The sequence below is a fragment of the Dipodomys merriami genome, unplaced genomic scaffold, assembly GCF_024711535.1.
Source record: "Dipodomys merriami isolate MVZ:Mamm:240054 unplaced genomic scaffold, mDipMer1.0.p SCAF_172, whole genome shotgun sequence".
In the NCBI taxonomy this organism is placed as follows: domain Eukaryota; kingdom Metazoa; phylum Chordata; class Mammalia; order Rodentia; family Heteromyidae; genus Dipodomys; species Dipodomys merriami.
Genome location: NW_027203071.1, coordinates 2,242,004 through 2,519,594, shown reverse-complemented (window position 1 = coordinate 2,519,594; position 277,591 = coordinate 2,242,004). Strand labels below are relative to the sequence as shown.

The window sequence follows — 277,591 nt, the reverse complement described above, 5'->3', positions numbered from 1 at the left end:
GAGGAAGGTGGATTTGAATGTTGATAGGGCTGATATTAATTAAGATGTACTGTATTAAAAAAAAGATGTACTGTATTGTAAATTGCTTTGCTGAATGGCAACTCCTTTGTACAACCACTTGAAGATAATAAAAACATCACCTGTACAATTAAAAATTTTAAAAAGTACTTTATCGTAATTTTTACAGAAAGATGGATGGTTTTGCATCCTGAAATGATAGTATAAAACAGTTGTTTCTAATAACAGAAAAAGACTATAAAGAAATTTAGAGGTAACTTGACAAATGTCAAATAAAAATATTAACATTAAAAATAAGAATATTCAAAAAAAGAAAAGGAAACAGAGGGATGGGACTGCTGGGAACTCAGCAGAGCTTTCCATTTACTTAGAGAATTAGAGTATGCACGTATACACTGTCACGACCACCTCGACCAGCAAGGAAGATGCAACACCGAGCTCTTCTCTCAGCAGTTTATTCAGGACCTTTGAGTAATCTTCTGACCCCAACCCCGGGGAGAATTCCCCACAGCCTTAAGTACCCGCTGGGTAGCCAACCCTGATACGCCACGTGGGAACCACCAATAGGTTCAGGTGCGCGGAAGCAAGCCAGATTCTTTGCCTTAGCCATATAAGGAGTTGTTTACCACAGAGAGCACTCGCCATCGGGAAGGCGGAGGGCGGAAGCCGGCGCCATCTTTAAGGTGCGGCTGCACGCAGCTCTCTACAATACACAAAGATATTATGATTTATTTTTCTGTTTTTTCCTATTCTATTTTTCTCTCTGTCTTCCTTATTAGCCTGTGCTTTTTGATGGCAAGAACCATATTACTCATGTGTTAATTAACTTAAATCTTTTAATTCTGTATGAGTGGCTCAGGTGTTGGTCACATTGATGATATTCATAAATTCTTTACCAAAATAAGACAAAAAGAAAAAATTTACACACACATGCATGCACCTCTGTGTGTGTGTGTGTGTGTGTGTGTGTGTGTGTGTGTGTGCGCACACATGCACACAGGTGCCAAAACCTTGTTGGTATAGTCCACTGAGCTGGAGTCAAACAAGAAGTTTGTTGTCTGTAATGCCTGTAAAAATTAAAAGGACCAAAGAATCAGGGTTGTATAGTAAGGCTGGGATGAAATCTGAAAAAGTCTTGGATGATCCACTGGGAAGTCTTAGAACAAAGATCACTCATTGGGAGAATCCCATGTTAGGCAAATACAGCCAGGTTTTAACACTTGGATTGCTCTAGCACTGGTTGCAGGATGCCCAAGAAGAGCATGGCCTCAGCTCAGGAGCTGAGATGGAGCTGGCGTGTAGCTCAAAGGAAGAGTTCTTGTCTAGTATGGTGATCACACTCTGACTCAGAATCAGGTTGGCTGTGCAGGTGTTCTTGCATCTTGGAGAACACAGGGCAGAGGCAAACTTACTTCCTGTACCTGCCACATAAGCCACTATAAGAAATTGCACCTAGCTAACATTTACTCAGTCTCTATTGTGTGATAAACAAATTCTCTCCTCAAGAGATTAAGTGTAGTGAAAAGGATAGAAAGATTGACCTTAAAAATACATCATGATATCCACCAATCAGAGATGGAGAACCTTTTTTTCCTGCCAAAAGCCATTTGGTTTGATAACATCTGAAAGACATACAAAGTGATCTGTACAGGCAGATGAGCTAAGGGAGGCCAACAAGAACCATCGAGTATCTGTCCCATCGTGTACCAAACGACTTATCAGCTTTCCATGGCTGTGGGCCAGATGTTCTCCACTTGTGCACAAGATGAGATGCACAATTCCATGAGAGAACTAAAGTGGAAGCGTTTAGCTGCAGAATGCAAGTCAAGACAATATGGTTGCATTGAAGGATAAGAAAGCAGGTAAGACACAAAAGAATGAGTCATATGCTTAGAGAATAGGATTCCATTCAGTGACAACAAATCCAGATATGGAAGAGCAAGGCTTAGGGATGTTTAATCTCGTTGTATTATAACATCAACATCAACAATGACAGTGAAGACAATAATAATAACCAATAGTTGGCTATAGTGGTATAGTGGGACAGGAGGATCTCAAGGCCAGCCTGGGCTACATAGTAAAACAAACAACAAAACCTACATTGATTTTGAGTGCCTATTAGGTACCAAACACAATCAATGTAGGTTGGAAAGACAGAATATCTGCTTTCTATTAGGTCACAGTCTTGTTGAGCAGCACCTTGGATCTGTGGATTGAGATCTAGCATCACAATTTCTTGGCCATCTACTATGGCAATTATCAATGCTCATCTCAACCCAGTTAACCATTTTTCAATATCAAACTCTTCTACTTACTCTTCAAGGAGAACGAATATTTGGAATATAAAAATGAATCAAATAATTTACAACAATGTTAATTTTTTCCCAGGACTTAGAGTTTTAAAAATTATAATAAATTTTATTAAAAATATGATCGTCCCCATTTGATAGATAAAACAACAGTTTTTGTCCAAAGAACCAGGATCAAACTCAGGTCTAAAGCTCTAAAGCCCAGGTGTATTAAGTCTTTTTTTAAAATCTAAAATGCTGTAATTTGTGTCCCTTACCTGGAACATTGAGAGAGCAGCAGCAGTGTCTAATCAGGGCAGAATCAAAACAATAGAGCATCCCTTGATTACTAAGTGGTTACTGAAGGTCCTCACACCCAGCCGGGAATCAGCTTCACATGGAAGAGACTAGCAGCCACTAAGAGGCCATGATATCTCAGCAACTTTTGAGAAGTATATGTGGCATTTGCACAGGTTGAAATCAGAGAAATTAGTGATCTAGAATTTTACTTAAACTTCAGGGCAAGTTGTCTCTAGGCCCTGTGGACATAAATGCTCAGATTGTGTTAGACTTAGGTTAAGGAGTAACTTTGTGTGTGTGTGTGTGTGTGTGTGTGTGTGTGTGTGTGTGTGTGTGTGGGCGGGGTGTGTGTGTGGGGAGTTCCCATCCTTGAATTCAGGGCCTGGCTGATGACCCTGAACTCTTTTGCTCAAGGCTAGCATTCTACCAACTGAGTCACAGTGACACTTCTTGCTCTTTTGGTGGTTAATTGGAGATAAGAGTCTCATAGACTTCCCTGCCTGGGTTGGTTTTGAACCACAATTCTCAGGTCTCGGCCTCCTGAATAACTAAGATTACAGGCATGAACCACCAGCACTGGGCAAAGGGGTAATTTCTGATGCTGGGGCTCAAAGATTGTCCTCCAATCCTTCTATGAAGCATAGAATAATTCAGGTCTCTCAATTTCAAGTCTAGAGTTTTTTCCTTATTATTGAGTAGCTTCTACTGTGGTCAAGGTAATATACATCATAATCTGCTCTCATTCATTCAGTCACAGAAAACACATGGGAAGCAATGTGTCAGCACAGGGTTGTGTATAGGGAAATAAAGACAAAATCCTTGCTTTGCTGGGGTAACTAGTTTTGATGATGGAAGAAAGCAACAAGCAACAAGAGGGTCCTGGGGAATTGTGGGTGCCCAGAGGTGGGGCATCCTACTGTGACTATAGGCACTGGGGGGAAGGTCTGGAGAGAATTCCTGAAGAAGTAGAAAGAAAATGGGAAGTGGGGGAGGACTCAAGCAGAAGAAGAGGGGATCTTTCCAGAGGAGGAGGAAGAGAGGAGAGGGAGGAATGAGGAGGCCAAAGTTTGTGAACTACAAGATGGGAGCGAATGTAAATACTATTGTATGACTCTGACAGGCACCGTCATAGTTATCAGTCTGGGAAAGGGAGACATTGTTAACAATGATAATATCTTGGGGGATGAAACTCAGGGCCTGGGTACTTACTGTCCCTTAATATTTTTGCTCCAGGTTGGCACTTGAGCTACAGCTCTGATTCTGGCTTTTTGCAGGGTAATTCAACATAATCTCATGGATTTTTCTGCCCAGGCTGTCTTCAAACTTTGACTCTTAGATCTCAGCCTCCCAAGTAGGTAGGTTTACAGACATGAGCTACCAGTACCCAGCTAATATCTTCTGCTTTTATAGCATTTCACAGTCTGATGAAACATTTTTTCATCTCTTATCTCAAGGTTTTATCATGTCATAGATAAAACAAACAAAAAAGTACAAAAGCTAAATGGCTAAGCTTTAGCCTTGTAGGAATTTAGTGGTAGCTGTTCCTAAAGCTTGGGGCCTTTTCACCCCCATTAGAAGGGATATGATGTGGAGGGCTTAAGAGAAGCAGTAGTTATTTCTTTGCTTTGACTTTGAGCTCTAGAGGGCTTTGTGGGACAGGACCGCCTGGGGTGACTTGATCCTATCAGATGGGAAAAGACCAAAGGAGGAAAGCCCCCCTCGTAAACCACAATGTCCTCAATAGACCACCTCTTCCAATCCATTCTATCCTTCAATGAAGGCTATTTAAAGTCCCTAAAGGACATTCAAAGTCACTGCAACCCAGTTTCTCCATCTTTCAAATAGACATGTATACCACTACCACCCACATTCCTGGCCTCCTGCCTCTCCATATGACATCTTATAACCCCAGGGAGCCCCTCCAGGGGTCAGCACCAGTATTCATGTCAGGGCTAGGGTGATGTGGTATAAAGGGGAAAGGGAGATGTGTTAAAAACAGAAAAAAGCAAGATGAGTGTAATGAGCTGGTACATACTTGTAGTCCCAGCTATTGATGAAACAAAGGCAGGGGAACTACTTTAGCTCATGAGCTTGAGACCAGCCTGGGCAACACAGCTACACCTCGAGGCAAAAATAATGAAAATAAGGAAGGAAGGAAAGAAGGATGGAAGGAAGGAAGGAAGGAACAAAGGAAGGAAGGAAGGAAGGTACAAAGTCAAAAAAGGTTAATGTTAAGGGTTAGGGATGTGTGCTTAACATGTGTGAAGCTCTGGGCACTAAAAAGAATTTTTTTTAATGCAAGGTGTTTCACAAATGTAAGAACCATACATTGGTGTATTGGGATGGAGGGTGTTGAAAGGGGTTCAAGGATCTAGCAGTTCTTTCCTCCCACTGCTCAGCTCCATCCCAGTGGGGAGGTTGGAATCCACCCCTCTACATCCCCCTCACCAGGTTGCTTTGCCTAAGGCATTCTCTGACTGCCAGAGGCCACTGTGTTGTCCTTAGCTCTAGGCTGAAGTTAATGGCCCCTAGAGAATGGCCCCAACCATTACCTAATGGGATTGAGTGGCTCTGTATCTTGGCTTCTTCCCTCTTGTGAGTAATTACACTGGATTCTCCAGTAGAATTAAGCTCTGGTTACCCATTGTGGTGACTTGCTTGGCCTCCTTCCTTCTCCATCTTACTGTTGCCTTCCACTACCAGGATGTCCTGGGACAATTTCCCAAACAGATGACAGATAGCAGTCTATTCCTTCTCTCAAGGATTGCTTCTGGGGAAACACAGTGGAGAATAACCTCTCCTAACCTGATGCCTACTTCGCTGCTTTGGACATCAGCAACTACGTAGGAGGCAGAGATCAGGAGGATCAAGATTCAAGGCCTATGTAAGCAAAATAAAAATGATCAAGACCTCTCTGTGCAGTGGTACACACTTGTCATCCTAGCTATGCAAGAAACATCAATAGGACAGTCACAGTCTAGGTGAAAATGAGCAAGCTTGTATGAAAACTAGAGGGAAAAGAGGAGAGATTGAGAAATCTCATTCATTCATTCATTCATATATGTGTCAGACATTCTTTGCCCAGTAAGAAATTATTAAATATCTATTTCAAGACAACCCTTATGGTAGGTGCTGAACCCCCATCTTCCAGGCTCTGAGGAACTACTGATCACTCAGATCTTTGCACCACTGGCACCACTGCAGTAGGTACCACCTGGACTGGAGAAAGGGGAAAGGGGTGTTAGAGGTGGCTCTGGGTAAAGGATGAGGGGCCTTGAAAAAGGAAGGAGATAAATTTTAGGAGCCTATGGAATGGAGTGAAATTCACACACAGAATGAACAAGGGCTGGGGGGTGGGGGTGGGCAGCAGCTATGTTTGCTCTTAAAGGTCACCTTTGAGGTTACAAGCAATTCTGTTCACGGAAGACATTGGGGGTCAAGAAAAGACAAGATTATTTTCTGCACCCCAAGTGCTGTGAACAGTTTCTTTTGAAGGAACTAAGACTACCCTCATGTTTTTGTTTGTTTGTTTTTGTTTGGTAGTTGTTGGACTAAGAGGTCAAATTCAGGGTCTTGTATTTGCTAGGCAGGTGCTGTACTGCTGAACCATCCCTCCCAGTACTTTTTGCTTTAGTTTTTCATACAGGGTTGCTCATTTTTACCTGGACTGTGATTCTCCTGTTTATGTTTTCTGCATAGCTAGGATGACAGGTGTATAACATTGCAGTCAGCTATTGGTTGACAGGGAGGTTTTGATGGTTTTTTATTTTGCTTACATAGGCCTTGAACCTGATCCTCCTGATCTCTGCCACCTAAGTAGTTGATATTAGACCATGATATTAGACCATGAGAACCATGTCCAGCTGCATTAATGTTTCCTAAGGATCTTTCCATGGTAGCACTAAGCTCAGAAACTTTTCAAACATTGTTCTCCCTCACCCCTCCCTACTGAAATCTTAATACTGCTAATGTATTGTGCCTTAGCGATAGATGGTAGATTGATCTGTTTATGCTCTGTAGCCATAAAAATAATCTTTTCCAATTCCCCCAAACTCAGTATTTGCCCCCTTGGGGGCGATATTGCCCTTGTTGATAATGCATAGGCTGGAGATAGCAAATGGGAGTGGGTTACTGAGGCCTAAAATTTGGATGCTGAGACTCAATTTGGTGGAGTAAGCAATAGGGAGCCATAATGGGTTCTTGAGCCGGCCAGAGATGGTCAAAAAGAAATGAAGAGTCTATCCCACCAACTACTCTGCCAGCACTGTAGCTATCAATATTTACAAGGTGGCCATGGCCCTCCTGTGCCCTTCCTGGCTAGGGAGAGGCCGATGGTATCCAATAGATGTTCAGTCACTTATTAGAATTGAAATAAATGATAAAACCAACTTTGTTTTGTTTACCTAGTATTACATAGAGTTTGCAAGCACTATGCTACATCCCAGATGTAAGGACAAGAGTTTTATGAATAGTAACTTCCCTAATCTTATGATATAGGCAGAGTTATCCTCATTTCTTCAGATGGGAAACTGAAGCATGGGAAATGTTTTCCTTCCAAGCACTCAGTCACGATGAAGCTGAGATTTCAGCATAAACAGTCCAGCTCCGTAGTTAATGTCATAAGTTGCAATACTCTGACTTAAGAACAGTTGGTGCAATGTGCAACTTTATTGGTCATACCCAGTGCTAGGAACCAGTATAGATTTGTGGACCTCTTGCAATAATTCCAGGGGCACCAAAGCCCTCAAGTAGAATAAAGGAAACATTTCTAATCCCTAGAGTTTTGTTGTTGTTGTTTTGTTTTCTAGCAGAGTTTTTAAAGAGGGTAGGAGATAAGGATGGCTCAACTTCAGTTTATGGAAGCTGACTAAACTCAGGAATGAATTGAGGGAAACACCCATTCTACACTACATAATGAAGAAATATAGCTCAAGGGCTGCAACGAAGTCACACATTCTGAATTTCCAGTGAAAGATATTAGTTAATATCTTTACTTCTGGAAGTAAAATTGGAGTGGCAGCAAAACTAAACACATATATACACATGTCGCTCTCTTCAATCACCTCTCAGTTTTTCCTTCCTACATTTTTTACTGTTATAATAAAGAAGATCCTTTTGTTGTTGTTGTTGTTGTTGTTTTGGCAGTATTCAAGTCCTGTTGGCTTGCTTGCTAATGGCTAGTGCTCTACCACTTGAGCCACACCTCTAATCTTGCTTTTTTATTTTATTTTTACTGGTTAATTGGAAATGGAGTCTCATAGACCTTTCTGCTAGAATTGGCTTCAAACCTTCAATCCTTCAGATCTCAGCCTGCTATGTAGCTAGAACCACTGGTGTGAACTATCAGTGTTTAAATCTGAGATAGATTTTTTTTTTTGGTCAGTAGTGGGCTTGAACTCAGGGCCTGGGTGCTGTCTGTGAGCTCTTTTACTCAAGGCTAGTGCTCTACCACTTTGAGCCACAGCGCCACTTCTGTTTTTTTGTTTTTTGCTTTTTTGAGTGGTTAGACATGAGTCTCACAGGGACTTGTCTCATGGAGACTTTTCTGCCTGGGCTGGCTTTGAGCCATGATCCTCAGATTTCAGCCTCCTGAGTAGCTAGGATTGCAGGTGTGAGCCACAAATGCCTGGCTTAGATTATTTTTAAAGAGTAATTTTAGCTTACAGATGATTCCTAAACCTACCATAATTTATTTTTCTTTTTATTATAATTTTTTCCTGTAATAAAAAACTTACTTTCTCTTAATATTTTATCATACCAGTCTAGAGGGGACCCCAAGAGATTCGTTTGCTGGAGAATGAACAAAGAAATAACCAAAGAATAGCCCAAAGAAATCCCTGTCCAAACCTGTCTTCTTGTTGCTGTCTTGTCTGTGTACTTACTGAACATTTACCCAAATGACCACAAACAAGGCCATACTAAAGCTACCAGCACAGCTATGTTTATCACAGCATTATTCACGGTACCTAAGATATGGAACCAACCCAGATGCCCCTCAGTAGATGACTGGATCAAGAAAATGTGGTACACACACACACACACACACACACACACACACACACACACACACGCATACACAATGGAATTCTATGCTTCCATCAGAAAGAATGACATGGCCCCATTTGTAAGGAAATGGAAAGACTTGAAAAAAATCATATTGAGTGAAGTAACCCATATCCAAAGAAACATAGGTCTCATGTTCTCTCTTGTTTGCAATAATTAGTATATGTCTAGGATAATCTCACCAGATGAGCAGAATAGCTCAATAGCTATGTACATTTATGAGCATATAATGATGCTAAGTGAAATAACTCCAAGACATGGACACAAGATGTTTTTCTTTGCTGTTGTTTTTTTTTAATGTACTATGTGATTTCTTGTTTCTATTGTATGTTCTTCCCCTATGGTATATCCCCTATTGTCACTGTATTTGACTTTGGTACCCTGGTATTGTAAATACATTTATCTGAATTAGAAAAGGGAAGGGGAACAGCAGAATGGTTGAAACATAGGACAAGGAGGGAACCAATGCAACAGCGATATTCATAAGACAATATGTTGGAAATGATCTGTACAACTTACAAGGTAGAGTGGGGGAGGGAAGGTAGGAAAAAAATGAGGGAAAGGAGAACAAGTCTGACAAGAAATGTACCTATTACCTAACTGTAACTCCTCTGTATATCACCTTGACAATAAAAAAATACACCCGTATTCATTGTTGTATAAGTCACCTTAGAAGTTATATAAAGAGCTCAGATGCCCTATAATCAGTGAATCAATAAAATGTGATGTCTACATCTCTAAAATTAGTAATTTTAGAAGATTCATAAACCTACCATCATTTATAATTTCTTCCTGTAATAAAAACACTTATTTTCTCTTAATATTTTATTGTACCACTCTAGAAGGGAGCTCAAGAGATTAGTTTGCTGGAGAATGAGCTATATATAACCCAAAGAAATCCCTGTCCAAACCTGTCTTCTTGTTGCCATCTTATCTGTGCACTTAGTGAACATCTACTATGCACCAAGCACTGTGTTGGTGCCTAAATAGATCAGCAAGACATAGTTCCTTTCTATAAGGATTAGCGGACAGATATGCCCATAACTTATTACAATGCAGGGGATATTAATGTGCATACCACATGCTCCATGGTATTTTTAGCTTGAAGACTTTCACACATGCTGTTCCCAAGGCCAACATGTTCCTTGGCAGGCCAAATCCCATGGGGCTGATCAAAGCACAGGAGTCCCTGACCCAGTATTGGAACATCAGAGAAAGCTTTCTGGAGGAGGTAAGTGAATGTGTATGGTTCTTCTTCTTTTAAATCTTTGTCAGTGAGGAGAATGTTTTGCCCCACTGTGTAAATCCATTTCTGGATTTGCAAAGTAAGTATTAGGAAGTCCAAGAATGGATAGATGGGTGAATGAGTGGGATGGATGGATGGATAACAGATGGAGGGATGAGTGAGTAAATAAATGAATGGCTAGCTGGATGAATAGATGGATGGATGAATTAGTCAGGTGATGGGTGAATGGATGGATGGTTGCTGGATGGATGAGTGGGCAAGTGAGCAGCTAAGTGGATGGTAGCATGGAGAAGAGAACAACAGCCTGCCTTAGTGGAAGTAAATGGACGAGCTAGAAAGGGAGAGCCGTGAAACTTCTGAGGAGATAATGATGGCTGTGGTTGAACTCTACAGAATAATCTAGTGCAGTGATTTTCAAGCAGCTTACCAGTTATCTGGTGATCTAGAGTGGGGTTCCACACCATGCATTTCTAATTTCCAAGGAGATACTGCTGCTGAGGGTCCTCAGATCAACTTGGAGCACTGAGCATGTATGGGACTGTGAATATGGGGAGATAGTAAAAAAGATAGGAAGGAGGAAAGACAATCCAAACTATGTTTGTTTTTGTTTTTGTTTTTTTTTGGGTCCGGTCGTGGGGCCTGAACCCTCAGCTCTTCAGCTCAAGGCTAGCGCTCTACTTGAGCCACAGCACTACTTCCGGCTTTTTTCTTTTTGCTTATGTGGTGCTGAGGAATCGAACCCAGGGCCTCAGGCATGCAAGGCAAGCGCTCTACCACTGAGCCACCTTCCCAGCCTGACAATCCAAACTATGGATGTGTGGTGAGCTGTGCTGGCTCAGCCATGGTGCATGTGCGCAGGGGTCAGCGGTACAGATGAGAGGAAGCTGATGGGAGAGGGTAAAGTATAGGAATGGTAGATCATATGATGGTGGTTTTGAGGGTCTGGACAACTGAGAGCAATAGTTAAGGTTTGAGAAGCTGAGATGGGGAATCAGGACAGAAAACTCATGCTCCATGAATATATGGATATGTCTACTTATGTGCTTATACAGACCTGTGTCTATCTGTCCAGTATACTTTATTTTGTCCTCAGACAGTCTGGAGAAGTACACAGAAATGCAGTAAGCAGCCCCACCTCAGATTTCTAAACTCCAGCAAAGCTAGGGCTGAAACTAAAGGAAGTATCCCTGTCTTGATGGCCAGCTAGAGGATTCAGCATCTAGAGGAAAGGAATTCTACAATGGAGCCAGGTGAGGTGGTTTAAATCTTTAATCCTACCCATTCCGGAGGCAGAGATCCGGGAGATTGTAGAAGGCCAGCCCAGGTAAGAAATTTTGCAAGACCCACCTTAATGAGCTGGATGTAGTGGTATACTCCTGTCATCCAAGCTATGCAGGGAGCATATTTATAGGATTCCAGTTCAAGCCTGCCAAGGGAAAAAGCAACCATCTCTCTATATATATATTATTATATATTATATATTACATAATAGTTATATATCTATATATTAAATTTCATATTATATATAGATATATAATAAACAGAGCCAAAGGGACTGAAAGTTTGGCACAAGCAGTAGATCATCTGCCTAACAAGTTTGAAACCTTGAGTTCAAACCCCCAGCTACTCAATAGGAAGACTCCCCCTCCCCTGCACATACATTTAATATTAAATGGCGATTACCTGTTTGATTCCCAAGGAAACATCATAAATGAAGTATGGTTTAGAAATGGAATTAATTCACTTAATCTGTAACGAGCGGAGCTATTTCAGTCTGCTGCTGCATGACTCATCGAGTCCCTTTGTAAGGAAAATCAAAGACATATTTTTAAAATCTATGTTTTATAAATAGCTCTCTCTGGACAAACAAGGAACAAGTGGGAGCTCCTGAGGTAAACAAAAATAAACCACATTCTTTTACAAGTCAGAATGACAGTGCTTAGGTGGGAACCCAGCATGGAAGGTTTTCAGGCAAGATGGAGAGCAATAAAGGCATGAAAATTCTGGAAGCATCTTCTGGATGGATAAAGAAGTCATAGGAAGCCAGGTGCTGGTAGCTCATACCTGTAATCCTAGCTACTCAGGAGGCTGAGATCTGAGGACTGTAGCGGGAAGCCAGTGAGGGAAAGAAAAGTCTGTGAAAGTATATCCAATTAAACAGCAAAAGCCAGAAGTGGAGCTATGGCTCAAGCTTTTTTTTTTTTTCTTTGGGTCCGGTCATGGGGCCTGAACGCTGAGCCTGGGCGCTGCCCCTCAGCTCTTCAGCTCAAGGCTAGTGCTCTACCACTTGAGCCACAGCACCACTTCCGGCTATTTTTTTGCTTATGGGTGCTGAGGAATCGAACCCAGGGCCTCAAGCATGCAAGGCAAGCGCTTTTACCACTGAGCCACCTTCCCAGCCCTGTGGCTTAAGCTTTGAGAGTAAAAATCCAAGCAACAGCATGAGGCCTAAGTTCAAGCCCCAGTGCTAGCACACACAAAGGAAATCATAGGAAATACAATGGAAACAGTGGTGGTCTGATAATCAGAGCCACCAAGCAACTACACTGAGGCCCTAAGGGCAGAGAGTTGACTAGGCCAAGGAGAATGAAGAACAGTATGCCTGATGATGTGAGATTTACCACAGGCCTGGGAAAGCCTAGAAAATCTTTTAATTCCTTATGCTAAGAGTTTTAGCGTAGGGGGTCTGCTGACAGAAAAATATCAGGCAGAATATTTATTGTGAATACCTTTTACAATATTAAGCTACTTGTCTTTGTCTATTTTTTTTTGTTGGTATAACAGAATACCAGTGACTGCATAATTTATAAAGGGAAAAAAACTTATTTTGGCTCACCATTCTCTAGGCTAGGAAGTTCAAGATCATGGCACTGGTACAGGCCTGGTGCAGTTTTTTACTCATGACAAAAAGGTGAGGAAGCAGATATGGAAGATATAAAAACACTAGTCACACCCTTACTAGATAGCAACCCGTTCTTAAGGTCACTGTTTATTCCTGCAGATTATGAACCCATTCTGAGAAAAGCATTAACCTCCTTGTAAGATATAAACATCTCTGAAAGATCTACACAACCAACATATCACAAAGAAACTAAATTCCAATGTAGACTTTGGTGAAGGCAAACCACATCAGCATTTCTGCCGAATTTACTCCTTCAAGGTCAATGATATTACTTCCATTTTACAGAGAAAGAAATGCTGAGGCTAAAGTCACTGCTGGAATCTTCGAGACATGTATTTCAATTGGTGCAACAAGTACCAAACAGGTGAAAAATCTTTGTGCAAAGCCAGGGAGAAGTGGGAAGGGCTGAGACCTCTCAGCTCATTGCCTTGAGCTGAGCTTTGTTTGGGGTTGGGTTGGGTTAGTTTGGGTTTTAGGGCCTTGGACATGCTCAGCATATATTCTACCATTTAACTACACCCCCAGCTATTGTTTTTTAGTCTTGTCCTAGACAATCAAGTTGAGCTGTTGATAATGGGTAGCTTGTATCAAGGATGGCCAAGATGGTGGGAATTCAGGAAGGAGCAGCTAAGAGATCAAAGACATAGCTATGAGATCCACTTCTCACTTAAGGTTCTGAGCAGAACCAATAATAGAAAACAGCCAGCATACAAAGAGTTTTCACATAATTGCCAAGAGACTTCCTCAGAAAACTTCCTCATTTCTTGAGTAATAATTGTGAACAATTTGTAGTGACATAGTATCATGAGTTCATGTACCTGGGGCCAAAATGATGTCCTGGGCACCATAACTTACTGCTTGTGTAGCTGCAGGCAAGTCACTGAGCCCATGTCTTTATCCTTTTAGAACAAAATGAAGCCCCTTCCCCATTGGACAGGATGAAACAGTGTGATATGACAGGACACCCAACAGTGATCTGCCCTTAGAAAACAATGTCAAGGCTGGGCACTGGTGGCTCACGCCTGTAATCCTAGCTACTCAAGAGGCTGAGATCTGAGGATCATGGTTCAAAGCCAGCCTGGACAGGAAAGGCCGTGAGACCCTTATCTCCAATAAACCACTCAGAAAACCAGAAGTGGCACTGTGGCTCAAGTGGTAGAGCGCTAGCCTTGAGCTGAAGAGCTCAGATCAGGGACAGGCCCAGGTTCACAGTTCAAGCCCCACAACCAACAACAAAAAAAAGAGAAAACAATGTCAAGTGCTGCTAGCATTTCTGTAGAGGTGAGAGAAATGATCATGTTCTTTTCATACATGATTCTGTGGCTTTTCACTAGCCTTTGCTTCCAGGTAATCTTTCATAAGAATTGTGTATGTTAGTTTGTTTTGCATTTTTGAAACAGGGTCTCATTTTGTAGCCCAGACTGGTCTGGAACTTGCTATGTAGACCATATTGGCCTTGAACTTGTGAATCTTCTACTCTCTCCCACATGCTGATAATACAAGCATGCACTACCACACCTGACTACAAAATGGGTTTTGAATTTCATGATTCCTCTCCAAGGATTCCTGGGCTAGGGATGGCAGGAAAAGAGATCACGAAGAGCTTCTTCTGTAGTTTCTAGTATTCCCCCCACCCCCACCAGCTCCCACCAAGAGCTGCTGATGCAGTTAATTTTCTGAGAGGAAAAGAAAATAGGCTCTTTGGGAGGCTGTGACTTCTTCTGGGTGCCCATAATTCTTGCATTTGTTTTGTCCTTTTGCACTTGATCTGGTAATGGCAGAACACCTCAGTTCTCTAGTGTGTCTGAAAACTTGAAGGCAAAAAGAAAAGGAGAGAAAGAAGGAAGGAAGGAAGGAAAAAAGGAAAGAAGAAAGAGAAAGCAAACAAAAGAAAACAAAGAAAGAAGGGCTGGGGGTGAAGTTCAGTGGCAGAGTGCTTGCTTATCATGTGTGAGGTCCTGGGTTCCATCCCCAGCACCAAAAAGGAAAAGGGAAAGATTTCTAGCAGCCAAATGAAAGCATGACCCAGCGAACGCACTGCTGTTATGAACAGCTAGGGCCCCAGCATCTTCCTGAATAAATAGGGCTCTGCCAGTGGGAAATGTGATCTGATTTTTCCTTTTCCTTTGCCATGGAAAAATTCCACTCCCACCACTAGCAAGGCTTTTGGCCACGAGCCAACAAGCAACCAGGCTTTTTTTTTTTTTTTTTTTTCCCTACTTTTCTCCTTCTGTAGAACATAGAGGCTCCTCTGGCTTCCCCTGGCTGCTGCCACTCTGTAGGCTGGGCAAGTTCAGAAGAGGTTTATTTATGCAGCCCTGCGGAGGTTCGCCCTCCTTTCCCTCTTTCTTCTCTGGCTGTGCTGTTGAACAAGCTTCCAGGGCACCTTCCACAAAGGCCAGCAGGGTCTTGCTTATTAGGGTGAATTTTAGGCTTTCCACACCGATTGAGGACTTTTATCTTTAAAATAAGTGTGTGTGTGTGTGTGTGTGTGTGTGTGTGTGTGTGTGTGTGTGTGTGTGTATGCATGTGTGTGCTGCATATTTTAGGGCTGGGTTTTCCCTTTTAAGTACAAAAGCAATGGCAGCTGAGGCACCAAATCTAACTGCTTCTTGTATAAAACAAGCAGAATATTCCCTGTTTAATCTGTCTCCATCTCATAATGAATGTGAGCTTTCTCTATATATCTTTACATACCTATGTGCATGTACATATGCATTCTTATATGTGCATATACTTATATATTTGATTATTTTTTTGTCATAATCTTTTAAAATGTACTATTTGAGCTAGAAAAATAGGGCCTTTCCATCTATATTTTATTCAAACTTTTCCAGTTTATTTATATATGAATATATATATCACATCATGATATATACATACTTGATACCCGTGCACACACCAGTACCAAGGCTTAAACTCAGGCAGGACCTTCAGTATTCTCAGGCTTTTTCACTTATGGTTGATGTTCTACTCCTTGAGCCAGGCCTCCAGTCTGACATTTTGCTGGTTAAATGTAGGTAGATTCTCTCAGACTTATCTGACAAAGATGACTTTGTACCTTGATCCTCAGATACTAGCTTCCTGAGTAGCTAGGATTATAAGTGTCAGCCAGTATAACTTGGCTAAGTACATATTTTAAATCTTCTATTTTATTTCCTATTTATTTATTTAGCTGGTACTGGGATTTGAACTCAAGGCCTCATACTCTCTGGCTTGCTTTGCTGGTGCTCTACTACTTGAGTCAGGCTTTCAGTCTGCTTTATTGCTGGTTATTTTAGAGACGGAGTCTCATAAGCTTTTCTTATCTGGCTGGGTCTGAACAGCTTTACTATTGTGTTGTGTTGTGTTGTGCATACTTGCCATTATACATGCTGGACAAGTGCTCTACCAGTGAGCCCAAAGTGAATTCATATAGAGTTATTGTTTCATTTTGCTTTGTTTTGTTTGAGACAAGGTCATTCTATGTAGCCCAGACTGACTTCAAACTTCTCATGTAATACAGGCTGATCCTCCTGCCATGGCTTCCTGTTTGCATCAAGACCCCGGGATATAAATATTTTTAATATTTACAAAATATCTATGGTATATACATCTTACTGTATTATTCTCTTATATAAATATCCAGTTGGTATCTAGTGTTTTATCTTCTACCACTTTCAAGTAAAATTACATAAAATATTCATGTATCGATGTTGTTAATTATTCATGCTTTTAGTTTAAAAGGGATTTCCCAAAGTAGGATTTCTGGGTTTGTCTGAGGATGTTAGATGTGATCAGAGGGAAAGATTCAGTGCTGTAGCAAAACACATGGCCCTTTGCTGAAAGAGACCTGGAAAAATATCCTTTTCTCTTCTTTCCCCACATGATTATTCTCCTGCTGGAGAATGACAGGGATAATAATACCCTTTGTAATTTAGCAAGGAATAAGAATTACCAGTTTGCTGGATTATTAGAGGACACATGAGAAGCCCAAATTAAACAACCACATATTCCTCTTGTGAGTCTTTGTGGCTTTTTTTTCTTTCATGAAAAGGCAGATAATAAGATAGAACAGGCAAAAAAAGATGGTTAGTGTATTGCTGGGCTTTAATAGGCAAGTAATTTAATGACAGCACCTGCAAAACTGTAGGCTTATGCTTTGTTTAGGGTTTGAATATCTCTTCTCTCTGCAGACTAGAAGAAAGGAGGAGCCATGTGAATGAGTTGAGATCATATCCTACATTCTTTTTCATTATTAATTTTGAGGTTTTTTTTTTCCTGCCCCAGAAATTTAACAAAGCTCAAGGTTGGAAGGGACCTGAGGTCATGCGATCTTTTCTTCCCTTTGTGTCTGTCTGCTTTCATCTTGTTCCTACTTTCCACATCCTTCCTTAACAAAGAGAGAAGTTGTTTCATTTTATCCTTTCCATCAGAAGTGCATGAACAGAATTCTTCCTATGTGCTAGACACCAAGATCACCTCTGGGGACAAAGAGGAAAGACAGAAATTCTGGCTTCAAAAAACTTGCAAGTGAAGGGAGAAAAAAGAATAAACAGACTTAAATCTATAAGGGAATGACAGGAAGGTGTGCAGGTCCTTGGTCAGCACAGGACATGAGGAAGAGGCACAAGAGAAAAGAAAGCTCTGAATCTCTGAGAAGAAGTGGGAAGATGAAACTGACTTTAAGGTTGAATAGAGTCGGGCACCAGTGTCTCGCTCCTGTAATCCAAGCTACTCAAGAGGCTGAGATCTGAGGATCACAGTTTGAAGGTAGCCTGAAAAAGAAAGTCCATGAAACTCTTATTTCCAATAAACTACTATGAAAAAGATGGAAGTGGCACTTTGGCTCAAAGTGGCAGAGTACTAACCTTGAGCATAAGAAGATCAGGGACTCTCCCACGGTATAACCCCTGCTTTCACTGTATTTGATGTTGGTATAATTTGTGGAGGGGAAGGGAAAAAATATCGTTTAAATAAGGACACAGGTGGACCCATTGCAATAATGAGATGTACAAGTGGTTATGGCGAAAAATGAACTTTACAACTTTGGCGGGGGGGGGGGGCGATGAGAAGAGATGGGAAGGGGAAATAAAAGAGGAGGCAACAATGCTTGATAAGAAATGTACTCATTGGGGCTGGGAAGGTGGCTCAGTGGTAGAGCGCTTGCCTTGCATGCATGAGGCCCTGGGTTCAATTCCTCAGCACCACATAAGCAAAAAGAAAAAAGCCAGAAGTGGCGCTGTGGCTCAAGTGGTAGAGTGCTAGCCTTGAGCTGAAGAGCTGAGGGACAGCGCCCAGGCCCTGAGTTCAGGCCCCACGACTGGACCCAAAAAAAAAAAAAAAAAAAAAAAAAAAAAGAAATGTACTCATTATCTTGCCCATGTAATTGTAACCCCTCTGTACGGTATTTTCACAATAAAAAAAAAAAAAAAAGATCAGGGACAGAGCCCAGGCCCAAAGATGAAGCCCCAGAACTGGCAGGGATTGAGGGAAGGGGAAGATTGAATAGAGTTTTAAGATAGGTGTAATGGTGCACACCTGTAATCCTAGCACTTGGGTGGCTGAGACAGGAGGTTTTCAAGTTCGAAAGCAGCCAGAGCAACATCATGAGACCTTGTTTATTTGTTTAAGACTATTTCAGCCAGGTGCCAGTGACTCATTTTGTAATCCTAGCTACTCAGGAGGCTGAGATTTGGGGATCATGGTTAAATCCAGCCCAGGCAGTAAAGTCCGTGAGACTCTTATATTCAAATTCAGAAGTGGAGCTATGGTTCAAATGGTAGAACAGTAGCCTTGAGCACAAAAGCTCAGGGAGAGTGCCCCTGAGTTCATGTCCTAGGATTGGTTGGCACACACACACACACACACACACACACACACACACACACACACACACAGTAAAGTCTGTGAGACTCTTATATCCAGATGCCAAAAATTCAGAAGTGGAGCTATAGCTCAAGTGGTAGAACAGAGTAGCCTTGAGCACAAAAGCTCAGGAAGAGTGCCCTGAGTTCATGTCCTAGGATTGGTTGGCACACACACACACACACACACACATACACACACACATGTGCACACATACATAAGGCTATGGGCTCTTTGCTAAGAAGTCTGGGTTTTATCCTAAGGAAGATGGGAATGGATAAATGTGACAAGATTAGACATATGTTTCATATAGGTCATTCCAGGATCAGTGCAGAAGAAAAAATCCAAGTAAGACTGTGAGGAAAACAGATGAGACACTTGGGAGCTGATAAGAAATGATGGCAGTGGCATCATGCACAGAGCTTTAGACAGTAGACAGGATTCTTGGAAGTCTTCAGTCATGGAAGGATAGGAAGTGGGAAGAACCCTGGCTAGTTTCTGGCTTTGTCAACTAATTAGTCCCACCCACTTAACTATGGAATACTATACAAGAAGCTGTTTAAGAAGGAATGTTTTTAGCTCCTTTTTAGACATACTGAGTTTGGATTACCTCGGGTATTTCCAAGTAAGCTATGGGTTGTGAATCTCAGAAACTTAATGTGGATTAGAAACATAAAACTAGACTTCATCAATACCTGATAACAGGATCAGTTAGACCACAGGGACTCTGACCTAGTCAATGGCTTAATCTATTGATGGGATTCAAGATTTGAATAGACTGCTGGAAGGTGATAGAGCTGTGGAGGATGGGGCCAGTTGGAAGAAGAGAGTTACTTGAAGTGTGCCAGTGAAGGGTATGTCTTGACCCTGACCTCTTCCTCTTCCTCTCTCTGCTTCCTGGCCACCATGAGGTTGAGAAATCACATGTGTCCATGACTACAAGGTCCTGTTTTTGTCTCAGCCCCAAGCTATGGATCTAGTTGAGCGTAGACAGAAATTTGAAACTGTGAGCCCAGATAAATCTTTCTCCCTTTCAATTGTTTCTCTCTGGTATTTATCATAGCCATGAAAAGTCTAGAGCAGAAAACCAGTGCCAGAGAGGTGGATCATTGCTTTTAATTCCAGGTTGTGTGCTTTAGAAGCCTATAGAACTTGTTTGTGGGAAGAAATTGGAAAAGTTTTGAGAAGTAGGCTACAGTGAGCCCAGAATGCTGTAAGCAGAGGCTGATCAGTGATTCTGGTGAGGCTCCCCAGAATGCCAGTAGGAATGTGAACAGAAAAGACGGTGCTTGTGAGGTTTCAGATGGAAGAGAGGACTCCATTGGGAGTAGAGCCATTCACATCACAAAGAACATGCCTATATTTTGTCTATGTCATAGGGCTCTGTGGGTGGCTGAGCTTAAAAGTGACAGACTAATTAATCTTTTCGAAGACATTTCAGGCAGCACATCCTTTAGGCTGTAGCATTAAGTATTATTCTCTGATTTTAACCAAGTTTATACTGAAAACCCAGATCAAAAAGTAGGGCATAAAGATTCAAAAAGCCTTGCAGTTTGGCCAGAGAAAGAACATGTTTAAAGTTGTGGGTAAGAAGGATCTAGTGTTTGAAAGCTTGGTACCATTAAAAAGCAGCCAGCTGGGCAGGGTGGTTCAAACCTGTAATCACAGCATTTAGGAAGCTAAGATAGGACAGAGTTTGAGGCCAGAATTGGCTATCAAACAGGTACTCCAATCTCAAAAACAAATAAACAAAACCCTAGCCTTTGTGAGCAAACAGATGGCAGCAAGATAGTGTCCTGGTTATAGTGTTTAGGGAGGTATGAACCAAAATGTGGAAATCACAATAGAGCAGATAGTGTATGGCGGACCTCTTAGAGATGTAATGCTTATGGTGAAGGAGAAAATTGTGGCATTGTTAACCAAGAGCATTCTGGGAACTGTAATGACTGGAAATCCTAGAGGACAGCAGGGATTGAATCACAGAACTGTGAACAGGGCTAGCTTGGGTGGAAGCTGCTCAGGCAGTCCCTATAGAGGTAAGTGGTGGATATGGTAGAAGATCCTAAAATATTGCCAGAAAAGAGCTAAAGATCTTAGTGCTCAAGAAAAACGAGGAGTTACCAAGAACCCTGCAGAACAAATGAAGTAATCATCCAAAATGCATTCAAGGAACTACGAAGATCTGTCTCAAAATGAGTGATCACTATTCATAGCCAGAAAAAGGACTGCAGCTCAGATAGAAAACCCTTCTTGTTCAGGGGTGTCATAACCACAATTTGTAAAAGGCATAAATAATGGTTAGTGAAATCATGTGTGAGGTATTTAAATTGTAGCTTTTTCCTTTTATTACATCTGTGGTGATGACATTAGAAATAAAAAATTAATGAATTTTTAACTTTAAACAAAGGTGACAGAGTTTAAAAAAAAAATCAGTCTTTCCAGGTATGATGGCACATGACTGCAATCTCAGCACTCAGGAGGCTGAGGTAAGAGCAAAGTAAGTTAGAGACCAGCCTGGGCTACATAACAAGTCTATGTCTAAAACAAACAAACGAAAAAAAGAATTCAAAATAAAAACAAATTATTTATAATATTCTCCAATTATAACTTTTACAAATACTTAAGCTAGTGATGAAATTTCTAGATATCACATGGATATATCATATATACTGCTAAAATAAAATATGATAATTCTCTCTAGCCATAAAAGAAATGCAAATCAAAACAACATTGAGATACCACCTCACCCCAGTTAGAATGGCTATAATCAAGAATCTGATAACAACAGGTGCTGGAGGGGATGCAGCCAGAAGGGAACCTTACTGCATTGTTGGTGGGAGTGTAAACTTGTTCAGCCACTTTGGAAAGCAATATGGAGGTTCCTCAAAAGACTCCACATAGAGCTCCCCTATGACCCAGCAATCCCACTTTTGGGCATTTACCCAAATGATCACAAACAAGATCACATTAAAGCTACCAGCAAGACTATGTTTATTGCAGCATTATTTACCATAGTTAAGATATGGAACCAACCCAGATGCCCCTCAGTAGATGAATGGATCAAGAAAATGTGGTATGTATGCACAATGGAATTCTATGCCTCCATCAGAAAGAATGACATTGCCCCATTTGTTAAGAAATGGAAAGACTTGGAAAAAAATTATATTAAGTGAAGTAAGCCAGGCCCAAAGAAACATAGGTCCCATGGTTTCCCTTATTTGCAATAACTAGTATATGTCTGAGTCAAGCAGAAAAGGTCAGATAAGTTGATGTTAGGCAAATGAACCCTAAGATATGTATTCAAATGTTTTTTTGTGTTTTTTTCCTTTCATGCAATTGTTTCTATCATATTCATAAGATGATTTCTTTGTTGCTTTGTGTGTCCCTCCCCCACAGTATAACCCATACTTTCACTGTATTTGATGTTGGTATAATTTGTGGAGGGGAAGGGAAAAAAACAAATCATTTAAATAGGGATACAGGTGGACCCATTGCAACAATGAGACGTACAAGTCATGTCAAAAAACGAACTTAACAACTTTGGTGGGGGTGGGGGGAGCATTGCGTGGAGGGAGGGGAGGAGTATAGAAGGGATGGGAAGGGGAAACAAGTTGGAGGCAACAATGCTTGATAAGAAATGTACTGGTTATCTTGCCCATGTAATTGTAACTCCTCTGTACAGTATTCTCACAATAAAAAATAAAAAATAAAAAATATGATAATATACTTATGTATTATATAATCGGATATATTAATTTATTTATTAATATAATGTAATTATATGTTAAATATATATTACATCTAAAATTATTTTAGCAGAATAGGGACAAAATTATGTAAAGATTGCATGCATATCCAGAGAGTTTTGGAATGAGTAGGCATAGAGAATGTTTCCTAGTTATGTGTCCCTCCCGGAGAAAGTTTCTTTATCTCTTAGCTCAGTTTCCTCATTTGTGTACTTTATCATTAAAAAAGTATTTAAGGTGGGTGCCATTGACTCATGCCTATAATCCTAGCTGCTCAAGAAGCTGAGATCTGAGAATTCATGGTTTGAAGCTAGCTGTGAAAGGAAAGTCCATGAAACTCTCATCTCCATTAACCACCAAGAGATAGAGTGCCAGTGTTGAGTAAAGCTAAGGAACAGTGCCCAGGCACTGAGTTCAAGCTCCAATACCATCATACTCACACACACACACATTTAATAGTAGTTAAGATTATGTAGGTAAAAGAACCCGGAAACCTGAAACAGGGAAGGCACTCCACAAATGTTACTTCTTTCCTCCCTATAAAGATGTTGCAATGCTCAATAGGACATGTACTCATTACCTTACTCATATAACTGTAACCCCTCCATACAGTATCTTTACAAAAAAAAAAAAAAAAAAAAAGATGTTGGGGCTGGGAAGGTGGCTCAGTGGTAGAGTGCTTGCCTCGCATGTATGAGGCCCTGGGTTCTCAGCACTACGTAAGCATAAGCAGAAAAAGCCAGAAGTGGCGCTGTGGCTCTAGTGGTAGAGCGCTAGCCTTGAGCTGAAGAGCTGAAGGACAGCGCCCAGGCCCAGAGTTCAGGCCCCACGACCTACCAAAAAAAAAAGATGTTGCAAAAAGTTACAGATTGCCCGGGCGCTGGTGGCTCACGCCTGTAATCCTAGCTACTCAGGAGGCTGAGATCTGAGGATCGAGGTTCAAAGCCAGCCCTGGCAGGAAAGACCGTGAGACTCCTATCTCGAATAAACCACCAGAAAATCGGAAGTGGCGCTGTAGCTCAAGTGGTAGAGCGCTCACCTTGAGCTGAAGAGCTGAGGGACAGCGCCCAGGCCCAGAGTTCAAGCCCCACGGCCGACCAAAAAAAAAAAAAAAGTTACAGATTCATTCCTCCAAATGTTGTTTTTGGCTTCTATATGTCAGTCTCTTTCAGGACCTGGGGACAAGCCAGGTTCCTAGGACATAGAAAAGAGTGGGTATTTATCACTAGACTGCCTTGCTGGAAAAAATTTCCTTGCTGTATATGCATTGAAAACTCAATAGTGTGTTTTGTGACCTGCAAAACACAGAAAATAATAGCACCTTGAAGAATCTGTGTGCTAAATTGCAACAGAGCCACATCCGGCTTGGAGGTAGCACTCAGTAAATGCTGTCTAGGAAGGTAATTTTCATGGAGCTTAGAGTCTAACATGGGGAGAAGAGGATGAGACTGCATTTTAGAGATAAAGAAACAGGTTCAGAAAGGTTAAGGAAAATTCCTATGTCAAATAGATAGTAAGAGTAGAGGTGAGACTTTGTGCTCTTTCTTACTCAATGCCAAGGTCACTAGTTCTGACAGGTTGAGCATGCTAGTTCATAGCATTTCTTAAGAACTAAATTCTATTGGTGAGAACTGGAGTTTTTTCTTTCCCTTTGTCTCCCTCCCTCCCTCTCTCTCTCTCTCCCTCCCTCCCTCCCTTACCTTCTCTCTCTCCCCCCCTCCCCACCTTCATTTTTAGGTTGTTACTAGAAATTGAGCTTAGAGTCTCCTGCTTTCTAGGCAAGAGCTTTACTAGTTCTCTACTTTTAGTTTGTTTTTCAGATAGGATCTTGATCTTTTGCCCAGGCTGGCTTTGGACTTCAGTTGATTCTCCTACCTTTGTTTCCAGAATAGTTGGTATTAAAGGAGTATATGATCAAGTCTGGCAAGATAGAGGTTTCCTTTTTTTTTGAATTTTCATTTGAGGAATTAGGAATAAGTCTTCAACATGGTTTTGCAAGTCCCCAGGTTGCTTCATTATCTCAAGGGCATATACTACAAACTTTTGTTTCTTCCCATTTGGGGAAAACAGAGCATCATCAGTCAAACCATCAGTCAAATCATCTGGAAGCAAGTGAGAATTAGTTCCAGGACACACAAAATGCACATCGAGGTGGTGTTGGCCTTAGATTCAACATAATACAAGCTGGCCTTAGTTTGTTTGAAAGTTTGATGTTCTAGTCACTTGTCTGAGTGATGAGGCTATGAAGTCACATTCAAGTCTGTTTCTTCATAGTAGATTTCCACACATGAAACAGGAAACCAGAGCTTAACCCTATGAAAGCATGAGATGGAAAACCAGCTTTAGGTTTAACTTAGTGTGGTGGGCAGTGTGGGTGGAGGGGAGAAGGAAGACCTTGATGAATGAGTCAGCTTATAGTAGCTAGAGAAAAGGAAGTGGAGGGAGTATTTGGGGACTGAAAACAGATCTGGAGAGATATAAAGGTCAGAGGACTAGAGGGAAGAGCTGGGACACTACTAGGAAGGAATTCCCTACTGAAATAAGAGAGTGGACCTCCAAGTAGGACCTCCTTATTCCCTCCCCAGCCTACAATGGTGCCTGCCTAATCCTTTGTGATTACTTTTGGGCTAATTGAATGGTAAATTCCTGGATTTTCCCTTAGTGATCTGACTTTACTGGCCTGTGTACTAGTTGGCTTTGTTACTGTAATGAAATTCCTGATGCAGGTTACTTAGGAAAGAAAGAGAGGTTTATTTTGGCTCACAGTTCTGGAGGTTCATTAGTTTGATAGTCTAATGAGCATATTGTGAAGGAAGTGTGAGTTGGACCTGTGGGAGCACATGCTCACACCTGGAGCCAGGAAGTGGGGAAGGGAGAAGGGAGAGAGAGAGACAGAGATAGAGACAGAGAGACAGAGACAGAGACAGACAGAGAGAGAGACAGCGAGAGACAGAGAGAGAGACAGAGACGGAGGGAGTCAGTCTAAGTACTCATCCCTTTTGAGTACATAGTCCAAAGACAATGACTTAAGAACCACTAGAAGCCGCTACCTCCCCAAACACACAGTGAATCCCATACTATTATTCTGGGAGAAGGCTTCATGTATGGTAGATCTTTGTAAAATATTAATTTGATTGAACTCATCTGTAGTTTTGTCTTAAGTCAGATGCTATTATTCTCTGAAAATGTTTTAAGTGGAAATACGGTGGATCTTTGCTTCATTGTGAAAGGAGGTGAATGTAAATTGCTTATTTTAAAATAAGCAAAAACTCTACAAATAAGCCACATCTGTAGCCCCATGGAAATGGTTTTCAAAGAGACATACTATACAAAAATTTTTAAAAGGGCTTATGGCAATCAGCTTCTAGATTTTATTTGTGTATCTGTTTATTTATTTATTTGGTACTAGACATGAACTCAGGGGAAGGATACTATCTCTTAGCTTTTGTTTTTTTTTGTTTTTGTTTTGTTCAAGGCTGGTATCCTACCACTGAGCAATAGCTCTATTTTGGTGGTCAGCTGTAGATAAGAATCTCATGAACATTGCTGTCCAGACTGGCTTTGAACCACAATCCTCAGATTTCAGCCTTCCGATTGCTAGGATCATAGTTGTGAGCCATCAGTGCCCAGGCTCAGCTCCCAGATCGTAACTTCCAGGTGTAATTCTACTAGAAAGGAGTTATTAGAAGAAATGGTGGTTGTTCTTCCTTCTTGCATGGAGTAAAGATATCACCAGGGCTCCAAGGAGATTATGCAAATTTCTAGTTAGGTGAAACTTCTAATCCAAGCAATAAGCATTTCAAAATAGACTTTGTGTTTTTGCTGAGGGGTGGCATCCAGGCTGTGTTGGCTACTGTTAGGATAGTCTGAATTCAGTTACTTTGTAGAGCGGAGTAGATGCAAGATGGCAATTTTTATCCAATACCATCAGCCTTTTTATCACTTGTCTATGGCCAATGAAACTCTCAGTTTTGATGCTCTTGTGATGGAAAAGAAACGAGAGAGAAAGGAGTTGGTTGAAAATATTAAAGAGAATAACACTATTTTATTTAGTAAATTCTCATCTCTCTGAATTCAGAAGCAAGATGGTTGTCATGGGAGTTTGTTTAACATGTATGTGGAGAGCTCAAGAGATGATTTCCTTGAAGACAAGCAATCTCAGGATGCTTCCACTTAGAAGGATCCTGAGATCTTGACTACAACAAATATAACCAGAATTCTCTTTAGCTAGTGTTTTGGGCTGCCTACTTCATTCAAGACTTTAACTTCCTTCTCTTTCATTAAAAAGCTTCCTGGCAGAGGGTTTTTTTTTTTTTTATCACTTCTACTTTAGACTCCTTGTATTTGATGTTTAAGTCAATGAAAGCAAAGATTTCTGGGCTGTTAGAGCGCTGGCATGCGGCAGATGCTCAATACTATTAAGTCAATGAATGAGGCAGACAGAAGTGAGACTTTTTAGACTGCAGGCATGAAGTAACTCACTATGTAAATCAGTTCTTCTTCCATTAGCCAATAATTTCTCTTTTTTTGAATAAGTCAGTTTCAGTTGCGAGTTTCTCTTCTTTGTGGTTAAAACATCTTGAAATAGGCTCAAAAACTAATCTTAGTTATAGAAAAAATTAACTGGGCGTACGTGGTGGAGCGCTTGCCTAGCATGCTCAAGGCTCTGGGTTCAAATTTGAGAACCACAAAGAAAAAGTTGCAATATTTAATACATCTTAGTTGAAAGATTGAGATTCCTTTTTCTGACATTTTATGTAATTGAAATTTAAAGTTGAAGGGGCTGGGTAGGTGGCTCAGTGGTAAAGCGCTTGCCTTGCATGCTTGAGGCCCTGGGTTCGATTCCTTAGCACCACATAAGAAATAATCCGGAAGTGGTGCTGTAGCTCAAGTGGTAGAGCACTAGCCTTGAGCTGAAGAGCTGAGGGACAGCGCCTAGGCCCAGAGTTCAGGCCCCACGACGGGACCCAAAAAAAAAAGAAATTTAAATTTTGCATTGTGTGAAAAACCCATAAGTAATGAATCATACTAATGTTAAATAAAAATGATAGGAGGCCATTTTCTTGAACTGATCCAAAATAGAATCACTCATGCTAAAATTTCATGTCATCAAGCCAAAACTAAATTTTTTATCCAATCATCTGAGGAATAAGAATTAGTCAACTTTTCCAACCAGTCTGGTTTCTATCAGTCTAATAAGAGTCCACAGCTTTGATCCTTACACAAAGAAACTACACTGAATCTCATGTTAAGAAATTTGTTCCCCTCTGTACAATATTTTCACATAAAAAAAAGAAAAAAAAGAAATTTGTTGTTTTTATATAGTTTTCTATAGTTCTCCCTATTCCTACCTCACTAAGAAAGTGACTTTAAGCCGGATGTGATGGTACATCCCTCTAACTCCAGCATTCTCTTTCTTAATTTATTTTTAATTGATTTAATTTATTTTTTGTTGGTTGTGGGGCTTGAATTCTGGGCCTGGGTGCTGTCCCTTGGCTCTTTAGTTTAAGGCTAGTGCTCTACCATAGCACCACTTCTGGTTTTCTGGTGGTTTACTGGAGATAAGAATCTCATGGACTTTCCTGTCCAGGCTGGCTTTGAACCAAGATCCTCAGATCTCAGCCTTCTGAGTAGCTAGGATTACAGGTGTGAGCTACCAGCGCCTGGCTATAACTTAAGCATTTTTGAAGAGAAGGCAAGAAGAGGGTCTCAAGTTTGAGACTAGTCCAAGCTGTATAGAGAGACTCAGTATCAATGACATGCCAACACCATCACCACCAAAGAAGAAAAAACGGACCACAAAATGCATCCTGTATCATGCTTTTTGAGGCTTCACCATGAATCATCTAAGCCCCCAGGGACTCCTATAGTTTAAAATGAGGTCTAGTATTGGCATATTCTTTATTAGTGTTATTATTTTATGAAGAGAATTATAAAAAATGTCATGCCCACCTATTAGCCTTTTAAAGGTGTACAAAAGAGCATTCTAGTGCTCCTTGATTAAACAGTAGAAAATGCACTGCTGTGCTAATCTCCAGGAGGACTCTCCATTATCCAAGGGATGGACGAGTCACACAAAATGTTTAGCACAAAGAAGAGAAGCTTTGGTGGTGCAAGATGGCTGATTTAAAATGTATGAAGACTTGATGTGAAAAATCACCCTGACAACACAAACTGGTGGTGGAATACATTTGTCTGACATGCCACAATTCTTCTAAGAATGTGTTATAGGGCCAGGCTTGGGACCATGCCTGTCATCCTAGCTACAAGAGAAGCATAAATAGGAGAATCACAGTACAAGCTGGCAGGGGCAACAGGTGAATATATTTGAAAAATAACTATAGCAAGGGTTGGAGGAATGGCTCAGGTGGTAGAGCCCTAGCCAATGAGTAAAAGTGTCAGGTACTGAGTTCAAGTCCTGGTCTTGAACCAAAACAGAGTAACTATAGCAAAAATTGCTGAGGTTGTGACCTAAGTGGTAGAGTGACTGCCTAACAAGTGTACAGGTCTTGAGTTCAAACTTCAGTCCTGCCAAAGTACACACACACACACACACACACACACACACACACACACACACACACACACACACACACACACACACACACACACACACTGAAAGAACATGCTTCAGAGCCACAAAGCACCTTGAGCTCTGTGATGGTTTAAGGACCGATAACTGTTTACTACTTGGCTTACCGTGTGCCAAGCAGTATTCCAAGCCTTTACATATATTAATTTATTTAAGCTCCCAATACTACTGTGACCTAGGGACTGTACTAGCCTGATTTTAAGGTAGAAACTATGAATCACAGATGAAAGAATTGCTGCAATCACAGGCACACCTACTAAGTAGAGCAGAGAGTGTACCTCTTGATCTGTCTCTAGAGCCCATTCTTTAATTTTCATATGATATCTACTTTCTATTCTTACAATTGATTGAGTGAAAGACAAAAGTTTTATACAATCTGAAAAGAAACCAGAGTATCAGAATTTGTTTAGAAACCCTTGTTTAATTGGTGTATATTTTCCATCTTTTCTTCCTCTCACCTTCCTTCCCCTTCTCCCACCTGTCCTTTGGGGTTTCATTCGGACAGGTTCCATTCATGCATACAATCTACTCCAGCTAACTTACCTGCTCTCTTTCTCTTATTCCCTTCCCCTCTTAAGACAATTTAACAGTTTTGGGTTTATTTTCATATATGTATATAAATACTTTGACCCTATTCACCCCGTCTTCACTCTGTTCCTTCACCCTCCCTTTCTAGCCGATACTTGCCCCCCAACAGAGCTTGTTTTATTTTCCTGTCAGTCATTTTTAGTGTAAGCTAATTGCACAAAGTTTTTACCATATTATTTTACACGCATGTATTATATTTGAAGCAGAATACCTCCTCGATCGCTCTTTCTTTCCCTAACCTGTTGTTTGCTTTACCCTCTTTTGTATGAAGCTAATCTCTTCTGCCTAGCTCTTCAAACACATACTGTGTTTGATGGAATGGGGTCTTAGGAGATGCTAGAATGGAAAATAAAGCTAGTTAAACTACCTTGTTGAAGGTTTCTCCTCTAACATTTGTCTTCTGGATCCTTTGTGAAACACCCCCTCCCCTCACTTTGAAATTACACTTCCTTTTCTACTTTTTCTGTTTTTCCAGGAAAGACTTATTCATGGAGATCTCTCAGGCAAGTGAGGGACTTGAATTGGCTGTGACTCTGGGAACCAAGCAAAGGCCACTGTGGTACAGTAGGCTGTGGTGAGCAGGCCAGCTGGTTCACATCTCTGGATTGATTGTATTGCCTTTTGTCATAGGATGAAGAACAAAGCTGAGCTAACATAATGGAACCCTTTTGTAACCCTAGCACCTGGGAGGCTGAGGCAAGAGGATTGGGAGTTAGAGAGAAGCCTAGGCTATATAGCAAGACCCTATCTCAAAACAAAAACATCATCCCCACCCCCTAACCCAACAAACTAGCTACATAAATAATGGACTAGTCTGACAGGGTGGTACACATCTGTAACCCCAGCCACTCAGAAGGTGGAGATCAGAATGACTGGGGCTAGTGGCTAATCCAGATAAATAGTTAGCAAGATGAGATTCCAGTCCTTAAGTCAATAAACAAACTCAAGGGTGGCGGTGGGTGGGAGGTGGAGGGCTGCCTGTCAGATCTTTGGGATCCTGCAGTAAGACCCAAACCTGGGTGCTAAGGTTCAAACATCTCACTTTAAATACATGCTAAGGGGGTGGCGGGGAGGATGGGAAGGGAAGGGAAGGGAAAACAAAGGAGGAAGCTACAATGCTTGATAAGAAATGTACTCATTATCTTTTTTTTTTTTTGCCAGTCATGGTACCTGAACCCTGGGCCTGGGCACTGTCCCTCAGCTCTTCAGCTCAAGGCTAGTGCTCTACCACTTGAGCCACAGCACCACTTCCAGCTTTTTCTGCTTATGTGGTGCTGAGGAATCGACCCCAGGGCCTCATGCATGCAAGGGCAAGCACTCTACCACTGAGCTACCTTCCCAGCCCCCTGTACTCATTATCTTGCCCATGTAATTGTAGCCCCTCTGTACAGTATTTTCACAATAAAAAAAGAAATGTATTCATTATCTTGCCCATGCAATTGTAACCCCTCTGTACAGTATTTTCACAATAAAAAAAGAAGTTAGAAATAAATAAGTAAAAAATAAATACATGCTGAATGGAATTACCAACCAGTTGTGGGTGTGGACTTCCTAGCTGGTTGTAGGCTAGCCTGTACAACACTTCAGGACCTTGTCTCAAAGAGACAAGATTAAATAAATGACAGAGGCCTGTTTATCCTCTTATTAGATGTACAATTCCAAGCAAAGCTCTGAGAAAGCATTACTATATGATTATGTTTGGAGGGAAAACCATAAGAATTTCATTATGTGGCTTTCTAGTTTTTCACCATTATCCTGAAGTGGGGAAATAAAAGGAACTGATTTTTATTTTAGCAATAAAATGTCCAGCAATTGTATGAAAACTAGAATGATGTGGAAGATGGATAGTTATAGGAACTAATCGAGTGGGAAATTGAGAACTATGTGTACAATGGAAACAAAGTCAACAGAATATTGAGTCCTAAGTGGATCATGCTAATAACCACAGATCCTTGGAAGGCTGTGGCAGGAGGATCAAGGGTTCAAGACCAGCCCAAGCAAAATTAGCGAAGTCCTGTCTCAAAAAAAGAAAATATAACTGGCGATGTGGCTCAAATGGTAGAGCGCTTTCCTAGCATGGGCAAGACTCCTATGATCAATCTCCGGTGCTATTAAAGGGAGGATGAAGAAAACAGAATTTGTCCTAGTGGTGTATGCCATAATCCAAGCATTAGGGAAGTGGAGGAAGGATACTACCATCAGTTCGAGGTCAGTCTGGTCTATGTATTTGAGACCCTGTCTCAAAAACAAAGGTAGATAGAAGATTGGCAAATGTGGTGTGTGTGGGTGTGTGTCAAAAAGAGACAGTGATGAGTTGAGTGTGTCGGAGGCCCAATCTCCTGCACAATAAAGTCCTGGAATCAGTTAACTACATTGATCTTGACCACAAGTGAGTTACAACCTCTCCTCTCTTTCCCCAAGGCATGTGGGCTTTGGAATCCATTAGGCAAGAGTCAAAACCCTGGCTGGAAGCAGTGCACAGTGCTATAATTCCAGATACTGGGAAGGCAGAGATTGAAAGGTTAGTGATTTGAGGCCAGCTCAGGCAAAATAAGTAAAATAAATTAATTCATTTAAAAAGTTAAGGAAACTATTTCAGTGGAAAAACTGGGCATGATGTGGTCCACGTCTGGCATCTCAACTGGGCAGGAAGTAAAGCGGGATGGTGGTCCAGGCCCATCGAGGTAAGAAAAGTGAGATCCTATCTGAAAAATAACAGAAAAAGAGGAATGCATGCGTGTGTGTGTGTGTGTGTGTGTGTGTGTGTATGTGTGTGTGTCCAGTACTGCCTCCCCCCAGAGACAGAGAGGCAGAGAGACAGAGACAGAGAGACTCAATCTGGAAAGTAACTTCTTTTGGCACCAGATTAGGTCCTTTGTTCGTGATTTTCTATTGCGAGCTTTGGAAATAGTCGGTCCCATTAACAGGTGCTGCTGGATCCAACGCTGATGAGCAGATGAACGACTGCATTTCCACATCTGTGCCTTGGGAGGTTGCATAATGAGATGCCACCGCCTGGGACTTGATGGACAGCAGGTACTCAAGTTGTATTTTTCCTCTCTCTTCACAATAGGCCCCGTCCCTAGGCGACTAAATAAAAAGAGAAAGCTTTTTTCCTCCTTTCGCCCCCACAGTCCCCGCGGGTCGGCGCGGGTGGGGGAGCGCGTGGGCGGGGCCGGCGGGGGTGGGTGGGTGGGGTGTGGGGAGGGCTGGGGAGGGCTGGGGGGGGGGGCGCGGGCCGGCGGCTCGGGCGCTGCTGGTCTCGGGGCTTACGTAAGGATCGAGTCCTGCTTGGCCAGCGGGGCTGAGAGACCAGGCGGTCGGAGGCGGCGCCGCCCAAGGGGAAGCGAAGCTGGGCGCCCGGTTGAGCCGTGGGGCGCCGAGGTGTGGGCTCATTGCACTGTGGCTTTTGACCGAGGAGCGCCGGACTCTGCTTGCGCCCCGCGCGTGGGAGCGCACGGGCAATTCAGGGCGGAGGTGGACCCCTCGGTCCGTCTGCGCGCGGGCGGCGGGGATGACAGCCGCCGGGGAAGGTGGGGCGGGGTGGGGGGGGCGAGGAGCGGACTCCACGGCGGTCCACGTGCAGGACTCGGCGGGAGGGAGGGGAAGGGTGGGCTGAGCCCCGGGCCATTGTGTGCGTGGGGCTGCGGGGGCGCACTTGGGAGTTAGCCCGATCCCGATGTCTTCCGTTCGGCAGAGATTGGCTCGGGGATCACTCGGCCAGCAGGGCCCCCGCCCCGATCTTTGAGAGGGCGTGGGGAGTGAGATCGAGGAAAGGATGGAGGTGGGACCTCTGACACCCCCTCCCCCGCGTGGGCGGACGGTGCGGGGCGGGGGCTCGGCCCGGGGCGGGGAGGTGGCGGAGGGCGGGGCTGCGGGGAGGGGTTTGTCTTCAAGTCTCTCCTCCCCACCGTAGGGGCGGCAGGCGCGTCCCCGCGCGAGCAGAGAGGGTGCCCGAGACGGGGGCCGAGAAACAAAGTTCCCGGGCTGTCTGCGGGGCTACAGTCGGGGCTGCCCGTGGGGCCGCCGGAGCCATGGCTTCCAAACTCCTGCGCGCGGTCATCCTCGGGCCGCCCGGCTCGGGGAAAGGCACGGTGTGCCAGAGGATCGCCCAGAACTTTGGCCTCCAGCATCTGTCCAGCGGTCACTTCTTACGGGAGAACCTCAAGGCCAACACGGGTGAGGGGCTGAGGAGGCGCGGGAGGGGTGAGCCCGGCGGGATCCGCTGAGAGGTGTGTGTGTGTGTGTGTGTGTGTGTGTGTGTGTGTGTGTGTGTGTGTGTGTGTGTGTGTGTGGTGGTGGGAGGGGGGGGGAGAGGAACGGTCCGGACCGGGGTCGGGGCTGGGTCTCTGCGCCCTCCCCCCGCCCGCCTGTGGCTGTGCGGGCTCGTACGTGCCGGAGCGCATGCAGCCGGCGGCCGGCGATCGCGCGGCTTAACCGCGCCCCGGAGGAGGCTGAGGCTGGTGGGGAGGAGAGTGGGAGGTGCCCGCGGCTCCTCTTTTCACCCCATTCCTCCTGCTGGGGGTGTGTATGTGTCTGTGCGGGGGGGAGGTGGGAGAAGCCTTTGCCCAGCCGGCGGGGAGAGCGAGAGGCAGGCAGTGGAAAACTCCCAGCTTGGCTCGCAACGCTGTCTCCTAAAGGCAAAAACCATCTCCCAGCCCTGGGGTGGGGTGGGGTGGGTCCCCTCCGTCCTCTTCCCCCAGGTCCTAGAGAGCCGCGCGCCCCCTTCTCCCGGGGCCCGGAGGCGCCCACCTGTGGGAGTCCCTCCAGTGCGCGCGGGGGGCACCTGTGGCTGCGCCCGGCTCGCCGGCGCGCGCCCCTCCACTCCCTCGGCCGGGGGAGGAGGGCAGCTCCCTGGGCGTCTGTCCGTTCTGCCACCGCCTTCTTAGGTAAACTCTTCCTCCCCCTCGCCCCCCACCGAGGCCCCCTTCTCTCCAAACTGAGGGCCTGGCCGCCCGGAGACCTGTTGGAAAGTCGTTCTGATAAATTACATTTGAAGCCAGCCTTCTTGGCAATGGCTTCTGGTTGTAATATCTCCCTGGGCGGCGTGGTGAAGTTGGGGATTGGTGTGTAGATCGCCTCCATCACTTAGTCTGACAGTGTTCGGTTCCTCCCTGCCCCTCCCATGTCTCCCACCAGTTCCAAGGGAGTAGCGTTAACCAGTGAGAGGTAGCCGCTGGGATACGGTGGGTGGGCGGGCAGGCAGGGGTGGGGAGGCGGTGACCCTTCCCGGATGCTGACACTAGTAATTAGCAACTTTCTTTAGGACCACCTGTTATTGCCTACGGGGGTCCTTCACCGTTACAACTCTCCTTGGTTTTTGGGGTGGTTGTTGCTCCTGGTGGACTAATTATCCCGAGATCTGCATTTTAGAAACAGCTATTCACATGAGAAGGTGGGTGGAGGACAGTGCAGGCAAGAGCCAGCCAGGAATTGAGAAATGTACTGAGGTAGTTTTTATTCATCATACCTCCTCCACCTCCTCTGGTGTTCCAACTCAAGGCCTTGAACTTCATTCCCTCTTAAGCAGGTTGCAAAGCACCCCTTGATTTTGATTCTTAAGGATACTTCTCACCCCTGTGTCTCAGATGGATGCAGTTCTATGGTATCATTAGCTCAGATGGGTTTTAAAAAAATTGCTGGGGGCTGGGAAGGTGGCTCAGTGGTAGAGTGCTTGCCTTGCATGCATGAGGCCCTGGGTTCGATTCCTCAGCACCACATAAGCAGAAAAAAAAAGTCAGAAGTGGTGTTGTGGCACAAGTGGTAGAGCGCTAGCCTTGAGCTGAAGAGCTCAGGGACAGCACCCAGGCCCAGAGTTCAGGCCCATGACCGGACCCTCCCCCCCCAAAAAAATCTTTGGTGATACTTGGGGGTACTTGAGGTAAACATCTTACTCTTTAAATTTGTTTTTTTATTTTTAAGCCAAGAGCTGGTGAGTCACTCCTGCAATTCTAGCTACTCAGGAGGCTGAGATTGGAGGATCACAGTTCAAAGCCAACCTAGGCAGGAAAGGTCCTGAGACTCTTATCTCCAGTTAATTACCTCCCCTTTAGCTGTGGCCCATGCTCAAGTCCCAGTCTGAGCACAGAAGTAACTGAGATAGGGCATTGTCCAGGCTGTTCTTGCATTTGGCAATCCTTCTGCCTCAGTTTCCAGAATAGCTGGGATGACCGGTTTGTCCCAGCACACCTGGCTCTATTTTAATACCACAATCAAATGCTGCATTTGGCATGTAGTCTTCTGAGGGAAAAGTCGAATGGTTTTGTGGGTAGATTGGACTCTCCAGGGTGGGGAAATAGAGACGGTGGTAAAGGCTTTACTAGACTGACCATGTCATACAATCTCTTATACATGGACTGGATGGTTTACTTCTACTTCTGACTTGGAAGTTTACTGGCTCCTGGATCCTGAGATCGTAGCTTCCTGAGTAGCTAGAATTACAGGCATGAGCCACTGATGCCTGGTGGTGTTCTCACTTTTTAAAAACCACTTTAATTTTCCTTAGTTTCTATCCTTTCAGATAATTTTATCTCCTGTCTTGTTTTCTCCTGAAGTTAGAAGATGGCTTCAAAATGTTTAGATTTTCTTTGCTGTTGACAATCAAGTATTTACTATTATTAACACTGCAGTTTCAACTCCAGGACCTCATGTTGCACTCTACCACTTGAGTCATGCCTCCAGCCCCTTTTTTGCAGTGTTTTGTGACAGGGTCTCATTTGGATCCTCTAGCTGGGATGACAGGTGCATACCACCACTCCCCGGCTTCTTCCAGAGGGAAATGGTGTCTTGAGAACTTACTTTGCCCAGGCTTTCCTGGAACCATAATCCTCCCGTCTAATTTATTTGCATGAAAATGGATTTGAACACGTTTTCCTCCCAGTTTATTTATTTGTATGAACTGATTCAAATAATTTTTCAAGGAGAGAAGAGCAATACAGGATTCCAATTTGTTCCCAGTGAAAAATTTTGGGGGGCATGATCTCAGATATTTTTCTCTCTTAGAAGGTCTAAGTAAGAATCTTAGAGGCCCACTGCATGGTAAATAAGCAAATCCATAGTCTTCAGTTTTCAATCTATTGCCTGCTGTTTGCTTTTAGCTAATCTGCTTGTAGAAAATCACCACAGTCCTGTTGTATGTCCACTTGTACAGCTGAAAGTCTGAAGGAAATGGTGAAACATAGTAAAACCCCAGGAAATGGATCCTTTGTAGCATTTTGAATTGGAAAGTAGCTGAGGCCATCTGCTGCCACCTGGACTGGGTCATAGTCCTGATCACACGATTGCCTCCTGCAGCCACTGACTGGTGAAAAGCTGCCTGGCAGGAAGGGACCACTGTGACCTCATTGCTTCTGTGAATGCAGACTTCCCTCATGTGCCCTGGCAGAATCCATTCCTTTCCTCTGCATATGCCTTGTTGATTCTGTTGCTGCTATGGAAAATAGTTACAGTGCAGTATAATAATGAATGTCTAATTCATCCAATATGATATTTAGTACCTGCTAAGGGTCTCTGTACAAAGTACAGTACAAAGAGCTCAGATTATTTTTCTCCCTTGGAAGATCTAAGTAAGAATCTTAGAGGCCCACTGCTTGGTAAATAAGCAAATATTCCAGTCTTTTTTTTTTTTTATTGATTACCTGCTGTTTGCTTTTAGCTAATCTCCTGGTGGAAAAGCACCATAATCTTTCTGTTTATAGTTGAAAGTATGAAGATACTCTGTGCCCCTTGTCCCTTCTACCTATATTGTATTCCACTTACCACTCTGAAATGGGGCTGTGGTGAACTACTGGAAAACATTAAAAAGGGCTCAACAGGTCTCTGTTGAAGGCATGAGTAGCAATTTTGGTCTCCATTTTCCCTTCAATCAAGCCAGCCTACAGCAATAGAATCCATTCTGTTTAATTAGCTTTGATTTACCATGAAAGTTTCTACTTACTAAGGGCCTGAGATTAGCTTCCTGATAGTTGTGATTCTTTGCCTGGCTAGGCAGCCTGGAGCAGCTCAGGCTAAGGCTTATCAAATACCTTATTTGGGAATACACCCTGATCTTTGGCTTACATTTTTTTCTTTTTTAAGAATGCTCTGTGAGGAAAAGAATGGGGAGTTGCCTTAGGTTGCCAGGTGCTGGGTCCTACACTCTCACTCACAGGAGTTCACTTCTTACCTTGAGGTGTGTCTGTTTGTGTGCATGTATGTGTGATAAGTACACGTACAGTGGCACTCCCCAGAATGGGTCACATCAAAAATTCTAGGTCTAGCTGATATTTAGCTGGTCACTGTGGCTCACACCTGTAATTCCAGCACTTGGGAGGCTGAGCAGGAACTTGACAACCTTGAACTGGACAACCTGTGTTGCTGTATAATGAGACTCTGTTTTGGGAAAAATTTGTTTCTTGTTTTTTTTTTTAGTGATAGCTTTTTAAAATTAAAAAAAATTTTGGATTGAACAGCATTTATACTCTTATTTATTTATTTTTTTGGGTCCGGCCGTGGGGCCTGAACTCTGGGCCTGGGTGTTGTCCCTCAGCTCTTCAGCTCAAGGCTAGCACTGTACCTATTGAGCCACAGTGACACTTCTGGCTTTTTTCTTTTTGCTTATGTGGTGCTGAGGAATCGAACTCAGGGCCTCATACATGCAAGGCAAGTGCTCTACCACAGAGCCACCTTCCCAGACCTATACTCTATTTTTTAAAGTAGGTATTATCAAAAGCAAAAACACTAGATTGTTAATAATCCAAAGTCTCTACACAAAAACAGAATACTTGTTTTGGAGAAAAACAGCCATTTCATTTTCTAAACTGGAGGTTAATTTCTCTTTAAAGAAAAGCATCTGAACAGCACTTTTCTACTTTTCTAGGCCTATACCCTTTTTTATTTTACTTTATTGTAAGAGTGATGTACAGAGGGGTTACAGTTACGTAAGTAAGATAATGAGTACATATCTTGTCGAACATTGTTACTCCCTCTCTTTTTCTCCTACTTACGAGATATTATTTGAAGTACTAGACAGATAAAAAATTCACATTCTTCTACCATACTGGATCTGTTATCTTAAATCCTAGTTGAAGTGCTGGACAGATTAAAAAATTCCACATTCTTCTATAATACTGGATCTGTTATCTCAAGTGCAGGAAAATTGGCAAGTTTCTATTTGGAAGCATCATGGAGTTGACTGAAAAGATGTTCAAGAGCAAACCTGTTTCTGTTCTTAATATTAACTGCAGTTCTTGCTGTATTTTTGTAGCTAGAACTAGTGTTTCAAGTTAGGCTATAGACTAAACCTCTCTGAGAAGAGGACCTGGTTCAAAGGCCTCAGGGTTTTTGAGTACTGATTAAGTACAACTCTGTGTCTTATGTAAGAGTGAACATTTCTGAGACTTGAAGGATACTGTGTTGAAAGACATGAGAGTCAGAGTTCAGCAGTGCATCCAAGTGAACTTTAAGTGGCAGATCTTTTTGTAGACCATACAAAGACTTGTGGCAAGATTTCTACAGTATGCTATATTCCATTTTCTATCCTCACGTGGTGAAACTTGGGAAAAGACCAGGTCAAGCAGTGCCTGACCTTCTACAGTCTATGTGCCCATGCCACATCCAATTCTTAGTGTTTTGTTTTTTGTGTTTTTTTTTTTTGTACTGGGGTTTGATCTTACGGCAAGTGCTGTACTACTTGTAGCAAGTGTCTTGGCAGGTTTCACTTCTGCCTCCTGAGTAGCTAGCTAGGATGGCAGGTGTTATTTTTGAGTCCTTCCGCTTGGGCTTTTCACGTGAATTAGCACTATTTAGGCTTGAGTCAGGCATCCCAGAATGTTCTACACTTGTGTACATCGTTAATCTTTGCATGATCTTCCCTGCCCCACCCCACCCCTACCCTGTTCAGTCATAGGGCTTGAACTCTGGGCCTGAGTGCTGTCCCTCAGCTCTTCAGCTCAAGGTGAGCGCTCTGCTACTTGAGCCACAGTGCCACTTCTGGTTTTCTGGTGGTTAACTGGAGCTAAGAGTTTCATGGACTTTCCTGCCTGGGCTGGCTTTGAACTATGCCTCGTTAGTTGCTAGGATTACAGGCGTTAGCCATCTGCAGCTGGCCGTACATGGTTTTTTTTTTTTAATTTAAAATTTATTTTCTTTCTTTCCTTCCCTCCCTCCCTCTTTCCTTCCTTCCTTCTTTCCTTTTCCTTCCTTCTTCCTTCCCTCATCTCTTTCCCTCTCTCTCTCTTTCCCTTCCTTCGTGCCTGGCTTCCTGGCTTCCTTCCTATCTGTCTCTATTTCTTTTCTGGTAGTGGGGCTTGAGCTTAGGGACTGCACATTGTCCCTGAGCTTTTTCACTCAAAGCTAGCACTCGTACTATTTGAGTCACAGCTCCATTTCCAGCAGTTTGTTACTTAATCGGAAATAAGAGTCTCATGGACTTTTTGGCCTGAGCTGGCTTTGAACTAGAATTTTCAGATCTCAGCCTTCTGAGTAGTTAGGATTACATGCATGAGCCACCAGTGCCCAACTTATTCTATTCTTTTTTTTTTTTTTTTTGTCCAGTCGTGGAGTCTGAACTCTGGACCTGGGCGCTGTCCCTCAGCTCTTCAGTTCAAGACTAGCGCTTTACCACTTGAGCCATAGTGCCACTTTCAGCTTTTTTCTTTTTTCTTTATGTAGTGTTGAGGAATCGAACCCAGGGCCTCATGCATGCAAGGCAAGCGCTCTACCACTGAGCCACCTTCCCAGCCCTCTATTCTTTTGTAAATTGTATTTTGTTAAAAACTAACTAGGGCTGGGAATATGGTCTAGAGTGCTTGCCTGGTATATATGGAGCCCCAAGTTCGATTCTTCAGGACCACAAATTCAGAAAAACCTGGAAGTGATGCTGTGGCTCAAGTGGTAGAGCGCTAGCCTTGAACTGAAGAGCTCAGGGACAGCACCCAAGCCAAGAATTCAAGCCCCAAGACTGACACCCCCCCAAAACCCCCAACAACAAACTAATTTTATAACCTACCAATTGGTTGCGACTTTCATTTTGCTACACACTGATGGACTCTGGCTAATGAGAGTTTTATATTAATCATGGCACAATTATAATAATTAATAGTAGCTAGATTGTGCACATAAAAGAACCCGATACATGGGAGAAACTATAAATTACTTCTTTCCTCCTTACAAGGATGATGCAAGCCGGGCGCTGGTGGCTCACGCCTGTAATCCTAGCTACTCAGGAGGCTGAGATCTGAGGATCGCGGTTCAAAGCCAGCCCGGGCAGGAGAGACCGTGAGACTCCTATCTCCAATAAACCACCAGAAAACCGGAAGTGGCGCTGTAGCTCAAGTGGTAGAGCGCTCGCCTTGAGCTGAAGAGCTGAGGGACAGCGCTCAGGCCCAGAGTTCAAGCCCCACGACCGACAAAAAAAAAAAAAAAAAAAAAAGGATGATGCAAGAAGGTACCACCTTGACATACTTAAAAATATTGCTATTTCTTGCCCATTCTGTAGACTTGCCCAGCCCCTCCTCTCCCTTCCCCCCCATCATATTTGGTGATATGTTAACCAATTATTTGATAATCTGTTATTCCTTTCACTAAAAAATATATTTTGTTCCCGTGTTCTGTGTTTCTTTTTTTGATTTTAAACAGTATTTCTATTTAGGTCAGTCTTGGCCTTGAACCTGATCTTTTTGACTTGCCCTCCCAAGTAGCTGAGTGATTACAGGTATGAATCACAATGCTCAGCTCCTGTGTTCTTAAATCATCTTCACATACATTCTAATCTCTGTATAATACACAGTTTTTTAATGTACTTATTCAAACATCCCTTTTTTCTTAAGAGGTAAGAGTCCACACGGGAATAGGTGGTAATAGGTGGCATATGTTACAGAGGAAAGGAATTAGTGATTTGATCACTAGGGTTATGATGGCAGTCCTGGGTGGTGTGATTGGGGAAGGCCTCTCCAGGAGGGCTTGGATGTCTCCAGAACGCATAAACAATGAGTGGGCATGCCATAACATAGGAGCAGACTGTTCCAGGGAGAAGGAGCAGCCAGTGCTAGGCCCTTAGGTGAGAACATACATCGCTGGAGGAACAGTGAGGAAAGTCCCCAGCGAGCAGAAGGGGTGTGGATACTCGCCAGAACAGAGATGTGAGCAGGTGCCAATGAGATAGAGCTTTGAGGACTAGATTTGGTTTTGAGGACACTAGGAAATGACTGAAGGGTGTTGATCTTGTAAGAATGGTCTTTTTGCATGCTGTAGTGATGCTAGGTAAGTAAGAGTGACACTAGGAGCGTCCTGGGTTGGCTCAAGCCTGTAATCCTAGTTTGGGAGGTGGACCTAGGGTGAAGGGAAAGATTGTAGTTGGACTCTGTGAGATACTATCTGAACTTGGGTTCAGTGGTGTGCTCCTGTTATCCTGTCTACAAGAGAAAGCACAAATAGGATTGCAGGCCAGGCCATCCGTGGCCTAAAAAGTGAGACCCTATTTTGAAAATAACCTATGTGGGGCGGGGGGAAGTATTAGGGCTGGCAGACTGGCTGGAGTAATAAAGCATCTGCTTTGCAAGTGCAAGACCATGAGTTCAAATCCCAGTACCACCACACACACACACACAAAGAGTAACAGTAGGTAGACTTCAGTGACTCAAACTTGTAAATCTAGCTACTCAGGAGGATAAGATCTGAGGATCACTGGTTCAAAGCCAGCCTTGAGATTCTTATATCCAATTCACTACCAAAAAGCCAGAAGTGGAGTTGTGGCTCAAGTAGCAGAGCCTTAGACTTGAGCAAAAAAGCTAAGGGACAACATAAGGCCCTGAGTTCAAGCCCTAGTACCAGCAGAAAAAAATTCCACAAAACTCAAAGCAAAACAAAAGAACCCATCCAGTAGCCCTATGGAGTCCAGAGTGGGTAAAGAGAGTGGACTGTGGTGAAGGAAGAAAAATAAAGGGAGATTATGTATAAAGGCAGAACCTGATAAGTTGTCCGTGCGCAATGCGAGGGAGAAAGCTCACAGGAACTTCTAAGGTTTTGGCCTCATCACCAGGATGATTATGCTGAGGGTTGGACTAGCGAGTGTCTATCCTGTCTTGGGTGGAAAGTGTTCAGTATTTGCTGTTTCAGGTCAGACTCTCCTTACATGGCCTGTTGACAGGCACCAGTACTCCAGTGGTGGATGCAGGAGGATCTCCATTTCAAGGCCAGCCTGGCCTACTGGGAAAGACCCTGTCTCAAACCTCAAACAAACCAGAAACAAAAACAGTTAGGAAGAACACTCTATGTAAATTACTGGATTAATACATTTCCTTGGAAGAGGTTTCTAGGAATATAACTACTGGGCCATAGCCGTTTTTAAATCATAGGAGCAGAAGAAGTCCTAAACCTAGCTGTTAGGTTCTTGATACCATACAGGTACTACTTGATTTGGGAACTTATTCTTTAACCTAAACGTTTTATGTGCATACAGATACACATAGGCCTATATGCATATATACATTTATATTGTAAATTTAATATGTATATTTAAAATGAAACTTTCTGGTTATGCAGGTTATCAAGACTTAGAAAATTGAGAAAGATGAAATCAATCATGCCATCCACTAATTGGCAGGAAATTCTTACTGCTAAAGCTTGTATACAGCCTATCCTGTTTGCTTTTAGGAATTTACACATAAACACACCAGGTTTAACAAAACTAAAAAAATAAAACTAAGGAAGATGGTTTGTAAATCAAATATCACGTAGACATTTAGTCCCTAAATATATTCTGCTATTCATTATTAAATTTAGACCATTCTAAGAACAGTTTTACACTTGTGGAAAAGTAACTTCTGTATGTGTGTGTGTGTGTGTGTGTGTGTGTGTTTGTGTGTGTGTGTGCACGCGCGTGTGACGGCGCAGTCTGGTATTAAGCTTTAACTCGGTCTGGGCTCTGTCTCTGAGCTTTTGTGCTCAAGTCTTGTTTTCTACCACTTGAGCCACACCTCTACTTCCAGCTTTTTTGGTGATTAGTTGGAGTTAGGAATCCCATAAACTTTCCTGCCCGGGCTGGCTTTAAGTTTTGATCCTTAGTTAGCTCTTAGCTTCCTGAGTAGATAGGATTGTAGGTATAAGCCACTAGTGCCCAGAGCTCATGTTTTCTCTCTCTCTCTCAGTGATTTTTATTACCATACATTAGTTATATGGGTGGGGGGGGTAGTTCATTGTGACATTTCAATACATGCAGACAGTGTACACAATCTACCTCATCTCCTCTATCTCTCCTTCCTGCTTCTTAAAATACTGTTAACAAGTGTTCTGTTTTTATACATATAAAATTCTTTGAGGGGCTGGGAAGGTGACTCAGTGGTAGAGTGCTTGACTTGCATGCATGAGGCCCTGGGGTCGATTCCTCAGCACCTCATAAGCAGAAAAAAAGCGAGAAGTGGTGCTGTGGCTCAAGTGGTAGAGCGCTAGCCTTGAGCTGAAGAGCTGAGGGACAGTGCCCAGGCCCAGAGTTCAAGCCCCACGACTGGCCAAAAAAAAAAATTCTTTGACTTATTTCCCTTTTTCTCTCTCTTCCTTCCCACTAGTATGTGCCCCCAACATTTCCTATTTTACTTTCCTTTAATTTCTTCCCACCCCCACCCCTGGAATATTAATTGTGCAAAGGAGTTTCACACTGGGAATTTACATGTGCATATATTATAATTTGGTCAGATTTTATTATGTTAGTCTATTCTATCAGTCTGGGTGTGAAGATTTATGGACTTGGAAATTGTTTTCTACCTGGGTGTCTGTGGCTTATGCCTTGAGTGTTAGTCTTGAGTAAAAAAGCCAGCCTTGAGCAAAAAAGCTCAGGGACAGTGCCCAGACCCCAAGTTCAAACCCAAGACCATCTCACACACACACACACACACACACACAGACAAATGTATTTTGTGTAAAGGATTAGTGAGTTAGAAGTCATTTATGTCTTTTTCACTTAGCAAACCCAAGTTAAAAAAAATTGTAATTAGGGGCTGGGAAGGTGGCTCAGTGGTAGAGCACTTGCCTTGCATGCCTGAGACCCTGGGTTCGATTCCTCAGCACCACATAAGCAAAAAGAAAAAAAGCCAGAAGTGGCGCTGTGGCTCAAGTGGTAGAGCGCTAGCCTTGAGCTGAAGAGCTGAGGGACAGCGCCCAGACCCAGAGTTCAGGCCCCACGACCGGACACCCCCCCCAAAAAAATTGTAATTAGATTGTAGAGGCATTTTAGGGTTATTCTGCCCCCCTCCTTTCCCCACTTGAAGTTAGTTCTCAGGTTGACCTCTAAGGCAAAGTACAAAAGGTCATTTGTACAGCTTCATGAAGTTCAGTTTTGATGACTGATGTTATACTTTAACAGTCTCACCTCCAAGTCGCCAGAACTCTTGTACTAGTTAACACATCTGGCAGTGAGCAGGCCTTGCTTAGCTAGACCAATACTTTTAAAACAGTGCTGTTAGCTCTGCTCAATTCTGAAATTAACTATTCAGAAATGAATTGTTAGAAATTAACTGTTTTCCATGCTTCAGCACTTTCCTTCGGGGAACATAGGCCTATGACCTTGGTACTTTGTAATTCTTGAGACTTAGTTATAAGTACCAGTTTGTAATGAGTGAAGCATACTGGCTAATGGACGCCTATTACCTTTAATCTACACCCAGATCTACAGTGCCACTCTTAGGATACAATTTTGAAAGAAATAAAAGACCCAGAGGTTGAGTAAGTTGCTGTAGGTCCAAGAAGTTAATAAATGGAGAAACTTAACTTTTCAAACCTGGTCCTCTGTGGTTAGGGTTAAACTTCTAGGCCCTGTAAAGTGAAATATTCATGTGGTATCTCGGAAGAAGTCTGCTGCGATAGTGTCTTAGTCTATTTGTACAGGTGTAACAAAATGCCTAAGGCAGGGAGGTTCATAAACCAGAGAGGCTTACTTCACACAATTCTGAAGGATGCAAAGTGCCAAGGTCAAGGTGTCTGCCAGACACCTTTCTTCCACACTGTTCATGTGGCAGAGGGAAAGTGTGTTGTTGCTTTTTTTTCTGTCTCTCCCGCTCTTTTTTGTTGTTGTTGTTTGTTTGTTTTTTGGTCCGTTGTGGGGCTTGAACTCTGGGCCTGGATGTTGTCCTGAGCTCTTCAGCTCAAGGAGAGCCTTCTACCACTTGAGCCACAGTACCACTTCCAGTTTTCTGGTAGCTAATTGGAGATAAGAGTCTTATGGACTTTCCTGTCTGGGCTGACTTTGGATCTCCATCCTCAGATCTCAGACTCCTGAGTTGTTAGGATTACAGGCATGAGCCACTGTCACCTGGCCTACTGTTTTTTTATCTTTTGGACACATGGTCACATCATGTAACTTAGACTGGCCTTGAACTTGTGATCAGTCCTCCTGCCTCTGAAGCATTGGGATTTTAGGGGCATTTTAGTTGGAGATTGGGTTTTAGTTAGGGATTGGGATTTTAGTCATGTCTAAAAAGGTTCACCTTTTCTTACTAGTCCAATTAAGTGTCAGCTTTTCAGTGCTGGATGACAAACAGAAGCAAAGCAGGTGTCAGAAAGTCATTGTGGCTTAGTTGTCTACCAGTATGCTGTGGTTCAGGAAGGTCTTTAGAATTGGCAGGTGTGATTGTGCATATACCTGCTTGTTCTGTCCTTAAAAAAGAAAAGAAAAACATTAAAAATAAATCTAAAATAGGAACTGCTCTCCTTCCAGAGAGCTGGATCTTAGAGGTCTAAACTAGAAACCATCTGTGGTGATAAAGAGGTAGAAGCAGCTTCTCATCTTAACAGGAGAATTAACAGGCATGGTGTTCATTCCTTAGTCATAGAACTGATATCTGTGCCTACATCAGGCCCAGTGAGGCAGGCAAGTAAAACTTGTTCTCTGTCCTTGAGAACTTCCTGCCTGGGGCTCAAGTTCTAGGTTCTACTAGGTTCCCTTAAGATGTGTAGTGAAGTCATGAGGTCTCATCCTCCTGTAAAGTCTGTTGTCTTACAAGTCACTTTCTTTTTGGAAACTTCCTTTATATCCATCTGTATCTTCATCATCATCTCCCAGGGAGCTTTTTTAATTTGTGTGTATGTATTGGTACTGGGGTTTGAATTCAGAGTCTTGTATGCTTGCTTAGCTTTATCATTCAAGGCTGGTATTCTACCACTTGAGCTATAGCTCCACTTCTGGCTTTTTTGGTAGTTAATTGGAGATAAGAGTCTTGTGGACTTCCCTGCCTGGGTTGGCGTCTAACCATAGTATGCAGATCTCAGCCTCCTGAGTAGCCAGGATTACAAATGTGAACCCCCAACACCTGTCTCTTTTTCATATATATATATATATATATATATATATATATTTCAGATATATACATTTATCTATCTATCTATCTTCAGATGTAGTCTGTCACCATGTGAGTAGTAAACTCATCAAAGGCAGTTCAGTTCAGCAAAAAGTCTTATCCTGTTCTGTGAAGAAGGGTTACATTCTGCAAATAAGGGAAAACTATGAGACACTTTCAATCTCATGTCCTGTACATTGGATTTTGGGTGAAGAAATTAGGCTATGACAATGATGATGAATGACTGGGAAGCTACTTTATTTTGCTTATTGTTATGGTCCTGGAGATCAACCCAGAATCTAGAAGGCATTTACTCTATCTATCTTTGTGCTTCACCCTAGCCCAAGAGTAGACTAAACTATGAGTGATGGTAGGAGCCAGGTGTGTGTCCATTCAGAGGTAAAGGAATATCTTCATAGAGGTAAACTTTGAGTAAGTGGAAAAAAGAAGTTGGTTCTCCCTTGAAAGAGGATAGGAGGGCAGATTGCAAAGGTAAGGTAGGCTCAGAACCTTTTGAGGCATGGCTAAGAGTTTGAGCTACATTATACCTAGATGGAAATATGTTCAAACATATGCATATTTATTTATATATAAATACAAATTATCTACCTATCTTTTTTTTTTTTTCATTTGTGGGGCTTGAACTCTGGGCCTGGGTGCTGGTCCTCAGCTCTTCAGTTCAAGGTGAGTACTCTACCACTTGAGCCACAGTCTTCTGGTGGTTTTTATTGGAGATAGGAGTCTCACGGATTTTTCTGCTCAGGCTGGCTTTGAACTGAGATCTTCAGATCTCAGACTATTGAGTAGCTAGGATTATAGGCATGAGCCACAAGCTTATCTATTGCCTTACTGATATAAAATTTTGCTCACATAAAATTTGCCCTTTAGAAGTATATAAATCAGCTGGGTGCTAGTAGCTCATACCTGTAATTCTAGCTGTTCAGGAGGTTGGATTCTGAGGACTGCAGTTTAAAGCCAGACTGGGAAGAAAGGCCGTGAGATTTTTATCCCCAGTTAACCACAAAAGAGCCAGAAGTAGAGCTGTGGCTCAAATGCTTTAGCCTTGAGCACAAATACTCAGGGTTAGTGCCCAGGCCCAGAGTTCAAGACTCAGGACCAGCCAAAAAAAAATAGTGTATGTTGGCACATGCTTATAATTTCAATATATGGAGGCTAAGGCAGGAAAATTATGGGCTATATAGCCAGACTCTCAAGAGAAAGGGAAAAAAGTGTACAGTTAACAATATCTATTTTCTGGAGTTGTTAAACTATTATTATTATTATTATTAGGTAATTTCAGAACATTTTCCTTATCCCAACAAAGAAACTCTGACCCCTGGCTGTCATTCCTCCTCCCTCTTTCCTCTAGTCTCAGCCAAAATGTAACATTAAGTTCTATGTGTAGCGTTTGCCCATTCTGGATATTTCCTACATGTGGAGTTGCACAGTATGTAAGTTGTATTGTGTTTGTTGGTGTGATTTCAAGGTTTGTCTGTGTAATAGTAGATACCAATACTTCATTCCTTTGCCCAACAACAACCAGAAATAACCTATTGGATGGATGGATAGATGGATATACCACATATGTTTAAGCCTACATTGTTGTCGCTAGGGATTTTTTTTAAATTTTTAAATGGGTCCTAGGGCTTGAACTCTGGGCCTAGGTGCTATACCTGAGCTCCTTTGCTCCAGGCTAGTATTCTACCACTTTGAGCCACCGTGTGACTTCCAGTTTTCTGGTGGTTAATTGGAGATAAGAGTCTCAGACTATCCTTCCCTAGGCTGGCTTTGAACCTTGATCCTCAGATCTCTAAGGATCTGAGTTAGCTAGGATTACAGGCACGAGCCACTGGTACCTGGCTTTGCTATGGACATTTATATACAATTTTTTTTTGTCAATACTGAGGTTTGAACTTGGGGACTTGCAATTGTTAGCCATTCTATCACTTGAACTATATCCCAACCCCTTTTTTGCTTTAGTTATTTTTCAGGTATTTTTTGCTTTAGTTATTTTTCACATTTTTAGCCTAGGGAGAGATGATCCTCATCTCTGGTCTCTTGAATAGGTGGGATTGCATACAAGAAAGTCTTACTAAAGTTTCATTGGGTTGTCCTTCAGCCATGATAATCCTACCCTCTACTTCTTAAATACCAGGGATTATAGGCACTAGTCACGTACCTCATCTGGCCAGACACAAGCTGTTTATATTAATAGATATATGTTTTCCTCTTAGGTACCTATATCTGAGTAGAATAACTGGGTCATTTGGTAGCTCTGTGTTCAACACTTTGAAGAACTGCCAAACTGTTTCCCAAACCAGCTGCACCATTTCCCAGATCATTTCACATGCTAGGCAAGCATTCCATGCTAGCACCACTGAGCTATAGCCCCAGGTCTTGTCTTTTCATTTTTCTCTATAGTGTCTTTAGAAGCACAGCATTTGATTTTTAATGAAATTAGCTAATCTGTTTTTCTTTAAAACCATTCCCTGATTCTAGGTGAAGCTCCCGACCCCCTTTTTCTTTTAAAGACAGGCACTTTCTGTGTTTATGTATCTCAGGCTCACCTCAAACTCTCTGTCCTTCTGTCTCTGCATTCTGTCTCTTCTGGGAATACAGGCTTTGAGCCACTACCCCATCTTCAAGTCATTGTTTAGAAACGTGGGATTGCAATCTCATTCATATTTTGAATATGACAGGTCATTTGGAAATTGATAAGAGTGTCACAGAATCCACAGACATAGGAAAATGTTAAGTTTTATTATTTGTGAAATAAATGTATTTTAATAGCATCCCATTAACAGGGATAAAAATGGTCTATTTTATAAATTAAAATACACAAAATACTCAAAAAAGGAAAATTATAAGAACAATAAGAGGAGTTACTTTTAAGATTTTTAAAAAATTCTTGTGTCGAATATAGTTATATATAGTTATATAGTTATATATTATTATAGTTTATATATATATATATATATATATATATATATAGAGAGAGAGAGAGAGAGAGAGAGAGAGAGAGAGAGAGAGAGAGCAAGCACACACAAGCTCTGTTACCCCTTTGGATATAGAGTTTGTTTGAGGGATATGGGAAAGATGGTGTAAGACTTGAATCTTGAGAGTATGGCAAGGTCCTGGCAGGTCAAAAGTAGGAAGGAGCAGGATGATTTGGTTGGAGGGATCATGTCTAGAAGTAGGTGATAAAAAGTATTTTGCTCACATGAATTATAGACAAGGAAGCTGGAAATATTCCTTGGCCTGTATCACATTAGAGTTGAGTCTCTACTCTTAAATTATTTTAGGATGATTGCCATTTTTTTAACAGAAAAATAAGGAGCAAGTTGTGGTAGAGAGAGAGTGGAGTCCAGCTAAGGGAGAAATGCAGTAGTAGTTCAGAGGAGGTTTAGCAGATAGTGATGGTAGAAACTGATATGGCTGTATCAGAAATGGTAGATCAGGACAGGGCCAAGTGCCCTTGTGAAGGGTTGAACTGAACTGAAGGGGAAGATGGTATTTATTTATTTATTTATTGTGCCAATCCGGGGGCCTGAATTCAGGATCTGGGCACTGTCCCTGAGTTTTTGTACCCAAGGCTAGTGCTCTACCATTTAGAGCCGCAGTGCTATTTTTGTTTTTTTGTGTAATTAACTGGAGATTAAAGTTTTATGGACTTTCCTACCCAGGCTGGCTTTGAACCATGACCCTCAGATATTAGTCTCCTGCATAGCTAGGATTACAAGTGTGAGCCACTGGCGCCCTCGCAGGTGGTCCTACTGAACAGGAGGAATGCTCCAGATGTGGGCACTGAGATTAGCCTGATGTGGGAAGTTCCAGGTGGAGGTATCTGATGCACTTTGGAATGATAAGTGGTAGACACAGAGATGGCTATGGAGAATAGACAAAATATAATTGGATTTTGCTTACCTATGGCTAGTCCTCTCATTGACTTTGTAAGCTTTTTCCCCCCTAGTGTGTTGGTCAGTTAATTAAACTTGATTTCTTCTTCCTTAGTAAGAATCTCTAAATGCTAGGGTTTCTGAAAGGTTCAGATGGGGTCATTTAGTAAGATGCTTGCTTCTCTCTTGTTTATTCTGTAGTCCCCAGTACCCTGGTCAGGATGTTTTATTTCATTTATGATCTTCCCTAGTGAATGGTGCTTTGGACAAATCACTGGCCCAATGGAGTGGGGTTTAGCCACAATGTGTATCATCCAGCAAAGGTTACAAGTTCACTGTTTTGTTAAATCCCTTGGAACTATGGTGTTTTTCCTTGAATTTCCTTTGTGTCTTAGTCTTGTCCCAACAGAAATACCCATATTAAAGTTACTTGTGTACTCTTTGAAGATGCCTGGAACCCATAATTACTTTTTTATTTTCTTTTAAAAATTGTTTACTACTAAGATGGACTGTTTTCTAAGTTTACCTGTTTATCTGATTGGATTGAGTTTTCTGCATCTTTGTTTTGGTTGGCTTACTTTTTGGAGCTGGGAAACCTATGGCCTTGTGCATACTTGGCATGAACTCTATCACTACACCATTCTGATTAATTTTTGACTTTTGCTTTGTTTTCATAATTCTAACTCAAAGTCTCCTGTATTTCTGTTTTTATTTTCTGCAGAATTTGATAGTAGTCAATGTAGTTTGCTACAGAGTTATAAAATATTGATTGCATATGTGAGTAACGTTTCCTGATTTTTTATTTCTTTTTCTGTTGTTTTTTGTTTTTATTTGTTTCTCTTTTTCGTGGTACCTGAGGACTAGCACTTGCTTGACTTGCTTGCTTAGCTTGTGTTCTACCACTTGAATCACACTTCCAGCCATATCTTTTTACTGGTTATTTTGTCTTCAGACTTTTCTACTTGGGTGGGCCTTGACCTGTAATCTTCCAGAACTCATAGTACTCATGCTGAGTAGCATGAGCCACCAGTGTCTGACTTCAATTTTCTTAAATGTAACTGCTAATATTGTCTCAGACGTAAGTTGGCTTTTCAAAAAAAATTTTTTTTAAACCTTGGGTTAATTCTAGTTACCTTTTTTTTTTTTTTAAAAAATAAGCTTCCTGCGTGTAGCAAGTGCATAATCCTCTTTCTATTGAGTTCTGTTGATTTTGTTTTGGTTTTCCAGGGTTCTTAGGAACTAAACATTATGCATAACAATGAATATGTTAAGTTTAATTATTCTGTTTCTTAATGTCTTGGGCTTGGAAGGGATTTTAGGTCATTCTGTCCAAGTGGCTATTCTATCCCAGATTCTTCTATAGAAGCTGACAGCTAACTCTGGAAGCAAGCTCTTTCACTGCTGGAGAGGTCTAATTATTGGAAGATTTTTTGTTTTTTCCTTATACTGAGAAGAACTCCAACTCCTTGAAGCTGTCATTAATAAACTACTCTCTACTTCTGCAACTTTAGTCTTCAGTGTCAGATAAATGAAATCTACTAGCTCTTCCCATAATTAGAAATAGTTTCACCACTTGGCCAATGTAAGTGGTATTTTTTTCCTCCAAGAAAAATAACCCTTGTTTTCCCATGCTGCTGTTCCCATGATTACATGTCTAGATTCTTTTTCAGACATTTATCATGACTCCTCTGCCCTAGTCACCACTAACTGGCTAATTATGGCACCTCTGAAGTTATGGTGATTTACTTTCCATATTCTATTCCTTCTAAATGTATTCATATATTTATTAGTATTATTTTTCTTTTACTGGTTTACTTTGTTTTTATTATTTATTTATGTCAGTCCTGGGGCTTGAACTCAGGGCCTGGATGCTGTCCCTGAGCCTCTTTTTTTAAAAAAAAATTATTTTATTGCAAAGATGCTGTACAGAGTGGTTACAGTTACATGAGTAAGGCAAGGAGTACATTACTTGTCAATTATTGTTACCCCTTCCTTTGTTGTTGTCCTACTATCCCTTCCCTCCTCCACCTCCCCCACTCCTCTCCACCCCCAACCCCTCCTCCCCACCCCCTCCCACCCCCCATATAGCTAGCACTCTACTATTTGAGCCACAGCTCCACTTCTGGCTTTTTCTGAGTAGTTTATTGGAGATAAGAGTCTCATAGACTTTCCTTCCTGAGCTGGCTTTGAACCACAATCCTTAGATCTCAGCCTCTTGTGTAACTAGGATTACAGGCATGAGCCACCCAGTGTGCCCAGTGTGGTTTCCTTTTTTATTAGCATATATTTGTTTTACAAAAGGCATTTCATTGTGACATTGTGGCATTGTTGATATTCCCCCAGCAACCTCAATTCCTCTACTAACTCTCCCCTACTTTTTCTAAATTTACATGTTATTTGGGGAGTTCCAAACATTATCCTGCAGTATCCACTAGCTTTATTAGCCTTTTAAAAGCTATTTGGTGTATTTGGGTGTGAATGGCAGGCTCATCCCAGTATAGACGGGCACCAGCTACTTGAATCTATACTTCTGACTTTACAGAGTCTGAGAACGGGAAAGCTTCTTTCTTGGCCAAAGTGAGGGTTAGGTTGGCTGTGGAATCCATAGGAGGGATAGCGGGATGCGGTGCAGTTGTTCCTTAACTTAAATCTTGCATGACAATGACCAGCAAGGAACCAATCACTTATGAATGCAGTTCCCCAATCATCTGTAGTTGTAGTTTATTTTCTAACATGTCACTTTCTAAAATCCAACTCTGTATTGGTTTATGCTAGCTCTTTTAGTGATGCAAAGCTCCCAGCAGTAGTATATTTTTGTTTGTTTGTTTCAGTATGTGGGATTGGAAGTCAGATGGCTTGATTTGCAGTCTAACTTGGCCACCCTCAATCTATGACCTCTTGGACAAGGTAGTTAATCTTTTCATGTTTACTTATAGATGAGATTGATGGTAGAGCAATCTCCTTCCTGTGAATGTTAACAAGTGAATTTTAATATGCTGTAGTGAAGACAGTAAAGCACTGCCCTACTTGGAAAAGTTTCAGGGGGAAAGACAAAATCTCAACAATCAAGATAAGTTGTAGTTTAATGAAACAAACTTTAATGACTTTTATTATTATTTTGGTGCCAGTCTTGGGGCTTGAGCCCTGAGCTTCCTTTGCTCAAGGCTAGCACTCTACCACTTGAGCCATAGTGACACTTCCAGCTCTTTTGGTGGTTAATTGGAGATAAGAGTATCATGAACTTTTCCTGCCCAGGCTTGCTTTGAACCATGATCCTCGTATCTCAGCCTCCTGAGTAGCTAGGATTATAGGTGTGAGCCACTGGCACCCATATTTATTATCTTTTAATTTAATTTTTAAAATTTAATAATATTATTAATTTTTAAACTGCAGTAGCTATTCACAGGCCTGAGCCCACTATTGATACTTTGTGTGGACATTGGATTAGCTTAGTTCATTGAACCTGAACTCCTGGACTCAAGAGATCCTTTGTCTTAGCCCTTTAGCCTAGCTGGTGGAAATCACAGCACTAGATTCTAAATGTCAAATATTTAAGCAAGGTGTGATAGCGTGCACCTGTAATTAGGAGATTGATGCTAGTATGGGCTATATGGGGAGATAAATCTTTTTAAAACAAAATTTAAAAAGCCAACATTTTAAATAAAGACCAGACCAAGAGACAAAGAATTTGAATTAGGCTGAGGTAAGAGAGGACAAATTTTGTAACTTTGTCGTTTTTCATTGTGGATTTTTTTGCCTTTATTTTGATTTTAAAATAACAATTTAAATAAGCATCTAAAATACTAAATAAGTATTTAAAAACACTGTTGAAATTTATTGTTGGTATGCAATGCTGTGATGGAGTTTTTAATTAGCAGAAATGAATTTCTCAAGCTTTCCTAGGACTCCACTCCCCTGCCCCTGGTTTAGATTTCTGTTAGGTGATTTTTGAGTATAAACCCAGATCTCATAACTCACAGTCAGCTTTAGGATGCTTGAGGATGTCATTCTTCCTCTTCTTCCACTAGAAAGAGGTGCTTTGAATATCATGTTCCAGACACTGTTGGAGCACAAACTCCAGAGAATTAAAAAACCAAAACCCAAAAAAGTATGTTGGCTGATGTGGAGAGGAGCTTAGCCAAACCAGGCAGACTGAAATACCACTCCAGCTCCTCCATGGCTGGGCTTGTGAAAGACAGCCACAGATGGTGGCTGAGCCCTTGGTGGTGTTGCTGATGATGAGTGGGCCAAGATTTTGTGACAGCAGATAGGAATGCACTGGGACTGGCAAACGGTGTTTCTAGAAGATAACTTATGATGATAGAACCTTTCTGCAATTCTAGTTCTGTTTCCATTTGCCTTTAGTTCTCTCTCTCTCAATGGTTCTGGAGATTGAACTTGGCCTTGTGCTTTCTAGGTAGACACTCTACTACATGAGCTATGCCACCAGTTCTTTTTGTGTGTGTGTGTGTGTGAAAATACCGTACAGAGGGGTTACAATTACAGGGGCAAGATAATGAGTACATTTCTTATCAAGCATTGTTGCCTCCTCCTTTGTTTCCCCTTCCCGTCCCTTCCCATCCCCCCCACCAAAGTTGTAAAGTTTGTTTTTTGACATAACAACTTGTACATCTCATTGTTGCAATGGGTCCACCTGTATCCCCATTTAAATGATTTGTTTTTTCCCTTCCCCTCCACAAATTATACCTATACCAAATACAGTGAAAGCAGGGGTTCTACCGTGGGGGAGGGACATACAAAGCAACAAAGAAATCATCTTATAAATATGTTAGAAACAATCGCATGAGAGAAAAAAAATTTGAATACTTATCTTAGGGTTCATTTCCCTAACATCAACTTATCTGACCTTTTCTGCTTGACTCAGACATATACTGGTTATTGCAAATAAGGAAAACCATGGGACCTATGTTTCTTTGGGCCTGGCTTACTTCACTTAATATAATTTCTTCCAAGTCTTTCCATTTTCTAACAAATGGGGCAATGTCATTCTTTCTGATGGAGGCATAAAATTCCATTGTGTATATATACCACATTTTCTTGATCCATTCATCTACTGAGGGGCATCTGAGTTGGTTCCATATCTTAGCTATGGCAAATAATGCTGCAATAAATATAGTTGTGCTGGTAGCTTTAATGTTGTCTTGTTTGTGATCATTTGGGTAAATGCCCAAAAGTGGGATTGCTGAGTCATAGGGGAGCTCTATGTGGAGTCTTTTGAGGAACCTCCATACTGCTTTCCAAAGTGGTTGAACAAGTTTACACTCCCACCAACAATGCAGTAAGGTTCTCTTCTGTCCACATCCCCTCCAGCATCTGTTGTTATTAGAGTTCTTGATTATAGCCATTCTAACTGGGGTGAGGTGGTATCTCAATGTTGTTTTGATTTGCATTTCTTTTATGGCTAGAGAGGTTGAACATTTCTTCATGTGTTTATTGGCCATCCTTCTTTCTTCTTCAGAGAAGTTTCTCTTTAAGTCTTTAGCCCACTTGTTTATTGGGCAGTTATTTCTTTGAAGATTTGTTTTTGGGGGACTTAAGTTTTTGAGTTCCACGTATATTTTAGATATGAGACCCTTGTCCATTGGCTAGTGAAAATCTTCTCCCAATCCGTGGGCTTTCTATTGATCTTGCTAGCTATGTCCTTTGCCATGCAGAAGCTCAGCAATTTCATGCAATCCCATTTGTCCAACCTTTCTTTGATTTATTGTGTTTCTGGGTCTCTATTAAAAATATTTGGGCCTGTGCCAAGGAGACCTAGGGTTTTTCCTATTCTATCCTGAAATGTTTTCAGAGTGTCTGCTTTGACTTCGAGGTCTTTGATCCATTTGGAGTTGATTCTGGTGCAGGGTGATATATAAGGATCTAACCTTAGTTTTCTACAAGTAGTTAATCAGTTTTGCCAGCACCATTTACTGAAGAGGCTGTCTTTCTTCCATTCTATTTTTTTTAGCTCCCTTATCGAAGCTTAGATGGCTATAGGTCTTTAGGTTCATTTCTGGGTTTTCAATGCTATTCCATTGGTCCTGAGGTCTGTTCTTGTGCCAGTACCAAGCTGTTTTGATTACTATGGCTTTGTAGAAGAGTTTGAAATTTGGTATTGATATTCCTCCAGCACTGTTCTTTCTGTTAAGGATCGTTTTTGCTATTCGGGGTCTTTTATTGTTCCATATGAATTTTTGGATTGCCTCTTCTATTTCCTTGAAGAATGAGGTTGGAATATTGATAGGTATTGCATTGAATTTGTAGATAACCTTGGGAAGTATTGCCATGTTCACGACGTTGATCCTTCAATCCAGGAGCATGGGAGGTTTTGCCACTTTCTAAGTTCTGCTTTGATTTCCTTTTTCAAGATTTTAAAGTTTTCATCATAGAGGTCTTTCACTTCTTTGGTTAAGTTATTTCCTAGGTATTTTATTTTTTGTGGGGTTATTACAAATAGAGTTGCTTTCCTAATTTCAGCCACAGTTTTCTCATTGTTGGCATACAGAAAAGCCATTGATTTTTGAGGGTTAATTTTATACCCCGTTACTTTGCCGCCGCCAGTTCTTTTTTGCAATGGTTATTTTCTAGGTAGGGTCTCAATGCCCAGGCTGGGCTGGGCAGGGCTGCGGCCCTGCTTGTTCTTCCTCCCTGTGAGATGACAGAGCTGTACTACCATGCTTAGCCATTGGTTGAGGTAAAATATGAATTTATTTATTTATTTTTATTTTTTGCCGGTCCTGGGGCTTGAACTCAGGGCCTGAGCAATGTCCCTGAGCTTTTTTTTTTTTTTCTTCAAGGCTAGTGGTCTACCCCTTGATCCACAGTTCCTCTTCTGGCTTTTTGGTGGCTAATTGGAAAGAAAGAGGCTTGAGGATTCCCTCCGCCACCCCCCTCCCTCACTCCAGGCTGGCTTTGAACTATGACCCTCAGATCTCAGCCTCCTAAGAAGCTAGATTACAGGCCTGAGTCTCAAGCACCCAGCTGGATCTCATGAACTTTTAGGATGGGGCTGGCCTCCTAACCATGATCCTGTAATCTCTGCCTCCCATGTGACAGGGCTATTGGCTTGAGCCATTCTACCACTGCCTTTAGTCATGTCTTTTTTTTAATATATATATTTTTATTGTAAAGATACTGTACAGAGGGGTTACAGTTACATGAGCAAGGTAATGAGTCCATTTCCTATCAAACATTGTTACACCCTCCTTTATATTTCCCCTACCATCTCTTTCCTCCTCACTTTCCCCCTTTAGTTATGTCTTAAATCAGTTTCATCATTGTGGCCTCTGAAAGGCCAAAGAAAAACAACAACAGCCAAAAGCACTGCAGAGTCAAGTGTTGGGGAAGGCAAAGCAGCTGTCTAGGACTGGCAAGGCAGCCTTCTACTAGGGCGTCATCTGGTTGGCAGTAGCGCTCATTGTCTTGCCTTTCCTTCTTTAGTTTTTAAATTGTTTGCATAAAAATCGGAGGTGGTTGCTTTTAAAAGATCATGTAGGTTGGATTTTGCTGTGCCTGAAATATGCATGGAAGATTAGAGTAATAATCATCAGAGAAGTTATCATCTGAGTTGACTAGGTTTTACTTTACCTTGAGATTTTTTTTTCAGTTGCAGAGTAGAGCAACCTAACTATGCATTTCAAGTAGAGTGACTTTAAACTAGAACCCAGATGTCTTCTGGTTTATAAGTCAAAAAGGAGGGTAAGTTTATGTCTTGATTATATCAGATTCTCTATACCAGCAGTCGGTTGGGCAGTTCTGAACGGTGAGCCTACTTTGTTTTCCTCCTTCCATTGGCTGGTGGAGTAAGTGTGAAAAATTTGAAGTTACTAAAATTAGTCTCTCTGGTGGAGCATCCAAGTTCATGAATGTGCTGTTTGGAATTACATTTGAAGAAGCAGCGGGACTTGGATACAGAATAAATTTAGGGGTTGACGTCAGGAGCCTGGTCTCCTATAGGCTGTTTGATTTCTGAAGGAAATAACCATGATATCTAGGAAGCTACCGGAATAAAAACAACTGAGATTATATAGTTCTACTCAACCAGCAATCCAGCAGAGTGTAATCCTTCCAGGGATCAGCTCTCCTTTAGTTAGTGAATGAAGACTTGGAGAATTGCTAGGGGAAATCTAATGTTTTTTTTTTTTTTTTCTTGTCATCCTTTACTACTGTTTCTGGGCCAGACTGGACTGGAGTTTTCAAAAGCTACTCCAGTCACACCACAGGTCCTGGTTGTGTGTTGAGTCATTGCAGTGCACGTGGCATTATATGATGCATGATACAGTAGCTGTGTTGTATGGGGATCGAGGTCCTTATAGTGGGGGTGATCCTGTTGGTGATGCCGGTAACAGACAGTGCCCTTCCATTTAGAAAGTTGCAGCTTTCCTCCTTTAAGTGGCCAGTAGACCACTCTCTACAACCAGGGCCTTGTAGTTGACCTTGTCAACTCTTCTTACATGTTATGCTTTCCTGGATTTCATTGGGCTTCTCAGACTTCCCTTGTCATGATCATCCTTTTTGTATGGCTCCATCCTATGTGGCATGCTGTCCTTTTTCTTCCTCTCCCAAAAGATCTCTAATAATGAAGTGGTTATACTGAAGGTTTGGGCTGATGGGGATTAGAGTCTCTCATGAGCAACACGTGGACATGACATACTGGATACCTCTGTGCTAGCAGCCAGTCAGCTTTTACCTGTGCACCCTCTGGCCATTTCTTAGAGTTCAATGTGTGGCCTTCTTGGTCTTGCTTCTGGACACATTGTTCTCTTACCCTATTCAGCATTCAGTCCTCCTCCACCCATTACTCTTATCCAGAACAATTTCTTCTCTACCCTGATCCCCCAAGTAAACCCTAGCCCTGTCTTTTCTGATCCAAAAGCTCATTCATTGTTGTCTCTGAACAGAGGGCCTAGAACAAAGCAAGGTAAAAGCTTTGACATTTTAGTTTTCTTTACCTTGACTAAAAATTTAGATGACGCGTTTGTCCCTGAATCTATTCTGTCTCCAAGAAAGTAGTATGATAGAGATTTAATTTCCTTTTAGCTAGGACAGATATTCAAGCGTCAGGGTTTATTATTTTATAGCTTGCTACATTTTATTTTTCTGTCTTTTTTTTCTTTTGCACTTCTTTCTTTGTTTTGAAAAGATTGGTGGAACTTAGGCACTGTAATCCTAGCACTCAGGCAGTTAAAGCAGGAGGGTCACAGTTTGAGGATAGCCTGGCTACATATTTCTAAGCCTGCCTGGGATATAAAGAGAGCTCCCCATCCTAGAGGAAAAATATTAAATGAAATAATGCATTTACTTAATTAATTTTTTTGTCAGTCATGGGGCTTGCACTCAGGGCCTGGGCAATGTCCCGGAGCTCTTTTGCTCAAGGCTAGTGCTATACCACCTTGAATCAGCTCCACTTCTTGTTTTCTGGTGATTAATTGGAGATAAGAGTCTCATGGACTTTCCTGCCTGGGCTGGCTTGAACCATGATCTATCCTCAGATCTCAGCCTCCTCAGTAGCTAGGATTACAGGTGCGAGCCACCAGAGCCTGACAATTTTTTTTTTTTTTTTGACTCTGGGTCTTACCACATTGCTCAAACTGGCCTCAAATTCATGATTTTCCTGCTCCAGTCTCCCAAGTACTACTACACCTCTACCCTGATTTAATGTGAATCATAGTAGAAATAGCTTTACCTTGAATTTATATATACAAATATGTAAGGTAAAGATATATTTAGCAAACACTTTTTTTAGTTTTTAGTTTTGATTAAGGATGGTTTGCATGACCACTGGTTCTGTCCTTGAGTGTTGAGTGACAAGTGCCTTGTTATTGTTAAGAAATACCATGTTCTTGCCAAGTGCTGAAGGAGGGCTGCAGTTTGGCCCATGCATGGTAGGTACCATCTGGGCCCCTGGCAGCTGAAGAAGCCCTGCCCAATGTGGATAGTGTGTCACTATGAGCACTTGGCCCTTTATTGGGAGGCTGGCAATAAGGGCACATTTTCGGTATTCTAGCCATGTTCTCCATCAGAGCTTTGCCAGAATGTTGAAGGGGACAGGGGGGCGGGGGGGGGGGAGAAAAGAGGGAAGTACCAGCCCTGGGTAGAAACAGCAACCCATCCTGTCTGAGCAGATGGCCCTGGAGGACAACAGCAGCTCCTTGTGCTGGTCTTCAGCCAAGAGCCTGCTAGGGAGGCCGCCTGCCCCCGAGGTACCAGGCATACATAGTCTCTGGGTCTTTTGCAGTGGCAAAAGATGACTCTCTGCATTGCTTTAAAAGTGAAATTCCTCCCTCTTCTCTGAATGGAGCTTGTCAGTGGTCTGTGATCAGGTTATAGGGAGGGGTGTGTGTGTGTGCGTGTGTGTGTGTGTGTGTGTGTGTGTGTGTGTGTGTGTGTGTGTGTGTGTGTGTGTGTGTGTGTGTGTTGCAGAAAAAAATCTAGAGTGCCCAGGAGATTAGAAGTGCAGTGTTCTTCCTCTGGGCTGAGAGGATCAGTGCTGTGGCTACTGAGGCAGATTTGTAGGCCTGAGCCTGAAAATTCAGATGGTTAAATTCTCTGCATCTCAAGTTCTTCTTTGAGTGTTGGCAAAGCTTCCAGATTACTTGCCTTTTTCTTATTTGTTCCCTGGGCCAATGTCTGCTGCCGGCATGCCTGCATTGCCTTCTGCTCTTTTCTCCTCCGCTGCGTGGTGTGAGGCAGCCGGTGGCACAGCGCCAGGTGTTCACAGAGTGCTTCTGAGTGCACATGTTCCTGTCCTGGGCCAAGAAAATACTCCTGACATAGGACTTTGAGTGTTTTTGGCTTCTGAAACGCCAAAATCCTTTCCTCTCATGATTTATTTAGTCTTAAAATGAGGCCACTACATTATCCTTTACATCAACGTGGTGGATGAAATAATTGATCTGCTAGTAGATGGGAAGTAAAGAATCTTCTGGATTCAGGTTGGATATTGGAGTTAACCTTTTTTCTTTTTTCTTTTTTAATTTTTTTTGGGTCCAGTCGTGGGGCTTGAACACTGGGGCCTGGGCGCTGTCCCTCAGCTCTTCAGCTCAAGGCTAGCACTCTACCACTTGAGCCACAGCGCCACTTCCGGCTTTTTTCTTTTTGCTTATGTGGTGCTGAGGAATCGAACCCAGGGCCTCAGGCATGCAAGGCAAGCGCTCTACCACTGAGCCACCTTCCCAGCCCTTAACCTTTTTTCTTGATCATTCTAATTCCTTCCAATCTAAAGTCATGGCTGTTGTCTCTTGGCTATTATGGGAACATACCCACTTGCCAACACATTTCTGGACTCAGAGTACAGAGTTAAAGTTGAGTGAGTCTGACCACAGAGGAAAGGGGAGGGAGGCCTAGCCAAGGACAGACTCATACTCCTCTAGGCAAAGCGTGGTAGGAAGAACACTGGCAGATAGCAGCAGGTGATTCAGGCCTGAGTTCCGGTCCTGACCTGGCTGCCTGTGAAAGTACAGTTGGTGTGGGTGTGGCGTGGCGGGAGGGCGGAGGGGGGGAGTATGGGGGGCTCTTCTTGACCTTTTTTTTTGGTATGTGTGTTGGTACTAGAGCTTGAACTCTAGACCTCATATTCTCCCTGGGCTTTTTGCTCAAGGCTGGAGCTTTGCCACTTGAGCCACAGCTCCCCTTCTGTCTTTTTTTTGTATGTGTTTAATTGAAGATAAAGAGTCTCACAGACTTTTCTGCCTGGACTGGCTTTGAACTGAACTCAGATCCTCAGATCTCAGTCTCTTGTGTAACTAGGATGCCTGGCTCTCCTTAGCCTTTGAAGTCCCTCAGAAGAACATCTGGATGAAAGAAAGCTGGTGCGGCTTGAGGCACATTGGAGGTCAGTCCAGACTCTTCCTTTGCACAAAGCCTCAGAGCCAGGTCCACAGAACTGAAATTACTACCTGGAAGGTAACAAGTAGAAGGGGCCAACTCTCTTATGCAGACATGGAAACCCTACGCCCTGGTAAATGAAGTCTGTCCTGTGGGCAGAGTTAGAAGTAGGATCATGTGCCTGGAGTCCTCCAGATTCTAAACTTAGTGGGAATTCCTTGTGTTAACTTGACTCTGCCACATTACAGAGCCATCTGATATTTAAGGAGTTATTGTACTCATAAACTGATATGTTGACTTGCAACCCCTTTGTGAAACTACTTAGAGGTAGTTTTAAAACATAATTTTAAAAAGTGATTGCCCCTTGAAAGATGCAGAAATTACACATTTCTTTTGTGTTTAACCCTCCAGTTTGTGACAAAGAGATGAACATTTGGGTTTAGCATAAATTTGAGTTCAAATATACAATGGAAAAGGTTGCTTCTACCCTCAACCTAGTTTTGACCTATTGGATAAACAATTGCACAAGACATAAATCTGGATAATGCTTGAAGAGTTTAGGGGATAATCAACTAAATAACTTTCTTTGGTTAAATGTCAATAATCCTTCTCCCACCACCACATGAGCCAAATATTATAGGCTAAACTTATATGGCAACGAGAGGGTATTGAGGTATGTGGCCAATGATCCAGGAAGCCCTTAGTCTTTCTTGTGATATCCAAAGGAACAAGAAGAGTAGGATTACAGTCTTGTTTCAGTTAAACATTACCTTATAGCCTGTGAGTCTGTCTTTGCCACCTGCTTTGGAACAAGCTTAGAAGCACTGTGCAGTCAAGGAAAGCGCAACTAAGAGGATCCTAAGTTTAAGGCCAGCCTGAGCTAAATAGCAAGACCCCATCTCCAAAAGGAAGTGGGTTTTGTTTTTGTTTTTTAAAGCTTACCAGTCCTTGTTGGCTTGAGCTTATTTATGAGGAAACTCTTTTTTTTGGGGGGGTCCGGTCGTGGGGCCTGAACTCTGGGCCTGGGTGCTGTCCCTCAGCTCTTCAGCTCAAGGCTAGCGCTCTACCACTTGAGCCACAGCGCCACTTCCGGCTTTTTTCTTTTTGCTTATGTGGTGCTGGGGAATCGAACCCAGGGCCTCAGGCATGCAAGGCAAGCACTCTACCACTGAGCCACCTTCCCAGCCCCTTATGAGGAAACTCTTGGATTAAAGCTTTTCTGGATGCTGGTTCCCAGAAGGAACAGTTTGAAGACCAGTATCTAGTTTCGAGTCATCCAGTATTAACTCTCAGATAGAGTAACTATATATTGTTTAGAAATGGTTATTTCCTAATACTAGACTTCCTACTTCATCCATTGGACAATACTTGGGAGTCATAATAAAATCCTTAAGAGTCCACTCAGGCACATTTGTGGCTGTTTAAGAATGACAGATAGCTCCAGGAAGAGCAAGCAGGTACTTGTAGCTGGTGATCCTTTCTTGGTAAGAGGTCAGAGTTGAGGTACAACCTGTGGAAATGAGGGCTCACATCCTTGTGAATAGACCAAAGCAGTCTCTGTGAGGACCACTGACAACAAGTGTTCAGTGGCCTTTCGGATAGTCAACAAGGTGATAGATATTTGGCTCAATTCAGTAATCCATTTTCCCCAGTTATTCAAGGCTTGCCAAAAGAATTAGATTATAAAATAGCACTTAAGACACTGCTGTGCATAATGCTTGATTCTTACTCTGAAAGAGAAGGCTTTTCTGAATTTTAATTGCCTTCAAATCATGACTATCAATTGTGGAACCATACAATAGTTATAGTACAGGGTGTGGCAAGAAAAGTTTTATTTAATAACCTGAGGGTTTTCTGGATGGTAGGATGGAGTTTAAAGTTTAAGTCATCTCAAGTTGAGTGGCTTTTGGGGGGTTATGGAGGAGGCTATACTAGAAAGCAAACCCAGAGGGGCTGGGAAGGTGGCTCAGTGGTAGAGCGCTTGCCTTGCAAGCCTGATGCCCTGGGTTCGATTCCTCAGCACCACATAAGCAAAAATCCAGAAGTGGCGCTGTGGCTCAAGTGGTTAGAGTGCTAGCCTTGAGCTGAAGAGCTGAGGTACAGCGCCCAGGCCCAGAGTTCAGGCCCCACGACCGGACCCCCCCCCCAAAAAAAAAGAAAGCAAACCCAGAGCCCTACATGCTAGGCAAACTCTCACACACTGAAATACATCCCCAGTTTCAAACTTGAGATGTTCTACTCCAGCCACCCAAGTAGCTAGGATTACAGACTTGTACTACTACACCTGGCAAGCTGTTTTTATTGATTGTGAAAATTGTCTCTGGCCTCAGGGTGATTTATAATGTGACACGGAGGGTCGTAAACAACCCTGTTCAACAAGGACTACTGCAGGTGGTTTAAGATGCTACCGGCATGAAGGCTTGTAGGTGAAGGGTAAGTGGGACTTGTGTGGACCAGCCGAGGTTTTGTCTACCATGCTGTGTTATTGCTGCCTAGATGAGTCTGCCTGGGGGAGTGAGCATCTTTTAGAAATGTGTGGATGGGACGGACTTGTACAGGGACTGCTTGAGTTCTAGTCCCAACTTGTTCTTCCTTCCTTCCTTCCTTCCTTCCTTCCTTCCTTCCTTCCTTCCTTCCTTCCTTCCTTCCTTTCTTCCTTCCTTTCTCCCTTCCTTTCTTTCTTCCTTCCTTCTCTCCTTCCCTCCTTCCCTCCTTCCCTCCTTCCCTTTCTTCTCTTTCTTCCCTTTCTTCCCTCTCTCCCTCCCTTTGTTTGACATTATGAGGGTTTGAACTTAAAGCCTTGTGCTTCCGTGACTTGCTTGCTTAACTGGTGTTCCTACCACTTGAGCCATGTTCCCAGCCTGGCTTTTTGATGTTTTTTTGGTTTTTTTTGGAGTTGGGGTCTGGTAGACTGTTCTGCCTGGGTTGCCTTCTAACTGGGATCTTCCAGATCTCAACCTCCTAAGTAGCCAGGACTACAGGCATGAGTTACTAGTGCAGTGCCCAGCACTTGTTACTTACTGAGTTACTTTGGGCACTTTGTCACTTACTGAGTTGCTTATTAACTTTTCTGTGTTTCAGTTTCCTCTTCTAAAAAATTGAGAAATTGCCACCACTGACCCATGTATATACATTGCCCAGAACAAACCTTGATACTCAGGAGCAAATTCTTCTTATCTCCATGTCCTTGCACAAAATGTGTATGGAGGTACCACTCCAAAGTCCTTAATACATAATAATCATATACAAACCTAAATAGTATCATTCTTATTTTTATAGACAAGGAACTTGAGACACAACCTTGATTAAGGCAAAAACACACTCTCTGTGTTTTAAACAATGGCCTTTAAGTGGTAGTACTGGGATTTGAACCCAGAAAGCCTGGCTCTGAACTCTATGTTCTTGACCAATACATCAAGTGAGAAATGTCTTCATCAGGGCGTGAGTTAAAACTAATTTTTTTTGGTATAAAGGGGAAGGCAGTTTGGCTTTGAGCAAGACTGACTGAAGGCTGGATCCTGGGTGTCTGAGATGACTCATTTAGGTTAAGTGCCAAGATGTCCTAAATTTAGGAGCTTCTGCCATAATTTCTACCTTTAAAGGACTTTGACATCTATTTTTTTTAACCAAGATAATTTTTTAAAATGTTCTTATTAGAAAGGATTTCTTAAAGTGATACCAAGGATAAACAATTTATAGAATTATTATTATTTTTTGGAAACATACTTTTCCAAGTAGCAACCTCAGTGCCAAAATATTCTAGGAGGTGAGGTGATGAAGAACTTGGTTTGCAGAATCACAGAGCTATAGTTCATTGTTGATCAAATATCGTGTGTGTGTGTGTGTGTGTGTGTGTGCGCGCGCGCGTGCGTGCGTGTGCGTATGTGTGTGGGTAGTATGCATGTATATATTAATAGTTGGATTTGGGCACTAGTGGTTCATGTTTGCAAACCTAGCTACTCAGGAAGTTGAGAGCTGAGGATCTCAGTTTAAAGCCAGCCTGGTCAGGAAAGTCTATGAGATTCATCTCCAGTTAATCGCTAAAAAGCTGGAAGTAGAGCTGTGGTTCAAGTAGTATAGCATCAGCCTTCAGGGGAAATGCTCAGGAACATCTCTCAGGCCCTGAGTTTAGACTCCAGGCATATACGCACACACACAAAAATAGTGTTTGGAGAAGGATGATTAGTAAGGTGAGTAGAGTTTTTCTTAAACTTAACTTCTCCCCTCCCCAAGGCCCCCACAGTCAGCTATATGCTTCCAGAACTTGCAGATTGTGAGGAAATGGGCCTCTTTCCAGGGTCTGTCTCTCAGCATTTTCTAACTTGAGCAGTGCAAAGAACATTGAAGTTTTCTGTTTCTGTGACTTAGCCAGGCATCTTGGGAATTTGCTGCTCGTGAGCATTCTGGCTCTGTCTTCTGCATCCAATTTGCCATCACTTGATGAGAATAAAAAGAGGTTATGCATATGTGTGTGTGCGTGTGTGTGTGTGTGTGTGTGTGTGTGTGCGTGCGTGCATATGTGTGTCCTTGTGTTCTAAAGGATAGTGACACTCATCACCACCTGGCCTAAGAATTATTGCTAATACTTATGAAACCCTCAAATGTTCTTACTTCACCCCTTCCCTCTAGCTTGAACCTTGTGGCAATTACAGTTTTTTCATACATACGATCCCTCAATATAAAACTAATTTTTTCTCTGCTTTAGACTTTCATATAAACAGGCAGATACTTTAGGCAAGAAAACAGAATTAAGCCCTTGTTATTTTTGTTTGGGTGGTGCCTATAAAAGATGGGAGGGTGTTTTTTACAAGATGACTGTTTTGAAAGCAGGCCAGGGTGTCCACTGTGTGGTGCCTGACTGAACCACCAGAAATAAGTGAGAACTTCTGATGCACATTCATGGTTTCCATGATCCCCAGGAAACTTGCTCAGCCTGGCACAGTCGTGGCTCAGTAAATATTTTTGAATGAATGACTGAGCTGCAATAGCAAGGCCCATGGATTTTACTTGTCATCACAGCATTCAAGCAAATTATTTTTTAATTTTTTGAGTTGAGTGTCTCACTGTTTATGCCTGGCTGGCTTGAAACTTACTATGTACCTAGGCAGTCCGCATACCCCTGCATGTGTCACCAAGTTTGTAATTGTTTAAATATCTCTTTGTCACCAGGTTTGTAATTGTTTAAATATCTCTTTGCAACAGAACAGAAGGTACAAGTCCTGGATGGAAAAAGTCCCAATTTAAACCTAAGTACTGGGGTTTAAACTCAGGGCTTCTTGGCTTGCTAGGCAGGTACTCTTTCACTTGAGCCATGTTTCCAGTCCTTCTTTTCCCCTGGTTAGTTTTGAGATGGGATCTCACTTTTTGTGTGGGCTAGCCTAGACCTTGATCCTCCTTTTTATGATTCCCTTTACTGGTGAGAGTTGCCTGCCATGTCTAGCTTTTTCTATTGAGATTGGAGTCTTAAAAAGTTTTTGCTCTACCTGGCTTAGAACTGTGATCTTCTAGGTCTTAGCCTTCTAAGTAGCTAAGATTATAGATGTGAGCCACCACATCCGTCTCCACAATTTGAAACTACAATATAGGCTAATAGTTTACACATAGGTTCTGTGGTTTTGTCATGAATTTATAGCTTTAGTTGTAAAAGATCCATTATCCCTGATCCTCTGAGGGAGTAAATGAGGTTAGAAGGAAGGAATGATCAATCTTTAAATGCATGTTGGGTATCTGCATTTTCAAGAGACAATGTTTCCATAGGTAGCTCAGGCTGGCCTACAAATTTCTATGCTGTATAGCCCAGACTGGTCTTGAACTTGTAGTTCTCCTCTCTCTCATTGCTCAGATTAAGGAGTGTGTCACCATACCCAGTGTGAACACCTGCTTTTTTTCAGACCCTGTTTGTTCCTTATATACCAGAGACCATGGTATCTAAGACAGACACAATTTCCTCTTGTGTGATGGAAGAGACAACATGGAGAATAAAGGGCTGGTGACAAGTGTGGGGGGTAAGCTGGAGGGAAAAGAGGCCCCAGGCAAGGAGAGGAGGGAGATTAGACTCTGTGGGCTGAGAGAGAAGCTATGCTATTGAGACAGGATCCACATCTAAGTGGGATGTGGCAGCAGGGGTATGGCACAATCAGAAGGGCCAGCTTTAAGCACTGCACTGGCTGCAGGCTGGTACTGTCACCCTGGATCTTGGGGAATGGGAGTGTTCGGAGGAAGGTACTACCTTTTGAAGCCTAACCTTAGGGAGAAATTGGTTTGAGCTTTATATCAGAGGCAGAATGATAATGAGGATGGTGAAGATGTGAGGGACAATGGGTTTTTAATTTTTATTTTTTGGTCTATTCTACAAAACACACTTGTCATTCTTGTCCTTACATTGTCACTTTCTGGGTTTTTGGCAAAAGTATATGACAGAGAAAGATAGGACAAATGGACAAATAAAATCAAGGCCTCATTTGCCTTTGAATTTATAATTGAAATTACAAATAGTCATTGATGCTAAAAGAGTTTTGTTTTTTTTTTTTGGTGCTGATCTTGGGGCTTGAACTCAGGGTCTTGTGTTCTTACTGGGTGTTTTCCATTCCAGGCTGGCTCTCTACCACTTGAGCCAGACCTCCAGCATTTTGCTGATGAATTCGAGATAAGAATCTCATGGAATTTTCTGCTCAGGCTGGCTTCAAACCTTGATTTGCAGATCTCAGCTTCCTGATTATCTAGGATTACAGTTGTGAGCCATCAGTGTCTAGTGAGATTTGCGTTGTGCGTTCTGGCTACTGTATTTTACCTGACCCAAATCAACTATCTTGACTTCTTATCACTTTTTTTAAAACAAATCTTTCACTAGGTTATTTTAAATGGAGATTGCTTGGTTTGTGATGAGAAAAATCTAAGGTCCTCTCTTAGGGGGCAGATGGCCACTTCATAGCCTCAGAGGCTGCTGGAGACTCCTTTGTCAGGAGGCTAAGTGAGCCTGACTGGCTGGCTGTAACTCCTGCCTGCATTGTAGGGACAACTCTGTGGTGGTCAAAGGTGAATTTGGTGGCAGATTCAATATTTGACCACCTTTGTGTGTAGTTGTGATCAGTAACCTATTTCTGTTTCATAAGATATTTACATGGGAGCTAGTTGGCTTCTCTATCACTTGTAATAATTCTGACTTTATTATTATTTTTGTCTGATGTAAAGATTTTTCATGAATTTTTATATCTATTGATAGTTTGTGGTAGGTTAACACCGAATCCCAGTGTTCAGGCTCAAAGCTCTGACACAGTCTTCATACTACATTGGTTGAGTTTCTGGCATAAAAGAAATACTCAATAGATAACAACTGAATGAGTGTTTCTGAGAGAATTTAAGCCCCCAAATGACCCATATCCCATAGGCTCTGATTCTTAGGCTCCTGTTAGTGGATAATATACCATGCCCCACCCGCACCCTCACCCCTTCTTTCCCACAGAAGTCATGGATCCTTCTGCATATGTTTCTATTTGGAGTATTCTATGCAGTGTATAAACTGCCCTGTGTAATTAGGGTAATGGTATAATGAATTTCATGCTACTTGTGCTACGTGTGTGTGTGTGTGTGTGTGTGTGTGTGTGTGTGTGTGTGTGTGTGTTTGCTCTCTTGCATTTTCTAAGCAGGAGTCACTTACTTATTGCCCATTTTAGTAACTTACAAAGAAGTTTTTTTTTAACCTGTCCTGGGGCTTGAACTCGGGGCGTGGGTCCCTTTGTATTCTAGGCTAGTGCTCTATCACCTGAACCACAGTGCCACATCTGCTTTTTTTTTTCTGAGCAGTTTATGGAAGCTGGAATTTTGAAGGCTGGGCCACTTAATAGATTATCTTAAATTCTGTGTTGTCTTAAAATGTTAAGTTTTGCTAGGTGGTACATGTGTATAATGCTAGCACAAAGGAGGCTGAGGTGAAGAATTGCGAATTTGAAGCTAGCCTTGTTACATAGAGCTCTAGGCCAACTTAAAAACAAAAGAAAGTCAAGTGCTGGTGGCTCACATCTGGAATGTATTTGCATTCTTTTTTTTTTTTTTAAGAATGTAGCTTGAACTGGATCAGGTATGTATTTTATCAAAACATGTAGCAATGGCTCTTGATGATCCTGCCTTCTCTTTCATATCAACTGGTGAGGGCAGATGAAGAGCCAGTTTTCAGAATGGGCCTCTGCTTCGTGACATGGTGTTTGCTGCTCTAATGAGTTCCTTCAGAGGCAAGGATGAGCTGCCTTTGGCTGCTGATTCTGGATTTTGGTTCTGTAATTGTTTCTTTCGCCATGCAGTAGCCATTTCAGTTTGATGCAGTCTATTCTTGCTTTTGTTTTATGAGCAATTGAAGTCCTTTGGAAAATTATTACCTGTGCCTGTATCTTCCTTAGTTTTCCTTATAGTAGTTTCAGAGTGTAAGATGATAGTTATATGTAGACCTTAGATATAACTCATTTTTTCCCCCTCATCAAGTCATTCTAGTTGGGGGAAGCAGAAAGTAAAGTAACATACATATATAATATGGAAGTCCTAGAAAACAGTGCAAAGTTTGCATGATTGCTTGCCTTAGGAAATGAGGGTGGTTTGTGTCTACTTTATACTTGGATAGGGAAGACAGTCCAGATCTCTTGCGTCGACCTGATCATTGCAGTGTAAGACAGGACAAAACCATTGATTGATTAGCTTTAGGTGTATACCATACAGCATTGCCTGAGGGAACTGGGGTTCACATAACAGCTTATAAGTGAACATCTACTGGAATGTTAGCATAATAGACAGTGTAAACAGAGCTGGAGCTTGGTGGCAGAGTGCTTGTCTAGAGATAGGCCCTGGATTTGAACTCCAGCTGCTCCAAAGAGGAAAAATGAGAAATAACCCAAATGTCCATCAACTAATATATGTATGTATAAACTGTGGTATAGCATGCATATATATATATATATATATATATATATATTGTAATATTATCCAGCCATTAAAAGGATTGAAATAGGGGTAGTAATTCAGTATGAATGAACTTTGGAAATATTATGTGAGGTAAAATAAGCCAGAAACAAAAGATCACATACATATTGTATGATTCCATTTATAGGAAATGTCCACAATAAACCAAGACAGCAAGGAGATTAGTAATGCTGAAGGAGGGCAGTGCTTGGTAGGGAAAGGGATGGGAAATGACTGCTAATGGGTACAGAGTCTTTCTGGTGTACAGACTGGTGATAGCTATACAACACTGAGAAAATGAGAATTTGGCACGTTGATTATGTCTCCACAAAGCTGTCAGCAATATCAGGTCACATCTGAAAGTATGAGGCTCTTGGGGAAAATTAAATGAATGGAAGAACACTTAAAGTACCTAGGGAGTAATGGCTGGAGTGTAGTATATACTCAGTGAATGGTTGTTACTGCTGCTCTTAGATGCAGGAATTTCAGTAAGTGATGCTTCCTTATCTATCAGTAAGGTGGAGCCTATGTCACATTACATCTCTACTAATACTTTGTGTGGGCCTGTTGGGTTTTTCTTGGCACTGATATTTGTTGTTGTTTTTTTTTTAAAGTCAGATCTTGCTGTGTGGCCTAGGGTGGCCTCAAAGAGGACAATCTTGCTACCTAATCCTCTTTAGCACTGGGTTTACAGGCATGTGCACCCATCTTGAGCCTGTGTTTTGGGATCCTTGTCCAGTGGTGGAAATTGAGTGATCCAGAGCTCCTCACAACCTGTGTACAGTGCCTTCCTTTGGGGATAGGAATGTAGACTGAGTCTGTAGAAGAAGGCTGATCCCAAATATCTGCTCATATGGTTTTGAGCTGATTCTTGAGCTCCCCTTCCTCCCCCAGTTCTATAACTCTGTGTTGAGTTTCCTTGAGAACTTAACTGGCTTGTGAGACTGTGGTGCTTAATGTTTCATTATCAGTTCACTGGAGAGCTGAGGGCTTCATTGCTGAAAATATTCAGTTCTGAGAAACAGTGCAGACTTAAACTTGTTCTGTGGAGCTCACGGCAGTTTCTATGTATAAGAAATTGTTATTTTAAATTAAGATAGAAGCAGTTTTTTACTGAAAGTTTTTTGTTTGTTTTGAAATAAAAATTCCTGTCTTTTTATGAACTTGCCAGTCCATTAAAGAATGCTGAGCTGCTTTTACAACTGGGTCATTGGGGGTATTATGTATTCCCATTGAAACTCATGCAAAGAAATAGTGTGTTCTTATGGCATACAAATACCAGTGATGATTACTCAGTTACAAAGAGAAATGAAGTCATGTCTTTTGGAACTGGAGATCATCATGTTGAATGAGATATGCCAAGGGTCCAAAAACCAAATAGTGAATGTTTTCAACCTTTTGCAGAATCTAAACTTTAAACACACACACACACACACACACACACACACACACACACACACACACACAGAATTTGACTGTAACTACAGGAATATTTGAAAGGATTAGGGGAACGAGTCTGTAAAGAGAAAGATGGAAGGGTGGATAATACTGAAATGTATTATATCAGTTGGGAATGCTGCTTAGTGGTAGAGTGCTTGCCTCGCATGCATGAAGCCCTGGGTTCGACTCCTCAGCACCACATAAACAGAAAAAGCTGAAAGTGGCACTGTGGCCCAAGTGTTAGAGTGCTAGCCTTGAGCTGAAAGGCTCAGGGACAGTGCCCAGGCCCAGAGTTCAAGCCCTATGACTGACCCCCCCCCAAAAAAAGAAAGAAATCCAACTCAGGGACCAAAAAAAGAGAGCAATAGAAAGAACTATTTTCATTAAATGTAATATGCACATGTGAATATCATGGTGAAACACCTTGGCATAATTAATATACACTAAGACAAGCTCTGTTGGAAGTGAATGTCAGTGAGAGGGTGAATGAGGGTGAATATAGTTGAAGTAATTTATTGTTGTTATTGGTTGTGGGGCTTGAACTCTGGGCCTGGGTACTGTCCCTCAGCTCTTCAGCTCAAGGTGAGTGCTCTACCATTTGAGCCACAGTGCCACTTCTAGCCTTTTCTGTTTATGTGGTGTTCAGGAATCAAACCCGGGGCTTCATGCATGCGGGGCAAGTACACTACAACTGAGCCACCTTCCCAGCCAGTTGGAGTACTTAAAAAAATTTTTTTTTGGTTGGTAATGGGTCTTGGGCTCAGGGCCTAGACCCTGTCCTTGAGCTTTTTTGCTCAAGGCTAGCATTCTACCACTTTGAGCCACAGCTCCAATTCTGGTTTTCTGGTGGTTAACTGGAGATAAGAGTCTCACGGATACTTTTCTGCCTGGTCCAGCTTCTTGAACTGCTATCTTCAGATCTCAGCCCCCTGAGTAGCTAGGATTACGGGTGTGAGCCACTGGAGCCTGGCTATGCCTCGATTTTTACAAAAGTTATATAGCTCAGGCTGACCTGAAACTTTAGTCTAGGCTGACCCTTAGCTTATAATCATCTTACTTCAGTCTCCTGAATGGTGGGATTATATATATGTGTGTGTACTACAGTTCTTCTGAAAATCATCTTGAATGTTTCTTTTTCCTTTCCTCTAAACAGAAGTTGGTGACATGGCAAAGCAGTACTTGGAGAAAGGTCTTTTGGTTCCAGATCATGTGATCACACGCCTAATGATGTCAGAGCTGGAGAACAGGAGCGGCCAACACTGGCTGCTAGATGGTGAGTAAACTGTGGTAAGTTGGATTTCAGGGAAGAATTGGTTTCTGTCTCTCACGTCCCCTGCCTTCCCTTCCTGTCATGTTAATACTGGGGCTTGAGCTCAGGCCTCATATTTGCCTAGCTGAGTCTTCTAGAACTCAGCCTTAGCTGAGGAATTTGTATAGGTATGAGCTGCTGGCATCTAGCTACTTCCTTTTTTTCTTACAGACGAGAAACCTTTCCCCTTTAAATCTTCTGCCGTGTTTGTGTTACAATTTAACACACAGACACAAGCCTGGTGAGGCGTGTTCATTCTGAGTTTAACCAGATGTGAGCCCTTGGCTGGACACCATGGCCCAGGTTGCACGGTACTATTGGTTTTTATGACTATCACCCTACAGACAACTCATCTGAGATTAGAGGTCTTTCATTCACTGGGGCAGCATAAATTACAGCTGTGAGTCATCGTTTGTCACATGGGAGAGGAGTGAAGAGAGTTCTCTGAGAAGCTTTATAGAGTGCACAGGAGACAAGTGTAACATGGGTAGCCCTTGGGAGCAGATGAGTGATGGGTCTGCTCTTTGATATAGTGATTCCATCTTTGATATAGTGATTCCATTCTGCATTGCTGCCTGAAGATGCACTTCCAGGGATGTTGATTTCCACATCATTCCCAAATGGCAAGAATCCACTTCTGCTTTTGAAAGGCTTTCATCTCAAGAAGGGGCAGAATATTAGATACTGACTCTAAGAGAATCCTTTTTTTTTTTTTAAATTGTGAAAATACCATACAAAGGGGTTACAATTACATGGGCAAGATAATGAGTACATTTCTTATCAAGCATTGTTGCCTCCTCCTTTGTTTCCCCTTACTATCCCTTTCCATCACCTCCCCCCACCCTCTTACCCCCCGACCCCCCCACGCCACAGAGGTATAGCTCATTTTCGACATAAGATCTTGTACATCTCATTGGTACAATGGGTCCATCTGTATCCCTATTTAAACAATTTGTTTTTTCCCTTCCCCTCCACAAATTATACCAATATCAAATACAGTGAAAACAAGGGTTATACTGTGGGGGAGGGACATACAAAGCAACATAGAAATATCTTATAAATATGTTAGACACAATAGCAAGAAAGAAAAAAAAACATTTGAGTCCTTAACTTGGGGTTCATTTCGCTTAACATCAAACTTATCTGACCATTTCTGCTTGTCTCAGACATATCCTGTTTATGTGGTGCTCTGAAAACACAAAGAAAATTATCTCTTGTACTACTGATGGGAAGGAGGGTTGGATCAACTTTATGAAAGAAATGAATGGAGCTGGGTTCCTGTGGCTCACACCTGTAATCCTTGCTATGCAGGAGGCTGAGATCTAAGGGTTGTGGTTCAAAGCCAGGCTAGGCAGGAAAGTTCATGAGACTCTTATCTCCAATTAATGAGCAAAAAAGCCAGAAGTGGTACTGTGGCTCATGTGGTAGAGTACTAGCTTTGAGCAAAAAAGCTAGGCCCCTGAGTTCAAGCTCCAAGACTGGCACAAAAAAAGAGAAGAAAAAGAAAAAGTAAATGGGTGACTGCTCCTCAGGTGGATGAATAGGGGTTGAGAGGTGCTTTTTGGGGGGGCAGGGCATAGTGTCTCTATGTACAGGATAATAGACACTTTGTAGTTACTTATATTTTTGGTGGTATTGGAGTTTGAATTCAGGGCCTTGCATTTATTAGGCAGGCTCTCTACACTTGGGCCACCCTTCCTATACTAGCCTAACACTTTTGCAGCTTGCAAGCAAAAGGAGGCAGGGGCAAGCTTGAGGTGATACGATTTTGATGACGTATGTTAGTTGTCATGCTGCGTTGATCATCATCTTTGAAAAACAAGGGAGGAAGTGTTTATTTGGGTTCATGATTTCAGACATTTCAGTCCATAGGGCTTATTTGCACCTTTGGTTCTGGGCCCATGGTAAGACTGAATGTTACAGTGGTAGAGAATGTATGGAATAACAGGCTGCTTACCTCATGATGGACAGGAGAGAAAGACGGGGGGGGGGGGAGTGGAGCAACAACAACAACAAGGAAGAGTGTGGAGAGGAGGAAGGAAAGAGGAGGAGGAGAAGTAGAAGGAGAAGAAGGTAGAAGGGCTGGACTAAGGGCGAGGTATAACCTTCAAAGGGTTCTTTTCCGGGCTGGGAAGATGGCTCAGTGGTAGAGTGCTTACCTTGAATGCATGAAGGCCTGGGTTCGATTCCTCAGCACCACATAAGCAGAAAAAGCCAAAAGTGGCCCTCTGGCTCCAGTGGCAGAGCCTAACCTTGAGCTGAAGAGCTGAGGGACAGTGCTCAGGCCCAGAGTTCAGGCCCCACAACCGACAAAAGAAAAAAAAATGTGATCTGTTTCCTCCAACTAGGTCCTAAAGCTTATAGACTCTTCCAAAATAGTGCCACTGGCAGAGGAGCATGCATTTAACCCACGGACTTGTGGGGGACATTTCACATTTAACACAGTGAAACTGGGAAAAAATTAGGAAGTATCCTAATGTGATTGGATTGAACTCTCCAAAAGACTATTCAGTACATATCACAGGAGAGACTGGGGGCTGGCATAGGGTGGAAGATGTCAACTAAAAGCCAAGTAACACTTCTTTAGACTAACTGTACTAAGAGATGTCCTAGAATTAATAGAAGCTATAGCAGTGGTGTGGCAAGGAGGTCCATCCCTGGAGAATAGCAAGAAGGGAGGTTGACAGGTCTGTGATGGAGGTCAGGTGCTGCTGCTCTAGGTAGTTAGTCTTCATTGTCATCCTCTTCAGTTTCTTGGCTGTTACCAGTTTCCTGGCACTTCTTCAGGCATGCTGATTTTCCAAACCATGCCCTGAAATCATAGAAAGTTAACTCCCTGATACTCTTTAAGGGGATACCCAATATTTGGAGGTAGCTTTAAATTCATAGTACGCCTATGTCATCCTCTCCAGTTGAGGATTGTAGATGCACAATACTATGCCTTGATCCCTGATACTTGTATTTTTCTTTTTGGTTGGTCATGGGGCTTGAACTCTGGACCTGAGCGCTGTCCCTCAGCTCTTCAGCTCAAGGCTAGCACTCTACCACTTGAGCTACAGCGCCACTTCCCCCAATACTTTTTTAAAAACATCTTTTTGCAGTGACTAATACGTTTTACCACTCCCTCACAACAATTTCTTTAGTTTAAGTTCTTCAATCGTGAGGCTTCTTGAATGTTCTAAAATGAATTAGTGTAGTTTTAGTGAACCTAAAGATCCATGTTAAGAAGGGTCAGCTGTGTTGAGCTTTTTTGGAGAGGGGTTTAATGTAGTCACCACGGAGGTGTCCTGGTGTCAGAAGGCTCAGCTGAACCCCAGCCCCTGCACTTCTTGGCAGGGTGTGGCCCCGAGGGGTATACCTGATCTCTCTGAGCCTCCGGTTGCTCATGGCAAGGCTCAGGAATGCATTTGTAAGGATGGAGGGAGTACTGTATGTCCAGGGATTCGAACTGAGTGTTGACTACGCACAAGAGCCACACAATTCTGTCATTCTTTGTCTTTCCTGGTGTGCTTGTCCTAGATTTCTGGGAAGTGACACCTCAAGGTATTAAGTTCAAAATTAGTTTCTGAAGTATGCAGTCCTGCAGAATTGACAGGTCAATCAGTGATGGAATGTTTCACGTGTCTTTCAAGGCTAACTCTTCCTCTCAGGGTAAAGAATTTTATTTCTTTTACATCATGGGCCTGTTTTTAGTAAAGTGCGTCACTCTCCCGACTGATTTGGTTTGCACTGCTTTCTCCTTGCAAACCCATCTGGTCACTTTCAGTGTGATTTTTCTTTAAAGCTCTGGAGTCAATCCATTTGGCAAATGTTGGATGTACAGAATGACAAATGCCTAGTGCCGGCGTTCAGCTTTAGACTCCTTATGTTACAGGGCATATGCTGATGTGCTCTGCAGAGGACGTGCCTGTGAGTGAGCTAAAGGTGACTGAATGTGGAAGGGCTGAGGAAGGAATTCTGGATGACAGATGACTCATCATCGTGGTCCATATGGCCCTGGAGAGGCATTCTGCTAATGGTGGGTGGGAATGAGCCAGCATGGTGGACTCAAGCCAAGGGAACCCAAGTGGGGGTGGGGGATGGGGAGTGCTCTGGTGTGCTCAGCTCTGTTTTTCTACACAAGTTTAGTGTGTGTGTGTGTGTGTGTGTGTGTGTGTGTGTGTGTGTGTGTGTGTGTGTGTGTGTGTGTAAGGGCAGGAGATTGCAGTGTACAGATCTTACAGTTTAGTTATGAAATCATGTTCTCCATTGCACAGAGTGTATTCACTGTTTAGTAGATCATCTGAGGTGGAACAGTAACTGTAAATAACTAGCTACTTAGCAGATAGGCTGAGGTATAGCTCAGTGGTAGGGAAGCTTGCTTGGCAGGCTCCAGGCCCTGGATTCAGTCCCAGCACTGACAAACAAACAAACAAATTAGAAATACACATGTGGAAAAGTCTTTACTTTAAAAAAAATGAGGTTAGTAGGGTGATGCCAGCAGGAGGGTATGTTGGGAAGAAGTTTTTTATTTCTGAACTTGATTGCCAACCTGTGTGGTTAAATAGGACCTCGTGGAGCCTTCCCCTCAGCCCTAATTTTGTAGAACTAAGTATCAAAGAAAATTCTATATTTGGTGCGCTAGTTCATTTCTGTGGCTGTCACAAAAGACCCAAAGCTGAGTAATTTGTAAAGAGAAAAGGTTTATTTAGCTCAAAGTTCCAAATGTCCTAGAGTGTGGCGAGACATTCCTTACCACAGCATTTCAGGGCTGACACCACAGGTAAGTGGTAAGAGAGCCAGAGCCAGGGGAGGGCTGCCCTGCTCATTGACTCTTTATGAATGATACTCTTTATGAATAAACCAGCCCTGCTCCCAAGTTAATCCCTTTCAAGGCCATGGCCTCCCACTAGGCTTCACTTCTTAGAAGGTCCTACACCTCCTCCCCTCACTACATTCCCATACTGACCCTTTAGAGGAGACAAAAATCATATCCACGTCATAGTGTCAGGGTTTCTGGAGAGCAGTTTGGGGTTTGTAAGTGCAATATAATTTAAGCCTTATAATTGGAGCTGGAGATAACTAGAATAGCTGAACAATATGGAGCATTAAAAGCTGGTTTTGAAGGTAATTCTATGTATAAATATATATAATATATATTTATTATACATAATAATTATAGTATAAATTATAATTTATTGTATAATATGATAACATAATTATATAATAATTATATAATATGATATGTGTGTATATACATATGTATATGGGTACATACACACACATATAATGCTTGAATGGTGTGGTGTGTGAGGGTGTTTTCCTGAGAGTGTGTGCCTGATCTCAAATGTGTTAAGAGGAGAGAGTAGAGGTAGACAGAGCCACTGCCAGCCCCAGCACAGGAGGGGTGGGAGATGTATACCCAGCCACTGTGGTTAGGCAAGGGCACATCTGTGTTCTGAGAGGTTAATGGGGTGAATTTTATAAGCAAGGAGTGGCATTCTCAGTCAAAATGACAGCATGAAAAATGATGGGGGTGCATTCAGTATTCAGTCTTAGTTCCACAGTTCCTGAGGCCCGACCCATGCCTCAAGACAAGGTAAGTATGTCTGATAGTCTTCCTGCACGCGATGTTCTGATATGAGGAAAGAATTTGGGCAGTGGCTCCTGGGGGAATGTTGCTTAGCTCATTTTCTCTGTCGGCACTTTTGTTGCTATTTTGTGTTGTGTGCTATGAGGTAGAATTTGACCAAGGTCTCTAATAGGTGTTTGATTTTCCTGAAGAGTCAGCTACTAATTGTTGGGGTTTAGTCAATTTTAAAGATTGTTATTATTATTAATTATTATTACTAGCTAATACCCGGGTTTAAGATCAGGGCCTCATTGTTTTGCTCAACCTGCTTGTTTGGCAGGTGCCCCGTGGCTACATTTCCAGCTTGATATATATCCATAGATAGATAGATAGATAGATAGATAGATAGATAGATAGATAGATAGATAGAGATTCCCAAGGACTTTTCTTCCCAGGTTGGTCTTGAATATCAGTCTTCTGAATCTCAGTCTCCTGAGTAACTAGGATTGCAGGTGTGAGCCACCAGCAATAATTATTTTTGTAGTTATAAGGTGTTCTCCAGAGAGGTACATTGTTAAGATACATATTTTTTGACAGCAGATTTGCCATTTTATTTTTATCGTCTTAGAAGAAGATAATGTAGAAACAGGCCTATTTGAGTATCCCTTCTAGTATGATCACTAAGTATCTGGATAGTCTCAAATGAAACAATTAGTAGACATATAATTGATTTCCAGTTTAAAAAAGTGCTAAGGGAGAGCTCAGATCTTTACCAGTTGTAGATTAACAACAAAAAGAAACAGTGGATCTACTTTCATTGATATTTCAAACAACAATAATGGCTGAACTCACAGGAGTTGAGTGGGGATATGAAGAGATATTTTGGTGACATCCAACCTGAAATCTTAGCATGCATAAGCTATTAAGATTTTTATGTCTACTTAAGGAAATACCTAAGATGCCCCTTGAGGTTACGGCATCCTTATTATATTCCTAATTTACAAACAGTGAAATGCACATGATAAATTACACAAGGCTATAGGCATTCACGCACAGTAGGACCAAACAGTACTCTTACGGAAGGAACACAAAGGCCTAATACCTATTAGCCTCTGATTACATAAAATAATATCGAAATGAACTCCAAAAAATGAAATGAACCTTTCTTAGTTTTTACTTAAAAAAAAAAGAAAATTCAAAGTTATGTACCATTAGTATATGAATAAAGTCCCTCTGATAACGTTAAAAAAAAGATTTTATGTTTAGGGCCGAGACTTATCTCAGTGGTAGAGTTCGCCTAGTATGCATAAGACCGTGGGTTCAATCCTCAACACTACAAAAATAAATGATGTATATATATACATATATAAATAAGATATATATCTAATACTATATACCTTTGAAGCTATTGTTGCTTCCTTGTTTGAGATGTTTCAAGTGCTGTGGGAATTTCTTTTGGTGCTGAATAATTGTAAATATTTTTAGTGCCACTGCATATTTATTGGACACCACCTGTGCCAAACAGTGTCATGACACCGCAGTAAGACAGCAGAGTGGACAGGGCCTTTCCTTGCCTGCATTCAGAATCTAGCAGGGCTTCAGATGGTACTTCCCTAGGCGATGAGAGTCACCATTTATTGATTAAATCCAAGACCTAATAACTCAGATTTTATTCTAGTGACTACTTCTCTGGCCAATTTGACATGCTGCCAACTGGTGTGTGTCTGGCTAAAACATTAGTGAAGCCTGGGGCCCCTTCCTCATTTGATAAAGGTTCTGTCCTGAGATCTCATCCTTCCTATCCTTTCCCAGTGGCTTCTGTTTGCATGATCTAACTGCATTCTAGGGTAAAATAGTCCGTAGTGAGTTAGTTTAGGGTGTGACTTCAGAGAATTGACTAGATTTTTTTTGTGCCAGTCCTGGGGTTTGAACTGAGGGTGTGGGTGCTGTCTCTTAACCTTTCTAAAAAATATAGTTATTATAAACATGATGTAAGAGGGGTTATTACATAAGTCAGGTAAGGGATCCCTAAGCTTTTGTGCTCAAGGTTAGTGCTCTACCACTTGAGCCACAGCTGCTGCTGCTGCTGCTGCTCCTCCTCCTCCTCCTCCTCCTCCTCCTCTTCTTCCTTCTTCTTCTTCTTCCTTCTTCCTCCTCCTTCTTCTTCTTCTTCTTCTTCTTCTTCTTCTTCTTCTTCTTCTTCTTCTTCTTCTTCTTCTTCTTCTTCTTCTCCTTCTCCTTCTCCTTCTCCTTCTCCTTCTCCTTCTCCTTCTTCCTTCTTCCTTCTTCCTTCTTCCTTCTTCTTCTTCTTCTTCTTCTTCTTCTTCTTCTTCTTCTTCTTCTTCTTCTTCTTCTTCTTCTTCTTCTTCTTCTTCTTCTTCTTCTTCTCCTTCTCCTCCTTCTCCTCCTTCTCCTTCTCCTTCTCCTTCTCCTTCTCCTTCTCCTTCTCCTTCTCCTTCTCCTTCTCCTTCTCCTTCTCCTTCTCCTTCTCCTTCTCCTTCTCCTTCTCCTTCTCCTTCTCCTTCTCCTTCTCCTTCTCCTTCTCCTTCTTCTTCTTCTTCTTCTTCTTGTTAAATGGCAATAAGAGTCTCACATTCTTTCTTGTCTGGGCTGGCTTTGAACCACAATACTCAGATCTCAGCCTGATGAGTAGCTAGGATTATAGGTGTGAGAAACTAGTGCCCAGCTTTAGAATTGACTAGATTTTAATAGTGAAAGGCTCTAAAGGCCATATATAAAACATATGCATGTAGATATTTGCATGTAGATATGCATATAGATATATGCATGTAGATATGATGAAAACAAATGAGGCACGCGTTCTTTGGTGCATCTTGATGGGCTGGGCAATGGTTGGTACAGGAGAGAGGTGTTCTGTGCACACTTGCTCTATGGGATCTTGGGACATCTGGGAAAGGTGAAAGGTTACACAGAGCAGGAAGTTACCAATCTTCTTTTGGAATTGAGGGACTCAGCTATTGAGGGACTTCTTGGACAAGGTGCCACTAAGTTGTAATGTGTGAAAAAATCTATACAGGTATAAAACAATAAAGTTTGTCCTGGAAACTCCAGTTCTAACCATGGGCTTTTCCTGGAACACATGTGGCTGGTTAAGCGAGTTAAGAAAAAGTTAAATACTTCATGAAACTGAAAAGAAAATATAGCAACAACAAAAAAGGGAGTTGAATAAGTATTGAAGTTAATATTAAAATAAATTAGAAGTTAAAAAACAAAATCTTAAACCTTAGCTCAATGACGTGAACAACTTACTTTTTAACTTGCTAACATTTAACAATTAACTGGCTTAGAAAAAAATTAAATTTAGATATTCAACTGTAAACTGTCTGTGTTTGCCACCTGAAGCTGATGTCTTGAGAACTGGATGGATTGAAATGTACTTCAGAGCTTCAATGACAAGTTTAATTATGAAATACTTGTATAAGGCATCGTACTAAAGACACACAAGTATGGTTTAAAAAAAAGCAGAGAGGACTTACGAACAATGAATAAATGACCAGTCTTTCATGAGTGGCACCCTTTTGGGCAAGCAAAATTAAACTTTTTTTTGTTTATTTGTTTATTTTGAAATAACCTGGGGTAATGATTGAGAAGCATTACTCATCATGTGAAGGTAGGAATATATAGCACTGACATTATACTTCATGTGTTAAAAATGTTTTTCTGGGCATGGTAGTATATGCATGTAATCCCAGCACTGGGGAACTAAGGCAGGATCCAGAAAAGGCTAATAACTTCAGCCATATAGTGAGACTATGTTTTTTTTTTTTAAACAGAATAGCATAAACATTTGATTTTCTCAGAGTTGACAAGAACAATGAAACTAAATTGAACCTGAAAGAACCATCACTGAATGCCTTGTCCATTCTTTCATCTTTTTTTTTTTTTTTTTTTTGCCGGTCGTGGGGCTTGAACTCTGGGCCTGGGCGCTGTCCCTCAGCTCTTCAGCTCAAGGCGAGCGCTCTACCACTTGAGCTACAGCGCCACTTCCGGTTTTCTGGTGGTTTTTATTGAAGATAGGAGTCTCACGGTCTCTCCCGCCCGGGCTGGCTTTGAACCGCGATCCTCAGATCTCAGCCTCCTGAGTAGCTAGGATTACAGGCGTGAGCCACCAGCGCCCGGCCTCTTTCATCTTTTTATGTTAACTTTCTCTTTCATTATATGCCAGAATCATGTGATATCATATTTATCTGTTGGCTTTCATGTAGGCCCAGGGATGGGAAGCAGAGACAATATCTGTTTTGTACATAGCTATATTGGCAGGTGGTAAAGTTAAGAGTATATGTCCAGTTATTTGATAATGTCTTAACTGCAGCCAATAGCCAAACTCATGTTTGGGGCATTTGTCCCCTTTTATTCCCTTGGGAAAGAAATCATGGGCCTATAGTGAAATTGTAGTCCTTTTGTTGTCATTGAGATGCAGCGGGACCTGTCTTTCCCTAATTTATTTAGGGAGAGTCAAGTTAAAAAAAAAACAGTAAACAGAAATTTTAAACAGAAGAACCCTTCCGCAGGGAGTTGGCAGATGATAGCTACTTTTTCTTTTACTTTCCTCTTTCTTTCTTTCTTTCTTTCTTTCTTTCTTTCTTTCTTTCTTTCTTTCTTTCTTTCTTTCTTTCTTTCTCTCCTTCTCTCCCTCTCTCCCTCTCTCCCTCTCTCCCTCTCTCTCTCTCTCTCTCTCTCTCTCTCTCTCTCTCTCTCTCTCTCTCTCTCTCTCTCTCTCTCTCTCTCTCTCTCTCTCTTTCTTAACTCCAGGCCTGAGTGCTGTCCCTGAGCTTTTGTGCTTAAGGTTGGTGCTCTACTACTTGAGCCACAGCTCCACTTCTAGCTTGTTGCTGGTTAATTGGAGTTAAGATTCTCACAGACTTTCCTGCCCAAGCTGGCATCCTCAGATCTCACCTTCCTGAGTAGCTAGAATTACAAGTGTGAGCCACTGGTGCCCAGCCTTAACTCCTTCTTTTGTATACATCTTTCCTCAGGGGAAACAGGATGAAGGATGTAGTAAAATTTGTTTAACCACAAGGTCTTTGTTTTGACTGAGCCCCATATGGAACAAAATCATTGCAATAATGCCAGGGGAATCTCAACTCTGACATGCCTCAAGAATTTCTACTTAAAAGCACTTCATCTTTTATTTCATAAAGCCATTTCAGACAGGCAAGCTTATGGTTTTAAAAGCAAACCTTCTTGGAGTGTCTATTTCCTGTTTGAGTTTATTGCTGAGTGATAATTAGAAGCATATCAATTTTTAAGTCACGTTTACTAAAATCTAAGCTCCCTGAGGACAGGACCCACTTCACACACATCTCTTAGGTATCCTGAAGTTTCAAAGTTCAGGGTAGTTTCTCTACATCCCAGGAAACTGAATGTACAGGAGGAGGTCCTCAGGCTTTCAGAAAAGATGGAGCTCTATCACCCACATCTGGAACACAGCTGCTGCTGATTCCTTTGGCCATCTGCTAATAAAAACAGAATGAAATGGAATCCGGAGGTCTTAGACACCTACAAGTAAACATCTTGTATCCAGATAAGATCATTGTAAGATACGCACATGAAACAGGATTTGACTGTGATTCGTTTTAAATTGTGACTGTGGGTTCTGGGTGGTGTGAGTGGTGTGGACACTGACTAAGGAAGGCTGGTGGAAGGCGGGTGGGTGCTAACTGCCTGCTTTCAAGTGCAGTTAAGTGAATCACTGTGATGAATGGTGCTGAACATGAGCTTGCCTTTGTGACTTGCTTCTTACTTTCCCAGCAACTGGGAATCCATGTGTGGTCAGAAGCAACCTGGGTGGGCTGTAGCCTTGCATGAGGTTCGGGGACTGATGGTGCCCTCTGTTCTCACAAGGTACCAGTGTTGAAGATGCCCCCTGCAAAAGGCCTTCATTGCTTTGACTGGGAATGTGGTGGAGCACCTTGGCTTGACCTTACTCCAAACTGGAAAACAAACAAACAAAAGCAACCCATGCATATTCTGCTTCCTATTGCCCTCCTCTGCCCTCGGCTGTTTCCCTGGCATCTCCCAATTTAGCTGCCCTCCCTCAGGATCTTGGCATGGCTTGGAGGAGCAGGTGCCAAAGCCCTATGGCCAGCACTGCTGGGAACAATATGAATCAGGAATGTAGCCACATTTCCTTCTACCTAGTGAAGCTTTTGAATATCTGACACCAGAACTGTCAGTGCCATGATTAGCGATGCAACACAAGAAGTCTCAGTTATGTAAAACTTCAGCCTTCCCACCTAACTTGGCTGTTTGAACAGGACAAAGCCCCCTTTCTAGGCCAGGTTAGGGGAGGAGGAGTAGGGGAGGAAGAGGCAGTCTGTATTCCTTATGAGAAGCCGTGTTGATTAACAGGCTACTTGTATAGCTTCCAGGGAGAAAAATCAAACTTTGCATCTAAGTCTTATTTTGGATCTAATGACCAAGTTTCCACACCTTGAACCATTCCTGGAATATTCACTTGGAATAGGCTGATTGAAGAAGCTACAGTATCGTTGCTCAGTCTTTTGGAAGACTTACCCTTGATGATTACTTGTAGTAGACGCACACAGCAAACCACAGCTTTGTAATTCTGAATGGAAAAATTACCAATGCTGCCACCTGTTGACAAAACTCCAGTGTGCCTCTCAGCCATTTGCTCACCACAAGGGTTCTGACACACATGTCCCAGACACTGCAGTAATAAATACTGCCCAGCCCTCAAGATGCTCCCTCCTCACCAGGGGCCGTTGGCCACCACCCTCGGGAATATGTGTCTGTGCCTTAGTGTGATCAGCAGTAGCTGACCCAGTCCTGTTAGCCCTCTGTTCGTGTATGTGCGCTCACAGGGTGTGAACTCCAAGCCCTCATGCTTTGCTTCATATTTCCAGCCCCAGAAATGGCTATTCTTATTGGAGACAGAGTTTTCTATTACAAGGTTTTCATGGGCCATATTTTAGTATGCGATTCATATTTGGTATTTCTTTGACCAGCCATCCCATCACCAGGGTAAATCCCTAGAGGACAGCTTAGATCACTCTCTCACGTTTTAAATATTACATACATGCATGCACTAATTGTAAAAGGGGTGGGGCCTTCTTGTGTTCATTGTGACATTTCCAGATATGCATACAAATGTATCCTAATCAAACTAAATGTATTTGAAATGGAGTATATTATAGTCTTCCTCCTCAAAGCCTATATAACTACTCATGCCTGGATTATGAGGTTATTCTTGCTAATGTTTATACTGTGTTGTTGACAGTTTGTTCAGTTTTTAAAAAATATGTAGCCATTTGGGTGCTGGTGGCTCAACCTGTAATCCTAGCTATTCAGTGAGGCTGAAATCTGAGAGTCACAATTTGAAGCCAGCCTGAGCAGATGAATCCAAGAGAAACTTAACTCTAGTTAGCTAGCAAAAAACCAGAACTGGAGGTGTGGGTCAGGTGGTAGAGAACAACTATAAAAAGCCATGTAAGAGTACATGAATCTGAATTCAAACCCCAGTATGATGGGCTGGGAAGGAAGGAGGCTCAATGGTAGAGCGCTTGCCTTGCATGCATGAGGCCCTGGGTTCAATTCCTCAGCACCACATACGCAGAAAATAAAAAAGCCGGAAGTGGTTACTATAGCTCAAGTGGTAGAATGCTAGCCTTGAGCTGAAGAGCTGAGGGACAGCACCCAGGCCCAGAGTTCATGCCCCATGACTGGACCCAAAATGAAACAAAACAAAACAAAAAAGCCCCAGTATGAGGGAAAAATTACAATGTCTAGATAATGATATGGTGCTACAAACAGTTTAAAGAGTTAGTGTGATAGCTTTTCTGACATTCATTACATTAAGTGTAATCAATTTAAAGAATGCTAAAGCTATTGTGCTATCTTACATAAAAATCCACAATTCATGATGTTATTTGTTCTCTAGGCCTTAAAGTCAGGATCAGTAGGCTAGATAAGACTCATAGATAGAAATTAATGTCTGTCTCTGAATCTCTGTATCTCTGTATCTGTCTCTGTATCCCTGTACCTTCATATCTCTATCTCTAGCTCTATATCTGTGTATCTCTCTCTGTATCTGTACATCTCTATCTCTATCTCTTCACCTCTGTATCTATCTGTCTCCTATCTATCTATCTATCTATCTATCTATCTATCTATCTATCTATCTATCCATCTATCTATCTATCTATCTATTATCTATCTGTCCATCCATCCAGTTCTGGGGCTTGAACTTAGGGTCTGGATGCTGGCCCTGAGTTTTTGTGCTCAAGGCTAGCACTGTACCACTTGAGCCACAGCTCTACTTGTGACTTTTTGGTATTTCATTGGAGATAAAAGTCTCACAGACTTTTCCTGCTTGGTCTGACTTTGAATTTTGATCCTCAGAAGTCAACCTCTTGAGTAGCTAGGATTACAGATAGGAGCTACTGTTGCCTGGTGAAGACTCCCATTTTAAGAATCTCAAGGAAAGACAGCCCTTGGATTCACTGGCTCCCAAGGCAAGAGTAATTTGTATGAATGCATCCAAGAATGGAGCATGTACTAATGGAAGATATTGTAAGGCTGTGGACCTTTCTGGATTTAGCTTTTGGTTACGGTTACTGTAGTCTGTACATCATTGTTTCCCTGGGCTTCCATGTCATGCTGCTGCCTTGCCATTTACTCGTACAAACCAGCTGAGTCTCACTGTTGGATCGATCAGCCTATGACCCAAATAAAAGCTCCTCATAATGAAGTATTGAACTGGATCAGGGAAGTAGATGAAGGAGCTTTACTGTTAAAATGAGGCAGGTGATGAAAGGCAGATTGGGATCCAGAGAGAGAAGCTTGCGAAAGTAGTTTCTAGGCCATGCTCAGGTTCTGTGCTCTGCCCAAGTTGAACTGGAGAGTGGATGGGCACCAGAACTGGGACTCTGTCATCCATAGTTAAAGCGCTGAGCTGTGAATATATTCCAAAAGTCTGGGGTACCAGCTTTCCCCATACACTTAGGAAAAGGTCTCATAAAAGGAATCAAATAAGGATCTTTTCTTCCTGCTGGTTTTGTTCCAGTTAGAGTTTCCAGGAGGTTCTACTACGTGTTCTCAGAGTACACTACCCAGTACTCATGTAGATCACGTGTCTACTGCCCTTTCTTGTGCTCTGGAATGTGACTTCCTTTCCTTTGTGTATGTCCTAATCCCCATTGACCGAATTTAGGGATATCTCTCAAGAGCTAGATCATTATAACTGATGTCCTTATGAGAAAAATTGGAAAATAGCATGCGAAGGAGAGAAGAGCATGTGAAAAAGAGAAGACAGTGCTCTGCAGAAAAGGCAGGCAGAGAGGCTTCGGAGGAAACAAACTCTTTCCCCATCCATGTCACCGGTGGCTCATGCCTGTAATCCTAGCTACCCAGGAGGCTGAGATGGGAGGATTGTAGTTTGAAGCCAGCATGGGCTGGAAAGTCTTCAAGACTCTTTATCTCCAATCAACTACTCAGGAAAAGCCGAAGTGGCACTGTGGCTCAAGTGGTAAAGTGCTATCCTTGAGCCAAAGCTGCTGAGGGACAGCACCCAAGCCCAGAGTTAAAGCTTCAGGACCAGCATGCACACGCGCACGCACGCCCATACACACACACACACACACACACACACACACACACACACACACACACACACACACACACACAAAGTACTATTGCTTAAACCACCCTCCTGTGTGTGTAGCCTGTGTATGTAGCCCTTAGTTTACACCCAAAGCACACAGGATGAGAGATGAAACTTGATCAGGATAAAACTTGCAATTCTTACAGTTGGGCTAGATAGAGTGGGCACTGGAATTTGCAAGTGTCTGGTCCCAAAGCCTGTACCAATAGCTAACATTGTGTGCTGAAATCTGAGTGTGTCTGTAGGGGCAGGGCTGCTTTTCTCAGGTGCACAGTGCCTTCTGGTAACTGTCCACTTGAATATACCATGGCTTCTCCCCTCCTGTACCACTTTTGCTAGATGTAAGGAATGGCACAGACAGAACTAAGCGAGAGGTCATCTGGAAAATGTGCCTCTGCTGGGGACCTTCCTTCCCAGTACTCATTTTCCAGGATTTGAAGTAAACACAACTTGTTGTTGAGAGTGGTTTGTACCTGCTTGGAAGAGCAGGAACATGCAGGCTGATAAACAAGTATTTTAGTATATTGTTCTTCCTATTACTGTCACTGAAAAGTTGGAAAAATACAAGTATTGTCTTTTATTGCAAAAATACCTAAAGCTTGGACTTACTTTTAAATGTTCCACTTTAAGTAAAGTCCTGTGATGGGCTCTGAACATCTGTGATCATTTGTTTGTTTGTGTTTAATCTTCTTGGTGATTTTTATTGTGTTCTTTCAGAGGGTGAAACCATGAAGCTGTAGAAGAACTTTGTTGTCATTGTTTCTTTTCTTTTTTTTTTCAGTGAAATCAATTTTTTCTTTTCTTTCTTTATTTAGTATGTATTTTTTATTGTAAAGATACTGTTCAGAGGGGTTACAGTTACATGAGTAGGGTAATTTCCTATCAAGCATTGTTACCTCCTCCTTTGTTTTTCCTCTACCATCCCTTCCCTCCCCACCTCCCCAACTCCTCCCCACAAAGTTGTAAAGTTCGTTTTCTTGTACATCTCATTGTTACAATGGGTCAACCTGTATCCTTATTTCAACATTTTGTTATTTCCCTTCCCCTCCCCAAACTAGAAAAATGTATATACAAGATGTAGGGCACCGGAATCAAATACTGTGAAAACAGGGGTTGTATCATGGGGGAAGAACATACAAAAGAAACAAAAAAAAATCACATATTAAGTACATTATAAATACATGAGAAACAACAGCAAGAAAGATAAAACTTCTTGTATTCCTATCTTGGGGTTCATTTTGCTTAGCTTCCTCTTATATGGTCATATGTACATAGCTTTTGATCTTTTCTGCTTGTCCTAGATATATACTAGTTATTACAGATAAGGGAAACCATGGGACCTGTGCTTCTTTGGGCCTGGCTTATTTCACTTAATACAATTTTTTCCAAGTCTTTCCATTTCCTAACAAATGGGGAGGTGTCATTCTTTCTGATGGAGGAATAGAATTAATCTAATCTATATCTATATCATTTTCTTGATCCATTCATCTACTGAGGGGCATCTGGGTGGTTCCATATCTTAGCTACTGTAAATAATGCTGCGATAAACATAGTTGTGCTGGTAGCTTTAGTATGGCCTTGTTTGTGATCGTTTGGGTAAATGCCCAAAAGTGGGATTGCTGGTTTCTTTTCTAAGTCGTAACATTGGTTTCAACTAAACAGTATTAACACCATCAGTCTTTTATGGTAGATTTCCTTATGTTCAGGCTTTTGTCTTTTTCCATGGATTTCTAAACTTAATCCTGTTCTGGCAGTGAGAGGAGAGGATGATTAGCCTTTGTCCTAACAAAGGACTTCCCAGATACTAGCTTTATTCTCTGTAATTATTAGCAGGTTTCAATGTGAGAGCCTCCTAGAAACACATTTTTGAAATGCAAGCCTGAATGTAGGCTGAAATTCAGTTCTTTCTGTGTGCAGTCACGCTTCCCTCCTCCAGAGGGCCTCACAGGACAGAAACACTTGGAGCTGAGCAGGCCACTTTACACCCTCCCCACACACAGAAATTAGATTGATCATTTGTGGAGTGATTATTGTGATATTCTCTTTTACAGCTTTTATTGATCATTTGTTGGGGCGAATATTGTGATATTTTCTTTTACAGCTCCTTGTTCTTTCTTAGTATTTTTTTGTTTTTAGCTCTTACTCTCTATCCAAAGGATAATATTTTCCTGATAGAGCAGCAGCTAATGTTGATAAAACACAGGAGGAGACTGTGGCTGAGAACCTGTGTGTGTGTGTGTGTGTGTGTGTGTGTGTGTGTGTGTGTGTGTGTGTGTGTGTGTGTACATTTAAATTTATTGCTGGTTGTGGGGCTTGAACTCAGAGCCTGGGCTCTGTCCACCTTTCTGTGCTCAAGGCTAGTGCTGTACCATTTGAACCACAGCCCCACTTCTAGCTTTTTTCTGAGTAGTTTATTGGAGATAAGAGTCTCACAGACTTTCCTGTCTGGGCTGGCTCTGAACCATGATCCTGAGATCTCAGCCTCCTGAGTAGCTAGTATTATAGGTGTGAGTCACTGGTGCCTGGCTTAGAACCAATGTATTTTAAGGAATTATCTCTAAAATTCTCTCTAAGATTTATCAGTAAAAAAAATAGATTGAATCTTATTTTACATTTTCAATATACAGATGATGTATAAATTGTGTGCACTTACAGTACATTGCTGAGTGTATGGTATTAATATACTATTATGCTATAACAATCCATTATAATAATATAATCATTTCAGTGTAATAATATAATAATAGTATATTATTATTTTATACTCACCAATATATTTCCTGTCAAATATACCTTGTCAAATAGAAGTTTTAAAAGTCTGTACTCCTATGGGCAGTCACATTGAATGCCATTACTTTAAAAAGTGTGTTTTCTTGGTGGCCTTGGTTGTTGGCTATGGACATCTTTCTGGCTCCACTTGCTACCTTGAAGTGGGTCCAGGACAAGGCAAGACCTGACAGTCAGCAGAAGGGCAGCTTTGTGTGAATGGCTGACAGGCAATAAGGAGGGTTAGAAGAGAGCCCTGGGAAGAATTTGCCACAGTTTCTGGTAAGCAGTAGGTGTCTGGAGCTGGGCATGAGGCAGCCATTGTGTGAGTTTGTCATGTGCAGCAGAGTGAGCATGCTGGAATCACTCACTTGGCATTCATGCCACTCTGGGATTTCAGTGTAGAGTCTAGCACCTTTGTATTTGAGCAACTAACTTCTCACAGTGGGAAAAGGAGTTCTTTGAATTCAGAGTTACAGGGCAACCAGAACTTATTTTATATTATTCTCTTAACACGTCCCATGATGAAATAATCTGGTTTCTTCATCTGGACTTAATTACAATTTGTCTTCTGGATATTGGGTCTCATGACATTTTTCCTTTTAGCTTTCCATCTACTGGTTATTTGACTCTTAACTGGAATATGAAGAATGAGGGGGGAAAAAGTGATGTTAGTTGTGAAAGGGTTTTTACTGAAGCAGACTAGCTGGAGTGATTTATTTAGGATAAAAGTAATGACTCTCTATCACATCTCAACCAAACTGGAATTAGATTTAAAATAGGCCAGTCCTGGAGCCAGGCACTGCTGGCTCATGCCTGTAATTCCAGCTGCTCAGGAGGCTGAAATATGAAGATTGTGGTTTAAAGCCAGCCCAGGCAGAAAAGTATGTGAAACTCTTAACCTCTAATTAACCAGCAAAAAAGCTAGAAGTGGTGTTGTGGTTCAAGTGGTAGAGTGCTAGACTCAAGGAAAAGCTAAGGGATAGTGCCCAGGCCCTGAGTTGAAGTCCCAGGACTGGCACAAAATTTTTAAAAAGTAGACATTTCTTGTGTGTGTGTGTGTGTGTGTGTGTGTGTGTGTGTGTGTGTGTGTGTGTGTGTGTGTGTGTGTGTGTGTGTGTGTGTGTGTGTTTAATTTAAAGTCATGTAATATAGCTTTTACCCTTAAGTTTAAAGAGTCTGGATAACATAGTGAGACCCCATGTCTTAAAAATAAACATGGGCTGGGAAGGTGGCTCAGTGGTAGAGTGCTTGCCTCACATGCATGAGGCCCTGGGTTCGATTCTTCAGCACCACATAAGCAGAAAAAAAAGCCAGAAGTGGCGCTGTGGCTCAGGTGGTAGAGCGCTAGCCTTCAGCTGAAGAGCTGAGGGACAGCGCCCAGGCCGAGAGTTCAGGCACCACAACTGGGAAAAACAAACAAACAAACCAAAAAAACCCCATACTGTCTACCTCGGCTAACCTGCAAAGGTAGGTAAAAGAATTTACTTTATTTTGACTGCCTTATGCTTTAATATATGTATATATGATTATTTGTGGAAATTTAAGAATGATATATACAAAGTAACAACAATAAACTTACAGATCAATAGATTTAAAAGGACACAGAAATGATTTTCTCCTTTCTCTTCTTCAGCAGAAGAATCAGATGATACAACCTAAGGTTACACAGGTAGTCAAAAGCAAAGCTGGGTCAAGAGCCCTGTGTGGCTCGGTGTACTTTCTCCTCTTATCACATGACTTCTTAGTCTTCGAACTTTCCCACAGCAGAAGCGAGGCTATCTAGCATGTTTTCTTTGAATATTTCTTCTAAGATTTGAACTGTATGTCTATTTGATTATTCTGTCACTAAAAATATTTCAAGGACTTATTGGTCAGTGTCTTGCAATTGATAGTGTTCTGTTTTGGCATTTAGGTTTTCCGAGGACATTAGTACAGGCTGAAGCCCTGGACAGAATCTGTGACCTGGATTTAGTGATCAGTTTGAACATTCCATTTGAAACACTTAAAGATCGACTTAGCCGACGTTGGATTCATCCTCCTAGCGGACGAGTGTATAACCTGGACTTCAACCCACCTCATGTACATGTAAGAATAGACATACAAAGAGCTTTCACAAGCTAGACAAGAAAAACGGCAAACATTTGAAAGTGAGGAGGGGCTATGAATAGACTGCTAAAAGTACATCTTCATTGCTTAAAGACACATTAAAAAATATAAAACACTAGGGTCTTCAGGCATTCCAGTTAATTACTCTACCCAATATTAAGCTGTTAGCCTCATAAACTCCAAAATGCTGGGATTATATGCCACACATCTGGCATAGACCATTTCTGCTTCATGTTTCTTTCAGAGACTATCTAACTCCCAGATACAGATTCAACCAGAACATAAATTCTACCTCATAGTGCTTAACTGTGGCTATTCAGTGGTAGATGGCACTTTTTATTATTATTTGGAGATGAAAGGGGATTGTGTCTTAATGGATAGACTTAATGGAAAAAGGTCAGACCTGAGTATAGATGGAATATTTATTTTTGCAGAAAATTTCTTTATGGGGCTACGTTAGCTTCACTGTTCCTAATGAGTCCAAGCACTGTCTCCTTTTGAAGATTTCTCTGAAAAAAATGCACATAGTTCTGTTCCATTATTAGATCCATCTAAACCTTGTCATGTTGCTTGAGCTGCTGCATCCTCCCCTAGTAGCTGGAATATAGGGTGTGCAGCAAAGCAGGGCTAGGTCCCTATTTCATGTCTAGCCTAAGAAGTTATTTCAATAGGAAAATAAAATGATTGGGGAGAAGTTCTGAAAATTCAAATTCTACTTCACTTTTGGTGTTGTCCAAATCTATTGATGGAAAAATTACTTAAAAATACGAAAAGCTTTACTGCTGAGATAGTTACTCTCTGAAGTTATCTCTAAATGAACAGCTGCAATTATAATACTACTTCCAAAGACAACAGTTGGACGTGCTGATGAGGCAAAGGCAGCCATTACCCTTCCCCCCACCGGAAGGTGGTATTCCTTCCTGGGATTTTGTTCCTTCTAGAAGTCATGTGGTATTTGCTGCTACTCTGAAATCCTTAATGAATTCTGAACATTGTGCTTCTAAGTAATATAACGAATAGGGTATGGGACTTTTATGTGGTATACAGCCATCTCCCATCCTCATCTCTCCTGTGAAGAGTCTAACAAGCATGGAATACACATGGGATAATTATGTGGCTTACAGTAACTCACGAGTGTAAGTCATATATACCCAAGGGCCTGACCGGTAATGGAATTTCATTGTGTTTCAAATTTATGGTCAGTTTCTGATTAGCCATTTGAGTTGTTAGAGCCTTTTGGTTCTGCTCCAGCCTGCTTCTGACAGATTTATTTCTTGTGAGTCTCCTCTGGCAGGTTAACGGCTGTGGACACAGGAGCAAAGTTCTGATGTGTCCATTTTGCTAGTGGCAAGTAGGTACATTTTCTAGATTGACCAAAGATTCAGAAAAATTAAGTTGTATTCTGCCTATTTTAATATACTTTAAGCTATGTTGTTATTTGATAACAGGTCTTTGAATAATCTAAGATAAGTTTTAGAGACACTACCTGAAAACTGGCAGAAGACTGTAGCGAAATGTCTTTTCACAAAAAAAAATTTCCATATTAAGGACCCAGCTTCAGAAGACAGGGTAGTTTTGGAAAAGTTTAGGGGCCAGAGTGCTATTGTCTGAAGGTCTGCTGCTGGAGGAAGTTGCCTGGCATTGAGATGTAACTGAAAGTGCCATGTATCAACAGCACCAGAGCATGTTTAGAAAGATGTAAACAGTTATTAAAGCTTTAATGTCAACTCTCAGGAAATAAGGTTAACACACTGAGATCGCAGGCCTGCCCATCATATGGTTGGAAAGGTCTGACCTGTGGAAAGGCCCAAATTGTTGGTCATATTAACCAGTTTCTCTGGTATTTATAGGGGATTGATGATATCACTGGGGAACCATTAGTCCAACAGGAGGATGATAAACCTGAAGCAGTTGCTGCTAGGCTAAGACGGTACAAAGATGCAGCAAAACCAGTCATCGAACTATACAAGTGAGTGTGCTTCCCTAATCTCGTGGCAAAGGACCAAAGTCATTGGCAAAGTCATTGGGCTGAGATGAACAGTGTTTCTTCAAGCGAGATAAATCTTAGAGGCCCATTACCCCTCCATCCCAAAGGCAGATGAAATGTTAGGGTTAATATGTGGGAGATAAAATGTAGTGTTTTATTCAGGAACTTTTAGAACATAAGGACTTCAACTCAATCATCTCTGTCTGTTCTGGATATAAAATTGCAGCTATGAATGACTGTTTCTTTTTCTTCCAGTTCTGGGATTTGAATGCAGGATCTTAGATGAATATGAGGCACATCCCAGAGCTATTATATACCCACCATCTCTTTTACTTCTCTAATTAATTAACTGAGATAATCTATATTTTGAACTCATCCATTTAAAAAATGTGGTTTTGATGTGTTTGTAAGGAGTTTAATAGAGAAAAATTAAAATGGTAAACTTGAGGTTATATAGTAAAATGGTTACAAGGACTGAGCAGTTATTAGAAATGAGTCTAGGGCTGAATATGTGCTTACCCCCAGCTCTGCCTTAAAAGGGAGGAAAGTTTTAGGCCTGATGGGGAATGTGGGACTTTAGGCTTCTAGACTGATCTATCCAATTACAAACACAAGGCCATGTAGGCCCAGTGGCAAAAAAATTCCTGCTGTTTTTTTGTTTGTTTGTTTGTTGTTGTTGAGAGGCAGAAATCTGGTGCTCTGGGGGATGAAGAGGAATCTCGATTTTTCTTTTTTGCATTGTCAACAAACTAAAAGTTTCTAAGCAGCATGCAGCTTAGAAAATTATGCTGGTGACATCCAGAACAGCAGTTTATACATTGTGCCATAATCAATTTCTTGACTATTAGACTCCCCCACCCCACCATTTAGCCAACCTTTAGCTCAGATATTCTGATCTTATTGTGATGCATCCTGGGTTCCATGATTGTTGCAAGGAGAGAGGATTTCTGAGAAGCAAAATTTGCCAATTATTTGAAAAGTAGTTATTAAGGCCGATTAGGGGTCACTCCTATGAAGGGGAGACCATAAGGCACATCCTGGCAAATACATGTTTCCATGTACCCAACAGAAGCACTTGAACATTAGAAGTAGGTATTGGGCACTTGAAGAGATGTGGAACAGACACTATGAGATCTTCCTGGAGCTTCATCTAACCTACTACCTGTTAAAAAGAAACTGACATAATTTGTGAATGGACTGTTTTTCAGGAGCCGAGGAGTTCTCCACCAGTTTTCCGGGACCGAGACTAACAAGATCTGGCCTTACGTTTACTCACTTTTCTCCAACAAGATCACACCTATTCAGTCCAAACAAGCATACTGAGCTTGCCCAGTGGAACAATCAGAAAGATGTGATCATTCATACAATCATGTGTGTAGTATCGGTGCTGTGTCCACATTAGAAGCTAGCTGAGAGAGCTTGTAGCATCTGTTCTAATCCAAATGGTAAGGTGATAGGAAAACTATCCAGTGTGAGGAGTTCATGAAGAGGACCTTCCAAAAGAAAGTGACTTTGTACATGTGTCAAGCCCTTCACAAGAAAGCAAATACAGGCTGGATTTCAAATGTCTACCCTGTTGAGACCGAGGCCTTTCTGCATGTGAGGGTGGTCGCCTGTGGTTCTCCCCTTCCTCCAAAAGCTGCCGAACCATATCACCAGCAAACCTGAGGACACCCAGGGTTCCAGCCCCAGCTTGTCTCAGTTCTCTGCTGTGTAACCCTGCGGTAATTATTGAATTGAAGCTAATTATACCCAATGGCTGCTTCTGCCTTGACTGACTGTGCCCTCATATCCTTTTTCCCTCCTGCCTAGTAGAGTAACACCGTCTCTGCATCCCTGCTTTATGTCCCTGCTCTATCTTTTGGCTTACGAGGCTACTAAATAATACAGATGATTATTGCATTACCTTCCCTCCTCCCTGCAATTTCCTCGTTTTATGTACTGAGAACAAGCGGATTGTATTGAATTTCTTCATGCACCAGAAACTAAGCCACATGGAAGGTCTTACTTTAAATAGCTAGTCATACTCATGGGCTCACTGTTTATTATATGAAAGAGTCCCAAAAGTCTTAGGGAATCCTCAGGAAATACAGGAAATCCTCACTGATGGAAATGTTGAATAATAATCATATATTATATACAAAAAGAGTAATAGGACTCCATGGAATTACTGGACTTATGGAATCGTTAAGCTTTTCTTTTTTTTTTTTTACTTAAGACAAAATGAATTTTGAACATGCTGCTAGATACAGATGCCAATGGTGTTTTTCTTCTGTGAGTGACTCAGAGAGATGATAGTGAGGAGGATAGAGCCTGTGGGGTAGAGGAAAATGTTGCACTAGGTATATGTAGGTTGAGTAGGATTAAGGGAATATAAAAATCCCCCTATTCTTGCCCAAAGATGTAGTCTGTGGGGTGACCATAAAGTCTAGAAATAAAGGTATCATTACTTTGTCTTTCATTGCATCGATAAACCATTTGTTGAAAGATGTTCCCGGTTTACAGACTTGGTGGCCACCTTAAATAATTCTTGCTTTCCTCTGGGAAGAACAGTGAAGGTTTTTCTTGCTGCCTTACGAATTTATATCCCTTTTTCAGACATGATTCTTGTTTCCAAGGGAGCATCTTTGAATGGTTGGTGTCTTCTGTCAAAATGTTCAAATGGGTAAAGGAAAATGGAAACTATTTCAGCACTTTAGTGGTATTAAAACACAACACAACTTTTGGAAGATTCCCCCAAGGGGCTCGAGTCTTTTCACTGCCATGCATATTCTATACAGTAAAGAATCTTTCTATATTATAATAGTGCCCAAATTTTTTCTGGTTCTGCTTTATTTGTCTCTTTATACAAGTTGTTGCTTAGCTTTCATGGGGGAAATGCAGACCAGTGTTCATCCCATCCCCTTAACCCCAGAGAAATGCAGTTGTTTACTTTTTAGTGTTCTTTACTGCACACATCCAGTTCAGGTCTAAAACACCAGTGCATTAGTATATCAAACTCTGAGCACTTTAGATGAATTGCGTTTTGGTGCCAACTGACGGGGACTAGGTGAAATCAAGTAGATGAAGTTTGGGTTTCCTGGGTAACTAAGTATATTTCCTGCATATAATTCTGACAGGGAAGGAGAATTTGTACAATTTAGAGTAATATTGTCATAGACACAACTGCAAACTGGGAAAAGTAGACTTGAAGTTATTACAGATGACTCAAAAGAGGAGAATATGTGCTTTTTTTTTTTTAATCTTCAGATGACTTTCTTCACTTCCTCTGGGGGCATTGCTTCTGGAATTTCTGAGAGAAGAATGGGAAAGGACCAGATCCCTGATTTCATCCTCTTCTCCTGCATCCTTCCCTCTCTCTTCCCTTTGCCAAGCCAAGCAGATGATCATCAACATGGGGTTACTCAGTGAGTTTCAGCAGAAGTTGCTTTGCTGAGATCTCCCAGTGGTTGAGAGTCTTTTGTTAGGCAAGACCAGGAAGAAACAAACATCTTTCCCTTTGGCTTTGAAAGAGTATGCTTGTTTTGTGTTCAATGGTCTTAAGAAAATCTGATTTTCGGGGGGGAGGGGAAAAAAAAAATCTGATTTTCTTCAATAAACTTGTTAATTTTTTCCTAAGTGATTTTATAAAAATAAAAGTTAACTTGAAACTGTTTGGGCAGAAGTAAAATTAAAGGAATATCTTTTCTTGCTTTTATTTTTTTCTTCTAGTGTCATACATGTAGTTCCTTCACAGTTAAGCAAAGTGAATACCTTGGATGGGCTTTTCACAGTCCAACTAGACCTTGTACTACTTGGTTCTTTCCACTTCCTAATTCAAGTTGCTTCCCACAATCTAAACATCTGTCCTATTTTACTGGGAACTTGGAAACACTGCTGTATTTATTTACAATTGATGATAGGTGCCATTTAAAAAAATTGTTATTGTATAGTTGATATACAGAGGGGTTACAACTACACGAAGCTGATAGAATCAATACAGTTCTTTTTGAACCATGTCTTGAAGGCCTGTTGAATTAAATGTATACTTTCAGGATCATTACACATACCTCAAGGAATCTTTAGGATCCTTCTCTTCTAAACAGAGAAGACAGGCCCAGGTTGTGCGTGTCTTGGCTGGACCCTGCTGCCAATATCAATTGGACTCATGTTCCAGTTTGATTTTCCTGAGCTTTTTCCTGGCTATTTACTGCTTGTGTCTTGTTCCAGGCAACTCAAGCCTCTGAAGTTGCTCAATTCTGCTTGTGGCCACATAAGAATGGCCAAGTTCACTGAAGGGACTTGTGAGATTGTTCCTTTCTCTCCCCTTGTTAAGCAAAGGAAGCTGCTAAGAGGTTCAGAGGCCTCCTTAAGTCTTCATCTATCAATAAAAGGCTGGACAGGCCAGACTGGGCCCAGGCTAATGTGTCTTGCATGCCCTTTTGGTGTCTGTTGTGCTGCAAGCCTGCAGAGCCTTTACCCTTCAGCCCTTCCTACCGTGCTTCCCCACAGAGAGGTCTAGGCTCTGTGGAGCTGCTCATAAACTGGTCACTCCCTCACTTTTACTCCTCAAACAGGGCCCTGATGATAAACTCATCTTTCAGAATATGGAACATGTGGTAACCACTGACTTTTGTAACACTATCCTTGTAATATTCCCTACCACATTAACATGGTTCCGAGGGCCACCCTATCTATTACCCTAGCCCTCCACTTCTCATGCAACAACTATGGCGGTAACCAGGGGAGATTTGCTTCCTGTCTTCTTCAGGGTGCTCTTCCCTGAACACTCTTTCTCATAGCTTGCCTCGGACGAACTCCAGTGTCATCAAAATCATAGTTGGGTCTTCTGTTGAGAAGCAAAGGCAAGTGGTAAGAAATGCCAGGTGGAGTGGGGAAGAACTCAAGGTCCTGCTGCAAGGGCTTTCTCCACAATTAAAAATACTGAGACAGAACAATTCTTAACAGATGCTGTATAGGCTGGGTGCTCATGCCTATCATCTCAGCTGTGGTGGAGTCAGAGCTTAAAGTGAGCCTCAGCATGAAATTAGTGAGGCCCCATCTAAATAACTAAGCAAGTAAACTCAGCTCGATGGGAAGTATAGGTAGAAGGGTTACAGTTTGGTATCTGGCCCAGGTTAAAACATGAGACTGAACAAAAAACACCATAAAAACTAAAGCAAAAATGGGATGGGGGATTAAGAAGGGGGGCAGATATGGCTCAAGTGGAAATGAACCTGCTTAGCAAGTGAAAGGCCCTTTGTTCAAATCCCATTGCTACCAACAAAAAATAAAAGACTCATAAATAAGTTTTTTTTTTTTGTTTTTCAAATTAGTTCCAGAACCTGAGTCCCATCTTTGACTTCAGCTAAGAGTTTGCTGAAGCTTGCTGGAGCCCTTTGTTTAACCTGAAAGAAGACACATTTCTGGATGTATTGAGTTGTTGGCACTTTTGGTATTTCTTCTGTGTTATACACACATGCATCACCTAAATTGTCAACCATTTCCTGCTGTAATAGATAACTTGATTATCTTGTCTCCTTGTCTTTAAACATGGAAACAATCTTATTTATTTAAACACTTGTTTTCCTGTAGCTATAGGGATTCCTCAGGAAATCCCACAGGCCTTTTCTCTGCCTTTCCCTGGACTGGGCTTTCCAGTCATGAATTGGTAAAACAGTGTGTTTGCTTCAGCTTGGATTCTTGAGTCACAGAGCTCTGGTGACGAAATGGCAGTTGGTGGGTGGTGGCAGTAGTTGCATATAGTGTAAGAGGGACCACGTGTCTTATCTGTACTGGGGATTCACAGGCTTTCTAGTCTAGTGGATAAGTTTAATTTCTTCAGCTCCCATTTGACAATGTCTTTCTGTAACTCAGCTTGCTGGCAAGGCGGTTTGTAGGAGACTTCTACTCATAGTGTGAGTTGCTTTCTCTCTATCCTCTTCCAGTTGAAGTTAATTCCCAGTCTGCCTGGGGTCACAAGAGAAGAACACAGCAACAGTTTCTTATTTTAATATGAGAATATCATCTGGTCTTAAGTTGTTACTAATCTTTATGTATAACCTACCTAGCCTGGTTTCTAGCTGAGGAACATGTGCCAGTACTGGAAAACCATGAAGCCATATTTCAACTATGAAGGCAAACCTGCTTCCTGCCTGTGTTGAAACATAACAAATTAAAATTGCCCATAAATGCCATACCTTATCTTTGTGGCAACAAATTGCACCTTTCTTGCCAGAATAAATGCTATTATCTGTGTGCTCCAGGGTGTTTCTCAATTTGATCTTTGTGTGTGTGGTATGAGACAGATAGGGTAAAGCATGTGTGTCAAGGGGGCCACTGTCTTCATGTGTCCGCTCCTGGTGATTATGCCTTTGTAGGAAGCTAAGTATCTTCTTTAAACAAAAGGTCTTTTCTTTCAAAAGAACTGACCTATGTCATAGATTTTTCCCTGGGGTACAAATGATTTTGTATTTAATTTAGAGAAAAGGGAAGACACAATGTAAAGTGCCATAGAATATGAACTTCTCAGAGGGCTTTTCTAGTGTTAAGAGAATTTGTACTACTGATTTTTACACATTCATGGTTTTTAGATGAGCAGATCTCTGGGGGAATTGTTGAGTTATAGTAGCATTTCACTGTGATTGCTCCTGAGTTCAAGCCAGTCTCCTAACCCAGTGCCACCTGGTTTTCGGTTTACTGTCTTGTGAAATGTCAGCTCCAGTTTCCCAAGAGACTTGTGTTTACGATGAGTCAGAGCTTTCCCTCTGTGCCACAGCTGTCAGCCCTCTTGATTTGGGTCTGTGTGCTTAATTCAAAGTATCAAAACCAGTTGTCTGTTTTGTGTGTGTCCTACCCTAGCTGATAATTAATTGTATTATTGGTTATTTTGCTTATCTTGCCTGAAGACTGATTTGTACTTCTCCATTTGATAGAAATAAAATTTTTCTGCTTCTAACTAGTCAATTCCTTTACTATTTGTGTAGTGGTTCACATTTGACAGGAAATATTTCACAAATGCTCTCCTTTCATGCCATTCAGCAGCTACTACAGTATGTGCCCTCGTCTCCAATTTTCAGATGAGGAAAATAAAAACACAGTGTTACATGGATAAGGTGAGAATTCATGACAAAACCAGGTTCTGAAACAAGAGCTTTGATTCCCAGCTGGGCACTGCAGGCTCATACCTGTAATTCTAGCTACTTGGAAGGTTGAGAGTGGGAGAATCATCATTTAAGGCCAGTCTGGCAGAAAAGTTTATTAGATTTCTTCCCATCTCATAGCTGGGTACAGTGGGGGTGCACCTGCCATTGCAAATTATGTAGGAGGCTGAGATTGAGGGGATCACAGTGTTAGGCCAGCCTAGGTGAAAAGTCCATGAGATTCCATCTCCACAAAGGGAGTGGGACATGATGGTATGCACCTATGATCTCAGCAACAATCAGAAGCCTCGAGTAGGCAGATGGGGACACAGGTACGTGTGAAGTGAGACTCCTAAAAACAACCAATGAAAAACAGCTGGAGGCATGGCTCAGTGGTATGACACCAGAGTCGCAACCAGGAGTTCAAACCATCCAGTATGGTCCCCCCAAATGTTATAATTCCCAGTCCCATTGTTTTCCTACTATATCAGATCACTTATTTGCATATCCTTAAATTACTTGTTTGTCTAGCACCTCAGCCATTGTAAATTTTAATTACTTTCTTTGATGTTATTCTAGTTTTTCTCTTCTTTAATTTCATTCTTGAACCAACTATATGATGTGAGCAGGTTCTGTCTCCATTACAGTTTAGGAAACTAGATCAGTTTACATGACTCTCAGGGCAGAAAAGGAGAAGCCCCTGGGAGGGTGATGAGCCATGGAAGAAATGCAGCCTCCAGCGATTAACCTCCTGAGATGAAAGGAGAGGAAAAAGACCCTGGCCTTTCTTATGTGCACAACGAAAGACATATCCATAGCCACAAAACACTCCTGCAGACCAACAAAAGAGAAAGTCAGTACAACAATGGATAAAAGATAGGAACCCAAACAGATCATTCACAAATGAAAAGCAAATGGTAAGTATGTGAAAAGATGCTAGAAGGCCTCACAATTAGCAAAATAAATAGTGCAAAAGCATTTATTAACTATCCAACTCTCAAAAGTTAAAAATACTGGCCTGGGGTTAGAACACCTGTCTAGCAAGCACAAAGCCTTGAGGTCAAGCCCAGCATCACAACATAAAAAGTTAAAAATATATTCATAATGCTGGGTGTTGGTGGCTTATGCCTATGATCCTAGCTACTCAGAAACTGATATCTGAGCATTGCAGTTAGAAGCCAGCCAAGGTAGGAAAGTCTGTGAGTCTCTTATCTCCAACTAACCCCCCCCCCCCCAACACACACACAGAAGTGGAGCTGTGGTCTAAGTGGTAGGCTGCTAGTCTGCTAGCCTTGAGCACAAAAGTTCAGGAACAGCATCCACACCCTGAGTTCAAGACCCTCATGTACATCTATGCTCTGTTTTTCACTGGTTATTTTTAGGATAGAGTCTCACTTCACACATGCCTGTGTCCCCATCGGCCTACTTGGGCTTCTGATTGTTGCTGAGATCACATGTGTGTGTGTGTGTGTGTGTGTGTGTGTGTGTGTGTGTGTGTGTGTGTGTGTGTGTGTGTGTGTGTGTGTGTGTATATATATATACACATATATATATATAAATTTATAAAACTCATGATTGGGAGATTAATATAATGTCATATGCTGGCTTAAGGCATGAATTGGCAGTCATTTTAGAGGACAAATTGCCAGTGTACCATAAATTTTAAATTATGGATCCTTTGATCCTATTATTTTGTTTCAAGGAAGTTATCCTACAGAATTGCACCTGCACACAAACTTGTATACATTCGACAGAACCCACCCTCTAGGGCCCTTCACATCAGTATTGCCCTCAGTCCTTCGGTCTCCCTGCTCTCTATGCTTTCCCTTCCCCGGGAGGTACCAAGGGTAGGGAAAATGACAACTGAGGCTGCTCTGTTTTCCAGTCCTCTTTTCCTTATTTATTATTTTTCTCTGAAGAATTTGTGTCTGCCAAGATTCATCTCATTCCAATGATTTTAGATTGTGAAAAACCCAAAACCAAAGGAAGACCTGTACGATCCTCTGTGTGTGTCTCATTTTCTTTCTTTCACGTAGCATGAGCACAAAAAAGCTAATCTTGAATTAGAGGATTAAGACCAGGTTGGAGTTTGGTTAGTATTTCTAAACATTTTCCTGGCTGTATTCAGGTTTGTTTGTTTGTTTGTTTGTTTTTGGTTGGTTGGTTTGGTTTGGTTTTGGTTGGTCGGTTTGGTTTTGGTTTGGTTGGTTTGGTTTTCATTTTGAGGTAGAGTCCCACTGTGTGTCCCAGGCTGGCCTTGGCCTCTTGATCCTCCTGCTCCAGCCATCCAAGTGCTGGAGTTACAGGTACGTGTTACCACATCCAACTCTCTCACTGTATCTTTTACACACATTTATTTATGTATGGAAAGATCTAGAAGACCTTGGTGGGTGAAAAGTCTACGACTTGCTTGAAAGCAGAAGGAACTTGGAATTTGGGAATTCCATTCATGATGCCATACCCTCCAAAGTAAAGGTGTGGAAATGAAATACAAAAGGAATACATAGAAGAGAGGTCTTAAGAAGGAGTCAGGTGCATCGATTCCATTCATCCTGACTCTGGGCATGATTAGTAAGTGGGCTCATTAAATGAGTTTCTGATTGATACTTTTCATTTGGACTCTTCAGGGACCTCCATGTGCTGTTTAATCTCTCTTGTTTCACACTCTTTCTGTCCTTGGGTTACTGTCATAGTGCTGCAGTAGCTGAAGAAAAATATTAGTATTTGTCCACGTTGAATTTTAGTTTTATCAACAAAATCAATCTTGACCATCTTGTAATTTATCTAAACAGAAAGACCTAAAAAAGAGGAGGCAAGGGTGCAAAGGCTGGGGTCCCAAGGAACACATTTCCAGAGCAGGACTTCTGCAAGCCGGAAAGAAGGGGAAGCAGATGTATGTATGTGTTGGAGCAAGTGCACGCTTTTTTTCATCCTTCAGACTCTGAACACCTGCATACAAGCTCTTTTTGGGGTTGGTTGTTCTGGTGAACTAAATGGGAGTAAAATCATATTGGTTAGAATTGCAGCCTAAAAGTTCACTATTTGGATTAAAGAATAAAGATTTCAACAGATCTGAAGTCTAGGTGAAAGCAATGAAATACAGTTCAATGGAAATATAACTCCTATGCTGAGGTATCAAAAATGCAGTCACAGAAATTGAGTGGGAAGAACTTGGCTTGATCACAGTTTACATGGGAAAACTTAGATGATTCTTTCCATCCTAATGCACTTAATTGTAAAGCAAAACAACAACAGAAAAACTCTACTGCCTCCCTGAAACGGCTGATGTAATCTTAGCTCTTATAATAGAAATATGAATATTGTATCCAGATTACTTGAAGCAGTCAAATCATATAAAACTTTGGAAATATTGCCAGATATATTGTGAATGAAAATATGAACAATACATGGTTAAGGATACTAGTGTATATAAAAATATTGTGTATGTGTGTGTACTGGATAGGAAGTTAGCCCTATATTTAGGAGAAATTGCAGAAGAATAACTTTCATAAGTGATTCTTTTAAAACAATGTTTCGAGTCTTGATAGTTATTGACGATAGAAGTTGGGCGATATCTGAAGTTCTTGGGAAGGTTGTAGATTTTAGGTTGTAGAAGAAGGAAATATTTTGAAGAGAGTGTAACAGATTTGAGTATGGCAGAAGGCACGTGTGAAGGGAAGGGGACAAGTGTTAATCTCTTTCAGCTACTTGAGAGCTGTAATGGACAGGGACAGCCTAAGGTAGAACAATGATCCATGATTCAGTGCTCCAAGAGGAAAGGTCAGTGATAAATCCAAGTTCCTTTCCCTCCATAACACCTGTGGATGGGGTAAGGATAACATGAACAATCGTTACTGTTTTAATTTTTTGTCTTTTTCATTATCTTAGATGTTTATTTAAATTTTTTATTGTAAAGGTGGTGTACAGAGGGGTTACAGTTACATAGGTCAGGTAATGAGTATTTTTCTTTTTTAACAGTGTTAACCACTTCCCTTATTTACTCCCAGTTCCCCCCTCCTCAACCTCCCTCCCCCACAAGTTGTATAGTTCATTTTCATCACAGTGTCTGGTGAGTATGACTGCTGAATTAGTTCATTTGTCCCACCATTTCTGTGCTTCCCCTTACTTTCCCCAAATCGTTAAATGTAGATACAAGACAAAAGGTACAGAAATCAAAAAACAGTGACCAAAGGCAAAAAACAGAAAACACACACACACACACACACACGCACACACACACACAAGAAGTAAAATAAAAACAAACCTATTGTTTCCATTTCTGTATAATGAAGTTTAGAATTCACTGCATTACAGGATTTTATTGAATGTGGTATTTATTTGAGACATTAACCAAACGTGAATGTGAAACAGTTGTGAAAATACACAGTGAGAATAGAAGTAATGCTGCTATCCAATATTGAAAGTGCAGTTAATGACAGAGGACAGTGCTCTGTCTTAAGTCTTTTTTTTTTTTTTTTTGTTAGTCATGGGACTTGAACTCTGAGCCTGAACATTGTCTCTCAGCTCTTCAGCTCAAGGCTACCACTTGAGCCACTGTGCCACTGCTGGTTTTCTGAGTGATTTATTGGAGATAAGAATCTCATGGACTTTCCTGACTGGGCTGGCTTTGAACCTCGATCCTCAGATCTCAGCCTCCTGAGTAGCTAGGATTACAGGCATGAGCCACCGGTGCCTGGCTCTGTCCTAAGTCTTAATGTCAGGTTTGAAATATAGATGTATACCTTCTTATGAATCTGGTTGCCAACCTAGATAGGATCCAAGATCATCTTTAAAAGAAACAATAATTAGAATGTACCAATAAACCAACAAGTAAACCCAGTGGATAGTAAAAGACAAAAAATATTACATTTGGACATGATTAGTTAAACATGACTCTAAAGATTTACACAGTGAGACCCAAAGGATATTCCTAGGAGAGGATCATAAAGGCCCAATAGCTATGTGCATAGTTTCCGTTTATTGAATGTTTACTAATTGGTTCTCACACATGAATTAATCTAATCTTCACAACAATGCTACAAGGGTCAGAGAGGTTAAGTAACTTGTCCGAAATGTTACTATCCACAGACCCACCAAAGAGTAAATTGATATATGTATATTTCAGACTCATTTTTTAGCAACATGATAATGCAACCAGTTTGAGTATCTGTCACAAGGTCTGATACAGAGAAAGAATAATCTGTGAATGAAAGTAAAGCACAGTGAAATAAGAACCTCTAAATAAAATTCATATATTTGTTTGGGTGCTAAAGATCTTAAGTGAGCTGAAAGATCATAAAGCATGTTTCTAGAACAGTACTTGTTTGATGGAACTTTCTTCAGAGTTCTGAAATAGTCTAATAGGCAGCTATGAGCCACATGTAGCTATTGAACATCAAAATGTGGCTAATTTGGCTGAGGGATTGGGTACTAATTAGTTACATTTCATTTATTAAGTTTTAATTTCAATAGTCATGTGTTGCCTAGTGGAGAGCATATTGAACAACATAGTTTTGGTTTTCCTTGCCTTGTCTATACAGGACTGCAGGGAGGGAGCAGGCTCGTGAGCTGTCAAGGAGGAGACCAAGGGCAATGATTGCCCTGATTTAGATACAGTCAGTACAGTTCATCCACAGGTGTGTCATGCTGGCTTAATGGTCAGCAAAACTCACTATAGAGGACAGCAGGAAACACTACCAGGATTTCAGTCAACCAGAAAGGAACTGCAGAACTCCTTAGGGATAACAGGCTGTGTGAACTGCTAATGGCGATGACCACTTCCACATCCCCTGACCAGCTGTGGCTCCTGAAGATCACCAAGTTTGTGTTGAGAAAACAGACACTAACAATAATGAGAGTTTAACCTTGTAATACATGTCACAGTGACCTCTAGCCCTGTCCATAAGGAATTCCAAAATCAAATTTGTATTTTCCTTTCTTTCTTCCTGTGCTACCTACCCCCATTTACCACCAAGCTTTAACCACTTAGATATTCTCTGATCTTACCTGGTCCCAGAAGACTGTCTTGCCTAAAGAATATGAACTCTGGAGCCAGACCACAAAAATTCAAGTTCTTCCTTTGCCCTGTCTTAACATTTCTGGGCCTCAGTATTTTTTTTTTAATTTGTAAACTCAGAATTGTACTAATATTTACCCCATGATGAAATTCATTTATATATGTCAGATACTTTTTGATCATTACCCAATACATAGTAAGTCTTCTAAAAGTATTGGTGATGGCTGGGTATGGTGGCTTGTGCCTGCAGTCCAAGAACTCAGGAATTTAAGAAGAGAATCTCAGGTTCAAGGCCAGCCAGTCTAATCTCCATAGGGAGATCCCATCTAAACCTCTACACTGATGAGAATATTGGTAATGATGAGTAATAGCAGTATTCTGCCCCCTCCCAACAACTCTGATCAGTTTAGCAGTTCTAAAAGTAAATGTCATTTTCTTAAGGAGCCTTTCATTGATTCTCCATGAGCTTATTCACTTTTCCCCTTCACTACCCATTGTCTGCTATATATTCTCCAACAGGACCAGCACTCTGTGCTTTTCCTTCCTACACCATTTACCTCATATATTTACATGATTGCTGGATTAATGGTTGTCTACTATCTTTCTAGCACTCTGTGCTTTTCCTTCCTACACCATTTACCTCATATATTTACATGATTGCTGGATTAATGGTTGTCTACTATCTTTCTCTTCTATTAGACAACAAATTCTTCGAGCGAAGAAGCCAGGTTTTATAGTTGTTTAAAGCTGTATCTGACGCCGGGTGCTGGTGGCTCACGCCTGTAATCCTAGCTACTCAGGAGGCTGAGATCTGAGGATCGCGGTTCAAAGCCAGCCCGGGCAGGAGAGACCGTGAGACTCCTATCTCCAATAAACCACTAGAAAACCGGAAGTGGCGCTGTAGCTCAAGTGGTAGAGTGTTCGCCTTGAGCTGAAGAGCTGAGGGACAGCGCCCAGGCCCAGAGTTCAAGCCCCACGACCGACAAAAAATAAAATAAAATAAAATAAAAAAATAAAGCTGTATCTGAGGGACCAATGCAGGATCGCTTCAAAGTAGGTTTGTGTGTGTGTGTGTGTGAGAGAGAGAGAGAGAGAGAGAGAGACAGAGAGAGACAGAAAGACAGAGAGAGAGAGAGAGAGAGAGAGAGAGAGACAGAGAGAGAGAGAGAGAGAGAGAGAGAGAGAGAGAGAGAGAGAGAGATTACTGAGTCTTGAGTTTAGGACCATGCATTCTTGCTTGGCTTTTCCTGCTTGAAGTTGGCATTCTACCACTTGAGCCATACTTCCATTTCTGGCTTTTTGGAAGTTAATTGGAAATAAAAGTCTCTCAGATTTTTCTGCCCAGGCTGGCATTGAACAGCGATTCTCAGATTTCAGTCTCCTGGGTAGTTTAGGCTTATACATATGAGCCACTGGTGCCTAGCTGTGACCATTTTTATGGAAAAGAAAGAATGCCCTTGTTTGAGTTACTGTCACAGGATAAAGGCAATTCAGTATTTCAAGCTGAGCTTATATAAGCAAGCTTTCTTGGGTATTCATATGTTCCAACCCTTCCCTACTTGATACTTCCTTTCTCTCTGCTCTCCCAGTTCACCTCTCACCATCATCAACAACTCACAACTGGATGGACTTAGAGTGGTGGGAAGTGTGAAACAGTAAGCATAACTCAGAGAAACTTGTCCTCTGGAGTGCTGTCAAATGATCTCAGTTGCTCTTTGTGGCCCTTAGGAGATGTTGATATACAGCTCAGCTAACCTTCCCTTGAAAGTTTTCATATGATATCATGTTGCCCACACCATCTCCTAGAGTCAGTTATTTCTTCCTCTCTGGCTGCATAGATATATTACTAAGTCTATTCAAACTGCTGTTACCAAACAACTGCAAAATCTCAGTGCTGGGTATGGCAAATGTGTTAAGAAACACCTTCATACTGCAATCAAATGTGATGGGTAGAGAAGTGGGAGGGCTCTGTGTCATGCAAACATTCAGGGTCCCTGGATCCACCATCCTACAGCCCTCAGAGCTTCTCCTGGATTTATGCCCAACCAGCTAAACTAGTAGAAAGAGAGTGTGAAGGGTCGTGTGAAAGGCTTCAGAGGTCAGATCTTATTACATGGACTGCATCATTTCTCTTCCAATTCTTTAGCCAGACTCCAAAAAATTATGTATTTGTATTAAGACATTAAAATGACAAGTAACTGGGGTTCCATGCTAAGCCTTGTGCCCTTTGCCCTTTATTCAGCTAGGAAGAGATGGGCAAGGCTCAGTTGAGCATAGTAGGGCTCCAAAAAGATTTCTATATTTCTTTTCTTTTTTACATTAATTTAATTTTATCATCAAGGTTCATAGTAAGGTAGTGAGTACATTTCTTGTCAAACATTGTTACCCCCTTCCTCGTTTTTCTCCCGCTTGCCCTCCCCCTACAACTCCCCCCTCCAAGTTATAAAGTTCATTGCCAACATTGTCTTGTGAGTATCACTGTTGTATTGGTTCACCCTTTGTCCCTTGTCTCACCATTTTGTTGTTCCCTTTCGCTTCCCCAAATCAGATAAACATATACAGGACACAGGGTACCAAAATCAAATACAGGAGATAAATCAAAGGGAAAAAAGCAAAAGAAAAAAAAAAGAAATAACTTCACACAGTACATTCAAAACAACAAAGGAAAACCTCTTGTTTCTATATCTTGGAATTCACTTCAAATATATGGTCATATGTACCTAGTTATTGAGCTATTGTGATCCTCTGCTAGGACTATCCTAGACATATACTAATTATTACAAATGAGGGAAACTGTGGAGCCTATGTTTCTTTGGGTCTGGCTTTTTAAGTTGAGAGATCATTTTGCCTTAGAATGATGGCCCCTTAATATGCTGTTTCCCCATCTAGTGGGCCTCTTGTAGAATCCAATGTATTCAATACATTGTCCTCAATGTATTCAGTACATTGCATCCAAACTCTAATGATGAGAATCTGGATGGCATTTTTCTCTGGCCACTAGACCTGTACTAGGTAGTCTCTAGACATGACCTTAAACAATTGCTTGTTTCTTGTATGTGCATGCCCCTCCCTTCACCAAGAAATGAAGCATGTGGCTCCTATTCTGAACAACTGAGCTTGTGATTGATTTGATCAATAGAATGTACAGGAAACAGTTTGGGAAGACTTTTTGAGCCAAGACCTAAAGAAAGCCCAACAGCTCTGGCTTCCTTCCTTCCTTCCAACTATATTCAAGAATGCCAGTGGTAAACCATGTGGAGAAGAATCAAGGTACTTTGCTGAGCTCCTGGCTAACAGCCAGCACCATCTTGATGCTCGTTAGGGGAGAGAGCCATCATCCATGTGGGAGAGCCACCGTATATGTGGGAGGGACTTTGAGCCTAAGCAACCCCAGCTGACTGCTGCGTTCCTTCTGAGCCCTGCCCCGATTGCAAAAAACATTAGCAAGTCAGAAATGGTAGGTGTTTTATACTACTATGTTATAGGTGGTGTTACTGCAGTGAAATGCCTGATCTAGAGGGGTTGAGGGAGGAAAGATTTATTTTGGTGTCAGTCCACCATGGTGGGGAGGGCATGGAGGAGCAGGAGTAACTCACATGATGGGAGCCAGAGAAAGAGAAGATTGGAAGGGGACAGGAAAAGCTACAGCCCGCCAGGGACGTGGACTCAGAGTCCTAATGTCTCTATCTAGGTCCCACTACCCACTTTCCATGCTCCCAAATGATGTCATCATGTTATGAATCCATTCAGGCATGAATCTATCAGTTAGTTCATGACCTAATCAACTAATACATGAGCCTTTGGGGGACAGTTCCTAAGTAAACCATAACAGCTGCTTTACTATACAGCAACAGATAATCAAAACAAATGACTTACCTGCCCTAAAACTTCTTATCTGAGCTGCTTTCTCTCCTCTCACACCTTGTATCACTGCTTTCAATGTCATGGTTGGGGGCTTTATGTACATACTGCTCTTTAATCCTGTGAGCTTGGAAAATTCAGGTTGAAAAATAAATTTGAAGTACAGACTACCCTAATTGTTTCCCACACTAGTGATAGTAATAGCAATGTCCAAGGCATTACTACTGAAGCAACACTGTTGGTCCCAGTGGCTCTAGAGGCTCCTCAATGTTTTCTACATGTAATTCTTATCCTGGAAGTTTCTGTAAGTGGGGGCGGCGGCGGCAGTGATAATGAAACTCCTTGAATTTAATAGAGTAATTACGTTATGAAGTTTGCAGGATGTGACCTCTGTCAAAATTCCAGACCTTTGCATTTCTTTCTTACAGTGTTGTGGAACCTTCTTCTCTCCAGGGCCATTTGGATATTTATAACATCATTCAAAGGCCATACCAAAGCATCAACACTGGCTGATGGCTTTAGGCTTCCAATGAGCAGCATCATTGCCATCTAGTCATGTGCCAAATGATTTTAAGGGCCTTATATGGCAGGATGGAGGTTGCCTACCCTGGCTACATACGTGTGTGCACACACACACATGCACACACACATGTACATACACAGATATACACACACACACATATACACACATCTTACATCTCATTGACTTTGAAGACTGTCATTTTCACATTTCTGAATTTACCTTTGTAAACATGTTGACATGAATGCAATTCAAAGGTTTTTCTTTTCTTTTTCTCTTTGCCCAATGAGTCAGATGTACACTGTACAAATCAGAAGGTTCTGGGTTTGCATTTTTGACATTTGAGAAGAAATTCTGTTGTGCGTGCTCACAAATGTGCCTCAGGGCACTGGGATGTTTCCACTCAGTGCAACATCTCCCTGGCTGCATTCTTTTCGCTTGGTCTCCAGTGACTATGGGTTCCCCTCCCCCACTCCTCCCACCCCCAGGATCTGCCTGAAGCACACTGTAACTGTGGGAGCCAGGGCCTTCTGGCCTTATTCCAGCTCAGAACTGGAGGAATGCCATGAAATCACATGATGTTTGGACAGCAAGGGCAAGTCAGAGTATCCCTCTCAACTTTCCCTGATCAGTGAAATCTAAAGGGTGAACAACGGGGTTCCTCCAAGAGCTGATCTAATCCTCTGGATGTGTCAGGACAGTGGAAGGAAAGGTAAGTCCAAACTGGGCCCCTTGAGGTTATGACCATGTTGAAGATTTCAGAACCAGTTAGTGAAACCAGGACATACAGGGAAGTATGGTGGCAGGCTCTGGAAGGGATCTTTTAAGGCTCTGAGGTTAAATCCTCTTTACTAATGTGAGCAGTGTATGGTTAAAATATGAAGTCAGGAGGGGAAAGGGCACAAACATATTTCATGGATGGTATGGAAAATCAGAACCAGACACTAAATGTTCTAACTCAGAGGTAAGAGCAGAGGAATCCCTTGGTTGTGAGATGGTAGCATGTGACTGCTGTTCCTGTGATGCTTTGTTAACTAGATTGTTTGTTCCACGGGTCAATTTCTCCAGTGTGGATGCCATGAAGAATGAAGGTTATTGTAGAAGAAAACTCAGCTATTTCAGAGAGAGAGAGAGAAAGAGAGAGAGAGAGAGGAGAGAGAGAGAGAGAGAGAGAGAGAGAGAGAGAGAGAGAGAGAGAGAGAGAGAGAGAGAGAGAGAGAGAGAGGAAGATCATCCCTCAGTTCTCTCTTACATTTTTCAAGATACTTATATCCTTTATTCTGAATTGCAAAAAGAATAAGACAGGAATATCTCATAATTGCATTTACAATGTCCCTTACCTAGACAATGAAGGGCCGTGTTCTAAAGCAGGAAAAGAATTCGGATTGAGGGCCGCCACACCTCTGAGGCCTCCACCCCTCCACCCTAATACTTACCACATGATACTCCAGAGAGTCATGAAGAAATCAAATATGACAATGAAAACACGAGTCTAGGGAGTCAAGCACATTGCAAATGTTTTATTGAATTATATGAAACTGCAGATATGCAACTTGAAAGTGTGTTTTATTTCAAGATAATTGCAGATTCATGTACAATAGTTAAAACAATACAGGGATCTGGGAATGGTGGTACATGCTTGCAATCCCAACACTTAAGAAGCGAAGGCAAGAAGATGGAGAGTGCAAGTGAAACAAAGCAACCCCACCTCCCCTGCACCAAAAAAGGTGCTGTTTAGCTACTCAGAGGTAGAAGTCAGGAGGATTGCTCTTTGAGGCTAGGCAGGATAAAAGCCCAACAAATAAGCCAGGCATGGTGGCCCACATCTGCAACCCCAGCTATGCAGGAGATATATAGGTAGGAGAATCTTGGTTCAAGTTTGGCCTGGGCAAAATGCAGAGACTCTGGAGATGGAAGCTGCAGTGGTAGAGCACTTGCCTGACCTCTAGCTCTTTATGTTTAACGTTAGCTTTTTTTCCCCCAGTGAACATAATTCTCTGGAGAGTCATTTAAATGGTTGCATATATCAATATAGTAACATTGCTTTTTATTGCTCAGTGTATACAATCATATGACTGTGGTTTGAATATGGTTTGTCTGCTTTGAAACTCATGGTGGAGCTTAATTACCATCATGACACCTTGACAGGGTGGAATCTTAATCTGACTGTGGTATGTGGATTGTAGGTGCCAGGCTATTGGGAGCTCATGAGGAGTACACAAGGTGATCAGAGTAGGGCACCATGATTGAATCCCAGTGACTTGGTAAGAGACCACAGGACACACTCACATACACAAAGTATGCTTATCCCTTGCCCTGCAAGGCTGTGCTACCTCTAGACTCTGCTGGCAAGAAAGTCATCACCAGATGTAGCCCCTTGTGTTTGGATAACCTTGAGATAAAACAAGTCTCTTTTCTTAATAACTTATCCAGGGTATGGTATTGTGTGTTAGCAACAGAAACTGGACTAATAGAACCATTGACACACTAAACAATATTGATGTTGTTTCCCATTTGGGGCTATTATGAATAAAGCTGCACATAGGTTTTTGTGTGAATAGGTTTTTGTTTGGAGGATTAAGTGTCCCAGAGAGCAGTTGCTAGATCACGTGCTGCTTGTGGGCCTAGCTTTGTAGATCATGTGGTGCTTGTGGGCCTAGCTTTGTAGGAGACCGCTAAACATTTCCAGAGTGTCAGTGCTGGTTTACAGGCCTGTCAGCAATGTATAATCCATGAAATTTCTCCTCTGAGCCTTTTGCCAGCATTTGGTGCTGTCACCCTTTCCCATTGTGACCATTCTCGGAGCTGTGTCGTGATATCCCATTGTGGCTGAAATTTGTATTTGCTAATTTATTGGTGCTGCGTTTCTTTGCCTATGTCCTCATTTGGGGTTTATGCATTATGATTAGATGGAGGTTGTTTTGGGCTAGAATATACCTGTTTCTCTCTGCTGCCACACACACACTGTATCACTCCTGAAAACATTCATGTTTCATTGGCCTCCACTTTAAATTTTCCGTTTGGTCACTTGATGAAACTCTTTTCTGATATTCAATTGGACCCATAAAAAGTAATTTTATTATTCTACCCAATGTGTAATTTATACTAAGTTCTCTCCCCCCCCTCCCTCTCCCTTTCTCTCTCTCTCTCTCTCTCTCTCTCTCTCTGAGTACTGAGGTTTGAACTCAGGGCCTTGGTACTGTCCCTGAGCTTTTTCACTCAAGATTGGTGCTCTACCACTTGAGCCATAGCACCATTTCTGGCTTTTTGGTCTTTGAAGATAAGAGTCTTGGTGGACTTTCCTGCAGGGGCTGGATTTGGATCTTGATCCTTAGGTCTCAGCCTCCTGAGTACTGGAATTTATAGGTATATAATCTGCCCTCTCTGATTCTCAATTTCTGCACCTATTAAGGTCAGACATAAATTGTTGCTCACTAGTGAGTACCATTGGGACCCATCCATAAGATGTATATAAAATCTAGTACATGAAAAGTCACCCTGTAAGTATTAACTATTGTTGTTATTACTATTATTATCAGTGAGAGGGTCGAGGAGGAGCTCCAGGCTCTGTGATTTCAGTTTCTCCATCTGGAAAATGGGAGAATGCAGGAGATTTAACAAGTGGGAAATGTAGGCAGACTAGTTTAAATTAACTTCAGAGGTAATTCATAATCGGTTGTATAAGGAAAATGGAAACCGCTGTCAGATTTTTCACTGATTTTTTTTTTAACACGTTGATTCATTGGGGGCAGCCGCAGGAAATGCAGAAAAAAAAATGAGCCCAGGACTTGGGAGGGTCCTCCTTGGCCCTGTGTGGTCTCCAGGCAAACTGCTCAACCTCTCGGGACTTGGGTTTTCTCCTTTGTGACCTGGCAGTCAAACCAGTGCTCGGCCCTGGCCGCTCGTTTGCGATGCCCGGCTGCGTCTGAGCGCCGCGCTGGCGACTCCAGCGCGCACCTGTTCGGCGCCGGCTGCCCGCGCCCGGCCGGTCGGGGCTGGGCCGCCTCCCCGGGGTCGGGTTCCCGCCTCCCCTCACCCCCACGCCCCCGGCTGCAGGCTCCTCCCCCCGTGGCCGCGTCTCCCGCTGCGGCCACCCCAGGGCACCTGCCGGGCAGACGCGCGGCGCCGGCGCCGGCGGGCGCAGTGGGCGTCGGGCTGGGGGCGGTGGCGAGGGCGGGGCGCGGGCGCACGGATGGGCGCCTCCGAGAAGGGGGCCCAGAGGAGCCGGAGGCTGCTGTCCTCGCTGCGGCCCTGGAAGGCCACGCGGCGGCTGTGGAGGACGCGCTCAGCTCGCCGGGCGGCGCGGGGTGAGTGTGGGCGCGGCCGGCCCGGGGACCTGTTACCCAGCGGCCGGGCGCCTGGCGGTGTCCTCGTGGAAGGGTGGGGATGGGGGAATCCCCTGGACCCAAAGACTGGCAGCGCCGCTCGGATGCCTGCAGATCCCTCGCCTAGGCGATCCCCGAGCCCGGGCAGGGACACCTCGGCCAGGAGCCCGGGCTGTCCCGGCACAGGCCGCCCTTCCCCCCTCCCCCCACCCCCTCCCCCGCCCATCTGTCTGTCTGGCTTTGCACCAGGGCGAATCCAGGGTGACCCCGGGGACGAGGTGACAGGCTTCCACCGGCTCGCACGCCCTGGCGTAGTACTCCCACATCCAGGCCAGCGCCTGCAATGCAGCACCTTGGGTGGAATTAATCACAACCCCCGACCCCCCCCCCCCCCTTTGCAACCTGTTTGTGGAGACTCCAGGGCATCCTTTGAGCTCCAACCACCGGAAACTCTCCCACGCCCCACCTACCCTGTCCTCACAAGAACTCACATCCACCCAGTGGCAGACTCCATCCATCCATCCATCCATCCATCCATCCATCCATCCATTCATTCCGTAATTTGTAAGGAGCCCCTCTTGTTACCAAGGCCTAAAGGGACTAGGTGGGTAAGACCCCTAGAGAGGGAGGCATTGCAGTCCCAAAAGAGACCCATCTCTCTTTAGACAAATACTGGGAGAGGAAGAGTTCGGAAGGCCTCTCTAAGGCAATACTAATTAGCAAGACTTAATTTTAACTTAGGTAACCTGTTTAATTGCATGTAGAAACCGAGAAAGAAAAAAGCTACTAAAATAGAAAGCAATTTTTCTTTGTGCCTAAAGAAAAATAAATAAATAAAAATCAAGACAGGAAGGAGAAGAAAGAGAAAGAAGGGAAGAAGGAGGAGGAGGAAGAAGAAGAAGAAGAGGAGGAGGAGGAAGAACTACCTGAGCCCCTCCAACATGTAGCTGGGGAATGCTTCCTGCTCAAGGGGAAAACGTGTAGAATGGTTCCCCTAAGCTGAGCAAGGGGAAAGTGAGAGGTCCTGGGTGTGGATCATGACCTGCTCAGGCCAGATGGTATCTAAGTCACATAGGTAGCTGCTAATGGAGGATATGGCACTGTCTGACAGCAATGGCTTGCCCTCATTTCTCAGCCTGTTCATTTCCTACCCATTTGCTGAAAGTAGTGCAAATGCCAGCTCTCCCCTGAAACCTTTCTGGTTTTCCTGCTACCTGTAAACTTTCCTTTAGTACTTCACCTGTAGGGTATTTGTACTTGTCATTATTCGTTTGCTACTATAGATTTCATTGACACATTCACTTCATCATTCTAAAGTGCAGGGTTTGTACTTTGCAGATACCTCCATGTGTCTGTCTTGTCTTTCCTTCTGTTTGTCTTTCTAGGATCCTTCCTCTGAGAGGATGACAGGTCTTTATTTCTAAAATGGCTGATCTGAATCAGGGCCAAAGCTAGGTTGCATCAGGGCCAGGCTCTATTGCTTGAGGAATAAATAAATTAAGGAATTAAAAGAACTAGTTATATGGTATTAGGGCATAATGAGCATTTTAAAGATAACTTTGACAATGACCAATCATTTTTACCTTTCCAGTATTTATTTATTGCACTAGAAACAAAGTTTGCTATTGGTGGTAGTCAGGGAGATTCTACAGTTTGTCATTGTCATCTTGCTGGCTTTCAAAGTATGTGTTCCTTCAGTGTGCCAATAAAATTTCCTCCCTACTGTCATCAAGAAGGGCTGCTGAAACCTAGTGTATATGAAGTCTAGTCACTTCTTCCTTTTGCTTGAATGATGTTGCTGATCAGAACAGGAATTCTCTGAGTGACAATACCCTGTGAGTGTTTACAAAAGAAAAATGAATAGATATTGCCACTATATAGTAAGTCAAGTTACAATGCATGTTCTATTTTATAATTTTAAAACCATGTTGGTACTGCATGTACAACATCCTCTGATTTCTGCTTTTTCCTGTCCTGGAGTTCACCCAGCAGAGCTCATTCTTAGGTGGGATCTTACCTTCTTTTTACATTTCTCTACTTAATATTTCTCTTACCTTCCCCTAAACACCCTGGGCATATGGTTGTTCTTAGCTATTTTCTGTTGAATGATACTTTATAGAGTAGTACAGCTATAAGATCTTGCTCAAATATTAGATAATGCAAATCTGGAAGGAGGAAGACAGATGTCATATATTTCCCTCATTTTATAACTGAGAGAGGGAAATCTAGAGATACTAAGTGACTTGTAGGAGTTCACATGACTGGCCAATGCCAGATTGAAGTCTGACTACCCGTGGAGCATCTTATGTCCACATCTCCCAGTATAAAGCAAGAATGTTCCAATATTCATGGAGAGGAAAAACAAAAATGAATACATATCATATCCCACTTTTATTTGAGTTTTTAAAGGGTGGCCTGAATTTCTCATGATACTTTGGGCATCTAGAATCATGTGCTTTGATGGTAATCTGGCTATGGTTCAGTCTGCTAGTAGTACATATCACACAATTATACAATTATACAATTATGTGATCTTGCCAGGGAAGTTAATCTTTCCAAAACTGAAGTATATATCATTTTCAAAATGGAGATGATAAGTTCTATGCTCCCATGTTGCTGTGATGCTTAAAAGAGTTCCTGGTAGCTGGGCGCTGGTGGCTCACGCCTGTAATCCTAGCTACTCAGGAGGCTGAGATCTGAGGATCGCGGTTCAAAGCCAGCCCGGGCAGGGGAGACCGTGAGACTCCTATCTCGAATAAACCACCAGAAAACCGGAAGTGGCACTGTAGCTCAAGTGGTAGAGCGCTCGCCTTGAGCTGAAGAGCTGAGGGACAGCTCCCAGGCCCAGAGTTCAAGCCCCACGGCCGACAAAAAAAAAAAAAAAAAAAGAGTTCCTGGTACATAGAACCTCACAAAGACCTGGTTGTTATTTTTATGGGTCATTAGTCCAGATCTTCCACCAGGAAATTACTCCCCAAATATGGTTAGATATGGGTCTGGAAAATTCAATGAGCACAGTAAAGGATCATAGCTTCCAGGCATCTATATCTTTGGACCAACCATGAACTCTTCTGTAGTAGCAGCCTTCTTCCTTTAACAAGAGACTGGGGATTGGTAGATATTCCAAAGGTAGATTATCTTCATCTGGCCTGGTAGCTTGGCATCATGGGAGCTTATTCAGCTTTTCGGTAGCTATATGGCTCCTTTCTGTAGTTGGCCCCCTGATTATACAGCTTTATCCCCAATCTCTCCCCATCTTTTTCTTGCCTCTTTCATGGTAAATCAAATAGAAGCTTGTCAGGATGAGGAAGGCCCAATGTGGTGATGGAATGGAAGCCGCTTCTTTTTACCCCATGCTACATTTTTGGGGAGCAAGTGACTTAAGGCAGAAGAGGCTCCAGCCAAGTAATTGGGATCGGTCAGTGTACATCACTAAGGAGTACCTTCTGAGTCTTGCTGCTTACATATAATCATCCACCAATCAAGGAATAAAAGCCCCTTCAAAGTTCCAAAGGAATATAAAAGCTTTTTGTTTGCTCGTCTTTTTTTTTCAAAGTAAAAAATGGCTGCTTGTAAGTTTAACCCTCACTATTACAGAGTCTATTTTTTTTAAAACATCTTTCGTTTTTGTTTTGCTAGAACAAATCAAATGCCTATTTGCCTTCAGTTGTTCTTGCCTCATAAATTTTTCCTGAAGATTCTCTTCAGTTTTGCTTGCAAGATGGCCTTGCTTGCTAGGCATGACTCACCAATCTAGTGACTCAGAAGTGGCATCTAACAAGACAAGGACTGTGCAGAGCTGTGGAAGGACTTCATGGCCAGTGGAGCTTGTCTGGAAATGTTCTCTAAATCCAGTTATTGAAACGGAGCATCATGCCTATTAATAGTTGTTTATAATGGTCTTTGGTACCAATGTATTTGAAGCTTAGGGTCTGTCTCATTGTGGGATGCTCCAAAGCTTGAATCTGTCTTTGTCTCTCAATGAAGTGTGGTCTTGAGGTTTGCAGAATAAGACTTTTGAGATTCACCTGACCCTTCTTGAAGGGGCCAAAAAAATCAGTGAGTCTAAAGCTTTGGTAAATGTTGTGTCAAGAAGGAAAATAAAGGCTCTTTATAAAGGCTCTTGCAGATTTATCCTGGTACTGTGGCTTGAACTCAGGGCTTTGTACTCCTGCTTGGCTTTTTCCTTCAAGGCTGGTGCTCTACCACTTGAGCCATACCTCTACTTTATTTTTTTTCTATTGCTGGGGCTCAATCTCTGGGCTTGGGCACTGTTCCTGAGCTCCTTTTTTGCACAAGGCTAGCTCTCTACCACTTGAGTCACAGCTCTATTGCTAGCTTTTTCTGTGATTAATTGGAGAGAAGAGTCTCCTAGACTTTCCTGGCCAGGTTGGCTTTGAACTGCAATCCATAGATCTCAGCCTTGTGATGAGCTAGAATTTCAGGCATGAGCCACCAGGGCCTGGCTACGTCCACTTTTTATTTGCTTATGTAAAACATAAGGAACCTGTAATTTTAGTATGTGGGAGGCTGAGGTGAACGAGTCACTTGAGTCCAGAATTTCAGAGATCAGTCTGGAGAGCAATCTGAGACATGCCATTTCAGAGGAGTATAGGGCAGAGGAAGAAATCAATTAAGGACAAATAAAGAGATTGACATAAAATGTGTACAGATACGGGACTTACTTTACAGTTCTTTAGATTTTTGCATGCTTGACTTTTCATTAGACGTTAAGCACTGGTGGCTCATGCCTATCTTTTTTTAAATTTTATTGTGAAAATACCATACAGAGGGGTTACAATTACATGGGCAAGGTAATGAGTGCATTTCTTATCAAGCAGTGTTGCCTCCTCCCTTGTTTCCCCTTACCATCCCTTCCCCTCCCCCACATCTCCTCCGCGCCAAAGTTGTGAAGTTCATTTTCAACATAACGTCTTGTACATCTCATTAGTGCAATGGGTCCACCTGAATCCCTATTTAAACAAGCTGTCTTCTTAGCTACTCAGTAGGCTGAAATCTGAGGATTGTGATTTGAAGCGAGCCTGGGAAAGAAAGTCTATGAGACTCTTTTTTTTTTTTTTTTTTTTTTTTTTTTTGGTCGTGTGGCTTGAACTCTGGGCCTGGGCGCTGTCCCTCAGCTCTTCAGCTCAAGGCTAGCACTCTACCACTTGAGCTACAGCGCCACTTCCGGCTTTCTGAGTGGTTTATTGGAGATAAGAATTTCATGGACTTTCCTGCCCTGGCTGGCTTTGAACTGCAATCCTCAGATCTCAGCCTCCTGAGTAGCTAGGATTACAGGAGACTCTTATCTCCAATTAATCACCAAAAGGGTGCAAGTGAAGCATGGATCAAGTGGTGGGGTGCTAGCTATGACCAAAAAAGCCCAGGGACAGAATCTAGACCCCAAGTTCAAGCCCCAGGACAAGCACACACATACATTAAAAAAATTAGATAAAATTTCAGTTGTCCTAGAATTGACTGTATTTTCCATTTATTGCCCATTTACTTATAGTTTCTAGCCTTAGTCTCTCTACCCCTATATCTCCTTGGTGGGGGTGTAGCTTGCTTGATTAAAAACAGTCTCAAGTGAGGCTGGCCAGTGGGTGGTTATTCCTTAATGCCAAGGGCTTTATATTGTTCCTGATATATAAGTATCACAAGAATCCTACAAACTAGTTATTTGTTTTCCACATTTCATGAGGGGACTAAAGTTTGGAGGATTCAACTTGACCTAGGTCATAGGCAATAATAAAAATCTTACAGCATTTATAGAGTGTTTTATGTGTTAGGCTTTATGCCATGTACTTTACATGTTTTTATTCATTTTAGCCTCACCCAACTATAGGAGATAAGTACTATCAGTACTTAGAAAGGGGAAGAAACTTGTCCTAGCTTACTCTATAGACTAATAAATGGCAGAGCTCATATTTGTATCTGTTCTCTTCCACTTCACCACCTTATATGACTGAACCCCTGGCCTTGGTGTCCCTTTGCCAAGGTTACTAAGTCTTGGAAACCTTTGGCTGGGAACCACAAGTTCCTGACGACAGAGAATGTTTTGTTCTGCAGGGCATCATCTTTACTGTTAAAAGCATTAAGAGTAGTACTTGGCATAATGAATGTTATTGAATGAAAGGGTGCATGAATCCATTATTCTCTCAGCACCCCAAAGGGCTCCTACTGGTTACCTTTTGGCTATCTTGGACTTAGGCCTTAGAGATAGAGATGTCCATTTCTTTGATGTGATTTCTTTGATATGGTTTGTTTAGTGTAGTTAGTAGGAGGTTGAAATGAAGGCATATGTGTCATTCAGCTTTCCAACACTTTAACAAAACAGCCTTTAACCCACGGGCCGTTGGGAGACATTTGAGATCCAAACTATAGCAGCTTATATTCATTAAATTGTTAAAGAAGAGTAGAAGATAAATGGAAATCAATACCAAATACCTTAAAAAATAAAAGTCCAAATTTTAAGGGAGTTGTCAGGTTTTAGCATCTGGAAATCAACTCAGAGACCTCTAGTGGCCATATATGACTCCTGGCTACAGCAATGAGCAAGTAAACACTGGCAATTAGTCCTCTTCAATGTGCTCAGTCAGTTGGTAATTACACCTTACGTTTATAGAGCAGTTGGTTTACAAATACCACATCTCTTTTCCCCTTTGATCTTCTAAACAGCCTGGCACATATCCAGGGCAGGTATGATTAGCTCCATTTAACAGCTGAGAAACTGATGCTAGAGAGGTTAAGTCATCCGCCCTAAACCACTCAGCTAACATGTGGTAGAGAGAGGCCTTGGAACTCTCTTTTCTCTGCTCCTGGTTCAGGATATTTTCCAACAGTAATTTCTGAGGATGAGAGTTAAATGTAGATATATTTGTTGTTGTTTCTCCCAATTTATTTAGATCCTGGACTGGAACAGTGAATCTTTCTGATGATCAGCTTTTCAATGGATATGATGGGGAAGGAACACTTTTGAATGAGGAGAAGAAGCAGGTTCTAAGTGAAGGTGTTTGCAAGACTGTGCTGACCCTGCCCCATTTAAATGTCACCCATTTAAGGGCCACTTTAATCTAAAATGACATTTTTATTTTATTACCATGTTTAACTTTCCTTTTCAGCATTGCTATCCTTTTTAATATGCTTATTTTTAAAAATTGCTGTATGACTCCTCCCACTGGAATATAATAGCACCGGAGCAGGAACTTGGTCTTAGTTTTTGTACTCTGAAACCCTAACAGGTGAACAGTGCTTTGCACAATAACCACTAGTTGAATGAATGGCTGAAGGAAGGAATGAGTGAATCTGAGCTGTGTAATAATATAAAGTAAACATGACTGTAAGGATTCAAAGATTTGCTTGACGCTTCCTTGCTCTCCAATAGAAGGGTCTCCTGGTCTGGCTTTCTCATACCTATTCCTGGCTGAGCCACTCTCTGCCTTACAATCAATCATTAAAGCCTCTTACGTGTCAACTTACACCTGGGTGAATTGAGTTCAGTAACCTGTGTCCATGCAGCAGACATAGGTCATTGTACTGCACTGAACATTTTTCTATTGTAACAGATGTGAGTAGCTTGAGCACTGGGAGCTGGTCCTACATATTGCTGTATTCCCAGTTCTTAGCACATTACCTAGCCACAGAAGTAAAAGAAACCTTTGTTGAATGAATGATTAAAGCAATGAGAGATTATATATATATATATATATATATATATATATATATATATATATATATATATATATATATGGGGAAACAAAGCACAGCACTCTGAATCTCCAGCAAAGTTGGGGCTATCATTTGAAAACAAGCCTAGGACACATAGCACAGAGATTCCCCTTTCCATTTGAACCACATTTTTCCAGAGGCAAGGAGGCGCTATACAGTCTGTTCCTTACCCAAAGGGTAGAAAGGCAAGCCGAGCGAGGATCCAGATCCGATTCCATGCCATGTTTTGGAAGTTGTGTTTACGTCTGCCTTCATCTCCATCCTTTCCGTTCTAGCATAAGCAAAATTATAACCCGCACACCCGAGTTGCATGCAATTATCAGAGCCTGGGTGCTCCTGCGTTAGGGACTTCGCCCCTGAGACCGCCGACTGTCTGTGAATGACAAATCAGAAGTCAGGGTTACAGAATCGACTGGACTTTTCCTGCTCATTTGCAGCGAAAGGAAGAAGCAGAGAATGAAAGATTCTGAAAATAAAGGTAAGGGGCTGGCTGCAGAGAGGCGGCTAGAAGATGCGAGGGATGAAATGTCATCCCAAGGACCCCGGACATGTTTCATTTGCATTAATGGATGATTTAAAATTACTGTGCGTATATTATTCAAAAATTCACAAAATAGTTATATAATATATGTATTGTTACTGGCTTCTGGTTTCCAAATATTGTGTCATTCAATTTTTCAGTTTTTGGTAGTACTAAACGTATTTTTATATTCTTTATTTAATCTTGGCTGAGATGTCTATTTCCATTTCACAGGTTTCCTTCTAACAGCTTTTGATTATTTGGGGGGGTGGGATGACAGTAGTTCACCATTAAAATGTAGGTTTCCAGTGTATTATTGGAGTATGTGAAACACTCTGGTCTTAAACAGTTTGGGTTCTCAAGAGAAACGCTGGCTGAGAGTCTCTTAATGAGCATTAATCTTTTACAGGACTGTTCAATGGGGAGTGAACACTGACCTTCAGAACTGTTTATCTGGCAAAGGATATTGGAACCTAAAGTCTCTCGGCTCTCCTCCTTCCTCCCCTCCCCCCTTCCCCTTCACCCTCCCAAGGGGATCAAACCCACCCACCCACACTAGTTCTGTCGGGAGAGATGCGCGAGGAGAAAAAAATCATTTAAGTGAGAACTCAGGAAGGGAATGAAAATGAACCATCCAAATTTTAAGTCCGACAGCATGGATTCTAGAGGATTCTGGGGGTTTAATTTCTCCAAAATTTAACATTTCTGGCGCAGATGGGGAGGCGGGGGATGGGCATTGGACCCCTGAGGGAATCTTAAAAGGCCACCTGTGGTCCTGAGTCCAATCCCGACCCCCCTCCCGACCCCCCCCCCCCGTTTCCTTGCTCTGCATTGGTGACGGGGAGGGGAGGGAGGGGTGCCGAGGGGTGGCTGGCGCGCAGGGCGCAGCGCAGCGGGCCGCCATCTCCTGGCGGTGGTGGTGTGCGCGGCCCCTGCTTGCTGAGCGCCAATTTTAGGGTTCGCCAGTCCCTGAACTGCGTGGCGCCGCACCCTCTTCTAGGCTTCTTCTGCTTTAAGGGGGGCCCAGCTCTTTGCCCTTGGGCTTTGGAGGATTGTGGGAATGCAGGCAAAGGGCTGGTCAGGGCGCCCGGGGCAGCTCCCACGGCGCACCCCCCTCTTCCGCCGCACCCCGCACTCTCCCGCGTTCCCGTTAGGTGGTCTGCACGATGGGTGCCAAGCACACAGGGCCTAAACCTTTCTGCGGCGATGGGTGGTGGGGTTTGGCCTTCAAGTCCCTAGGAGTTGGCTACAAGCTGGCTGGTTAAAAGATTTCTGTGTCGTGATGGGTCATAGGTATTTATATATCGATGAGATAGAAGAAAAAGAAGGAGCGGGGGGGGGTGGGGTAGCCTGCACCCAATCTGATGCAATGGGGGACACTGGCGTTTTAAGCTATCAAACTCTCTTAAGCAACCCCATTTCTATAACTGAGGCTTTAAAAGCGCTGGGGGCGGCGGTGCCGGGAGCGCGCAGCATCGCAGAGGCTGTCGATCATTCGCATCCATTTATTGATCTCTGTGTGGTTTTGACGTTTAAATTTTAATTAAGCAGTCTTGGTGGGGCTGAAAACAGCAATAAGGAGCACCCAGGATCTGTTTACTCTGTTTCTAAGCCTATCTCTCATGGACAAATACTACCTCTGTTTGTAATCAAAGTATTTAAAATCGGTTCTGAGGAGAAGGTTGGCTTCTTCTGTGTTGTTTGCAGTGTCTGGAGGAAGAGTTAATGGAAAGAGAAGAATTTGCTTATTTGCCAAGTCATGCTAGGCCAGGGATGTGATTTAGAAAACATTGAAGCTTCCCGAATTGGAAGCTTAGGATGAGGTCAGTGTTCATTATTGTTCAGAATGGAAACACTGTCTTTCTCAGGGTAAATCAACATGCTGGAAACTGCGGATCCTCAACCCTTTTTATAAAGCACTGGCATCTAAATTTTTTTGTTTCACTTTCTATTGGAAAGAGCTTTGGGCTGGGGTTCAGGAGAATCAGGTTCTGGGTCGTTCAGCCATCACTATTAGTGGTCTGTGACAAGGCCTCTTATTTCTGTGTCTCTCAGTTTGTTTATCTCTGAAGTAGAGAGGTGGTAGATTACATTATGGTTTTTCATATTGTGGGAGGTGGGAATACAACTTGATGAGTCTTAAGTAACATTTCATATGGAACAGACTAGAAAATGTCAGAAACCATTGTACATGGTAAGGGTAACTTGTTTCTTGAAAGTTCTATGTATTCATGTTTATGTATGCACATTGGAAAGGTATATTAAAAATAGCATGTATTAATTGTATAGAATAATGGGTTATGTTATTCACACTTATATGTACACTTAATGTACTTTGATCCTGTTCATTCCTCTCTCTGCCTCCTCCTTCCTCTTTCCAAATAGTCCCCTTCTACTTTCATGTCCTTTCATTCTGGTCTAGATTCCACATATGATGTTTGTCTTTCTGAGTCTGGCTTATTTCCCTTAATGTGATACTCTCCAGCTCCATCCATTTTCTTGTAAATGCCGTAATTTTGTTCTCCTTCATGGCTGAGAAGCTCCAGTGTGTATTTTATGACATTTTCTTTATTGGCTCAGGGGACCTAAACTGATTTTATATCTTGTCTATTGTGAATAGTCTCACAGTAAGCATGGGTGTGAGCTACCTTTGATTCCTTTGAATAGACTGAGAAGTGGTAGAGCTGGATTATCACTTTATTTTGTGTTTTTGGCAGTACTAAAGGCTTAACTCTGGGCCTTATGCTAGGCAAGTCCTCTACCCTTTGAGTTATACACTCCAGCCCTTTATGTATTAGTTTTTTTTTTCAGGTAGGGTCTTGTACTTTTGTCTAGGGCAGACCAGAGACCAAGATCTTCCCTAGCTCCAATTTTTACATAGTTGGATTCCAGGTGTGTGTCATGGCACTTGATACTTGGGAAGCTCCATAGTACTTTCCATTATGAGTGCACTAATTTATATTCCCAGCAACATTGTATAAGGGTTCCTGCTTTCCCTCATCCTCATCAGCAATTCTCATGGATGGTTTCCTTTCTTTCTTTTTTTTTTTTATTTTATTGTTACTGGGGCTTGAACTTGGGGCCTGAGTGCTGGCCCTAAGCTTTTATGAACAAGGCTAGTACTCAACCACTTGAGCCACAGCTCTGCTTCTGGCTTTTTTGGTTAATTGGAGATAAGAGTCTCTTGGACTTTTCCTGCCCAGGCTGGCTTTGAATTGTGATCCTCAGATCTCAGCCTCTTGAGTAATGAGAATTATTGTCATGAAACACTGGCACCGGCTGATTATTTTCTTGGCAACAACCATTCTTACAGTGGTGAGATGGAATCTCAACGTCCTTTTGATTTCATTTCCATGATGACCACAGATGTTGGACATTTACAAACTATTTATTGACCATTTGTATTGCTGTTTAATGTTTTCTCATTTATTAACAAATTATTTTGCTATTTGGTCATAGTTTTTTGAGCTCTTTATAGTCTGTATATTAATTCCCCATCAAATGCATAGCTGGCAAAGATTGTCTCCCATTTTTTATTTAGTCTGTGGCTTCACTCTGTTAATTGATTCTTTTGCTATGCCGAGGTTAATTTGATAAAATACCATTTGCTAATTCTTGCTCTTATTTCCTGAGTTATTGGAGACGTGTTCAGGAAGTTGTTGCCTATACTTGTATCTTTAATGAAAGTGACATTTTGATACCAGACCTATTAACTATGAGTCCTAGTCAACACTGAAATAAATCATAGCTTGTTAATTTTATTTTGAAGGAGTCTGTGAAATGCAATGTTATATGTTACTTGCTTATGCATATGTGTGTATCTATCCATCTGTCTAGAGTACATGTGAAGGGAGGCAGTTTTCCTTTGGTTTGCAAAATTTACAATCTCAAGTAAGTTAAGAATTATTGTGTTTCTGATGGTCTTCAATATTCTTTCAAGCCTGTTTCTTAAGATGGTAGGATCCCTTCAAGGCTAGGAGATGGATATGTGTTGACAGACAGCTGATTGTGTGACATAAAGTGTGTGTGTGTGTGTGTGTGTGTGTGTGTGTGTGTGTGTGTGTGTGTGTGTGTGTGTATTGAGGAGGAGGTCTTGGGAAGGTCACCAGACCATAAGAACTATTTGTGGGTACCAAAATACCAGATGTTGACCTGAATATGAAACAAATACATTAAAATTTAGAGTCATTATGCTGAAAAAGACCACAGAAAAATGACCAAACTGTATGAATTGTTTAGATGTCAATTCTTCTTATACAGACTGAAAAGAGAACCAGGAAAATTAAAAGGAGTTTACAGGACAAATAACCGAGCAGGATGTTGGTAGGCAGAACTTGAGTATTTATAATCCACTGGCACATGACTGGTGTTCAGTAAATGTTGAATTGTGGTTTAATTAATGTCTTCCTTCCATTCCCCTCTTTTTATTACATCTTAGGACAGCCCAGTACAGTTATAAAACACAAAAGACATTGTAATAATACATGTGCAGCATATCTCAAAATGCTTTTGCATGCAAAAATATTATATATGAAACAACTAAAGGAAAATTGAAAAAAAAGGAAAATTAGAAGGGGTTACTAATTAGATACTGGCTAATGTAATAGCTAATTTTAACAGTGACTGCCATAACTCCAATTTAATTAACAACTAACATGTGAAAAGCTGTCTATGAGATAACTAACATTGCTACCATCCTGCAAGGTAGTTTACATAAAGAGAAATGGATTAAGAATTTTTGTTCATTGGTACATAGCAAGTGGCAATCAAGATTTAAATCCAGGTCCTTTTAACTCTAAAACCACTTCCCTGTTAAGTAAGGATTGTAAAATTGCAGTTTTAAAATAAAATTGTCAACATCATTCATTATTAGAGTTAAATTATCTTCTATAAAAAGAAAAATGTAGCCCGGTGTTGGTGGCTCACGTCTGTAATCCTAGCTACTTAAGAGGCTGAGATCTGAGGATCTCGGTTCACAGCCAGCCTGGGCAGGAAAGTCCGTGAGACTCTTATCTCCAATAAACCACTAGAAAATTGGAAGTGAAGCTGTGGCTCAAGCGGTAGAGTGCTTGCCTTGAACTGAAGAGCGCAGTTACAGCGCCCAGGCCCAGAGTTCAAGCCCCACGACCGACAAAAAAATAAAAATAAAAAAAAAATAAAAAGAAAAGTGTGAACCTTAGAAAAATGATGACTTTTGATTAATTTTCTAAATTGTGTTGTTTGGAAATTTTAGTAATAGAAATTCAGCTCTAAGTTTCCTTTTCAATATGTTGAGTATTTCACAAAATCTTATAAGAAGATTTTTTTTAAAGGAGAATTGGAAAATTTGGGTACATTTAAAAATATAAGGTCAGAGAAAATATTTTTATTCCTCTCAATGTTTTAGTTCTTTTCCTAGACTTTAGTTCAAAATAGCAAACATGACAGTTTGTGAGCAAATGAGGGATATGCCTCACATTTTAATGTGGTAAAACTAGGATTTGAGTGCTGTCTATGAAAGCACATTCTGAAAGAACTTTTCACTTGAAAGTTACAGAATCTAGTCATCAGAATCTAGGTTAGACCCAAACTTTTAAGCTCTACTTAAAAAAAATATTGTGGCCGGGCGCTGGTGGCTCACGCCTGTAATCCTAGCTACTCAGGAGGCTGAGATCTGAGGATCCCGGTTCAAAGCCAGCCCGGGCAGGAGAGACCGTGAGACTTCTATCTCCAATAAACCACTAGAAAACCGGAAGTGGTGCTGTAGCTCAAGTGGTAGAGCGCTCACCTTGAGCTGAAGAGCTGAGGGACAGTGCCCAGGCCCAGAGTTCAAGCCCCACGACCGACCAAAAAAAAAAAAAAATATTGTGTCCATCTGTCACCCTGTGAAAACAAAATAAAGGTAAGAGCATAAAATGTAGCTTAGTGGTAGAGTGCTTGCCTAGCATGCATGAAGCCCTGTGCTCAATTCCTCAGTACCACATACACAGAAAAAGCCAGACGTGGCACTGCAGCTCACGTGGTAGAGTGCTGGCCTTGAGCAAAAGAAGCTTAGGGACAGTGCCCAGGCCCTGAGTTTAAGCCCCAGGACTGCAAAAATAAAGTAACATAAAATAAATGTAATTTTTTTCTCGTAACCATCATAACATCTTGATAGTTTTAGAGAAAAATTTTTTGAGGATTTTTGTCATTGCTGCTGTGAATGGGTAGGCTTAGAAGAGGTGATCAGTGAATGACTGGGATTTCTCACTGTTTCAGGATTAACGTGGTAAAACTGGCATTAGAAATTTGTCTACCATTCTCAGCGGGAATGGTACAGTCTCCTGAGGACAGTAGGGATATTGGCAAGTATGTTTTGAAATTGTCACATGATTGAGGGGCCCTACAGTGTTTTGGGCTGAATTGGACAGAAGCAATGCTAGAAGTCCTGAAATTTCCTCTAGTTTTCATTGAATAATTAGTTAACTTGTGTTCTTTCCAATTCTTAGATGATTTGCTTAAGAGATAGGTGAAAACCATCTATACTTTTCTGAGCTTAAAATATGTGTTGGTTACGCATATATATAGACATGTCCAGGATTAAAAAATGCTGTGCAAAGCTGGTGGCTCACACCTGTAAGCCTAGCTACTCAGGAGGCTGAGATCTGAGGATCATGGTTCACAGCCAGCTCAGGCAGAAAGTCTGTGAGACTCTTATCTCCAAATAATCACCAGAAAACTGGAAGTGGTGCTGTGGTTCAAGTTGTAGAGTGCAGAGCACTAGCTTTAAGCTGAAGAGTGCAGGGACAGTGCCCAAGCCCAGAGTTCAAATATCCCGACTGACAAAAAAAAAAAAATGCTGTGCAAATCTAAGGAATACTATACTTAATTCTTGTTCAGAAAAATCACTTATTCAAAGCCATACTGCTTGTGTTTGGGGGCCCAATTAATCTGATCATTCAGTTGGCATACATGTACAAGTATGTGTCTATTTCACTGTGTCTTTTAACATGGCTCAGACTGAGAACTTACAAGTTGAAATACATGTTGTTTTAATTATAAATAACTTATTTCAGTTATCCTCTACATTGCAGTTGAAATATAATATGCATATAATTATTTGTCTAATATTTATGTTAGGTAGATTTGAATTTTTCTCAAAATATTAACTGTTTTTTCTGTTCATATTTTACATGAACAAAATTTTATTTATCATTTATTATATCATTTGCATTTATTTTATTATTATATTACTTCTTTTGTTGCCTATTGTTTTTAATGTTCTAATTTATATATTATACACATTTGTATTGCTTACAAATGCATATAAATGTGTTGTTTATATAGTTATATATTTTATATTCATATGCATTTGAGATGCAAACTGAGTAGCAAAATGACTGGATTTTTTACCCCCTTCCTGTTTTGAAAGGGCTTGATCTAACATGAAAACTTTTGGGTATTATATATTCAATTCTGACCCCTTTAAAAAAGATTACCACAGTCCTGAACAATAGGATTAACCTGAGTATGAACTACTCTCATTAAATACCAGAGATACTGGGACATATGGGTTATAATTCTGCTAAAAAAGTGATGTCATGCACCAGTTTTTTAATGCTACTGGAACTGGCACTTTAAAATTTCATTTTGGAACTGTTCCTGGGGAAATAGAAATCCATTTTTTCCCTTTCAGTCTTTTTTGTTTCCTATTCTTGTAGCTCAGAATGAACTGCAACTCTCTGCTAAGTCTATCCTCCTTGTAGCTCAGAATGAACTGCAACTCTGTGCTAAGTCTAGCCTCCTTGTGATTTCCCTACCTCTGCTCTGCAATGCTGAGAGAAGAGGTTTATACTACCATACACAGCTTACAATTCAGTTTTATATGCTGACTGTATTTCAGTGCTCTTGCTAAACTGAATTTATTTACTTAATTAATTTATTTAAATAAACTGATTTATTTTAATAGTTTTTACATTAAGGGCTTACTATGTAGACAATTAATTTTCTGTAAAAAAATCAGTTCCTTTCCAGTCTGTACCTTTTTCTCCCTTCTCATATGAACTAGCTAAGATCTCTCTTAAAATATTGAATAGGGGTGATGATGGTGAGTATCTTTATCTTGTTCCTTACCTAAGGGAAAAGGCTATCATTATTTTTAGCATTTGATACAATATTTCACATGGGAATTATATAAATACTATTTTTATTAGACTAAGTTATCTTATATTCTTTGCGTACTAAATCATAGCATTTACTAATATTGAGCTTTTGTCAAATATTTTTCTGATCATATCATTCTATTTTATCCTGTTAATAATATGACAAATAGTATGGCCACTTACAGTTTAGTTTTTGAGTTTTGAGTGTTCTGGTATAAACTCAAGTAGGTATGACTTGTTATTCTTTTCATGTATTACTGTATTTGACTTGTATATTTTGCTTATAGTAGTGTGTGTGTGTGTGTGTGTGTGTGTGTGTGTATGTGTGTGTGTGTGTGTGTATGTGTACTTTAAAAGATTTGGACACTAAGGCTGTTTGGTTCCATGTCTTGTCAGTTATTTCAGTTTTAACAATTTTATAGTACAGATGATTTCCCCCTGCACCTAATTTGATTGGTTCCTAAAAGTAGTAAAACTCTAAACATTATGATTTTGTATTTCTCTATTTTTCTTTTTATGTTTGCCAATTTTTCCTTTAACTTTAAAGATATGTTATTAAATGTATGTCATATAAATTTATAGTTGTTATACCATATTTGTGAAATTTCTTTCATTATCTCTTTTGGCCTTAAGGTCTATCTTGTTGATAGTAATGAAGCAATGCTAGCTTTCTTTGGGATGGTAGGTGATTGGTTTTCCCAGTTTTAGATTTTAATTTTCTGTGTCCTTATTTTTAATATATATATATATATCTTTTATAAGCAGCACATAAATGAAATTTTAAAAATTCAGTATGACTAGGTGCTGGTAGCTCATGCCTAAAATCCTAGCTACTCAGGAAGCTGAGATCTGAGGATTGTGGTTCGAAGCCAACTTGGGCAGGCAAGTCCATGAGACTTTTATTTCCAATTAACCAGCAAAGAGCCAGAAGTAGTGCAGTGGCTCAAATTGTAGAGCACTAGCCTTGAATGAAAAAGATCAGGGACAGTACCCAGGCCTTGAGTTCAAGTCCCAAGATCATCCCCCCCCATCCCTACAAAAAAAAATCAACCTGGCAATTTGGCCCTTAGTTTGAGTGTAGATATATTGAGGTTTACAATTACAATATTGGTTACTACTTGTTTCCTGTTTTGGGTTTGCATCCCATCTATCCGTCTTCCATAATGCTTCCATTGTTTTCTTTCTTTTGGATTAATCAAGAAATATTTTTAACTTTCTATTTTCTCTCTACTAATGTATTAGTTACAAGGTTTCCATTTTACTTTGTGTGAGTGTGTGCGTGCGTGCGTGCGTGCATGCTTACATGCCTCTGTGTGTGTATGTGTGATTACCCTAATGTTATTTTTGTTTCATCATATTTCAGACAGTGTTAAGATCTTAACTTCATTTTCTGTTTTCTTTTCTACCTCCACCCTCTGTCTTTATTTTATTTTTTTATTTTTTCAGCCATAGGGCTTGAACTATGAATCTGTGTGGCTTGAATTTTTTCTTTTCTTTTACTTCTTTTGCAATTATTGTAATTCTCTACAATTATCCCCTTGAATATAATTTTGATCATTTTTCTCTTCCTGAGATTCCAGTTACTTTTACACTACATTTATTATCACATTTTACCTTTCCTTTTATCACTTATCTTATTTTCTGTGCTTTTAGTCATGTTTTTCTGCTATTTATTTTTTTTACCTGGTCTTCTTTAGTGCCCTATAGTTCCCTTTCTATGTTAAATTCATTAATATACAACCTTTAATTTTTAAATTTCATTTTGTATTAAATTTCAGAACTTTATTAGATTATTTTTAAAATGAAATCTTCACATTTGTCATTTACTTTCTCTCTTTCATTCCTCCCTTTTCCCTCCCTTCCTTCTTTCCTTCCTTCCTTCCCTCCATTCCTTCCCTCCATTTTCCCTTTCTTTCTTTCTTTCTTTCTTTCTTTCTTTCTTTCTTTCTTTCTTTCTTTCTTTCTTTCTTTCTTTCTTTCTTTCTTTCTTTCTTTCTTCCTTTCTTCCTTCCTTTCTTTCTTTCTTCCTTTCTTTCCTTTCTTTCTTCCTTATCTTTCTTTCCTTCCCTCCCTCCCTCCCTCCCTCCCTCCCTCCCTCCCTTCCTTCCTTCCTTCTTTCCTTCCTTCCTTCCTTCCTTCCTTCCTTCCTTCCTTCCTTCCTTCCTTCCTTCCTTCCTTCCTTCCTTCCTTCCATATTTCTTTCTTTCATTCTCTCTCTCTTTCTTTTTCCTCTTCCCCTTCCCGAATTTTTCCTTTTCCTTTTGACTAAGGATTAAACTCAGGGCTTGGCCCTTGCTAACTTGAACCTCATCTCCAGACAATTTGCTTTTATACCATATTTCAGGTAAGACAGCGAATTTTTGTTGAGTTGATCTCCATCTGGGATACTCTAGCCTCCTGAATAACTTACTCTCCCCTTATTTTAAGCAGATGTTTCTGATCTGGCTTTTCTAGTTGCCCTCAGCAGAACTGTAGGTCTGCTACTATTCATTCCATTATGACTGCATGCTTGACCTGCCTAAGCTATTTAAAAATGTGAACTTTGGTTTTTAAAAACTGGGCCACCATATTAGTTTTGTCATCTCTTTTGCACAAACATCACAGTTGTTTTGAAAAACACATTTAGTAACTGCAAGTATAGGTACTTTTGAGTATGTTTATCTTTTCTGTTTTTCTTGTTGGTGCTCCTCACATGTAGAAGACTTTAATTAAATGTTCCATATTTTGTATTGATGCTTCTGGATGATGTCATCTTTCTTCTGCGAGTATAGAATGCAACTAGCACTGAGCCTAATTAAGACTGCTTTGCAGTTGGTTGAAGTTTGGTCTACTTGTGTTTTCTCCTGAGAGCCACAGCCCCTTCCTCTGGTAGGCCCCAATGTTATTTCCCTCAGACAATGAGTCTGCTGAAAATGGAAAATGTTGATTTTGCTTGTCAGCTTTCTTCTCCTGGCCTTGTGCAGATGAGTCAGTGATACAAGAGAAAATTGGTATCTGGCTCACTTCTCTCAGTTTTTCTAGGATGTAGCTTTTCAGTCTTGATGTCCACTTTTTGTCTCTGAAGCACCGTAAGACCATATGATGTTCTTCAGACTTTTCTACCTCTTGACATTTGTCCTTTTCCTGGTTTCTCAGCTCCTTGACTTAGGTAAAAAATCTGCAAATACTCTAAGTGGGAAAATGGGCTTACAAAAAGTTGGGTTTCCTTTTTCTAAAATTTGGCTTTTCAATCCTAGCCAATTAGTAGCTCTCCTTATTTTAAGCAGATGTTTCTGATTTGGCTTTTCTAGTTGTCCTCAGCAGAACTGTAGGTCTGCTACTATTCATTCCATTATGACTGCATGCTTGACCTGCATAAGCTATTTAAAAATGTGAACTTTAGTTTATAAAACTGAAAGCTGTAAGCAAAAATACTCCAAGATAACATCTTAAACAAATAACAAAGGATATGTATAGTTGATTCTTGTTACTTTTTCTTGCATATTAAAGGCTTATCCATTTCTTTTCCCACATGTTCTTTGAAATGCTTACGCATTTGTGTAGTTCTTCTGGAGAGTATGTGTGCTAAAAGAACTTTTTAGTTTGTGATATCTGATCTTCCATTCAGATGTTTAATACTTTTGTTATTATATGATTCAGAATGGTCAGTTCTCACCATTTGAACTTCAGTATGACCCTAAAACTTACAAAATAATATGATCAAGTTACAAAAATGTTTATGATAACTTGGCCCAAACCTGGTATTGTAGTTGAGCTGATATTTTTTTCAGATTTTAGGGTTGTCTGTTGTGTTAGTGCACTATTAGCTTTATATGACTGCCTATGTACGTGGCCTCTAAAGTTCAAGTTTTAGTCATTTACTCAATCATCTCAGCACTGAGCATTAGTGTGCTTGGCTCTCCTCTTCCCAGATACACATTACAGTAGTTCTAGGAGTTTGGTCAGGACAGTAAAGGACGGCTATTCATATGTGATATGGTGCTGATGGTGATGAAAAGATGGATGCAGTTGTGAATATTATGGCAAGGTCTCTCATGTTTCTCAACTTAAAAAAAATTAAAGTCAGACGAGGAAACAATGTTAAATGTGAAGAAAATACTAGGGGAAAAATAAAAGATTGAGCACCATTAGCCAAGTTCAACCTTCTTATTTTTATAGTCCAGGAATCAGAAGCTTGGAGAGGGGACCTGACCTGGGGGGCTGGGGATGGCCCACAACTAGGACAGATGCTTTGACTTCTGGCTCCTACTGCTGTCTCACTCTTTCTGCTTGTTGATCAGAAAAGATGGGGAGGAAAATTCCAGCATTCACGAATGTTGGAGATGGGTGACTTTCTCAGCATCCAAGTGTACCTTACATGAGTCAGCGTGTCACTTTCCTCTTTTTCTCCTCTTCCCCACCCTTTTGGCAATTTAAAAACAGACACTTTGGTCTCATGCAGACTTGGAGGTTTTTTTTTCTTTTTTCTTTTTATCACCTAAGAATCATTTGATTACGTATGCTTAAAAAAAAGAGAGATTTGTGCCTGTGAAACCTAACAAGAGCCCAGCACAAGGTATGTTTGTTCTTCTTTCTAAGCCTTTTTTTAGTTGGGTACTGTGTGGTTTAAATTTAGAATACTTTTGCCAAGTTGAGGGGGTGGTGGCACTGTGCAGAAATTAAACCCAGCTGTGACTCCTGCTGTGGTGAGGTAGATGGGAAAATCTGGGAACCAGTCTTGAAGGAGAGGGCTTTCAGGAGGGCTTGTCTTAAATGGATGGAGGTGGGGTGAGGAGAAAGGAACAACAGTCCTGTGGGACTCAGCCTATCCAGGATGTATTTCTGGTCTGGGAATCTAGAATTTAAGTATTAAAAGATACATGTTAAAACTTTATTTTAATGAACAAATATTAATAGACATTAAAATGTTGCTAATATTGATATCACTATTTAATGTTAAAATATACATGTAAATATGTACCACATGTACATACATCATGTACATGTTAGTTATCCTACCAGACAAAATCAGCTTAAAGGAGGAAAGATTTATTTTGGCTCAGGGTTTCAAGGTTTCAGCCACAGTTACTTGGCCTTGTTTGCTGTGAGCCTTTGGTGGTACCAGCTTGATTTGTTTATCATGGTGACAGTGTGTGGTGGGTAAGGCCTCTTCTTCTCATGGCAGCCAGGGAAGCAAAAAGAAAGAGAGGAGGAACTAAGGTCCTAACTTCTACTAGACTCTAGTCCCAAAGGTTCCACTTCTTCCCACAGCCTTTGGCTGTGACCAAGCTTTCTGAAATAGGGGCCCTGTGGTGACACTTAAAATCCAAACCATAGGATTTCTATATACAACCCAGAGACATGGATAGCTGGAAATTGGTAGTAAGTCATCTGGATTTGTTTTGCTTCCTCAGAGGCTAAATAGTAAGTTTTCCAATACTTTCCCTTCTATCTGGAGTATTTTACTCTCTTGTTTTCCCTGTTCATGCTACTTCTTTTACCAGTTTTCTGGTAAAAGAAGTAGGCTGGCTTTCCTGGACTTCAGGTTTCCTCCACTTGCCTTGGCCCATAACACACTCCCAGAATATCCTGTGTATTCCTTTTCATGTATTTTCCTATGCTTCAACTGCTGGATAAAATTTGAGCATATTGTAGATATTCAGTATATGCTGGAAGGAAAAGAGAAGTAAAGCAGGGAAGAATAGTCCTGGGGATGTGGCTCAGGGGTAGAGTTCTTGACTAGCAGGCAAGAAGCCCTGAGTTCAAAAGGTCAGTACCCTCAAAAAAGAAAGAAAAAAAGGAAGGAAAGAAAAAAGAATATGTTTTATTCCTGGTTGTGCCCAGAGAGGAAAGGGAAACAAAGAAAAGACAATGTTTATGAGTTAGGGAGATCATTCACATTTCTGGGCAAAAAAATGGTACAAATTGGCCAGTCTTAAGTCAGATAGCGACTCATACTTGTAATCATAGTTAGTCAGGAGTTTGAGATCTGGAAGATCCCAGTTTTGTTTTTTAATGAGTTTTTGTTGATTGTGGGCTTCAACTCAGGGCCTGGGTGCTGTCCCTGAGCCTTTTTGTGCTCAAGGCTAGAGCACTACTACTTGAGCCACAGTTCCACTTCTGGTTTTTGAGTGGTTAATTGGAGAAAAGAATCTTATGAGGACTTCCCTGCCTGGGTTGACTTCAAACAGCCATCCTCAGATCTCAACCCCCTGAGTAGCTAGGATTATAGGCATGAGCCACCTGCGCCAGGCTTGGAAGATCAGTTTGAAGTCTGTCAGGCAAAAAGTTTGAGTCCAATGAAAATCTAGGCATGATGCTGTGTACCTGTTATTCCAGCTACATAGGATATACAATGAGAGGATCTCAGTCTAGGCATTCTTGAGAAAAAAGCAAGATTCTATTAGAAAAATAAAAAAGCAAAAATACCTTGTGGGTGTGGCTCAAGTGTTAGAGTGCCTACCTAGCAAGCACAAGGACCTGTGTTTAAATTCTAGTACCAAGCCCCTTCCCCCCAATTGGCCAAGTTTTCTTTCCTTCCTTTTTTTCCTTCTTTCCTTGCCTTTTTTTTTTGAGGATATTTTTTCAGTGTTTATTTCAGCGGATAAAAGGATTATTTTTTATTTTAAAAGTTTATTTATTATATGCTTATTTATTTTTGCTGTCTTTAAGTAGTTGTACAAAGGAGTAACCATTTAACAAAGCAGTTTATGAGTATAAGGCATCTTGATCAATGTCACCCTTCACTCTTCTTAATTTTGTAGGATATACATTGAATTCTTGACTACCTATTCCTTCCCCCCTCTCTTTTCCTCTTTGTTTCTGCCTTTCTCCTTGACCCCACTCCACCCCTTTCAAATACATGCTTCCTGGTGTTATTTTGTTGAATATTTAATATTTTGTTGAATATTGCCTTTCTAAGGAATTATACTATTTGAGTTCTCTCTTGAGTCTACCATATTTCAGTTAATATATTTGTATAAAGTTGCATAGCACCAAACTTATAAGCCTTTAAGCTAAATCTAGCTTCCATATATAAAGGAAAATGTGTCAGAATTACCCTATGATCCAGCAATTCCACTCATAGACATTTATCCCCCAAAATTCCAAACCAAGATACAGTAAAACCACTGGCAAAACCATGTTTACTGCAGTACTATTCACCATAGTCATGCTATGGAATCAGCCCAGATGCCCCTCAGTGGATGCATGGATCCAGAAAATGTGGTATATATACACAATGGAATTTTACTCATCCATTACAAAGAATGAAAGACCTGGAAACTTTTATGTTAAGTAAAGTAAAGCTGTCCCATGAGACAAAGGAGACATGTTTTCCCTTATATTTTTGACTTTTAAAAATATGATACATCCAGATAGAAAAGAAACCCACTGGCGTACTTGTTTAGTTACTGATTCAGTCATTTCATATTTTGGCCCCTTCCTATCTATCAAAAAAAGCAGAATAGTTTTATTATACAGATTCTTCAAACTAGTCTTTTCTGAGTAGTATAGATTTTAGACTTACACAACCACAGAACTGACTCAGTTTTGTCATATATATACATATTCATTTGTGTGTGTGTGTGTGTGTGTGTGTGAGAGAGAGAGAGAGAGAGAGAGAGAGAGAGAGAGAGAGAGAGAGAGAGAGAGAGAGAGAGAGAGAGAGGGTATATGTGTGTAGTTCTGTTCAGTGCTCTCATGTGGAATCTTGAACAACCACCATGATAATTATGGTATCAATTACTTATCACCCTTGTACCCTAGTCTACAACCCCTGGCAGTTTAATAGTTCTCCATCTATCTTATTATGCTATTTCATGATTATTCATACAGTATGCATTACTTTGAGATTGAGGCTTTTTAAAACTTACTTGAGAAGAATCCAAATTGTGTGCACCAATATTTCATTCCTTTGTATTACTGATTCATATTCTGTGGTGTGTATGATCCATAGTTTGTTTATTAATCCATTCAAAGACATTTGGGTGGTTTCCAGTTCTTAGATATTAGGAATACAGTTGCATGAACATCTGTATATAACTTCTTGTGTGTATGTACCTTGTCATTTACTGGAATATTTTTTTTTTATTTTTCAAAGGAATTGCCAAGTTATGTTTCACAGTGGTATACATTTTTACATTTCTACCAGTATTGTCTGAGTGATCCAGTTTCTCTGTAGGCTGTTTGATGTGTACTGTTTACCTGTAGTCTTTATGGTGAATGGTGATATGTGGTGATATGTAGGTGACTTTTTGCCCCTTCTCCCACCAAACCAATATGTTGCTTCTATGTTCAGCTTTCCAAATGTGATTTCCACATTTCTTGATGACTCTCCTAACTCCATGACCTTGACCTGACTTCTGTTTCCTCTCCCCCAGCCTGGGTCTCAGGGCCAATCACAAACTACCATTGTTTCAGTTTTCAATTTCTCCTACTCCTACTGGGCCTCCAGTGTCCCAACTCCTGTATGGTCCATTCCATTACTTTGGTGACTCCCTCTCATTCTGATAGGTAGGTATGGCTCCAAATGTGTTTCACCATTATTGAGGCCTCTTCCTTATGAGATGACATTACTGTCTCTCAGGTAGATTGAGACTATCTAGCTTGAAAGTCTCAGCATCTTTCTTCACATCCAGTCCCTCCTCATCTTTCTTCTCTCTTATGTACTACTGTTGCTTGTGAGAGCCAACTGTTTACAGTGCCTGCGCTTTCAGAAAGTCTGTTCACACCTACAGAGGGATCAACTCCTTTCTGCAATCTCCTTTTCCTAAAGGAACATGCTCACCTGTCATCCCTACTGTTGTGTCTATTAGACCAGAAGCTTGGGCGATTCCCAGGGCAAACTTCTAGACTCTGTGTTGTTAGTAAGCTCCTCAAGGACTTCAAGTGGGTCATCAGATTGTCCTGATACCGTCTCCAGAAAATGAACACCTGGTCTTATATGCTGATTGGGGAATGGCAGTTGCTTAGATGCACTTGCTGAGGAAACAGGATCTGGGGCTTTCACTTTCTCAGGCAAATCTTCATCCAGTCCCACTTACTGGTTTTAGACTTGCCTTCACTGTTCACTTACTACATTGCTCAGATGCAATGGTACTGTCAAATCCCAGGTCTTTAGCAGATTTCATATTGTAGTTCAGCTTCCATGTTAGGTTCTAGCTTTTGTACCCCCCTCCTTCCCTCCTCCTCCTTTCTCCCCCCATCCCTCTTTCCTCTACTTTCTCCCTCTCTTGACAGAATCATACTGAATAGTCCAGATTGATTTTGAGCTTGCAATTGTATCCCAGGCTGGCCTGGAACTTGTGACCCTCCTGCCTTAGTATGCCAAGTACTGGGATTACAAATATGCACCATCATGCCCAGTCAGCTTTCTGGATTATTTTTTTGTCTTTCAAAATCTGTGGCTGATTTCATTTGGATATATAAGAAAGGGTTTTAAAAGTTTATAAGAAGGGTTTTAAAAGTTTATAAGAAGAGCAAAGTCAAGAAGCTCAATTCTAATATGAGACAGTTATCCCGAACAACAGCAGTAGAAAGCAAAACTGGTAGCGTATAAAAAAGTAAGAACATTGCTCAAATGAGAACATCTAGAGCCTTCTCAGGAGATAAATTGCAGAACTTTGACTTCATACTTCTTTGATGTGTGTGTATGTGAGTGTGCATGTGTGTGTGTGTTTTTATGCTTAATGAACTCTGAATTTTGAACAAACTTTTAAGTATGCAGAAAATATGTATAGCTTCTCAGTGTATAAGATAGATGAACTTCTATAAAGCAAAGGCCCTGTGTAACTAGCACCAAAATCAAGTAACAGGACATTGCATCCCTGAAGCCCCTCCTTAGTTTCTGTTACCCAAGCCAAGGACTTAAATTGTTTAGTTCTTTTTGACTTTTATTTAAATATAGTCATTCACTATGTGACATTTGCTCCAGTTTCTTTTGCACACTTTATGTTTGTGAGATCCATCTTCAATATGTGGTAGTTATTCATTCTCATCCTTGTATAGTATTCCATTAAGTGAATACATTGTTGTATTTTCCATGAAACTACTAGGTCATAGGATGTGTTGGCCTTAGTTGCTAATACAAATACTTTGACAAAGTGGTTGGACCAGGTTTTATCCTGTCAGCACTGAATAAGCATGTCATTGCTCCACACTTGTTAACATTTGTTGCTGGAAATCTTCTAAATTTTAATCATTCTCATTGGTATCTAATGGTAATATATCATTGTGATTTAGATTCAAATTTTAATTATGACTCAGTGATTGGGCACTTAGTCCTAAGTGTATTGGTCTTTTGTGAAAAACGTGATTATCATTTGCCAAAATTTTGATTTTGTTAATTTCTATTTCCGCATTTTTCTTATTGATATCCATTTTTATATGAGCCCTTGCATATATACATATATACATATATATATATATATATTCTCTACAACATACTTTTAAATTTTACTCTCTTAGTGTTGCCTTTTTTTTTTTAGAGGAAGCTCTATGTGTAACCCAGGCTGGTCTTGAACTCACCAGCCCAGGTTGGTTTTGAACTCAAGATCTTCCTTCCTTAGCCCTCTAAGGGCTGAGATTACAAACATTTGCCATCAAATTCAGCTTCTTAATGATGTCTTTTTGTTATTAGAAATTTATTATCCTTAAGTAGTTATACAAAGGGTTTTCAATTCAACATGTCAGTTTATGAGTACTGTACATATTGATCAATGTCATGCCTTTCATAATAATGTCTTTTGGTGAAAAAAAATTTTATTTTGGAGGATTGAGCTAGAGATTATGTAACTAAGCATGCCCTCTACCCATGTGATGTACCCCTAGTTTCACAAAATTCTTTATTATAGTCTATTTTACTTTTACATTATGGTTATATCTATGTGGATTCTATTTAACAAAGTTTTGTTTCCTCAGTGTCATGGAAATATTATTGTATGTTTTTCTCTAAAAGCTTTGTTGTGTTAGAGTGTGCTGATTAAAAAAATTAAATGTGTTTGTCCATAAATCAGCCTGATATCTCTAAAAGAATCTTAACATTAAAATAAATGTGATGACTTTTGCCACAAATGTGTTTAAAGTTTTCAAGTTCATGTTAGGAATTGAACCTAGGGCTTTGCACATACTAAGCATGTGCTCTACCACTTAGCAAATATCTGCATATCCCCTTTGATGGTGGACAAAATTTTATGTATTTATTATATCCAATTTGATATTTTAAAGTATATATACACATGTCATGGAATGTAAAATCTAGATAATTAATAAGTACATAATCTCACATAATTATTGGTTGGTAAGAACACAACATACATTCTTCATAAAATATACCATTATTAACTATAGTCACAATGCTGTATAATAGATCCCTTAAACATACTCTTCTAATCAACTATAATTATGTGTACCTGGACCTAGATTGCTCCTGATGATCTCAGCCTCTGGTAAGCACCATTCTACTTCTGTAAGATTAACATTTTTTGTTTGTCTGTATGCCAGTACTGGAGCTTAAATGTAGGGACTTCTGTTCTTGGTTGGCTTTCTTGCTCACAGCTGGTGCTTTGCCACTTGAATCATGTTTCCAGCCTGACTTCTTGCTGATTAATTGGTGATGGAGTCTGGCATACTTTTCTGCCTGAGCTGGCTTTGAACTGTGATCTTCTAATCTCCATTTCCTGAGTAGCTATTATTTATAGGCATGAGCCATCAGTGTAATACATACTTTCAAAATAACACATATGAGAGATCATGTCGTAATTGTTTTTCAGTGCTTATTTCTCTTAAATTAATGCCTTCCAGGTTCATCTATGTTGTCTCAGACAACAAGATTTCTATTTTTCATAGCTGAATAGTATATATACCACATTTTCTTTACCCATTCATCTAGCAATGGGCACTTAGGTGAAGTCTGTATCTTGGCTACTGGGAATAGTACTTCAGTAAACATGGAATGCAAATGTCTCTTTGTGACATTGATTTCACTTCCTTGTCCTATTTATCCAGTAGTAAGTTTGCTGGGTCATATGCTAGCTATATATTAATTTTTTTGAGAACTCCATGCTCTTTTCCATAATGGCTGTATTAATTTACATTTCCATCAATAATATGTAACAACAACAATCCTAACAATAATAAGGGGTTCCTTTTCTCCACAGCCTTGTCACATGTATCTTTTGTCTTTTTATTAGCTAGTCTAACAAGAATGAGGTGACATCATTGTGATTTTTATTTATAGTTACCTGTTGATTTGTGGTCATGACCACTTTTTCCTATACATTTTGGCCATTTGTGTGTCTTCTTTTGAGAAATGTCTATTCTAGGGCTAGGATGTAGCTCAGTGGCAAAGCGCTTGCCTAGCAAGTACAACGTCCTGGGTTCGATCCCCAGTACCAAAAAAGAAAAGACAAAAAAAAAAAGAAATGTCTATTCTGGTCTTTTGGGTTATTTGGGTTAATTGTTTCCTTATGATAAAGTTGTTTGAGTTCCTTATGTGTGTTGGCTATTAATACTATATCAGATGCATTAATTTGCAAACATTTGTCTTTTTACTGTTCCTTTTTTTTGCTGTGCAGGAGCTTCTTAGATTGAGACAGTTTCATATGTCTACTTTTGCTTTTATTTGTCTGCCCTCTTGAAGTCACACCCAAAAAGTCAATGTCATGGAACTTCCACTGTATTTTCTTCTAGAGGTTTCATTGTTGTACATCTTACATCTAAGTGTTTATTTCTTTTTGAGTTGATTTTGTCCCCATATATGGAAGAGACTCTTCTTTTCTTGTGTATTTTCCTGGCATCCTTGTTGAAGGTCAGGTGGGTATATGTGTGTAAGTTTCTGTTTTCTGCTCTGTTCCACTGGCCTCTGTGTGTGTGTGTGTGTGTGTGTGTGTGTGTTTATACCAGTACTATGTGCTTTGTTACTGTGACATTGGTGTGTATTTTGAAGTCAGTAGTATGATGCCTTCAGCTTTGTTCCCTTTGCTCATGATTGAATCATCTATTTGGGTGTTTTTTTGTGATTTAATATGAATTTTAGCATTGTTTTTTCTCTATGAAGAGTGCCATTGGCATTTTGATAGTGATGGTGTTGAATCTGTAAATTGCTTTGAGATGTATGGAAATTTTGACACTAATGCTTCTACTTTATGAATACAGGATACATTTCCATTTATTTGTATCTTCTTCAATTTCTTTTCAGTGTAAAGATCTTTCATCTCTGTGATGGTGTCAACTTGACTGGATTGAGGAATTCCTGGCGAACTGGTAAAGCATTATTTTGGGGGAGGGGTGTCTGTGAGGGTGTTTCCAGAGGATACTGGCAATGGAGTCAGTGGATGGTGTAGGGAAGATACACTCTTTGCATAGGCCAACATCATTCATTCACTTGAGGACCTGAATAAGGCAAATGCCAGGGCTTCAGGTCTGGCCTTTGGATCTGGGAGCATAGCTGTTTGGGCATCAGCACTCTGGTCTTTGGTCTCCATGTCTTACACCAGCAGCCTCTCCATCTCCATCCTGATTCCTCTGGTCATCAGGCCTTCACTCTCCACTGAAAACTACACCATTGGCTTCCTTCATTTTGAGGTGTATTACTTGGACTGAACCACACTATACCCATCTCAAGGTAGTTGGAGTAATTTGGCTTATTTAACCTGGGAAAATAGATGAGAAGACATTAAGCATAAAATGGGAATGATAGCATTGCATATTTGAGTTGGGTAAAAATAAGCAGGAGTAATGTTGGCATCTCTGGGAATAGGAAGGAGAAGATGAGGAAGGGACCTGAAGTGTACTGAGGGCCCATCAGTTACTCTGCCAGTTGTTGTAAATATTTTTTTGAATATTTTTACTTTTAAGTTCAAAAGCAGTTCCCTGAGGGATGTCATATTAGAAAAGTCTGATAGTTTTATGTGACTAACACAGGTGCTGGATGGTAGAGCTAACATTGGAACCCAGATCTACATTTATCTATTTTTATCTTTTCTACTTTCCTCCTTCTGATCAGTCCTTCATTCTTTCTTCTTCTTTTTTGGCAAAGAAGTCTTTCTTTCTTTCCTTTTTGACAAATGAATGGTACAATTTTTTTTTGTTGTTGTAGAAATTCTGAAACATTCATATGTGTCAATTAGTTTTGCTTCCTAAGAAGCCACTGCAACACCCATGCTGTCATCTCACATTTCTGCCAGTAGTAATTTAGGTGGGCTGAGCAGGGCAGCTCTTCTTATCTGGTAAAAGATCAGCTGTTCCAGTGTGGCTCGGTCAGGTGTGTGAGACACTAGCTGGGATGTTAGGTCGGTTCTCCACATGGTCCCTTACCCTACAGCAGACTAGCCTGCGATCATTATTTTCCTAGAGAAAGAGAAGACAAGCCATGAAATACCAGCAGAAGTCCACAGAGTTCTTAAGCCTATGCCTGAAACTAGTTACCTCTCAGCCAGAGCTACCATGATGAAGTGTCAGAGACAGAGTGGCTCACTGGCATTTATTTCTCATAGTTTTGGAGGCCAGGAAGGTCGGAATCAAGATGCTGGCACAGTCGTGGCTTGAAGAAGGCTACTTTCTCATTGCCCTCGCACGCTTTCTGTTCCAAGGGCACTAATGCTCTCGTCACCTCACCTAAACCTAATTACTTCCCAGAGTCCCCATCTCCAAATGACCATGACATGAAGGGTCAGGCTTCCACATAGGGATTGAAAGGCTCTGAAGGTATTCGGGAAAGCTGAAGATAGGGCCCAGTGGTAGAGCTCCTGCCTAGCAAGCATGAGGCTCTGAGTTCAAACTCCTGCACTACAAAAATGTGTGTGTGTGTGTGTTTGTATGTGTCTGTGTATTGAGAAAACCCCCAGTTCCACTCCTATGTAATATCCTGCTTTATTTACTTCCATGGCCCCATAATGTGTAGGAATTTCTTCCCACTAGCAAACACACAATCTGCTCTGAGCAGAAATCAGCTGGCACTATATTCTTGGATGTAAAGTGAAATCCCACAGGGTGATGGCTCAGTCCTCAAGACTGCCCTACTTCAGCCAATGATCAAAAGTCTAGCCTCTGGACTTCTGACAGACTGGCTACAAATTTGGATTCCTGTAATTCTCATGATCCTCTCTTTAGGCTTTCTGTGTTTGTTAGAGTGGCTCATGAAACTCAAGGATGCTATGTTTGCTGGCTTGTTTTATTATTTATTTATTGATTGATTGATTGATTGATTGATTTTTTTGGTCCGGTTGTGGGGCCTGAACTCTGGGCCTGAGCACTGTCCCTCAGCTCTTCAGCTCAAGGCTAGTGCCCTACCACTTGAGCCACAGTGCCACTTTGGGCTTTTTTTTCTTTTTGCTTATGTGGTGCTGAGGAATCGAACCCAGGGCCTCAGGCATGCAAGGCAAGTGCTCTACCACTGAGTCAACTTCCCAGCTCCTTCTGGCTTGTTTTATGTGTGTATATGCACACACATATATACACATACATATATATCCCCATATATATATATATACACACACATCTGTCTGTCTGTCTGTCTGTCTGTCTGTCTATCTATATCTGTCACTGGGGTTTGAATTTAGGGTCTTATACTTGCTAGGCAGATATTGTATTGCTGGGGCATGCCTCCAGCCCTTTTTAGCACTGGTTAGTTTTGAGATAGGGTCTTGCTTCCTGCCTAAGCAAGTGCTGGGACCATAATCCACTTATTTTAGGTTTCCCACACTCATTGGGATGACATGCATGCGTGACCACATCCAGGTTCTTTCCAGTGAGATGGAATCTCAGTGCAGTCCTCTCAATGCAGTCTTCAGCTGTGGACTGAGAAGGAGGTCTCATAAAATCTTCTCCCTGGGCTGGCCCTCAACTCTAATCCTCCCATTCTTAGCCTCCTGAGTAGCTAGGATTACAAGCCTGGATCACTGGAACCTGGCTGTTACGCGTATTTTAAATGCTACAGATGTTTGTCCAGATAAAGAAGTAGAGAGCTAGAAGGGCCTAGGGGTTGCTGGAACAAAAAATGGGTTCTTCTCATGTTAAAGTTTCCCCAAATCATGTACTTTTGGTTTTGTGGAAATTTCATGACTTAGGTATGGACAACTGTATAGCTGGAAATGTGACTGAACAAAAGTTTGTGACTAAATGTTAATAGGCTGAAGGGTAAGAAAGGCCTGTCTGTTCAGATTCTTCTTGGCCTCTCTACAGCATTCTTCTCTTCTGGGTGTAGGGCAGGGCCCCTTCTGAGATGAGACTGTTATGATCACTGTAAGACAAGGTAGGTAGGCCAGAGACTTGCTTTATGGCCAACTTCAAGAAAGAAAGATGGGGTAAGAGTAAAATGTATTTTTAGTTTTAGTTATCTGCCTATGCGAAGAGAGATTCTAGCTCTTATGGCTTTACTTTGGGAAAAAAAGAAACAGATAAAAGAAGAGTAGAGGGGCTGGGAAGGTAGCTCAGTGGTAGAGCGCTTGCCTTGCATGCCTGAGGCCCTGGGTTCGATTCCCCAGCACCACATAAGCAAAAAGAAAAAAGCCGGAAGTGGAGCTGTGGCTCAAGTGGTAGAGCGCTAGCCTTGAGCTGAAGAGCTGAGGAACAGCGCCCAGGCCCAGAGTTCAAGCCCCACAACTGGACCCCCCCCAAAAAAAAAGAGTAGATAGGGAGAGATTTTCTTTTGAGGGCTAAAGTTCTCCAATATGGTTACAAAGATATTCCTTAATCTTTATGGCCCTGGAGCTGCTTTGGAATCCCTGGACACAAGGCTAAATTCTTTAACAAATGCTATGTTCATTGTTCAAGTCATTTAGAAATAGCTAGGGAAGTTACCAACCAGAAACTACACACATGTACACACACACACACACACACGTACACATGCGCGTGCACACACACACATACACGAACACATATACACACAACTTTATATATACATCTGGATGATTTTGTGAATGCAGTGATAGCTTGTTAGAGAATAAGTAAGTGATGGAAGGAACACATCAGTTTATAATGTCCAGTGATTATTTATGGTTATGAATGAGGAAATATAGAGTATTTGGGATTTTTTTCTTTTATTAAAGTCCTCTGTCCCACTGGCAGGTTACTTGACCTGGGTGATTAATCAGAAAATAAGTCCTGTCCCTCTGGATTACCTGCCCAGCCTTCTTACTCTATGGACCAGGACAGGTGCATTTACTTATTTGATGATATCATTCTCACAATGCAGGCAACACACTGAGGTGAAGAGAATGCAACATGGAGTTCAGGGGCCATGGGTTAGGGTTGGCTATGCACTTAGCTTTGACTGTGAAAAACTTAAGTACTTTGAATTTCAGTTTTCTCATCATTAGTTATAAGAGCTTCAATCTTCTGAAAGGAGTTGTGAAGATGGAAATATTTTCTGTCTGTGCTGGAACACATGGTAGCCAGTTGCTGTAAGTAGTTACCAAGCATTTGAGATGTGGCTGGTCCTGTTAGAAATGTGAAACAGGCATGGATTCCAAGTCCATAGTTTGAAAAAAGTATTTTATTAATTCCATGTCGAAATGGTGATATGTAATACCTATTGAGTTAAGTCCAATGTATTATAAAAGCCCTAATTCACTTGTTTCATTGTGTTTGTTTTTAATGTGGCTATGAGAAATTTAGAAATCAAGCTTATGGTTCATGTTTGTGACTTGCAGCATCTTCCTACTAGAAAATGTTAGGTTTTGTGGGACGTCTCTGTAGACCGTATAGTGTACAAGTGATAGTCTGAAAATGTATAGATGACTTAGTTTAACAGAGATAGTAAGTGACAACACACAGAAGATTTATCATGGGCTTCTGAATCCTAGACTGTAAATACTGACTTTTCTGTATCCTGATCTTCCTCTCCCAAATTTACTCCCTCCTCTTTGACACCATTGTTTCATGTCATGGTTTCTGTAACTTGACATGTCATCTTTGCTCTATAGAAAAACTCAGCCTTATTCTCTGAAGTTTTGTTTTGTTTGTTATCATTAGCTTTGTGCTAATGAGCTTACAGAATACTTGCCACTGCTAGGATGTCTCATTTGTATAATTTTCAATTTTCTACCTTCCTCTGAAAGTGTGTGTGTGTGTGTGTGTGTGTGTGTGTGTGTGTGTGTGTGTGTGTGTGTGTGTGTGTGTGTGTGTGTGTGTGCGCGCGCGCACACCAGTATTGGAGCTTAAGCTCAGGGCCTGGGTATTGTCTCTTACTTTTTGTTTTTACTCAAGGATAGTGCTCTACCACTTGAGCCAAAGCTCTATTTCCAGCTTTTTGGTAGTTCATTGGAGACAAGAATCTCACAGACTTTCCTGTCTGAGCTAGCTTTGAACCATGGCCTTCAGATCTCAGCCTCCTTAGTAGCTAGAATTACAACCGTGGTTCCTATAGCACATGAGTCTAGTGATTACAGAGGCAAAGATGAAGGGCATCTTCTACCATTCATAAATCATATATGGCCTAAGAGGGAAATATATATATATATATATATATATATATATATATATATATATAATTTTTTTTTTTAACCTGGGGTTTTGACTTAGGGCCTTGTGCTTGCCAATCAGGTACTCTTTGCTTATATCATTCCGGAAAAAAAAAATGATCTAGATGGTATAAATCTTCTACTCAGGTAAAAAATAAAGTAAAAAATTAAAACTAAGGTGATTTCAAAAGGCTATAAATCTAGTAAAAACAGAATATGGTAGGACAAGACAGTTTAATTGGCTGAATTCACAGGAAGCATTGTGATGGCAGGTTGTGAGATCTGGCCTGAACTTGTCAGAATAGCAGCCCCCCAAATCTAGCTCTTTGGCCTTAATAATAAATGCAATGGCTACCCTTCAATGGGAGCTAAATGTACAGAGGCCTTTCCTTGGTGGCTCACAAACTTCCCAGGGGCAGTGGACATTCATTTGTTTACCACATCTTTGTTAGATGTCTGCCCTGTGCCGGGCATGGAGTCCCTAATATGACCAGGCAGTCATGGTGTGGGAAAATGTACACGTAGATACAGTTTCAGTGTAGGTCATTAGAAGATGTATAATGTGGGGCTGGGAAGGTGGCTCAGTAGTAGAGTCCTTGCCTTGCATGCATGAGGCCCTGGGTTCGATTCCTCAGCACCACATAAGCAGAAAAAGCTCGAAGTGGTGCTGTGGCTCAAGTGGTAGAGCACTATCCTTGAGCTGAAGAGCTGAGGGACAGCACCCAGGCCCAGAGTTCAGGCACCATGACTGGCAAAAAACAAAACAAAAACAAAAAAAATTGTTTTAAAAAAAAGAAGATGTATAATGTTCTATGGACCTTGTGGAGGGAGTTTAGAGTGTTAAATGTAAAATGTTCTTTAAGACCATAACATTTGGGGAAAGTGTTAACGATCCAGGGATTTGAAGGGCAGGCTGGACTAGGCAGGCAGAAGATCCAGAGAAACCCTGTAAATGTGAAGGTATTGGGGATAGAATCAGTGGCAAGGGATGAATCTGGAAGAGGAAGGTACTGGTACTAGAATGTGAGGGTACATTATATTAAGACCTGTGAAGGTTTCTAGTAGCTGGCTCTCATAATTGCATTTGCATTTTATGAAATTCAGATGGGAATCAATTTATCCACTTTTTGGTCTCATTTTTTTAGTCTGTAAATCAAAAGGCATAGTCTTCTGTTTCTAGCATCTTCCTTCTTTAACACTCCATGAATTCTCCCACTATATCAGGCTTCATTCCATGCTGATTTCTAGATCTCTTAGGCACAAGGCCTAAGATTACAATTAGTGTTTGAAGAACTGAGGTTTGTGGGGATGGAATGAATGATGATGTGTCTTTCCCTTTGGAAATAAGCAAGTGGGAAGTTGTGCAGGTTCCTCTGATGATCTATTGAAAAGGAACTGGTGGCTAGCTTTAGCCTCTCAGCAGGTGGAATGCATCTGTTTGCCTCTGGTATTGGTCAACGCCATAATTATTTCCCTCAAATTAAAGTGCTTCATATTGAGATATTTATGGATGATATGTAGCTGGTAATTTTCTTGAAAGTAATTATGGAGGGCTGGGAGTATACAATACTTGCCTAGGATGTGTAAGGCCTTGGGTTCATCTCTATAACTGCAAGCAAAGAAGCAAACAAAGTATAAGGATCTATACACATGAAACAAGGTGGGCCCATTTAGAAAACTTCATTTACTTTTGTGTAGTTTTGAAATTTTCCATTATAGAAAAGAAAAAAATAAATTCCTCCACTTCTACCCTGATTTTCTTACTTGCTTTTAGCACAAATGGAGAATCAGTAAAGCTTGCTCACAGGTCATATGGCAGTCTTAGCATCATTGTTTCACAAACACTGACAATTTGCTTTAAGTTATGTATCAACTTTGATGGTTCAGTATGTCCTAGGCTTTATTAAAATTGTAAAAAGTTGATCAGAGAAAGAGTTATACAGAAAGGAAGGGGCATCTCTACTATCATATTCACTGATGACATATGGGAGGTTCCCTAGCTCTGAGCAGGGTCTGTCTTGGGAGAATCTCTAGGTAGCAGGCTGAGAAGGAGAGATTGCTGTTTTTAGAGTCAAACATAATAGACTAGACTATCAATTGACAAGAAGTAATGAAATAGCTAACACTTATTGGATCCTTACTATATGTCATGCTAAACTCTCTGGTGGAAATGTTAGCTCCCTATTAGATTCAAGTATTTATGGATGAGGAAACAGAGGTTTAGATACTTGTCAATGGTCACATGTAATTCCTAGTAAATGTTGTGGTAAATAAATAATTGAAATTCAGTGGTTATGTTGGAGATGGTATTCATTTAGGATTATTGTATCTGCACATATCAGAAATAAGCAAAATAACCATGGTGTACAACAGAGTAGATGTTTTTCCATTTCCCTCTATTTAGAGTTAATCAGTTCTGAGCAGTCATGGACTTCTGGTACACAAAGTTCTTCAGTCATTTGCTTCATTATGAAAGTCTTTCATTCTCAAGGTCACCTCATAATCTACGTACCTGCTGGAACTCCATATTCCAGCCAGAAGAAAGGGAAAATGATTGGAAGAAGGGGCTATCACCCACCTTCCTTTTCAAGAATGCACACTGGAAATTGCTTATAGCATGTCTGCTTATATTACAATGGCCACAGAATTGTTCCAGGTTCATGGGGAGCCAATTATAGAAAATATGCATGTGTGGCAGGTCCAAGATATAAGAGAATAAAATGTGTATCCCTAACACTAAATGGCTATGTGCCCAGGTAAATGGCTTCTGTTGACCCTGAATGTGGAGAGGAGTATTTAGGATCACTTGTGATCTCTGTTTAGTTTAATGTCAGCTGCGTTGCTGAGCTCTGGTCTTTCTAAGTAAGTAATGAGCATGGCAGTCCTTTCCATAGGTTTTTCACATCTGAGGGGATAGGGCCACGAAAGACCCAGGAATTTAGTTTGGTCATGAGGAAATTCTCGTTCCTTCCTTCCAGTTGTATGTGGTCCATGGCTGTAGTGGCTGAGTGCTTTGGAGACTGTGCTTAGAGGCTCAACAACCAAAGACTTGGCTCTACCTATGTCTGGGGTGCTTATTGTCTTTTGAGTCATCGACCTTAAATCTGATACATGTGCAACATTCTTTATGTCTCAACACCTTGTTAGGTATAATAGGGTTATGGAGAACGAGATTTGTATTTTATTTAATGCCTTGAACATAAAATCATACATAATGAAGGCACAGCCAAACATAGGAATATCCAGGGTATAAAAGAAATTTGTACTGCTATATTAGTTTGCAGTTGACTTTGGAAACTGTTTTCCACAAAAAGCAAAAAGAACAGAGCAAGTGAGCACAGAGCCAACCCATGAGAGTCTATCCATGTTCTGTGCATCTGAATCACCGAAGTGTCCCTGCTTACAAGAGGAGATAATATATGAACCTGACAAGTGCTTCCCTGACTTACTCTTGAAATAGTAATAGTAATAGTAAGTATAAAAGTGTTATGCCTGATCAGGACCTTGAAAAGTCAAAGTTAAGTCAAACATTAGCAAGGCAAACTATATCACCTCTGTCTTAAGTGAGCTCACTAAAGAAACCCAGGGTGAATTTTTCCATAAGCTGCAGACAACCCTCCACAGTTTAACAATATTTTGCATTTTCATTCAACTAGCAGATAATTTTCTTTTTTTAATTTTTAGTTTTTATTGTGAAAATACTGTACAGAGGGGTTACAATTACATGGGCAAGATAATGAGTACATTTCTTATCAAGCATTGTAGCCCCCTCCTTTGTTTCCCCTTCCCATCCCTTCCCATCCTCCCCCCTCCCCCCGACTGAGTCCTCCCCCCCAACCAAAGTTGTAAAGTTCATTTTTCGACATAACAACTTGTACATCTTATTGTTGCAATGGGTCAACCTGTATAGCAGATAATTTTCTAAGTACCAAGTACTTATTAACACAGTGTCAAGCCTGGCAAAACACAATGAACATTGTTTTTACTAATGAGATTTGCTCAAAATACGTGAATGGTAAATTGACAAATGTATTCTCAGGTTAGTTCATAAACAATTTAAAAATGAGTCTAAAACAGATTTGTGGCATATGAACATTTACATATTCTTGAGGCATCTTACAGTTGGTAGTAGGTCATATCTTCACCAGTAGCACCTTTCCCTTTCTTAATATTGCTACTTAAATACAATCTTAGATTTGATAGAATATAATGTCTAGTAAGGCTTCAGTGTTCCCTATGTACTTTGACTTTTTTGCTTCTACCCGAGAGGGAGGCCAGGTGGCTACCTTTACTGTATAGAAAGGGAATGTGGCTAGGAGTAGTTACCAGATGATAGGAAACTTGCATAGGGAAGATTTAGCACCCAAACATGTTACTGTTTTTTCTCCAAAAATAGTTTTTTTTCTACTATTTTTCTTTAAATCTGCATACATGCAGATTTGAACATACACTCATGTATAAATGCAAGAGTTCAAACTTCTTGCAATGTTAGGAGTTTGCTTTTATTTATTAATTTTTTTTGGTGCCAGTTCAGGGGCTTGAAGTCAGGGCCTGGGCACTGTCTCTGAGCTTCTTTAAACTTAAAGCTAGTGTTCTACCACTTGAGCCACAGCTCTACTTCTGGCTTTTGATAGTTTATGGGAGATAAGAGTTTCATGGACTTTCCTGCCTGGGCTGGCTTTGAACATCAATCCTCAGACCTCAGACTCTTGAATAATTTTTAAAATTTTTATTCATTTGTTTTGGAACAGAGTCTCACTGTGAAGCTCAGGCTAGCCTTGAATTCAGGATCCTTCTGCCTCAGCCTCCTGATTACAAGGCATGCACTACCATGAAAATAATGATGCTTTCTTCTTGTGATTTTTAGCTGGAATCAAGAATAACCAATTACTGTGTTTTATATATATGCATATACATACATACATACATACATACATACATATATATATATATATATATATATATATATAAATTCTTTGTTTAAAAACCAAGATTGCCAAGTGGGAAGCTACATTAATTGAAAACTTTCAGGATTCACTAAGCAGCAGATCCTGCCACATGGGGGATTGAAGCAAGGCAATTCCCCAGCCACTTTTCTCTGATCACATGTAATAAGGAGGCCAGATCTAAAAGATGACCCAATTGTCTCCAAGCTTTCTCTCTCATCAGTGAAATTGCTTTGTTGGCCTAAGCGTGATCAAGAATGTAGGAGTTAAATCCTAACTGACAGTTCGGGCAAGCACTTAACCTCTCCAAGTTTGCCTAAAAATAAGAACACTTTTACAGGGTTGTGGAAAATGATAAGTTCTCAATCATTGACAACTATTTTTTATTATGTTTTGAGCTTCAAGGAAGCATAGGTTTCAGGATGAGTTGTTTAAGAAAAAGTCTTACCTGGAAAATTATTCTCATCTTCAAAGAGAACCAGCATTCATTCTACCAGTCACCAAGAGCAGAAAGCTTCCCTCTTAAATAGCTTTATAGGACTATTTCTGATTTTCCCCCCCTCTACTAAATGTTACCAACACATTCCTGTGTTTGCTCTAAGTGTAACTTTTGACAGCTGTTAACTACTTATGCATGCATATCTTCAGTAAAATCTTGATTAACTGAGAAGTATCAAACTAGAGCACATGGATGATTGTGTTTTTTTCCCATCAGGCATTATTTGGAGACCAAGAGGGAAATGATGACTAAAGTTTGAAGAAGAGAGGAAATTTGAGAACTAAAACAAATCATGCAATTCAGTGTCTTCATTTTTACTGTTTAGTGGAGGTGAATGAATCAAGTCCACCTTGCTACTTAAGAGCAGGGTCAATTCTGAGTACCGTGATTCATTCCTGCAACCCTAACTTCTCAGGGGGCTAACATCAGGAAGATTGTAGCTTGAGGCTAGCCTGGGCATAAAGTTCATGAGATGTTGTCTTAACAAATAGCTGGGTGTGATGATGTGAGCTAGTGACCTTGTGTACGTGGGAGGCTGAGATTAGGAAGATCAAGGCTCCAGGCCAACTGGGGTGAAAAAGTTCATGAGACTCCATCTTGATAGGAGAAGCTATGCATGGTAATGTATGTTTGCCGTACCAGTTATAGACAGAAATATAAAATAGGAGGATCATGATCCAGGCAATAAGGGCAATGCTATGTCAAAAATAGCCAGTGCTGGGCTGGGAAGGTGGCTCAGTAGTGGTAGAGCGCTTGCCTCGCATGCATGAGGCCCTGGGTTTGATTCTTCAGCACTACATAAGCAGAAAAGGCTGGAAGTGGCTCTGTGGCTCAAGTGGTAGAGCGCTAGCCTTGAGCCTTGAGCTGAGGGACAGTGCCCAGGCCCAGAGTTCAGGATCCATGACCGACAAATTAAAATAAAATACTAGCCAGTACTAAAGAAGGATGGAGACATGGCCCAGCAGTAGAGTGCCTACCTAGCAAGTGTGAGAGCCCTCAGTTTAAACTACAGCATCGTCAAAAACAAAACAAAACAGCAGAGTCAGAGGATTTCCAGCGTGTTTCCCTCCTCTTTTGGACCATGGCCTGCAGATCTATCTGTTTCGTTTTCTGTCTTGTTCATGTCTCCTCTTCAACTTTTATAGCTTCTACTTCAAGTGAGACCTCGACACTGCAGGTCTCAAATATAAAAGCAAGGGCTGACTGACAGCAAGAACAAGTGCAGTAAGCTGGGTACCATGTTGGAAAAGTGATGGTGAATGATGGTAATCTTAACTGGAGCCAGTACACCTTCAGAAAAGGTGTTGAAACTTTTAAGTATAGGACAACCAAACTTATCTGGGGGCCAGGTAGAATCTATTGCTCCCCAATTCTAATGTCTTGCACTATCATATCCATAGGTCTTTTGTAACACAGATAACCTAAATCATGACTCTGAGGCATGTTGCTAAGGAGTTTCCATACTAGTCATCGATTTCTATTAGATCAAGCAGAAAAATGGAAGGAACACATTTTAGATACCTGATCATAAGGCATTTTGCAACAGAGAAAGCACTGTAGGAGCTCTCTCCCCTCTTTTAGTGTCTGATTAGGCTAAACTCTTTGTTGTCTAAGTGTCCAAATGAATTTAGATAACACAGCATGTAGGGAACATTAGGACCTCTCAGTAGCAGAGATTCTGCCCAGACATAGACATAAAAACATTTATTATAAGAACTCACAGAGAGAAATGAATTTATATCTCATTGAACAGAAACACACACCTGCACATATACCCCCCATAACCACCAAACACTATTTTAAGAAACAATATTTTATCATATTCCAAAAACTTTTTCAATTATTTAGTTTCATTTATATATGGTCATTAACTGCTAAGTTTACTTTGAATGCTTTTGTTTTTAAATGAATTTTACTTACTTGTTTTTCAGTTCTGGATATTGAACTATGCTGCTGGCAATTCTTTGCCATTTTAACCATGCCTCCTTATGTCGTGTGTGTGTGTGTGTGTGTGTGTGTGTGTGTGTGTGTGTGTGTGTGTTGTGTGTGTGTGTGTGTGTGTGTGTGTGTGTGTGTGTGTGTGTGTGTGCATGCACACGCTCACTTGCATGCATGTTCATGTGCCAGTTCTGGGGCTTGAACTCAAGGTTTGGGGGCTTTCCCTGAGCTTTTGTGCTCTACCACTTGACCCACAGTTTCACATCTGAGTTTTGCTGATTAATTGGAGATGAGAGTCTCATGGGCTTTTCTGCCCAGGCTGGCTTCAAATCACAATATTCAGATCTCAGCCTTTTGAGCAGCCAGGAGCTGGCACCTGGCTTCCATGTTTTTTTTTCTCTTCTTTTCTTTCTGTCCCTCCCTCCCTCCTTCCCTCCCTCCCTCCCTCCCTCCCTCCCTCCCTCCTTTCCTTCCTTCCTTCCTTTCTTCCTTCCTTCCTTCCTTCCTTCCTTCCTTCCTTCCTTCCTTCCTTCCTTCCTTCCTTCCTTCTTTCATTTCCTCTCTCCCTTCCCCCCTTCCTCCCTCTGTCCCTCCCTCCCTCTCTCTATTTAAATCACTAGACCAGGTGATGGTATGACATTTCGGTGTGCTCATTAATTAATTCAGTAAGAATGCACTCATTTCCTAATAAGAGTGAAGGGTTCTTTGACTGTAATTAGGAATACAAATATGAGCAAAGCTTATATTTTTTTCTCAAAGGAGTTCAAAGAAAGACAAGCATGCAAATATCTAAAAACTGAAGACAGAGCCATCACTTTATAAGAAATGCTTTTTATATCGCTAAATACTATAATATTTGTTAATCATCATAATACATTTTTAGTAAAAATTTAATTGAAATTTAAATTTAGGAAATTGCAGATGTGAAAAAGTGGTTTATTCAGAGATTAAACCGAGGGCAATAGAGTAGCAGTTTGTTATGCACTTACTATAGGTTAAGAATTTAATACTGCACCCTTGTTAGGAAGGCACAATTCCTCTTCATGACTAACGTGACAGTGAAGTGTTGGTGAACCTAGGACCACAGGCGATATGATTCCAGAATCTCATCCTTTAGCAGGAAATGATAGTTCCTGGAAACCAAAAGCACAGATCAAAATCCTAGAGGGGTTATGACATACATTCTTCTTCTGCAAAAGTTGTGTGTTCTTTGCTGTGACAGAAGGACATCTGGGGTGGGAGGTAGGAGGAAGGTATATAGAAGCATAGAGCTCCACTCCTGAACATTCCTCAGTGTGCTAAACCTTCACTGAGTTAACAAGACTAACTGAAGTCAGCAATGGAAAAGACAAAGGGGAAAGAGCATTTTCTTCCACAGAGATTATCCAGTTCGTCGCCCCTGTCCTAGAGGAGTCAATATGGGAAAAATAGGAGACTTAGGCTCTACAACTTTCCATGATCATTCCTAGAAAAAAAAGTCTTTTTTTAGCTCTTCCTACAGGAAAAAGTAGGACTGCCAAGACACTTAAGATATAGCTGCATACAAGATAGATGAGTAATTGTAATAATAGAAAGCATTTGTTAAGTATTTACTAAAATTATGTCAGGTACTCATTTAGTTATTATTTCAGCAAGCTGATAGCTCACTATGCTGATTTATAGAGTGGATAAAAGAGCTTTCTATGGAAAAGTGAACTCTAGTAATTTGATATTTAGGAGACTAAAGAAAAATTTAATGTTGAAATTGGTGCATATATTAACCTAAGCCTGGAACTCTAGTTTTTAGACAGTTGTTAATTGATTTAACTATTCTATATTTTGCCTTAAATTCCAAACTTGTAGACTTATAGTTATTCTGATTGATTTTATTTGTAAGAAATTAAACAGGAAGGTAAAATAAGATGGTATAGTCTGGGTGTATAGTTCAGTGGTAGAGCACTTGTCTATTATGTATAAGGTCCTGTGTTTGATCCCAGAGGATCTCTCCTCCCCTGTAAAAGAAAGATATGTCTTAGTTCATTCATGTCTTTCTTTAAATTTGCAAACTTGGAGATAGCTATCCCAAAATATGAAGGCATATGTCTCATCTACATTTTTTTCCATCAATATGTCTGCAGCTCTGATGTTGAGCAAAAATAACTGAGAAGTGTTCTTTTTGAAAATAATAATTTTGCCTTTTGACACAGTTCTCTCTAAGTTCTCTCAACCCAGTGATGATCAATTCAGCGTTTGTCAAGCATACAATAGGAAGCAGGTATCTAGGCTCCTCATGTGTTCACTAATGAAATAAAAGAAAAAGTGCAGAGTAAGATTATTCCACACACTTGCAGAATAATCTGCTACTAGACTTTAAGGACTATTATATTTAAGTGAAGTAACTAAAATAGCTCATGACAATTTGGAAAATTGGAAGTAAAGCATTTTGTTTAAAATTCTGTTATAGCTTTTCCTGACACCCCTCAAGTTGTTTGACTGTGTTGTAAGTGAGCATTAACAGCAAATCTGATTCACTCACAATGCACCTTCATCAAATGGGAAAACCACAGGTCAGGATGTTTAGTGTTTCCAGAGACCTGGAGCAATCTAGAATACACCGCTCTGGAACTCTTTCAAGAATCTGTGCTTGAATGATCCAGAACAACAACAAAATGTCTTTCAATCTAATTAATTTTTCGTTCTTGCTACTGGTTGGGGGGGGTATGAACTCAGGATCTGAGTGCTGTCCCTGAGCTCTTTTTGCTCAAGGCTAGCACTCTACCACTTTGAGCTATAACGCCTCTTTGGTTTTCTGGTGGTTAATTGGAAATAAAAGTCCTATGGATTTTCCTGCCTGGGGTGGCTTTGAACCATGATCCTCATATCTCAGCCTCCTGAGTAGCTAAGATTACATGTGTGAGCCACCGGTGCCCAGCCTAATTAATTTGTTGTATGTAGACCTATGTACAGCTAGAACTTCTAGAAAATTCTTTATATCCCAAATGATCTGGTCTGAATCCTCTTAGAGGCTTCATTTTGTATCCTGAAGCACTCAAAAAAATAACTACAAGAGAAAACCATGTAAGCCAAGGAGAAAGAGAAATATGTTTTGTATGGGGACTCCAGCAGCTTTTACATGCATGCACATTTTTCTTGTTTTATCCTAGAAATTGTCCAATGTTTTCTTTGGAGGTATTATGAGTCACACTTGGGGACTGTAGCTCAAGCCTTCTACCATTTGAACCACATCTCTGGCCCTTTTGCTTTTTGTTTGTTTTTCAGAGAGGTGTTTGTGCTAGCTTTGCCAGAACAAGGCTTTTCCCTCCCTCCCTTCTAAGTCCCATAAAGGTTCCTCACTTAAGTCATTCTAAGTCCCAGTACAGAATATTATGTGTGTATAAACGTGTGTGTGTGTGTGTGTGTGTGTGTGTGTGTACCCATACACACATACACATGGGAGGGGGTGAGACAGGTTAGCATTATGTGGTCTAGGCTGATCTGGAACTTAAAAATCCTCCTGCTAAAGCCTCTATATGTACTGGAATTACAGGCATGAGCCAGCATGATTTTTTTGAATTATATATTTATTTTGTTTTATTTATTTTTATACCTGTCCTGGGGCTTAAACTCTGGACCTAAGCAATGTTCCTGAGCTGCTTTTTTTCTTTTTCTTTTTGTCAGTTGTGGGCCTGGACACTGTCCTTGAGCCTCTTTGTGCTCAAGGCTAATGTTCTACCACTTTGAGCCACAGCACCACTTCTGGTTTTTGAGTGGTTAATTGGAAATAAGAGTCTCATGAGGACTTTTTGCGAACCATGTTCCTCAGCCTCTTGAGTAGCTAGGATTACAGGCGTGAGCCATCAGCGCTTGGTAGGTAACCATTAGCTTTTTCACTCAAGGCTAGAGCTCTACCATTTGAGCCACAGCTCTACTTCCAGATATTTGGTGGTTAATTGGAAAGAATTGAAATTAGTTGAAATCCTCACAGGCTTTCCTGGCATGAGTCACCAACACCTGGCTTCGTCATGGTATTTTTAAACTTAGATTTTTCACCTCATTGGATGAGAATTTAAATTTTTCTGAAATCTTGCTATTCAGCTGAGTATTTGGCAATTATATTTTGATACCTTACTCAGTGTATCCTAAAATTAATGCGATATCGGAGCCTTCTTTAAGAGTACAAAATCACAAATGTACCTTAGGTGCACAGCCTTGAAAGAGCCTTCTTCTAAATAAGAGGCTTTGGTTCTTAAGCTCAATTAATTTCTTCACAAATTATCCTTTGGTAATGATTGACTACTATCTTTGCTCAGAATTATTAAAGAAAAATAAGGGGCAAGGCTGAGGATGGAAGAATATCCTTTTCTGTTTGCTTCCTGGTCTTCAATCCACTGACCTGTGTAATCTTTCCTTCAGTTCCCAGGATAAATGCTGACAGACCTGAAATTACACCTGACTTCACGCTCCTCGGCGCCCCCCCCCATTTTTCATTCAACAAATAGTTTCTAAAAACAGTGCAGTCTACTCCCTAGGCTGAATAGATTCTGATCACCACAAAGCATTAGAACAACTAACTCTTGGTTATTTTATTTCCATTCTGGGGAATGTGCAGTATGCTTTTCATTTCCTAGCATACGAACAGCTTGGCATGAACGTGGTATTCCCCCCTGCCCCCCCCCCCCCCGCGCTTTTTCTTTTGCAATGGAGTTACAAGTAACCATGGGGTGGCTTTGACTTGCCGAACCTTGCAGCAAATGCAGGCGAAGTTGCACGAGAGGGGTGTGCGTAGATCTTACCAACAGCCCCCCCCCCCCCCCCGGGCTTCAGAGCTTAGCCGCCAGACACCTAGCCCCTTTCTTCTTTGGCACACGCGCGCTAATACACCCCTCCCACCTCGCTTGTAGTAGTCCCCTCCTCCTCCTACCCCGCCCCGTTTTCCGCTTTCCACCTCCCTCCCTTCGAATCTCCCCAACCTTTCTATTATTCCCTCCCCACGGCCCAGCTACTTTTGGAGCTGCCCTGCTGCGCGAAGGGGCGGAAGAAGGACACCTTGGCGATTGCTTCGTCGTGGGGGGGGGGCACTGCCCGTCCGTCCATCCGTCCATCCATCCAGAAGGTTTCCGGCCGGGGCCGGCGGCTCGGCGGGCAGCAGCGGGGACGCGCGCACCCTCGGCCGCGCCGGCCGGTCCTTCCTCCCTCCCTCCTGCCCTCGCCGGCGGCCCGGGCTGCGCTCGGCCCAGGGCGGCGGCAGCGGCGGCGGCTGCGCCTCGCCCTCGCCAAGCTCCTTTCCCGCGGCCGCTCCCCCTCTTTCTCCTCCTCTTTGCGTCATGTCGGACACTTGATTTCTTTCTTTCTTTCTTTTTTTTTTTTTTAATTTAAAATCTGATCTTTGTATTTTTGCCGGGTTCCGCCTTCCACCTCCCCCTTTCCTTTCCTAGGCTGGTTGATTTTCATTTTCGTCTTCCTTCTCTGGGCTTGCCCATGAGCCTCCTCGGGAGCTACCGGAAAAAGACCAGCAACGATGGTTATGAATCTTTGCAGCTGGTGGACAGTAACGGAGACCTAAGTGCGGGTGGCGGCAAGCCGCGAGGCCCCGCGGGCAGCGCGGCGGCGGCGGCGCGGAGCCCCGCCCGGCAGCCTCCGGACCGCGCCAGCACCATGGACAGCTCAGGTAGCGCCACGGGGCGCCGGCGCCGCTCGCGCCTCCCCTGCGGGCCGGGCCCGGCCGCCCGGGGCTCGCCTCCCTCCAGCCTCCCGAGCGCGTGCACCCCGGCGCGGCTGGCGAGAGCGCGGGGCTGGAGGCGACGGCCTGGCCGGCGAGCTGGGCTGTCGCGTCTCTCGTCTCTTTCTTCGATCGGCCCCGAGGTTCGGTGACTGTGGCGAGCACCCCTTAATCTCTCTAGGCGGCTCAGCACACCAACTGGGGCGGGGAAGGGGGAGGGGACGCGGAGGGAGGGGTGGGTGGCGCGGGGAGGAGGGCGGGGACCGGCGGCAGCTTGCACCGGCGGGCGGGCGAGGGTGGAGTGTGTTGATTGCTTTTTGCCCGGCTGCGGACAGGCTTTTCCAGTGGTTACTCTCACCGTGCCCGTGGGGTGTTGTTTACACTTCTGCTAGGCTGGGCCGCGTCTTAGCTGTCAGCTAGGGTTAATGTTTCTTTTCTCTACGGTAGGATTGACCTGGGATCCAGGACCCTTTTCCATAGCTTTTATGATTTGCAACTGTGAAGCTTATTTCATCTGTTGTTGACTTTGATCTTGTTTATCTTCATCCTTTTTGCATCGAGTATACTAGTATTTCATAAGCCGTTACAAGTAAGGGTATGGAACTGCTTCCAAACTTTTTAATCTGGGCCCGCAGCCATCTTTTGTAAGACATTTTTTTTTTAAACCAAGTTAAGAGTCCTTTAGAAATGTTAACGTTAAAACAATTCGTGTAGCAAGGCGATTTATTTACTGTGTCCATGTTGGGGGAGGAGTGGTATATAGGATCTAGGGGATCTAAAGTCAGAGAAATGTTTACGTAGAGATAATTTATATAAGTGCTCAGTGCTTTGTTCTACATTGATAACTTTAATACTGGACATCTCAGGAGGCCAGAAAATTCATGCTGTTCAGCCAGCAATGAAAGGAAACTGCATTTAGTTCTCATTCTTTACAAACAACTGCTTGTTTGTTTAATTGTGTAATGACTCACCCTGAGCTATCTTTTTCTGTTTTCCTTATTTTCAAAGTAGGATGAAATATTGACCACAGATGTCCAAATGATCTGGGCCAAAAAAAGTCACCAGGCAAGCTCTGGTGGAAGTTAAGTAAGGTTTTGGTGGGATGTTCTGCAAGAGCATTTTAAATAAAGCTAACATGATCCCCAATGGACTAAATGGTTTCAAGGCTTTGGTATTTGGTATTTGGCATGTGGTTATTTGATCCCCCCATATTTGTGGTATTAAAGTGCAATCCATTATTATTATTATTATTATTACTATTATTATTATTATTGTGGCGATGAGGTTTGAATTCAGGGTCTCAAGTGGTGTTTTACCACCTGAGCCAGGTTTTTTTCTTTTAGTTATTTTTCAAATATGTCATCACAACTTGGTCCAGAGCCATTCTGGACCTCAGTCTTTCTGTTTAGGTTTCTTGCATAGCTTGGATGAGAAGCATGTTCCACAATGTCCAGCTTACTGGGGTTTGTTAACTTTTGAGTAAGCTGGTTTTGAACATAGATTCTCCTGACCTCTGCTTCTCAAATATCAGGAACTATACTGCGTCTGTGTCCCTGCGGTCATTATTTTTTTAAACTGAGCAATTTTACCATCCATAATACTTGTAGAGACATCCTAGGCATGTGATCAAATAATTGAAATGAATACATCCTAAATGAGTGTGGAGGAGATTCAGGGGGATGAGTATGAATGCATGTATTTGCATTTGTCAGAGGAATTAAACATTTTGAGAGCTAGAATTTTTTTTCAAATTCTTTATTGTGATTAAGTGATTACATAATTTCCCAAATTTCACAGTATTGTGGGATAGTGATGCTTAGTTAAAGTCACAAACACATTCTAACTTTCATGGAGCAAATTGTCTATCATGGTCTATAACATTTATGAATTCTATGAGCTTTGCAATGCAGTTATTTCTTCCACATTGGGCGATATGCACCTTTCTTCTGTTTTGTGTAGCATCAGCTGTTCCCTCTTTCCCACTTGTTCCCTCCCTCCCATTGCTGCCATTGAGTTGCTTAGTTCATTTTGATCAATGTCCAGTGCAGCTGATGGATCCCACTGTTGTATGTTTTTCCCTGATTCCCTCTAGTTCTGTGTCGTCCTCCTGGTTTCCCTCTGGTGTGCACATATATACCATACATGTGATCAGCAGCATGGAGTTATTTAGCAGTGATTCTACCAGATGAGTGGAAGTCCTTTGTTTCTTAAGCCTTGTTAATTTTGTCGTTTCACCTTACGTTTTGGATTTAACATCCACTTATCAGGGAGACCATGTGCCGTTTGTCTCTTTGTTCTTGGCTTACCTCACTCAACATGATTTCTTCTAGCTCCATCCATTTCCCTGAAAATGCCATTATTTTGTCATCTCTAATGGCTGCATAATATTCCATTGTGTATAGATACCACAATTTTTGGATCCATTCATCTGTGGTGGGGCATCTGGGTTGTTTCCATATCCTGGCTATTGTGAACAGTGCTGCAATAAACATGGAGGTGCATGTGTCCTTGTACTGGTTCCTGTTGTTTAGGATAGATGCCTAGAAGTGGTATGACTGGGTCGTAAGGGAGGTCAATCTTTAGCTATCTACGGACCCTCCAGACTGCTTTCCAAAGTGGTTGTGTAAGTGTACATCCCTACCAGCGTGTAATAGGGTTCCTCTTTCTCTGCATCCCTTCCAGAATTTGTTGTTAGGATGTGGGCCATTCTGACTGGGTTAAGGTGGTATCTCAGGGTTGTCTTTATTTGCATTTCCTTTATAACTAGGGATGGTGAACATTTCCTCATGTGTTTCTTTGCCATTTTTTATCTCTTCATCTGAGAAGTCTCTCTTTGGTTCCCTTGCCCATTTAGTAATTCGTTCGTTAGGTTTGGGAAGGATTATTTTTTTGAGTTCCCTGTATATAGTGGATATTAGCCCCTTGTCTGATATGTTGCTGGTAAATATTTTTTCCCAGTTAGTTGGTTGTCTTTCTAGCTTGGTTGCTATAGCTTTAGCTATGCAGAAACTTTTTATTTTATGGTAGTCCCATTTGTTGCATCTCTCTCCAATTTGTTGTGACCTGGGACTCTGTTCAGGAAGTTCCTTCCTGTGCCTATAAGTTCAAGTGTCTCTCCTACTCTGTCCTGCAGTAGTTTCAGAGATTCATGTTTGATGTTAAGGTCTTTAATCCATTTGACTTGATGTTGGTACATGGTGATAGGCTGGGGTCCACTTTTAGTTTTCTGCATGTGGCCTCCCAGTTTTCCCAGCACCAGTAGTTGAAGAGGTTGTGTTTCTTCCATTGTATGTCTTTGGCTCCTTTGTCAAATATCAGCTGACTGTGGCTGTGTGGTTTTATTTCTGGATCTTCTATTCTATTCCATTGGTCTCCGGGTCTGTTTTTGTGCTGGTACCATGCTGTCTTTGTTAGTATGGCTCTATAGTAGAGTTTGAAGTCCGGCTTCGAGATCCCTCCTATGTTGTCTCTTTTTGCCTAGAATTGGCAGCTCACACTTGAATCCTAGCTACTCAGGAGGCTGAGATCTGGGGTTTATGGTTCCAAGCCAATCCAGACAAAAATTTCTGAGACTATAATCTTCAGTTAACCAGTAAAAAGGTGGAAGTGGAACTGTGACTTAAATAATAGTGCATCACCCTTGTGTGAAGAAGTGCCAGGACCCTGAGTTCAAGCCTTGGTACTGGCACAAAAGAAGGAGGAGATAAGCAGGGGGAGAGAAGGAGGAGGAAGAGGAGATAACTGTTATCTCTAAATTTCTAGAGCCAGGTGTTGAGTCTTCAACTTGATCAAAGTAGTACCGTATGAAGAAGGTATGAAAATTCCATCCCTTTTCACCCACCCCTACCACATTCATTCTTGCATCTGGCTAAGGGAGCACTGTGGCGTTTCTGTAGTCTTGTTTAACAGTCATATTTTGGGTGCATGTTTACAATTGAGAATGCAGTTTGCAATGATGCTATTTAGTTTGGATGAGGGATGAGACTCTGAGAATGGGGTTCATTTACTAATGCAAGTATATGTCTTGTCTAATTATAGTCTTCCTTCTAAGAGCTTCAAAATGTGGCCTGTGCAATGTAAATGTATCTATTTGTTTAGGATATTTAATTAAACTCATAGATCACTCCTAATGCAACAGTAACCTTCCCACTTATTTAACTAATTGTGCTGTGTGACTTGGTGGCTAGAATAGGAAGTTCATGGGGCTTTTGTTGTGGTAGTAATGTCTTGGCACAGTAAAACATGTGTATGTCCCTCTAGAGAACTTACAGGTTGGTCTCAACAACAGCTGGTATGTATGGCTATTTATAATAAATGGACCACTTGGACACCGATTTAAAATCCCAGGATTCTATTAAATAGAATCTGTACTTGGGATAAACCTGTGCACTATTGAAAACTTATTCTTTTAAAGGTGATTTCCCATTAACAAAGGGGAACTCTAATAGCTGCTTTGCCCTTGAGCTTTAGCTAAGGCTTAAAACAACACAAGAATACATTTGCAATTTTCTTTCACTTTACTTTTTATGTCCTTACATTTCTTTTACATAAAGGTAACATAGTAGAAGGACATAGGAGATTGGCCTCAAATAAAATAGCTAGTTAATGATGTGCAGAGTTGAGTCTTCTGTCTTCAAGAGCTGAGTTTTCCCCCCATTGAACTAAACTGACGTTCTGTGTAGGCCTAGCATCAACTGATTGTTGAAATGGAAACTAACATCTATTTTGATTTCCCTTTCTGTTTTTAAGTGAAAGAGGGGCATATGTTCAGGGAAGTGTAATAACTTCCCGAGTCAGCAGACTCTCCAGTGTTGATTCCATTGCAGCTTTGTAGCTCTATGAGTTTTGAAGAGATGTCTTCCTTGGCTCACTTTCTCTTCATTCAAATTTATTCTCTAGAAAAGGCTGTCATTCAAAGGTCTTCCTGTCATATCCCAAAGGCACTGTGGCTATCCCAAATTACTACGTGAGAAGCCCCGTATTTCTCTTGTGTGTAATCTTACTTTCCAGAGAAGGTGGACCATGCAAACAAAAGTAGAGCTCCCCATATTAAGCCATCAAGTTAGACTTAGCAACTTTGCAATGATGTGGCATAAGAGTAGTCCAATCGAAATTTGGAAAGGGATGGTAATGCCATTTAAAAGAGTAAGGATAGTGTTGTGTTATGGTTTGAATATGGAATGTTCTTCATGTATTGAAGTCTTAATTTCCAGCTGGTGGCACTGTTTTGGGAAGTGGTGGAAACTTTAGTAGGTGGGGCCAGCTGGAGAAAGTGGAGATTATAGCAGGTCATGGGTTCCTTCCCATTGCTGTTTCCTTGTTGCCATTATGTGAGTTGTTCTACACTGCGACAACCTCCAGCCATGCAGGACTGAGACCTCTGTAACCATGATGCAAAATAAGTACTTCCTTCTTTTAGATTATGCCCCGTATTTGGACACAGTGATACACAAGTGACTAGTACATGAAGGATGCTAAAATATATTCCTGTTGAGTGCAAATCTATTTGGAAATATAATTATCTTTAACAAATGATATTCTAGGTAGTGTTTAAACTTAGTACTCACATTTTGGACTGTTTTACCATTATGAAACATTTATTTGGTTAGTTTTATAGCTTGTAAAACTATAATCAGCATGTATGTGATAATAATTATTTCCTAAGGATACTTGCCCGTTTAAGGATTATATAGTTGGGTTGGATGTAAAGTTAAATTTATCTCATTTACTTCACATGTAGCTATGGTTTGGATGTTTCTGGACAACCACTTGAAGATGAACTAGTTACTGGATAATGGAGTAGGGTGTGTTCATCTGGGTATCAAATTTCAATAGATCAAGGACTGCTAGGGAATTTGCAAGAGAAATCTGTTAAATCAAGCCTCTTAAGCATGGCTCTGTAGCCTATATTGAATACTACTGGATGGGACTTTTACAGCCTCTGGAAGAAGCATCAGCTCTCATCAGCAGGGTCTTTTGTTTTATTTGGTTAAACTTAAATGTTCTATTCTCGAGATACAAAATCAGTCCTTCTTTTTTTTTTTTTTAGTTGGTCATGGGGCTTGAACTCTGGGCCTGAGTGCTGTCCTTCAGCTCTTTAGCTCAAGGCTAGCGCTCTACCTCCTGAGCCAGAGCACCACTTCCGGTTTTGTGATGGTTAATTGGAGATAAGAGTGTCACCGACTTTCCTGCTTGGGCCGGCTTTGAACTGAGATCCTCAGATCTCAGCCTCCTGAGTTACAGGCATGAGCCACCGGCGCCTGACATCAGTCCTTCTTTCACATGGTGACTCTTTAAAAATTTGAGAACAGAGAAGTGTAGAGTAGAGTTTCAGATGTGACCATAGGTTGACTGAGAAAGAGAGGCTGAGGATGATAATGCCTTCTACCATAGCACAAGTGTATGTAAGAGGTTAAGTCCCTCCCCAGGACAAGACCAAGGAGGGGGTGATTGACATGAAAATGTGAATGAATTACAGTGTCTTAGGAATCACTCTGTCCATGTCATTTATGACTACCTAAATAAAACCCATACATGTCTGTATGTTTGTGTGTGTCTGGGCAGGGTAAGGGCGGGGGGCAGAGGGAGGGAAATGTAAAAAGCATAGTGAGATCAGTGACGTGGTAATGGGCAAAAGGCAACTCTTAGTCAAACTAGCTCTTCTTAACCTGACAGACTATTTTTTCTTTACTTGGAACCAGGTGTAGGGGGCCATAAGTGATGCATATGCGTTCCAGAGCAGGGCTGATCTTAAGGAAGATGTGCAGGCTTTCTCCTTACCACTTCACATTTAGACCTCTGTCAACATATCAGGAGTTTCACAGGGGTCTCACAAGGATGTGAAGCCAGAAGCCCAGGTCTAGAAAAGTTTAGCTTGCAGCCTGTAAGCAAGCAGGCCATTCTAGAGAGAGAAAAAAGAGCTCTCAGCAAGCTGGCACCGAATGGAGAATTCCCCATCTTAGGACATACCCACCATCTATGGCTGACAAGTACCTACTCTTCCCCCTCAAACATTCAAGATTGTGACATCTTTTAGGGAGTGGGATGTCAAAGTAAATGCTGATATGGGTCATGCTTGCCTGTCAATGGAGGCAACTGATATTCCAGGTCACAGATAATCTGGGGTTTCTTGCAGAAGGGGGACACATTGTGTAGCTCATAATCAGCAGTAGTTGTGTTCAGGAGGAGTCATAGTCAGAGTTTTGTAGAGACAATCTCTGAATTATATCACATAGGCTCAGCTTACTCTATAGTGAATAAAACATCGTAGAGATCGCAAAAGAAGAATTGAGGGGAAATTTTCTCGATTTGCTTTGTTTTCAGAGACAAAGAGAAATAAGGCTGATTAGGGAAACTGAAATGAATGTTGTTGTGTTTCATTTTGAATCTACTGCAACACCACAAATATGTCTTCTTGATTTACATAGAATACAAATTTTTTTTGAAGAGGTAGAAATGAAGAAGACAGAGCAAAAAAAAGCTGCATTGAATAAGGCTGATGAAGCCTTGATACAACCCTGAGAGAACAATAGAACCAGTACAGCTTTCTAAATGTGTGGAACAAGATCTTGCCAAGAAAAACAGATTCCCACTGCTCTTAGGACAAAGGCCAGGGAATTCTGTCAGTACATGCAAAGCCCATTGTGGAACCTCTGAAAGCCATCCTAATAAAACACGTAGATAAAAACCCTCCATTCCTATGCTATTGAAAATACTGTTTCTCAGCTTTGGCCAACTTATTCTAGAACAATCTGTATATACTCTTTTGGTTCTCTCCTACCCTTTCCTTCCCTTCCTTTTCCTTCTCTGTCCTTCCCCTTTGTTTTGTCCCTTCCTTGTTGTTCTTTCTCTTTTTTCCCCTCCCTCCCTCCCTTTCCTTCCTTCCTTCCTTCCTTTCTTCCTTCTTTGATTTCTTTGCTCAAGGCTGGCACTATATACCATTTGAGCCACACCGCCACTTCTTACTTTTTGCTGGTTAACAGGAGATAAGAGTCTCACAGAGTTTTCTGCTCAGATTAGCTTTGAACATCGATCCTCAGATCTCAGCTTCCTGGGTAGCTAGGGTTACAGGCATTAGCCACCCATGCTCAGCTTCTCCATTCTTTAGAGTTTGGCATGGGTATTCCTCGGTCCCCATAAGTAGGTGTGATGGTCAGTCTTCATGATCCCCAGCAGCCTGGACTTTCCCATCACATTCAACTGTGATTTTCTGCCTGCATATCTCTCCTATTAGACTGTAAATAAAATTCAGAACAAGGCTTTGTCTCATTTGCTTTTGTATTCTTCTCACTGCTTGCCATTTATTAGAGGCCTGGTAAATACTTGAATGAATGAAAGCACGAACAGATTTTCAATTTTTGAAAAGGGCATTTATAATGAAACATGCCCGTCCAAACCTAAAAATAGCTATAAAGCTACTTTTTAACAGAAATGAGGACAGGCTTAAATGAAACTGTTGGCAGAAAGCTAGATCAATGCAGTAATGAGCATTTTTCATGTGCAAGAACACCAGGGGTGAGAGAAAGATGATTAATACCTAGCCTAGGTCACCAAAAATTTCCTAGTACAGGAATATAAATAGTTTATCAAAGGACTGCTTTCCTGACCAAAAAGTATATATTGTATGATTCATTGTGAAGGCAATTATTATCATTATTGTTGTTGTTGTTGTGTGTGCCAGTCCTGGGGTTTGAACATAGAGCCTGAGCAATGGCCCTGAGCTTATTTTGTTCAAGGCGAGCACTCAACCATTTGAGCCACAGCTCTGCTTTCAGCTTTTTTTTGACAAGAGTCTCATGGATTTTCTTTCCCCAGCCTGGCTTTGATCCACAATCCTCAGATTTCAGTCTCCAGAGTAACTAGGATTACAGGCGTGAGCCACCAGTGCCCAGTGGTGGTTATTATTATTATTATTGCTGAAAATAGCAATTCAAAAGGTACAGTTAAAAAATTAACTGAAGATGACCTATCCATAGACCTGTATTTTTCTTAATCAATGTCACCAAGTTTGAATCTTGGTCATTTTCAGGATTAATGTGAAAAATTCTTTGTATTACTTTTGGCTATCTGCAGTTGTATATAAGCCTAAAAATGACTTTCTTTTCTTTCTTTCTTTTTTTAACAACCTGTATTCGCCGTCTTCAACTCTTTGGAATAAAGCTATAACTTTGAGATTAGACCAGAGAATCCTGGAGTTTAGACTTTATATTTCCTTGTTGCAAGATTTGTAATGCAGGAAAAATAACAACCCTAAACCATAATGAATATATATGAAACAACTCTTCCTGAAATTTCCTGGAAGCTCTTGACAGAGCAGGCCAGTGTCTGAGGAATAAGTCCTTCATGTTGTAAGGAATTAAAATTTCATAACATGTGCCAAGATATCAGACAACTTAAACTTTCTTTAATTGATTTACCTGACAGTGTCACAAGCCACAATGCAGATCTAAAATACCTTATTTTAATAAATCTGAGAATAATTTTGAAAGGTATTTGTGATGAAATTTGAAATTCAACTGTATATGGTATTAACCATACAAATATCCCCACCAAGGAAGGAAGCAGATATCTGATGGATGCCTTGTGGTGATGGCAGGTTTGCATGTCCAGACACTGAGCTCTGGTGTGTTGCAGAGCAGTTCTCTGCCTGGTAACTGGAAAGTATGTTTGGCATATGTGGTAAGCCTCCTCCTGATTATGGAAATATTATGCTCTGAAAAGAGTGCAATTAGAATTGGGGATTCTTGGCAAAAGGTAGGGAAAATAAGTGGCATAAGAATAGACATAAAAGGTGCTGAGGATGGCAGGAGAAAGAGCCGTAATTATTCCGGGAAGACTAGAGAAGGCCACAGTGGAAGTTTTGGCGGAAGCAGAAATCAGTAGGTGGAGAAAGAAAGGGAATTGTTCTAGAATGAGGCAAAGGCAGAGTAGCATCCCCATGTGTCATGTGGAGAGAGACTCATTTAGGCCTCAAAGCTGGAGCCCAGATTGGTGGAAAGCACCATAGCAGATGGTCCAGGAAAAGTAGTCTGATCCCAGATAACAGTGGGGCTGCTGAGGTTGTTATACTGTATTCTGTAGATCATGGGAAGGTATTGAAAATCTTGGGGCAGAAGTGAAGTAAGAATGATTTATCCTTAGGCATAGTGCCTAGGGATTGCAATAATTTTGGGTTCCATCACATAATTTTCTTTGAATCTTAATTTTTTTTTTAGGAATTGGCTGACAAAAGTCATATAGCGGCTTCAGGAAACAGAATATTAATCTTGAGATAATTTGCATCTGTGTGAAGGATGGATGACTCCTCACTGTTTCCTGGCTGCCTCAGATTTACTGAGATGCCAGCTAGAAGCATAGCTTCCTGGGCCCAGGCATTTCACATTTAGTACAGAGGAAAGGCAGATGCTAGGGGAGAGTGCTTACAACTGGAAGGACTATGAAGAGGTAGTTTAATTGATAACCTGGGAGGTAATGAAGGCCCAAACCAGAACAATTCGGGTACTGGGAAAAAAGAGGACAGTCCTGAGAATCATTGCACAGGTGTGTGGAGAGATTGACAACTCACACAAAGGGCGTGAGTTATAAGAATTGCTGGAGATTCCAAAGGTTCTTGGTAGCAAGAGAGAAGGTTATTTCTGGTCTTGGCCCAAAGTGGAAAATGTGACCTGCTGGTCTTCTATTCTGCAAGCGCTTTGGGAAGGTGCTTGTGGAAGGGAGGGGCTGAGCATACACATACCTTCAGCTTGGCACAAGGTTTTATCAGGTATTCAGCTCTTTGGTAAGCTGTGAAGATTCTCAGTGGAGTACTGTGGAGGAGTTATAAGGCAGGAGTTCCTGTTTACCATGGGATGAGTAAAACAATCTGGGGAAATAATAGACCCGAGTCCTGTGGCACTGGGAGGAGGGCAGTGTGGTGTAGGGTGGCTGGCTGCCCTTTTGTCCATTCTCAATGGGTGAGCCTTCGGTTCTGGTTCCTTGTGTGGTGTTGGAGGCACAGCCAGGAAGGACAAACACCAGAGCCACTTGGAAGATGGTTGTTGAAAACAGGGATTCTTGGTCTCTATGGAAACTGCCAAATGTCTGGGAAAAACCCTGACCCCAGAAAGTCTCAAGGACTGCTTTGTACCAACCAGCATTTAGCCACTCGAACACTGCAACACGCATCTTAGCAGGGTAATAGTTTCTATTTCTCCCTCTCTTTCTTCCTCCCTAGCGTCTCCCCCTTCTATATTCCTTTTCTGTCTTTTTGCTTCTTTTTCTCCTCCCTCCATCGTCATTCCTCACCCCTCTCTGTGCTTCTGCTACTCTGCCCCCTCTTCTCTTCCTTCCTCCCCTTTCCTGTCTGAAATCTCCTCCCTTCTCATCAATCAGTGAGTCAGTGCACTCCTGGTCATGGAGTCCCATGCCTCAGCATAGTGTGGGGAAGGCTAGCGTCTTAGAGTATGGGTGTGCATGTGGCTTTAGTTCCCAGCCTCTGCAAGTAACCCAGTAGGTGTGAACCCTGGTGTTACTTTCCAAATTCGGTAATTGCATCTGACCTACCTAAAATTTCACTTGCTGCTTCAATTAGCAAAGTGTTCCACACTGTGACTTGGTGATGAGAAGTTTCATAGCCTTAATCCCAGAGGCAGCTGAAGTTCATTCAGATGAAGGAAATTTTTTTTTAACTTCCTGATTTGAAACCAGGGAGAACAAACTAATAGCTCAACGTTTTCTTCCTCCCTCGCTCTCCTAGCTCACCTTGGCAAGAAAACAGCTCTTTTCTTCCCCTTCCCTACTCCCCAAGCCCAGAGAAATTGCTCTATTTTCAACTCTTCCAAGTTCAAATTTGTGGATTTTGTTCAGCAGTGGAGGGTACCAGAGAGTCATGAGTTAGAAACTCCAAATGCAGCTCTGACTTTGCCATTTCTAAGCTGCCACCTTGGACAGGTCATTTAATGGAGAATACTCATGCTGACTCGGTTTGGCAGGGGAAGTGAAACATAAGAATGTTCATGAGAACATTTTGCATTACATAACAACTTCTTCCTTCCTTCCTTCATTCCTTTCTTCCTTTCCTTCTTCCCTTCCCTCCCTCCATTCCCTCCCTCCTTTTCTCCCTCTCTTTCATCTCTCCCTCCCTCCCTCCCTCCTTCCCTCCCTCCCTTCCTTCCTTCCTTCCTTCCTTCCTTCCTTCCTTCCTTCATTCCTTCCTTCCTCCTTCCTTCCTTCCTGTCTGTCTTTCTATTTTTCTATCTTTCTTTCTTGGCAGCCCTGGGGCTTGAACTCAGGGCCTGGGTGTTGTCCCTTAGCTCCTTTAGCTCAAGGCTAGCACTTTACCACTTTAGCCACAGCTCTGCTTTTGGCATTTCCTGTCCATGATCTTCAGATCTCAGCCTCTTGAATAGCTAAGATTATAGGCATGAGCCACTGGTGCCCCACATCTATAATTATTCTTTTCTTCATTTCTCCAATGTCTCCTGGCTTCTGACTATGTGCTGTACTCTTCTAGACATGGGATAATGGGGATAGAGGCTGGGATAGGGAAGACCTAGGTGCTTATGAGCTTCTACAATAACAGATAAGGGTTGTATGCTGTGCTAAGTTCTGTGGATAATGTAGCTGGTCATTTAATGAGTTAGGAGGTAATGACAGCAAATGAAGTCCTATTTGTGTATGTGTGTGTGTGTGTGTGCGCGCGCGTGCACACACACATATGCACATACACACAAACACACCAGAACTGGGACTTGAACCCAGAGCCTGAATGCTGTCCCTTCTTTTTTTTTTCTGGGTAGCTTTCTTTTTCTTTTTAAATAAGTTTTTTTTTATTGTGAAAATACTGTATAGAGAGATTGCAGTTACACGAGCAAGGTTGCTGTCCCTTTTATTCAAGTCTCTACCACTTGAAGCTTTTTGGTGGTTAATTGGAGAAAAGAGTGTCATGAACTTTCCTGCCTTGGCTGTCTTTGAACCATAATCTTCAGATCTCAGCTTCTGGAGTAGCTAGGATTACAGAAGTGAGCGGCTGGCACCCAACTCCTAGCTATGCTTTTATGAGATCATTTTGGCTGCTTGATTTAGGAAACATTTGAGATGGCTTCATAGATGAAAGTCAGCAACTATGCAATTTATTGGTAAGGGTTAATCTTTATAATGAAATACATTTTTAAGATAGGTATGTAGCTTGTGCTGGTCTTGAACTCAAGCTCCTCCCAACTTAGATGTCAAGTGATGGGCTTATAGGTATTTAGCACTATCCAGCTTTAAATTAATTTTAACTGTATTTTTTCCTTCCTTCCTTTCTTGGTACTGGGATTGAACCCAGGACTTTGCATTTGCTAGGCAAGCGCTTTGACACTGAGCTACATTCTAGTCCTTAAATTAATTTTTTAAAGACTGCAATTTTAGTGCAGTTTTAAGTTCACAGCAAAATTGAAAGGGTGATATAGAAACACTGTACATAATCCTCTATTTCCCACAGGCACAGCCTTTGTCATTATCAAACTCCCTACCACTGTCATGATACTTTGTATGATATAAGTATGACTCTGGCTAGATCTTGAAGTGGCTCAGTGAGTAGGGAGCAGGAACAAAACATTTTAAAGAGGAGAAGCCTTTATGGGGCTCCATCAGGTCCCATGCAGCTAAGTCAGCAGCAAAGCCCAGGTCTCCTGACATACTAGGAAGTGATAGAGATTGAGAAGAGAAAGGAGATCTTGGATACTACATGACTAAGCTGTATCTGCTGGAGAAATAGAATAGAAAATGTGTACATATGACCATATAAGATGATGCTAAGTGAAACAAACCCCAAGATATGGACACAAGAGGTCTTTGTTGTTGTTGTTTTAAATGTACTATGTGATTTTTTTTGTTTTCCTTGTATGTTCTTCCTCCTGTGGTATATCCCCTGTTGTCATTGTACTTGATTTTGGTACCATGCATCTTGTATATACATATGTGTAATCTGGGGAGGAAAAGGAGAATAACAAAACGCTGAAACAAGTACACAGGATGACCCATTGCAGCAATGATACCCACAGGACAATATATTGGAAATGAACTTTACAACCTCGGGGCTGGGGGTGGGGGGGAGTTGAGGAGGGGAGGAGTGTGGGAGGTGGGGGAGGGAAGGGATAGTGGGACAACAACAAGGGAAGGGGTAACAATGATTGACAAGTAATGTACTCATTCCCTTACTCATGGTACTGTAACCCCTCCATCAGCATCTTCACAATAAAATTAAAAAAAAAGAAAATGTGGAGCTTAACTGCTGGGGAAATTGGTTTAGGCTCTCTTGAAATGTATAGCAAGATTTTTATTATGTTTACTGGTATTTTAAAATCCAGTCATTAAAGTCCCTTAACAGGGTAGGAGCCTGGCTTTGTCTTCAAATGTGCCAGGAGAAAGCTGTCTCCTTTATGCCTTCACTGGCACACAGAGGCTGGAGACTTTCACACATTGTCTTGTTTTGTGAGCTTTTGCTGTTGGAACAGATGAGCCCTCTGTTTCCTGTCTTGCTTTGTTTTCAAGCTATTGCATAGGGCCAAGCTACCCCCAAAGCCTGTTTAGTTATAAGCCTGTTTATGTTTATGAAATGAACATGTAAAAGAATTCAGAAAGTAATGTAAAAATGAAAGAAAAATCTTATTTCCTTTCTCTCCTCCCACCCTTTACTTGATGGCACTGAGGATTTTAACTCAGGGCCTCCTCCTTGTAGGGCTAGTATATTACTACTGTGTCACACCTTTAGTACTGTTTTTACAGGTTATTTTTAGGATAGGGTTTTTCTTTCATTGGTACATCCACCTGAGTCTTAAATCCACCCACTTTAGCTTTCCCTTATCACTGGAATCACAGGCATGTACCACTATGCCCAGTTTTCCTTTTGGGGAAATGGAATCTCATGGGATTTACTGCTCTAGGAGACTTGGCAACAAAAATCATCCCAATCTCAACCTCCCATTTTAGCTATGGGTTGGGAAGGTATTTCATAGATTTTTCTGTCTGGCTGGCCTCAAACCTTAATTATCCTGTTCTCAGCCTACCATGTAGCTGGGATTACAGGCTTGAGCCACCAATGCCCTCAACATTTAGTTCAGCTTTCCAGATATAACCAATATATTAAGTGTGCCTGAAGTTATTTAGAAAGCTTTCTATGTGTATATAAATATACATAGCTGCACAAATACATGCAGATTCCTGCATACCCATATATGCATATAATGTTCATTTATATGCAGTATACACATGTATATACATATATGTACTTACTAGAATTATATGTGCGCTATTAAACGTCTAATTATCCTGTGGGTAGATAGTTCTTTGGAAATATATATCTTTAAAATATATTTTAATTGGCAAATAATAGTTGTACATATTTATAGGGTACAGTGTGATAGTTCAATAAGTATATGCAGTGGATGATCAGATCAGTGCAACTAACATGTCAAACTTTCATTTTTTTTGTATTGAGAGCATTATAAATCTTATTAGCTATCTTGAAATATACACAATCATATATTTTTAAATATTGTGTATGCAACATACATACGAGAAAAGTGCAGAGAATTGGAATTGCAAAGAGGGAGAGCAGTTCACATTGACTGACCTTGAATTGCTAGGAACCAGGTACCAATTTAAATTTCTTTTTTTTTTTTTGTGAAAATACTGTACAGAGGGGTTACAATTACATGGGCAAGATAATGAGTACATTTCTTATCAAGTATTGTAGCCTCCTCCTTTGTTTCCCCTTCCCATCCCTTCCCATCCTCCCACCAATTTAAATTTCTAACAGTATGTAACTACCTGTTTTCCTACAGCCTTCTTAAAGCTGAGGATCATTAAATTTCTTAATCTTTGCTGGTCTATGAGAAATAATAATGGCATGAAATGTTGATATTTCTGTGATATGGATAATGGATTGGTAATAGCTTTTTTAATTCCTTTGTTAGGTAAGCAACACATATGCAAGGTAAAACAATTTAGAAAATGCACAAAGAAATGGCAGAACTCATGAACCTGCTTTACAATGATGACCTTTGCTGACCTTGGGCATGTCTTCCTGTTGCTTTTCTATGCAGGAAGTATAAATGAGAGGATATTTTCTGACTTTTCAGCTCTTCCTTTGTGAATTGTGGCTTCTAATTTTCTCCTGGATATTCCAGTAGTCTCATAGCTAGTGATTATTCTGGATTTGTCTTTTTTTTTTTTTTTTTGTTGGTCATGAGGCTTGAACTCTGGGCCTGGGCGCTGTCCCTTAGCTCTTCAGGTTAAGGTGAGTGCTCTACCACTTGAGCTACAGAGCCACTTCCGGTTTTCAAGAAACTGTGAAGTCCCTGCTCTTGGGCAAATACTCGGGAAGTGTAGGCTGCACCAAGAAGTTGAAAGTTTAACAATGTCAAGAATATTTTGTTATTCTTAGGCTTCTTCAAGTCATCATGATTCTTGCTTTCCTTCTTCTGAACATTTGGTTCATTCTATTTTTTCTATCTGCAGACCAGCTTTCTTGTCTTCTCTGTGTACATAGTTTCTTCACAAGTCCGGAATGTACATGTCACTGGTTAAAGCAACCATGCCTCACTGATCATCTGTTTCTGGAATCCCAGATTCTAAATTCTAGGAGGTTAGATTCTAGTTGGCATATAGGTATTATTTGTATAGCCTTCATCCAGAAGACAGAGTACAGGATACGAAAGGCTTGTCTTGTATCAGTGTGGTTGTCAAAGCACTTCTCAAAGAATGAAAAAGGAGCAACACTGGTCTTCAAGTTGCTCCTTTAAGCATGGTTGAGATGGGCATCTGTGTACAGCTGTGACAGACTATGAGGCAGATGTGATGGGCAAGACGTGATCAGCAAAGGCTTCCCTGGAGCTCTACATGAGTGCTTACCTGAAGTGTAGGCAAGATTTACCAGCTGGAGAAGGGGATGAGGGAAGATATCCCAAACTGGAAGACAGAAAGAACAGTGATTGAGTAACAGCAAGCATTTGAGTACTTCATCTACCAGCAACTCATTCATTAATGTGGATGATAAAAGTCTTTATTGAGGGCCTAGTAAGGAGGACAGTATGTTTATGGATAATAAATAAGATTATAATAGTTAAAATTACATCCTCAAGGTCATAGAGAATGGAAATATAAACCATAGATATACATATCAATGTTTCAGAGTCTTAAATATCTTTTCTTTATTGTTTCCTTCATTGATGCCTCCTTACTTGATTCTGCAAGGTCAAAGATGACTTAGAGCAAGGTTGATAGCTCATGCCTTTGCCTTTTTTTTTAAGAGAGAGCTTTTGAAATTGTTCATTGTTCTTCCTAAAGTGAGATCAGGCACACACTGTCTATAGCCATAAAATGACTTACATATAGATGTATATTTGTTTTATAGGAAATATTTGGTCGAATGATTTCTAAAATCCTTTCTATTTTTTGGGTTGGAACCTGTTTCCATTTCAGTAATATTGGCAACCAGTTAGATGTAATATATTTCAGAATCATTTAAAAATCATTTAAAATTTAGAACAGTCTAGAATTTTCCCAAATAGATTGGTTCAGAAAATTATTGATACTTATAGAAGCTTATTAGCCATATAGCTTAATAATACTCTATAAAGTAATGCACTAAGGAATTTGTAATATTATGTTTTGTATCTTCAAAATATAAAATTAGTGAAATAGACAAGCAATAAACTACATATACCCTTACATTCACATGCATGAGAAAACCACTGTCAAGGTACAGTAGTCAAGCTGGGTGTTATTGGCTGACACCTGTAATTCTAGCTATTGAGGAGGCTGAGATCTGAAAATCGCGGTTTGAAGCCAGAGACTCTTCTCTCCAATTAACTACCAAAAAGCCAGAAGTGGGGCTGTGACTCAAGTGGTAGAGTTCTAGTTCAGCAAAAAAGCTTCAGGGACAGCGTCCAAGCCATGAGTTCAAGCCACAGGACTGGAACAACAAGATATACCAGCAAAAAAATGAAAGAATATTATGAAAACATATTTGGGTACAAGAGTGCCATTAATTTTTAGAATGTGCTTTACTAAAATTCCATAATGCATTTATTTATTTATTTATTTATTTATTTTGGGTCCGGTCATGGGGCCTGAACTCTGGGCCTGGGCATTGTCCCTCAGCTCTTCAGCTCAAGGCTAGCGCTCTACCACTTGAGCCACAGCACCACTTCCCGCTTTTTTCTTTTTGCTTATGTGATGCTGAGGAATCGAACCCAGGGCCTCATGCATGTAAGGCAAGCACTCTACCACTGAGCCACCTTCCCAGCCCCTCCATAATGCATTTACATGTCAGTATTATAATTTTGTGTGACTATGTTTTTTCTATTTCTACTTCTGAAATTTTATTGTAATACTTCAGTTGCAGTTGTGAAAATTATTACACATAGATACCTATAAACTCTGCCTATTTCTCTCAATGGCAACGTTTTGCAAAACTCTAGTGTACTATCACATCTAGGATGTTGACATTGATTCATTCTATTTCATTGTTCCCTAGCTTTACTTGTACTTAGAGTGTGTATTAAGTTCTTTGCTCTTTGATCCCCTGTCAGGGTTCTAAAATCCATCACTCTGATCACAATACTGAGCAGGTCCAAAACCATAAGGAAGACTCATGCTGCCCTCCCCTAACCATGCCCACAGCTAATACTGTTCTTTAAAAATATACTACTTGGGTATGGTAATGTACATCTATAATCCTGGCACTCAAGAGGCAGAGCCAGAAGATTACGAGTTTGAGCCCAACCTAGGTTACACAGCCTGTCTCAAAAGACAAACAATATCAAAACTAAAACAACAAAAAAGCCAATAACCATTGACAGCCACATAAACCACCTGAACCCTAGGGTATAGAGCATTTAGTTAATCTTGGCTTTTTATTTGAAGCTAAAATTTTAGAACCTTTGAGTGGGAAAGCACTTATAAATCTCAGAGTTCCCTCAGAATGGGAGAATTTTAAAGGAGAAGTGAGATGGGGTTTTGCGATGACCTACCATCTTCCAGAAACACCAGCAACTTGTGCTCTCTCTCCACTTTTCATCCCCAGGTCCCCCTTCCCCATAGTATAGGTTTTGAGTCAGACATCCTTTCCTCTGGAAGCCTTTATCAGATCCCCTCCATCTGGGTTAGGTGCTTCTTCACTGTGCACTGCTTATACTCTATTTTCCTCACCATACCATATTCCTTCTTTTGGCCTGGGTCATAGATAATACATGTTCAAAGTATGGGTGGGTGTCTGGATGAAAGTCCTTCCCTAATTTCTGATGAATTCCAATCTCTCCTCCTCCCGCCTTGTAGTGGCTTTTAATCATGTCTGTACTTCCACCACAGTAATGTGGCAAACCCTGGCTTATTTTGACTGTGCAGCTACCTTCCAAGTAAACAAATTTTAGCCCTCTACCCACAGGTGCTTCCACTAGGGTGACTAACTCTTCTGAGCTTCTTACATTATTCTTTTTCTTCCTCCAGTTATAGAGCTAATTGGATTAAGATGAAGACCATAAATAGCTGTAAACCTAGCACTGTGCCATGTGCTTCCTATGTACTATCCTTTTAAATAGAATGTATTTGTCATGTTTTACTATCCTGTTTTTTAAAATAAGAAAACCCAAGCTCAAAAGAAAACAAATAACTTGTTCAGAATCATATAATCAGGCAACCCATAGCAGAGATTCAAAGCCAGGATTGTCAATTATAAAGCCCGCTTCCTCCCTCCCTCCCTCCCTCCCTCCCTCCCTCCCTCCCTCCCTCCCTCCCTCCCTCCCTCCCTCCCTCCCTTCCTTCCTTCCTTCCTTCCTTCCTTCCTTCCTTCCTTCCTTCCTTCCTTTCTGCCCCCCCATCTCTCTTTATCTCTCTCGGTCTCTCTCCTTTTCTTTTTCTGTTGGTCATGGGTCTTGAACTCAGGGCATGAGTGCTGTTCCTGAGCAATTTCTCTCAAGGCTAGCACTCTACCTCTTTAGAGCCACAGTGCCACTTCCTGAAGCCCACTTTTCTGATCTGTGTAAGGAACTAAGTCTCTAGAGAACTATTATTTTAACTCCTTGGTCCTTTGAAGACTCGGCACTGCCTCTGAGGATCTGTATCTATCTATATCTAGCCTCTAATTGCATCCTCTATTGAGGCAGCTCTGGACTTTGGAAGGTAGCTATGGCTGAACAAGAAACATTGCTATGACATTGTCTTTGGATGTTCAGTGGAGTCTTCACTCAGTACAGTATATATGGGTGTTGTGGTTCTTTCTGACTTTTGGTGCAACATAAGCTTCTCTGAGTCTGTAGGACCTGTCAAGGTCTAGCTAATGCACCTTTTCTGGTTTCACCTATTTATTTTACAGATGAGGAAATTTGAGTACAAAGAGAAGAGTCCTGTTCATTTTACCCTTGGTTTACTTGAAACCTTATCTTGTCACCTGGCTTACCTTTCTACTTCTAGTTCTTCCAGACTACTCATGAGATGGGTTTTTTTGACCTTATACTGCCCTAGTGATTCTCTTTATGCTCACTCTCCAGCTGGCCAATGTCCCTCTTGTTCCTCTGACCTCAATATTCCACATTTGGGTTGAATGCCTGGAGTCCTATGGAAGATATTTAATTCTGCAAATAGTTCTGAGATATTACTGTATGCCAAGGACATGTTATAACCCTCAGCCACATTCTTTCTCCCTCACTTCTCCACACTGTCTACTATATTTATGAGACTGTGGGTTTGGATGTATGTAGCAAAAGCCATCACGAACAACCACAGCTTAAACAGATGGAAGCCTTCCTTGAAGGCCTTTATCAGATCCTCTCAATCTGGATCAAGTATGTCTTCTCTGTGCTCTGCTTATTTCTTATTCTTATAAAATTTTGATCTAAAATGGGTGGTCTCTACCCTATGAAGTAGTAAGGGTGTCAAACTCCTTTTGTCCTTTTTGTTCATTCTTATTATCTAAGATGAGCAACTAGTATATTTGTTTTCTAGCCAATGTGAAAGGAAAGAGGATGGACACAAGTTTCCAGAAACACCTAGATGTGGTTCTTACAGAACAGAATTAACCACATGGTCATTTCCTAGCTGAAAGGAAGCCTGGGAAGTGTAGTCTTTTTGTTGTAGGGTGCTATGTGACCAACTGAAACTATTCCTAAGAAGGGAAAAATGTTAAATATCAGCCTCTGTCACACTTTCCTGTTTCAGCATCAGGAAACAGGCTCTGGCCACTGGCTTTCCAGGCTTACAAAGTTCCATTTCCAGGAAAGAATGCAAAGCAAGACCTTCTAGAATTTCTTAGGATTCCAGCAAGTCCTGAGCTTCAGAATGTTTAGTGAGGAGAGGTCACAATGGTAAAAACACCTGTCATTTATTTGGAGCTTCCGATTTAAAACTTTACAATCAGTATCTAATACTTCATAGAGGCATTTTGGAGTGCCAGATAGTATTATTCATTCTTAGCCTGAAGATCACATTTTTCAGAGAGATAAAATGGCTTCTCTAGTTCACACAACAACTACATGATAAAACTGCTATTTATGTGCATGTGTGCTGTGGCCTGGGGGTCATTGCCCACTTACCTTAGTGGCTAATGACTCAGATTTCATATTAACACTCCACAAAGTATGCTGATGTTCCTCATAATAATTAGAAACTTTTAATTATAAATGGAGTAGGCAGTGTATTATAGGATATAAACTGCAGGGACAGGTCTGACATCCCAATGTGATCTCAAGTCAGATAAACTATTTATGACCAAATTAGCAATGGATGTTGTTTTTATGTTTTATTTTGCTCTCAACAGTGCTCCTTGGGATATTTTCTTGTTGTTGTTGCATGAGGAAACTGAGGCATAGTTACCTTATAGGTACATGTAGTAGAGCTGTGATTTGGCTTTACAAAGAGAATTGAATTCAGGGCCTTGCATTTACTAGGCAAGTGTTCTACCATTTGAGCCACAGCCCCAGTCCAAGCTGCAAGTCTTAATTTGACTTAATTTGGTTGGGTTAGACTTCTATTCCCTCTTTTTTGCTTTTTTGTTGGTCACAGGGCTTGAACTCAGGGCTTGGGTACTGTCCCTGAGCTATTTTTTTGCTGAAGTCTAGTGCCCTACCACTTTGAGCCACAGCGCCACTTCTGGTTTTTGAGTGGTTAATTGGAGATAAGAAAGTCACATGGACTTTTCTGTCCAGGCTGGCTTCAAACTGTGATCCTCAAATCTCAGCCTCCTGAGTAGCTAGGATTATAGACATGAGCCACTGGAGCTTACCCTTCCATTTCCTGTTGTTCTAGGATTTCTCAGCATATCTTGGGTACGGATGCCAGGCTTGTTTGCTGATCTTGTACTTAGAGACCTTAGACTCTGATTGTTCACAGACTTTTATAGATTTATACATGCTGATAAGGTGCCTTGCTTCTTAAAATTCACTTATTTAGTTTTATTAGTAGTGGATGGGTTACACATACACCAATAATGAAACACTCTATGAAGAAAATGTGTCTCTAATGCAAACTCTATTCTCCTGCCTAAACCAGCATACACAGATACCAAAGGAGGAGTAACTGGAAACCTAGATCTTCCTAAAATAACAAATATCTGAAGAATGGTGTGGTAGTAGTGTTGTATGGCAAGAAACTGGAGGAGCCACATTTGAGAGGTCAATTTGGGAGTCTTTATTAAAAAGGCCAGTGAATGCAGGTGAACTCTTGTCACAAAGACCTGCAGCCCTGTGAATACACTTAACACTGTTAGAGAACTGAGCCAAGAGATCTGGAGAGGAAAGAAAGAGCAGAAAAGCAATACTAAAATTAGATCAGTTCCAATAGAGAGCTGAAGTAGGATGCCATGCTGACCGGAGCAGAGCTAGGAGACAGGGGACTAGACACTGGACAAAGAGACATGAAGTGTGGCGTAATGGCACCTGAGCTGGTCTGGGCCTAAGTAGGATCAGGCCAGGGAGCAGGGTCACAGGGAGCTTGAGAGTTAAGGCCCAAGCCTGGCTAGTCCAGTAACCTATTGTCTAAGTCTCCTCTCACCTCTAGGAATTCAGGCACTTCCATCACTTGGGAGGTGGGACTTCCCTGCCTCCACCATGAACACAAGATAGCACCAGATAAACCTAAATACCCTATTATCCACAACATGGCCAAGATGGTGCCAGTTAGAGTCAGCATCCCTACTTCAGTAGAGAGAGAAGAGCTACCCTTTCTGAATGGGATATACTTAGAGTGGTATCTGCTGGTGTGTAGGAAATGCTCTATTGTACAAAGAACAAGAAAGTGGTTCCCAATAAAGGAAAAGCAGGGGCAAAAACACATGCCCGAGTGAGGAAACAGAGAAAGCAAGAAATTAAACAAGGATGACATTTGACCCTTATATGTTGTAGGTTTTGTTGCTGGAGGGGAGACAGAAGCTCATTGTCAACAGTACCCTTCACCCCCTAAGCATTAATGGCTAGTTTTGGACAAGCCTCAAGGAAGCTGTAACAGCAAATGCCTTCACACTTGTCAAATTCTCCTTTGCTCCGATATCTTCCAAAGATTCACCAGCAGCTTCCTTGATGAAGTGTTGTGCTCTTTCATTTCATAGAGTTTTACCTTTGGATGTGGTAAAATCAACAGTGCTTATTTCACAGTTCTTTTAGGGTCTCCAGTGGCTTTGAGTATAAGAAAGCAATGTGCTTTCTATACTAGCAATGGTCTTGAAAAATATTTAGATAATTCTTTCCTCTTAAAATCCATTAAAGCACTTAGTGGGTTGGAAACTAGGTTGTTACAACAGAATGTCAAGTCTAGAATTTGCAGAAGATTGGAGGGTGCTCAGAGGCTGTTCTGTTGACCAAGGAATTGAGCAGTTACAAAAACAGTAGTCGTGGGATCTGCAGGTTCTTTTATTTCCAGTGGTTATAGCCTCGTAGATATGTACTAACTAGCAATAGTCCTGTAATAACCATCTGATGTGAACATTGTTATAATGGGGTACTGGGTACTTAACCTCACATTAATTCAGCTTCCCATCTTGAAGATTTTTAGCGTACCAAAAGATTCTTTGAAAAAGCAAACAAAAAGGACACAGACCTAAAAATTAATTTTGGGAATTTAAAAGTACATTCTGGGCTTGTTTCTTGCCTGGGCTGGACATTGATTCTTTTGATGTGTTCTCGGTTACAATAAAAATAACAGCTTGGCGAAATAAACAAGACACTTGGGTAGGAAACCAAGGTTTTGGGAAACGCTTTATTTTCTGATTATATTCCTCTTTGGCATTGACCATGAATAAAACATGTGAAAGACTCCTGTAGATGTTATTTTACTTTATTTTTACAACTGCTTTATGAGGTGATATAAACATCTTCATTTATGGGTAAGAAGATGGAGGACTTGGGGAGGTTAAGGGATTTGCACCAGGTCAGGACACAGCTAGGGAGTAACAGGAACTGTCACTCAGGTGTTACCTGTATAAATAGTGGGAACTCCTGAAAAACACAATAGCTTTTAAATCTTCAAAAGCAAGTGTGCCACTTTAGGGATATGACTTAGAGATGTTTTGACTATCGGTATTGTTAATATTCAAGGAAATAGCTGAAAATTGGGCTCCATCTCCACCTTAAGAATGCTTTCTGCAGTGTCTTTTAAACTCGGATTCCTTAGGAATATTTGATTATTTCCTCCCAGCTTTAGTCTTCAGTGTTGTCTTGTGTTTGTTTATATTGTACTGGAGGCAGAGCCAGGGAAAATCATTATTATGAATTGTTTACAGTCTTCTTAAAAAAGCGTACCAGTGAATAGAAATCATTATGCAAAGTAGCCAATGTTTCATCTATGCCTGTATCTGACTCATTCATTATCCACAGATAATGAATATCTACTAAAGATAAATTTAGAATCTCTTGGACTAGGTAATTGAGCAAAAGCTGGCAATTTTATTGTTAAGTTAATGTAACTATCTCTTCTTTGAAGAACACTAGAACAAAACTGTGTCAAAAAACTCCCAGATGAGATTATACTTGCAAAAATTTCAAGGCAGACATGAAAACCGCAAACATAAGATGTAACCATGTTTGACAGAAGAACTGGGAGAACACAGAAAACAAAACCCTTTAGCTTGACAGCCTCTGGCAAGGTGGTGAATAATGTGTCTTTTTAGAACAGCTTTCCTGGGATAAAGTGCATCTAATGCATGCAGTATGCAGAATTGTTGCTGGAGAGGAGACAGCAAAGGCATTTTTGAGAAAGCAGAAGAAAATGAGAGCATAGGCCATTGGGAGAACTCCAAGCGTTTCCCTGGGACTGGACCAAAGGGTTGGAGGATGGATGGGCCACGGAAAGGTTTTAGAGATAGGATTGGCAAGATCAGATTTGCATTTTAACAACATTGTTCTGGAGAGGGGAGGGGAGGGGTCCAATGCTGGTGCAGGGTATCAAGCAGAGGACACATAATAGGTGAGATAGAAGTGGCTTGAACTAAGGTAGTAGCGGTAGTAGGTGTCCAGAAAGGTGAATTTTGCCACAGGACAGGGGGAGGAAAAAAAAAGTGACTCATATTTCTTTGTGTTTCTTCACCCTATAGCCTTCTGTTCCAGGCTTGTGTGCCTCCTCGACAGAGAGATGTTTTTCAATTCAACAGATTATTTTCGCCCCTATTTCACGTTACTAAATATCCTTTTTATTCACAGAATCTGTGGGAAAGTGATGCCCTTTTTGTTGTATATACATGTTAGTTTTTGCAGAGAGAGTTTTATACTAACCCAGGAAGAAACAACTGTCTTAAGTGGCTAGAAGTATAATGGTTAAGTTTCTTCAGTTAGAGGTTATCAACATATATATGCCACATAGACATCATAAAAGGTGGTGTGAATGAATGTAGCTGAACTTCAAAAGACCTATTACATACAGTTTGAGACCCTTCATTACCTATGACTCCTGTGTCCTTTTTTTTTGTTAATCCTGGGCTTGAACTTGGGGCCTGGGCACTGTCTCTGGGCACTGCTCAAGTCTAGAACTCTGCCACTTAAGCCACAGCACCACTTCCAGCTTATTCTGTTTATGTGGTACTGAGGAATTGAACCCAGGGCTAGGTGAGCAGCACCACTAAGCCACATTCCCAGTCCCAAGACTCATATGTCTTAAAGGGATATACAAGCATTTTATATGTGGCTCTTTCTTCCTCTCTTCCTTTGTCAGCACTCTGCCCAGCATTAAGGTCAGAATTAACAATTATTTATTGAGGTAACTCTGGATAATAACAGTAGCCAAGGGAAACTCTGGTTTTATGGGATTTCTTTTTAGTATATCAAGAAAAAGGTCACAAAGAAAAATAAATTAGTATGTCTCAACTTTCTAGATCTCCTGGATCTAGATCTTTCTAGGTGTCTTTGGGTGACTGATAGGTGGAATTGTAAGTACAAAGGCCTTGCAGCAAGAATCTGTGGAAAAGAGGAGTGGTGTGGCTGCAGCAAGGAGAGGGAAAGGGAGGTAGCAGGTAGACCAGAGTCATATACAGAGCCCAACTAGTGCAATATTAAATGCTATACTAAGAACCTAGAAAGCTGTAAGAACTTTGTTTTTCCTCTAAGCCAAATGGGGAACCATTGGAAAACTTTATGCAGCAGAACATCACACTATATCTCATTTACTATAATGAACACTTTTGTATCAGTTAACCAGACTTGAAAGAGACAGAGATGGAGGCAGACAGCCAATCAAGAGACTACTACAATAAGAAATTACAGTGACTTAGATAGAGTTGTGAGTACCAAAAGGTGAATTAATTTATATACACAGATATTAAAATTTATATAGTATATCTCTATATTTGTAAATATATGTGCATATACATGGAAATTTCCAATTTTGCATAGGTAAAAGTAGGAAAGTGAAACAGTTGAAATAGGGATACAGGTGGACCCATTGCAGCAATGAGATATACAAGATGTTATGATGAAAAACAAACTTTACAACTTTACAACTAGAGGGGGGGATGGGGGTGCAGGGGGATGGGAAGGGGAAACAAAGGAGGAGGCAACAATGCTTGATAAGAAATTGCTCATTACCTTATGCATGTAATTGTAACCCCTCTGTACGGTATTTTCACAATTAAAACAACAACAACAACAAAAAAAGCAGAAAGCCATGCCCTCATTATTCAGTGTTAATGACCTATTTGTGATCTCTTCCCTCTGCTCTACACCTGAACCTTCCCTTCCAGATCATTGTGAAGTAGGTCCTAACTACAGCATCATGTCGTCTTTAAACATTTCAGCATGTCTCTAAAATATGAGTGTCTTTTTAAAACATCATGATATTCTCATCTCATTTAAAATACCAATTGTTCTTACTCTCAACAAATAGCCAGCCTGTTCACTTGTTGTTTTTCTTGTTGTTGTTGTTCTCTCTCTCTCTCTCTCTCTCTCTCTCTCTCTCTCTCTCTCTCTCTCTCTCTCTCTCTCAATCTTATTGTTGAAAAACAACAGGTGATGCTTTTCTTAAAGTTTTGGTTTTCCTGACTGCATTTCTGTGGAGTCATTTAGGCTGTTCCTCTGTCTCCTGTGTCTTGGTTGCTAGATCTAGAGATTTGATCAAATGTAGATTCAAATTGATTTTTCTTTTTGGAAGACTGCCTCATGAGTTGCCTTGAATATGTAATGTGTGGTTGACCCTGTTCTTGTGATCACTACCTAGATCCATTATTTTATTAAAGTTTATAGGTGATTAATTCTTTGTTATTTGGAATATTTTTTATATTTCACAACTTTTATTTATTTATTTTTTATTGTGAAAATACTGTACAGAGGGGTTACAATTACATGCGCAAGGTAATGAGTACATTTCTTATCAAGCATTGTAGCCTCCTCCTCCTTTGTTTCCCCTTCCCATCCCTTCCCATTATTTGGAATATTTTTGAAGAGCCCTTACCTACTTATTATCTGGCTTTCCTGAATTACAGTTTATATATAGAAAGGCAAGAAAAAGCCTTGATTCTTTATTTCAAAAATTAGAAATAAGCTCCCTAAGCTGGGCATCGGTGGCTCATGACTATGACCCCAGCTCCTTAGAAGGCTGAGACTTAAGGATCATGGTTCAAAGCCAGCCCAGGCAGAAAAGTCAGCACGAGACTCTTATCTCCAATTAACCACTCAAAAGCCAGAAATGGATGAATGGGTCAAGAAAATGTCACACACACACACACACACACACACACACACACACACACACACACACACACACACACACACACACACACACACACACACACACACACACACACACAGAGTGGAATTCTATGCCTCCATCAGAAAAAAATGACACTACCCCATTTGTTAGGAAATAGAAAGACTTGGAAAAATTATATTAAGTGAAGTAAGTCTGACCCAAAGAAACACAGGTCCCATGGTTTCCCTTATTTGCAATAACTAGTACATGTGTAGGATAATCTTACTAGAGAAGCAGAAAAGATCAAAACTATGTACATATGACCATATAAGATGATGCTCAGTGAAATAAATCCCAAGATAGGGACACAAGAGGTTTTTATCTTTCTTGCTGTTGTTTTTAATGTACTATGTTATTTTTTTGTTTCTTTGGTATGTTCCTCCCCCACGGCGTAACCCCTGTTTTCACAGTATTTGATGTTGGTGCCCTGCATCTTGTATAAACATTTTTCTAATTTGGGGAGGGGAAGGGAAATAAAATACTGAAACAATGGGCTGGGAAGGTGGCTCAGTGGTAGAGCGCTTGCCTTGCATGCTTGAGGCCCTGGGTTCGATTCCTCAGCACCACATAAGCAGAAAAAAAAAGCCGGAAGTGGAGCTGTGGCTCAAGTGGTAGAGCACTAGCCTTGAGCTGAAGAGCTGAGGGACAGTGCGCAGGCCCAGAGTTCAAGCCCCATGACCAGACCCCCCACCCCAAAAAAATAATACTGAAGCAAGGATATAGGTTGATCCATTGTAACAATGAGATGTACAAGACACTATGTTGAAAATGAACTTAACAACTTAGGGTGGGGAGAGAGGAGTTGGGGAGATGGGGAGGGAAGGGATGGTAAGGGAAAAACAAAGGAGGGGATAACAATGCTCAATAGGAAATATAACTGTAATCCCTCTGTACAGTATCTTTACAATAAAATATATATATTTAACAAAACCAGAAGTGGAGCTGTGGCTCTAAGTGGTAGGATGCTACCTTTGAGCAGAAGAGCTCAGAAGCTCAGGGGCAGTGCCCAGGCCCTGAGTTCAAGCCCTGCAATTGACAAAAAAAAAATAGAAGGAGGAGGAGGAGGAGGAGGAGGAGGAGGAGGAGGAGGAGGAGGAGGAGGAGGAGGAGGAGGAGGAGGAGGAGGAGGAGGAGGAGGAGGAGGAAGAAGAAGAAGAAGAAGAAGAAGAGGAAGAAGAAGAAGAGAAGAGGAGGAGGAGGAGGAGGAGGAAAAAGAAAGACAAGAAATAGGCCTCTTAGTTTTTCTAAGGGGGACTAATGAAGTCTTTCTTTCTCTTTCTCTTTATTATTATGATAATATGAACTTATTTTTTTATTTTTTATTTTCTGGTCCTGGGGCTTGAACTCTGGGACTGGGTGATGTCTGTGAGCATTTGTGCTTAAGGCTAGTGCTCTACCACTTGAGCCACAGATCCACTTGTGGCTTTTTGTAGTTAATTGGATATAAGAGTCTCATGGACTTTTCTGTTCAGGGGGCTTTGAACCATGATCCTTAGATCTCAGCTTTCTGAGTAGCAAGGATTACAGGTGTGAGCCACTGACACCCAGCTATGAACTTACATTTTAAAACATATAGCTATGTTTTAATCAACTGCAGTTATTTTTATTAATTCCCAAATGGACCCATTTTGGATTCAGAGTCTCTTGATACATCTTGGTAATCTTTACTCTTTCCCTTGCTTTCTTATAATAGCGCTCATGTTGTGCCTTTGCTGTACTGATCTTAGGACCAGCTGCTTTTCAAAGAACCTGTATTCCTTTGAGAGAGAAATTGTGTGTTTCAGTACCACTGGCCATGAGTGAGGGATGCCTGTTACTCTTGGGTAATGTGGTGTCTGGGATTTTTCAGTGGACAGAATGTGTGTGTGTGTGTGTGTGTGTGTGTGTGTGTGTGTGTGTGTGTGTGTGTGTGTGTGTGTGTGTGTGTGTGTGTGTGTGTGTGTGTGTGTGTGTGTGTGTGTGTGTGTATGTGTGTTCTGTTAGTTCTGAGGCTTTAAACTCAGGGCCTACACACTGTACTTGAGCTTCATTTTGCTTAAGTTTCATTTTGCTTTACCACTTGAGCTCTACCACAGCACCATTTCTGGCTTTTTCTAAGTAATTTATTGGAGATAAGAGTCTCACAGGCTTTCCTGTCTGGGTTGGCTTCAAACCACAGTCCTCAGATCTCAGCCTCCTGAGTAGCTAGGATTACAGGCGTGAGCCATTAATACTCAGCTAGAATTACACTTTCTTAAAAGATAAAATGCATCATAGATTTTTTAATGATACTATTTTCATATATGCTAAAAATCCTGATTCTTAGTTACACCTAATAATAATTACTTACTTGTTTTTATGCCATGAATAGCCACAGAATAGCAATATCAACAATACTCAAAATAGTTTAAAAGTCCTTTGTATTTTGTGAGGGGAAGGAAGACTAAGTATACTTTCATTGGAGAGTTATTTATTTATTTACTTCATTCATTTGTTTTTTTAAATACGTTTTTTATTGTAAAAATACTGTACAGAGGAATTACAGTTATATGACAAGGTAATGAGTATATTTCCTATCAAGCATTATTTTTCCTATACCATCCCTTCCCTCCACCTCTACAAGTATACCCCCCCACTTTTCCCATTCCCACCCCTGCCTAAATTGTAAAGTTCATTTTTCAACATAGTGTATTGTACATCTCATTGTTACAATGGGTCAACCTGTATCCTTATTTAAGCATTTCATTTTTTCCCTTCCCCTCCCCAAATTAGAGAAGTGTATATACAAGATTCAAGGCACTGACGTCAAATACAGTGAAAACAGGGATTATACTGTGGGGGAGGACATACAAAGAAACACAAAAATCACATGGTACATTATAAATATAAAATAATGTTAGAAACAATAGCAAAAAAGAAAAAAACCCACTTGTGTCCCTATCTTGGGGTTCATTTAGCTTAACATCATCTTATCTGGTCATATGTACATAGTTTTTGACCTTTTCTGCTTGTCCCAGACATATACTAGTTACTGCAAATAAGGGAAACCATGGGACCTATGTTTTTTGGGTCTGGCTTACTTCACTTAATATATATATATATATATATATATATATATATATACATACATACATATATATGTATATATATGTATATATATATCACATTTTCTTGATCCAGTCATCTACTGAGGGGCATCTGGGTTGGTTCCATATCTTAGCTATGGTAAATAATGCTGCAATAAACATAGTTGTGCTGGTAGCTTTAGTATGGTCTTGTTTGTGATCATTTGGGTAAATGCCCAAAAGTGGGATTGCTGGGTCATAGGGGAGCTCTATGTGGAGTCTTTTGAGGAACTTCCATACTGCTTTCCACCAACAATGCAGTAGGGTTCCCTTTTGGCCACATCCCCTCCAGCATCTGTTGTTGTTAGAGTTCTTGATTATAACCATTCTCACTGGGGTGAGGTGGAATCTCAATGTTGTTTTGATTTGCATTTCTTTTATGGCTAGAGAGGTTGAGCATTTCTTCATATGTCTATTGGCTATTCTTATTTCCTCTTCAGAGAAGTTTCTCTTTAAGTTTTTAGCCCACTTATTTATTGGGCAGTTGTTTCTTTGAGGATTTGTTGTTGGGGGATTTAATTTTTTGAGTTACAAGTATATTTTAGATATGAGACCCTTATCCATTGTATGGCCAGTGAAGATCTTCTCCCAATTCGTGGGCTTTCTATTGATCTTGCTAGCTATGTCCTTTGCCATGCAGAAGCTATGCAGCTTCATGCAATCCCCTTTGTCCAACCTTTCTTTGATTTGCTGTGTTTCTGGGTCTCTATTAAGAAAATTTGGGCCTGTGCCAAGGAGACCTAGGATTTCTCTATTATTTCCTGTAATGTTTTCAGGGTGTCTGCTTTGACTTCAAGGTCTTTGATCCATTTGGAGTTGATTCTGGTGCAGGGTGATATATAAGGATCTAGCTTTAGTTTTCTACTGGTATTTAACCAATTTTGCCAGCACCATTTACTGAAGATGCTGTCTTTTTTCCATTCTATTTTTTTTTTTAGCTCCCTTATCAAAGATTAGATGGCTATAGGTCTGTGGATTCATTTTTGGGTTTTCAATTCTATTCCATTTGTTTTCAGGTCTGTTCTTGTGCCAGTACGAAGCTATTTTGATTACTATGGCTTTGTAGTAGAGTTTGAAATTTGGTATTGATATTCCTCCAGCACTATTCTTTCTGTTAAGGATCGTTTTTGCTATTTGGGGACTTTTATTGTTCCATATGAATATTTGGATTGCTTCTTCCATTTTCTTGAAGAATGAGGTTGAATTTGTAGATAGCCTTGGGAAGTATTGCCATTTTCATGATGTTGATCCTTCCAATCCAGGAGCATGGGAGTTTTATCTACTTTCTAAGTTCTGCTTTGATTTCCTTTTTCAGGTTTTTAAAGTTTCCATCATAGAAGTCCTTCACTTCTTTAGTTAATTCCTAGGTATTTTATTTTTTTGTGGGGCTACTACAAAAGGAGTTGCTTTCCTGATTTCAGCCGCGCTCTTCTCATTGTTGGCATACAGAAAAGCCATTGATTTTTGAGGGTTAATATTATACCCTGCTACTTTGCCAAAGTTTCGAATCAGCTCGAGTAATTTGGGAGTGGAGTCAGTGTGATTCTTTAAATACAAGATCATGTCATCTGCAAAGAGGGAGTTTTACTTCAGCTTTCCCTATTTGGGTCCCCTTTATGTTTGCATCATGTCTTATCCTGTAGCTAACCATTCTAATACTAAATTGAAGAGAAGTGGAGAGAGTGGAGATCCTTGTCTCGTCCTGAGTTTAGAGGAAATGGCTTTAGTTTTTCACCATTAAGTATAATGCTGGCTGTGGGTTTGTCATACATAGCCTTTATTGTATTGAGGAACATTCCATGGAATCCTAGTTTTTCCAGAGCCTTCATCATAAAGGGGTGTTGGATCTTGTCAAATGCTTTTTCTGTATCTATTGAGATAACTATGTGGTTCTTATCCTTGCTCTTGTTGATGTGATGAATTATATTAATTGATTTGCGTATATTGAACCAGCTTTGCATTCCTGAAATGAATCCTGTTTGATTGTAATGTATGATTTTTTGGATGAATTGTTGAAGTTGTTTGGCCAAAATTTTGTTGAGAAGTTTTGCATCGATGTTCATCAAAGAAGTGGGTCTATAGTTCTCTTTCTTTGATGAGTCCCTGCCTGGTTTTGGGATGAGGGTATGATGGCTTCATAAATGAATTAGAATCAAAAAAACTATAGAGCGAATCAACAAAACAGAATTGGTTCTTTGAAAAAATTAACAAAATTGACAGACCCTTAGCAAATCTTATCAGAAAAAGAAGAGAACACACCCAAATAAACTCAGAGATGAGAATGAAACATCACCATGGAAACAACGTAGATTCAGAACACTATAAGGGAATACTTCTCAAACCTATATACTAATAACTTTGAGAATCTGGAAGAAATGGATGATTTCCTAGCAAATATTGACATGCCGAAAGTAAACCAAGATGTGAACTTGGTAGTGAACTTTCTCTTTCAATTTCATTGAAGAGTTGGAGGAGTATTGGTATGAGTTCTGCTTTGAAGGCCTTGTAGAATTCTGCTGTAAATCCATCTGGTCCTGGGCTTTTCTTAGATGGGAGGTCTCTTATTGTTGTTTTTTTTTCTATTTCCATGCTTGAAATGAATCTGTTAAGTTGGTTTAACTCATCTTGGTTTACTTTCGGCATGTCAATATTTGCTAAGAAATCATCCATTTCTTCCAGATTCTCAAAGTTATTAGCATATAGGTTTGAGAAGTATTCCCTTATAGTGTTCTGAATCTACGTTGTTTCCATGGTGATGTTTCATTCTCATCTCTGAGTTTATTTGGGTGTGTTCTCTTCTTTTTCTGATAAGATTTGCTAAGGATCTGTCAATTTTGTTAATTTTTTCAAAGAACCAACTCTGTTTTGTTGATTCGCTCTATAGTTTTTTTGATTCTAATTCATTTAATTCTGATTTAATTTTAATTATTTCTTTTCATCTACTGGATTGGGGTTTAGCTTGCTGCTCTTTTTCAAGGAGGTTCAGATGTCTCATTAAATTGTTTATTTCAGAATTTGTTTTTATTAGCTTACAGAGTTTAGAATTACTTTGTATGGTAATGTCATTACAGATAGTTTCTTTGTGTGTTGATTTTATTTTGCTTTCACTTTGGAAGAGTTGTTCTAAAGTTTATATTTGTAATTATGTAGAATTATTACATATTTCTGAGTTCTAATGTATGAAACAAATAATATTAAAGATACCTAGTGTCTATTCTTGTCTCCTGTATCTTGTTCTCTTCTCCATAGGTAATTTAAGTCTCTTTGCTTTGTAAATGAATCTGTGTCTGTCTCTTTCTTGGTTCTGTCTTTTTCCTCTTCCTTCCTCTCTTGTCCTCATTCCTCCTCTGAAGTCTCTTAGGTAGGTGGGAGCTCTACATTCAGTTTGGATTCTGTATAAAATGTGAGGGTGGCAGAGACAGAATCTTCTGAAAGGCTGGATCTGAAGTATGTGAATAGGTCTGGGTTTGATACCAAAGGTGGGATCTGACTGACTGATGGAATGGACTAACTTGGCCTCAAATTCCCTTCTCCTATCTGCTCATATTAGCCTATTCAACCTCACTCATCCTTGAATCTCCATTTAGCTTCCCTTGCTCTCTGTATTCTCTCCTCTGAGAGGCAGTGATTCCCTGTGCATAAGGCTGTCCTTCCCACATAGTCTCTTATGCTTTTCTATTCATGTTTTCTGGTCATCTGACTATGTGCCTCCTTCTGTTTCCCTATTACCACCTGTTACAGAGCCTTCCCCCCTGGAGGAGCTCAACTGATACATGAGGCCAGGCACAACAGCAGGTGTGTTTACATGGATTGATCTCTGATCTTCAGAACAACAGCACAAAGCAGATGTTGTTATCCCATCTTAGGGGTGATAGATCATGCCCAGAAAGGTTCAAGCAGTTTTTCTAAAGAAAACAACTAGCAAAGTTGCAGACCCCTGACTGTTCTCTGTGTGCTCTTATTCAGCAAGTGGTTGTGTGAAGCTGCATGCTTTGCCTGTATTGATTGTGTGATCTCAGCAAGTAAATTAGCCTCTCTCTACCTGTTTCCACATATACAAAATAGGGACATTAATAGTTTGTACCTCATAGGGTTGTAAAGCATTTAGAATAATGCCTGACACATTGCAGCCCCTAAAGTGTCAGCTGGCTTTAGTTACTATTTGTTATTTTGTGTTGCAGAATACAATACTAGTATTCCTAGTATTACTAACATACACTCTGTACAGGCAGTCTTCAGCCCTGATATCTTGCTTGCTAGAAGCATTTGGGCTATGATGCTTCTATTTAAAGGTTACAAGGCAACTGAGTAATGGTCAGAATCTGGGGCCAAACAGACCTGGATCATGTTCTGACTCTGCTCTTTAGTAAATATGTGACCTTTCTCTAATTATTTAACTTTGTTGAGCCTCAAATTCCTCCTCTGTGGAATGGACATGAGAATATCCATCTCAGCAGATTGATTCAAGGATTAAATGTGATTACCTGTATAAAGCAGCCAGCAGAGAAAACATGTCCAGTAAATGGTATCTCCTCTGCAGCAATCTTTGAAGCCCTACTTGACCTTCATTTTAGACACGGCTGTTCTTGGTAAGGTCTATTAATGAAGGGCTGTGGCTGTGTTACAATATTTCCCTACTTATCAAGCCCTACAGGCATTGAATGATGAGACTTTGGGCTTACACCTCAGGAATTTGGATTCAGAAGAAAAGAAAAAAAAAAACCCTGGAAATCTAGTTATCAGGGTTGGAATTCCAAGCTTCAGGCTATTGCAGTTTATATGCTCTGCTGGTGCTCTACCAACTGGAGCCATACCTCTAGTCTGGATTATTGCTAGTTATTTTGGAGATGGACTCTTGCTGACTTTTCTGCTCAGGTCGGGCCAACCTTGAACTGCAATCCTCCAGATCTCCACCTTCTGAGTAGTTTAGGATTACAGGCATGAGTCACAGGCACCTGTTTAGGAATTTTTGGGTATAGCGGCCTGGCTGTGTTAAAGTCAGGCTGACTAGAGTCAGATCTTGGGAAGCCCTTGCCTCTCCACTTGCAGGCCCCTTAGCTGGGATGGGATATCTCAATTCTCTAGGCCTCATTTCTGCAGCCATACAGAGGAATTGACTTGACCTTTGTTGCAGGTCGTTGCAAGGGTGGAATGAGATGGCGTGTGTGACATCTTGCTTGGACCTAACACATTGGGGGGCCAGGGGAAGATCAGTTTCTCCAGGGCCACTCTGTGTGATTGTGTTCTCTGTGGCTGTTCAGAAACAGCCTTGTCTAGGTTACTGCTGCAGAATTAAAGGGCTGCAATCACCTTTTTCCAGTGTGCACAAAAGTTCTGAATAAGCTCATTTCCTCCTTTTAAAGAAGGAAACAAAACCCCTGTGATGCACCTACCAAGGCACCCTTACCATTCATTGAGTATTGCGGAGGACACGCTGGGCATGATAGAAAGTCACCTGTTGCTGGCCTTTCCCTGAGACCTCCTTTGTGCTTGTTAGTGCCTGTCTTTGAAATCTCAGAATCTGTGAGCTCTGATCATGTTACCTGGCATCTAAAAGGCACCAGGGGAGACCACATGCCACTAATGACTTATCAGCTCTTTCAGTCACAGGCTTCTCAAAGGAAAGAGGGTTGGGACCCTGAGCTTGTTAGTGCTAATGTGCTTTCTGCTTCAAAAGGCATCTACAAGGGGGAGCTTTCCACCCTGCAGAAGGGTTCTTTGGAAAAGATGGAGAGCACATTTGCATATGGTTCTTTGGACTCTTGTTCTTTGCTCCTCTCAGGCTCTGCAGCCACCCTGGAATGTTTGAGCCTGTGGTTGGTGAACATGAGAATCAAAATCTGAGCAGCTTCTCACCCTGAAGACTGTGTGCCTGTGGGGGCAGTGGGCTTAGGTGGTATAAGAGGCTAATTGAAGAAAAAGTATCATGAGCTACTTTCCTCCATCCCTTTATGAGCCCACAGGAGGGGCCACAGGCACAGCTGGACATGACTACCCTCTCCTGCCTGTGGAAGGCTTAGCAGGGAGTTTTCATTAAATTGTATCTTCTCAGCAACTAATGCTTAGCAGTTTCCCAGACACCCTAGGTGTCTGGTCTTAAAAATATCCTTAGATCATACAGAACAGGTATCAGGCCTGTATCTACTTTTTCTATACTCCAGAGGAGCTTTTAAATTCATCTATTTCTCCTTGCGTCAGACTCTTAACAAATACATGGAAAGTAGTTATATGTTACTTGAAGAAGCCAGGTTTTAGAGTAAGACAGATGTGGGAAGAGGCCTGGCTGTGTGAGTTGGATTTTTATATTGGGACCTTTTATAGACTGTATATTTGTACCCCCCCCCCCAACTTGGATTTATATGCTGGAACCTAATTTCCAATGTGCTAGTTTTGGAAATGAGACATTTGGATGTTGATTAGATCAGGGGTCAGAATTATCATGGCTGGGATTGGTGGCCATTAAAAAATGGACTGCTGAGAATCAGCTGCACTTAGCCAGAACTCAGTTACCATACAATAACATAGGGAAAAGGTTCTGTGAATGAATCCAGAAAACAATCCTTCACTATACCCTGAATCCTGATCTTGGACTCCCCAGGTGCTAGAACTGAGAGAAATACAGTTCTGCTGTCTATAAGTCACCTTGTTTCTGTTTTTTTTTAATTTTATTTTATTGTAAAGATGTACAGAAAGTTTACAGTTGCATCAGTAAGGTAATGAGTACATTTCTTGTAGGATATTGTTACCCCCTCCTTTGTTTTTTTAAGCAGCCAAACTTCAGTTTGCTCATCTGTGAAAGGGGAATAATAAAACTCACTAGGTCCCCTGACATGAGAATTAAGTAAGATGGTGGAATTAGACTTATGCTCTAGTTTCCAGCAAGGAGAAGGTGGTTGATCAGATGATGGAAGCTCCTGTTAATATCTACCTGCCTGTAAGTATGATTGTAGTGGATTTAAAAGTGAATTGAAATCCTTGGCTTCTTATGAAAGCCAATTCAGTTCTATTAAGCATCCTTTTTTGAACTGTTTACCCTGGAAAGTGTCCTTCTGGATGCTTGGTACATATGTCACTTGGACATTGTCTTCTCACTGGGCTCTTTTTGCTCATTTTCAATTAATTTTGTCTTGTGTCTTCCCACAAAAGCATCTGCACACCTTTCCAGATAATTCTAAATGCCTTCAGCTACTTGCTTGAAGGTTAGTCTAACCTCCAAGTCTCTTTGGGTCAGAGAACCCACCATCATTTCAATCTTACCTTTTATCCCCTCCCTAATATATGCACTTACAAGTGTGCTAAGAAATACCTTATCTTGGCCACATATTACCGATGATGCTTTATATTATGCACATTTCTCTTTATCTCAGGACAGTCTTCTTCCTTGCTCCCCTATAGTAAAGATGTCAATACCACATACCAGCATTGGATAAGGCCTTATGTATATATGTCTTCCCAAGAGCAGACATGAGCACACAAATATACAGCAAGAAATAGAAGCAATGTACTAGAATTTGCATTCACCAAGTGTCAGCACAGGCAGGAGCTGCTTTAAATTCAGAGAGAGAGAGAGAGAGAGAGAGAGAGAGAGAGAGAGAGAGAGAGAGAGAGTGTTGGTACTGGGCTTTGAACTCAGGGCTGTGTACCCTTTTTTTGCCAGTCCTGGGGCTTGAACTCAGGGCCTGGGCACTGTCCCTGAGCTTCTTTTGCTTAAAGCTAGCACTCTACCACTTGAGCCACAGCACCACCTCTGCCTTTTTCTGTTTATGTGATACTAAGGAATTGAACTCAGGGCTTCACACATAGTAGGCAAGCACTCTACCACTAAGCCACTTCCCAGCCAGGATCTTGCTTGGCTTGCTTATTCACTCAATGCTGGTGCTTGAACCACAACTCTTATTTTAGTGATTAATTGGAGATTAGAGTCTCAACAGACTTACCTGCCCTTGATGGCTTCAAACCAAGCACCTCAGATCTCAACCTCCTGAGTAGCTGGAGTTACAGACATGAGCCACCAGCTCCTGCCTTGATTTTACTATACAGCTTCTGTAGCAATTCAGGTGCAGCCTGAAGGGAGGCTATACAGCTTCTTTCCCCCAGCCCTAGGCTTCTTATAATACTGGCTGCTGTTGAAGATAATGGCCATTTCTTATTGAGCAATTTGTGTGTGTGTGTGTGTGTGTGTGTGTGTGTGTGTGTGTGTGTGTGTGTGTGTGTGTGTGTGTGTGTGTGTATGTGTGTGTGTGTACTTCATTTAGCTAATGAGTATTATCTCAAAACTGAGATCCAGGCAGGGTATAGAACATCTTTGAGGATATAGAAGACAGAGACCATGGGTGCAGTGATGGGGATTTCCCCTCCCTCCCACCCCTCATCATGACTTCAGACTAATCTGATGTTTGTAAATAGTGTTGTGCCAGGGAAATAATTGTATGTCTCCTCAGCAATGTCCAATATTTGGCTTAGTTGTCAATGGCACATTTCAGTTATCTTCTTCTGAGCAAACCCCCCCCCCCCCCAGGATTTAGGACATTTAATGCAGCTGGCAGTGCTATGTCTAGAATTCAATTAAGTCCATGATTTCCAGTTAATGGATCTTCATGCCAAGATTGACTGAGGTCATATCATTAATCTTGCTTTTATTTTAGGATTTCTACTGTCATGATTTACAGTGAATCCTGGCCAGTGTTGTCAGGATTACGGGGGCATAATTAATCAAGCAAGACAGCCAGATCAACTAGATACTGATGATGAGAACTGGGGAGGGACCTCACTCTCTGCTTGGTAAGCAGGCTTCAGGCAGGATGGAACTACAGGGGAGGATTCCCTTTTGGAGACCATTTCTGGGATTCTTGATCTCTGTATGTTTCGAATCCACTGCAATAAGAGTCTCCAGATGAGGAAAAGTCTTCTGAGACCCAGTTGGTGATCCACTATGAGTAATGTTTAGTTAATTCAGTCCTGCAAATTTTTACTTTGGGCTAAGTTGTAAATGTGACAGTGTGTCTTAATGGATTTAATCTTTGTGGGGATTTTCTGATAAAGGCACTTTAGACTTTCTCTTGTCAGCAAGTTAGTGGCATTTCTCCTGAATATGGTAGTTCCAAAATATACACCATTCTCTGTTTTTTTTTCCTTCTTTTGCACTCTTTTCTCTCCTTGTCATCTTTTTTCCTTTTCCTTCCTTTCTTTCCCCTCCCCCTTTGCTTCCCCTCCCTTCTCCCCTCTTCTCCTTCTCTACCTTCCCTCCTTCCCTTCTTTTCCCATCCCTCCCCCCCTCCACTCCTCTGTTTCCTTTTGTCTTACAGGATCTTCTTTTCTTTCCCATATTAGAACAAGAAGACATCATTATCTATGGTATCTTCTGGTCCATAGTACTTACCTATCATTCTCTCTTTTTGTGTACAGAATGCCTCAGTTTTATTCACTAGCTAAAAAGTTCTCTGAAGGAGTTATAGATGAAGCATAGTTTAGTACTGTATATACAAGAGTAACTGCAAGAATTTGTGATAGTTGATGCAGAGTTGGTGATCAGTACTTTTTTGGGGAGGGATAAATGAATAACACTTCAACTTTTAGGTAGCATGTTCAAGGGATGTTCAGAATCATATCAAATTTGAGTCTATTCTTTAACCTGTCATTCTTGAATTTAAGCCCTATCATGTACTTACTAGGAAATTATTTTCTGCTCCCATTGAGCAATTGAGGAAACTGAGGCATAGAGACATTAATGTAAGGTATTAAGGAATGAAGGTCATTGTTGTAAATCCAGTTCTATTTACTCATTAAGACTACCTCCCCTCCCACATCTTTTAAGACAATCTCACTACATATCTCAAAGTGATCTTGAACTCTCTATGCAGCTCAATCTTGTCTTAAACCTATGATCTTCCTGCCTGCTTTCCAAGTGTTGGGATTATAGGTGTGACCATTAGCTTGGGTAGCCATGTTCTTATAGCACCCCTTTTCCTTTTTAGGTCTTTAGCAGAGGTCTTTTGAGTTACGACTCTTTGCAAAAGTAGCACATGGAAATCATTTTTGAGTGAAAGGAGACCCAGGCTTTCACTACCCAGAAGTAGGGATGTGCTTTAGGTGCATGGGATTTAGCTTAGGTCTGCTATGTAGAGTCCAGATTTATGTGGTTTACCAAGTCTGGCCAAGCATGAAAGCCAGCCTTCTCACTGACAAGTTTTTCTATACTGAGGGAAAGAGGTCAGACATTTGTAGAATATCTCCATAAGCTGAGTCTATGCCAGAAGCTGGTTCCACAAATAGCAGTGGTTTTTCTTTGCCCTTGAGATCAGTGAAATGAAGGACTAACAAGTTTTCTTAGCACTTAGGAAGATGATTTTCCTCCAGATGCTGTAGGGTTCTTTTTCTTCCATCCCAGGATTCATCTTCAGAGTGTCTGCATTCCCTGTTGAGTCAGCATTTAGATGCATCCTCGCCCTGAATTTACTGAGCCTCATTGAGCATTTGTATGCTTGGCATGACTTAGTACTGAGATACCCACTTACACATTTATCTGGCAATTAGATGTTGAAGTACTGCCTTAAACTTTCCTTCAGCTGCCCAGAGATGGAACTCTGGTTGGTGATATACGCACTAACGGATCCACTATCCCTGGGGAAGTGCTAACCCATTTGTCTGAGCTATATTAATCTGCTTTATGAACAGCTTCTTAGAAATCTGCTGTGATACCTAGTTTTTGCTCACGGTTCTGTCAGTGTGGGGTCTGAAAGCACAAATGCTCATATTCTTGAGCTTGACTTTCAAGCCTGCTGGGATCCAGGGATCACTCACCTTTGAGCTTCATTCACCCTTCTCTTACATGTCCTCTTCATCTTCCCAGTGCTCCACAGAAGTAACACGATGTCCTGCTTCCAGCATGTTGTCTGTGTGTACACCTGTCTGTGGTCTTCAGACTTGTAACTTGCTATCTCAGGGTGCCCCTCCCTCCTTCTCTGTTTTGTAGACACTAAAATACCCACCTTTCAGTGTTGACTGTGTTTAACCCAGTCTCTAGCACAGTGGTAACTGGCACTCAGCTTCAATACTTTTTCTTTTTATGTATGTCCTTGACTTTGGTGTCTCCTGGCCTTTTGCTCCTTTTTGTCTTTCCATTTTTTTTTCTTGCCATCTCAGGACACCTAGATGATGGAAGAAATGGAAAATTTTAACTTGATACTCAACCTGTCACTACCTTGATTCTGGACTTGCTAGCTTTCAGATCAATGCGAAACACGTGTTTTTGTTCGTAAACTATTCAGCCTCAGGTAATTTATTATAATAACATGAGCAGCCTAAGATAATATTGCTTAATTAGTCTATATACAGTTACAGTTTAGCTATCTATTCTATCATTATTATTGAGAGAGATTAAAAATTATCCCTCTATGTTGGTAGATTTTGTTTTTCCTGGTACTGGAGCTTAAACTCAAGGCCTTGAGCTCTCACCTGGCTTTTTCAATCAAGGATGGTGCTCTACCACTTGGACCAGCTTTTTGCTGCTTGATTGGAGATAAGAGTCTCATGGACTTTCTACTCTGGCTGGTTTCAAACAGTGATCCTCAGCTCTCAGCCTCCTGAGTAATTAGGCTTAACAGGTGTGAGCCATCAGCCCTGGCAAGATTGTCTCTTTATTCCTATTGTTCTGTATACTTTTTTCAAGTAATTTGAAGCTGAATCTTTAGGATTATAATATCTTTTTTTTGGTGCCAGTCCTGGGGTTTGAACTCAGGGCCTGGTCACTGTCTCTGAGATGTTTTGCTTAAGGCTAGCACTCTACCACTTGAGACACAGTTCATTTTCCAGCTTTTATGGTGCTAATTGGAGATAAGAATCACATTGACTTTCTTGCTTGGGCTGGCTTTAAACAACAATCCTTGTTTCAACCTGCTAAGAAGCTAGGATTATAGGCATGAGCCACTATTACATGGCTAGAATTATAATAACTTTTGGAAAAATTTGACCCTTTTTATATTATGAAACATTCCTCTTGATCTCTGGAATGAGTAGTCCTTGTATTTTGTCTGATTTTGAAGTAGATATACCATACTTGCTTTCTTCTGCTGTTTTGCATGGGCAATCTTTTCTCAATCCTTTGCAGCAATCTGTCTATGTCTTTGTAATTAAAATACATCCTTTGTCTGTGCTCTGGTTATGCTAGTCAGCTTTCTGATACTGGGGAGAGACACCTGACATTAAAGGAGGAAAGATTTATTTTGGCTCATGGTTTCAGTCCACAATCCTATGTGCTATTCTATGAGTGCTTTCATTCTTTATATAAGACAATCAGGACTTGGACCAGTTATGCATGTGCTCTGTGCGATATATCCAGCTAATTGCATAAGGGAAATACAAATCAATTGGTCTATGGAAAAAGGCCATATTTGATCTTTAAGATCTTTAAAGTATGGCCAGGACTGGTGGCTCACACATGTAATTCTAACTACTCAGGAGGCTGAGATCTGAGGATCACACTTTGAAGTCAGCATTGGCAGGAAAGTCCATGATACTGTTATCTCCAAGTAACCACCAAAACAGTCATAAGTGGATCTGTGTTCCAGTGATCGAACACCAGCCTTGAGTGAAAAAGCTAAGGGACAGTAGCACACAGGCCCTGAGTTCATTTTGTGGTAAGCAATCCATGAAGACTCATTTATAATGACAGCTGAATTTCTAAGGCTTAAAATTAAGTTGCCTGCTCATTTAAAATATTGCAGGACCAAGGGCACAGCTCACATAATAACACGTTTGCCTAACTAGTGCAAGGCTCTGCGTTCAATCCTCAGTATTGATAAAAACAATACAAAGGCCTTGCTACTTCAAACTCATATCACACACGGTCCTATTTGATCTTGCTATTACCAAAGACGTAATACTTTTCTACCATGTGCAAAGCTTTTGTTTTTAGTTAGTTCCAGTTTGTAAGGGGGAACGAGTCCTAGAGGCTTATAATTCATTAACTCACAATCATACTGTATTTAAGTAGAAATACCATGCCTCAAGTCTAAGACATTTCTCCCTAAAGTCCATTTTTTTCCCTGAGGCCTCCCTAGAGTAGGATGAACGGGCAACAATGCCAAGCAATCTGTGATTCTGGAAGCTAAGGCAGTGAGCTTTTCCATGGTATAGTTGGCTATAATGTCCATCTGATCCTTTTTCCTACTTTCTAGAAAACCAAGAGCTAAATAAACTGCCAGAGGAGGTCAAAGAAGTCTGGATGGCAGCAACATTGGTTCTTGGCCTTCACCCAAGTTCTATGGAGAAAGGATGGCATTTTCTTGAGTCAGGAGCTGAAGGAGTATCTCTGTAGTCTTTTTTTTTTATCATTGGAAACCTTGGAGATGCCATGGATAGCATTATAACACTTAAAATGCGCAAAGGAAACTGGGTGCTGGTGGTTCATGCCTATGATCCTAAGCTACTAAAGAGGTTGAGATCTGAGGATCAACGCTGGCCCAGGCAGGAAAGTCTTGTGAGACTCTTATCTCTAATTAATCACCGAAAAAACTTGGAAGTAGAGCTGTGGCTCAAGTGGTTGAGTGTTGTGCTAGCCTTGAGCACAAAATCTCAGGAACAGTGTCTAGGCCCTTAGTGCAAGCCCCGGGATTGGCACAAAACAAAACAAAACAAAATGTACAGAGGAAGATATTTGTGGTGGAGCATGCCCATAATCCCAAACCACTGGAAATTAAGAGAGGAGAATCTTGAGTCTGAGGCTCAAGACTTCCAATGGTCTGTGAGAGTTGTGGGAATGAAGAGGGATTGTGTTCTTGACATAGTCTGTGCTATTAACTCCTCTTCTCCCTTTCCCTTGGCAGGTGCCTCATCTCCAGACATGGAGCCCAGCTATGGGGGAGGCCTCTTTGACATGGTGAAAGGAGGTGCAGGGAGGCTTTTTAGTAACCTAAAGGACAACTTGAAAGACACCCTCAAAGACACATCTTCTAGAGTCATACAATCTGTCGCCAGGTAAGTGCATTCCTCTTGGTTTAGGTTAGTGGAACCTCATTCTCCCATGGGATTTGGTCAGTTCCCAACTGCTTGACTCACACAGTATCAGCTTGTGATCTAATTGCATGAGATCTGAACAAATGAGGAGCGTCACTGAAACCAGAAAGTTGAGTCAGCTAGAGGTGATAAGAACCATCTGGGAGGAATTTGCGCAGGAGTCTATTAGAGTGTGATGGTTGCCATCCTTGGCTTTATGATCAGACGTTCTGGGTGCTGATGCAATCTCTGTGTTTGTTAACCATGTTACTCAAGGCAAGTTCATGAATTACATGACTTATTTTTATTTTTTCTGAACTCTATTTTTATCCCTTGATCATGTGGGTGTCCTGGGATAGCTTGAGGATTAAATGAGGCAATCATGCACATGCAATCAGAGTAAGCAATACCTGTGGATTATAATCAAAACAGAACTTTCTGCATTATATTAGTCCTTGAAATTTTATTTAGTGGAAGTTTTCTATTCTGCTACCACTTGAACATTCTTACAAAAATAGTGGAAATTATTTTTATTCTTAGTTATTATGAAATCACAGGGTTACTTCAAGTTACAATATGAAATTTTGAATCAGAAATTAAAATGTCAATTCCAATGTATTCATTAACATTTTAATCTTGTTGAGAGGCAAAATTTACTCTTTCTTCTAGTTCTTAACAATAAGAAAAAGTTATCATTTGTTCTTTGTCAATCACTTCTTCCTCTTCCCCTTAGCTACTCATAGCTAAGGGAAAGATTTCCATGTAAGCAGAGAGGCTAGAGCAATTAGAGTTAATAAATAGGCAGGGATTCTATTCTAAGATGATTCTGTTCTAGAAGAAGCCTCCATGGGGCATTGGGATGCACAAGTTGGAGTGGCATATTTGAACCCCCTGAAGGTGTGGGCTGTCTTCTCTCAATGATCCTTCCTTGTTAGAAAGAACTTAGGTGGAGTCTAAGTATGCCTCTAGAAAGAAGTGTCCCAGTTCATGTTGTGCAAGGGGGTGGGGGAGCATGGGAGAAATCTTAGCACATTGGAATCATTTTAATGAGTGCCCTTTCCTGTGTCACTTTCAGCTACACAAAGGGAGATTTAGACTTCACTTATGTTACCTCCAGAATTATTGGTAAGTTTCTCCTTTATTAACTTGTTCTTTTCCCCAGCTTTCAAATTCTGCTCATCAAAACAGCAGCCCTGTTTCACCTGTTTTCTTTCTGTGTGGCCTCTTTTAGTGATGTCCTTTCCTCTGGACAGTGTTGACATAGGATTCAGGAATCAGGTTGATGATATTCGGAGCTTCTTAGATTCCAGACATCTGGACCATTACACAGTCTACAATCTGTCACCCAAGTCTTACCGAACTGCCAAGTTTCACAGTCGGGTAAGGGATTTTCACCTGGGATGGCACTGTTGGAGACATCACAGGGGATTTTTCCTCTTAGGAGATATCCTCAGAGCTTTTGACATTAGGCACATGAAATTGCAAAACTAAGAACGCTGGATAGAACAGATTGATTTGGCTGTTATGAGATGTTCTGCATATTTTCCTTAGGTTGAGGGTGTTTGTAGAAAACTTCATCTTTCAGTACTGTGCCTTGTAAATTGGGGCTCAGATCTCTTGGTGGTTAGCTTCTTTGCGACATGGTTCAGAAAGTCCCAGTAGATATTGAACTGTGACATAGGGAAGATTCCTGCCCTTCCTGTAACAGTAATTAGGTCTTTCACCTTCCTAATTATTGTGTGGATGTCATGATGGGACATACCTTGGTTAGAAGAGTCCAGATGCACCAGTTTTGATGCAAATAGATTTCTGACATCCCATAAAGATACCTCTTTGAGAAGGGGAGGATACCTGTCAATAGTCCACATTGTAGGTTTGGGAATACTATTATTAGTACTATTACTAATAATGGTGGTGGCAGCAGTGGACATTACTACATCACTCGTACTGCAGTGAGAATGTTGCAAGTAATATTGCATATAATGCAAAAAGTATCTAAGGAGTTAGAGAAATGGAGGCTCAGAGAGATATGGCAGCTTCCCTAAGACTACACAGCTCACCAATAGCTACGGGTATGTGTGCTCTTTACCCTGTCAGTATTACTTGAAAAAGCTGGGTTGCCCTTGAAAAGACCTTTTTGAACGATGTAGAGAAATAGTTCTATTTTCAGGCTTAGTTAAGGAGCTATAGAGCTAGGTTGAGGGTGACTCTCACATTGCACCTGATATTTCTGGTTACTGAAGTTTTACTTGTACTCTCTCAAGAATATTTTCAAATGCTTTTGGCTTAGCCTTTTGGTTCTGCACTACCTGCAGACCTTGTCCTTGTTTTGAATCTCCAGACCATGAGGAACCATTTCTTTCTCCTTTCTGTGTAGTTGAGGGTTCACTCTATAATTAAATCTTACTTTTATTAAAGTAGAAGACAGTGTTTTCTATAAGCAGCCAGTGTAGGAAGACCTAAGGTAGGACTAGTTTTATTTATCGACTGGCAGAGTCTAGTTCTGCATTATATATCTCTATGCCTTGACCTGAACTCAGTCACTTTACTCTTTGGTTATGAGATTGAATATTTGGGGATGGAGATGGCAGTGGTAAAAACAGGATGTTTCTAGGAAGATTTTTCTTTGCTGAGGGCAGCGTTCCATATTTTGATTATGTTGTACGCTTTGAAGCTATTTGAGTTCTCAGGAATCATATGTAATAGTTATATAGCCATTTTCTTAGCATATGTGCAGCCAAATCAAAATAAGTGTTTAGTTTCACTCATCAGAGGACTCAACTGAGAACAATACATGGAAGATCTTCCCAAAGTGAAAAGGAGGTGCTTGCAGGCATTGAGGTTCATTCTTGTAATCTCAGTATTTTAGGAACAGAGGCAGGATTGCAAGCATGAAGCTTATAGTATGGGCTATACAGGGAGACTCTAGATAGATAGATAGATAGATAGATAGATAGATAGATAGATAGATAGATAGATAGACAGACAGACAGACAGACAGACAGACAGACAGACAGACAGACAGATAGACAGACAGACAGATAGATATAGATATAGTGAGGTATTAATGACAAATTGTTAAATTCTTTATAGGGAATATTTACCTAGAGGAATTAAAATGACCAGTTCTGTACAACTCTCATGTAGTCCAGAAACCAATATTCTTCTTTCCTCTTCTTTCCTCTCCTTTTCTTTTCATAGTACTAGGATTTGAACTCAGGGCTTTGTGCTTGTTAGGCAAGGGCTACACCACCTGAGCTATACCAATAAACCTAAACCAAATCTCCTCCTCCTCCTCCTCCTCCTCCTCCTCCTCCTCCTCCTCCTCCTCCTCCTCCTCCTCCTCCTCCTCCTCCTCCTCCTTCTCTTCTTCTTCATTTTGTTGTGAAAATACTGTACAGAGGGGTTACAATTACACGAGCAAGGTAATGAGTACATTTCTTATCAAGCATTGTTGCCTCCTCCTTTGTTTCCCCTTCCCATCCCCCCCAACACAAACTTTTTTTCATCATTAATAGCATAAGCACCATACCCGTGTGATGTGATGTGATGTGTGTGTGTGTGTGTGTGTGTGTGTGTGTGTGTGTGTGTACACATTGGTTTAGCTTTTTCCTAGTTTTTTAAAAATATATTTTTATTGTAACATATTGTACAAAGGGGTTACAATTACATGAGTAAGGTAATGAGTACATTTCCTATTGAGCATTATTACCCCCTCCTTTGTTTTTTCCCTACCATCCCTTCCTTCTCCACCTCCCCAACTTTTTCCCGCCCCCGCCAGAAGCTGTAAACTTTTCAACATAGTGTCTTGTATATCTCATTGTTACAATGGGTCAACTGTATCCTTATTTCAGCATTTTGTTATTTCCCTTTCCCCTCCCCAAATTAGAAAAATGTATATCCAAGATGCTATGGAACCAACCCAGATGCCCCTCAGTAGATGAATGGATCAAGAAAATGTATTATATATTAATTCTATGCCTCCATCAGAAAGAATGACACCACCCCATTTGTTAGGAAATTGTTAGGAAATAGAAAGACTTGGAAAATAATTATATTAAGTTAAGTAAGCCAGGCCCAAAGAAACATAGGTCCCATCGTTTCCCTTATTTTCAATAACTAGTTTATGTCTAGGACAAGCAGAAAAGGTCAAAAGTTATGTACATATGACCATATAAGATGATGCTAAGAGAAATGAACCCCAAGATAAGGACACAAGAGGTTTCTTTGTTGCTGTTGTTTTTACTGTACTTATAATGTACTGTGTGATTTTTTCTCCCTAAGTTTGTAACTGTGCTCCCATTCATTTCTTGCCATTATTGTTGGAAGTAAATAAAAAGTATCAAAGAACATTTTGTCTAACCTTGCCCTAAAATCCTTAAGTTTGAACAATGATTTTCCAGTATTGCCTTGACCACTCCTTCTCCTCTGGCCATCCAGAAAGAATATTGGGAGCCCTGTCAGTAGCATAGAAATGAGTTGCCCAGCAGGTTCTTGTCAATTCTTCTTTCCTGTTGACTATAACCATACAGGTTATAGGATTTCTTCTTCTTTGGTAGCACCTTGATTTTTAGGAAATGGTTTGTGGACTTGGGCTTCTTAAAAGACCCATGGATGTATGTATTCCCCCCTTTTTCTTCCATGGAAGAGCTTCCTACAGCTCCCAGTGGTTTCTGAGACTCCAGGTCTTTTGTTGTCACAGGCGTGCTTCCCGGGGAGTGCTGTTCCCTGTTTTTCTCCCCTCTGTTGAGGCGTATGCTCAGCTTTTTACTTCAGTTGGGAGGAGTTGGTTGTGTTCAGGTGCCCGATCCCCGGGCCTGGTTCCGGCCCCAGCCTGGGGCGCGCTCCTTAGGCCTGTGCTGATGTGTATACCACCTAGGTTATGCAGTCTGGGGGACACAGTTCAAATTTCTTCTACTGTTGGTAGTCTTGACCCAGGGGTGCTGTTCCTGGATTGGGCATTTAAGCTCCCTTCCAGGGGCACTCTTGCTTTGGCCTGGCCAGCGGAGTGTGCTCCACGGGCTGGTGGAGCTCTCGAACAGTTCCCAGTTTTAGTGGGTCCTGTGATCCGGGTGTTGGGGTAGGGAGTCTAGGTCAGGGTCTGGGGATTCCCTCCAGCTCTGGTCTCCCTTGAGTGATACACTGTCCCCTGTGGGGTACTCACCCTGGAGCTGGTTGTTTCTGTGTGGTGTAGATCGTCAGTTGTTGTTGCAATCCGAGTTCAGTTGGGGTGATTGCGGGCTGGGTTAGGCAGTAGTGGCTCTGTGTGATTCTTTTCTGTCTCTGCCTCTGTCGAAGCTGTCGGGTCCACAGTGTCCACGCTGAAGCGGCTTCTTCGCGGGTTGTAGAGATCCGGTGGGTCTGACGCCGGTGCTTTAGGCGGCTTCTGCTCGGGTGGTCTGCAGGCAGCCCCCTGTGCCTCTGGGACCTGGACGGCCCCGCCGGGTCGTTGCGATCGCGATTGGGCAGGTCCGGTGGCTCAGGCGCGGGTGATCTGCAGGCAGCCCCCTGTGTCTCTGGGACCCGGACGGCCCCCGCCGGGTCTTGGGTCCCAGTGGTTTCTGATTTGGTTTGAGGTTAGTGAGGGGTGGCTACTGAGGAATGACCTTCATAATCAATCTCACGTCATCTCTCCCTCTGCCCCGAGCTTTAGTGTTACAACAGGAAATTAAAAGGGAGCAAACTGTCCCTAGCTTGTGAGCCAGAGGACCAGAGATCACACATTCTAGTTATATAACTTTCCATGATCTCAGTACCATGACCTGGATACAACACATATATCACTTGAAATTGTCACCCCACAGGAATGCAAAGCAGAGTTTTTGTTAATAACCATCAGACAGGATAGTACAGTGGAGAGTACATAACATTTCATTAATTTTTATTTAGAGAAATCCTATAATTGACACTAATTTTGAGCTTTAAAAATTACTCTACATTCACATCTCAACTGTTCCTCTTCCTAGAGTCACTTCATTGCCCTGGAAGCCAGTTATCTCTTATGCAAAATGAATATGGCGATAGTAATACTTACAAGGACTCTTAGATTATTTTCCCCCTGTGGGCTTCTTGATTAGCAGTTCCTGGCTTAAGAGTGAATGCTCAGTAAGTGGTAACTGTGATTGACACCTCTAATAATAGAATGCCACAATAAATGATGTACTCAAACACCGTATTTTCCATTAACAGTGTGAGAATAGAGAAATGCTAGATCATAGCATGCCAGTCTCATTCTATGCAACATTTTTTCAAAATTTAATTTTATTGTAAAGATGCTGTACAGAGGGGTTACAGTTACATGAATAAGGCAATAAGTACATTACTTGTTGATCATTGTTACCCCTTTCCTTGCTGTTGTCCCACTTCCCTTCCCTCCCCCACTCCTCCTCTACCTTGTCCTCTCCCCACCCCCACCCAAAATTGTAAAGTTCGTTTCCTGTGGATATCATTGTTGCAATGGGTCATCCTGTGTCCTTGTTTTACCATTTTGTTATTCCCCTTCTCTCCTCAGATTAGACAAATGTATATACAAGATACCAAAATCAAGTACAGTGACAACAGGGGATATACCATAGGAGGAAGAACATACAAAGGAAACCAAAAAAAAAATCACAGAGTACATTTAAAACAACAACAACAAAGGCAGACCTCTTGTGTCCATATCTTGGGGTTCATTTTACTAAACATCATCTTATATGATGATATGTCCCATGCTTAGCCCATGAGTTGCTTCTACGCATGCTTATTGTCTTGTGCTAGAGAGATGGAGGGGAGAAAATGGTGTGACACCCAGCCCTGGTGATGTTTTGGCTTCCTCTCTAGTGGGAAGTATCATGAAACCTCATACTCAATGGGGTATTTTCTGATGCTAAGAAGGTGTTCAGGAAGGCTGAGATAGCATCATAAACCGTCACAGCACCAAGAATTGTACTTATTGCATGGACTTTGAAGCTCATAGAGCTGTGGAAACAGTGTGTAGTGAATTCCTTTTAAAATTTTTTTGTTTATGCCTTAATGTTTTTCCTCCTTTCGACAGAGCACATACTTAAAAAAATCCTAATTATGTGTTTGCCTAATGGTGTATAATTATATGTAGAAGTAAACATACAATTATGGAGTACTTTAAATTAATATTATTTGCTTGATGGGTTTAATGATTCTGGAGCTGTTAGCCTATTGTGTGAAGAACAATTTAGCCAACTTTTGGCTGACACTCATTATAGATATTGACATTTGGTGTATGAGTGAGTTGTATGAAGTTTTTAAAAACCTTTAAAAATATTGTCTGGGAAAATAATTTTCTTGTACATTGACTCTGTTGTAATCTAAAAGAGAAAACCCCAACAAATTTGATTCACCTGTTTCTTCTTCAAGACATAGTACATGCAGACAAATCTTTTTACGGAAAGAGATTGTCATAAGGGTATCTTCCCTTTTTCTTTCACTTGTTCAGCAAATATCTACAGCATATCTACTCCGGGAAACACATCTGCATTGAACACCCAGGTTACAAAATTGAAGAAGTGATGGTCTCTGTTTTTGTGAAACTCAGTTGCTGGAGATAGAGAAGATAAAAATTAGCCAATTCAAGACAGCTTGACAACCAGCCAGCACTTACCTGTATGCAATAGAAGATGCTTGGGGATTCATTTTCTTTGTTTCTGTTTCCACAGGTCTCAGAATGCAGTTGGCCCATTAGGCAGGCCCCAAGTCTGCACAACCTCTTTGCTGTGTGTAAGAATATGTATAACTGGCTGCTACAGAATCCCAAAAATGTCTGTGTTGTCCACTGCCTGGTGAGAAATCCTTATTGTCATTGTTGGTCTAGTTTAGTCAGAAATGTATGTCACTAGCCAGAATGATGGTCTGGTAACATTTGAGCTCAGTTGCATTTGCTGAGCCCCTACTTAGAAGTTTGATAACGTGAGCTGTGAGCCATGTAAAAATAAGGGAAAAAGTTGTGATTCTTGGCTTATAACTTGGGTAATGGTGGATAAGGCAGATGTATACAAAAACCCACATAATGGAGGGCATACTTTAAAATGTATTAAGTATTCTATAAAAGAGGCAGGGAAAAGAGCTACATTGTTTTCTATGTACCTACTGAGTTTTGTGTGAATAAAATGGGCATCATTTATTTATGTTTTTGTTATATGCCTTTGAAGGAAAATAAAAGGAAAAGGCGCTTAGGTCCTCGTGTTTAGTTTCATAGACAGACTATATTTTACAGTAACTCACAGTTGGACTGGTGGTTTTTCTGGCCCTTGGCTTCCTACAGTCTTTTAGGATTCATCAAAGCTCATGTTTTAGTAAAATCTTTCTGATTCTTCTGAGTATTTTTCATGAAACAAGCATTCCTCCTATGAATCTAAATGTCTCCTGTGGCATTCAATACACTGCCTCATCCTACCCTATTTTCCCAGTAGATAATTATCTTTTAGGAAAGAACTGTGCCTCCCCACCCCCCAACACATGTACGCTATTTACAAATGGTTTGAATGAATGACTACATGAACAAATAAATGTACAGGTCAATCAAGCATAAATACTAGAAATAGTTCACTAGTTCTAAAAATTCAACATGTATGTTTTTACTAGATGATTTTCTCCCTTCTCGTTGAGAATCAGCTGGCTAAAATCAGGGAAGAAATTTGGAGGGTATTTTTTTCTTTCTATGTCTACTTTCAAATGCTTGGAAATTAAGGCAAAGGACTCGGCATTTGTTAAAACCAAATGCCAAAAGGTACAGAGATATTCCTTTTGGAAGCACAGAAGATTGCATAAAACATTATTTTTAGGGGCTAAGCACTGATAATTTTCAAAAAATGTCTAAAGGTTCTGAGGGCCTGAATTTCAGAATGACTCAAGAAAGACTAGAGACTCCCAGTTCTAATGATGTTATCATAATGAATGAAAATCCAATGAACAACACAAACAAGGGGCAGACAAGCCATTGCTTGACAGGATGCTTCAGCGCTCCTGCCTGGCAATGAATTGAATGTATAAGCAAGTGCCTCAATTTTATCCTGTAAAGTCATAAACATGTGCCAATATTTTAATAAAAATATAATCTTTAAAAACAGCTGCATGATTTGAAAAAAAGAAGAAACATACATCTGAGATCTATGGATCCATAAAAGTGGCAAGAATGTTAAATTCTAAAGAGGACGAAGACAGAGCCAGGAAGGAACTGGTAGCTCATGCCTGTAATCCTAGTTACTCAGGAGCCTGAGATCTAAGGATTGGGGTTGTGGGCCTACTCAGGCAGAAAAGTCCATGAGACTCATATCTCCAGCGAACCAGCATAAAGGTAGTGGTGTGGCTTGAGTAGGAGAACACGTTGTCTTAAGCAAACAAGCTAAGTGAAAGGATGAGGCCCTGAGTTCAGGCCTCAGTTACTCACTCCCTTCCAGCCTCCTCCCCACCCCAGAAGATTGAGAAAAATGTCTTTTCTTTTTCAGTATTTAGAATAAGGACATCAGCAAATTCTTGAGGTACAGTTATTCCAACACCTTTATTCTGTTCATCTTTTTAAGGGGACACATGTCAAGCTAGACAGGGTTAATAGTTATAATTAAGACAAAGTCCATAGGGAGTGAGGTAATCAGAGAGCCTCAAGGTACTGAAAATTATCTGCTGAGAGGACTTATGTGACAGATTGTTGAAAGCACCTGGAGAAGCAATTATAGATTAGTGTTTCTTTGAGAAAACAGGAAGAAAAGGGACCAGGCAAGAGAAAGGAGGGGCTTTCCCTGGGAAGAAAAATAAAAGGATTCTGGGAAGCTATAGGCTAGAGAGTCTAATGGCAGCTCAAGGCAAAATTGTGTGTGTGTGTGTGTGTGTGTGTGTGTGTGTGTGTGTGTGTGTGTGTGTGTGTGGGTACTAGGGCTTGAACTGTGGACCTCACACTTCTGTTTTTTTAAAGATGTGATACTTATGTTTCAAATTTGACAGACCTAGGGCAAGTAGGACAACTCTCAGATGGACATCTCTCAAAGGCTATTTCAAGTGTGAATAGTGTGACTGTTTATTTGTAAAATAAGTTAGCGATTACCACAGCAGACTGAGTAAAGAAAATCTGTCTCCAAAGTAGGCAAGAAGTCGCCAATCTATTTGGGGCTTTGATAGCAAAAGAAAAGGTGATAGGAGAATGAATTCTTCTTTTAGAGATGTCACAAACATTTTATTCTGCCCTCAGAAGTCAGAGCTCCTGATTCAAGTGCTTTGAGGCCCCATGACAAACACCAGAAGCCATCTTACTCTGTTCTCAGACTGCAGGTTCTACCATTGCTCTATCATGACTGGTGCTCTACCACTTGAGCCACACCTCCAGTCCAGCTTATTTTGCTGGTTAGTTGGAGAAACAATCTCATTGATTTTCTGCCAGGGCAGGCTTGGAATCTTGATCCTCAGATCTTAGCCTCATAAAATGACTTGCTGTCCCAACCATCCCTACTTCCCATTCCCATGACTTTGGAAATTAGGATTTCAGCATATGCGTTTGAGAGCGCATAGCTTTGAGTCCACAACAGATTACACTGAATGAGGTTGTATCAGGTGAAGTTTTTCTATGAATGTAGGTACCGACTTGAGATGAGATACATTTCATACCCCTAACCTAGAGCTCCTAATTTCCACTCCTGAACCAAGAGCCTGTGACTATTAGTTATCATTGTACATATCCAATGTTACTTTGAAGATTGCATTACTTTTCAGCAAATATATGCAAGCTGAATTTATTTTACTGTGATTCTTGAGTTAGCATGGAGTTAGTCCCTTTATTCCAAGAAAAAAGTATTTTTCCCTGCTGCTTTGCTATCTAAATACCTGGGATAAAATTTTTTGCTTTCAAATGAACAAAACTGGGAAGTGAGAGGCACCCTTAATGAAGAGGATTTCCTGCTCTCTTCCTCCCTTCATTGCAAAAACAGCTATTCTCAGATTTGGTCTGCTCCTGATGAGTGTATGTGTCTTCTTTGACAGGATGGACGGGCAGCGTCATCTATTCTGGTTGGTGCTATGTTCATTTTCTGTAATCTCTACTCCACTCCTGGCCCTGCTGTTCGATTGCTCTATGCAAAGAGACCTGGAATTGGACTCTCACCATCCCACAGAAGGTACTGTAAGCTACGGGTGTGGTCCTGTGTATGGTCCATTTCATACCACCCTCTGAAATCTACTTGAGATAGGTGTGTTAAACTGTTGCCTACATGATCTTGCATTATCTTAAATGGGAACAGTTACATTGATTAGAATGTTGAATTTTCATACAGTTTCCTAAGCCTTCCATGGCAGTTATTTTAAAATTAGAAGGAAACTTTATAAAGAGTATTTTGGTGTTTATTTTCCTTATTTTACTGATGAGAAGACTGGACTAGACAAATTGTGATTTTTTTGCAGGACTGCAACTACCTGATAGACATAGCCAGACCATTGTGTCTGATCCAAATCCCTAATACCAGTCCTGTTCTGTTTCATTATTTGGGTCTTTATTGAAATACAAGCAATAGCTGCTTGTACTTACCTCTGAGGATCATAGCATGAGAGGTATGATTAATAGGAGCAAATGCAGACAGATTAAGGATGTGGGTTTTCGTTTGTTTTGTTTTGTTCTTGTGCCAGTCCTGGGGCTTGAACTCAGGGCTTAGGCGCTGTTCCAGAGCTTCTTTTGCTCAAAACTACCATTCTGTCACTTGAGCCACAGAACAATTTCCAGCTTTTTCTGAGTAGCTTATCGGAGATAATAGTCTCATGGACTGTCCTGCTTGGGGTGGCATAAAACTCAATCTTTACCCAGATCTCAGCTTCTCAGGAGCTAGAGTTACAGGTATTAGCACTGTTGCCTGGTCAAGAATAGGGAGTTTTTAAGCTTACTTTTTTTATTTTTTTGCCAGTTGTGGAGCCTGAACTCTGGGCCTGGGCACTGTCCCTCAGCTCTTTAGCTCAAGGCTAGCACTCTACCACTAGAGCCACAGTACCACTACTAACTTTTTCTGCTTTATGGGTCTGAGGAATTGAACCCAGGGCCTCATGCATGCAAGGCAAGTACTCTACCACTGAGCCACCTTCCCAGGTTATGACTGAGATATGAGAACCAAAAAATAGATGATAATAAGTAATTTGAAAAAGGAGTTCTTTTTAGATTACTGGTTAATTTTCTTTCCTATAATCATAATTTCTTTCCCTTTACTCATTGAAATTGCATCTTCTTATGATTTTGGTAATAAAATTCTGATAATAAAATTCTCAAATGTATTTAAAATCAGCCTTTGGCTGATAAGCTCAATCTGGTAGATGAAACAGGGAGCAATGTTTAAATACTGAACTAAAAAGCTCCTATACTTTTTTCCTGTTTTGTTTAGTTTTGAGAAAAGTGCTCACTCTGTTGACCAGTCTGGCCTGGACTTGTGTTGCTCTTGGCTCAGCTTCTCTGAGTGCTAAGAATACAGGATTGTGCCACCAGGCTTAGCTCCCACAGGCTTTCTGATTTACTCACTTCTCAGTTAACTTCACCAATAACAATGGATAAAAATGTTCAGCCTTCTCTTCAACTATCTTCTCTGCCAGTGAATTTTCGTTGCAAACAATAATTTGCAAGGACAGACTTCCATGGCAAGGATTGTTTCTTTCCCCTGGTGTGATGGAATCCACAGAATAACAATGTCCTATTTCAGATATCTGGGCTATATGTGTGACCTACTAGCAGAAAAACCCTACCGTCCACACTTCAAGCCTCTCACTATCAAGGCGATCACTGTCAGTCCAATTCCTTTTTTCAACAAACAGAGAAATGGATGTCGCCCTTACTGTGATGTGCTGATTGGAGAAACCAAAATATATTCAACTTGCACAGACTTTGAACGAATGAAGTAAGTAATGATATCTTTTCCTCACTTTTATCATCCACATCTGTTTGATATGGATAATAGTCTTCCTATAAGACTATATCACTGTGTAATGATCATAGTATAGTCATAAACAAACACAACTAAATCAAAGGACTTAGCACATTGAACGGTGCTACAGGCTCATGGACTGGCATAAGCTACAATGAGTGTTCACACAGTAGGAGTGAGAGATATTTAAGGAAATCAGCTTGATGTGATGAATGATATTTCAAGGTGAGTTGTGATACGAAGTTATAGGCTCTAAAATGAAGAGCAGTGGAGGTTATGGGAGTTTTAGAGAGAAAGGAGTAGGTGGTAGCACAGAATGAAATTAGTTGGGAATCGGTTGAATTTGGTCATTTGTCTTCTGGACCCTTACAGTTTGGCATTTCTGTTTCTATGGATTTTTAAATTCCTTTTATCTACTTTAACTAGTAATTTTTTATATATTGGCACTGGGACTTAAACTCAAGACTTGGGCACTATTTAGCCTTTTTGTTCAAGGGTGGGACTCTACCACTTGAGTTCTACCACCACTCCACTTATAGCTTTTGGATGGTTAGTTGGAGATAAGAGTCTGATGGACTTTCCTGCCTGGGCTGGCTTCAAATTGTGATCCTTTGAACTTAGCCTCCTAAGTAGCTAGGATTATAGACATGAGCCATAGGCACTGGCTTAAGTATTAACTTATGGTTAAGAAAAGGAGACCATTTGAAGAATGGTACTTTTGAGGGAAACAAGAGGTGTGCAAAGCAGAGATGGAGTTCGGCTATTCAGAAGTCCATATAGGTTGGAGTGGTAACCTGCATTAACATGTTCCAGAACCGTTTGCACACAGCTGGCATTGGCTGTAGCCCAGTTTTTGCTCAACATAAGAAATATCTCTTGGGGGGCTGGGAAGGTGGCTCAGTCGTAGAGCGGTTGCCTTGCATGCATGAGGCCCTGGGTTTGGTTCCTCAGACCACATAAGCAAAAAGAAAAAAGCCGGAAGTGGAGCTGTGGCTCAAGTGGTAGAGCGCTAGCCTTGAGCTGAAGAGCTGAGGGACAGCGCCCAGGCCCAGAGTTCAGGCCCCACGACCAGACACCTCCCCCCCCAAAAAAAGAAATGTCTTTTGGGTCTAGGCCTGGACAAACCATTTCTTTAGTCAGAGCTCTAGAGGGCCTGTGTTTATGTGATTGTACAAGATTAGACTCTCTTTCAATATATGTTTTGATTTCTGTTTAAAGAGAATACCGTGTTCAAGATGGAAAAATCTTCATTCCCTTAAACATTACTGTACAAGGAGATGTGATTGTTTCCATGTATCATTTGAGGTCCACCATTGGGAGCCGGCTGCAAGCTAAGGTAAGCTATTGGAAAACATCAATGGCATTAGCTCACCAGAGATTTTAGTAGGAGTATTTTTGAGTCTTTTCTCATATTGGTTTGCCTGACTTGAGTTTAGGATGAGAACAAGCCCTTAAAGATTGGTTATGTCCATCTTAGTCACTTTACAAAGGAGGAACTCAGAAGGTTGTTACTCAAAGACTGTGGTATGATTATTATGCCACAAGTGACAGCTTTAAAACTTTTAGCCAATCATGGTCATTGGATGCTGTTTTTCTTATAATATCTCTGCTTGGATTAGTATATAGGGGTGAGATTTCAGCTAAGGATGTGGAGTCAGATAGTTTTTTTTGTTGTTGTTACTGTGATGAAATTTATATTACATAAAAGCCACCTTATCAAGTATTCACTGCAGTGGAACTTTTGTTTTGTTTTGTTTTGTTTTTGGCAAATTCAAAAGGGAGGTATGTCTCACGTGGTAGAATGCTTGCCTAGCAAGTGTAAGGCCCTGAGTTCTGCCAAAAAAATGTTTAAATGCTTATGCAACCACTAAACTTACCTAGCTCCAGTGTCTAAAACAACCTCATACTCACTAGTGATCACTGTCCGTTTCTTTTTCCCCATCGCCTAAAAACCTTGAATCTCCTTTCTGTTCTTAGAGACTTAGTTATTTTGTACATTTCATAGAAATGGAATCATATAATACATGGTCTCCCATGGCTTTTTTCCACTTAGCATAGCATTTGGAGGTTTATATTATTGCAAGTATCAATACACTATTACCTTATAAAAATATTCCATTACATGATTATACCACATTTTATTTTATTACCAGTTGATAGGTATTTGGGTTATTGCCACTTATTGGCTAATAAGGATGATCTTGAAAGTAACTATAATCTAATTAATCAAGTATTTTCTAAATTTATGCTCTGTTTTATCCAGTGCTTAACTGTTTAGAATAGACAAGAATAAAGACTGCGCCCTACCTTAAACACCTAATATTCAACCTATGAGATCTGAGGATCACTGTTTGAAGCCAGCCTGGGCAGCAAAGATAGTAACTATCAAAAAATAACTATCAAAAAAGCCAGAAGTAGAACTGTGGCTCAAGTGGTAGAGCACTAGCTTTGAGCACAAAAGCTCAAGAACAGTGCCTAGGAACTGAGGTCAAGCCCAGGGACCAGTGCGCGCGTGCGCACACACACACACACACACACACACACACACACACACACACACCGCACACACACACACACACACACACACACACACACACAATGCTTAACTTGCTTTTCCCCATAGCCTATATAAAATAAAAGAAAGCTGGGGGACTAAAAAGAAATTCAGCCTAAATCTAAGCACCTCCTTTGCTGGTCCTAGACCTTGTACTTAGAACCTGGGTATGGTCCTGAGCTTTATGTTTTGTTGTTGTTCAAGGGTAGTGCTCTACCACTTGAACCACAGGCCTACTTCTGGCTCTTTGGTGGTTAATTGGACACATAAGTCTTAAGACTTTCCTGCCTGGACTTGATTTGAACTTTGATCTTCACATCTTAGCCTCCTTAATAGCTAGGATCACAGGCATAAGGGAACCTGCAAACCCCCCTTTTCTTTAAAAATATCTGTTGAAAATGAACTTTACAACTTGTGGGGAAGAGGGAGGGAGAAGTTAGGGCGGTGTGAAGGGATGGTAGTGGAAAAACAAAGGAGGAGGTAACAATGCTCGATAGGAAATGTACTCATTACCTTACTCATGTAACTGTAACCCCTCTGTACACTATTTTTACAATAAAAAAAAGTATCTAGGGGCTGGGAAGGTAGCTCAGTGGTAGAGTGCTTGCCTTGCATGCATGAGGCCCTGGGTTTGATTCCTCAGCAGCACATCAGCAGAAAAAGCCGGAAGAGGCATTGTGGCTCAAGTGGGAGAGTGCTAGCTTTGAGCTGAAGAGCTGAGGGACAGCGCCCAGGCCCAGAGTTCAAGCCCCACGACTGACCAAAAAAAAGTATCTAAAATATCTTTATTACTATTAAGTAGTTGTTCAAAGGGGTTGATAAGTAACAAATGAATTTATAACTACAATGCATCATGGTGCTTTCTTCACCCATAGTTGGTACATACCTGCCATACTAAGGCAGAGATTGGGAGGATCATGGTTCCAGGTCAGCCTAGGCAAAAAGTGTGTGAGAATCCCTCTGAATGGAAAGAAGCTGGGCATGGTAATATGTCCCTGTAATTTCAGTTTTGACAGGATGCCTTAACAATAGTGCAAAAAAGTGCTGAAGATACAGCTCAGCAGTAGGGCACTTACATAGCAAGTTCATAAATTCAAACTGTGTTGTCACCAAAAATGTAAAAAAAAATGACAGGAGATGAAAGAAAGAAAGAAGAAAGGGAAAAGAAAGAGAAAGAATGAATGAATGAAAGAAAGAAAGGAAGGAAGGAAGGAAGGAAAGAAGGAAGGGACGGAGGGAGGGAGGGAGGAAGGAAAATCCATCCCAGAGCAGGGAATTCCCACATGTATTGGAATTCCCATTGTGTTGTAGGGAGCACAGTTTGTTTTAGGCAGTGGTGGCTCAGATAGAATTCAGAGAGCATGTGACTTTTCAAAGTGAACCTTGAAGGGTTAATTCAATGGATTTGGAATAGGATATCTAGGGAAGAAGGTGATAGTGAATTCAAGCTTAGCAATGTTCAAGAATATTATATATCAGTGGATGAAGAAATAGACTGTCAAGGAAGAGTACATGTAAGTTAGGGGCTAGAAATGATGCTAGGAGACCAGTTAAAATGTATAGTAAACACAGAGTCAGGTGTGGAAATCGTTACAGGTATTTTGCTCCCCCAGAGGCAATCTTTGGATCAGATTCCATTTTCTTGAATCTATTGTAATGTGCTTCTGTTACATACTTTTAGGTGACCAACACACAGATATTCCAGCTCCAGTTTCATTCTGGATTCATACCACTGGACACTGCTGTTTTAAAGTTCACCAAGTAAGTGCTGCTTGGACCAATGGTCTTTGTTCATCAGCGCTGCTGTGAGTCTCTTCAGAAGCCATTGGTAGCATCCCCCAGAATCCTCTGCTGCTTAACAGCACTGTTGACTGTATGTAGCCTCACCATACAGCGGGTAGATGCATTTTATATCTTTCTGTTGACTGTGATTGGTCTTTTGAAGAAACAAATGGATAACAGATTTCAGAATAGAAAGGTCAAACATTTTCTGTGAGGGAACAGCAAATTATTACTTGGATCCTTTGCATTGTTTTTCCCCCAGGGTGACCGTTTAATCAGTGGTATGCAATGAGCAATGAACTATAAGAATGAATGCCTGGTCATGCCACTGAAGCCAAGTTCTGGAGGCCCCTCTGTTTCAGACATTAACTCTTCAGTGTTATATCATAGAGTGTGGCTATGGAACTAGATGTTATGACTGAAGCTAAGGTGATGAGTGGGAGTTTCCAGAGCCAGTACCGGAATACATAGTCAAAGGCTCACAGTGATAACTCTGGGGCTTGTTCCATAGTTTTAACACAAGCAATTTGGTTTTGTAGTGCACACTGATGACTATGCCAGTCTGGTCTCTAGAATGCTTTTATAATGCAGAAGCATTGATTCTTCGAACAGGCATTATTCTCTTCTTTTTTTCTATATGAGAAAACTGAACATCTAAAAGTGAAATGACCTATCTAATGATAGGTCATCTCACCCTAAGAAGGTTTCTATATGGAATGTCCTTCTGGTTCCACTGTTTTTATTTTCACTGGTGTTACTCTTTGAAATCCCTGTTTAGGCCTGAGTTGGATGCATGTGATGTACCAGAAAAATATCCTCAGCTATTTCAAGTGACATTGGATGTTGAGCTACAGCCCCATGACAAAGTAATAGACTTAACTCCACCATGGGAGCATTACTGCACAAAAGATGTCAATCCTAGCATCCTCTTCTCTTCTCACCAGGAGCATCAAGATACTCTGGCCTTAGGAGGTATTTTCAGAACCTTCTGTGTTTCCTATGACGTCACCTCATTTCCTGAATGTCATTGATGCTTCATGGCCTTTTGTCTTGCAGGACAGGCTCCGCTCGATGTCCCTCCAGACAACCCCAGGCAGTTGGGACAAGGTGGTTTTTTTGCTTCTCTCTGTTGGCAAGGTACATCTAAGCATTTTTCTTCAGTATTGGGGATTGAATTCAGGGCCTCATACCTCCAAATATTTCTTTGAGTTACATGATTAGGTGATCAATTGCATCATTCTATAAAGACATTTCACTGTGGAAGCAATCTAAATAAAAGCACCTAGAACAAACTCACCTAGAATCTTCCATTTTTATTTCAAATCAGGAACCTTCCTTATGTTCAACCCAGTGGATGCTCTCATCCATCTTATGCCAACTTCTACCTTCTCTCTCTTAGTACTATGTTCTAGATCATCTTATCTTTCCTGTTGATGAGTAAGTGTGATGTTTTCTAAGATTTTTCTTTATGCTGCTGACAACACAAAGAGATCAGCAAAGGACTCTACTTCTTGTCTTCAACTAAACTTTCTAAAAGTATAGTCAACCACATTCCCAGTTTGCTATAATCACTATTAAGGCAGACAGGCGCTTAACTCTGGCACAAGGATGTTAAAGCTACTTATAGACATCACTGCCCCATTACTGTGCCGCTTTTCCTAAACCTAGAGAGATTTTCAGAATTCTTTTCAACCTTTTTTTTTTGTTTCTTTTTGGTTTTGGACCAGGGGCTTGAATTCAGGGCTTGGGTGCTGTTCCTGAACTTTCTTGCTCAAGGCTAGTTCTCTATCAAGTACTTACACCACAGCTCTACTTCCAGCTTTCTTGTGGTTAATTGGAGATAAGAGTCTGGCAGACTTTCTTGCTCAGGCTGGTTTCAAACCTTGATCCTCAGATCTCAGCCTTCTACTTAAGTAGCTAGGATTCCAGGTGTGAGCTTCTGGCACCTGGCCCTTTTCAACATTTTCAATATTTCACCTCACATTGCTGCGCTCTGTATCTTGGCACTGGCATTCTATTCGACACTTACGGGCCATACTTATCTTAGGATTTTCTGAGATTCACCTCAAGGCTTGTGTAGTATTGAGCAGTCAGGACTTATGTGTGAAAGGGGTTGGTACATGGTTTGGGGGAGGGCCTTGTAACTATTGATTGATTTATTTCTGATTTGTGAATGAAGGTAGAATTTTTGTTGCCTATAGAAGTTTTCAGTGTTTGGTGAAAAAATATTCATAGGGCTGGGTGCCTGTGGCTCATGCCTATAATCCTATCTACTCTGGAGGCTGAGATCTGAGGATCACGGTTCAAAACCAGCCCTGGCAGGAAAGTCCATGAGACTCTAATCTCCAGTAAACCACAAGGAAACTGGGAGTGGTGCTGTGGCTCAAGTGGTAGAGCGCTAGCCTTGAGCTGAAGAGCACAGGGGCAGCGCCTAGGCCCAGAGTTCAAGCCCCATGATGGACAAAATTTTTGTACACACACACACACACCACACACACACACACACACACACACACACACACACACACACACACACACACACACATTCATAGGATTCTTTTGAATTTAAAAGCTGAATTTCAGAATTTTCATTTGAGAAATGGGACCACAGACTTTTTAAACCCAGTCATCAGGTAGATTTCGCAGCTACTTCTTTGCTTCCTTTACTTCTGTCTTATAGTAAAAGCTTTCATTAGAACTTGACTCTTAACTTTTCCATTGTCATTTTAGTAATTAACTTACAAATAGTGTCTTTGTTCTTGTGAAGAGGAATTAGCACAGATGCACAACCTCTTATCTGAACCTCTCAGAGTCAGGTGTGCTTAGGAATAGAGAACTTTTGCATTTTAGAAAGGAGATATGGTAGTTATGTGACAACATCTCCAGCCATAGCTCAGCTAGAAACCTGTAACCATGCATATTGAGATCAAGTTTTTGGCCAGCTGAATTTGCACCAAACTTAGAAAAGCTGTTCCTTTCACCGAGCTTTTGGCAGTCTTGGGGATAAGGGGTCTGGTCTAGTACCTGATTTAGATGCTGGGTCTAACTGAAGTAAGTAGCAAAGGTCTATGGGAAGGTCTTCTCAAGCCAGGCCTGGAAAGTTACTCACTGGCTCTCCTTTCCTTCCCCAGAAAGATCTTTCCTGAGCCTAGTCTATATTGCAAATATCTCCTCTTGGTATAACAAAAGGAAGATGTAAACCAAAACCATTCTATGTGTTTATTAGTGTGTGCGTCACTTCTGCTTTGAACTGTAGAAGAAAGGCCTTGCTTTGGGCTGCAGCCAAGTGAAGAAATGAAATTGAGTGACATGTGTCAGCAAAGGACTAGGAGTTACTATTGCTGTTTTCCAAAGGACGTAGAACAGTGTCTGAAAATTAGCAATGGTCATAGTAATCAGTGTGTAAGTTCTCCTTGCTATTGGTCTGAGCTGCTCTTCACATCCTCTTACCATTCTCATAGTAGCTGGTGACATAGGTACTAGTTATCACCCCTTACATTAAAGACCAAACTGAGAGAAGTAAAACAACTAGTCCAGAGTCACAGAACTAGTGAGGAGTGGAGTTGGTGTTCAGTCTCAGGCTTTCTGTTTCCAGAGCTCCTCTGTTTAACCCACAAAGCTATACTGCCTCTCAGATGTTCAACTAAACAGGATGAAATACATCAAGGGTCTGATTGGTCAGGGTCTCCAAGCACTGCTTGCTCAGGCCGAATGCTTTTCTCCTGGGATAATGCATATATGCTATAACAAACCCCAACAGTGCTGTGGTCAGTCACTAACCATTTATTGGCTCACTGGCCTCTCATAGATCAGAAATCAGAGAAAGCATTGTGTGAGGAGGACCACGCTGCCCTAGTGAACCAGGAAAGCGAGCAATCGGACGATGAACTTCTGACCCTTTCTAGTCCGCATGGCAACGCCAACGGCGACAAGCATCAGGGAGCCAGGAAGGCCAGTGGCAAGCAGCAGGAGCCAGCTGCCCCTCGGGCTCCCGAGGAGGAGGTAGACCTTCTGGGCCTAGAAGGCTCGGATATGAGCAAGAACTTCTCTCCCCCATTGGCTCCTCCTACAAATTCTGAACTCCTGAGCGACCTGTTCGGAGGCGGAGGCGCCACTGGGCCTGCCCAGGCTGGACAGTCAGGGATGGAAGACGTGTTTCATCCTAGCGGTCCTGCATCCACCCAGTCCACGCCACGCCGCGCCACCACCTCGGCTTCTGCATCGCCGACCCTTCGAGTGGGAGAAGGTAACGCTTTTAGGGTTGCACTTTACTTTTTGAGATCCTTGGAAGTTTCGCTTGAGAAGTCTATATTAAGCTCCCACTTAAATGGAGAACACAAGAGAGGATGATGTATTGTCCACTTGGATAGGGCAGAATACTCGAATCCCTTACTCTTCTCATTACCTCCTCTCCCCTCCCATCTCCTCCCCTCCCTTCCTCTTTCCTGGGTTTGAACTCAGGACTTCACACTTGCTAGGCAGCCATTCTGTCACTAGGGCCATACTTTCAGCCCTTCTTTTCTCAAGACTTGGTGTCCTGAGCTCCTTTCGTTACTTCTGCTTAGAGAGGTAGATAGATTAATTATTACTAAAAAAATTTTAATAGACAATGTTTGTAAGACACTTACCACTTGAAAGATGTAGAATAAAAAACTAGAGGACAATTCATTTCTTACAAAATCACATTAGATAAATGCTTCCAGTATCCCCATTTTATAGTTGAGGAAATGGAGGTTCAGAAATAAATTAATGGTTTTAGTTCATATTGCTGGTAATTGATTGGCTAGGGTCCCCCAAAATAGCCAACTCAGCTATATGACTTCAGCTTTTTTTCCTTTTGAGTTACCTGTAATACCTTCCTGGTGCCATATTTTCCTGAATTATGCTTTGGTTATTCAGAGTGAATAGTTACTTTGAAATAGTTACTTCAAAACAGGCTCAAAGGACTTATTTTAGCCACAGAATCAACACAAATGGAGCAACTGGTCCTGAGTAAGGAGATTAAGCCTGGTGTGGCGCAGTGAGTTTTATCTGCCCATTACCAATGGCTTAAGCCTTCCTATGATTGGCCCTTCACAGCCTTTTGACATTTGCAAGACAGCATGGCTGGATAAGCAGAGCTCCATTACAACTTCTGAAGAACCAACTCAAACCATCTTTCCTCTGTCATTGTTACCATTAATCAAGGGGATACCACATTAGGAAGGGTAGAAGGACATGTCTTAACTCTCTAGGTCTATGGTATACTGTAAGAATTTTTCCCACCAAGCTCATCCTACACTTCTCAGAAGGCTCTGGGCTAGTCTCGGTTTGTGTAGCTTAACTGGAAGCATCCTTTGTGAAAATAGTATCAGAATCAAAGTGTGAGTACAGAGCTTCAAGCTCCTACATTGGTTATTAGTGGATCCAGGATAGGAAATCAGGTGTCCTAAATCCTAGACCATGATTATTTCTTCCCCACTTCCTTCTATCTAGTTCTGATCCACCAGAGAAAAACTGTCTGTAAAATAAAATCCCCAAGATAGCATACTACATGGTAGTCAAGTTTTAAGATCAAGTGCCTTCCTTGTGTGACTTTGATAGTCTAACCACAGTATCACACTGGTAGTTGTGTTCCAGTGTCAGTGCTGGGAAGGGCTTTAGATGTGAATTCATTATGTGTTTCAGTCTGCATATAATGAAAGTGTGCACTAGATCTGTTGATTGACATGCCTGAGCATTCCTAACTGTTAATAGCAGACCTGGTCTACAACTCAAGTTTTTATTCCCCTGGAAGGAAAAGAACTAAAGTCTAGAATTAAAGGCCTGGATTAGAAACACAGGATCAAGACTTAAATCTCTGGATAACCTTGCTGAAAACCTGATATCCTTAGTTGGGGATAATACTTAACCAGAATTTCTGAAAAGAGAAAGCTGAACTCTTGTTGGTGATATACAGCTTTTCATGCTTAGTTATTTGGGAATGCCTCTAATATAAGATGATACTAAAAGTATACCAAGTAATAGAAAACTTAAACATCTTCCTTGAGTTTGCCTCAAACATAGATATAGACAGATTAACCTAGTTTTCTCTTGCAATTACCCTACAAATCTCATTGTAAGGATTATATGTGGCAAGGGATGTATATTGTCTCACAAAGTGCCTGAAACACAGTCAGTGCCACTGCTGCCACATGAGTCTAATCTGCTGCCCAGAAAAGTGTTGGGAAGATATTACAGCAGAGAAGTCATAGTTAGAAACTTAGTAAGCCTTATTATGTCTTGCATGAATTGGGGATGTGATTTATCTGTTCACTGGTTTGCATCTCATGTCTTAGAATTGACCCAATTCCACTCCTGGCAGAGAATACTCATTAGCAGTTCTTATAGGATAGGAAGTGACTTTTCACTGCAGGGGGATGAAGCTGGCTTTCTACCTAGTTCAACAATGAGAAAAGGTCAATTATCCCCATTCATCTTGGTGATTTTAATCACTTGACTATAAGCAGTAAGATTTGATCATGAATTCCAGCCTTAATCATGGGCAAGAAGCTAAGTTTGTGAGGTTCTTTCTGGGTCTCAGTGTCATCATTACAAAGGAAGATGAAATCACTAATAGGGAAAAAATAGAGGAGCAGCTGAGAACACATGGTTTTAGTGAACTGTCCTCAGAAAGGATGATACAGTGGTCGTGGCATTTTGCTGGTTAACTATGGCATCCCACTTTCCTCACTCTTTTTAATCATTCATACACTTTTCGTTGTTTCATTAAATCTGCATCTGTTTCCTAGCACATTGTTGTTTACCTCAGAACTAACTCTGGACTTGCCTTTGTCTGCAGAGGTGAGGTTGTCTTTCTTTCTTTTTTGCTGTGCGCCTATGTATTTGTTATTTTAAAGGAGTTGTACAATGGGGTTACAATTTCATAAGTTAGGTTTTAAGTTAGGATATTTTCACCCCTTTACTCCCCTGTCCCCCATCCCTAACCACATTTTTTTACATAGTGTATATTGAATATAATGACTGCATTTGCACCAAAGTAATGTTTTCTTTTGTGATCAGAGATCCTTGTGTTGTACTGTTAGGCCTGGAGAAAGAATTTGGTATAGAATGGGCCTATGGTGCATTCTAGGAAGTAGTTATCATCCTGATTTTTCAAGTTTTTGGCCTAGGACTCGACAATAGTGATGACTCTTCAGTATTTATAGAATAAATGAATGTATGGGACAAATAAACACATTTCCCCATTGTTTTCTAGGTGCTACCTTTGACCCATTTGGAGCACCTTCTAAGCCATCAGGTCAGGATCTGCTGGGTTCTTTTCTGAGCACATCTAATGCTTCCAGTGACCCCTTTCTACAGCCTACTAGAAGTCCTTCACCCACAGTGCATGGTAAGAAAGAATTTTATATTGATTCAGTGATGCAGAGTTTTCTAAAAGACACATACCAACTGTTCAGATATAAAAGCAAAAGTAATTGTGTAAGTGCGTTTTTGTTTTTAGAGAAAACCCATAGAAATGAACAATTCACATTAACATATCAAAATCAATGGAGTGTCTTATAGAAGAAAAAAATGTGCTGAACATTGTTTTATTCAACTTTTCCTAAACTTATGGAATTCTTTATAATAAATTATAATTATTGCTGTTTACACAGACACATAAGGCATTGTTGAATGTAGGCTATATTGCTATTTTACGTACCAGTAAAAGAGCTGAACAACAAAGCTGGGTGCTGGTGGCTTATGCTTATGATCCTAGCTCTTGGGAGGCTGGGATCTGAGATTGCCATTGAAGCCAACACAGGCAGGAAAGTCCATGAGACTCTTATATCCAATAAACTACTCAGAAAAAGCTGGAATGGCATGTGGCCCATGTGGTAGAGCACCAGCCTTGAGTAAAGAAAGCTCAGGAACAGTGCCTTCGCCCTAAGTTCAGGCCCCAGGACTGGCACACACATCTAAAAAAGAACAAAAAGACTCAGCCGTTTGAAATTGATTGATAGATGCATCCTGATTGGAAATAAATCTTTGAAATGTGCCAACATCAGAGTCTTAAATGAACAAAATATTATATTTTAATCCATGTGATTAATACTCTATGTAGCAGAGTTGGAGACATACTATCCTGATGTGGTGTCCTTCTGTGTAATGTGATGGTCACTAGCCATGTGTAGCTAGCTGTAGAACATCTGAAATGTAGCTAGTATGATTTGAGCCAAGCTCTCAGTATGACTGAGATTTATTAACACAGGGAAGTTTGTTTTGTTCATCAAGGCACCTAATGCTTGGAAGAATTACTGGCACACAGAAGATATTATCTATATCTAATATGTAAGTAGTACATTAACTAGATTTTTTTTCTCTATCAACATTTCTTTGATGCATAGTGGTCACTGTAGAGGCTATACTTTTTTCCTGAGTCTAGTACTTCAAAATCATTGCTTTGATAAGAGGGCTATTTTTGGTGACTGTTGACATAGTGACTGCCACATAGTGGCCTGGGTCCAGTTCTTCTTGTGAGCTGGTAATAGCATGTTGTTTGTCACCAATTTAGACTAGCCAGCACGCCTTTGTTTTGTAGCCACACTCATTTTAGTCTCTATTGTGGCAGTGAGTGAGAGCCATTATCCCTCCTTTGAAAGCAATTTTCATTCTGCTGTCACTTGCATCATTTCCCTGTAGGATAGTACAGAGAGGTAAGACTCTGTGTTGGGGGGGGGCAGATAGTGGGGTGGGGGGAACAGATCCCTGGGGTACTTTCCTTGGGTTTCTAGAAGGTATCATCAAGCTCTTCTTAAAAATCAAGAGATATCACCTTCAAATGCAATTAAGTATTTATTGAGCCCCTATTCTTTTTATTTTCTTCTTAACGTAAACAGAAAGTAAGCTTATTTGAAAGTGAAGGAGGGCTATGAAGGGTAAGAAATGAGTCTGCAGAGAGGCTCAGAAGTCTAATGGAAGGCTCTTGTACAGGGATGCTCTCATATCTACTTCCTTGGACTTTGCACTGATTGTTTGATGGCTTGTGCATGCTCCATCCTGGCTCTTTTCATTGGTTGAGTGGGCACCCAGGACATTATGGGAAGATGTCTTTGAGCAGCATTATGGGAAGAAGAAACATTTGAGCAGAAGCCTGGGGCACTGTGGGAACAAGAAGTGCTATGATGGGATACTTACCATCTGCCATGTGTTATGCCTGCCAATTTTTGTGCCTATCTACCTAACAGATCCCCTTTTCCTCATTCTCCCCTCTTGAATGAAAACCTTAACTGCCTTTAGGGAACAGGGGCACTGACTGCTCCAGGCTGTTTCATGCTGAGAGGGCAGAATAGAGGAGTATGGCTGCCTGGGATCTTCCTGGACACTGGTGGACATTGGTTTGCTCTTGCAAATTTACTTTAATTTTATTTTTTTGTGCTGGTCCTGCAATTCAGGGACTACGCACTTCCCTGAGCTTTTTAAATCAAGGCTAATGCTCTACCACTTGAGCCACATGTTTACTTCCAACTTTTTGGTGGTAAATTGGAGATCAGAGCCTTATGGATTTTCTTACCTGAGCTGGCTTAGAACCAGGATCCTCAAATCTGAGTAGTTTGGATTACAAAGGTAAGCTACTGGTGCCCATTTGAAAATTTTTTTAAAGAGAAGAATTGTTTAGGACATGATTTTGGAAGTATTAATACCTAACCACAATAAAATAAAGATTAAAATATTGGGAATTTTTTTTATTTGTATGTTACTATGTCTGGCTGGTTTTAAGTTTCCTGTGGATAGTTAGTATGTCTTTTTAGGCCTCTGCTCTCTGGTATTGTGCCTTGTTTGAGGTAGGCTCCATAAGGGATATATTGGCTTGATTTGTGATTAGGTTGAAATTCTGGTGGTTCATTTTGTCTATTAGTGGCTATAAGATTGAGATCAGAGTTTAAAGAAATCCCACAGCAGATGTTAGCAAAATTGCCTAACTTACACCTCAATTTTCCTGACTTATGGAAAAAAGAAAAAGAAGGGATAGAAAGGAAAGACCCATTGTTGCTGATAAGGGTATCTTCTTTTAAAGTTATTTATGGGAAGGAACAAGATGTAATGGTTCATACTGCGTTAACAAAACAGTTAAAATATGAGGCCTAGAATGCTAACTCTGGTGCCTTGATCATTCTGGGGCTAGCATGGTATATGTATGCATACATGTGTGCGTGTGTGTGATGTTTTCAGTCTCACTTGCAGTGCTATTTGGCATTTGCATTTTGCTCAGTTATTTCTATGGGCAAAACCTAAAGGTTACATAGAAAGAAAATTTTTCCTACAGCAAAACGTCTCTCTAAATTTCTGTTTGGAACTTCAAGAAGGAAAAGAATCTTCTAATTTGAAGCTGTAAAGGATTTCTTTTGAGTGACAATAGACACATCTCTGTTACCAGCAGAGTGGTCAGTATATACTTAGGACTCCATTTGTTTTCTAAGTGATTCATCTTTCTCAATTCATATCACAACAGAGTAGAAAACACAATTTTAGTTCTAAGTGGGTCATACTTCAGTCATCTTTTTTTTTGGGGGGGGGGTCCGGTCGTGGGGCCTGAACTCTGGGCCTGGGCGCTGTCCCTCAGCTCTTCAGCTCAAGGCTAGCACTCTACCACTTGAGCCACAGCGCCACTTCCGGCTTTTTTCTTTTTGTTTATGTGGTGCTGAGGAATCGAACCCAGGGCCTCATGCATGCAAGGCAAGTGCTCTACCACTGAGCCACCTTCCCAGCCCCTTCAGTCATCTTGTTGATGGATTTAAGGACCCTTCTCCCTTTATTTTGCTGTTTCTGGGGCTTGAACTTAGGACCCTTGTACTTGCTCTCTTTTTGTTTTTGTTTTTTGTTTGTTTGTTTTGCCAGTCCTGGGGCTTGAACTTAGGGCCTGGGCACTGTCCCTGAGCAACTTTTGCTCAAGGCTAGCACTACCACTTGAGCGACAGCTCCAGTTCTGGGTATTTCTGTTTATGTGATATTGAGGAATCAAACCCAGGGCTTCATGCATGCTAGGCAAGCACTCTACCATTAAACCACCTTCCCAGCACCTTGCTCTGACTTTTGCTCATGGTTGGCACTCTGCCACTAGAGCTACACCTCTAAGCCTGGCTTCTTTGTTGGTTAATTGGAGATGGAACCTTACGGACTTGTCTTCCTGGGCTGACAAACCAATTCTCCAGATTTCACCCTCCTAAGTATCTAGGATTGCAGGCACAAACCACCAGAGCCTAGCTTTCCCCTCTTCATGTTTATTGCACTGTGTTAAGTATAAAATTGGAATACACAAAGATGAATAAGACAGTTCTTGACTTCAAGGGACTCACAATTTAAAGAAGACAGACAGATGGACAATTACTAATTCAAGTATGAGGATATGGAAGTAAGGCAAAGGTGAGCCAAAGACAGAGCACATATGGCTCCTACCAAGCCTCTTGTAAGCAACAATAGATGCAGGCAGAAAGCATCCCAAACTGCAGAGAAAGAATGAACCCATGAACCCACAGAATCTTGAGAAACCATACAGGGTACAGAAAAGATGCTTTGATCCTGTGTGGACTCAGAAAAGAGCATTCTGAGCTAGCTTGTGTTAATTCTTTTTCTTCTCTCTATTTGCAGCTTCCAGTACTCCTGCTGTGAACATTCAGCCAGATGTTTCTGGAGCTTGGGACTGGCACGCCAAACCAGGTAAAGGTCTACAGGTTGTGTTCTGTACTCACGTCTTCATTCAAGGAAGTGAGTATGTACATAATGGAAATTACTCAAAGCACACCTGGGTAATTGGTGTTGATTTTTCCTAAAGATTCATATCCTGGTGACATGGGAGAACTGCTAAGTATATACTGTTTAATTTTGCTATGTCAGATCTACTATTTACAAATTTTTGGACATATCTGAGCTTCAGTTTTCTTACCTGAAATATGGGGTAATAACTTTTATTCTATATAGTTGGGTAAGTTTAAATGACATATGAAAGTTTCTGGCATAGAGTAGATGCTGAATCAATGTAAAGATTCTTTCCAAATTACTTACTAAGGTAGGATTTATTTGTAATAAGTAAGGTCTCTCTCACAGCTGTTCTGACATTTACAGAGAGTTGTTTGGTGTGTTGATATTCTTGCCAACATAAGTGTGAGCATGTGTATACACATATAAAAATGTACTTAGCTCAACTTTCTGAAGCAATTACTGCTTCCTTTTGTTTTTGTTATGGTTTTAAAAAGCAATAACAGCCAAGCACCAGTGACTCATGCCTGTCTAGTTACTCAGGAGGCTGAGATCGGAAGACTGTAGTTCAAGCCAGCCTGGGCAGGAAAGTCTGTGAGACACTTATCTCCAATTAACCCAAAAAGTCAGAAGTAAAGCTCTAGCTCATGTGGTAGGGTGCTAGCTTTGAGCACAAAAAGCTGAAGGAGTGCCCAGGACCTGAGTGCAAGCCCCAGGATGTGCACAAGAAACAAACAACAAGAAAAAGCTATACTATGAAGTTTGCCCTTCATCTAGTTTCTATGCATACAGTAGAATGTTGTCAAATGCATGTACCTTATTTTACAACTGGTCTCCTGATCCTTGCTCCTCCAACATGCATTACTGAAATCCTATATACCAGGAAACAACTCCACATTTTTCACTCTCCTCTTTGTATTTCTTTGAGTTGGACTATTTTAGATATTTGATGTAAGTAGCCTCCTAACAGTATTAGCCTTTTTGTGACTGGCTTATTTTGCTTCACAAAAATGTCCCAAGGTTCATCCATGTTGTAGCATGTGAAAACATTTCTTTCATTTTTTAAGGCTGAGTAATATGCCACTGTACATAAATTACATATGTTCTCTGCTTCTTACCTGTGATGGACATTTACATTGCTTCCACCTCTTGGCTGTTGTGTATAACACTGATGAACAGGAGGATGCAAATAGTTCATTGATCCTGCCTTCAATTCCTTGAATATATATCTGGAAATGGGAATTGGTGGATCATGTTTAGTTCTACTTCTAATTTTTGAGGGAACTTCATACCATTGTCACTAGTAGCTGCATCATTTTTACACTCACCAATAGTACACAAGGATGTATTGTCTCACCAGCTCTATCTGTCTATCTATCTATCTATCTATCTATCTATCTATCTATCTATCTATCTATCTATCATATATCATCTATCTCTCTAGCATAACCATCCAAACAGGTATGAGGTTAATAATCTTTTTGTTATTCTGGTTTTTATTTTCATAATGATTAGTTATGTTGAGAATTTGTATATGCTTGTAACTATATGCAATTCTTTGAAGAAGACATCGTTCAATTCTTTCCTCTATTTTTGTTTATTTAATTTATTTATTTACTTTGAAATATGAGGTTTTGAACTCAGGGGCTCATGCTCACTTGATTTGCTTGCTTGGCTGGCACTTTACCTCTTGACCCTAGCTTTTTAAAATAATATATTGTGAATGTTAATGTTTTATCATATATATGGTTATCAAATATTTTTATGTTTCCATAGGTTGCCTTTTTATTTTGTTCACTATTTTCCTTGCTATGCACTTTCAAATCTGATGTGATCTCATTTGTATACTTCTTGCTTTTATTGAATGTGATTTTGATTTTGTACATTGCCTCTTTAAAAAAGAATGTTGAGCTGGACCCTGGTGGCTCACACCTGTAATCCTAGCTACTCAGGAGGCTGAGATCTGAGGATCATAGTTTGAAGCCAGCCTGGGAAGGCAAGACGAGAAGACTCTATCTCCAATTAGCCAGCAAAAAAAAGTGGGAAGTGGAACTGCAGCTCAAGTGGTAGAGTGCCAGCCTGGAGTGATAAAGCTCAGGGATACTGCCCAGACCCTAAATTCAAGCCCCAGGTTGGGCACCAAAAATGTTGAAGCTCACAGATATTAAAGCAATATGCTCAATGTGAATCAGAGAGGGGCAGAAGCAGAATCCAGATCTGACTTCAGATATTTGAAGGAAGTCGGAAGGAAGCCACGAGAGGTCAGCACTGGAAAGGACAGTTCATCTGTAGGGCCAGGAAAGAGCTGGTGTCTGTACTGTGCTTTGTCCTTGCTATAGTCCAAGTGAGAGAGACTCTCTAGAAACATATGAGACATTTCCACTCTTGTCTTAATTTTCCTAAGAGACAAATGAGCAGTAGCTTTCAAATTCTGAGTTTTAGAGTTCTACTTTGGACAACGTACTCATTGTCAATGACCCTCTTTCCTTTGCAGGAGGTTTTGGGATGGGGAGCAAATCTGCTGCCACCAGCCCCACAGGATCCTCGCATGGCACGCCCACCCATCAGAACAAGCCCCAGACGCTGGATCCTTTTGCTGACCTCGGGACACTAGGTACAAACCTATCAGGCGAAGATAGAAATAACTGTATTGAAGCTAAAAAGACTCACGTTTAAATACTGAGTGTCACAATACATCAGTATTGCTGAGACTTAATATCATGAGCATTCTTAAGTCATATTCTGAAGGCTGAGTTTGGCTGTTTCAAAAAGGCCTCAAATATTAGGTTGGAAATAATCTCCATTAATTCATTTCTCTTAATGCCTGGTTTTGTGTATGGAGTAGGGACCAAGTGGGAGCGAACAGGAGTACATGACACTAGAGCTATCAAAGACAATATGCAGGGCAAAAGAAAGAGATGAAGCTGGTCAGACTATGCCATGTGGTGACAGCCATTCGCAAGCCTCACTGTCATATGACCTGTGAGGCCAGGCTGTCTCCAACCCAAAATCTTCCTGTCTCAGCCTCCCAAGTCTGGGATTACAGGAACACACCCAGCTGAGATTTAAGTAGAATCTGACTTCATGTTACTATTTGAAATTTGAAGTTTACATTAAGTTATGAGCAAAAAGTATGGAGAGAAGATGACTATGTAAAATAATTTTGAGAGTTCCTAAAATTTTTTTTAAACTTGACTAGAATAACAGATCAGGAGGATTGCAGTTCAAAGACAGCCAAGGAAAAATGATAGTGAGATCTCTATCTCAATTATTAAGCCAGTCATGGTGTCGCATATCTGTGATATCAGCTATGTGGGAGAATATAGATGGGAGGATTCTTGTCTCAGGCCATCCCTTGGCAAAAGTACAAGACCCTGCCTAAAAAAATTATTGAAGCAAAAAGAGCTTCGAGAATGGCTCATGCACACCTTCCTAGTAAAAGTGAAGCCACAACTTCACACCGCAGTCCCTCCTCCACACACATGCACCGTGTAAAGAAAGCAGATGGAAAATCAAGATTCTGATAAAGTCACGATTTCATCAGAAGGCAGTTATGCTCACATTCCCTATAGATAATTTGACTCCAGATGCCTCAGTAGCACTTTCTGAGAATGTAGACTCCACATGGCAGTGTGAATCCTGGCACTGCCCAAGGGAAGGAAGCAAAGAAAATAAGAAGAAAGGGCTTGAGAGCATGTAGTCCAACAAACTACTTCTTTAAAAGAGTTTTCTTGGTGAAAATGACTTGAGCCTCCTGGATATTGGATTCTTGTCAGAGAACATCACCATGCACAGTCATTCTTTCCCAGGATCAATGTTTTTGCAGTAATTAAAACCATCCAGTGTTTTCCGAACCACACACCCAAGGAACTCAGCCTTTACCCACTAAGCTATTGTGAAAAACACTCTGGAAAAATGACAGTCTGTTGTTTGCATGGATTTTTACAAACTGACCAGCAGTGTAGTTAATGGGGAGGAAAATGTCAGAAGTAAAAAAAAAAGAAAACAATGACCATAATAAACCCTCTTTCATTGTTCATTTTTGGACATTTATCATATAACAAATATTTTCTAAATGCTGTTTATATGCTAGGACTGTTGGTTCTCACCAACAGAATAGCTGTTGGTCAAAACAAAAACACTCCCCTACCTTCCTTAAGCTTAGATTGTAGAAGGGAAAGGAGTGTCAATGGATAAATGCGTGTCAAATTATAAAACTAGTTCTCATGACAGATAGTGTTGGATGAAGGTTTTATTATCTTCTGGGAACTATTTTTAGTGTTTTATAGCTATTTTATTTTTCTAATAACCTTTTGGGGTAGGGACTCCTACACACCCAAGTCACAAGGCTGTAACATTCAGAAGTTCAGCTCCCCAGCGAGCACCCACAAATCCTGTGCAAAACAAGGAAAGGAAGGAGATGGCAAATAATGGTATGGTTTAGGTATTATTTTAAAATTTTGGTAGGAAAGTCTTCTCTTGCATTTACATCTTGAATTTAATTGTCATATTTTTAAAGACTCTTCTATACTGGAAACATTCTTCAGCCTTTTCTCCAGTTTTTCTGATGTTAATATTAGAAGGATATAGGGCAGTGGAGAAAGTTTCAGTTTGGGTTTGATGTTAACTTTGATCCCTGGGATAAAGCGCAGTCTGCCAGGTTGGTTCACTGTAAAGTTGCCAGTTTCCTTTTTTAACCTGGGGAGATATTCTGACATAATCCTATTTGAAAATATACTGTTTTCCATTCGGCTTTTAACTAATGGTTTTATCACCCATTTGTGTTTGTTTGTTTGTTTGCCAGTCTTGGGGCTTGAACTCTGGGCCTGGATGCTGTCCCTGAGTTTCTTTTGCTCAAGGTTAGTGCTCTACCACTTTGAGCCAAAGAATCACTTTTGGTTTTTGAGTATTAATCAGAGATAAGCATCTCGTGGGGACTTTTCTGCCTGGGCTGGTTTTGAACTGTGATCCTCAGATTTCAGCCTCCTGAGTAGCTGGAATTGGAGTCATTGGAGCCTGGTCTCATTACTGATTTTTGATAGGTATATTGGCATTCATCTATAATCCTAGCACTCAGGACACAAAGGCAGATGGATTGCAAGTTCAGGGCCAGCCTGGGCCACCTGGAGATACACTCTCTCAAAGAAAAAATTCTCACCTGAAGCAATTATTACTATGATGTTACTCTTTTTGAATCCTTTTTTCTGTCATATATAGATATACATATCTATATATAGCACATTATGACATACCTGTGATCTACAACATATATACTACACATAATTCATATTGATTGATATGATATATATGTATGTGTCTATATGACACATATAGATACATATGGAAACATATATATGATCCTATATGGTCTACATCAAACACACATATGACATACATTTCACTGTAAGACAGACTCACTTGAGCCACACCTCCACTTCTTGCTTTTTGCTGTCTAGTTGGAGGTAACAATCTCTTGCATTTGTCTACCCAGACTAGCTTCAATCTGTGGTTTTTAGATCTCAGCTTCCTGAGTAGTTAAGATTACATGTTAGGACTATTGTTTTTCACCAACAGAATAGCTTTTGGTCAAAATAAAAACACCCCCCTGCCTTCCTTAAGCTTGGATTGTAGAAGAGAAACAAGTATAAATGGTTAAATACATGTCAAATTATAAAAATAGTTCTCATGACAGATAATGTTGGATGAGGATTTTATTATCTTCCAGGAACTATTTTTAGTGTTTTAAAGCTATTTTATCTTTCTGATAACCTTTAGGGGGTAAGGCCTATTACACACCGAAGTCACAAGGCTGGTAGCTACCAGCCTTTTCCCCATTTTTTAAAGGTATACAAGTTAAAAAATTTTAAGTATTTCTTTTACAATCACATGATAAACAGGTGTCTATGTGAGAGCTATGAATTAAGAGGCAAATTCTCAGAAAATAAAAATTAAACTTCCAAACCATATAGCTAAAATTCAGAAAAATCAGAAGATGAGAATGCTCCTGAAGGTATTTGCACATGAAACAGTTCTGACTCCAACATCCAAATCATTGTATTTCACCACTGATATGAGCTGAATCACTAGATGTCATTGGTCTGGATGTGGTTTGGGTATAGTAGGAGTTTTAGGAGCTTCCAGGTTTAATAGCTTTTCTGTGGCATAGCAACTGTTATCCATGGGAAAAGAGATAGGCCCAAAGAAGTTCACCAGTGTTCTGAGATTACCTAAACCAGAGAAAGGTGGGCAGAGGTGGCCTCTAAATTGGAATTTGTGATATAATTAGGATGTACATTATGGAAAGGAGCCCAGGCAGAGGGACAGGGGTGTTTAAAAGCTCCATACAATGTTTCAGAACCAGATAAGCTGGAATCCATGGTGGGACAAAGGAGGGACAGATGGGGTTGAATAGATATGGCCATCTCAGGGAAAACATCAGAATTGGTTTGGATGTCAATTGAGGAAACAAATTGCTTGGTATTTTAAAAAGGTAACTATATATATTCTAGAGAATCGATAAGAATAGTGTGGGCTAGGAGAAAGCAGGGAAAGGGCCAGGGGCTGGCTACTTCAAGAGGAGGAGGAGGAGAAAGGAGGGCAAGGTGATTTTCTGAACTCAGTAATGTCAGAAGAATCATTGATACTTAAAGGAAATCAGTAGAAGTAGTTAATAGATGATGACGAAAATCAAGGGAAAGGAAAATTCAAATCCTTTTTCCCAGGCTTTCTAGGAACTTTAAAAACTCTAAAGCAGCACTCTCCTTAAGCTGAAGAGCACAGGGACAGCACCCAAGCCTAGAGTTCAAGCCCCATGACCGACCAAAAAAAAAAAAAAAGGAATGATGAAAACTCTAAAGCAGAAATATATTTTGAGTACACAAAGCTGAGGGCTACAAGAGAGACCCGTTGGTTCATCATCCAGATAATGGATTTTGATTGCTGGGTAGCAGTCCCTCTTTCAGTAGGTGTTTTTTTTCTATCTACTCCTGCTTTACTGCATCCAGGATGTAATAAAGAATCAAGGAAGTTAGAGCATGTGCTCCTCAGAGCTTACAGTAAAGTGGGAGAGAGAAATGCTAATCAAATCTAAAATACCCACTATGGTCAGTGCTGTAAAGTTGGGAGCAGTGGGGTTGGGGTGGAACTGGGCCCTAGGTAATTCTGAGGAGCTGTCAAGGAGTGAAGACCACGGCTGTTAGCTTCTGATGAGGATAGTTCTGGCCTCAAGGGTTGGCTATCGCTTGGTATTTCTGAATCCTCGCTTCAGTAGCATTAACAATTAGAATGGCTGAGCAGTATGGAAGTGTTCCAGAAGATTAGACATCACAAAGTCATACAATGCTGATGGGCAGGGTTGGCACCTACTGGTTCACTGCTCCAGCCACAGCCTGGCATGGAGGTTCTCAGCAGTGGTTCTTAAATGTATGAACACGTCATAGTCTGCAGGATTATGGGTGCTTTTTAGCATTTCCATATTTACCAAGACTTAAAATATCAAGCATCCTTAAAATATACAATAAAACCCCAGTGCAGAGGGAAGATCCAGCCTTAGGTGTTATGGTTGGTGTGTGCTTGGCAGGAGGATCCAAGGGCACAGGAAAAGGGCTTCACCCCTTCATGTGCTATGTTATAGAATGACAAGGACAGAACACAGTCCTGCACAAGCCTGGCATTACCTTTACTTATTAGCAAGTATCTATTGAGACTTTGAGGTGTCTGGGAGTATGCTTGGCATAGGAATTTGCCTGTTTTGTTATTGTAGAATGCCACTGACTTCCCTTAATTCAAGGAGTGGGAAGCATTTTGTGTCTTTATACTGTATCTGTGATATAAACAGTTCTAGCTTCATTGATGAAGAAACAGGCTTGCCAAGTGCTGATGGCTCACGTGTGTAATCCTAGCTATTCAGGAGGCTGAGATCTGAGGATCGTGGTTCAAAGCCAGCACTGGCAGGAAGGTCCACCCTACTCTCATCTCCAATAAACCACCAGGAAAAACGGAAGTGGTGCTGTGGCTCAGGTGGTAGAGTGCTTGCTTTGAACTGAAGAGCTGAGGGACAATGTTCAGCCCCAGAGTTCAAGCCCCATGATTAACAACAACAGAAAAAAAGAAAAAAGAAAGAAAGGAAGGAAGGAAGAAAAGAAAAAGAAAGAAGGAAAGGAAAGAAAGAGAGAGAAAGGAAAGAAAGAAAGAAAGAAAGAAGAGAGGAAAGGAAAGGAAAGGAAAGGAAAGGAAAGGAAAGGAAAGGAAAGGAAAGGAAAGGAAAGGAAGGAAATGGAGGCTCAACAGGGTGAAGATTTTCACTTGGCTTTAGAAGAGCAGGGATTTTCTGCACTTGTTTTGTGTATAATCCCAGAGTGCAGCCCAGTGCCTGGTGCATAGTCGTTGTTCAACAAATAAATGCATGCATGCAGGAATGAGTGGCGAATGAACAGCTGAGGGTCAAACACAAATTGGTTGCCAGTCTCCTGGCCATAATAACAACCTCCATGGTGGGGAAGGAAGGAGAATAATAATAGAGGAGAAAAAACAATGGGAGGGAGTAAGGCCAAGTTTAGTAAGGCCTGAATTCTCATGAAGAGAACTTTGGGGTGTGGAAAGTGAGGCAAGGTCCATTTGGGCAAGTTTGTCTCCAGTGACTAGCTGTGTAAACATGAGTGTATTGGCAAACCTTTCTGAGCTTCCATTTCTTCCTCTTCACAGTGGGATCAGAGAAATACTATTTGTATTGTCCTGTAGACACACTTAGGTGTAGTAATGTAGTAATGTATATGACTATGTTTAATAAATTCTAAAGGTCCATGTGAAAGTTGTTTTGCTTTAAGTGTTGCTTTACTTATGTTTGTTAGGTGAAAGAGACCTTGGAAATCATCACGTTTTACATTTTTCTTTTACACAAGATCTCCTATAATGAAATGCAAGCAGGGTAGAACTAGTGCTACTTACAACATTTGATTTATTCTTGGGCACTAACAATGCTATACTGAATCTTGAAGTTCAAGTAACACCTTGATGAGTGAACTTTAGTGTTGTTCTCTGTTCTTGTCATCAGATAGCTTCAGCTCTAATAAAGAAATACAATCTGTTGAGGTATTGAGATGTTGAAGTGCATTGGCACTTTGGGAAGAGCCAGGGCTCACTCTTCTGGCTTGGAGTCAAATATCTAAATTTCATTCCATTCTGCCACAAGTTAACTGTGTAACTTTAAGAAAAATCACTACTCTGGGGCAGATTAAAGAAATAATAGACATTCCTATAATTTCATTACCTATTTAGAAAGGTTCATTATTTTACCATTCAAGGCAATTTCTAGTAAAAATCACTGCAAACAATACCTTGAGATTCTAGGGAATATTCAAAATAGTCTTATGTTCTTTCTGTCTTTTGCTCTGTAGGTAGTTCCTCATTTGCCAGCAAACCCACCACACCGACTGGACTAGGTGGAGGATTCCCACCTCTCAGCTCGCCCCAGAAAGCATCTCCCCAGCCCATGGGTGGAGGGTGGCAGCAGGCTGGGAGCTACAACTGGCAGCAGTCACAGCCTAAGCCACAGTCCAGCATGCCACACTCCTCCCCCCAGAACCGACCCAACTACAACGTGAGCTTCTCATCCATGCCTGCAGGCCAGAGTGAACGAGGGAAAGGATCCACTAATTTGGGTGAGGAGTTGGTGCGGGCCTGGGATAGACGGAGCTATCTTCTTGTCATACTTCCTGGGCTTACACAAAACCCATCAGTTCCTAAGGCAATCTTACAGTTGTAGAAGGAGGGGCCTGGTGCTCCTCCCCCAGAGGCTGTGCTGGTGCACCTGGGTGTGCCATGCTCCCAGACACATCTGCAGTTCTACAACTACACATGTGTCTGTCTCTCTCCAGAACTGAACCAAATGGAAGACAAGGATTGTGTCTTATCCACAGCAGGAGATTTTTATGCTGCCTTCTCTTATCCCAAGAATCTAGCATAGGGTACTCATTAAATAAATATGGAAAGGAAGTAAAGGCAAGAGTGAACGGATTTTAAGGCTCTTATTCCTTGGAAAGAAGAAGTAAAGTCTGAGAGCCTTTCAAAACAGTCAGTTTTGCCTTGTTCCCCAATTAGAAGAGCATATGTATCTGGACAAATGGTCTTTCTTGGCCTGATTGGTAGATTCCTGATATCTGGGCAACTTGTGAACATGTCAAAACCCAAGGCTGGTGGAAGCTCTATATGGGCTTGTTGACAATGAGTAAAAATAATATACTTTGCATGTGTGTGTGTGTGTGTGTGTGTGTGTGTGTGTGTGTGTTGAGTTCGTGGAAAGGTCTATTTCAATTCATTTTCTCTATCAGTTCGTTTGATCACCCCTCACAATAGGAGAAGAGAATAGGCCCTTCACTTTATGGGACAGGTGGTTAGTTCTTCTCCATCTTGGCTAACATCTATTGAGTGCTTACTGCATGCCAAGTGCTCTCCTAGGTGCTTTTCATATATTGTTTCATAGAATCTCCTTTCATAGATGAAGGACCTAAGATGCAGATTGACAAAGCCACATGGTACAATGAGTAAGTGCCAGGCCAGGACTTGAACTCTGACCATCAGGCTCCGGAAGTCCTGCTCTTAACTGCCACATTAGACCGGCCATGACCTAGGTGTCTGTTCACAGTACTGACATTATGTTTCTTCTTGAGGTAGCAGGAAATTCTCTGGACAATTCCATAGTCATGTGACTTTCCCACCATTTTTAGTTTTGAATAGCTATGAGTGAGTGCTTCCTTAGAGCATCTTCATTCGAGAAAACACTGAGGAGAAGGCAGTGAACAAGACAGACAAAGTCCCTAGTCTTGGAGCCCTTACATTTTCTTGTGTGCACAAGAGAATGCGCGTCCAGAGTGTCTTGATGTGTAGAGATGGCAAATGGATTTCAACTCAGAAACTAACATTGGTGGCTTGCCCTGGACTGCAGTATTATAATTCTGCTTTGTGAATTAAATTAACATTGAGATAGTCACACCCCTAATCCTAAGCACTGAAAGTTTTCACTCTTTTCATTCTCATGCAACCCCATGAGGCAAGTTACCTGACTTCCTGCTCATTTTACAGATGAGGAAATTGGGGCACAGAGATACCAAGTAACTTGTCTGAGGTCACATTGTGAAGAGGTGATACAGTTGGAATTCCAGTCTGAGTAGTTTGGTCCCTGAGTTGTGGGAAAGAGTGCATGATGAACTAAATTTGTCAGCTAGGGGAGAGCAGGGTAATGATAACATGCATTGATTCCAAGAACCAAACCAAACCTCGTCAAAACACCTACATTAATTAGTTATGACAAGGAGCTATCATGATATCCAGATAGAGGATACAGTACAAATGGAATTGAATTGAATTTAATGAGCCAGACTCCAATCTTAGCCTTACCAGGTACGTGTTATGTGACTCTAGAAATGTCTTTGTAAGTTCTCTGGACTTCATTTTTTCTCATCTGTAAAATGAGTTTAGGAATCTTTTACACTACTAAGAGCAAAGAAAATAAATGTGTGGAAAAGCACGTTGAAGACTCTGAAGTCCTTTGGGATAAAAATGTATGATATGCCTAGCCATAATGATTTTCAAAAATTATGTTGCAGAAGGGAAACAAAAAGCAGCTGACTTTGAAGATTTACTTTCAAGTCAAGGTTTTAATGCCCACAAAGACAAAAAGGGGCCTCGAACAATAGCAGAGATGAGAAAGGAGGAAATGGCTAAGGAAATGGATCCTGAGAAATTAAAGGTGAGTGAGCCACTGACTCTGTGATTATCCTATAAGACAAGATCAGGTGACAAAGTTAGGTGTGAAGATCCATCAGCATAATTCTGATTGTCTGATCACCTCTCAAAGACTGGTCTTATAATGCCATCAGCATGGGGTTAGGACTTCAACAAATGAGTTTTGGGTGGGACTTAAGACATTCAGACAGTAGCATCTATGAAAGGCAACACTGTATTGACATCCACCAAATTGTGATTTGAGTACAGTCATGCCCTTTGAGAGCAAAGTAGCTTTAGGGAAGTTGTATATGCTATTTAAATTTTTATTTTTATCTTAATGCCAGGTTTGTGGCTTGAATTCAGGGCTCAGGTGCTGTCCCTGAGCTTTTTTTGCTTGAGGCCAACACTCTACCACTTGAACTAGAACAGCTCCACTTGCAACCTTTTCGGTGATGAATTGGAGATTAATCACAGACTTTCCTGGTTGGCCTGCCTTTGAACTACAATCCTTAGATCTCAGCCTTCTCAGTAGATAGGATGGCAGCATCCAGTGTACGGATTTGTTAACTTGTTCAGATGAGCAATGACACTCTTTAAGATGGGATTTTGTTACCTAAGTGGCACTTAGATTCTAAAGATAAATTATTAGAATTTGAAGAGGAGGGGAATGTATTATCTCTATTTTCTCCTCCTTTGAGAGCACTTTTTTAGATCTGTTCTCTGATACATAAATATTATGCATTGAAGAATTATCACTCCTGGATAAAGATAGGTTCTTGCTATGTGTTCCAGACTGCCCTAAAATTCTCAATCTTCCCATTTCAGACTCCCCAGTAGCTTTCTTAAAGTATTTATTTTGGGGAGAGGGCAGTGATAGGGATTGATCCCAGAATCCTGTGTTTGGCAGATAAGTATTCTACCACTGAGCTATGTTTTAGGGCCCGGTTTGACCTTTCTGAAAGGAATAATTATTTAGTTAGGTAGCAGTAAATATGTGTGACCTGATTGAGTTTATACTTTAGGAGTGTATTATTAACTCTAGGGGGCGATAGAGCAACAAATTCAAACTCTGAGAGGTGAAATTACTGAGCAGGCTTTTGAAGCGGTAGGTAGAAGTGGGAAAGTATTCCAGGAAGAGCTCTTCAGAAGGCAGAGTGTATAGGACATTCCTATTATTTGGTTTCACTAAAGCAGGACAGGGTTTCCAGGGTCCTGGAAGAAACACTGGCCTGGAAAATATTTGAAATCCCTACCCCCACCCCTTTGTGTTTATAGATTCTGGAATGGATAGAAGGTAAAGAGAGAAATATCCGAGCACTTCTTTCCACAATGCATACTGTGCTGTGGGCTGGGGAGACTAAGTGGAAACCAGTTGGAATGGCAGACCTGGTAACGCCGGAGCAGGTGAAGAAGGTGTACAGAAGGGCGGTGCTGGTCGTGCACCCAGATAAAGTGAGTAGCACCTGCTACTCTCTTTGCATATGTCTGGTCTTCATTTTGTTAATGTATGAGCATCTATTAAAAGCATCGTACTTCCCATTTGCTGGCTGATTAGGCCATTGGTTTAATAAATTAAACCCATGGGTTGGAATCGGGTGTCTAAACAAATAGTTCTACTTCATACAGGTGCAAAAGAAATCAAAGTATGAATAATAAAATTAAGACTTTACTTAAGGAGGATGTTACAACATTCACCAGTGTTATTTTTTTTAGCATTTAGATATAATCTTGCAACAGTGTAACTAGGCTGAGAGCTAGACACACAAAGGAGAACTGTTCTCCTTTGGAGTTAGAAGAAGATGTTTAGCCAGAATCGTGGTAAAACGCCTGTATTTAACAAAACTGGTGAGAATGAACAGGCTTTTAAAAATGTGACAAAACCCATTATCTTTTTTGTGCCCCGTCATGTTGTCATTGATACATGTGAGCATCGTTGTTAAAAATTTTATCTGATGGCCCTGTTCACAGAAACATCTCAGGCAGAAGTGAGTCAGATGACAAGAAGTTATGATTAAAGTGCCACCAATGCCATGTATTTATTTAATTTCCATCCCTCTAAATTTTTTGTTTTGCCAGTCCTGATGCTTGAACTCAGGGCCACCCTCTACATTTTCGATGACTGACTTGAATAGAAGAATCAACAAGAACACATTTACATTTGAAGTTTAGTCAATCAAAAGAGAAGTGGAGACCAGAAAATACACAAATTGTTTGCCCCTCTTTTGAGTCTCCAAGAGCCTCACTTTATTTAGAAATTGGAAAAAATAGGAGTTTTGAACCATAATGCACTAGAAACATGTTATTACGCTTTGGCTTGTTTGGTAGATACTTCCAAAGAACTGAGATGGATCTTTTGATACCTGATAGGCTTTCTGTTAGCTACTTATTGACAATTACTATTACCTTATATGAATTTCCAGAGGAGGGTAATTACTATTACCCAAATTAGGCTGTAAAAAAAGAAACAGATTAATATTAGAACATTTTATTTCATTTCATTTCATTTATTTTATTTTGTGCTCACAATTGAGAGCTTAAACTCAGGACCTTGCACTCTTGTTTGGCTTTTGAATCAAGGCTGGCATTCTACTATTCAGACCTCCACTTCTGGCGTTTTTCTGTAAAGTAAGAGTCTCTCAGCCTTTTCTGCTTAGTCTGAATTTGAGCCTTGATCCTGAGTAGCTAGGATAACAGGTATGAGTCCCTGGTGCCCAGCCTAGAAGAGCATTTTAATTACTTAGAACCCATATTACCGATGAATTTAACGGAGATATTATTTTAGTCTGTGAGATCTAATATGTGCTTTGTTTTTACCTACAGGCTACCGGGCAACCCTATGAACAGTACGCAAAGATGATTTTTATGGAGCTAAATGATGCCTGGTCTGAATTTGAAAACCAAGGCCAAAAGCCCTTGTATTAATTTGTGAGCCTTTCTATCTCCACTACAAAACTGTGCTAATGCTTAGTGTGTATTACAATTCTGAGGTTTTCACAGATGAACCAAAAATTTCAGTAATGTATCTCCAGTACTAAACTGTTAAATTACTTGTGGATTAATTTCTCACAGGAATGTGGATGTTTGATTTCTCCAAGTCCCTGCCATAAAAGATTGAAAGCAGGGGAGGAACTTGTGGGGAGATGACGGTGCTGACATGCAACATTCCAGCCTGTCCTGTGGGGAGCCTACTCAGCATCTTGCCTGAGAATATGGGAAATTGAGGCCGCCAAAGGTGAAGGCATGACATCCATTTTATTCTCAAGGATATGATTAATCATCAAGAGATACAATAATAGGATTACGTATGGTTTTTAAGAATGGTTTGGTATTTTTTTGGAAAGATATAACTTGAGTCATAGCTTTACACAGACATCATTTACACAGAACATTACCATCAAGTATTTGTTTTTTAATGAAATGTACCCTGGCCTTGAGGATAATACTGTGTATGTCTTGATCAGTAGTACTAATAAACAGAAAAGAAATTTAGATTGTGGGAAGTGCTTATGCAAATGCCCAGGGATTTTTGTGTGTTCTTCCTGGATAAGGTAAAAAACTAAAGCAAATGCTGGCTAAAGAAAATAGGAACTCTGAAGTTGTGGAAATCTTGGGTCAGGATGTGGAGATGCTACTTTCTTTTAGAAAACTGGGATTGGTGAAAGAAAAACTCTTAATACCATAACTCTGAACTGGATTCAAAGGATGTAGCAAGTTTTTAACCCTTCCTTTTGCTTATTTAAAAATGCTCTTTGCTGGTAATATGTTGTGAAGCAGTTTGGTCCTTTTACAGTTTGTCAAGACCAAGAGCTAACCTGGATTCAGTGCTCTGTAGTTTGTGAGTGGTTAAGACCATAGAAGATGCACAGATCTTCAGGATCCCTCATTTACATTGAGGAGCTAGGTCCCCTCCCTCCTAGTGAGTCTGGAGCCCCTGGATTATTTCCAGGGGTTTATTGGTGTGAAGTAGTTGGAGGTCTATAGGAACAGCAGTCATGTTAAGAACCTTCAATTGGTTTCAGTTCAGTGTTTGGCTGGTTCTCATTTTGAGGAGTAAGTAGTTTGCTATTTTGTGGCTTTAGCAGACCTCCTATTGAACATATAGACAATGTGCATATAACATGTGTATATATATATTATTTAATATATACATATTATATGCACACACAGAGCAGGTGGCCAAAAATATTTTCATGCTAATAGGCAGAGGTTCATACTCAATATTTGTTAAAGCTTTCAAAAGACAATCATTTTTGTTTCTGTTTCAATTTTCTTGTGGCAAACTGTACCAGAAAAGCAGCATGTCAAAAAACTTTAGGTTCTATTTAGGTCTCTCTCTCTTTCTCTCTCTCTTTTTCTCTTTCTCTCTTCCTCTTCCTCCCCCCTTTCTCTCTTGGTTATAAGATTTATTATTTATTTTGCCTTTTATTGACAATGTGAAACTCTCAAAAGATATTTCCTTTTTGAATGTACACCTGTAAACTGTTCAAGGTAACCGTAACAAACTAGGTGTTACTACTTAACATATTATAAAATAATGTTTGATCCAGTTTGTGCTTGTCTTATTTAAAACTGGAATGTGAGACATGTTGCTGTGACCTTTTCTTTTCGCATTCACATATGTAGATATTGTGTGAATTACAGTATATAATGATAATTAAAAGGATACTATGTGGATGTCATGTACATTTTGAAATAATAGAACTATATTAGCTTTGTATTATGTTTGGATAATTCATTAATGTTCACAGTTTAAAATATCATGAAACATTATGTAATTAGCAGTGAGAGAGAATCTTACTTAGCAAGTTGGGGGCTGCCTTCATCTCTTTTCCAGATACATTATAATTCTGGACCCTTATTTATCTCAGATCTCTTAACTCATGCAGACCAAACAAGTGTTTGCATTCCTTTTAAACATCAGGTGGTGACAGAGCTTGTTGTTAATTAGATTAACGGTTCCATTCGTATTTATTGTAATATATTTTGGTTTTGTAAATATGTTAAACAACAAAATGTGATTGGTCTAAAATATTTGTAATGTATATTAAAAGGCTCAAAAATATTTTTAGACATTTAAGTTATTTTTGCATTTGTAGGAATACAATAACCAACGTGAATTAACTATCTGAGCTGATTTGTTTTGAAGGAGGGTTATAGACAATGAATGAATATAAAGACAATATAAAATACATTTGTACCTAAAGGCAAAAATTGGAAAAGATTTCCAATTTTATACTTTCCTCACCCATGCATCTTCTTTCTTGACACTCACACACAAATACACACACACACACACACATACACACACACACACACACTAATGCTAAATGAATATCATGTTTCAAGAAGAATTCACATAGAAATTCTTCTCTCCTAGCTAAAATGTTAATAAAGTGCATTTGTTTGCTGAAGCAGAGGGACTGATCTTCTGCATCTATCATGGGAAAGTCTCAGGTGTTTTAGTTCTTTAAAGACAGAAGCAGTAAATTCACGGGTAAATAAATGGTGTCGATCAAAAGTTTTTGCTGTGGAGAAAGGTGGTATTCATGTCTGTGCCTATCTTCCCAGCACTGTAGCAGCCTGAGGCAAAGGCTGTGTAGAAAGAAAGTCAATGTGTCCGACAAACAAACAACCATAAAAACCCACCCTTCAAATAATTTCTATACCCCCATTATTGTAGTGTGTACATCTGGAATGGCTTTGGTCCTGAAGCCTCTGGAGAAACTTATCTTCCCTGTCTCTGATCACTGGTCTAGCCCTTATGACCTTTTAATATAATACCTACGCCATGTTACAGTGATTCTCAAAATCTGCTCCTAAGGAGAAAGGGAAATAACTTTAAAATAAGAACCAAATAAAGATTCTATTCTTACACACACAAAACCAAACCAAACCAAACCAAACAAACAACCCCGAGGCTGTATCAGAGCAGCAGGTCAGTTGCCCTGACAGAAATATGATCATGAAATTTGGACCCAATGAATGGGTTTTGATTATTCTAAAGATAAATGAAATGGTTTGGGCCTAGTGAGTAAAACCAGTAAAGCTGGAGTTTGATTCTGATTTTTCTACATGCAGACTGTTATATTGGAGAGATTTATCTCCCTGAGTTTTATGTATTTCTAGAATAGACTCTTAACCATCCTGAAGTAGAAGAATTAGGAACTGTAAAAATTGTGGTCAAGTGGGTACTCATCACACACTATGGTTATTGATAATAAACAAGACACAGGGTATCCTGCAGATCAGTATCTGACATGGAATTAAAACCAAATCTCAAGTTGTGTGGAGGAGGAAATAGCAACTGAACGTAACTTGTATTTTGACATTTGTTGGTGTGAATGGGCTGACCGAGATCTGTATGAATAAAATGGTGGAGACTTGCCAAGGAAAAGCAACCTTTACTGATTTCAATGAGTACTGTCTCATACTTCCATTTGGCTGAATCCCTGATGGGATGGCCTGCTCTAATGGAGATGTGACACCCGGGTCTTGTTTGTCACATAAATTTGTCTTGCTTTGTGTTAGATCATTTTAGACTTTGCCAGAAAACCATGCAGACATCCAGGTACAGAGAACAAAGAAAGGTTTATTGCCAGGAAAGGGGCCGGCCAGACCCCTTCTCACAAGGGAGAAGTGAGAAGCCCCGGCTATTGTCTAGGGGTGACCTATATAACCTAAGGGGTTTAAGAGGGGCTTGAAGGCAGAGACCCTGGTATAGATGTGGGCCAGGGGCTTCATCATATCAGACTAGGATTTATGGCTGCTATCCAAATAGTAGATAAGGGTCCTGTAGCTGCCCAGACCTGAAGGGCACTCTAAGGGGCTCTTGTTGCCGTATATGGTGGTAGCTGCCCCAGAGAAGTGCCATCCCAAGGTCAAGGGGGTTGGAGGCTGACTATTTACTGCCTTTACTAAATGGGCCTAGTGCTGCCTAGGAAGGGAGCCTGTTAAGCTGTGGAAAGGGGAAGAAGCATGCTAAACTGGGAAGGGAGCTCATTGGGCTGACACTTTGTTGCCCAGCTTGGTCTCAAACTTACAATCCTCCTACCCCATACTCCCTTTACCCGCCCCCCTCCACTCCTGCCCCTACCCCACCAGCTTCCTGAGAGTGCTAGTATTACAGGTGTGTGCTATCACTCCCCTCTAAAAAGGTTTTGTAAATCTCACTTCTGGAAACAGAAGATGGGGCAATTTACTCTGAGCTGGGATTTGAAGCAGATACTTACTGTAGGATAGGGAGACTTACTAGAGTAAGTAAACTTATTAGTGTTTTTACACTTGGGGCTTAGAGAAAAGCAAGCACAGCAGTGAAAACCCCAGAAAACAAACTTTCTCTCTGACCGTCTCCTACTGTCTGGGTCTGGTTTCTAACCTACCTCATTCTCCTCCCCCCCTCCCCCCCTCCGCCCCAGGCAAACAGTGAAAACTGATATTCCTGTTCCTCTAGGGAGGTCATTTCCTTAAATCATTTCCCCAAACTAGCCATAAAACCTAAAAACAGCACTATGACTTTGTCTTAAGGTAGGTCATAAGACCTACCAGAAAGTGTCATGCTATGTGTCCAGAAGGAGGAAATGCTGCACAGACAGACCGAGAAGAATGTGAACAAGAGTGTAGACTGTGCTTTTCTCCACTAAAACTGCTATACTGTCTATGCTTCTTCAAGCATAGCCATAAAAATGCGTAACCCACCTAGAGTCTTTGGGTCTTTAATCTGAAGGCTCCTGAATCCCATCAAACTCTGATCAAATATATTTGGCATGTACTGATAGAATATAAACTCCATGGATGTATTTGAATGCACTTAAACATGAGGTGTTTGTCTTGTTATATTTAATCCCTGTCTTCAGAACATAAGATCTGACTCTATAGAGTTCAGTGGTATGGGCCTGCCCACAGCTTTCTTAATGGCAAGGTATTACCTGAGCCTTAGTTTTACCATCTGTAAAATTGAGAGAATATTTAGATTTATCTTAATTCCATTCTAGTTCTAAGCAACCTGACATTTGCCCAAATTTTATAAGCCAAATTTTACACTGATGGTAAGTTGGGTTTAGACATTTAGGTATTGCTGCCTTATATTTTTGAAGAAATATGGAATTGGGTAAGTGGAAAAAATTTTTCAGCACAAACTCTGGCAAGAGGAAAGTAGACTTTTCAGCCGGTGGCTAAAGTGTCTCCAAGATGGCTTCCCTTTCTCTTTAAAAGTAGTTTGGTGAAAAGAGAAGAACAGAGCAAATTAGGATAAAAACACTATCTTAGAATATTGCTGCTTCGACATACCTGTAACCTTGGGATCAATACTTAGGTATTTTGCTTCCATCCACTTTTCAGTATTTCATTCTAAGCTTCAGGTGCTCAAATCACAGTGTGCCTCTGGAGGGTTGACAGTTTTCCCAAATCATTTCTTTTCTGTGTGACTAGCCTCAGGTGGACAGGGAGGGCTTCAGCAAATCTATATTGAGGCCCTTCAGGACACCAGCTAACTGGGCAGGAGGTGGTGGTGATGGTTGAGAATGGCAGGGGGACAGTACATTTAATTACTTAAGATGGAAAAAGCTCTACTAGTTCACTACACCAGCAAAGGAGCCAAAACTCACAAGTTCTCAGAGTTTGGTACAGTAGTTCCCTGACGCTTTATTTATAAGGAATATATCCCAAGTTCCCACTTGATGCTTGATATTCTGGACAGATGCTGTTTTTTGTTTTTTTCTCTACACACATACAAACCTTGTGTGATAGTTATAAAGTAGTCCCAGCAAGAGATTAATCACAATAATAAAGTAGAACAATAAAACAATGAGCTATTGTTAGAATAAATTAGACTTTGCCAGAAAGCCACACAGACATCCAGGTACAGAGAATAAAGAAAGGTTTATTGCCAGGGAAAGGGCCTGGCAAGACCCCTTCTCACAAGGGAGAAGTGAGAAGCAGCACCTGCTATTGTCTGAGGTGACCTATATAACCTAGGAGGTTTAGGAGGGGATAGAAGGGGTTAGGAGGCAGAGACTGTGGTGTGCACGTGAGGACAGGGGCCTCATCATGACAGACCAGGATTTATGGCTGCTGCCCAAGTAGCAGATAAGGACCTGAAGGTCACTCTAAGGGGCTCTTGTTGCCTTATATGGTGGTAGCTGCCCCAGAGAAGTGCCATCCCAAGGTAAGGGGGGTTGGAGGCTGATTATTCACTGCCTTTACTAAATGGGCCTAGTGTTGCCTGGGAAGGGAGCATGCCAAGCTGTGGAAGCGGGAAGGAGTGGACTGTTATGGGAAGGGAGCTCATTGGGCTGACATCTGTAATCAGTTCTGTGAACGTAGTATCTCTAACACAATCTTACTGTACCACAGGTCTCAGCAATTTCAACGCGCATTTCCCCCCTTCCTTGTAAAATCAAGAGTTCAACTGTTTTGGTTTTCTAACCTCTTTCAAGAAGCTGTCCGGCACAATTTCCTACCCTTTCTGACCTCTTTCCCTAAAAGAGGAAGGCCTCAGACTAGTTGATTTTTAAGGTCAAAACAAAACACTCCATCCCCCTGAAGAAGGTCAGGGGGGACATCTCTACATTCACTCTCAGCAGGTTTCCAAGCCACTAGGTTTACACGGAGCATTTTCATTTGCTGGAGGGAGGGTCCTGACGTCGGGGCGGAGCTTGGGGCGGTTACCGGGTTACTAGGATGACTCCGATCTTAAAAGGAGGATGGCCCGCACCTGCGGGTCGGGACTTTAGGGCCTGGAAACAGACTCTACAGGCTGGGGGTGTGGCTATACGGCTCGACCAGGGCGGGCTACGCGATCTGGGGGCGGGGCCATGGACCAGAGGGCGGGGCTACGCGTAGCAGAGCAGGAATGGGGAAACGACACCAGTGAGTCTCTGAGTGGCAGGGATCTGGACCAGTAGAGGCGGGGTTCTGCGTGGCCGGGAATCCGCGGCGGCATGGGCGGCGCTCCGTGGTCTGGGGGCGGGGCTCCGTGGCCGGAGGGCGGGGCTCTGTCTGGCAGGAGGCGGGCCCGACGTGGCGGAGTCGGGCCCCGCGGGGCGTGGACCTGTTCAGGGCGGGAACCGGGGCGGGGGACCGGGGCGGGGGACCCGGGTGGTGGGAGGAAGCCGGAAACAGCCGCGAGCAGCTCTAGCTCCTGTGATATGGCGGGCGTTAAAGGTACATCCTGGACCCCCGGCTCGGTGGTCGCGGGGCGGGGTCACCACCTCCGGCCCCGGCGCGGCTGCAGCTGCGCCGTCCGCGCGCGGGCGGGGACCGGCCGTCTGCCGCCCGGTCTCCGGGCTCGGAGGCGCCGGTGCGCTCCGCTCGCCTCGTGGGGGGTGGAGGCGCGTTTCGGGGCGATCTCCGAGCTGCGGGCTGGGGCCACCGGCTTCCGGCGCTCTTCTGGGGTCCTGTGGACCCCGGGCGGAGGCCTTTCCTGTCGGCGCCGCCCTCCTGGGGGGCCCCGGTTAGCGTGGGAGCATCCTCTTCCCCGCCCCGCCGCCCCGCTTCGCCTCAGTTTCCCCAGATTGCCCCTCGACCCTTTCCAAGCTTTTTAAAGGAGGGCTCTACTTCCTCGCTCGCCGATCCCAACGCCTCCCTTCCCGCTTCCTGTCCCTCCTCGGTTTCCTATTACTTACAAAGGAGCCTTTGTCTCCAGGGCTGGACAAGAGAAACTTAATCCTCTTGTTCCACTGGGGCAGAGTTGGCTGTTGTCAGGTTTCCGTGGAAAACACCCAGAAATAATGCAACCTTGGAGCCTAGATTAGATGGGATTTTTAACACGGACTTTCTCCAGTGATTTCTATCCCCGTCCGGACAGACAAGAAAGTAGGGGATGTACAATAGTGTGTTTTTGTTTGGGACAGTTTAAGAAAGGGGGAACTGTGAATATCACTTCCTTTCTCTGTGTGCGTTCAGAGAAAGGAAGGTCTGAATGGGGAAAGAGGTTACTGGATAGCTTCCTTGAGCAAGGACACGATTCCGTTTCTGCTCCTGCGAATGGACTGGCATAACTTGTTTCTGAGCTGCGAGTTCCTATTCTTGAAATTTGTACAGAGATCTTCCCGGTGGATATCTACCGCGAACATCTAGGCAGGGTGTAATGCATGTCTGCACTTGTGTGTTCGTTATGAATTTATCTGTGTGAGCTGTGAGCAACAGACACGTTTTATCATTTTCTGGCTGACTTTTTATATTTAATATCAATTGAGTAAACCTGGCTTACTTGGACAGTGTCCAGTGTTTAATATATCCATTTGAATCCAACCTAGAAAGCAGATGACACATAGTATCTTCCTATTACATAGGGTTTATCCCGACCAGAAACTACCAAATAGTAACAATGTTTATATGTGAATGTGTTCGAAAGTATGAGGTAGTAGAAAGGAAGTATTTTTCAGGTAATTCAACTTTTAAATTTTTTTTTTTATTGAGCACTTGTATGTGGGGAGACCTGGAGTTAAAAAGATAGATGAGAATTGATTGTTGAGTGACAACTACAAATAATTACATTACTGTGTAAGTGAATGAGGTATGCTCAGATGCTGTGGCAGCAGAGCTTCGTGGTGGGTTGAGTTATATTCCCTCCAAAGGTATTGGTAGGTTCTAACTCCCTACTACCTGTGAATGTGACCCTCCTGGAAATACACCCTATTGTAGAGCCTATTAGGAAGTAGGGTCTTCAGATGCAGTCAAGCTAAGATCATACTTGCTTTAATTAGGCTGTGATCCAATGGCTGGTGTCCTTGAATGAAGAGGGAAATTTGAATCTGAAGACATAAAAGAATGAATTCTAGAACAGAAATTGTTATGATGCAGCTGCATACCAAGTGGCACCAATTATTGGCACCACCAGGCAGAAAGAGGCAAGGAAGTCTTTGCTCCCTACATCCTTCCGGGAGAGCATGTCTCTCTCTGACAGTTTCATATCACGTTTGTTATTCTGAGTCATCCAACTTGTGGCAAGGTATTATAACACCAGTCCCAAGATACTAATGAAGATGGACTAATTATTCCTCTAGGGATGAAGAGGACTTTTTTGTTTTTAAACAAAGAACAGTATTTGAACTGAATCTAATGGGATCTACCAGGTTTCATCTGTAAAGGCAGAGTATATTCCAGATGGAGAGTGGCTGCAGGGTGGACATGAACAAATACACCTCATTCATTTCAGAAATTTAGAGGGAAGGTATATTTAATATATGTACAATATATATTCCTATCTATTACTCCCCCTACTGTCTCTCTATAGTCCCTGCTCTTCTCTGTGTGTATATATATATATATATATATATACACATATGTATACATATATATACATAGGATATATATATATATATATATTTAGAGGATATATATGTATATATATGCATATATATGTATATACACATAATATATGTATATACATATATATCCTCTAAATTCCTGAAAAGAACAAGGTATGTGTGTATGTGTGTATTCCCTCTAAATTCCTGAAAAGAATAAGGTGTATATACACCACTTCAAGTATCAGTATCTGCTGTGTCAGGGTGGTTAGGAAGGGGCACAGATGACTGCAGGCAGATGATTAGGTTCTTCACTGGAGAAGTCTCAATTCTCGTGATAGAGTCATATGGACTTGCTGATTCACGGGAGGCCGAGAGCAGCTTTGGTGTGAATTCTCTAAGATAGGCTTTCATAGGGAAAATGGAGCAATGTGTGCTTGGGAGCAGTGGAAGGGAGAATGGTGGTTTGCTTTATCATGTTCTCATTAGTTATTAGCTGTCTAGGCAGGGTGGGCATATTGAAGGTGGAAGTACAGGCCTAGTTCTCAGATCCTCAAATGTGACTGGGCTCTTGTATATTGGGTTGGATGCATTTATTCAGCTGGAGTCCAGAGTCAAAAGAAAGATGAGGTGGGATTCTTGGTCATCTCCAACATTAAGAGATGGCTAAGTGTGCTATTCCTGAACACACACACACACCCATACTCATACCAAATGCACACATGGCAAAAAAAAAAAAAAAAAATCACAAAGAACTTTGAGAAACGGGAGGGACAGAAAGAAAGGGTGTATAGTATTCAGCTTTGTTGGGCTTGTGGAATAGGGTGTATTGAAGATGATCAGACCCAGAGGGGGGTTAGCAAATCCTGTTAGGAAAAGGTCATCTGATAAATGGATACATATAGAATATACATTTGCACATATATCCACATGTGGCCATTTTTCCATTAAAAAGTAGACTGAGCTGGGTGTTAGTGGCTCTTATTATAGACCTGAGTTCTGTGGATTGTGGTTCAGAGCCGGCTTAGGCACGGTAGTTCACAGGACTCTTATTTCCAATTAATTACCAAAAAGCCAGAAATGGAGCTGTGGCTTAAAGTGGTAAAGCACTAGCCTTGAGCATAAAAGCCAGAAACAATGCTCAGGCCCAGAGTTCACATTCCAGGACCATCACACACACACACACACACACACACACACACACACACACACACACACACACACACACACACACACACACACACACACACACACACACACACACACACACACACACACACACACACACACGAAAAATAAATAAATTAGAATTGATGGTCCTTCCTGTTCTCTAATATCTGGATACTTCTGGATGTTTCCTGAAAAGCCTTTTGGCATCTTCCTATTAAACAATATCTTGTATCTTCTTAAAGTAAAAGGAAGCCAGAAACAATGCTCAGGCCCAGAGTTCACATTCCAGGACCATCACACCCACACCCACCCACACACACACACACACACACACACACACACACACACACACACACACACACACACACACACACACACACACACACACACGAAAAATAAATAAATTAGAATTGATGGTCCTTCCTGTTCTCTAATATCTGGATACTTCTGGATGTTTCCTGAAAAGCCTTTTGGCATCTTCCTATTAAACAATATCTTGTATCTTCTTAAAGTAAAAGGAAGCAGTAAAATTTCATTAATTTAATCAAAATTATTCAGTAATTTTTCCATAGAGAATATGTATTGTGTTCTTTGTCTTTTATATTTTTAAATAAATGAATCTAAAAATCTAAAATAGAAACTTGCATCAGTCAATATTTATTGAGCACCTACTTCTGTCAAACATATTACATAGATTATCTCATTAAGCTCCAATTGACTCAATAATGTGGGGCCATTATTCTTCTTGCATAGGTGACAGACCAGACTCAGAGAGATCTGACTTCTTCCTAAGGTCGTGTAGCCAGTGGACAATAAAGTTGATATTTGAATCCATGTGTGAGACTCAGATCTTTAACTAACCTGGTATTCTGTGGATCACTCAGCTGCACAGCAAGGGTATCTACCCTACCTACATTCCTTCCTCTGAGATGTAGATCCAGCTGAGTCAGGGAGTTGATGTTTTATTCAGTGGATACCAGTTGGGAATTGTTTCCTATGAGTCTATAAAAGCAGTTTTGAAGTACTTGTGATGAAGTGAGGCAAAGTGATCGAAGCTCTCTTTGAGGAAGTCACTTTGGGATGATAGGAAAAGAAAATGTCTAATGTTTTAGAAACTGGTAGAGGATAATGACCTGCCTCAGGTAGTACCAAGTTTCTCCACACTAGAGTTACAGAGACTGGCTATCTGTCCTCCTGTGGCCGATATAGAGGGAACTCACACCATCAGTGTGGGAAGGTTCTGGAGTTGCAGGAGACCTTTGTCCGCCTTTGATTTTTACAGGGGTAGACACAGGTGGTCCTCTTACCCAGTTTGGGCTACAATCACAAATATACCACAGAGCGGATGGCGTAATGTCATGTTTGGAGTCACAGTTTTGGAGGCTGGGAAGTCCAAGGTGGAGGCCCAGGTGGATCTGGTATCTGGTAAGGGCTGTCCTTGCTTTCTGTTCCCTGGAGGGGTGAGAGGGCCCATGAAAACCTTACATGCTCACTCTAGTTTCTTTCTCTGCTAAGGATACTGATCCCATCGTGGGGACTCTACCTTCTTACCTCATCTGTACTTAATAACCTCTGAAAAGCCCTTCCTCCTTAATATAAGGTGTCAATACATGAATGAAGTGCATACAGACATCCTGTCCAATAGGCACTTGTTAGTCAAATGTACATTCATTAATGAGATTCATGCAGATTTGGGACCATTCTTTTTTTCTGGGCAGCCATGAGGCTTGAACTTGGCCTAGGTGCTATTCCTGATCTCTTTTTCCTCAAGGCTAGTGCTCTACTACTTTGAGCTGCAGCGCCACTTCTAGTTTTCTGGTGGTTAATTGGAGGTAAGAGTTGAATAGACTTTCTTACCTGTGCTGTCTTTGAACTGTGATCCTCAGATCTCAGCCTCTTGAATAGCTGTGATTACAGTCATGAGCCACCAGTGCCCAGCTTCATTTATTCTTTTCTAAGTAATTTCCTGTGTGTGTGTGTGTGTGTGTGTGTGTGTGTGTGTGTGTGCGCGTGCGTGCGTGCGTGCGTGTGTGTGTGTGTGTGTGTGTGTGTGTGTGTGTGTGCGCGTGTGCGCGTGCGCACCAGACTTGGGGCTTAAACTCAGAGTCTCGGTGCTATCTCTGAGTGTTTTGTTTTGTTTTTGTTCAAGACTAGTACTCTACTTCTTGAGCCACAGCTCCACTTCCTGCTTTTTGGTGGTTTGGAGTCTCCTAGGCTTTCCTGCCTGGGCTGGCTTTGAACCATGATCCTCAGATCTCAGTTTCCTGAATAGATTGGATTATAAGCATGAGCTACCAGCACCCAGCTAGTAACTTGTTTTATTAATACATATTCACATACTATGAAATCATTGTTTTTCTTCTTTAGTGTAAAATCTTTTAATGTGTGGTATAGTCATAAGGTTGTCAGCTATAACATCATCTAACTCCACAATAACTTGTCATCCCTCAGAGAAGCTATATGCATATGTAGTCATATCCCAATTACCCTGACTGCACTGGCAACTGATGATCTGGAACCTTTAACCCTTGCTTTTATTTTTCACAGCTCTGGTGGCATTGTCTTTCAGTGGAGCTATTGGGCTGACCTTTCTTATGCTAGGATGTGCCTTGGAGGATTATGGGTAAGTGATGATTCCAGAATGAGCTACTCTTTTTTTGTGTGGTTGTCACTGAGAGTGTGGGTGTTAGACAGTTTTATGAATTTAACACCAAAATCAATGACTTAGTGAATTCTAGTTATGAATCCAGTCCTTTCAGGATCTATGCATTTATACATGAAAAAGCTTTCTAAAATATTCCATTCATTTAGTAAGCATCTGTTAAGCTCCTACTCTAGACCAACTGGGGATGTGAGAATAACCTTTTATTTGAGGAGCTTATAGCTATAGTTATAAGTGAGAGATAGACAAACAATGCAGCTAATACGATGGCTGCTGTAATGTGCTGTTGGTATGCGTGTGATACAGTTGGAACTCAGGAAAAAAAATCTGGGGGGCAGCACAGCAAGGCTGTATTTGAGCCAAGACCTGGTGGATAAATGCATTTTAGGCAGAGATCATTAATCATCTTTATTCAGTAAGGTACAGTAGAAAGGTTGGATAGGTATCGAATCAGTCTTTTGTAGCTCTGTACTCCTTGGGGGAGATTACTAGTCAATAAGCTCTGGGAAAATACCTGAATACTGGGTTTGGCCAGCAGTGGGTTATTGTGGACAAAATGTGAGACTAGATCTAAAAGTGCTGAGACTATAATCAGGCATAATCCTAAGGGGCTATTGGCATAAATCAAGTAAAATTAAGACTGTGGTGGCAGGAATGGGAAAAAAATGCAGAGTGATAGGTGGCAGAATGAATAGGTTTTGTTAATTGATGTCAGGGCTCAACATCTTGGATGTCTCCCAAATAATTGGCTTGAACAACTTGTCAGAAGAGATGTGAGTGACACCACCTGGAGCTAGTGGTTAGGACAACAATGGATTCAAATCTGCCTGGGTATGTCGTCCATCTTTGAGACAATCACAGAACTTACACGGCATTTGTTCAGAGATTTCACAGATATTGCTTCATGCTGATTTTAAGGAGATAGCATTTTATTATCCTCATTCCTACCCAGGAAAGCCCAGGGTAATGAAAATCATCCAAATCATACAGTAATATAACAGATATGGAAGTGGAACACACATTCTAATTCTCTTGACCAAAGAGTTGCCCATCATTACATGGTTCATTCTAAGCCTAGGTGTTTTTCATTGTTCATCATACAAACAGTTTGTCTCCACAGGTAAGAAAGCCACCTGTGACTACCACTACTACAGAGAAATTAACTTCATATCATTGTGATGATGATTCAGAAGTCAGCAAACTGGCCCACAGGCCAAGTATAGCCTGGTGTCTGTTTTTGTTATTAAACCCTTACAGGAACATAGCCTTACTCATGCGTGTACATACTATCGCTGGCAGCTTTTGACTGCAGTTTCAGAGTTGAGGCAAAGACCTCGGGGCTTGAAGAGGCTAAATATTTACTATTCGGAAAAAAAGTTTGAAAAAGTTTGCTGATTTTTGGCCTACATACTAATCGAATAGGGTGATGTTTGATATTCAAATTTTATCTAAAAATAAGGTTGCTTGTACATGAGCAGAGCAGTCAGTCTCTGTAGTTGTATACTGGAAGCTGACTATAAATGGAAACAAAGTCTCTCAGATCATTTTTCAGAAAACTGTCACTGTATTCCAGGATGAATTAGGAGCTGTAGCTTAGGGTATATCAGGTGATAGTTATTTCTTCCAGGCCTCTTCCCCTCTTCATATTTCATGTCCTTACTTTGAATTATGGATTCTCTAACAGCCCCTTGCAATAATATTGCTAGATGGTTCTTGGAACATACTAGTTTAAAATTAGAAATCTAAACTTTGTGTTTCCATCCTCAGGCTTCTGGGTGAAAGGCATGTTCCTTCTTGCTTCTTGCTTTTGGCCTGCTAGATCTGTAGCTCAAATGGGAAACTTTACTAGGAAAGCTTCGCCTCCCACCCCTGCTGAGGGGTGCTGGCTGGCTCGCTGGCTCTGTATTGTTACAGTTTTGTGGTGATGTGTATTACTGTCATGTGTGTTTATGAAAATGAGCAGAAACCTTAAGGAATGAAGCATAATAAATGTCTAACTGGTATCAATTAGATAATTATTTAGGAAGTCTTTATAAAGATGAAATCAGGTAGCAATTTCCACTAAGTAAGTGAAAAGCAGTAAAATTTAGAAAGAAGGCAGTTTTGTTATTTTGCATTAGAGTATCATTGTAACCTATTTATAAGAAAAATTGGATGCACCTATATTTTTTAATAGTGAGAATTATGTATTTTCATGTCTCCCATACTTCCAATCTATATTTTCCCATTTATTTAGCAAATATAAACAGAGCACATTGTTCTAGAACTTCGAGATAGGTAGTAACTGATCAAAACAAAGCAGACCCCTATTCTCATAGGCAAGCATATGTCAGATGGGAGTAAGTGCAGTGCAGAAAGTCAGAAGGGGTGACATGCTTGAGAGTAACTGAGGTGTGTTAGGATGAATGCCAGGGAAACTGCTTTTAGGAAGGTGTCTCTCTTTTTATATTGCATGATATGAAGGGGGAAAACTCTCCAAGCGGAGAGCATAGCAAAGGTTCCATAGTGTGTAAGGAACACAAAGAATGAAGGGCGCTCTGGCAACAGGTTAAGAGAATAAAAGGAGTGAGCCAGGTGCTGTGGTTCATGCATATAATCTCAGCTAAGCATAGGCATAGGCAGAGACAGGAGGATCATGGTTTATTCTGAGCAAAAGTCATCAAGACCCTGCCTTGGAGAGGATGGTACAGGCCTGTAATCTCACTTCATGGGAAAAATAGGAAGGGGGATCACGGTCTGAGGCTGGCCTAAGCAAAAAGTGTTAAGATTAACTAAAGTAAAAGGGCTAGGGCCATGACTCAAATGGTGATGTGCTGAGTTCAAATCCCAATACCAGATATCAGATATTACACAGGAGAGAGAGAGAGAGAGAGAGAGAGAGAGAGAGAGAGAGAGAGAGACAGAGACAGAGACAGAGACAGAGACAGAGACAGAGAGACAGAGAGACAGAGAGAGGGACAGAGACAGAGAGCAGAGACAGAGACAGAGACAGAGACAGAGACAGAAAGAGAGACAGGGAGACAGAGACAGACAGACAAAGAAAGACAGAGAGACAGAATATGAAGGTAAGATGGTACAAAATGAATGGAAAAAGCAGTAGAAAGCAGTAGATATTTGTAAGATTTTATAGGCCAGGACTAGAAATTTGTTTTTTTTTTCTAAATATATTGAAAGTTTTTAAACATGCACACAATTAAAAGACCTTAATTAATAGATGCAAACAACTATACTATGTTCTATAGGGAAAACAGAGATTATTTACCAAGATTTTGTCCTTAAAGAAATTGCAGCTCAGATAGGCACTGGTGGCTAATGCCTATAAAGCATAGCACTGATTTGGAAATTAAAATTCAGAGCCAGCACATGTAGACAAATCCTCTAAACTCTTCTGTCCAAATAGCCAGCAAAGAAGGAAAGGCCTCATTCAAATAGTAGAGTACTACCATGAGCAAGAATGTGAGGCCCACATACGTTGTGGGTATCATTTATTCATTTCCTAAATGTTCAAGCCCCAGTTCTAGCCCGAAAAAGAAAGAAAGAAGGAAAGAAAGAAAGAAGGAAAGAAAGAAACAAAGAAAAAAAGAAAGAAAGAAAGAAAGAAAGAAAGAAAGAAAGAAAGAAAGAAAGAAAGAAAGCAAGAAAGCAAGCAAGCAAGCAAAGAAAGAAAGAAAGAAAGAAAGAAAGAAAGAAAGAAAGAAAGAAAGAAAGCAAAGAAAAGCAAAACTGCAGCTCAGAGGCCTCTTGCCTAGTGTATATAAGGCCCTGGATTCAATCCCCAGTACTTTGACAAAAAGTAAGGAAAAGGACGTTGTAGCAGCTCAGTACTGGGATTTGCACTCAGGGTAGGCTAGACATATCCTCTACTGTGGAGCCACTCTTCCATTTCTTTTTGTACTAGTTATTTGGAGATAAGGTCTTGCTTTATGTCATACCTAGGACCACAATTTTAGTTTACACTTCCTGCTGTAGCTGATATGACTAGTGTGCACCACCAGGCCTAGCTATTGTTTGAGGATGGCATCTCCTGGACTTCATGCCTGGCTTGGCTGCATGCACCCTATAACCTTACTGATCTCAGCCCCCTAAGTAGCTGGTATCCAACATGTATGGTTTCTTTTTTTTTTAACTTAAACAATATATACATGATATGTATTCATGGATCAGTAACTTAGAAATCATTGCTTATCTATTTCTGGTAGAAATGATTTCACTATTCCTAATTGTTGAACTTTTTTTTGGCCTAAGCATTTAAAACAATAATTTTGAAATAAAATGTAAGTTGTAACCATGACTTCTCTGTTTGGGTTTCCTCTGGGTGCTCCTGACAGCGTTTACTGGCCCTTGTTCGTCCTGATTTTCCACGTCATCTCCCCCATCCCCCATTTCATTGCCAAAAGAACCACATATGATTCGGATGCAACCAGTAGTGCCTGTCGGGAGTTGGCATACTTCTTCACTACTGGGATTGTTGTTTCTGCCTTTGGATTTCCTGTTATTCTTGCTCGTGTGTCTGTGGTAAGTTTTGTTTTCTGTTGTTTTGCTCCACTTTCATGAGTTTATTTCAAAGGCCTGTGTCTGGAACCTCAGTTTTATGTTTCCTTGCGTAGACTTTATGCTCAAAGCCAGATGTGTTTTTAGTGCCTTTCTTCCTCCACTTTAGATCCTAACTATACTATCTCAGCTATGTTTTCAGAGTACTTTTTTTTCCATTTCTTAGAGCTTTTAGCTAGTCCATATGACTTCTTGCTTTTTCTGGTTTATTCTCTGGGATTGTTCTTAAATCAGTGTCTTAAATCATAGGACAACCACAGAAACTATATAGAAATACTTTTCTAGTCACAAAATGAAAATCATCAACTTCTTTTGCAAATGGGATCATGGACTTAATTTCAATACAGGAAGAATAGATTAATGAATATATCTGTAGCTACCAGAAAATAGAGTGAATAAGATGCCATCCTCACATCTAATATTCAATTTCTTGATGTTCATTGTCTTTCCCACTCTTTGCTTTCATTATGCCCCCATTACTTCTATTTCAGTTTAGGGCATTGTATAAGAAATATGTCTAAATCTTATTTGTTCAATATTCAAATATCATTGGAAAATTTGCTATTTGTAAAACATGAGGAATAAGAATTAGGCACACAAACTGCCCTGACTTATAATTATATGATAGGTTTATGAAATATAGGATTGAAATGTAATCAGAATGCCATAAAAGCTCCAAGAAGAGAGAACCTCCAACTATCAAAAGATTAGGGATATCTAGGAATAAATATGGTTTTGATTACATAGAGAAAGCTCTTACATGGAATAGTACCCGAGTGTGGAAATGCAGTCCATGAAATAAAGATTAGTTGAGATCTATGCTGGAAAGGTTAATAAAGCCTGGTGAACATGAATCTTGAATATCATGCCAGTTTGAGTTTTAATCAGGCCATGGAGAAGCATTGAAAGCTATTGAATGCAGAGTTTCCTTTTTCTTCTTGTGCTTTAGACTAGCATTTCTTAACTTTTGCTGTAAATATTTTATTTTTCCTATTTATGTTTTAGGACATTTTCATTCCTTTCTTGGTTAAATTAAAGCACCAATTAGCCACTAGAGGGCGCTCTCACTCCCACTGTGCCTCTGTGAAACCCTCTTCCACCGCAGAAAGGCTGGTTTTGAGTGCACATTATTATTTAAAGTTTTTTTCTTGTCTAGAAAAGAAGCAAACAAATCCATCACTCTCAATTCCTATTTTCTCTGAAAGAAGTTGATGCTTGCAGAATTTTGAGTAGGTAATATTGTAATTGACAATTGGTTGAGAATCTTGCTGCTTGTATTTTGCCTAAGGCAATTGTTGTCAGCTAAAAACAAGTAGGGAAAATGTTAAAGGATGATGCTAGACTTAGCAAGCATCACAGAAGCAATTAGACTAATTACTGATAGTCCACTGTCCTCTGCCTGTTTCATAATTCAGCCTTTTAGCAGCACTGTGCCGTATTTCATTGGTGTTTTCTAATGCAGACAATAAAAGATTTGAAAAGAACACAATATGAAGAAAGTCAGGATTTAATCCTTCTTTTCTTTTGTGTTTCAGATCAAATGGGGAGCTTGTGGCCTTGTGCTGGCAGGCAATGCTGTCATTTTCCTTACAATTCAAGGCTTTTTCCTTGTATTTGGAAGAGGAGATGATTTTAGCTGGGAACAGTGGTAGCCCTTGGTTCTGAGAATAAGTGTTGAATTTCTTAGTATTTGTACTCTATGTATATGTGTGCACATGTGGCACTTTATTAATTAACTTGCTGACTATGGAATTTAGTATGCTGACTATTTTATACCTTTATATCATGATCATTTTGAGGAAAACTTCCCAAGCAATGGAGTAGTCTTATTCCCTGAAAACAGACCTCTGCATTTACTCAAGTTGAATTATGTCATTTGTTTAGCTATTCCTATAGTCAGGATTCTTTCAGCAAATGTATTAACACAGTCTTGTAGATAACTACTCACTTATGCAGGGCATCTACCTTTTAGTCTGTGCTGTGCTTGGGTAGCAGAAAGCAGGTCTCTTTATAGCCCAGAAAGGCAGAGTTGGCTTTCTCTGTTGTAGACTCTTGCTACTCAAAATATGGTTCACAGACCATGAGCATCAAGGGTCTTATAGGAGCTCATTTGAAAAAGTATAAGGAGCTCCACCCCCAACCCCGTGCATTTTGGTGAGATTTGGGGGGGGGCGGTCGTGGGGCCTGAACTCTGGGCCTGGGCGCTGTCCCTCAGCTCTTCAGCTCAAGGCTAACGCTCTACCACTTGAGCCACAGCGCCACTTCCAGCTTTTTTTTTTCTTTTTGCTTATGTGGTGCTGAGGAATTGAATCCAGGGCCTCATGCATGCAAGGCAAGTGCTCTACCACTGAGCCACCTTCCCAGCCCCTTTGGTGAGATTTTTAAGTTTATTAAAGTTGGAGAAGCTCAGTCATAGAGGAGTAGACATGACACCCAGCTCCCTTGTCTTCCCTTGGGCTCGACCACTCTGGGTGTTAACCAAGAAGCGTCTTGCCTGCCTGAATGGTGAGGATGAGTTCAAACTCCCTTTCATGTTTGTCAATGGTCAGAGCTATGGGAAGTGTAAGGAACAGATGTGCCTGCATACCATCTGAGAGGCAGAGGCTGCCTTCCAGCACCAGGGCAGGGAATAACCAAGCATGGCACTGGAAGGCCAGGGAAGGAGGAGGGGCTGAAAGCAGCCACTGCTTTAGTAGGAAGAGGGCAGATAGGCCATACTTTTTCATTTCCCTTTGAAATCTCAAACTTCCACCCTTTCTAGTATCAACCCATCCCTCTCCTCATCATTTCTGCTGGGTGTGATACTTAACCTCCATGTGGTTCTGGCTTCTTCTCAAAGAGATATGGGAGCCAGTTGAATAAGCAGAGGGAAGACTGCATACTGCTTGATTTTATTCATGTGTTGATGTACTGATCATCTTTACATAAAACTTTATATTGCTTTAAATGCATCATTAGTATAATGATGGCTTCTAACCATTTTTTGTTATTTTAACATCTACTGGTAAAAGGAATCGTGAGAAATAAACCACTTGATGAGAATACAACCAATGAGTTTTAAAATGTACATTTTAAGCATTAATGTATGATACACGATAGATGTTGTAAACACTTCCACTTTGGGTTTGATCTGAGTAATCAGCACACCTTCATGTACTGCTGGGATGCTGGGACCGAAGGCTGAAGTGAGCCTTAGAAGGATGCTGTGCAATTGGACTTGTTTTTGTTTTTATTTTTTTAATCTTGTGCATGGTTTTTCTCTCTTCAATGTTGTCTATAGATACAGAATTTTGAAAGTTGTTATTTCTAGTGTTTGTATTAACATTCTTAATCATGACACTTATTGTATTATTGTACTTATTGTATTGTAATAAATTTCACTTTTAACTCTGAAGAAGAATTTAATCTTGATAGTTTTTATTCTGATGTTTCTTGTGAGCTGTTTGGAGCAATAATCAGTACTGTGACTTTTGAGGTACCATTTTGAAGGTTGAGCTGGCCTGTAAAAGCTTATCTTCCCTCAGACGGCAATAGGGATCAATTTATGCTACCTTTTGTAAATATGTCTTAGATGCTTACTATTTCATTCACCCAGGTAGCCTTAATGAGGGAGCATCAAGTAATTGACTCGTGTGTACTTCCAGAGGAATAATAGGTACTTGCATAGAGTATTTTGAAGTGAAATTATTAGATGTCTGTCTCAGAGATATATATTCTATAGGTCTAAGTATCATTAAAACAATACATTTCATTTAGAAGTATTGCTATTCATGAATGTTCAATACAGAATTTTTGTCCTAGTGACACTATTTTTTCTTTTTAAAAAATATACATTTGGAAATTCATAACTTTTTTGGGGGGGGGTCCGGTCGTGGGGCCTGAACTCTGGGCCTGGGCGCTGTCCCTCAGCTCTTCAGCTCAAGGCTAGTGCTCTACCACTTGAGCCATAGCGCCACTTCCGGCTTTTTTTTCTACTTATGTGATGCTGAGGAATTGAACTCAGGGCCTTATGCATGCAAGGCAAGCACTGTACCACTGAGCCACCTTCCCAGCCCAGAAACTCATAACATTTTATACTCACAAATAAGTATTCTCAGGAAAGGACTCTGTTATAGTCCAAATAATTGGCTTTTGGCCTAGTGTTAATAACTACTTTTTAAATAAAATGTGTACTTATACTTCAGTAAAGGCTTTCATATATAGTATTAATTAAAAACTATATATTTCATTTCAGGATATTATTTTAGGAGAGGAGAGCAGCAGATTTATTTTTTTCACAGTGAATTTTTTGTCTTGTTAATTTTATTGTGACTTTTGACTAGTTTGGAGCTTACACTCACTGTAGTTGAGTGAAGCAGCCTAGGAATATTGTGCTGACTGCAGGAATCCAAGTTCTGATCACAACTTTGCTAAGGCAAACAATATCCTGGAATGTGGGGGAGAGGTTGTAGCTACCCACACTGGAACAGGGAGACAGCTGCATACATGCTCTGAAGAGTCCTTTTGGGAAGGGTGTGTGGAAGTAAAACACTGCTTAAGCAATAATGTGTTTTATGCACAACATGCTTAGGGAAGATCTGATCTTTTACAAGTGGACTCAGACAATTAGATGATAGATAAAATTGAGTTTATTATTTCAAACAGCTAAATTACTAAAAACAAAGTTGATAGTAGTTATATAACCCTGAAATGCCCATAAGAGAAAGTACATACAAACACACACACACACACACACACACACACACACACACACACACACACACACACACACACACACACACACACACACACACACACACACACACAACCAAAACAAGTTTCCCAAGGAAAATTAACAGGTGAGTATTTTGAAACAATTACATCAATTTTTAATACTAGGCATATAGTCTAGGTGGTCT

General features: G+C 41.1%; 3 protein-coding genes across 9 annotated transcripts; all 3 read left to right on the top strand.

Annotated features, from left to right (window-relative positions):
* Nucleotides 1-32,526: 32,526 nt before the first annotated feature.
* Ak4 (adenylate kinase 4) lies at nt 32,527-103,309 on the top strand. 4 transcript variants are annotated; one of them, XM_070025823.1, is made up of 6 exons: nt 32,527-32,626; nt 33,507-33,769; nt 74,161-74,280; nt 94,192-94,364; nt 96,236-96,354; nt 97,581-103,309. In XM_070025823.1, exons 1-6 carry the CDS (start codon nt 32,616-32,618, stop codon nt 97,693-97,695), a joined length of 801 nt encoding a protein of 266 aa, XP_069881924.1. In that variant the 5' UTR covers nt 32,527-32,615; the 3' UTR covers nt 97,696-103,309. The 4 variants fall into 4 exon arrangements, with proteins under 4 accessions (XP_069881924.1, XP_069881926.1, XP_069881927.1 ...); XM_070025825.1 differs by lacking the exon at nt 32,527-32,626 and adding an exon at nt 32,882-32,974; XM_070025826.1 differs by lacking the exon at nt 32,527-32,626 and adding an exon at nt 33,356-33,374.
* An 11,240-nt stretch (nt 103,310-114,549) lies between these two features.
* Nucleotides 114,550-257,124, top strand: Dnajc6 (DnaJ heat shock protein family (Hsp40) member C6). 4 transcript variants are annotated; one of them, XM_070025818.1, is made up of 20 exons: nt 114,550-114,602; nt 147,761-147,825; nt 211,220-211,370; nt 212,464-212,513; nt 212,620-212,768; nt 219,062-219,184; nt 222,372-222,505; nt 224,063-224,257; nt 225,503-225,620; nt 228,520-228,599; nt 229,399-229,592; nt 229,677-229,757; nt 232,429-232,866; nt 235,858-235,992; nt 240,231-240,299; nt 242,833-242,952; nt 249,734-249,997; nt 251,942-252,084; nt 253,338-253,514; nt 254,883-257,124. In XM_070025818.1, exons 3-20 carry the CDS (start codon nt 211,237-211,239, stop codon nt 254,982-254,984), a joined length of 2,706 nt encoding a protein of 901 aa, XP_069881919.1. In that variant the 5' UTR covers nt 114,550-114,602; nt 147,761-147,825; nt 211,220-211,236; the 3' UTR covers nt 254,985-257,124. The 4 variants fall into 4 exon arrangements, with proteins under 4 accessions (XP_069881919.1, XP_069881916.1, XP_069881918.1 ...); XM_070025817.1 differs by lacking the exon at nt 114,550-114,602 and adding an exon at nt 126,197-126,421; XM_070025815.1 differs by lacking the exons at nt 114,550-114,602; nt 147,761-147,825 and adding an exon at nt 118,113-118,197.
* A 5,027-nt stretch (nt 257,125-262,151) lies between these two features.
* Nucleotides 262,152-276,087, top strand: Leprot (leptin receptor overlapping transcript). The gene is made up of 4 exons (XM_070025821.1): nt 262,152-262,223; nt 268,028-268,103; nt 272,471-272,657; nt 274,229-276,087. The coding sequence occupies exons 1-4, from the start codon at nt 262,208-262,210 to the stop codon at nt 274,343-274,345; spliced, it is 396 nt and encodes a 131-aa protein (XP_069881922.1). The 5' UTR covers nt 262,152-262,207; the 3' UTR covers nt 274,346-276,087.
* Nucleotides 276,088-277,591: the final 1,504 nt, after the last annotated feature.

Coding starts and splice junctions, on each gene's coding strand:
- Ak4 (XM_070025823.1), top strand. Junction 74,281..94,191: donor CCAACACTGGCTGCTAGATG/GTGAGTAAACTG, acceptor TTTGGCATTTAG/GTTTTCCGAGGACATTAGTA. Junction 94,365..96,235: donor TCAACCCACCTCATGTACAT/GTAAGAATAGAC, acceptor TGGTATTTATAG/GGGATTGATGATATCACTGG.
- Dnajc6 (XM_070025816.1), top strand. CDS start 126,400: ATGAAAGATTCTGAAAATAAAG. Junction 232,867..235,857: donor GACCCTTCGAGTGGGAGAAG/GTAACGCTTTTA, acceptor ATTGTTTTCTAG/GTGCTACCTTTGACCCATTT. Junction 240,300..242,832: donor GGACTGGCACGCCAAACCAG/GTAAAGGTCTAC, acceptor TTTCCTTTGCAG/GAGGTTTTGGGATGGGGAGC.
- Leprot (XM_070025821.1), top strand. Junction 268,104..272,470: donor TGTGCCTTGGAGGATTATGG/GTAAGTGATGAT, acceptor TGCTCCTGACAG/CGTTTACTGGCCCTTGTTCG. Junction 272,658..274,228: donor TTCTTGCTCGTGTGTCTGTG/GTAAGTTTTGTT, acceptor TTTGTGTTTCAG/ATCAAATGGGGAGCTTGTGG.